The following is a 288,358-nucleotide window of genomic DNA, read 5'->3' on the forward strand; positions in this document are numbered from 1 at the left end:
TGATTTTTTTGGGGGGGGGAATTTGCAGAGAGGATTCAAGCTGAGGGGGGTGAAGAATAGGGGGGCAAAGATATGTGCTGGGAGGAGGGATGCCTAGGAGTTGTAATTTGGGGGGGGGGGCGGATTTGTGTTGGGAGGGGGATGGGGGGAGGATTTGTGCTAGAAAGGGGGATGTGGGGGAGGGGGGGTTGAGCTAAAAGATGTGATATAGTGGAGGGGATTTGTGCTATGGAGGGAAATGTTTTTTTTGGGGGGCGGGGGATTTGTACTAGTAGGAATGAATTGGATGTATTTGTGCTAGGAGGGTGTATGGGGGGAATTTGTGCTGGGGGGGGGGGGAGGTTTGGAGTAAGGGGGATGCATACTGGGAGGGGAGATTTGAGGGGTAGAGGATTTGTTCTAGGAGTGATTTTTTACGGGGGGGGGGGGGTCAATTTGTGCGGGGAGGGGGGTGGAGAATAGGTGGGAAAAGATTTGAGCTGGGAGGGGGGATTTGTCCAGGAGGGGGTATTTATGTGCTCAAGTTTTTGTGGGGGTTTTTTGCGGACACATAATGCCCATACATCGGAGGTGGGGGGGGGGGGTGGCATGTCCACCCCGGGCTCTAGATGATCTTGTCCCAGCACAGTTCTTGACTCTCAAATACTCCATTATACTAAAGAAAACCCTAGTTAGACTTACCGGTAACGGTATTTCTACGAGTCTTTCAGGACAGCACCTGGAGAGAGCGCAGCTCCACCCACTTTCCCAGGAAACACTGCAGTCAGTTTCTTTAAAGACCGGACACTTCCACCATGGCCTCAGTTGTTCATAGAGTACCTCCAGCCATGCTGAAATTAGATAAGCAGAACACAGCAATAACACATCTTACAACCTCAAAACTTAGGGCGGGTCATCGGCGCTGTCCTGAAAGACTCGTAGAAATACCGTTACCGGTAAGTCTAACTAGGGTTTTCTCCCTTCGTCTTTCAGGACAGCACCTGGAGATGATAAAAGAGTACTTACTCTAGGGTGGGACCACCGCCTGCAGGACCTTCCTGCCAAACGACTGTTCCGCTGCTGATAGCAAGTCCAACCTGTAGTGGCGGGTGAAGGTGGAGAAACTTGTCCACGTGGCCGCTTTACAGATCCGACCCGGGGAAGCCCCTGCCCTCTCTGCCCAGGACGTTGCTACTGCCCTTGTTGAATGGGCTACTACCCCCTTAGGGGGCTCTGCTCCTGAAGCTTTATAAGCTTCGCTGATGGCCATTCTGAGCCATCTACCTATGGTGCTTTTGGATGCTCTATACCCCTTCCGTGGACCAGAGAAGAGAACAAAGAGCGAATCTGATCTTCTAAAATCTTTCGTTATCTCTATATAATGTAATAAACACCTTCTCACGTCCAGGGAATGAAAAGACCTCTCCTTAGCACTGGACGGGTTAGGACAAAAGGTAGGGAGAATTATCTCTTGTTCCCTATGAAATGCTGATGCCACCTTTGGCAAGAAACCCGGGTCAGTTTTTAGCACTACCCGGTCTGGAAAAATATAACAAAAGGGTTCTCTTATGGAAAGAGCTTGTAACTCGCTTACTCTCCTAGCTGAAGTTACTGCTACTAACAGGACTATTTTTAACGACCATAGCCTGATTGACGCTTCCTCTGGAGGTTCAAAAGGCCCTTTGATTAGACCCCGCAGAACCACAGACAGGTCCCATCTAGGAAAAAACTTAAAAGGTATTGGCCTAGCTCTGGCCAATGCCTTGAAAAACCTAATAATAAGCGGCTCCCTTGATAATTGCCTCTCAAGAAAAACCGATAATGCAGCTACCTGCACTTTTAGGGTGCTAGCTGCCAACCCCATCTCCATTCCCTCATGGAGAAACTCTAGCACTGGAGCGATTTCCTGTGGCGAAAGTATCCTAATCGCACACCAGCTATTAAATCGCTTCCACGTTTTGAAGTAGATGGCCCTGGTAACCTCCTTACGACTGTTCAGCAGGGTAGAGACCAGTTTATTTGAAAGGCCCTTATTTTTTAACATCTGCTCCTCAGTAACCAACCTGTCAACCTGAGATGCTGGGTATTTGGGTGATGAAGGGGGCCCTGCGTTAGGAGGTCCTTCCGAAGCGGAAGCTCCCAATAAGGTTCCACCGCCATCCCCTTATTGTTGCGAACCAAGCCCGTTTGGGCCAGAAAGGAGCCACCAGAATCATAGTCGTGTTCTCTTTCTGTAGCTTTCTTAAGACCAATGGGATCATCTGAAAGGGGGGAAAGGCGTAGCACAACTGGAATTTCCATGGCTGCGCTAATGCATCCAATCCCTCTGCCTGATCCTGCCTGTTCAGTGAGAAGAAGGCCTCTACTTTTGCATTCTTTTGGGATGCGAAAAGATCTATTTGGGGCATTCCCCATCTTTCTGTTAGTTGTTGGAAAGTCTCTACATTCAGACTCCATTCTGCTTCTAGTACTCTTTCTCTGCTCAGAAAGTCTGCCATAAGGTTTAAATCTCCCTTCAGATGTATCGCTGTTATGGAGTTTAGCCTGTCTTCTGCCCAGGCTAGAATCTGGAGTGCCAAGGATAGCAGAGCCCTGCTCCTTGTTCCTCCCTGCCTTGATATATAGGCCACCGCTGTGGCATTGTCCGATAGGACCTGAACATGATGGCCCCGGACTGTTCTTTCGAAGGCCCATAGACCCAAGAGAATAGCCCTCAGCTCTCTCCAATTGGAGGACTTTCTGGCTTCCCAGCCTGTCCAACTCCCCTGAGCCATCTGCTCGTCGAGGTGGGCGCCCCAACCCCAGGAACTTGCGTCTGTTGTTAATCTTTTCTGCAAAGGAAAACTCCAGAGCAGACCCCTGTTCAGGTTTGAGTGATTTCTCCACCACCAAAGCTTCCTCTGAACCCGCGCAGGTATCCTTATTAATTTTTCTAGGGACTCTCCATAGGACCAACTCGTTAAAATTGTCTGCTGGAGCTCCCTTCCATGTAGACGTGCCCACTGCACCGCTGGAATAGTCGCAGTGAGTAGCCCTAAGACCGACATAGCTGCTCTTATGGAGATTGGCATATTTGTCTGCGTCTTCTTCACTGCCTCCTGAAGCTTCTCCCTCTTCCCTTCGGGGAGAAAAATTTTCTCCTGGATGGAATCTATCGTGTAACCCAAGAATAGTATGGTCTGAGATGGAATCAAGTTTGATTTCTCCTCGTTGATTATCCATCCTAGACCCACCAGGTGTCTCATTGTCTTTTCCAGATCTCTCACTAACAGGTCCCTTGTTTTGGCAAAAATTAGTAGATCGTCCAGATAGGGCAGGACTGATACCCCCTCTACTCTGAGTGGGGCCAAGGCCTCCGCCAGGATTTTTGTAAAAATCCTCGGAGAGGATGACAGCCCGAAAGGGAGAGCTCTGAACTGGAGATGAAGGGTAGATTCCCCCAGTTTTATCGCAAACCTTAGGTGTTTCTGAGATGTTGACGCTACTGGTACATGCAAGTATGCATCTCTCAGGTCTATGGAAGCCATAAAACATCCCGGGGTCAGGAGATTCTTCACTGAGAATATTGTGTCCATCCTGAACTTCTTGTACCTGATAGTCTTGTTTAGAATCTTCAGGTTCAGGATGAACCTGAATTTTCCCGACGGTTTCTTCACAAGAAATATGTGTGAATAGCACCCCTGTTCTAATTCCCCAGGGGGTACGTTCACTCACCTTTTGTAGCATCAAGTCCTTCAGGATAGCTGTCATTGCCAGTGACTTTTCTGAGTCTCGGGGAGCCTGGGTTATGTAAAAACGCACAGGAGGAGGTTGAGAAAATTCCAGCCTGTAACCCTCCAAGATGGTTTTGAGGATAAACTGGCTGCTTGTTATAGTCTTCCACTGTAAAAAGAAGGTCTGTAACCTTGCTCCCACAGTTGGGTGACCGTCACTGGGTTTTTGGGCTTGTGGTTGGGGGGCGAAAAAGTACTCCTGACTTACCCCTCCCTCTTTGAGACTTCCAAGGCCTTTTGTAGCCTGCCTCTTTGGTATCTGGGGTCTTTCGAAAAGCACGAAAATTTTTGTTGCCTTGCGGAAGTACCTTCTTCTTTATAGGGAAAGCCTTCTTTTTGTCAGCTGTTCTGTCAAGAATAGCTTCCAGCCCAGGGCCAAACACTAGATCACCTTCAAAGGGTAAACCGCATAATTTTGTCTTTGAAGCAGTATCCCCTGTCCATGTCTTGACCCATAACGCCCTGCGAGCTGAGTTTATCAGAGCTGTGGATCTGGCTGACATCCTGATTGACTCCGCTGAGGCATCTGCTATATACCCTACCGCCTTTGATAACACCGGTAGCGTATCTAGCAGATCCTTACGAGGCGTCCCTGCCTCAATGTGGATTTTCAGCTGCTCCAGCCAGTGTTCCAGATTTCTGGCTACCACAGTTGAGGCCATGGCAGGCTTCAAATTTGCTAAAGAAGAATCCCATGCCTTCCTTAATAGGGAGTCTGCCTTTTTGTCCATGGTATCTTTAAGGATACCCATGTCCTCAAAGGCCAGGTCAGTATTCCTAGATACCTGGGAAAAGGCTGCGTCTAGTCTTGGCTTTTTATTCCAAATATGTGAGCTATCCTCATCAAACGGAAACCTTCGCTTGAGGGATTTAGAAAAGAAGGGGGCTCTCTCTGGATCCTTCCACTCCCTCTTAATGGTCTCTGATAGGAATTTATGTACAGGAAAAACCCTGTGTTTTTCCTCCCCGAGGCCTTGGAACATCTTATCGTGTAGGGATAGCTGAGCTTTATCCTCTGTGATGTTAAGGGTAGTATGAATTGTTCTTAGTAGATCATCTACCTCCTCAAGGGATAACTTGTACCTAGAAGAAGGAGAAGAAGCTTCATTTACTTCTTCTGCTTCCTCCTCCGAATTTAGTAAAATGTTACTTTCCTCCTCCTCTGAGTCGCTGCCCCCTCTGGATGCTGAAACAGAGGATTGAGAATGTGGCACCACACTGCTATGCGCCGTTGGACGCCTATCTAGGTAGGACCTGAAGGACTCAAAGGTGTCTGCCAGTTCCTTCCTGAAAGAGCTTAGCAATTCGCTTTGTTGAGCTGCAGGACTAGCAGGAGTTGTCTCCTCCTTAACTATGTCCGTAATGCAAGATTTGCATAATACTTTGGGCCAGGAATCCCTCAGTAACCCCTTACAAGAGGGACACTTCCTTTTAACAATAGGGGAGATATGCTTGGTCTTTTCTTTAGCCTTCTGTAATATCCCAAGGGAAAAAAGACAATAGCTGAACCATATTTCACAAACAATAGCTTACATGCTGTATAAGGAACACAGAAAAAAACACCACCAAGGAAGTTAACCCTTTAACACCTATGATCTGTTCCACAGCCGGTGAATCACCCCACAGATCTACCTTAAAACATAATTAATCACTTATCCCTCCTTTAGTACTCAGGACCAAGTGATCTGCAGGCTCCCCACTTTTTTTTTTTTTTTTTTTTTTTTTTTTAGGGAAGGGATAATATATCAACATTATAAATGCCCATAGAGTAAAGACAGAGACCAGTATCCCTGCTTACCTGAGCCTGGCTGATTGTTGTGGCTCCTGCTCCTGCCACCGCCGTCTGATCGTCCTCCATTATTGACAGGACACACAGCGGCGTTTGTGCTCTTTTATTTGATTTTCCCGGGCCGCTCACCGCTGTGAGGGCCGGAAATGAAATCAGCCATGGAGACCGCCCCCCCCCTCCTGCGTTCCAGCGGCCGGAACCGGAAGCCGCGTCGCGCCGCTCGAGGCCCCGCCCCCGGTCGGAAATGACGCGCTTGCCATCCGAACCCGGAAGGCGTGCGGCCCGTGGAATAGACGCCGCTCTACTCCACAGCCCTGCCACCGGTTTGTAGGAGCGGGACCCTCGCAGCCTGGCTCTCGCCGAGCATGAAGAGGAGGAGGCACCGGAGAATCCCCCACACGTCAGGGAGGATGCTGGGCTGTCCTGAAAAGAAGAAAAACGATCCGGTATGCCCAAACTTTCACCACCTGGAGAAAGCGCAGCACACCCCTGGTTCCCTGCAGCGCTTCCACCATGGCGGAGGAAACACTACAACTGAGGCCATGGTGGAAGTGTCCGGTCTTTAAAGAAACTGACTGCAGTGTTTCCTGGGAAAGTGGGTGGAGCTGCGCTCTCTCCAGGTGCTGTCCTGAAAGACGAAGGGAGAAAATAAAAATCGGAAAGATGGACATAACATTTGGACATGTTCATTTATCCAATAAAGGATGTCCTTATTAAAGAACTCAAATCCCCCCCCCCATCCTCCCTTACAGCACAGTGGATCCCCCCCCCTTACCTTGTGCTGCTGCCAGGAAACACCCAGGAAACAGAGTGCAGGGTCTGGAGGAGGGCCGGATTCAGCTGAATGGGGAGATCAGAGGAGGCGGCGGCGATGGGGGGGGGGGGTGCTGCTTCTGCACAGAGAACAGCAGGATCTGTAGGAGAAGTTCTGTCCTCCTCTCTGCTGCTGGCTGCTGAGACAAGGTGGTGGTGGTGGTGGTGGTGGGGGGTGCCGCAGCTGCAGAAGAGGTGCAAGGGCCACATGAAATGGCCTGCAGGGCCAGTTTTGGCTTACCCAGGAGCCTCATGTTTTCACACATGTGCACTAGAATCTGGAAATAGTAGTAGACACCGCTACAACACCACTACTACACCGCTACTCCAGTGATCTCCACTTGCTGAGCGGCTTGCCTGCTGCATTGTGAACAAAGGAGGTCAGCCGCTCGGCACCATTGAGAGAATGATTTGTATTTTCTCATTCTCTAATGGGACGAGTCACCACCCCGCCGCCTCTCCACCGCATCCAATCACTGAATGCTTTGCCTCTATTGAGAAGATGCAAAACAATGTTGGAATGGCGCCTGTCCCCAACGGTCAGACTCACCCCCACAGCGGGGCAGGGGGTCGGTGCGGCGCGAGCAACAGGATGCCTACTACAGAGAGATCTCCAGCTTCTAGAGCAGGGGTGTCAAACTCCATTTCATCAGGGGGGCCACATCAGCATTAGGGTTCCCCTAGCATAAATCACCCCCCCCCCAACCACATCAACTCTTCTAGCAAAACCCCCCCAAATCCCTTCTCCTCATACAAATCCTCTTCTCCCAGCCCCCATCCCAACACAAATCCCCCTAAATCCCAGCTCCCAGCACTTCCTCCCAAATTTCCTTTCCAGGAACAATTCTTACCCCCCTGCTGCCCCCCAAAATTCCTCCTTCCAACACAAATCCCCTCCCCCCCCCCCATCCCCAAGATGTATGAGCATTATGTGTCAGCAAAAGCCCCCCCCCCAAAACAAATTGAACACAAATCTGCATGTTTACCCCCTAAGCATAAATTCCCCCTCAAATCGGCCCCCAGCTGAAATCCTCCTTCAAAAGCACAAATCTTTGCCCCCCCCCCAAAAAAAAAAAAAAATCACTTCTCCCAGCAAAAATCCTCTACCCACTCAAACCCCCCCCCCACCCAGCAAAAATGTACCCCTGTCCCCCCTCCTAGCCCAAAAGATTCCCCCCCCCCCAAAAAAAAACAACATCTCCCTTCCTAACACAAATACTCCTCAATCATCCTTACCAGCATAAATCACCCCCCCCCCCCGGCCACCATATTACCTCTTCTAGCAACCACCCAAATCCCTCCTCCTCGTACAAATCCTCTTCTCCCAGCCCCCACTTTTAACACAAATCCCCCTAAATCCCAGCTCCCAGCACTTCCTCCCAAATTTCCTTTCCAGGAACAATTCTTACCCCCTGCCGCCCCCCAAATTCCTCCTTCCAACACAAATTCCCCCCCCACCTCCATCCCCCCCCCCAATCTCCTCATAGCACCCCAAACCTCACATGATGCCACCACAGTGCCCAGGGCAGCCGCCCCCCCCTGCAGCTGGACCAAGCTGTAAAAATTGACCATACCTGGAATTCATTTTTAATAACCACTGGGGGTATTTTTTTTTTAATTTTAAAAAGAAAAAAAAAATGGAAACTTACTTTTTGGAAACTAGGCAGTCCAATGCGATTCCATTTTTTTTTCCTTTTTTTGCTGTAATATTTTGGAAATGACTTCTATATAAGAAGAAGAGTCTGCACACCAACTCCATTTTTTTAACACTTTATTCCTTCAGGTAAGAAACAGATAAAATAGAATATACAAAAAAAAAGATAACATCAGTTACTGCATAGAAATTTATATCAAAAACATCTGGTGGAGAATTTTTCCTCACTTATCAAAATAGCTGCCTTCACGCGGCCTTCATCAATATATATATATATTAGATTTATTTATAGAAAACCACTTTTTTTTGTACAGGTATAATAAATAATTTATTATTTCAGATTCCAACATCATCGGAGGTCTGCGTTATTTTTGGGTGCTCAAAAAAAAAAAAAAAAGGTTCAGAGAATATAGCGATGTGAATGGGCAGTGCCGTCCACCATAATCCTTCAGCTCTGGAGAACTGTGCGGCCCATGTAGATTGCGGTGCGTTGACGTGCGTGACGTTAAAGAAGGCCGGGCTACACTCTAATGAGCTTTTAAAAAATCACGTGATCTTCATTTTATAACACATGAGGCAATGCACAGCGGAGGTGTAAATGGGATCCTTAAAGGCCAAGTTCACCTTTTTTCAACTTTTTTTTTCTCTAAATTCCAACCCCCCCCCCCATGTACTTAGCAATAATGTCATTGTTTTGCAAAAAACCCCAACTTTCTATTTATCCTACACAGGATTACCTCACTCTCTTCATAGTTGTTTAAACACAATGCTCCATTACTTCTGCCTCACTTCCTGGGCAGACTGTAGGTCATGACACGGAAAGGAGTTGACCAACTGAGTTTGGATGATGCAGGGGGCGTGTGCTAATGAGGTCAGCTGGTCAACTCCTTCCTGTTTCATGACCTAAAGTCTGCCCAGGAAGTAAGGCAGAGGTAATCGAGCAGTTTAAGGAGGGCGGGAGAAAGGGAGGAGGGGGGGAGAGGGATAAGGGGTGGGGCAGGAAGGGGGAAGAAGTGAGAGGAAGAAAGAAGAAGGAAGGGGGAGGAAGAAAGAAGAAGGAAGCGAGAGGGAGGAAGAGGGAGAGGGGGGAAGTAAGATGAAGGGAGGGAAGAAGGATGAAGGGAGGGGGAAGTAGGATAAAGGGAGGGGGGAGGAGAAGGGGGAAAAGAGGATGAAGGGAGGGGGGAGGGGAAAAGAGGATGAAGGGAGGGGGGAGGGGAAAAGAGGATGAAGGGAGGGGGAGGGGGGAAGAAGGATGAAGGGAGGGGGAGGGGAAAGCAGGAAGAAGGATGAAGGGAGGGGGGAGAAGGATGAAGGGGGGGAGGGGGAAGGAGGATAGGAGGGGGAAGAGGAAGGGAGAAGGGGGCAAGAAAGGAGGAAGAGGAAGGGAGGGGGCAGGAAAGGAGGAAGGGGCAAGGAAGAGGGGCGAGGAAGGAGGAAGAGTGAGGGGGTGGGGAAGGAGGAGAGCAAGGGAGAGGGGGGAAGGAGGAGGAGAGGAAGGGGGGGGGAGAAGGATGAGAGGAAGGGGAAAGGAGGAGGAGGAGAGGAAGGGAGAGAGGAGAAAGGCCAAAGGGAGACGTTGGGAAGGGAAGTGACAGAGTTTGGGGGGGCAGAGAGAGATAGAGAGCCACTTTTATATCCAAAAAGGCAACTTTTGTCAAGTAAGGAGGTCAGGAAAATCGGGACACAGCAATATAAAAAAACCTGACAGAGGTTCTAACCTTTCACCCCATCCAAGTGGACAACAGAGGGGTTAAAGAAGAATAAAGAGTTCCCGATAATATCGGTTTCACAGCATATAATGAGATTCACAATATTCTGTTTCAGCATTAATATAACTTCTGTATTACACCCCATTGTTCCAGAACCCCTGGGGGTTGACTGGGGTTATATTAAGTACAAAGGGAAAAACAACAAAAAAGGCGCCTCTTAGTAAACTGTACATTTAATAGCGTATTGGTATTAAAAACACTCACATTTAAAACTTAGATAGTCCGGTATGGGGAACTCAGTATAGGCATACGAGATGGCGTCCTCCTCTGTCCCACAGTCTATTTCCTCTCTTTCTGACGGCTGTTCTATGTGGCATGAACTTCCGGGAACAGTGATTGTCCAGAACGAGTTCCCCATACCGGACTATCTAAGTTTTAAATGTGAGTGTTTTTAATACCAATACGCTATTAAATGTACAGTTTACTAAGAGGCGCCTTTTTTGTTGTTTTTCCCTTTGCATATTTGGAGCGGCTTCATCTCCCATCCAAAGGCTGCCCTGTTCATAGACTGTTTTCTTCTCACGGAGAGCGCATTGCTCTAAAGGACATACCTTCAGCAACATTTATTATACTGCAAACTGAGTAACTTGCGCTATTTTGCCTTTCATTGTGTGCATATTATATTAAGTACAGAAAGGTTAGACCCCCTGTTAGATCTTTTTTTTTTTTCTCCTGACTGTGTGCCATTGGGGAGATTTTTCTGCACTTCCTGTCCCAGAGACCTAACAGGAAACGGAAGGAAATCTCTCTGACAGCTGTCCACTGGAAGATTTCTTGTTCGGGTGACAATGGTGTCCATGACAAGTAGGGGGGGGGAACCACCCAGCGGGACAGAAGACCTCAATAAAAATAAAAACCTGACAGGGGAACAATCCCTCCCCCCCCACACTTTACCCCAAAGTAAAAAATAAAAGTTTTGGACTTTTATACTTTACATTTTTTTAGTCATATCACATTTTTGTACAGACAGAAGGTATGTCCAGTTCATGAAAAAAAATGTAAAAAAATATCCATAAAATACACTTTGTTCGCAAAAATACACTTTGGCTCTATAACAATGCGCGGCTCTGGCGAAGCGTTCTTTTCTTTCTGTAGGAATAATCCCCTTTGATTCAGTGCAAACATGTCAGAGAAGAGCTTTTGTCACAATGTAACCCGTACAGATAGAAAAAAAAAAAAAAAAAAAAAGTACTTGTGCAGTAAAAATAGCTCGGCACCTTGGGGGGGGGGGGGGGGGGAGGGATTCCCCGCGGAGTGGTCGTTGAAAGCGTTTTTCAGACTTCATCTTCCCCCGGACCGATTTACATGAAGGATGAACAGCGCTTCTAATGGATTAACAAATACAGCCCAAGGACAACTCAGATTGGAGGATTTTATCTCCCGCGACAGAAAGCGAGAGAGCGTGCGTCCGTGGAGACGAGTACACATAGGGGCGGAACCCTTCTCCGAAAATTCCATGGGAAGAGCGCTGGACCCAAAGTAAAAAAAGGGATAAGGCTTTTCTATTTTCATACATTTTTTACTTTTTTTTTAACCACTTGACCTTCAGAAGATTTACCCCCCCCCCCCCCTTCATGATCATTTTTTGCGATATGGCACTGCGTGCGTTACTTTAATTGCCGGGTCGTGCGACGCTGTATCCAAATGCTTAACCCAAATTCTTAATGGGAATTTAGCGGCACTTGGGTTGGTCTGCATTTGTCTCAAATATCTTTTGTACAGTTTGAAATAAAGGATTTGTAAACTTTTTAAAAAAAAAAACTCTTCAACTTTCTTCTACTTACCAACCCCGCGCCGCTAAAGTCCCATTAAGAGAGTATTTGATCACCTCTGCGGTTTTTATTTTTTGCGCTATAAACAAAAAAAGGCCGTCAATTTCGAAAAAAAAACTATTTTTTTTTTTATTTCTTTTAAAATTTATTTTGGATTTATTTTAAAACAAATCCAATAAAAAAATTTAAAAAATCTAAATTTCTTCATCAATTTAGGCCAATATGTATTCTACTACATATTTTTGGTAAAAAAAAAAAATCCGAATAAGCGTATATTGATTGATTTGCGCAAAAGTTATAGCGTCTACAAACTATGAGGTATTTTTATGGAATTTTTTTTTTTTTTTTTTTTTACTAGTAATGGCGGCGATCAGCGACTTATAGTGTCGGACAAAATCGGACACTGACACTTTCAAGATCAAATCAAATTTCTTCTTCAATTTAGGCTGATATGTATTCTGTTACATATTTTTGGTAATAAAAAAATAAATAAATAAATCGCATACAATCGTATATTGATTGGTTTGCGCAAAAGTTATTGCGCCTCCAAACTATGGGATATCTGTAATTTATTCATTTTTTTATTTTAATTTTTTAAACAGCAATGGCGGCGATCAGCGACTTATAGCGGGACTGCGTTTTTTGGCGGTGGACGAATCGGACACTTAACTGACACTTTTTTTTTTGGCAACCAGTGACACGAATACAGTGATCAGTGCTAAAAAAGAAAAAAAAAAAATAGGCACTGTCACTGTACTAATGACACTGGCTGGGAAGGGGTTAACATCAGGGGTGATGAAAGGGTTAGATGTGTGCCTAGCCGGTGTTTGTGTGCTGTGAGGAGGAGGTGCTTTTACTAGGGGAAGGCTCTGATCCATGTTCCTGGTTTGCAGGCACACAGGATCCATGTCTTCCCTCCTGTCAGGACGAAGATCTGTCTTGTTTACATAGACGGACCGAAGTTCAGGATCTCTGCCCAATGATCAGCGGGTGCCGGCGGACACCGTGTCCACGGTACAGCCAGATCCGCTCCCACTGTTTATAATCACAGCGGGTGCGGGTCGCGGCGCGGTGACGTGTGGCCACCTGGAGGCGCTCTGTACACAGATGGTATACAGAACGCCCCCCCAGAAATACAATATGGCCACCTGGAGGCGCTCTGTACACAGATGGTATACAGAACGCCCCCCCAGAAATACAATATGGCCACCTGGAGGCGCTCTGTAAACAGATGGTATACAGAACGCCCCCCCCCCCCCCCCAGAAATACAATCTGGCCTCCTGGAGGCGCTCTGTAAACAGATGGTATACAGAACGCTCCCCCCCAGAAATACAATATGGCCACCTGGAGGCACTCTGTACACAGATGGTATACAGAAAGCCCCCCAAAAACATAATTTCCTGCTTGTGTGATCGGCTCACTGATTTTCCCAGAAGATACAAATCAGATTTTGGGCATCCCCTGCAACAAAAATGTCATTTTTGGTGAGATATTCCCACAAAGGGAAATCCCGTCCAAAGGGATGCAGACTCTGCCACTTTCCTCATTAGAGCCCTGCAGGAGCAGCAGCTGATTGATAATTATAAAACCACTACAGATGCACGTGGACACAGAGGAACAAACAGCTACTTCTTCAGAATAGCAAAAGGTCGGAATCTGCAATAAAAGTTTGTTACAATCCCTGCAATGTACAGAGATCACCCAGGAGTGGGGGAGGGGAGTTTTCAGGCTGGATTCACATCGTCTAACGCTCCGATTATTTACCACATTAACAACCTATTGACGCCAGCCTATCACGTGTGTGCGGCGGACCGTAGCGCCGATACGCTGCTCATAGGCGTCACTTGATGTGAGCGAGTTCCTTGCTAAGAGACCAAACCTTCAAAGATCACTTTTGCACACCTCCCAACTTTTTGAGATGGGAATGAGGGACACCTATCAGCAAAAGTAGGCAGGGATAGAACACACCCTCTTGCCACGCCCCCTTAAAGGAGAATTGCGAAAAAAAAAAAACAGATTGGTTAAACCCACAAATGCTTTACCATTACTATTCCATTATACTGGCTTTTGGAATTTACAAATGCAGAAACCAGATTTAACACTGGGAAACACGTTTTGATAGATCAGGAGTGCATTTTATATACATCTATATAGATCAGACCAAAATGAGGGACAAATGAGGAGGAAAGAGGAAAAGGGGGACATTGCTCCAAATCCAGGACAGCCCCTCCAAATCCGGGACAGCCCCTCCAAATCCGGGACAGCCCCTCCAAATCCGGGACAGCCCCTCCAAATCCGGGACAGCCCCTCCAAATCCGGGACAGCCCCTCCAAATCCGGGACAGTCGGGGCGCTATGCTCATGGTCCCCACTAACATTAGGTAGACAAGTGGGACCGGCTCCTGATCATGTGACCTATGCAATCGCCAACCATGAGGGTGGCATGATCACCAATCCTTCCCGCCACACGTGTGTACAGACCCTATTTAAAGGGACGTGGGAGCTGGAAAAAAAAAATGGCACCCGATTCGCTCCCCTCAAAAAAGAAAAAAAATGATATCCAATATTTACATCGATTCATAAAAGTGGTTAAAGAAAGTCAGCAATGGCGGGACCATTCGAAAGATTTAATGTAAAGTAGGCCTGGTAGTTACTTTAAAAATGAACCCCGATGCAATCTGACAATACACCACTAGATGGCGCTGTGATAACGCAGACATTGAACTGCATTTGCTGCCAGCGTCACACGCAGATAATGGGGGGAGCGCGGCTGGCCTTGGTTCTACTTCAGCTACTCTGTATCTTCTTTATAAAAGATGCAGGAGGGGAAGAATAGTAGTGTTGCCCAAAGGCACGCAATCACGAGCATTCTTTTGTTAACCGCGCATTACAGAAAAAAAAATAAAAAAATAAAACCACAGCGGGGATTTGAGTGCTGCATGTAATTCATCGTCCTCCCTTCTATTACTAAAGGCCTTTGTAGAGCGATGTTCATGTCAGGCCTTTTCCACGTGCTGCAAATGCAAAATGCAGCGACTGACGAGGAGAGGCGGCTTTGAATGCAATCCAAACGCACCTCCATAGGAGCCGCTGCGTCCGAAGAAACGCAGAGCAGGTCGGTCACCTACACTACTCTATTGGGATCAACAGGGAAACGCTTATCTGTGCTGGACGTCGGCTTCAAACGCTTCTTAATGGCAGCGAAACACCCAAAACCCTAATGAAGGCCCAATTTATAAAAAAGAAGTATTAAAAGTTGTGCAATGTAAAATCTTTAACAGTAATAAAATCATTAAAAAAATATCCATCACACCTCTAAATAAATCTAAAACCTCTCCCCTTATTTCCAGGACCTTCTTCTGGGAGAGTTTTCACTTGTCACCATATCTAAACATGGCACTTATAGAACCGATCCATTGTATACAGCCTGCACTGAAACACTGTATACATCCTGCACCGACACATTGTATACAGCCTGCACCTGACACATTGTATACATCCTGCACTGAAACACTGTATACATCCTGCACCGACACATTGTATACAGCCTGCACTGAAACACTGTATACATCCTGCACCGACACATTGTATACAGCCTGCACTGAAACATTGTATACAGCCTGCACTGAAACATTGTATACAGCCTGCACTGAAACATTGTATACAGCCTGCACTGACACATTGTATACAGCCTGCACTGACACATTGTATACAGCCTGCACCTGACACATTGTATACAGCCTGCACCTGACACATTGTATACAGCCTGCACCTGACACATTGTATACAGCCTGCACCGGACACATTGTATACAGCCTGCACCGGACACATTGTATACAGCCTGCACCGGACACATTGTATACAGCCTGCACCGGACACATTGTATACAACCTGCACCGACACATTGTATACAGCCTGCACCTGACACATTGTATACAGCCTGCACTGATACATTGTATACAACCTGCACCGACACATTGTATACAGCCTGCACCGACACATTGTATACAACCTGCACCGACACATTGTATACAGCCTGCACCGACACATTGTATACAACCTGCACCGACACATTGTATACAGCCTGCACTGACACATTGTATACAACCTGCACTGACACATTGTATACAACCTGCACTGACACATTGTATACAGCCTGCACCTGACACATTGTATACAGCCTGCACTGACACATTGTATACAGCCTGCACTGACACATTGTATACAGCCTGCACTGATACATTGTATACAGCCTGCACCTGACACATTGTATACAGCCTGCACTGACACATTGTATACAGCCTGCACTGACACATTGTATACAGCCTGCACTGATACATTGTATACAGCCTGCACCTGACACATTGTATACAGCCTGCACTGACACATTGTATACAGCCTGCACTGATACATTGTATACAGCCTGCACTGACACATTGTATACAACCTGCACTGACACATTGTATACAGCCTGCACTGATACATTGTGTACAGCCTGCACTGAGTCTTCACTTGTCACCATATCTAAACATGGCACTTATAGAACCGATCCATTGTATACAGCCTGCACTGAAACAATGTATACAACCTGCACTGACACATTGTATACAGCCTGCATCAATACATTGTATACAGCCTGCACCTGACACATTGTATACAGCCTGCGCTGATACATTGTATACAGCCTGCATCAATACATTGTATACAGCCTGCACCGGTACATTGTATACAGCCTGCACTGATCCATTGCACACAGCCTACATCGATCCATTGTATACAGTCTGCACCGATACATTGTATACAGTCTGCACTGATACATTGTATACAGTCTGCACTGATACATTGTATATTAGCCTGTAATGGATACATTGTATACAACCTGCAAAGTCAAACAAACAGACTGTACACTCTGCCAGTGCAGCTGCTCCAGAGCTTAGTAAATGTGCTAAAGATTGACTTTATAAAGAATAATCACACGCAAGGAAAATAAAAATAACAAAAAACAACATTTTTGCTGGCACGTGATTGGATGATGGAAGTCAGAAGCATTCTCCGTCATTTACTAAGCTGTGGAGCAATGGCACTTGTAAAAGTACACAGTCTATTGGCCTTTAGTAAATCAGCCCCATTGTAGATAACCTGAACGGATAATTGTATACAACCTGAGCCCAGAAAAAAAAGGGGCCCACAAACAGGTCTTTGCTGCGGTCCCCACCCTGGAAAGGCCATCACAGGTCGAGCGTTTGGATGAATATAGCTGCTGGTGTCACAGGTCTGATCAAGTACCTTGTACTGTTTATTTCTTTGGAGAATTTACCAAAGGATGGTATGCCAGACCTCCCGTACTTTATACCATGTAGGAAGAGCTCACTCAGGCTGGTGACAACAGTAGCTCAGTTTCTGGCTGTCAGATGTAGGGATTTGTTGGGTGGGGTCCAGTACAGCGGTGGAGACATGGTGGGGAACAAACCTGCAATATTCTGTTCTTTAATACAATAAATATGAGATCCCAAATGCCCACTGAGGACCGCCAGCATAAGCAACAAAGTACGCCAGGTTCTCCTATTGTAGTCATTGTCATAAAGGTGGTAAAAGGGAGTTAAGAGCACTGTTAGAAGCTGGATTCAGGCACAGTTTTCTTTCTTCCTAGGGAGGAAGTTTGATATCTCATTCTCTGAAGTGTACCTGAGGACGATTTTTCTGCTGCTGCCGCTGCCTGCCTGGCAGCTTGGTGAGTCGCACTTCCGTTCTTGTACAGAGAGGCAGACCTCTTCATAGTCCACTCTACCTTATTCTGGACGTTGGTTGAGCTATGGGCTCTCCTGATGTCCATCTGAGCTTTGCTGGGGGCATGGTCCTCTTTCTGACGACGTGGCATGGGGCCACTAGTCCTCCCATCCAAAACCCCATTAGGTAGAGATGTCCTGGTTGTCCTGGCATGGAGGTCAGTTTTAATGTTGTCTGACGTGCTCGGCCTTCTGGATTCTTTCTTCGGTAAACCGGTAGACCTAGACTTTGCTGACTTCTCCTCCTGAGGTCCAGTTTCTGAGGTTCTTGGCCTGCTGCTGTCTTTAGTAAGGATTCTTTGGTTTCCATCTCCCTTTTTACCTAAATTTGCTTTGCCTTTTTCAACAGAGTCAAAAGGCGCTGGACCGTCCACACCCATAGTCCTGTGTTGGGATTGTGAAGGCCCATCTCCTTTCTCAGTCACAGCACTGCTATCTTGGCGGCTCACTTTATCTCTAAGCTTTCCATCCGAAGTATCTGTCTTTGCTGGTTTTGATTGACCACTGGCTGAGTTGATTTCATTGGCACCATGAGTATTCTTATGGTTTACCTGTGGCTGAGGTCCACTGGTTGGCTTGTCTGTGTTGGTCATCAATGGCACAATAGACTCATTCGTGTACTTTGGCCGACGGCCAGATTCTAAATATTCCACTAGCTCACCAGTCTTGGGCTTTGCCTTATCCTTTGCTCCGAATGACCACCGGAGTGGCATCGCCTTACTGAGGCTCAGCTTTATTTTGGAAGCAGATGACAGTTTCATGCTGGCACTACGACCCTTGACCCCACGGACAAAAGACTTTGTGCCACAACCTGCAAGAAAAAAATAAATAAAATAGTTGACCACCCTAAAATTTTCTATATGGCCAAATTTTTGTAGACATCTAACCAATACCATCACATCTATATGATCTTGTTGGACATTTCATTATAAAACTGTATGGAGTTGACTCTCCCCTCCACAAAATCATGATTTTGAAGTATGTGCGTGGATTTGTACCCAGGAAGCCACATATTTACCTTGGTCCAAGTCCTCCTCATCTAGGAAGACCACAGAGTCTGGACTTTGGGGAGGTGGTGAGCAGTTGGTAGTAACATGGGATGCCAAGCTCTCTCTCTTGCTTCCGTTTAGTCGAAGGACCCAGTGGTCCGACATGGAGGAACTTGTGGAACCTGTAATTACAGTGCAAGATCCTAAAAATTTGGTGAAATTAGAACCAAGAAAAATCTCCAACTCTCTAACATGGTAAGCCTCTGTTTTGATGGTACCTGTAAGCACACGATTCCACAGTAGAGTGGGAAAGGAAAGAAATGCTGACTGGTAGCCATAGACTAGGGGTCTCCAAACTTTCTAACCAAAAGGGCCAGTCAAGTTTTTCAGACTTTAGGGGTGCCAAACAGTGGCCAGTGGCAGTAGAAAATATCCTGGCATTATTGGACATAAACTATGCCTATCTTTGGTGTCAGTGGAAGGAATAGAGCCCCATCTTTGGTGTCAATGGGAGGCATAGTGCCCCTATGGTAGGTAGGAATTATACACCATTGTTGGAGTCAAAAGGAGGAATAGTGCTCCAAGGGTCAGGTAAAGGCAAGCAAAGGGCCACATTCAGTTTGGAGACCAGGTGGAGACTACTGCTATAGACAATACCAACAAGCAGCTTTGTATTAATAAAGTCCCCTCCACATGTTGACACCTTCCAGTAACACGCACCAAACCTCATATATGCATCTCCACCCACTCATTCCTAAGACTTTCTTCCCTGTTAAGGTTAGTTCCATTCAGGACAACAGTCACCCTAACTGCCATTATCCCAAGAATTATAGTACCTCTTACGGAGCTGCTGGCAGACCAGGCAGGGATGGCGTTCCTCTTTTGGTAAAACAGCAGATAAGCCCCCCGGGTGCAGACCTCATCCTCCTGGACCAATTCCACGTTACTGTCATCATAACTGTACCATCGAGCATCCATTGAGTTCCTGCAGTAGGCTGAGAGCACAAAAAAGGGACATGGGTGAATTAACTGGTGGAATTTAGGTTTTTTTTTTTTCTTCTTTTTTTTTTTTTACTAGTACTTTCTAACTGAAACAAAAAAAAACCCCAAAACTTTAGAGTAGTAGGTCATCGATAAAACTCCTGCCAGGTTGGGGAGATTTCCCTTTACTTACCTATCTAGAAGTGAAAGGAAAGTCCTTCAAAGTGAGGGGAAAGAACAGTTGTCCCTCACTAAATGTTCCAGAGACAGCTGTAAATTTTTGGGTTTCCCTTAACTTTCTGTCCTGGTGTTGTATCCGATATGCACAATAAGACTCGCTAGACCAGTGATCTGAGTAGGTGCCGAAAGGCAGATCAGATGCAGCCCTAAAAAGCCAAATCTCCATCCACATTTACCTAATAATGGATCTTCATAGCATGGCATTTTCTGAATCAGAACTGTGAGTCTTGACAAAACAAAGTCCCGTGGTCTTCCAAAGAACATGGTTGGTGGTTCTAGTCAGCATGTGAAGCATATAGAATTGACTTTATTGTAGTGTGAAGCAAGATGAGGTGGGATTCGTGGGTCAAGAAAGTCTTTTGAAAGCGAAAAAGAGAGATGGAGAAAGAGAAGTTCAAATTCCTTCCCCATTACGAAACCCATCGTCTATTGTTTATGGTACCTCCATCTTGGTGACTGCCATAGGTAATTAAATCCTGTGCTTGGTCATCTACCCAGCTCCATATAGTGTGGGCATCCCTTCCTCCATAGAATATCATTACCAAGTAACTCTTGGTAATCCTACTACCACAAAGGCTATGTAAGACTAATGAGGGGGCATCCTGTGCGCATGGTCATCTACTTCCTTCATAGGACGCCCCCCTTCTCCATAGCATATCATAACCAAGTAACTTTAAATATTTTATGGTTTCAGAAGCTCCCTATTATAAAGGCTATATAGGGCTTATGAGAGGACACTAACTGCCATAGGAAATCTAGCTTCTATGCATGGTCATCTACCCTCCTCCATACTATGGGAATCCTCATTCCTCTATATCCTGGTCACCCCACACCCCCCTACTCCATAGTATGGCCACCCCCTCCTCCACAGCATTCCATTACCAAGTAACTCTTGGTAACCCTATTTTAAAGGCCACATAAGACTAATTAGTTTTAACTGCCATTGGGAATATAGCTCCTGAGTGTGTGGTCATCTACTCTCCTTCAGAGCAGAGCCATCCCCCTCCTCCATATTATGGTCATCCTGCCTTTCACCATAGCATGGTCATCTCTCCTCCTACATATCCTAGTCATGGTAGGAAATGTATCTACTATGTGCAGGTGGTCATCCACTCTCCACCATAGTATGGGCATGCCCCCTTCCTCTATAGCATATTACCAAGTAACTCTTGGTTACCCTACTGTAAGGGCTATACAAGACTAATGAGGGCATAATAACTGCTGTAGGCATGGTGGCACTTGTGCCTCCCCTCCTTCGTTCCTCTATATTAGGGGTAGGTAACCTGGGGCCTGACAGCTGTTGCAGAACTACAAGTCCCATCATGCCTCTGGGAGTAATTGTAACTGTCAGCCTTGCAATGCCTCATGGGAAATGTAGTTCCACAACAGCTGGAGGGCCCCAGGTTGCCTACCCCTGCTCTATAATCATGGTCACTCCCTTCGAAAGCATATCATTACCAAGTAACTCTAAATATTTTATGGTTTCAGCAGCTCCCTATTATAAAGAATATATAGGGCTAATAGAAGGCACTAACTGCCATAGGAAATTTACAGTAGCTCCCGTACGTGGTCATCTACCCTCCCCCATAGTATGGCCACCCCCCCTCCTCCATAGCATATCATTACCAAGTAACTCTCGATAACCCTATTATAAAGTCTATATAAGACTAATGAGGGGGCATTAACTGCCATAGGGAATATAGCTCCTTCGTGCGTAGTCATCTACACTCCTTCATAGAAGAGCCACCCCCCTCGTCCATATTATGGCCATCCCACCTACCACCATAGCATGGTCATTGCTTCCCCCCCCATATCATGGTAGGAAATGTATCTCCTGTGCAAATGGTCATCGCTCCTCCTCCATAGAATGGTCATCACTCCACTATAGCATGGTCATCGCTCCACCACCATAGCATGGTCATGGTAGGAAATATACAGTATCTCCCAAAAGTAAGTACACCCCTTACATTTTTGTAAATATTTTATTCTATCTTTTCATGTGACAACACTGAAGAAATGACACTTTCCTACAATGTAGTGAGTGTACAGCTTGTATAACAGTGTAAATTTGCTGTCCCCTCTAAATAACTCAAGTACACCCCTAAGTGAAAATGTCCAAATTGGGCCCAAAGTGTCAATATTTTGTGTGGCCACCAATATTTTCCAGCACTGCCTTAACCCTCTTGGGCATGGAGGTCACCAGAGCTTCACAGGTTGCCACTGGAGTCCTCTTCCCCTCCTCCATGACGACATCACGGAGCTGGTGGATGTTAGAGACCTTGCACTCATCCACCCTCCATTTGAGGATGTCCCACAGATGCTCAATAGGGTTTAGGTCTGAAGAAATTCTTGGCCAGTCCATCACCTTTACCCTCAGCTTCTTTAGCAAGGTAGTGGTCGTCTTGGAGGTTACATAGTTACACAGTAGGTGAGGTTGAAAAAAAAGACACAAGTCCAACCTATTGACATGTGTTTGGGGTCGTTATGTTGGAATACTGCCCTGCGGCCCAGTCTCCGAAGGGAGGGGATCATGCTCCACAGACCATGACACTCCCACCACCATGCTTGACTGTAGACAAGACACACTTGTCTTTGTTCTCCTGTGTGCAAGTGATCATCTACCCTCCTCCATAGCATGGTAATACCCCCCTCTTTCGTATCATAGTCACCCCACTTCCATAATTTGGCCATCTCCCCTCCTACATTGCATATCACCAAGTAACTTAAAGACTATATAAGGCTACAGAGGGGGAATTTTTGGCACAAGAACAGGTCCAGAATAAACGATCAGATGTTCTGTAACCCTCAGGAGCCATTTAAAGCCCATTGCACCCTTAAAAACAACCATAACCCTTCCTCATTTACTCTAATGCATTCTACCAGAATGATAAAGTTTGGCGGAAATCTCTTAACTTTTGCCAAAATTTCCAGAACATGGAAGCTCTCATTTTCCTTTATCTGTAATGAAGGAAGTATTTATGTGGAAGGGGGAGGGATCCTGGAGGTATTTATATGATGCACAGAACATTTCCTCACCTGTGTAGTGTCCACCCTGTAGGCTCCCATGGTGATTACACACGGCGTACAGGTCATACAAGACGTCCGTCGGACCCCCGTCCATCTTCCACGAAGACCACTGTCCTGCGGGACCTTTGCATCCCTGGCCCCTCTTGACCACATGGGGCGCCATGTCCATCCCCAAGAGAGGGAACCTGACCAAAGTAGAAAGTTTATTCCTGCGTCCACCCACCTGCCGGAACCTCTTAAGGTGGATAATAAGGATGTCCGGGATGGTCCATAGGCTTAGCTTGACCGTTCCTTGCTGTAATACATTGCAGTGAGGGCACCTCCAGGCATCGTCAAGGGCCAACTACATCAGAAAGGAAAAATAAAAAAAGGAGTTGAAACCAATAAAAATGAGAGAAGACGGTAACTGGAAGGGATTCTTTCCTGTAAGAGCGGTGGAAAGATTAGGGTTTTACTGTCAAGTAGTTGTAGAACAGAAGGGGATCTTTATTGTACAAGTAGATAAGCCACACAATAACAGATAAAGCAGATAAAATCTGTAATACTGAAGGATTTTTTTACTGCAAGAGCAGGTAAAGAAAGAGCAACGAGATATCTTTCATTTCTAACAACATGGCGGCCGGCACTCACCTGCTCCTCTTTAGTATAGAGCTTAAAGCACTCATCCAACGTGCAGTTCTGCTGCTGGTGGTCCAACTGCTGTGTCCTCACCGACTCGTCATCCTTCACCACCTCCTCCTGGATGGTCCCAAAAAGTCTACAAGAAACATTTATGTTGAAGCACAACTCCCAAATGATGTCATACTTCCCAGGGGTCTATGGGCCTGTCCATGTTCCGTACTTCTTGTTCTGCCTGATACATGCCAATTGGACAGGAAGTGGGGGAGATTTGCTATTCACTTCTTGTTGTGCCCTGTACGTGCCAATTAGGGCATGGGGAGGTTTCCCCTCATTTCCTGTTCTGACTGATATATGCAAATAAGACAAGAAGTAGGGAGAATTCCTCTCATTTCCTGTTCTGATATGGGTCGATTAGAAAGGAAGTGGGGAGGTTTCCCCTCATTTCCTGTTCTGACTGATATATGCAAATTAGACAGGAAGTAGGGAGATTTCCCCTCATTTCCTGTTCTGACTGATATATGCAAATTAGACAGGAAGTAGGGAGATTTCCCCTCATTTCCTGTTCCATCTGATATTGGGCGATTAAACAGGAAGTGGGGAGATTTCCCCTCATGACCCGTTCCATCTATGTGCCAATTAGACTGGAAGTGGGAAGATTTACCCTCACTTTCTGTTTTACTTGATATTCACCAATTAGATAGTGGGGAGATCTCCACTCACTTCCTGTTCTGCCTGAGATACCCAAGATAGACAGGAAGTGGGGAGATTTCTCCTCACGTCCAGTTCTGTGTGATCCCATCCACATAGACAAGATGCAGAAAATTCCCATAAATTTCGGTTTTGTCAAACAGACAAAAATGGGGGGGGGGGGGAATGGTGGAATCTCCTAAACAGACCCATGGACAGCAATAAAAATTTGACAAAGCTCCCTACCCTTCCCTCAACATACCCACAACTGAAAAACTAAATGTTTTGGCTGAAGTTGTAGAAATGAAAAGTCGGACGTACCTCTCTTTGGTTTTGGAGTCCCATTCCACACCCAGCTTGACATGAGGTGGCCCCCCACTTCCACAGAGCTGCAGAGCCCTGCAAAGGAAGGCGACCATTGTTGAAAATTCCAATTACATAACTGCAGAAAAAAGGCGCGCTCCACCTAAAACCATCACTATAAATCTAGGTGGACATAAGTAGGCGGAGTCACCCATCTGCTTCTAGTCGTCTGTACACCCGCTGTGCCCATTATGAGGGGTTCCCACCATCTCTGTGCTGAGTTCCCGGGTCTGTACACCCGCTGTGCCCATTATGAGGGGTTCCCACCATCCCTGTGCTGAGTTCCCGGGTCTGTACACCCGCTGTGCCCATTATGAGGGGTTCTCACCATCCCTGTGCTGAGTTCCCGGGTCTGTACACCCGCTGTGCCCATTATGAGGGATTCCCACCATCCCTGTGCTGAGTTCCCGGGTCTGTACACCCGCTGTGCCCATTATGAGGGGTTCTCACCATCCCTGTGCTGAGTTCCCGGGTCTGTACACCCGCTGTGCCCATTATGAGGGATTCCCACCATCCCTGTGCTGAGTTCCCGGGTCTGTACACCCGCTGTGCCCATTATGAGGGGTTCTCACCATCCCTGTGCTGAGTTCCCGGGTCTGTACACCCGATGTGCCCATTATGAGGGGTTCCCACCATCCCTGTGCTGAGTTCCCAGGTCTGTACACCCGCTGTGCCCATTATGAGGGGTTCTCACCATCCCTGTGCTGAGTTCCCGGGTCTGTACACCCGCTGTGCCCATTATGAGGGATTCCCACCATCCCTGTGCTGAGTTCCCAGGTCTGTACACCCGCTGTGCCCATTATGAGGGGTTCTCACCATCCCTGTGCTGAGTTCCCGGGTCTGTACACCCGCTGTGCCCATTATGAGGGGTTCCCACCATCCCTGTGCTGAGTTCCCGGGTCTGTACACCCGATGTGCCCATTATGAGGGGTTCCCACCATCCCTGTGCTGAGTTCCTGGGTAGGCGCACCCGTTAAGGTATAGGAAAGGGTTAACGGCATCACATATACAGACCTGTCGATGGCGGCGTGCTGAAGCGGGCGAGCGTCCTTGGCAGATAAGTAGCAGTTGCTGTCCGGGGCCCCCACACGAATGTGAAAGAGGACGCCGCCACTCTGCGGAGAGAAAACGAAGAGTAAAAATAAAATTCCTGTGAAATGACACCAAATCAGCGATAAGACGATTTTCTTTTTTGTCCTTTTCATCGGCAGTGCCCCTCCACCGCCCCTCTTCCACCGCCGCCGCAGAGTCCTGTCCTCCAGCTGCGGCACTGTGATCCCCGCGGTGAAGCTGACCCCGGCTCTCCCGCCACATGGAACCTGCTCAGAATATAAAAAGGAGAGCGGCTCGGCCTTTCAAGTGCTCAACGCAGAAAAATGGATTCAAACGTCTATAGCGGCCGACGCAGGTGGTCACGGCGACCGGGAATTTTATTTTTGGACCAAGTTTTATACGCTGATCCGCAGACATTTTGTACACTTACAGTAGACGCAAACCACTAAAATCTCATAGAAGCTTTAACAAAACGTGATCTCAGAAATTCATTTTTAATGTTTTTTTTTTTTTATCTGAAATCTGAAGCTTCTATTAAAAATAATTCCTGGTGATCCTGCCATGGGAGGTCCTTGTTCAGGCACTTCCTGTAATAGGGTGACAACACTCCGTCCCCCCGTCTTCCCATTGCACTTCCATTGTCACACGGGCTTCAAATGGAGATTACAAGTGGCCGTTTCTGCACACATCACTGGGTCCGGGGCAGCTGCCCCTTTTGCCCCGGGGCAGCTGCCCCTTTAGCCCCATGTTAAAGATGGCACTGCATTAACCCGGCATGGTCCACTGTTGTCATCATCAGGACACCCACCCTGATGCCTTTTTATGGTTTAAAAAAAAAAAATGCAGCTCAGTGGGACGAGTCATGGCGCAGTGAGCGAATCACTAACAACATCTGGGAGCGGTCAAGAGGTGGGCCGCAAATCACCCACAGAGGATTACAATAAAAGGTCAGGTTATGGAAACCACAACGGACTTGTTTTTGAAGGTCCAACCTTGCTCTGAGGCCCCACTTACACCTTCGAATTTTGTAGCTTGAAGCTCAAAGCTCCAAAATGCTGAAGGAGGAAAAAATAAAATAAAAAAAAATCAATTATTCTCTATGGAGATGGTTCACATCTCCACTACAAGGTAAGCCAGAAGCCAAACACCTAAAGCTCCAAAAAGTTCTGGAGATTTTGTTTTTAGCTTAAATCGTAAAGACTGGTGCATTTTTGAAGCGTTTTTTTCCCCCAAAAGAAATGCATAGAAACGCTTGATTTGCATGTTTTAGCGCATGTTTTTCTGCTAAAATGCAAGAATTAAAAATAAATAATAAATAACAAATACATGAATCATCATCATCATAAATAAAATAAAAAATAAATATTAATAAAAATAAATAAAATAACCCTAACCCCTAACCCTAATATTAACCAAATAACCCAACAAAATAAAAATAAATAAATAAAATAAACCTCCAACCTTTAATTCCTAACCCTTAACCCCATACAAAAAAAAGTGCAAAAAGACTAAAAAATAAATACAAGTGGAAGAAATGGCTGAAAAACATAGCAACAAATGATGAAACAGATGATAATTTTCTTTATTGGCGAAATAAAAATGTCAACGCTCAAAAAACGCTGTACAAAAATGCTAAAAAATGCAACACTCAGGTGTTAATGCAGCCTTAGCAAGTCATGCAGAAGATCCAAAAGATGATGACCTCAAAACTTCCATGAACTTTTTGACATTGTATCTTCATGATGGTCAGCCTTGTCCTTTTCTTAGTAGTTCACTGATCTGGAGCAAACATTAAGATCCAAGGATTATGGCCTTCAAGCTTCCATTAACCATTTGACATTATACCTACAGGATGCTCATCCTTGTCCTTTCTTAGTGATTCATTGATCTAGGGCAAGCAAAAGGTCCAAGGATGATGGCCTTAAAACTTTCATTAACGATTCAACATTGTACATTTAAGATGGTAATCCTCCCTTGTCCTCTCTCAGTGAGTCACGGACTTGGGATGTGGAAGGTTCAAGAAGGATGACCTTAAAAATTCCATTAACCAATAGATACCTTCAGGACTGTACTCCTTGCCCTTTCCCAGTGAGTCACTAGTCTGAAGTAAGCATGCAAGAAGTTCAAGGAAGGTGGCCTTAAGGCTTCCACTAACCATTTGACATTGTACTTTGTGGATGGTCACCCTTGCTCCTGCTTTGTTAGTCACTGACTTGAAGTATGCAGAATGTTCAAGGAGGACGATCTTAAAGTTTTCATCAACCATTGGACATTTTACCTTCAGGACTGTCCTCCTTGTCCTTTCCTAGCGAGTCACTAATCTGAAGCAAGTGCAGAAGGTTCTTTGATGATGACCTTAAAGTCTCCATTAACCATTTCACATTGTGCCTTCAGGATGATCATCCTGGTCTTTCCTTAGCAAGTCACTGGACTTGGAGAATGTAGAATGTCCAAGGGTGATGGTTCTTCTGCACTAAGAATGACGGCCTTAAGGCTTCCATTAACCCTTTGACATTGTACCTTAAGGACGGTCATCCTTGTCCATTCTTAGTGAATCCCTGATCTAAATCGAGCAAAATGATTCTATGCAAAGTTACTCTATTAACCATTCGAAATTGTACTTACAGGCAAGTGGGCATCACTCCTCATCAAGTAATGGGTCTTCGCCAGGATGTTTTGCTGCAGCTGATCCCAACTTACTGTCCTGTCTTCCCTCAGGACCAGCGGAGGGCCAAACCTGTAAAAATTAAAGACATGCTCAGTGAAGAGTCCCAGTGTAAAGATCATGGAGGACAATGTTTAGTCTGAAGAAATGGTGCTTTTATTGAAGCCAGTTACCTAGGGGCCTGTTTACCCGTGCCATCCAGGTTGCACAGGAGAACGAGAAGCTTCGAGCTGGAGGCCAGGAACTCTGAGGAGACGGATCCTCCTCCGGGTAACCTCGTTGCATTTGTGTCAAAGTTGCGGGGAGAAGAGGGAAGGCTGTGGGGGTAGCCTGCAAATGGAAAGAAAAGCACAAATGAAAATGCATGTAAAAGGCAAAACTTTTTTTTTACTTTTGGACAGATGTGGGGAAGGGTAAGGCCCTCCATTAAGTTTTTATTGCCCTCTGTCTGCCAGTTGGGTAGATTCTCACCTTCTTTTTGTTTTGATGACCACTAACACCGACACAGAATGTGATGGGAAATCTATAAATTAACAGTTGCCACCAGAGCAAAAGTTGAGGGGTCATCTTCCAACCGGGTTAGATCCGTGGTCTCCAAACTGCGTCATGCAGGCCAAATGGGGCCCTTTGCTTCCCTTTATCTGGACCTTGGGAATCTATTCCTCCCACTTATACAAGGCAATGTTCTTACCACTGACAACAGCAGCGAGGCACCATTCTTTCCACTTACACCAATGATGAGGCATCATTCTTTCCATTGACACCAATGATGAGGCAGTATTCTTTCCACTTACACCAATGATGTGGCACTATTTCTCCCACTTACACCAGCAATGTGGCATCATATCCTCCAACTGATACCAAAGATGGGGCACTATTCCTCCCACTGCAATCAATGGGGCACTATTGCTTCAACTAACACCAATGATGAGGCACTATTCCTCCCAGCAACACCAATGATAGGGCAGTATATCCTCCAGCTGACACCAACGATTGGGCACTATTCCTCCAGCTGACACCAATGATTGGGCACTATTCCTCCATCTGACACCAATGATTGGGCACTATTCCTCCATCTGACACCAACGATGGGGCACAATTCCTCCATCTGACACCAACGATGGGGCACTATTCCTCCCACAGGCACCAACGATGGGGCACTATTCCTCCAGCTGACATCAACGATGGGGCACTATTCCTCCAGCTGACACCAACGATGGGGCACCATTCCTCCCACAGGCACCAACGATGGGGCACCATTCCTCCCACAGGCACCAACGATGGGGCACCATTCCTCCCACTGACACCAATGATGGGGCCCTATTCCTCCCAGTGGCACCAATAAAGGGGCACAATTCCTCCTCCTACTGATGTAAAGTTTTTTCCCACTGACCACCAAGCCCGACACATTTTCTATTACTACTAGTCACAGTCTGGCCCCCTTAAAATCCGAAGGTCAATAAACTGGCCCTTTGTTTTAAAGAGCTTGGTCTACCCCCTGGCCTAGACTATCTAAAGGCCACTGTCTAAAGATGAGGATTTCCTTCACCTTGGGGAGACCTCCTCTCATTTCCTCTTATGTCTCCGGACAGGAAATGAAAGATAGCATGGAAAGCACCAAACCACAAATGACCCCAAGTAAACTTTAATCATTGGTCAAATTGAAAATGCAGCCAACGCGTTTTCGGGATGGGGGGAGGGGTCATAACATTTTCCCTTCATCAGGGGATGTTGTACATATTCTTCAGGAACTCCAATAGCACAACTAACAAACTGAATGTATATAAAGACCGAGTTAGTAATACAGTATCTGAAATGGATCGGAGCGCAAAACCCTCCACGTTGAGTTCCACCATGACTAACTAAAAATACATTGAAGGTCCCAGTATGGAGAGTATGGGGCAGATCCAGAATTCACATTCACCTTCAGATCAAAGGCCACAATGCTCCTAACTGAACCATGCTCAGCAGCTTGAGGTTCCACAATCATTTTTAAAACCACAACTACTCTTTTCTGTCAGCTTCACAATCATACTTAAGAAAATTAGGAAAAAAGAGGGGGAAGGATAATCCACAGTTCCATTTCTATACCAAGGAGGATGTCTCTGGAAATGTCCGGGAAGATTTTTTTAGAGGACAGCAGGAGAAGGGAAAAATGTGAAGGGTTTTATTTGTAAACTTGCTTGACCTGTCTGGATATATGAAACGTGCTAAGAGGTGTTGCAACACCAGTCTTTAAAAGGAAACCAGTACTTGAGGCTACTGTTGCTGGGGTCTGGTGATGAAATGCTACCTTCCTGGCTGCCTCATTGAATCTGTGGTGTCAGTATTGAGTTACTGTATGTAGTCTAGTTCTTTAACTCAGGTAGTAAGGAATCCTTTGGATCAGTATGGCAGCCAGGCAACTAGTATTTGCAGGAAGTCATCAACTACATCTTTAGTATTTTTTTCATTACAGGTAACATGAAAAAGTGAATTTCCATGTTCATGAGCCTGGCCAAGCATTTTCAGAGGCTAGACATTTCTGCATTGGAAGCCCACCTGAGATCTTACAAGATCCTGGAGCCTAACAGAACAGGAACTGGTATTTTCAGGTGTTCATCAATGGCAGCCCTAATATCTTTCTCATTACAGTTTATCATAAATATCCATGTTCATGAGCCCAGCCCGGCCCGGCTGCCATCTTCAGAAGCTAGACATTTCAGAATTGGAAACCCACCTGAGGTCCTACAAAAACCAGGAGCCTTGGGTAACGGAAGGGGAACTAGTATTTTCAGGAGTTCATTAATGACAGCCCTAATATATTTCTCATTACAGGTAACATGAAAAACTCTTGAATCTCCATGCTCATGAGCCCAGCCAAGCTACCATGTTGATTCCATCTTCAGAGGCTAGACATTTCTGCATTGGAACCCCACCTGAGGTTCTGCAAGAACCAGGAGCCTTAGGTAACGGAAGGGGAACTTATTTTTAGAATTTCATCAATGGCATCCCTAGTATTTTGCTCATTACAGGTAACATGAAAAACCCTTGAATCTCCATGTTCATGAACCCGGCTAAGCTGCCATGTTGGTGCCATTTTCAGAAGTTAGACATTTCAGCATTGGAAAACCACCTGAGGTTCTACAAGAACCTGGAGCCTTGGGTAACAGAAGAGGAACTCATCAATGAGAGCCCCAATATTTTTTTCATTACAGGTACTATGAAAAAGTCTTTCATCTCCATGTTCATGAACCAGGCCAAGCTGCCATGTTGGTGCCATCTTCAGGAGCTAGACGTTTTGGCACTGGAAACCTACCTGAGGTCCTATAGGAGGGTAACTGAAGGTGAACTAGTATTTTCAGGAGTTCAACAATGACAGCCCTAGTATTCTTTTCCTTACAGGTTACCATGAAAAACTCTTGAATCTCCATGAGCCTGGCCAAGCTGCCATGTTGGTGCCATGTTCAAAAGCTAAGGATTTCTGCACTGGAAACCCACCCAAGGTCCTACAAGAACCTGGAGCCTTGGGTAATGGAAGGGGAACTAGTTTTTTATTTACCAGCTCATCAATGGCAGCCCTAGCATTTTTCTCATTATGGGTTTACCATGAAAAACTCCTAAATTCCCATGTTCATCAGCCCGACCAAGCGTTGGTGCCATCTTCAGAAGCTATACATTTCATCCTACAAGAACCTGGAGCCTTGGATAACAGGAGAGGGGCTGGTATTTTCTGGAGTTCATCAATGAGAGCTCCAATATTTTTTTTCATTACAGGTTACAATGAAAAAGTCTTAAATCTTCATGTTCATTAACCTGGCCAAGCTGTCATGTTGGTGCCATCTTCAGAAGCTAAAGATTTCTGCATTGGAAACCCACCTGAGGTTCTACAAGAATCGGGAGCCTTAGTTAAAGGAAGGGAATAAACATTTTCAGAAGTTCATCAATGAGAGCCCTAGAATTTTTCTCATTACAGGTTACAATGAAAAACTCTTAAATCTCCATGTTCATGAACCCAGTCAATCGGCCATGTCTTCAGAAGCTGGAGCTTTCTGCATTGAAAACCCACCTGAGGTCCTACAAGAACCAGGAGCCTTGGGGACCGCAAGGGGAACTTGGAAGGCGTAGACTGGGTCACCTTCTGCTATGCTGTTCATGTCTTCATCATCGGAGAAGGATCTTTGGAATCCGCTGGAGTACACCTCGGCCAGGATGACCTTAAAAGGACAAAAACAGCTGAATAAACCAACTAGAAATCAGGCTTTTAGTGGGAGTGGCTGCTTTGGTGGTAGGAGGGGAAGGTGCATAAGTGGGCTGGACCAATAGGATGATGGCACAATGGGGTTAGCATCCTTCTTATTCTGTGCAACAATATAGGGGGTAATGGGAGCCCATGAAAACGTTACATTTTTACAATAGAAACATAATCATTCTAGAGTTAAAAATCACACCCGATGTGGTTGTCCAAGGAGACGACTTACCTGGTCGGCGGGTATCTTGCCCTGATCGGCCACCATCTGCCGCAGTGCTGCCACAGTGCCAAATAACGGGACAGCCAAGCCAATGCGCAGGAAGCGCTGCTGCTGAGACTGGAATACTAAAGTGACGTTCAGGGCCCTGCGAACATAGTAAAGCATCACAGGAAATGTTAATCCGGGCTGATCAGAGCATGCTCACTAATGCGTCAGTGTAACCCTTCAAGGTATTTAGAGATCACCCTACTCCCCCTGACAATGCCCTCATCTGCATTTTTTTTTTTTTTTTTTCTTCAGAAGAACAGTGCCATGCTTGTTCAGGCATCATCCAGACTCGCCAACTGCTTCCTGGACTGAGATTTTGGCTCAGAGACGACAGTGTCATGTAAACCCTGCTGCCTGTACAGTCTGTGTTCACAAATGTCTGACACAGATCAGCCCGTGCTGCAGCCCATCGCCTTGCCATGTACCTTCAATTCTTCAATTTTCATTTAAACTAAAACATTTTGTGACGCCCGTCAATGTTGAGGAATTTTTCCGGTATAGGGTGACATCGCTCTGTCCCTCGCTTTTAATTGCGTTGTCACTCTGTCAACCGTGACGGCGAATACAAGCAGCTGCGCCGACACACATTGCTCATGAAAAGTCCACCATGGTCACCGTTCCACAGCAATGATGTGCAGCTGACACTGGAGGGAGTGCATGGAGACAGGAAGCGGCTGAAAGAGGCTGAGGGAAATCAGCAAATCCCAGATTGGAAAAAACGATGAAAGAAAAAAGGAGGGCAGTTGGCAATGCTTCCTGTGCGATTTCTCAATAGTGTTCACAAATAGACCACCCTAACCCTTACGAATTTCGACAAATCCGTTCATTCGGAAATATCCTAAAAATGGAAAAAACTGTAAAAGGAATATTCGTAAAATTTGAATATTTGGAAATTCAAATATTTGGATAGAAGAACGAAAATGCAAAAGAACGAAAATCCCAAAAAACTCTAAAATCTGAAATAACCAACTAAAAAAATCTTAACCATTACTAACTATTAAATTGTATTGGAGGTATTGGAATTTCCTTTCAAAGTTGGCTTTTAGTGAAAGTAACGAATACGAATTTATCCAAAGTTATGAATTATCCGAAATAACGAATGCCGCATCTAAATGAATGGAACATAATGAATAATGTTGTAAAGTGCTGCGTAAAACTGTTGGAGCTATATAAATCCTGAATAATAAAAATAATAATAATAAAAATAATAATAAAAAATAATAAAAACTTTATTATTATTAATTCATTCCGTTCCATTTGTTTAGATGCGACATTCATAACTTCGGATAAATTCGTATTTGTTACCTTGACCAACAGCCAAATTTGAAAGGAAATTCCAATCCCTATAATTTAATAGTTAGTGAGTTTTTTATAGTTAGTTGGTTAGTTAGTATTTCCAATTTTGGGATTTTCTCATTTTGGGATTTTAGAATTTCTGAATTTTCAAATTTACGAATTTCGATCATAACGAGTGACCCAAAAAACGAAAAAAAAAAAAACAAAAACAAAACTAATGAAACAAAACTAAATTTTTCGGCAGTGCACATGTCTATTCACAAATGTCTGACGCAGCCCCCGCTGCTGCCTCTCATCTTGTGATTTGCCAGAAAAGTTACAATGGTGTAGTCTGATCGCTAAGGGAGAAGAAATGCTTCCTCCTGTGTGCAGCAGAGCGACAACATCACCTCAGCCTACGCAAAAGTCACTGATGGGAGCTCAAGGATGGCCATTTAATATATATATTATTAAAAAAAAATAATAAAAAAATAAAAAAAAAAAAGCTCTTTTTTTTTTTTTTTTTTTTTTTAATATATTAAAAAGGAGCTTCTTTTTTTATATATTAAAAAGGAGCTTTTTTTTATAGATTAAAAAGGAGCTTTTTTTTATAGATTAAAAAGGAGCTTTTTTTTATAGATTAAAAAGGAGCTTTTTTTTATAGATTAAAAAGGAGCTTTTTTTGTTTTTGTTTTTAAATGTATCCTATTGTTGTATATTGTGACATGTGAGCAATTTATTACTGAGGGGTCCAAATTAATTGCACATGAATTCTCATAACAAGCCAAGTAACAAAGAAGTACCTGTGTGAGAACGCATCTTGGAGCGCGGTTTCTGTGAAGCGATGTGTAGTACACGCCGCATAATAAACAGTAATGCATATTTCATAAACAGTAATTACAGAGCCGTAATGACTGTGAGAAACATAACACCGAGGAGAAGCACATAGGCTTTTCCTATGCGGTCTCCAGGATTAACCCCTTCCCAGCTCCGTGCCGCTTGGCGGGACTGGCAGTGGGAGTCAGATAAACATTAAGGATATTATCAGCACTCACCAGCTATAATTATCAGATCTTTTCCTTCTCTCTCTCTCTCCCTCCCGTATAATTTTCTCTTCTCTTTTTCTGTTGTAATAATTAAGGCCGCCCACCCGCTCGATTCTGGGCACGCACGCTTGTCGGTGGAAGTTTCCAGCTCAGGGTTTACACTTCTGCCTAATGATGTGTGATTTGGACCATGCAATGTTTTTTCATGAAACTAATATTTGCTGTTTCTAGATATTAACCTTTGCAATTTCTCACTTAAAGGGTCCATTGTGTATCCTTTTGGAGCCAAATTGGGCCCTCAGTTTTAAGCTTTGCCACACATGCATGGTGCCATTGCCCTCAGCTCTAAATGACTAGCAGGCCCTTTTGACTTTGAATGAGCAGAACAACCCTAACACTAAAGGGGTGCTGCAATGGGGGGGGGGGGGGTGACAGCAATGCCTCTCCCTTGTCCTACCTTTACTAGATTTAAGCCTAAATAAACTTTCAGTTAAATAAGATAATTATCTAAGCTAAGGAACCAATGAAACTTTGCCGCAGGTGCATGCACACAGCGGCATTGCACTCAGCCCCAAATGACCAGCAGGCCCCTTAGCCTGTCCATTCTAGAGGATGGGCAGAACAACCCTAATAGAAAAAAGGTGCTACAATGGGGGGGGGGGGACAGCCATGCCTCTCCTTTATCATACCTTTACTAGAATAAAGCCTAAATTATTATACAGTATTTGTATATCAAATGAATTAACAGAGGAATCCATGCTGGGGTTCCTACACATAGTTTAACAGTTTTTGGTTAATTGCACTGATCATATGTTTATATATCTAATATATTGCAAGCGCTATTTGCACATAGGGTTTACCCTGTGAGCCTGTATTTGTATGATTTATATATCGCCAACAGTTTGTGCAGCGCTTTACAACATGAGGGCAGACAGTACAGTTACAATTCAATACAAGAGGAATCAGAGGGTCCTGCTCATTAGAGCTTGCAATCTAAGAGAATAAACTTTGCGGGATGAGTAAATGTTGTCTATGGGCCAGTTCACACCACATGCCGCCCAGTGCGTTTTTTTTTCTGCTTCAAAAATGCATGGATAGTCGGTTATATGGTTTCCGATGGCATATTCTAGTGGGTGTGCAGAACAACCCTAATAGCAAAAAAGGTGCTGCAATGGGGGCGACAGCCATGCCTCTCCTAGATTAAAACCTATTAAACTTTCAATGTAAATAATCTAATTATATTCCAGATGTATCAAAGCAAAATTGGGCAAAGTCTTATAGGTCATTTTCTTTAGAAAGATGCCCTTACCAGCAGTGCAAAAGCAGTGTGGGGGGGGTTTCTCAGACCTCTGCAGAGACACCCCACTGCTTCCACACTGCTGGCAGGGGTCAGGCTTTTCTATTAAGCTGTTGTTGCTTCCTAAAACAAAAAAGACCTCTAAAACCTTGTCCTTTTGCTTTGACGCAGCTGGAATTGAATTAACTTATTTGAATGGAAAGTTTAATTAGACTAGTAAAGATATGAAAGGAAGGAATGGCTGTCACCCCCATTGCAGCACCTTTTCACTATTAGGGTTGTTCTGCTTATCCACTAGAACGGGTGGGCAAAGGGGACCTGATGGTCATTTGGAGCGGAGTGTAATGTCACTCTGTGCGTGCATCTGCGGCAAAGCTTCGTTGGTTAACAGTTTCTTAGCAGCCCCTGGCAGTGGCCTTGTTTTTGGCTAGCTATGTTGTGCCATCCAGTATTTACGATGTGCAATAGATAAACCAACAGATTAGTCCCAGAAGATACAAGACATTAAATAATGACCGAGCTGCTGCAAAAAAGGGTTCTGTAGCTCCATAATGAGGATAAAAAAAATACATGTGATCAGCGAGTTCAATATTAAAAAAAGACACATTAATAATTACTTAGCAGCCTCAGAAACCTTAAACCCCCCAATGGATCCAGAGGAAGGCAAAAATAATTTTTCTAACCCTTGGTTAGCACATATGCATTTTTAGTGTGTTTTGCAGAAATGCACTAGAGGCCATTTAAAATGGATTTCCTATGGATCTAGTTCACATCTGTGCATTTTGAGCCAGTGCTCTTTTTGGAAAGGGCCTGGGACTTTTATCCCACAACAGATTTCATTTTGCGTGTAATAGATTTCAATGGACCCGCACCAGAAAACACAAGTGTTGCGTTTTTTATGCATTTTTTTTCATACGTTTTGTTTGGTTAATAGGAAAGTATGACGGTTCTGTTCATGGGAGTGCGACTTAACACTCTCTGGAACTCAAGTAGCATCAAAGTCGCACTCCATTAACTGAACGGTCATACTTTCCTAAAAAAAAAAAAAAAAAAAAGGAACGTAAAATCCATTAAAAACATGTCATAAGAACACGTGTTCCAAAACACATCAATCGCAACACGCATAGGTGTGAATCTCGCCTAAAGGAATCAGATGCTCCCTAGGCTGACATTTTACTGTTAAGATGTGCAACAGACCTGCTGCCCTATTGAAAAGTGACCTGTGGTAGATCACTTTTCAGAGGTGTTTAACAGGCGGTGAGGAGGAGAGGTGTTGCCTTTTCACCTCCTGTTTGAACCTTGTAAATGCCAACCCTCTGCATTACATATGGTAGTAATTGGGTTGCAGTATGGCCCCATTCACTTGAATGGGTCACGTTTTGCGGCAGTACTGTAAATGTTATGATCCTTAAAAGGAGTTCATCACCTGGTGGTGAGTAATAAAACTTTTCTGTTCAATGTCAGGAGAGCAAAGATAAAACGCCTCCATTTTTATGACTTCAGCTCTTCTTTATCTCTAGAATGCCTTTGAAGCTCCTTTCTGTTTTTACTCAACAAAAAATCCCCAGTCTGAGCGGAGGAGCCCTTTAATCTGAGCTGTATAGAACAGAAGAAGTAAAGGATTCTGGGCGGCAACCAAACACATCTGATTAAAAGCTGAACTGCGCACACAAAGCTTTCATTTTATTATATTCCTCAGTAGCCACAAACAATATAAATCCACCTTGTGTGCACCAAATGTCGTTGCAAACCCAGGTATTACCTTGTAAAAAGTAGCTGTGACATCATCACCGTGCTGTACATAGCCTGTTTAGATAGCAGAGGTGTGGGAGGGGCTTAGCAGGCTCCACCCACTTCAAAAACCTACAAAATGGGGGCGGAGACAAGACAGTCACCCTGTACATGGAGTAAGAGAAAGAGCAGGGCTGTGGGAGGGGCACAGCAGGCTCCTCCCACCACCGAAAACTACAGGAGGGGCAGAGACAAGAACAATCACCCTGCAGAAGGAGAGAGAGCAGAGCTGTGGGAGGGGCCCAGCAGGCTCCACCCAGAACAGAAAACTACTGGAGGGGGCGGAGACAAGACCAGTCACCTTGCACAAAAAGAGAGCAGAGCTGTGGGAGGGGCCCAGCAGGCTCCACCCAGAACAGAAAACTACTGGAGGGGGCGGAGACAAGACCAGTCACCCTGCACAAAAAGAGAGCAGAGCTGTGGGAGGGGCCCAGCAGGCTCCACCCACTACCTAAAACTACAGGAGGGGGCGGTAAAAAGACTAGTCCCCCTGCACAAGGAGAGAGAGCAGAGCTTTGGGAGGGGCCCAACAGACTCCACCTACCACAGGCTGCCTGCAGAAAACTACAGGAGGGGGCGGAGACAAGACCAGTCTTCCTGCACAAGGAGAGAGATCAGCAGTGGGCGGTCTTTATTACAGGAAGTCTCACACTGGATTTCTGCACAGATCTGGAAGAAACACACAAAGCACACCGAGATTCAGGCTGGGTTCACACTTATGCGATTGCAGACATTGCATGCGATTCGCACTGCATTGCTGTGCACATCGCATTAGATGTCTTTGCGATGCAAAGTCAGTGATACAGTTTGCATGGCAGAAATCGCATTCGCACCAAAATGGAGGACCCTTTTCGTCCGCACTGGAATTGGATCGGATGTTCAGACCGATGCGATCTAATTCTATCCGATTTGACAGTTCGCACTGAAATCTGATTTGGGGGTGTCATTAACTTTTCACCGACACCCGCAACGGTTGTCAGAGAGCAGTGTGAACTACCTGCGATTTAGATGCGATGCGGGGACCCCGCACAGGAATCGCTGTGGTTCCCGCATCGCATCAGTGTGAACCGTGAAGAAGAATACATGAATTCATGAAGAAGAATACAAATGATGAATAGATTTAGGGCAGGTTCACACCACAAAAGCGCACATAAGATCCGTTCCAGATGCGTTTCTGCATGTGCATTTTTAATGCGTTTTTGGCGCGTTCTAGCGTTTTATTGCATTTCCGGATGCTTTTTTCCACTGAACTGGGGTCCAGTGCATTTTTGTGTTTTACCGCGTTCCAATGAAGTGCAGTACAGGAAAAATGTATCATGTTCTACTTTCTTTTTGAATCTGTAATACTCTGACCCCTGGCAGCAGTGTGGAAGCAGTGAGGTCTCTCTGCAGAAGTCCGAACCCCCCCACCACCACTGCTTTTGCACTGCTGGCAGGGGCAGCTTTCTAAAGAAAATGTCCTATAAAAGACTTTGCTCACTTTTGCTTTGATACATCTGGACTATAATTAGATTATTTACACTGAAAGTTTAATTAGGTTTTAATCTAGTAAAGGTATGAGAAGAGAGGCGTGGCCGTCACCCCCATTGCAGCACCTATTTTGCCATTAGGGTTGTTCTGCTTATCCACTAGAACAGGGATATGCAATTAGCAGACCTCCAGCTGTTGCAAAACTACAAGTCCCATCATGCCTCTGCCTCTGGGTGTCATGCTTGTGGCTGTCAGAGTCTTGCTATGCCTCATGGGACCTGTAGATCTGCAACAGCTGGAGGTCCACTAATTGCATATCCCTGCACTAGAATATGCCATTGGAGACCACATAACCTACTATTCATGTGTTTTTGATGCAGAAAAAAAAACTACGCACTGACTGCATGTGGTGTGAACTGGCCCTTAGACAATATTTACTCATCCTGGAGTTCTGCTTTAAATTCTTCCTCTGGAATAGCGCACATCTTACCTGGTCTGTCGCAGGGGGATGGGCAGGGAGATGCAGAGGAAAGGGTCGAACGTGTCGCTCTGCTTGTGGCAGTGCGGACAGGTGAGCGATGATCTGCAATGAGACAATTTAAAAAGGAACGTGACACATTTCTACTTTTTCGACCTTGCATGAAGTCAGGACACAATACGGGGGGGGGGGGGGATACAGGAACCCGGGGAACCCTGTGCAGCAACACAAGACACTCTCTATCTCTGGCCCAATTTTTGGTTTTTAGTTTTGCATAGAGTTAGGGGACCGCTGGAATCCTTCCCAGGTTTTCTTTAGACTGTGTCTCCACTTGGGAAATTATTTTCCTCACTTCCTCTTCCATCAGAAGGTTGTCACCAAGACAGGAACCAAGGGGAAAAAATAAAATAAAATCGCTCCAAAAGGCACACATTGGCAATTAAAACACTTTCGAATGTAGGATGGGAAAGGCTACATTACTGTGAAGTTTAATCTGCTAATATTTTGACTTCCCTCTCCCTGTATCTGTCGGTGGGAGGAATAGTGTCCCATCATTGGTATCAGTGGGAGGAATAGTGTCCCATCATTGGTGTCAGTGGGAGGAATAGTGTCCCATCATTGCTGTCAGTGGGAGGAATAGTGTCCCATCATTGCTGTCAGTGGGAGGAATAGTGTCCCATCATTGCTGTCAGTGGGAGGAATAGTGTCCCATCATTGGTGTCAGTGGGAGGAATAGTGCCCCATCATTGGTGTCAGTGGGAGGAATAGTGTCCCATCATTGGTGTCAGTGGGAGGAATAGTGTCCCATCATTGCTGTCAGTGGGAGGAATAGTGTCCCATCATTGCTGTCAGTGGGAGGAATAGTGTCCCATCATTGCTGTCAGTGGGAGGAATAGTGTCCCATCATTGCTGTCAGTGGGAGGAATAGTGTCCCATCATTGGTGTCAGTGGGAGGAATAGTGCCCCATCATTGGTGTCAGTGGGAGGAATAGTGTCCCATCATTGGTGTCAGTGGGAGGAATAGTGTCCCATCATTGCTGTCAGTGGGAGGAATAGTGTCCCATCATTGCTGTCAGTGGGAGGAATAGTGTCCCATCATTGCTGTCAGTGGGAGGAATAGTGTCCCATCATTGCTGTCAGTGGGAGGAATAGTGTCCCATCATTGGTGTCAGTGGGAGGAATAGTGCCCCATCATTGGTGTCAGTGGGAGGAATAGTGTCCCATCATTGGTGTCAGTGGGAGGAATAGTGTCCCATCATTGCTGTCAGTGGGAGGAATAGTGTCCCATCATTGGTGTCAGTGGGAGGAATAGTGCCCCATCATTGGTGTCAGTGGGAGGAATAGTGTCCCATCATTGGTATCAGTGGGAGGAATAGTGCCCCATCATTGGTGTCAGTGGGAAGAAAAGTGTCCCATCATTGGTATCAGTGGGAAGAAAAGTGTCCCATCATTGGTATCAGTGGGAGGAATAGTGTCCCATCATTGGTATCAGTGGGAGGAATAGTGTCCCATCATTGGTATCAGTGGGAGGAATAGTGCCCCATCATTGGTATCAGTGGGAGGAATAGTGCCCCATCATTGGTATCAGTGGGAGGAATAGTGTCCCATCATTGGTGTCAGTGGGAGGAATAGTGTCCCATCATTGCTGTCAGTGGGAGGAATAGTGTCCCATCATTGCTGTCAGTGGGAGGAATAGTGTCCCATCATTGGTGTCAGTGGGAGGAATAGTGCCCCATCATTGGTATCAGTGGGAGGAATAGTGCCCCATCATTGGTGTCAGTGGGAAGAAAAGTGTCCCATCATTGGTATCAGTGGGAAGAAAAGTGTCCCATCATTGGTATCAGTGGGAGGAATAGTGTCCCATCATTGGTATCAGTGGGAGGAATAGTGTCCCATCATTGGTATCAGTGGGAGGAATAGTGCCCCATCATTGGTATCAGTGGGAGGAATAGTGCCCCATCATTGGTGTCAGTGGGAGGAATAGTGTCCCATCATTGGTGTCAGTGGGAGGAATAGTGCCCCATCATTGGTATCAGTGGGAGGAATAGTGCCCCATCATTGGTATCAAAGTGGGAGGAATAGTGCCCCATCATTGGTATCACAGTGGGAGGAATAGTGCCCCATCATTGGTATCACAGTGGGAGGAATAGTGCCCCATCATTGGTATCACAGTGGGAGGAATAGTGCCCCATCATTGGTATCACAGTGGGAGGAATAGTGCCCCATCATTGGTATCAGTGGGAGGAATAGTGCCCCATACTATTCCTTCCAACACCACCAATGATAGGGAACTATTCCTCCCACTGACACCAATGATGGGACGCTATTCCTCCCACTGACACCAATGATGGGGCACTATTCCTCCCACTGACACCAATGATGGGGCACTATTCCTCCCACTGACACCAATGATGGGGCACTATTCCTCCCACTGACACCAATGATGGGGCACTATTCCTCCCACTGATACCAATGATGGGACACTATTCCTCCCACTGACACCAATGATGGGGCACTATTCCTCCCACTGACACCAATGATGGGGCAATCTTCTCCACAGGAGCACAGACAGAAAACCAAAAAAGGTCTTTCATAGAGTACATTGCCTGCTGCAACCTCCCCCTTCCTCTCCTGGGATTGTGGGGACGATCGACGGCCAGGGTTTTCAAACGTTCCCTACACGATTGTTTTATTGCTGAACACAAGAATGGTAAAATATCAACAGAAGACAAAAACAGCCAGCTCTATACTTAGAGGAGGCAGACGAGGTGTCTGGTGGTAATTATAGCGGTGTGGTCCCCCCGCCAGGACCGGTGAAGATCTGAGTCATCGCTTTGTCCCGTCCCTAGACAGCCAGATCTGCCCCCGTCTGCAAACATCTTCCCTTCACAACCCCCCATCCAAGAACACATGATAAAAGGAAAGTTACATTGTTACCATCAATAAAAGAGATTTATAATAAGCCACACCCCCCTGACCTGTCCAGCTGCTGGCACTGTGGAGTAATTCATCCTCAAAAGATCCCTAAAGCCCAACTCAACTTTCAGTTCAAAAGCCGTATTAAACCCCAAACCCAAAAATGGAACAAATTTACCAATCAATAGATGTGGCGGCTGCATTCGTATTCTTTTTTTTTAGCCCCTCCGTTTTCACCTGGTGATCTGGTCAGTAACACACCTCCTGTTTTAGAGCACCCCCCCACTCTGGATAAAGGAGCACAGGGGGCACAGCAGATTTCTATACACTAACAAATTAAAGCTCAACTCCAGCTCACACTTTACAATCAGTTACAGCTTTTTTGGGATAAAGGATTTACATGAATAAATAAAAGTTGATCATTGTAAGCTCCCCTGTCAGTGGTAAATGGTTTGTCTTATCCCTGTAACTGCTACATCTGCAGGACAGCTTGTTCTGTTGAAAAACAACAGACTTATTGGCCGAATCAGCAAGTGAAAATAAATGAAAGAAACCTCAAAAGAAAACGAATGCAGCCGCCACATCTAGGAATAGGTGAGCTGCAATATAATAAAGGCTTGTTTTGGGGGTTTAATAAGAGATTACTTAAAAAAGCCCTATTAAAAGTAAGGAAGATTTGAATAGATCAGAGGTCAGGAGTATGTAATGTAGAGCGCAGAGGTCAGGAGTATGTAATGTAGAGCGCAGAGGTCAGGAGTATGTAACGTAGAGCACAGAGGTCAGGAGTATGTAATGTAGAGCGCAAAGGTCAGGAGTGTGTAATGTAGAGCGCAGAGGTCAGGAGTACGTAATGTAGAGCGCAGAGGTCAGGAGTATGTAACGTAGAGCACAGAGGTCAGGAGTATGTAATGTAGAGCGCAGAGGTCAGGAGTGTGTAATGTAGAGCGCAGAGGTCAGGAGTACGTAATGTAGAGCACAGAGGTCAGGAGTACGTAATGTAGAGCGCAGAGGTCAGGAGTACGTAATGTAGAGCGCAGAGGTCAGGAGTACGTAATGTAGAGCGCAGAGGTCAGGAGTACGTAATGTAGAGCGCAGAGGTCAGGAGTACGTAATGTAGAGCGCAGAGGTCAGGAGTACATAATGTAGAGCGCAGAGGTCAGGAGTACGTAATGTAGAGCACAGAGGTCAGGAGTACGTAATGTAGAGCACAGAGGTCAGGAGTACGTAATGTAGAGCACAGAGGTCAGGAGTATGTAATGTAGAGCACAGAGGTCAGGAGTACGTAATGTAGAGCACAGAGGTCAGGAGTACGTAATGTAGAGCACAGAGGTCAGGAGTACGTAATGTAGAGCGCAGAGGTCAGGAGTACGTAATGTAGAGCGCAGAGGTCAGGAGTACGTAAAGCAAAATTCAGAGGTTAGTAGTATGTAACACAGAATGCAATGGCCAGAAGTATGTAATGTACACTTGTAGGTGTCAGTAGTATGTTAAAACACAGAGTGCAGAGGTCAGGAGTAAGTAACACAGCGCAGGGGTCACTAGCAAGTAATGAGTCCAGAAGTATTTAACACCATGCTCAGGGGTAAGTAGTAGTTAAGTCAGCGTGCAGAGATCAGGAGTAAGCAATGCAGAGTGAAAGGAGTCAGTAGTAGGTAAAGCAGGGTTCAGATGTAAGTAGTATGTATGTAATTGAGTGCAGGGGTCAGTTGTATGTAGTGCTGAGTGCAGCGTCAGCAGTATGTAACACAGTACAAAGGTCAGTAGTAAGTGACACAGGGTTCAGAGGTCAGTAGTATGTAATGCAATGTGCAGAGGTCAGTAGTATGTAATACAATGTGCAGAGGTCAGTAGTATGTAATACAATGTGCAGAGGTCAGTAGTATGTAATACAATGTGCAGAGGTCAGTAGTAACTAACAACATGTAAAAGACGCATAGCAGTGTGCGGAGGGTTAAGTCGGAACCCCACAGACTGACATCGCACTCCTCCTGAGGGCCCTCTAATTACTCCTCACCTGTACTGAGCTTGGAAGTGTTCTTGTACAAAGCTGTGTCCTCCGTCTGTCTGCGGGGAGGAGGGAGAGGAACTGAGGCTGCTCTGCTCAGAGACTGAAGGCTGCAGGAGAAAAGAAAATTCATTAGTTAAAGAGAAAGACGTGAGAGCGACAAACAGCCCCAAATATCCAAACAAACCCCCCCAGAGCCACGTACACTGCTGTATATGGTGGATACTTCAAGAGCTTGCATTTGTTACTACTGGCCCCTGGACTGCCCATTACATACTACTGACCCCTGGATGGTCCATTACATACTACTGGCCCCTGGATGGTCCATTACATACTACTGACCCCTGGACTCAATTAAATACATACTACTTACATCTGAACCCCGCTTTACCTGCTACTGATGCTGGCACTCCGATTATTTACTGATGACCTCTGTACTCTGCCTTAACTACTACTTACCTCTGAGTATGTTACATATTTCTGGATTCTGCATTACTTACTCCTGATCTTTAACCTCTGCACCGTGCATTATATACTACTGACCTCTGCACTGGGGGAGGGGAGACTGAGGAAATGACTCCTCCTCCTTCTACAAAGTTACAATGTACAGTCTGATCACTGGGGGAGGGGAGGCTGAGGAAATGCCTCCTCCCCCTTCTACAAAGTTACAATGTACAGTCTGATCACTGGGGGAGGGGAGACTGTACATTGTATCTTTGTAGAAGGAGGAGGAGTCATTTATACAGTCTCCCCTCCCCCAGTGATCAGACTGTACATTGTAACTTTGTAGAAGGGGGAGGAGGCATTTCCTCAGTCTCCCCTCCCCCAGTGATCAGACTGTACATTGTAACTTTGTAGAAGGAGGAGGAGTCATTTCCTCAGTCTCCCCTCCCCCAGTGATCAGACTATACATTGTATCTTTGTAGAAGGAGGAGGAGTCATTTATACAATGTACAGTCTGATCACTGGGGGAGGGGAGACTGAGGAAATGGCGCCTCCTCCTACAAAGTTACAATGTACAGTCTGATCACTGGGGGAGGGGAGACTGAGGAAATGACCCCTCCTCCTACAAAGTTACAATGTACAGTCTGATCACTGGGGGAGGGGAGACTGAGGAAATGGCGCCTCCTCCTCCTTCTACAAAGTTACAATGTACAGTCTTATCACTGGGGGGGAGGAGACTGAGGAAATGACCCTTCCTCCTACAAAGTTACAATGTACAGTCTGATCACTGGGGGAGGGGAGACTGAGGAAATGCTTCCTCCTGCCTGCAGCAGACTGATGACATCTCAGCCTAGGTGAAGTCACTGGAGTGGAGTTCAGGGAAAGCTTTTAAATGATAAAAGGTGAAGAAAACGATCGCATTGCTGTATATTGCGTCCACTTTGACGTTTTCAGAAGAACGAATGACGGATTGATTTTTTGTTCCAAATTTTTTTTTTTTTTTTAAATAAAGATTTTGTGTAGCGAAGCGTGCGCTAAGAAGGGTAAGCGGCCTTCGAGGGATTAGACGTCCTTAAATCCGGCGAGCGTTCTCTATAATTGGGTGAATATGATAAGCAGAAGGATAAACACCCACACAGGATCATGCCAAGCTGCGGCGGTCCTCCCCCCCCCCCCCCCCCCCCAGGAATTCAACCTCCGATAACAGGAAGACGCCATGCCAAGTGATGCCCGGCCCTGCTGCCAGCTCTCCGGGGGTGAGGGGGGGGCGGGGCCTCATTGCCTTCTGCCAAGTCCTGACTCTTATACTGCAGCACAGCAGGGGTTAAAATCTCACCCCAGCTGGAGGGATACAGGAAGAAGAAGAAGAAGAAAAAAAAAAAAAAAGAAGAAGAAGATGATGATTTTCCGTAACAAGAAATTCTCATTCGTCTCATTTCAGATTTTAAAATATTAAAGCAGAACTCCAACCAAAAACGAGATCGAAATAAGAGGCCCATTAAATAGGATAAAAGAGGTTTAACCTTAAACTACGTAGAGGGTTCTTTACTGTAAGAGCGGCAAGGATGTGGAATTCCCTTCCACAGGCGGTGGTCTCAGCGGGGAGCATTGATAGCTTCAAGAAACTATTAGATAATCACCTGAATGACCGCAACATACAGGGATATGTAATGTAATACTGACACATAATCACACACATAGGTTGGACTTGATGGACTTGTGTCTTTTTTCAACCTCACCTACTATGTAACAGCATAAAATAACACTAGCTTTTGCTGCAATAGTCACCTTCAATCCAGAGATTCCCTCCCCACACACTTTTTTCTGCCACTAGGTGTCTCTGATAGACCGCATCATTCAATCCACTTCTTCTGAGCCCACTTCATCCCGGACCAGCCCCCAACCTGTGGTCGGACGTAAAAGGAGGCGCAGCACAGAGATGAGCCAATCGTCTCTGTCACTCTGCTATCTCCTCCTATCAGCGTGCTTCTTCAGCATATCAACGAAACGGCTCTTTACACTGCTTCTACTTCTCCCAGTCTGAGCTCTGCTGTACAGGAAGCCAACTGGTCATGTTCAGGTACTTCTGCTGCTTCTATTTAATAGAGTTAATGATGTAATAATTATTACAGAACTGCGTTATTTGTGTCTTTAAGGACCTCCTCTTCCACCCCAGAAACTCAACCTCCGATATCAGGAAGGCGCCATGCCAAGCGATGCCCGGTCCTGCTGCCAGCCTGTCGGGGGGGGGGGGGGGGGGGGACTGGCCATCATCGCCTTCTGGCAGCACGTACTGCGGCACGGCAATGGTTAAAATCTCACTCCATGCCAGAGAGATAAAGAAAGTGGAATCTTATTATCACATGAAGGAAAAGTGAAAGAAATTCTTATTGTTTCATATTTTGTATATTAAAAGCAGAACTCCAAGTGAAAGAAATAAAATTCCCATTAACCACTTAAGGACCAGCCTCGTTTTGGAATCTAGGTGTTTAAAACAGTTTTTTTTTGCTAGAAAATTACTTAGAACCCCCAAACATTATTTTTTTTTCTAACACCCTAGAGAATAAAATGGCGGTCATTGCAATACTTTTTTTTCACACCGTATTTGCGCAGCGGTCTTACAAGTGCACTTAAAAAGTGTGTTTTTTTTTTTTTTTTTTTTTTTTTTTTTATGAATAAAAAAAATAAGACAACAGTAAAGTTAGGCCAATTTTTTTTTTTTTATATTGTGAAATATAATGTTACGCCGAGTAAATTGATACCCAACATGTCACGCTTCAAAATTGCGCCCGCTCGTGGAATAGCGTCAAACTTTTACCCTCGAAAATCTCCATAGGCGACGTTTAAAAAAATTCTACAGGTTGCGTGTTTTGCGTTACAGAGGAGGTCTTAGGGCTGGAATTATTGCTCTCGCTCTAACGATCGCGGCGATACCTCACATGTGTTGTTTGACCACCGTTTTCATATTTGGACGCTACTCACGTATGCGTTCGCTTCTGCGCACGAGCTCGGCGGGACGGGGCGTCTAAATTTTTTTTTTTTTTTTAATTTAATTTAATTTATTTTTACACTGTTTTTTTTTTTTTTTTTTTTTTTTTTTTAAACTATTGGGGTCACTTTTATTCCTATTACATGGAATGTAAACATCCCTTGTAATAGAAAAAAAGCTTGACAGGGCCTCTTAAATATGAGATCTGGGGGGACAAAAAGACCTCACATCTCATATTTGGACTTCAATGCAATAATAAAAAATAAAAAAAAATGACATTGAAAAAAAATGTGGCTTTAAGAGGTATGGGCGGAAGTGACGTTTTGACGTCGCTTCCGCCCTACAGTGTCATGGAGACGGGTGGGCGCCATCTTCCCCTCACTCGTCTCCAGGCACAGCTAGGGAACGGACGTGATCGCCTCCGCCGCTGCCGACGGCTCCAGTAAGCGGCGGAGGGCACCGGATCGCGGCATGGGGGCCCCTCTCTCCCGCCACCAATAAAAGTGATCTCGCGGCGAATCCGCCACAGAGACCACTTTTATCTTGTAGCCGACCACCAGCCAAAAACGCGGATACCGGGGGTTATGGCAGCTAGCTGTTGCCATAACAACGATATCCGTCCTCAAAAAAGGGACGTACATCGGCGCGCGGCGGTTGGCAAGTGGTTAAAAGATAAAATAACAAAACTAGCTTTTGCTGCAATAATCACCATCAATCCAGAGATTCCCCCCCCCCCCATAGCACTTTTTTTCTGCCATTAGAGGTCTTATAGACCGCATCATTCAATCCACTTCCTCTGAGCCCACTTCATCCCGGACCAGCCCCCAACCTGTGACTGGACAGTAAAAGGAGAAGCAGCACAGTGATGAGCTCACCTTTCAGGTACGTTACGCTGCTTCTATTTAAGAGTTACTGATGTATTAAATTGTTACATTACTACATTAATTTTATCTCTTTAACCCCCATGATGCTGGCGCCCGCCGGACCTTTAAGGGGTTTCCGATGCCAGGAGGCGGGGTTTATGATCATGTGACTGCTGTGATTGGCTGTCACAGTGGTCACCTGATCGGAAAGCCGCCGATCGCAAGTAGCGCACGGGAGCTTTCCGTTAGCCGTCAGTTGGGTTTACATTCTGGTACACAAATGTGCAGCCGCTCGGCGTTAAGGAACACCTACCAAGAGGCCGCAGATTTACTGTCGGCGCCAAGAGATTAAAGGGCTCAAATAAGGGATGGGGGAGGGGTGGACAATAAAACGCCTCTGAAGAGCGATCCAAATGCAGATCGTTTTTCAGAGACCAAAGCAAGTGTGAAGGAGCCCTTACTGTATATCTGCATGGAGTTTGGCGTCAAAGCCCAAACTTTTTTGTTTAGACAGAGCAGGATAGAGCGGGAACCTCCAAGTCTTGCCTTGCAGCACCGAGGTCCTCCGTTCACATCCCAGCCAGGACACGATCCGCATGGAGTATGCACGTTCTCCCTGTACCCGGATGGGTTTCCACCGACATTACAAAGACATGCTGGTAGGTTCGTTGGGATAGAGACATTAGATTGTAAGCTCCTAGGTGCAGGGACTGTACAGCGCTGTGTAAACCGTTGGCGGTATATAGACGCCTGTAATAAATAAAGCTCTCCGATTCTGGCACGGCCACATTTTTTTTTTTTTCTAGAGAAAAATCTCAATTCTCTTATATTTCCTGTTGTCTGAAGTTTCGATCGTTACCCAAAGATCATAGAAAAAAGAAGAAGAGAAATCTTCGCCATTTACAAGCCGCACTACGAAACGCGCTGAGCCGATGGTCGAAGAAAGTATCATCATCGGAAGTGCGGCGCTCTCACCATGAGAGGCTTCAAGATTACATTAATTGCAATGAAGTGGCTCTACGGCAGGAGAGAACAGCGTCCGGACCCTCAGCCGTGCATTGTGGGTAATGCCGAATCTCTATTAGCTGTAATAGAGATACTAAAAATATACAAAAAGAAAAAAACAGCATCAGGAAAAGGAGATGGGTTGGAACTTAGGGGCAGAGATGTGTTTTTCTCAGCAGTGTCTGTACTGGAGGAAGAGAGGGGCATCTCGGCACCGGGGGGGAGGGGCAACTCGGCACCGGGGGGGGAAAAGAGGGGCAACTCGGCACCGGGGGGGGGAAAAGAGGGGCAACTCGGCACCGGGGGGGGGAAAAGAGGGGCAACTCGGCACCGGGGGGGGGGAAAGAGGGGCAACTCGGCACCGGGGGGGGGGAAAGAGGGGCAACTCGGCACCGGGGGGGGAAAAGAGGGGCAACTCGGCACCGGGGGGGGAAAAGAGGGGCAACTCGGCACCGGGGGGGAAAAGAGGGGCAACTCGGCACCGGGGGGGGGAAAAGAGGGGCAACTCGGCACCGGGGGGGGGAAAAGAGGGGCAACTCGGCACCGGGGGGGGAAAAGAGGGGCAACTCGGCACCGGGGGGAAAAGAGGGGCAACTCGGCACCGGGGGGGGGAAAAGAGGGGCAACTCGGCACCGGGGGGGGAAAGAGGGGCAACTCGGCACCGGGGGGGGAAAGAGGGGCAACTCGGCACCGGGGGGGGGAAAGAGGGGCAACTCGGCACCGGGGGGGGGAAAGAGGGGCAACTCGGCACCGGGGGGGGGGAAGAGGGGCAACTCGGCACCGGGGGGGAAAAGAGGGGCAACTCGGCACCGGGGGGGGAAAAAGAGGGGCAACTCGGCACCGGGGGGGAAAAGAGGGGCAACTCGGCACCGGGGGGGGGAAAAAGAGGGGCAACTCGGCACCGGGGGGGGAAAAGAGGGGCAACTCGGCACCGGGGGGGGGAAAAGAGGGGCAACTCGGCACCGGGGGGGGGAAAAGAGGGGCAACTCGGCACCGGGGGGGGGAGGGGAACTCGGCACCGGGGGGGGGGAAAAGAGGGGAAACTCGGCACCGGGGGGGGAAAAGAGGGGAAACTCGGCACCGGGGGGGGAAAAGAGGGGAAACTCGGCACTGGGGGGGGAAAAGAGGGGAAACTCGGCACCGGGGGGGGAAAAGAGGGGAAACTCGGCACCGGGGGGGGAAAAGAGGGGAAACTCGGCACCGGGGGGGGAAAAGAGGGGAAACTCGGCACCGGGGGGGGAAAAGAGGGGAAACTCGGCACCGGGGGGGGGGAAAGAGGGGAAACTCGGCACCGGGGGGGGAAAAGAGGGGAAACTCGGCACCGGGGGGGAAAAGAGGGGCAACTCGGCACCGGGGGGGGAAAAGAGGGGCAACTCGGCACCGGGGGGGGAAAAGAGGGGCAACTCGGCACCGGGGGGGAAAAGAGGGGCAACTCGGCACCGGGGGGGGGAAAAGAGGGGCAACTCGGCACCGGGGGGGGGAAAGAGGGGCAACTCGGCACCGGGGGGGGGAAAGAGGGGCAACTCGGCACCGGGGGGGGGAAAGAGGGGCAACTCGGCACCGGGGGGGGGAAAGAGGGGCAACTCGGCACCGGGGGGGAAAAGAGGGGCAACTCGGCACCGGGGGGGGAAAAAGAGGGGCAACTCGGCACCGGGGGGGGAAAAAGAGGGGCAACTCGGCACCGGGGGGGGGAAAAAGAGGGGCAACTCGGCACCCGGGGGGGAAAAAGAGGGGCAACTCGGCACCGGGGGGGGGAAAAGAGGGGAAACTCGGCACCGGGGGGGGGGGAAAGAGGGGAAACTCGGCACCGGGGGGGGGAAAGAGGGGAAAATCGGCACCGGGGGGGGGGGGGGAGAGGGGAAACTCGGCACCGGGGGGGGGGAAAGAGGGGAAACTCGGCACCGGGGGGGGGGAAAGAGGGGAAACTCGGCACCGGGGGGGAAAGAGGGGCAACTCGGCACCGGGGGGGGGAAAAGAGGGGCAACTCGGCACCGGGGGGGGGGAAAGAGGGGCAACTCGGCACCGGGGGGGGAAAAGAGGGGCAACTCGGCACCGGGGGGGAAAAAAGAGGGGAAACTCGGCACCGGGGGGGGGGGAAGAGGGGAAACTCGGCACCGGGGGGGGGAGGGGAACTCGGCACCGGGGGGGGGAGGGGAACTCGGCACCGGGGGGGGAGGGGAACTCGGCACCGGGGGGGGAGGGGAACTCGGCACCGGGGGGGGGGAAAAGAGGGGAAACTCGGCACCGGGGGGGGAAAAGAGGGGAAACTCGGCACCGGGGGGGGAAAAGAGGGGAAACTCGGCACCGGGGGGGGAAAAGAGGGGAAACTCGGCACCGGGGGGGGAAAAGAGGGGAAACTCGGCACCGGGGGGGGAAAAGAGGGGAAACTCGGCACCGGGGGGGGAAAAGAGGGGAAACTCGGCACCGGGGGGGGAAAAGAGGGGAAACTCGGCACCGGGGGGGGAAAAGAGGGGAAACTCGGCACCGGGGGGGGAAAAGAGGGGAAACTCGGCACCGGGGGGGGAAAAGAGGGGAAACTCGGCACCGGGGGGGGGGGGAGAGGGGAAACTCGGCACCGGGGGGGGGAAAGAGGGGAAACTCGGCACCGGGGGGGGGGAAAGAGGGGAAACTCGGCACCGGGGGGGAAAGAGGGGAAACTCGGCACCGGGGGGGGAAAAGAGGGGAAACTCGGCACCGGGGGGGGAAAAGAGGGGAAACTCGGCACCGGGGGGGGGAAAGAGGGGAAACTCGGCACCGGGGGGGGAAAAGAGGGGAAACTCGGCACCGGGGGGGGAAAAGAGGGGAAACTCGGCACCGGGGGGGGAAAAGAGGGGAAACTCGGCACCGGGGGGGGGGGGAGAGGGGAAACTCGGCACCGGGGGGGGGAAAGAGGGGAAACTCGGCACCGGGGGGGGGGAAAGAGGGGAAACTCGGCACCGGGGGGGAAAGAGGGGAAACTCGGCACCGGGGGGGAAAGAGGGGAAACTCGGCACCGGGGGGGGGGAAGAGGGGAAACTCGGCACCGGGGGGAAAAAGAGGGGAAACTCGGCACCGGGGGGGGGGGGAGAGGGGCAACTCGGCACCGGGGGGGGGGGGGAGAGGGGCAACTCGGCACTGGGGGGAAAAAGGAGGGGCAAATCGGCAACAGGGGAAAGGGAGAGCCCTGTACTGGGGGGGAGGAGGAGGTAATTGGGTCATGGGGGGTTTTACAATATAATTATTTGATACAATGGTTTTAAAGCAAGATTCAGATTTTCCCAGGAATTAATTGCAGTTACATTAGGATATTAATTATTTTTTTGCAAACAGAAATAGTTTGTCTTGGATGTAAATGAATGATTTTGCTGTATTGAATGATTGTTTTCAAGTGAAGGACCATTTGTAACATTCGATCTCTGATTGATACTTTGTTTATCCTTCTATATATGGCCAACATGAGGTTGCAGATGAACATCTGGTTTACAGCGGGTAACACCCAACAACTTCAATCAATGTTGGTGGATGATCAGACCATCCTGGAGTCCTTGGGAAAGAAAAGTGGGAGGAGCTCATTATCATACTGGTGATTTCCCAGCGCGCTGAACAGCTCTCAGCAAGATGGACCAATCATCTCCTCTGCTAAGAGAGGAGAGACCAAAAGTACTGTATGTATGCGGCTAACCGCACTGGGGCCAGGATTGTGGCTCCCAGTGCCTGAAACATGTGGCCGTGACCACACTGCTGCTCTTAGCACCTAAAACATGTAGCAGTGATTGCACTATGGCTCCCAGTGCCTGAAACATGTGGCAGTGACAGCATTGTGGCTTCCATTTCTCTGGCTGTCATTGTGATATAAGGGCTTAAGTATGCAAATTAGAATTTATGACTTCACTGATTGTATAAGTATTGGGTTCAGGAGGAAAGTCGGCAATGGCGGCCGCCATACTTTTCCCATAACAGGGTCACTTTAAGCCACAGCCTTTTATAGGTCTTGGCAGTGGGCGGCCCGCTGGACACACATACAGCTTTATTATGGGCAGCGGAAGGACCAGATGTCTGATCTCTGCCCACAGCAGTCTGGAGAATGAGAGATCTGCCGAGTAAATATAGGTGCAGCCAGGAGTCACCTGACCCCGCCAGACGGCCAACGATGACTTCACAGGACAAAGACAGCTCCGCCGCCAATTACTCCCCCCTCATAATGGGCACATCGGGTGTACAGACCTGAGAACTCAGCACAGGGATGGTGGGAACCCTTCATAATGGGCACAGCGGGTGTACAGACCCGGGAACTCAGCACAGGGATGGTGAGAACCCCTCATAATGGGCACAGCGGGTGTACAGACCCGAGAACTCAGCACAGGGATGGTGGGAACCCCTCATAATGGGCACAGCGGGTGTACAGACCCGGGAACTCAGCACAGGGATGGTGGGAACCCCTCATAATGGGCACAGCGGGTGTGTAGACCCGGGAACTCAGCACAGGGATGGTGAGAACCCCTCATAATGGGCACAGCGGGTGTACAGACCCGGGAACTCAGCACAGGGATGGTGAGAACCCCTCATAATGGGCACAGCAGGTGTACAGACCTGAGAACTCAGCACAGGGATGGTGAGAACCCCTCATAATGGGCACAGCGGGTGTACAGACCCGGGAACTCAGCACAGGGATGGTGGGAACCCCTCATAATGGGCACAGCGGGTGTACAGACCTGGGAACTCAGCACAGGGATGGTGGGAACCCCTCATAATGGGCACAGCGGGTGTACAGACCTGGGAACTCAGCACAGGGATGGTGAGAACCCCTCATAATGGGCACAGCGGGTGTACAGACCCGGGAACTCAGCACAGGGATGGTGCAAACCCCTCATAATGGGCACAGCGGGTGTACAGACCCGGGAACTCAGCACAGGGATGGTGGGAACCCCTCATAATGGGCACAGCGGGTGTACAGACCTGGGAACTCAGCACAGAGATGGTGGGAACCTCTCATAATGGGCACAGCGGGTGTACAGACCCGGGAACTCAGCACAGGGATGGTGAGAACCCCTCATAATGGGCACAGCGGGTGTACAGACCCGGGAACTCAGCACAGGGATGGTGGGAACCCCTCATAATGGGCACAGCGGGTGTACAGACCCGGGAACTCAGCACAGGGATGGTGGGAACCCCTCATAATGAACATCTGTTACATTGTACGCAATGAAATACATTTGTCTTTGATGAATATTTTTGCTGTGTCGATCCTTCGGGGGGCGCTGACGCACACTTTCATTTTCAGCCTTGGCGTTCCTCTGGCGGTGACCCCGTCGGACAGACTGTGTGACCTCGGGGCACTCCGGTGACACGGCTCAGCGCCAAAGATAGCCATCTATCCGGAGCTTAAAGGATTAGGAGGGGACTGAGATTTGGAGAGCGGAGAGCGGACAAGCGTCCGGCGCCCTCCATTCACGGCTCGCAGAATTGTGCTGCGTAGACACGGCCGGCCTCCTGCCATTGAATAGGAGGATTCCAGCTGGTGTCACACTAAGCCGGGGGGGGGCGCCCGGGACGCACACACAGGGATTATACGGGGGAATCGGATGGATATGAAATCAGCCATGCGTGTGACACGGAATCACACCTCCCTCCACCCCGGGGGAGCGCCCCCCTCAGTCTTCCACAGGTGTCCCGGCTCCTCTACTGGACTCAAATGACTTCCTCTGATTTCACCGCACACTGTGAGCTTTAGAAGCTGCAGCAAGTCCGATAGAGCCGCGTCTCATTTCCTGGCTGGAGGACGTCCGGCATCATTTAGCACTTTCCTCCTCAGCTTGACTGTCCTTCCTTTACCCCTTTCCTTCATTGGATTTCAGTTCTTCCAATCATGGAGGCTCAGCATCACATGTGGGCGTTACCTACCTGCAGCTTGCCTAGGAACGGCCATTCCTAAAGACTCCTCCTCCACCTATCAAGGCAGTTTGATAATTCCATAACTCCTCCCACTGCTTGCACTGAGGACTCCTGAGGCCGGGTGCTGGGATGTTTTCAGAAAGCCAAGTACAGCCCCCTGCCGGCCCCTCCCACCGGCCATGATCTTTCTGCATTGCATAGAGAAGCACAGAGACCCAGTAATGACATTCTCCAATAGGCACACTTGTTCTGGGGACAGCTAAGAAGGGGCTCAATTAACCAAAAAATCTCTCATGAGATAATTGAATCACATGACATCTTTTTCCCTCATTTTGGATAAATTTCCTTTAACTTTGTGGTGTGTCCCCAGGACAGGAAGTGAAGGTCAATCACACTAGCGGGGACACAGCGATACAACCCGGCACAGAGTAAAACCCTCCCCCACTCTATTAAAAAAAACAAAAAACAAAACAAAAAAAAAAACACACGTTCTTGGCTAGAGGTAAAAAAAAATTTAAAAAAATTTAAAAAATTTTAAAAGCTACACTTTAAAAATGTTATATATTCTTCATAAACCACCAAGGATATAAATCTGCTTTGTGAGCACCAAATGACTTTGCAAACCCAGATATTACCTTATAAAAGTAGATGTGACATCATCACTGTGCTGAACATAGCCTGTGCAGAGAGCAGAGGTGTAGGAGGGGAAACAGCTGGCTCCACCCACTACCGAAAACTACAGGAGGGGGCGGAGACAAGACCAGTCCCCCTGCACAAGGAGAGAGTGTAGAGCTGTGGGAGGGGCCCAGCAGGCTCCACCTACTACATGAGGGGGTGGAGACAAGACCAGTCCCCCTGCACAAGGAGAGAGTGTAGAGCTGTGGGAGGGGCCCAGAAGGCTCCACCTACTACATGAGGGGGTGGAGACAAGACCAGTCCCCCTGCACAAGGAGAGAGTGTAGAGCTGTGGGAGGGGCCCAGCAGGCTCCACCTACTACATGAGGGGGTAGAGACAAGACCAGTCCCCCTGCACAAGGAGAGAGTGTAGAGCTGTGGGAGGGGCCCAGCAGGCTCCACCTACTACATGAGGGGGTGGAGACAAGACCAGTCCCCCTGCACAAGGAGAGAGTGTAGAGCTGTGGGAGGGGCCCAGCAGGCTCCACCTACTACATGAGGGGGTGGAGACAAGACCAGTCCCCCTGCACAAGGAGAGTGAGCAAAGCTATGGGAGGAGGTTAAGAAAGCTCCACCCACTACACTCTGCATAAAACTACAGAAGGGAGTGGAGACAAGGCCAGTCCCCCTGTACAAGGAGAGAGTGTAGAGCTGTGGGAGGGGCCCAGCAGGCCCCACCCACTACAGAAGGGTGCGGAGACAAGACCAATCCCCCTGCACAAGGAGAGAGAGCAGAGCTGTGGGAGGGGCCCAGCTGGCTCCACCTACTACATGAGGGGGTGGAGACAAGACCAGTCACCCTGCACAAGGGAGAGTGAGCAAAGCTATGGGAGGGGCTCAGCGGGCTCCACCCACCACACTCTACATAAAACTACAAAAAGGGGCGGAGACAAGACCAGTCCCCCCGGCACAAAGAGATGGCAGCAGTGAGCGGTCTTTATTACAGGAAGTCTCACCTAGACAATATTTGCTCATGCCGGAGTTCAGTTCAGAACGATCGATTGATCCCAATTGGATGATCAATTTTTTTTTTTTTAAAGTCTTTTTAAAAATCTTCTCCCGGGTGTACTTTTGTTTCCCTGAGTCGTCCAGCGCGGCCCCTTCACTCGCTCTCTCTCGTCATCTCATGAATATTGCAGGCTGGCTGCGTCTAATGCGCTGGGATAAGAGGGCGCCCGGCAGGCGAGGCCTTCACACGAAACGCTTGGGACACGGGAGCCGCCAAGCGATGGATATTTAGAAGAATGGAAGACGTGTCAGATAGAATAACTTCCAAAGACACTGAGGCAGAAGAATCCTGCATGAGGCTCCCCGGCACGCTGCACAGGAGGGCTCTAAATTATTTAGACTGTCTCTTTAAGTGTTAACCCCTGAGCAGACAGGAGAGGCGGGATCAACGCCCCAGCAGTGCGGATCTGGAAGCCTCGCGGACCCCAACGGGCACTCCGGGACTCGGAACTCATGGTGGGCCCTCAATCTCTATACACGTGCCAGTTTTTAATTGCATTTACCTTTACCAGAAGTTCAACATTATCCATAAATGCTAAATTCAGCAGGCCTTTCACAGTGCTACACCTGTACAGAGGGCGGGGACCAGGGAACACAATGGTCTGCATTTTCACGGGTTCCACCAAAGGAAGCGGCAGGCACACCACAGATTTAAGACAAAATGACAACAAAAAAAGAATTGGAACTGCCATGGGTGCAGACAGGGCCCCTAATTAGAAGTAGCAGTGGCTGGACGTAAAGCCCCGTGGCTGAACCACGATTTTACCACCTCCCAGCTGCTACCACAAACAGCAGCACTGCCATCAACCTCCCAATAAACTAGAACACTTGTATAAAACAGGCGGAATGTATATAACATTCTGATAAAATGTATCTCATTATGTAGTAGGGTGTCCCCGCCATCACTGCGTCCAGGGAGGGGCTACAATCTACAAACCGCCAATGGTGTTGTATCCAGAAAGGATAAATGACTTCCTGTTTTGCGGTAGTTCCATCCTGTAAAGCATGGGGTGTTTAACCTTTGGCCCTCCAGCTGTTGTGGAACTACAAGTCCCAGCATGCTTGTAACTGCCAGCATTGCAATGGCTCATGGGATTTGTAGTTCGACAACAGCTGGAGGGCGGCAGATTGAGCGCCCCATGCTGTAAAGTAAAAGTGTCATCTTTTGTTAAATTGTCGCGATCGCAGCATGGATGGATGGATGGATGGAAGCATCCGGTAGGTAAAGCGTTAAAGAGTCTTTGCCTTTTATACTCTACAGTTCGGTGCATCTACGCCGCAGCCCAGGGGACGCCGGCTAACCTCACCGCGACCTGACGGGGAACGCAACTTTTATCCCACCTCAGCACATGAGAGACCGACGGCCGACCCAGACCTGAGACTCGTTAATGTGCTCAACAATCTGCCTGCTACTTAAAGCTGAACTACGCGGCATCTGAGCACAAACCCAAAACGCAATTTTATTAATTTTTAATTTTCCGCGCAAACTCCCCTATCCATCCATGTCTCCACCCATTTTTCAAATAAATAAATTATATATATAAATTTTAGTCATAAACAACTGCAATTAAAAAATAAAACATAAAACACAAAATAATATTTTCACCATTTTTCAAATAAATGTGTGTATATATATATATATATATTTAATTTTTTTTTACACACACATATTCATTTATTTGAAAAATGGTGAAAATGTGTGCTTTATTTTTTTTCTTTAAAGAAAAAAAAAATTAAACACACATTTTCACAATTTTTCAAAGAAGTGTGTGTGTGTGTATACACATAAAATTATACTTTTTACTTAAATTTTTTTAGTCATAAAAAATAAACACAGATTTTCACAATTTTTTCATATAAATAAATAAATATATATTATATATTATATAATATATATATATATATATATATATATATATATATATATATATATATATATATATATATATATATATATATATTTATTTTTTTTTATATATATATTATTTTGTGTTTTATTTTTTAATTGCAGTTGTTTATGACTAAAAAAAAATAAAGTATAATATATATATATAATTTATTTATTATTATATATTATTTATTACACGCAGTTATATATATTAAAAAATAAATAAAAACACATTTTCACCATTTTTCAAATAAATTTGAATGCTCTTTAAACTCTCGCTTTGTTGTACACACAAAGTCGGCTGCAACTCCCGGGAACCAATCAGCTGGCCTTGCGCCTTTATTGCACCAATAAGAACTTTGCACATCAGTAGAGCATTGCTGCTCTTGGCCCTCATTCATGAAAAGAACGGCAACCAAGCCAAACAAGCATGGCCACCCAGTCTATAGGAGGAGCCCATCCCCCACCCGGCTAATCAACAGATTTGTCTGGCTGGATTTTCGAGGAGCCAATTAAGTTGGATTCGGAGCATCGAGATTTATAATTAAGAGGGGATTAGGAAGTAGGGATTCCATATATTGCATTGGGTGGGAAGCAAAATGGCGGTTCAGGATTTGTAGGAAACAAATGGTGATGGGGGGGGGTTGGTTAACCCCTTACAGCTAAAGAGCACCTGTCACTATCCAAGTCTGAGAGGATTTGCTGACCGGAAACTTCTACCCAAAACCCCCTTCTGACGCACAGCCGCCGCTCGTTCTGTGGAGGTCGATCGGCGCCCAGGCCACGTCAGCAGTCCAATCATATATAGATACAACGACATCTATAAGGACTTTGTCATCAATTTTAATTTTAAGTGTACTCACTTTGAAATGGTAGAAAAAGGCCCCATTCACACCTGAGCGTTATGTGAACACGCCCCAAATGCAGCAAACAGACGCACATTTTTCTGTGCGGAAAAATGCACAACAAGAGGCGTCAAAGTGCACAATTCAGAAAAAAAAAACAAAAAAAACACAAAAAAAAAAAAACACAACAACAAAAGCTTAGCTCCACATGCCTTTACACATCACAGCGCCCCCATTACATTGCAGACATTTTCACATTATAGTGCCCCTTTACACATCACAGCGCCCCCATTACACTAGAGTCCCCTTCGTGTCATAGTGCCCCTTTACACATCACAGCGCCCCCATTACACTAGAGTCCCCTTCGTGTCATAGTGCCCCTTTACACATCACAGCGCCCCCATTACACTAGAGTCCCCTTCGTGTCATAGTGCCCCTTTACACATCACAGCACCCCCATTACATTGCAGCCATTGTCACATCACACATTCACATGTAGGTGTTTTGGCGGCCCACATTTGCGCAGGCACAGCAGACTATTCATTTGAATGGGCTGCCATGCCTGCGTTTCCTGCAGAAAAAAAAAAGGTGCATGCAGCATTTTAAAATTGCAGTGGCCTTGAAATCCATTCTGCTTTTGCACCATGCGACTTACCTGCAGTTCCTGCACACACAAACGCGCTGCGTTTTTAAAAGCGTGGCCTAAACATCTAAAAAAAGTTTGCCGGTGCAGGAACTGCAGGTAAGCAGAATGGTGCAAAAGCAAAATGGACAGACAGGGCTGTATTTCATTGATGGGCATAGGTGTGCGCCGCCTATTCCATGATGCATGCACATTTTTTTTTTTGCAGGAAACGCGGGTATGGCAGCCCATTCATTGCATAGGCTGCTGTGCCTGCGCAAATGTGGGCCGCCAAAACACATACATGTGAACCAGCAAGGCCCAAAATAAGCGAATCAAGCAGTTAAATACAGACAGTAATGCCGTGTGCTGCCTGTGTGTGCGGATTTTCAGCGCCGGTGTGCCGATTGGTGGGCTGCACACGGGCAGCTCTGCTTTGGGCCCCAAACAATGACAGGGGGCCCTGGGCAGCTGCCCCGTTTGCCCTGCGGTAAAGACGGCCCTGCGTAGAGGCACAGCGAATCTACCAAATGCTGCTCGGTGATTGGCTGTTATGGGTTTACACTCATCGTACTCTTATTACATCAGCATCGCCCGCAGTGCACCTACCTTGGCAGACTTGGCTTTCTGTCCCGAAGAGGCGTCCAGATCTTCGTTGACGTGGTCCAGCAGCCACAGTAGAAATTCTAAGGCATCATGTTGTGAGTTCCCCCGGAACTGGGAGCCGTATTTGGAGACAGCGTTCTGGAAAAGAGAAGGAGCGTGGTCAGTGAATTCCAAGAATTAGAACTTGCCAAACCGCCTTACGTGTGCGTCCATTTACAAAACTCAGTCTGAATGATACAATGTAGACTAATGAAGGAAAGATATACATTGTATCTTATTACTTCCTCTACTGTCAGACTACCATCACCCATAACATCATCCTCATACAGCCAACAAGATGGTGTAGGGATCTGCTGCCCTCTACTGTTAGCTGCCAATATAACAGTGTTATGTATAATTATGTATGCACTTCTGATCCCTGGATTGTTGGCTTTGAAACCCTGGAAGGAGAAAGAGAGACGGGAGAGAGAGACGAGGCATGCGAGATGAGAGAGACGCGAGAGACGAGAGAGAGACCCGAGAGGCGAGAGAGACCCGAGAGAGACGAGAGAGACGCGAGAGAGACGCGAGAGACGAGAAAGACCCGAGAGAGACGAGAAAGACCCGAGAGAGACGAGAAAGACCCGAGAGACGAGAAAGACCCGAGAGACACCCGAGAGACGAGAAAGACCTGAGAGACGAGAAAGACCCGAGAGACCCGAGAGACGAGAAAGACCCGAGAGACGAGAGAGAGACCCGAGAGACGAGAAAGACCCGAGAGACGAGAAAGACCCGAGAGACGAGAAAGACCTGAGAGACGAGAAAGACCCGAGAGACCCGAGAGACGAGAAAGACCCGAGAGACGAGAGAGAGACCCGAGAGACGAGAGAGAGACCCGAGAGACCCGAGAGAGAGACCCGAGAGACGAGAGAGAGACCCGAGAGACGAGAGAAACCTGGGCTACAGGAGCTGCTATATTTTCACCCAGACCAAAAGCAGAGACTATTAGGCATGTATTCCTATGTTCTAATAGTTTAGCTGAAGCTGCCCAAAGCTTCTTTAGTGTGCATTTGAATCCTTGTGACAGAGTATCTCTGTCCTATTGTTATTATCGCACATGCACAATGCCAGACAAAAAGGTATGTGTTACTGTAGGTGTGTAGTGGTCACCTTCCAGTATATATTAGTAAGTGAACCTGTTTATTATAGTAGAGTTTATATACAGCTCCTGTTATCTTAATTAACCCTGTCCATTCTTGTCTGGGCCTCTATATCTAGTTTTAGCTCAAGGCTCAGTAAAAGTATAAGCCAAGTTCGGCAACCAACGGCCACTTCTGGATCATTGCCTGAGAGGTCCTGTTGCTTGTCCAATTAGGAAGTAGCGGGGGATGGACCAAAACACCGAGTAGGATAGGCTGACTGAGTTTCGGTGCCACACCACAGTTCCTGCCAGTGAGTAGCTCCATTCCAGGCTGATTGGACACCAATTAGAGAATCTCCCCCCTGACTTCAGATTCAGGTCTCTGAAACAAAAGACAGGCACCGCTTCATTCTCAGGGGCCCCTGCTACTTAACTTTGCTGTAACTATCATCTGGAGATATCTCCTAATAAAGCAGAACTTCACCCTAAAATGGAAGTCGAGTTTTATGTCCTCCTACCACCCTCCTCTTTTTTCTTTTGGAATTGTATTTTTTTGGGGGTGGGAGGGGGTACCTAATTTTGTGAGGTAACCGCCCCCCACTTTCACTGGAATCACCTAGGCAATTCCACTGGAAAATCTCCACAGGAAGTAGGTGATCCTGAATGATGCCTAAACAGAGCTGGTGACTTCCTTCTGAAGAGGAAAGCAGATGAAGGCCTTGTCAGGGGGCGTCCTGTGATCTCTATGAGAGGTAATCAATACCTGGAGGGTGTCACACTAAAAATGACAAAAAACAGATCTGGTGGGAGACCCCCTTTAAGCACAGAAGTAAGCAGAGCAGGAAGACAGGACTGGCTGTGTTCGATGGCATCTGTGCTCCGTTTTCCGAATGGCACTGAGCTGGCCGATCGTCAAGCAAGACGTCACATTCGCTCGAAAAAACGCCATCTGTCCTATAGAAGGCTCCTGGCACATATTAACAGAAAAAAATGAAACTCGGATCCACTTATATTCCTTCCAAATTATTTTAATGTAGTTACAGTATCTTCCTTTTGTTACTACACACCAGCTGAAAGTAGAAATGAGGCTTGATGGGGGGGGGGTGCTCTGTAACCTGGCGGATGGGAGTGGGAGATACCTGGGCGGGCATATAAAAGCTAGGTGTGGCCAGCATACTGTTACTAACCATCCAATGAGTAGGCAGGGGGCGGGGCAGTGACACAGGGCATGAACATGTCAGCCCTCCGTATGGAAGGCGGTCCTATAGCCCCAGCTGATGTTGGTTGAATTGTCATTGGGTTTGCAAGCAAGCATGACTTCCCTGTCCAACGAGCAGGCAGGGGGGCGGGGCAGTGACACCTCACTGGGTTTGATAAGCAAACATGGCTTCCCAATCCAAAGAGTAGAAGAGGGCGGGGCAGTGACACACGTCATTTTGGGTTTGAACAGCAAACATGGCTTCCTGGTCCAAAGGGGGCGGGGCAGTGACACATCATCTGGGTTTAATAAGTAAGCATGGCTTCCCTGTCCAATTAGCAGGCAGGAGGGAGGGGCAGCGACACATGTCAATCTGGGTTTGACAAGAAAACATGGCTTCCTTGTCCAATGAACAGGCAGGGGGAGGGGCAGTGACACGTCAACCTTGGTTTGACAAGCACACATGGCTTCCCAGTTTAATGAGGAGAAGGGGGCGGGGAAGTGACACATGTCAGCCTGGGTTTGACAAACCAACAAGGCTTCCTTGTCCAATGAGCAGGCAGGGGCGGGGCAGTGACACGTCAGTCTGGGTTTAAAATGCAAAGATGGCCACCCTGTCCAATGAGCAGGCAGGGGGAGGGGCAGTGACACATATATCAATCTAGGTTTAACAAGCAGGCATGGCTTTCCTGTCCAATGAGCTGAAGGGGTCAGGTCAGCGACATGTCAATTTCTGTTTAAACAGCCAATATGGCTTCCCTGTCCAATGAGCAGAAAGGGGCGGGGCAGTGGCACATGTCAACCTGGGTTTGACAAGCAAGCATTGCTTTCCTGTCCAACAAGCAGATAGGGGGTGGGGCAGCGACAGGTCATCTGGGTCCGACCAGCAAACATGGTTTGCCTGTCCAATGAGCAGGCAGGGGGCGGGGCAGTGACACATGTCATCTGGGTTTGGCACGCAAACATGGTTTCCTTGTCCAATGAGCAGGCAGGGGGCGGGGCAGTGACACGTCATCTGGGTTTGACAAGCAAACATGGTTTCCTTGTCCAATGAGCAGGCAGGGGGCGGGGCAGTGACACATGGCCTGCAGATCTGGAGGATTTGAATGTGCAACCCCCTCCTGACAGCAGGAAAAACAATTCTGATAATTGAATCTCGGCCGCCCGTCATCACATGGCCTCTGACTTCCCGCCACTTCCTTGTTATTATTTTGTGTTTTTGACCCCGCCCTTTTTTAAAGTGAAACCCCCCCCCCCTCCCCCAGGCAGATTCCGAACCTCTGAGTATCGGTGGAATGGAATCCAGCCGGCGTGACGAAAATAATCGCACTGCCCAGTCCGGTTGCGGCACACAGAGCCATTGTGTGAGCTCAACAAACCGGTTTGATCAGCCGCCTCAGTCACTTCCAGCTCAGGAGGCAAAACAACAATGCCTTAACCCCCGAGACGTCAAAGCGCCAGACAGACACCATAATTGTTCCCCCCCCCTAAACTGCGTCGCTCCTCCTACTTAGAGGGGAAACGACATCAATAACAAGCCGGTTAAATTATTTTATTGACAGCCCCCTGCTGCAGCCTCATACCTTGTGACTGGTTACAAAGTTACAATGTACAGTCTGATCAATGGGGGAGGGGAGACTGAGGAAATGGTTCTTCTGCCTGCAGCAGACTGATGACATCATCTCAGCCTAGGCAATGTCACCGGTGTGGAGATTAGGGACGGCTTTTTAATGATAATAGGAGGAGCTTTTCTGACCAATGATATCATTGCTGTATATTGTGACAGGTCCACTTTAAGGGAACGCAGCGCTGCCCGTGCGGAATTTCTAAAAAAAAGGCGAAGTCGGTCGCAAAGTAAACCGAGCCGCATTTTTGTGACGCCTTTGACGCGGCGGGCGCCGGAGGGGACAGACGCTCCTCCAATGGTGACCTTCCCAGGAAGAGACGGGGATTTAACTCTTTCTGAAAAAAAAAAAAAAACAGATATAATAAAATGGCGCCTTCCCCCCCGCGGTGCGCTGTAGGTGGTCCTGGGAATAAACGCGGAGCCGCCGACCGTCCACCAATCAAAAAGCGTTTTGTCCTGCAGGAGGCTCATTGGCTCACATGGTGTGAAGGAGGAAATGGGAATGAGAATTGATACATTTGTTGTCACAATATTAGTTACTAAAAATAGAAGAAGATACAGAGAAGAAAAATACAAAAAGGAAACGTCAAAGGAGGGATCAGAATGTTCCCAGAGATCTGCGCTGAGCCGTCACCCTCCCCCCCCCGCCTCTATGGGGGTCCCCTGACTTCTCAGGATGGAGGCCACATCCCCCTTTACATCAGGGTCCCCAGCAGAACCCCCCTTTACATCAGGGTCCCCAGCAGAGTTCCTCCTTACTTAAGGATCCTCACTTACAATTGAGACCCTACCAGAGTGCCCCCTTATATCAGGGGCCCCACCATTATCAGCGTCCCCATCAGAGCCCCCCAGCCCTTACTTTAGGGTCCCCATTAGCATCCCCCCTTACATCTGGGTTCCCATCAGAGTCACCCCTATCAGAATCCCCACCATGGCTCCTCTAACATCAGGGTCCCCATCAGTTCCCCCCATTACATCAGGGCCACCACTAGAGCCCCATTTTACATCAAAGCCCCCCGTTACATCAGGGTCCCCACCTACACTAAAGTTACTTACCTTACATCAGGGTCCCCATCATAGGCTCCCCATTAGCATCTTCCTTACATTTCTAGAGTTACCCCTATCATCAGAGTCCCAACCATAGCTCCTCTAACATCAGGATCCCCCTTTACATCAGTGTTCCCATCAGAGTCCCCCCTTACTTCGGGGGCCCCATCAGAGTTCTTCCTCCTTCAGGGTCCCCACTTACACCAGGGTCCCCATCATAGGCTTCCCATTAGCATCCTCCTTACATCAGGGTCCCCACCCGAGTCTCCCCTTACATCGGGGTCCCCACCCGAGTCTCCCCTTACATCGGGGTCCCCACCCGAGTCTCCCCTTACATCGGGGTCCCCAACCGAGTCCCCCCTTACATCAGCCTTACATCAGGGTCCCCGACCGAGTCCCCCCTTACATCAGCCTTACATCAGGGTCCCCGACCGAGTCCCCCCTTACATCGGGGTCCCCACCCGAGTCTCCCCTTACATCGGGGTCCCCACCCGAGTCTCCCCTTACATCGGGGTCCCCACCCGAGTCTCCCCTTACATCGGGGTCCCCGAACGAGTCCCCCCTTACATCAGGGTCCCCACCCGAGTCTCCCCTTACATCGGGGTCCCCACCCGAGTCTCCCCTTACATCGGGGTTCCCACCCGAGTCCCCACCTTACATCAGGGTCCCCGCCTGAGTCCCACCTTACATCAGGGTCCCCGCCTGAGTCCCACCTTACATCAGGGTCCCCGCCTGAGTCCCACCTTACATCAGGGTCCCCGCCTGAGTCCCACCTTACATCAGGGTCCCCGCCTGAGTCCCACCTTACATCAGGGTCCCCGCCTGAGTCCCACCTTACATCAGGGTCCCCGCCTGAGTCCCCCCTTACATCAGGGTCCCCGCCTGAGTCCCCCCTTACATCAGGGTCCCCGCCTGAGTCCCCCCTTACATCAGGGTCCCCCCCTGAGTCCCCCCTTACATCAGGGTCCCCCCTGAGTCCCACCTTACATCAGGGTCCCCGCCTGAGTCCCCCCTTACATCAGGGTCCCCCCTGAGTCCCACCTTACATCAGGGTCCCCGCCTGAGTCCCCCCTTACATCAGGGTCCCCCCTGAGTCCCCCCTTACATCAGGGTCCCTCCTGAGTCCCCCCTTACATCAGGGTCCCCACCAGGATCCACTTCAGCATTTTCCCTAGATCTGGGTTCAAATCAGAGTCCCCTCCAGAGTTGCCCCTTACATCAGGATCCATATCAGAATTCTTCCTTACATCAGGGTTCAACACTTGCATGACTGTCCCTTATGAGAGCCCCCCCCCAATACATCAGAGTCCCCTCTTACTGCTGGGGGGGGGGGGGCTACATGTGACCCATGGGCCGTAGTTTGGAGGATTTAAATAACTGGGCATGCTGAATCTTGTAGTTCTGCGAGCCTGTGGCACCCTCATAAAAAATAAAAAAAAAGACCTGCCCCTTTAGAAGGCAATATATCTGAGGTTGCTGAGGGTGGTGGTGGTGGTGAGGGCGTTGGGGGCGTTGCGGGCGGTGAGGGCGGTGGGGGGTGAGGGCGGTGGTGAGGGTGGGGAGGGTGGTGGCAGTGGTGGGGGCGGTGAGGGGTGAGGGCGGTGGTGAGGGTGGGGAGGGTGGTGGCAGTGGTGGGGGCGGTGAGGGCGGGGAGGGCGGTGGGGGGTGAGGGGGTGGTGGGGGCGGTCGTTGGGTCGTACAAAATAGCTGCAGCACTCCGCTGTGCCCAGGGTGGCACAAGAAGTAATTGTCTCCATCAGTGTCCTGGGGGTGAGAAGGAGCTGGTACTACCCGTCCTCACCATCCGTGTCCCACACTGTAGTCAGTGTGTGGGGTGCCAGGCATGTACAAACCCCCACCCTCGGGCTTCGGGGTACAAGGGCCCCCCGGCGCAGCATGACAGCCGGGCAATGAAAACTGCACTGAAAACAGAGGTCAAGCGTCACAGCCAGAGACTCAAAATCGCACTGAAAACAGAGGCTCAGAATAACAGCCAGGCACTAACAATAGCACTGAAAACAGAGGCTGAGCATTACAGCCAGGCAATTAGCATTTTCAGGTGAAGTCTCAGTGCCTGATCTGCATACTGTTACCAGGTCAGTTACTCAGAAAAGCATTACAGCCATTTAATCAAGATAACAGCCAGGCAATGAGCATTTTCCAGGGGAGAGTTGATTAATGGAAGCCTATGTACTGACTGAGCAGCGGGTGGAGTGACCCTTTAAACAGAATCTTTGGGAAGGAATTTTCCCGGACGCAGGAAAACTCGGCGCGGCCTTTGCAGCCAGGATCTGGATCGCCCCGTAGCCTGGTAACCGAGTTCAAAGGTTTGTATTGGAGCGGCCAAGATATCAGGGAAGGGACCGGCGAGGAGCGCCGCCGCCGCACATCCTAAATACACAAAACACACAAGGCAGCCAAACCGGTCTGTGCGCCTGCAGCTCCAACTTCACAAATACAACCCGGAACTACAGGAAGAGCCTCATCTACCCCCCCGGGGAACCCCAAATACCCTCCAACTCCAGTCTGCTGCAGGCAGGAGGAAGCATTTCCTCAGTCTCCCCTCCCCCGGTGATCAGACTGTACATTGTAACTTTGTAGGAGGAGGAGGAGTCGTCATTTCCTCAGTCTCCCCCTCCCCCCCGGTGATCAGACTGTACATTGTAACTTTGTAGAAGGAGGAGGAGTTATTTCCTCAGTCTCCTCCCCCAGTGATCAGACTGTACATTGTAACTTTGTAGAAGGAGGAGGAGTCATTTCCTCAGTCTCCTCCCCCAGTGATCAGACTGTACATTGTAACTTTGTAGAAGGAGGAGGAGTCATTTCCTCAGTCTCCCCTCCCCCCCGGTCTGCTCTAAGACTCTTGGCCAATCGGGTCTCAGGACCCGCTTCCTGATTAGCCGGGAGAAGAATCTTTCTGGCGGGATCAACATGTATTTTTTGCTCCCAGGGTATATTTAAATTGGAACTAAACCCATCAATTTAACCAGCGGTTACATTTAAGGGACGCTTCCAATGATAAAACGGTCACAGTTGCTTGGGCTCCCCACCGAACTGTCAGGTCATCAAAACGGCAAGAGTCATAAACAGATCACATCAGAGAGAGGCCAGGAATTCAATTTTCAAAGAAACGTTCGTGTGAACATTCTCAGTACATTCCATGACAAACGTTGTTCGAAAGTACTTGGTAATTAAAATTGCATATGCCTGGAACATTCGATCGCTGACTTTTCCTAAAGAACATTCCCTGCTAGAAATTCGTTGTGAGAAATTTTCCACCCCGCCGCTTCAAAAAATCGTTTAATAAAAATTCTGTTCTGTGTGTCAGATTCTGATGGCGGCTTCCATGGCTGTAATGGAGAAGAGGGTTTAGTTCCACCTGAACAGACCATATAAGAGAAGAACATTGTTCGGGTTCAGATGACACCCGAGAGCCGAACGATATACAATCCGGATCGGAAGGTGCGACCCGTCACTCCACTCAATACCGGGAGGAGAGAGCATGACACCCAAACCAGGAATAACCGATCGCTCTCATCCCCCTGTGAATACCCCAACACCTCCGTCCTTGTAACCTCAAAGTAGCGTTATAATGGATGAAGTCCACATTTAAAGGAGAGTTCACTTTAAGACAAAGTCCGGGTATATTTTTTGCCCCCTTCTCCTGGCCAAACCCACCCCACTCCTTCTATATACTTATCTCAATGCTTGATAGTGATATGGATAGTTTATTGAATAGACTGTATCCGACAGGTTTCAGGGGAAGAGCCCCCTTCATCAGGGCTTAAAGAATAAGTGCAATGTTTATTGAATATAATATATATATACACACACACACACACACACACACATATATACACACGTTTCAGGGGACAAGCCCCTCTTCATCAGGGCTTAAAAAATAAATGCAGTTTATTGAATACAATATGTACACACACACGCACGTTTCAGGGGAAGAGCCCCCCTTCTATAGGGATTAAAGAATAAGTGCACTTTAAAGTGGAGTTCCACCCATTAAAATAATTTTACATAAATGTGCAGCAAATAACATTTGGAGAAATATTTTTTTACTTACCTTTTAATCCCTGTTGCTATGCGGTCCCTTCTAATCTTCCCCTTCCTCACCGCGGCCCCCGACGTCACTTCCCTCGGCTCCTCTGCTCCTGGGAGAAGTGTCATCATTTCCCAGGAGTCAGTGGGCAGCGCTGAGGGCTTCATTGCCATCACAACGGGGTGGGCACTTCCGACGCCGACGCCCCGTTGTGATGGCAACCTGTCTAGTTTACAGCGCCGCTACGCGATGTTACTGCGCATGCGCGAGAACGGGGCGGTGCATGCTGGGAATACAGCAGTGCCGTATCCCGGAAGAATATGTCTGTGGGCTTCACATGCCCACAAGCAATATTGGACTGCCAGGGACTGGCAGGACAGGATAATACAAGTTACTTTTTTTTATCTTAAAGCGGACATCAATCGGCCAAATTTTCAAAACACGTGAGTGGTATATGTCTGTTCTGATCCTAAGATATGTATAAAAAAAATTCTGTTGTTGGAACTCCGCTTTAAAGCCAAGTGCATTTACCCATTTTTGTCCCTAACTTAACCCACCCCTCCCCCTCCACAGATGCATACTTACCTCGATCAAACGCCTCTGGTGTTTGTTTCTGAAACACGAATATATTGTGTTCAATAAACATTGCACTTATTCTTCAAGCCCTGATGAAGGTGAGCCATTCCCAAGAAACTCGTTGGTCACATTGTATTCAATAAACATTGCACTTATTCTTCAAGCCCTGATGAAGGTGAGCCATTCCCAAGAAACTCGGTGGTCACATTGTATTTAATAAACATTCCACTTATTCTTTAAGTTCTGATGAAGGGGGGCCCTTCCCCTGAAATATGTTGATACATTGTATTTATAAAACATTGCTCTTATTCTTTAAAGGGGTTGTAAACCCTCATCTGCATCCTATGCATTAAGGTGAAAAAACATCTGGGAGTCACCGGCCCCCCATTTGATTTTAAAACGATCCTTTACAATCACTTTGAGCTCTGATGAAGGGGGCCCTTCCACTGAAATGTGTTGGTCACATTGTATTAAATAAACATTGGACTTATTCTTTATGTCCTAATGAAGGGAAGCCCTTCCCTTGGATATATTGTATTCAATAAACATTGCACTTATTCTTTTAAGCTCTGATGAAGTGGGCCCTTCCCCTGAACCATGTTGGATACATTTATAGGGGCTTAAAGAATAAGTGGAATGTTTATTGAATACAATGTATCAACGTGTTTCAGGGGAAGGGCCCCCTTCATCAGGACTTAAAGGAAAAGTGCATGGCTTATTGAATACAGTATATCCAACACAGTTCAGGGAAAGGACCTCCTTCATCAGGGCTTAAAGAATAAGTGGAATGTTTATTGAATACAATGTATCAACTGGTTTCAGGGAAGGGCCCCCTTCAATATGCATTGCACTTATTCTTTATAGTCCTGATGAAGGGGGGCCCTTCCCCTGAAACACGTTAATACATTGTATGCATTAACCATTCCACATGTTCTTTAAGCCCTGATGAAGGAGGTCCTTTCCCTGAACCACGCTGGATACATTCTACTCAATAACCATTCATTATTGAATACAATGTATCAACCTGTTTCAGGGGAAGGCCTCCCCTTCATCAGGACTTAAAGAAGAAGTGAAATGTTTCCCGTGAAATGTGTTGTTTTAATAAACATTGCATTTATTAAGTCCCTAATGAAGAGAAGCCCTTCCCTTGAAACGCATTGGATATGTTGTATTCAATAAACATTGTACCTATTCTTTAAGCTCTGATGAAGGGGGGCCCTTCCTCACTGGGGCTTAAAAGGAGAAGTGTAATGTTTATTGAACGTACTATATTCAGCATGGTTCAGGGAAAGGACCTCCTTCTTTAGGGCTTAAAGAATAAGTGGAATGTTCATTGAATACAATGCATCAACGTGTTTCAGGGAAGGGCCCCCTTCAATAAGCATTGCACTTATTCTTTAAGCCCTGATGAAGGGGGCGCCTTCCCCTGAAACACGTTAATACATTGTATTCAATAAACATTCCACATATTCTTTAAGCCCCGACGAAGGAGGTCCTTTCCCTGAACTGTGTTGAAAAATAGTACATTCAATAAACACTGCACTTCTCCTTTCAGCCCTGATGAAGGAGGCCCTTTCCCTGAAATACGTTGATAAATTGTATTCGATAAACATTGCACTTCTCTTTTCATAGGTTCGGTTCACACTGATGCCACATAGGAAGAAGGGGGGCCCTTCCCCCAAAACACGTTGGGATACATTGTATTCAATAAGCATTCTTTATCCACTTAAGGACCGCCCCACGTACATATACTGCAGCAGGGCGCCCCTTAAGTGCAAAAATCACGTACCTGTACGCGAATGCTGTTGTCGGCTCCACACGGCGCCAGACCCACACGTGTCAACTTACGGGGGGGGGGGGGGAGGCCAATCAGCAGGTCCGATGGCCGCCGGGACCAGCTGATCGTTTACTGGAGAGGCAGACCTCTCCCTTTCTCCAGTTAAACCATCCCCCGCACAGTTAGAAATCCCTCCCTAGGAGCGCACTTAACCCTTTGATCGCCTCCGATGTTAACCCCTTCCCTGCCAGTGCACTGATCGCTGTATAGGTGTCATTGGTCCCCAAAAAGTGTCACTTAGTGTCAAATTTGTCCACCGCAATGTCGCAATCCCGCTAAAAAAACACTGATCGCCGCCATTACCAGTAAAAACAAAAGTCCCTAAATCTGTCCCATAGTTTGTAGACGTGATAACTTTTGCGCAAACCAATCAATATGCGCTTATTGGGATTTTTTGACCAAAAATATGTAGCAGGATATATACTGGCCTAAAATTTATGAAGAAGTTTAATTTTTTTTACTTTTTTTTTTTTTGGATGTTTTAGAGCAGCAAGTAAAAAAATTTTTTTTTTTTTTTTTCACAATTGTCGGTCTTTTTTTTGTTTATAGCGCAAAAAATAAAAGCCGCAGAGGCGATCAAATACCACCAAAACAAAGCTCTATTTGTGGGGAAAAAAAGGACGTCAATTTTGTTTGGGTACAGCGCCGCACGACCGTGCAATTGTCACTTAAAGTAACGCAGTGCCGTATCGCAAAAAAATGGCCTGGTCATTAAAAGGTGGGTAAAACCTTCTGAAGTGGTCAAGCCCTGATGAAGGGGGCCCTTTCCCTGAAACAGGTCGATACATTGTATTTATTAAACCTTTCATATTATTATCAAGCTATTTGTACCGGGCATTCCTAGCCTTATATTTGGAAGGGAATGTGGAATTGGCACTCCTCTGGCATGAATGCTTCTTCACCCACCCCAGACGGGGAGCTGGAATCACATGACTCATTGAGGCCAGTGGAATGAAAGCTGGAAGCTGATTGGAAGGGAGTCTATAGAATGTGAAAACTTAATATAAATATTCTTATCAGTGTGCTCCAAATGTTTCTGTTCTATATATAGTATGTATAATTACAAACTATACACAGATATATATATTATAATATATGACATGGTGATCATTACATATGCAGGCTCTGCTTCCTACTGAGCGATTTTTCTTTTTTCAGCACGTCTGTCGCTCTGCACACAACCTCAGAATCCAACATAAATGTGATCAATGTCTTTATCTCAGCACTCATTTAGCAGAGGTGCTGACTGCGCTATCTAACAGCCGCAATAAGAACTTACACATGGAAAATAAATAAAATTTAAAAAAAAAAAAAAAAAAAAAAAAAAAAAAAAAAAAAAAAAAATCGCACTGACCGGCGGCTTTGAAAATCGCGTTGAAGAAGCGCAATTTCAAAGCCACATTCGGATGTAATCGGGGGCTTGGAAGTCTATGCGAGCCACAATGAAACTGGTGCAGGAGCCTTTTCCAGAGTCGCAGCCGTTCCATTGCTGACAATGTGGTTGGACTTGTCCTGGGATTTGGAACTTTCGATCAAATCCCACGACGAATCGCACCGGTGTGAACGGGGGGGGGGGGGGGGGTTGTATCACAATGTTTTTATCTACAAAATATCAAATATCACAAATCTTCTGAGGATGAGGTTTTCATTAATATTTGATATTTTGCAAATAAAAAACGTTTTGATACAATTTTAAGAGGACACAGAATGGTTGTTACATTGTATATATACTGAGTGTGCAGGGGGCTCCAAACTGCGGCCTTTGCTTGCCTTTATCTGAACCTTGGGGCACTAATACACCCACTGACACCAATGATGGGGCACTATTCCTCCCACTGACACCAATGATGGGGCACTATTCCTCCCACTGACACCAATGATGGGGCACTATTCCTCCCACTGACACCAATGATGGGGCACTATTCCTCCCACTGACACCAATGATGGGGCACTATTCCTCCCACTGACACCAATGATGGGGCACTATTCCTCCCACTGACACCAATGATGGGGCACTATTCCTACCAATGATGGGGCACTATTCCTCCCACTGACACCAATGATGGGGCACTATTCCTACCAATGATGGGGCACTATTCCTCCCACTGACACCAATGATGGGGCACTATTCCTACCAATGATGGGGCACTATTTCACCACCTAAGGGCCAGTTCATACCATAGAAACGCTGTCCGGATGCGTTCCAGGTGCTTTTTTTGCATGCGCGTTTTTTGATGCGATTTTAATGCGGTCCAGTGCGTCCCCCCCCCCCTTTTTTCTAAACCTTAAGGAGAATGTGTTCCGGTGCATTTTTGATGCGTTTTACAACGTTCCAGTACAGTCTAGTGCAGGAAAAATGCAGCATGTTCTACTTTTTTTCCTGGAACTGATCGCACTGCTGTGAACTATGCCATTGAAAACCATATCACCTACTTTCCATGCGTTTTTTTATGCAGAAAAAAAAAAAAAAAACGCACTGGACTGCATGTGGTGTGAACCGACCTTAATATTAAAGATGGGGCATCGTTTACCCCGCTGATGCCAGGACATTTTCTACTCCCACTGGCCAAAGACCGCCCCCCCACCCCTGAAGGACAGTAAACTGGCCCTTTGTGTAATGAATCCTTTCTGATCAGGAATATTATTCCCATACAATTCATTTTTTTAATATAAAACATTTGATATTTTTTATGATTTTTTCCTTCTTCTCTTTGTTTTAGTTGCAGACGTTACACATTTAGCAACGGTGGCGATTTTACGTGGTAGTGAAGCTTCTCCCCGAACACCGAGAACAGAAGAACCTGATTGGCTCTTTCTGGCGGAATAATTGTTGTACAGTTCGGGGTGGAGAAGATCCGCGTCTAATACAAACAAGAATCCGGATTGTGAAATCTATACGGTGACTTCATCACATTGTCACTCCAATGGTGTCACCGCTCTGTGTACACAGCCACATTCACACAGCCACATTCACACAGGTGGAGGCGTTCACCTACTTATCACATCTCACCACCAGGGAGAAGATATCACCACAAGTATTGGGACGCCTGCCTTTACATGAACTTTAATGACATCCCAGTCTTAGTCCGGAGGGTTCAATATTGAGTTGGCTCCGCCCTTTGCAGCTATAACAGCTTCAACTCTTCTGGGAAGGCCGTCCACAAGGTTTAGGAGAGTGTCTATGGGCATGTTTGACCATTCTTCCAGAAGAGCATTTGTGAGGTCAGGCACTGATGTTGGATGAGAAGGCCTGGATCGCAGTCTCCACTCTAATTCATCCCAAAGGTGTTGAGGTCAGGACTCTGTGCAGGCCAGTCAAGTTCCTCCACCCCAAACTCGCTCATCCATGTCTTTATGGACCTTGCTTTGTGCACTGGTCCAAATCATTTGGTGGAGGGGGGATTATGGCGGGGGGGGGGGGGGTTGTTTTCAGGGGGTTGGGCTTGGCCCCTTAGTTCCAGGGAAGGGAACTCTTAAGGTGTCAGCATACCAAGATATTTTGGACAATTTCATGTCCCCATCCCATTTGTGGGAGCACTTTGGGGACGGCCCCTTCCTGTTCCAACATGACTACCCACCAGTGCACAAAGCAAGGTCCATAAAGACATGGATGAGCGAGTTTGGGGTGGAGGAACTTGACTGTCCTGACCTCAACCCGATAGAACACCTTTGGGATGAATTAGAGCGGAGACTGCGAGTCTCCTGCTCTAGTCCTAGTCCTCCTGCTGCTGGTGGCCCCCAGTAATTTACCATCAGAGCATACTGGGTCAGTTAGTTCCACTACAGGTAGCAATGTCTTCTAACAACCAGACCTGATGAATCTTGTAGTTCTTCTGCTGCTGGTGGCCCCAAGTACTTCAAAAGCAACAACTGGGTCATTTAGTCCCACCATAGGGAATGATTCTTGCCATCAGGGCCTGCTGGTTCTTAAAGTCCCCCTGCTGCTGGTGGCTCCCAGTACTTTACCAGCAGAACACACTGGGTTGTTTAGTTCCATCACAGTACTTGTAACCACTGACAACAGAAGAACTGCAAGATCCAGCAGGCCCAGTTAGAAGACAATGCTACTAACTGACCAAGTATGCTCTGCTGGTAAAATACCAGGGACCAAAAGCAGCATGGGGACTATAAGACCCAGCAGTTCCTGTTGGCAGGTGGCATTACGTTTGGTGGAACTTGATGATCTAGTATTCCCAACTTGTAAAGTATATAGTCCCACCATCAGTAGAAGAACTACAAGACCCAGCAAGTCCTATTAGACAAAAATGTTACCTGTGATGGAACTAAACAACCCAGTGAATTCTGCTGGTAAAGCACTAGCAGCAGGGGGACTATAAGAACCAGCAGGCCCCGTTGGTGGAAACATTACCTATGGTGGAACTAATAGCACTAGTATTCCCTGCTTGTCAAGTACTTGGGGCCACCATATAGCAGAACAACTACAAGACCCAGCAAGTCCTATTAGACAATGGATAACAGAGTTACTTGTGATGGAACTAAACAACAGAGTATGTTCTGCTGGTAAAGTACTAGGTGCCACCAGCAGCAGGGGGACTATAAGAAGAAGCAGGCCCTGATGGCAAGAATCATTACCTATGGTGGGACTAAACGACCCAGTATTCCCTGCTTTTGAAGTACTTGGGGCCACCAGCAGCAGAAGAACTACAAGATCCATCAGGTCTGGTTGTTAGAAGACATTGCTACCTGTAGTGGAACTAAGTGACCCAGTATGCTCTGATGGTAAAGTACTGGGGGCCACCAGCAGCAGGAGGACTAGAAGACCCAACAGGCCCTGTTGGCAAAAGCCATTACCAGTGGTGGAACTTATGACAGGCAGCGTGCCATGGAACTACAAGCCTCAGCATTTCCAAAGCCTGTTGAGGTCTGTAGCTCATCTGCCTTGGAACCCAAGGGTTTTACATTGGTGAGGCACGGTGGCCTTTGGAGTTCCCTCCAACCTGGAGGAACACAGGTGGGGTGCAAGTCATGCATGCTGGCACTTGTAGTTCAACGCCAACTGAAGATTCAAAAGTTGACTGCTTGTACTGGCAGGGCATGCTGGCACGGCCGGATCTAGGGGTGTGCAGATTTAAATTTCACCCCTCCCCAAAAGCCAAAGGAGCTCTGCTGAATGCCCTGCCAGCATTGACCCGTGTCCTCTGACCTACCACAATGACCCCTGTCCTTCTCCCAGCAGACCCCTGTCTGTCCTCCACACCGAGGAGCCCTGTACACTGCCCTGTTGACCCCTGTGCTCCATTCTGCGGACCCCGTACATTGCATTTGTGACCCCTGTACACTGCCCTTCTGACCCCTGTCCTCTGCCCTACAAGCTGCTGATGCTTCCCTCAGCCCTGCTGACCCCATACACTGTCCTACAAACTGCTGATGGTACCCTCTGCCCTGCTGACCCCGTACACTGCCCTTCTGACCCCCTGTCCTGCTGATGCTCTACACTGCCCAACAAACTGCTGATGGTACCCTCTGCCCTGCTGACCCCTGTCCTGCTGATCCTATACACTTTCATACAAACTGCTGATGGTACCCTCTGGCCTACTGACCTCCCATCTTCTGTCCACTGACAATTTTTTTTCCTGCACCCCCACATCAGGCAGGTTAGATCCGGCCCTGTATGCTGGGTTTTGTAGTGCCCATGTTTTGCCTAAGGCTGGGCATACCAGCACTTCAAGCGTGCAACGAGTTACAATTAAAGAAGTCGCTCACCTTAAACTCCACTGATAGCTGAGGGGTGTACTCCAGGGTCCACAGAGCCCTGACCAGAGAGGCCAGCCTCTCGGTGACTTCCCCTCTGCCCCCGTTAGCTGGCGCTTCCACCGTCGAGTCCTTCTGCACCAACCCATTGACCTTCGCTCTGCCCAGCTCTGTCCGGTACTGCTCCATCCCCAGGTACTCCGCCAGGAGATCCGTATTGCTCAAGCACTGGACCACGGCGTTCATGAAGCAGGTGTTCCCGTGGTTCTTCAGCCCAAGCACCCCGGGCACCTTGTCCTCTGAGCTCCAGTTGGGCATCTCCTGGCCCCGGGGTGGCCCCTGACCCTTGCCCAGGTTATTGTTGCTGTCCCCTCCTTGCACCACCCTGGTTTCCTCTTGAGGGACCCCTCTGCCGAGTTCTCCGGTGTGGTCCTCCCGCCTGAAGCCCCCGTCATCGTCCCCCAGGTCCGGGGGGCCCCTCTCGCCATCTCCCAGGTGGGACAAACTGCTCAAAGTTCTCAGGATCCTTTGCATGAAATTCCCCACCGACTTCAAGGAGCGGCTCCGGAACAGTTTCTTGGACCCTTGGCTCTTGTCTTTGGTGGCTTTGGTCTCCTCCATGGCTTCCACCTGTCTCTGCTACCTGCTGCTCTTCTTCTATCCTTATCTTGCTTCAGACCAGGAAGGAAAGCAGGACTTGGCAACCGAGCTTCCTCCTTTAAAATTCCAGCCTCCCCATGGCAGCCAGGAGCCTTGGCTTTATCCCAAAGGTTGCGGGAAGAGCCCTACCTGGAAGGGGGAAGGTGAGCGAGCCATGGCCCCCTTTTTATGGGCTCAGCAGTGTCAGTTGTGCCGGCTGCTGGGGGAGAGTGAGATCCTCCTGTGCTCAGCTCCACCTCCTGTCTATGAATCTTATTAGCTTTACTTTCAAAGAAGACAAGGGGGAGAGACACAGACAGGTCTGTGCAGCTGGGTGGTGGTGGGGAAGGCGGAGAGGGTGGGAGGGGGTCCTCTGCTGGTGAGTGTTGGGTACTGCAGCTGACACATTCCTCATGCAATGTGTCACTCATAGGATCAGCTTACTAATCAGCCTGCCTGGGAAAGGGGAAGGGGGGGGGGGGGGGGCAGAGCTGGACAGACAGGCAGAGCAGATCCCTGAGTGACAGCGGCTTTTCCCAACCGCAGATTCTACACCAATGGAAGCAAATATTATAATAGAGGATTTCTAAGTGCCAACAGTTTGTGCAGCGCTTTACAATATAATTAGAGTGCTGGAGGCTGTATTAGGAACAGCTTAGGGCAATTACTGAACGGGCACACCGGCGCCCCCTGGGGGGCAGAGCAACAGGCACACCGGCGCCCCCTGGGGGGCAGAGCAACAGGCACACCGGCGCCCCCTGGGGGGCAGAGCAACAGGCACACCGGCGCCCCCTGGGGGGCAGAACAACAGACACACCGGTGCCCCCTGAGGGGCAGAGCAACAGGCACACCGGTGCCCCCTGGGGGGCAGAACAACAGGCACACCGGTGCCCCCTGAGGGGCAGAGCAACAGGCACACCGGCGCCCTCTGGAGGGCAGAACAACAGGCACACCGGCGCCCCCTGGGGGCAGAACAACAGGCACACCGGTGCCCCCTGAAGGGCAGAGCAACAGGCACACCGGCGCCCCCTGGAGGGCAGAGCAACAGGCACACCGGTGCCCCCTGGGGGGCAGAACAACAGGCACACCGGTGCCCCCTGAGGGGCAGAGCAACAGGCACACCGGTGCCCCCTGGGGGGCAGAACAACAGGCACACCGGCGCCCCCTGGGGGGCAGAACAACAGGCACACCGGTGCCCCCTGAGGGGCAGAGCAACAGGCACACCGGCGCCCCCTGGGGGGCAGAGCAACAGGCACACCGGCGCCCCCTGGGGGGCAGAACAACAGGCACACCGGTGCCCCCTGAGGGGCAGAGCAACAGGCACACCGGTGCCCCCTGAGGGGCAGAGCAACAGGCACACCGGGGCCCCCTGGGGGGCAGAGCAACAGGCACACCGGGGCCCCCTGGGGGGCAGAACAACAGGCACACCGGTGCCCCCTGAGGGGCAGAGCAACAGGCACACCGGTGCCCCCTGAGGGGCAGAGCAACAGGCACACCGGGGCCCCCTGGGGGGCAGAGCAACAGGCACACCGGCGCCCCCTGGAGGGCAGAGCAACAGGCACACCGGCGCCCTCTGGAGGGCAGAGCAACAGGCACACCGGTGCCCCCTGGGGGGCAGAACAACAGGCACACCGGTGCCCCCTGGGGGGCAGAACAACAGGCACACCGGTGCCCCCTGGGGGGCAGAACAACAGGCACACTGGGGCCCCCTGGGGGGCAGAGCAACAGGCACACCGGCGTCCCCTGGGGGGCAGAACAACAAGTACACCGGCGCCCTCTGGGAGGCAGAACAACAGGCACACCGGCTCCATTCACAACCTGATCGCTGGGGGTGAAGTCACCGCAATTCCGCCCCCCAGCGATTTTTGAATCGCTGCAAAACACAGGAACGCGTTTACGATGCCACTACTTCTAATGGTAACCCCAATCGCTAACTCGCGCTGCAATTGCGGCAAATCGCAGCCCATGACGCTGTCGCCCAAAATAAGCTCTGGTTTCTAATTTTGAGCGACGAGCATTGCGATGGCAGCGCGATTTACCGCGGGACGATCGCGGCGCGATTGGGGTGCCGTTAAGAAGTAATGGCATCGCAAACGCGTCTGGGTTTTGCAGCGATTTGAAATGGCGGGGATCCCCCCTGCGATCGGCTGTGAATGGAGCCTTAGGCCCCTTTCACACGGCTCTGTAGCAAAATCGCGGTAAGAACTCGATTTTGCTGCGTTTTTAGATCCGTTTCCAACGTGCGTTTTTGGGCCGCCAGCGCCTGTGAAAATGGACAAAAATGTAACAAAAACACAAAACGCAGGTAGAGTTTTTGCCGCGATTTACATTCATTTCAATGGGAAGCTGCGTTTTTTTGGTTTTCAAAACCGCACCAAAGTTGCAGCACGCAGGGCCTGTCAAAACGCACCGCACACTGTGAGCTTCTCACAATGTGCATTAGAAGCTGCAGCAAGTCAGATTAGAGCCCCGCCTCATTTCCTGGAGGACGTCCAGCATCATCTAGACCAGTGGTCTGCAAACTACGGCCCGGGAGCCAGATGCGTCCCTTTTGCTTTTATCCGACCTTGGGGTATTATTTCATTCACTGATACCAACAATGGGGCACGATTCCTCCCAATGACACCAAACGATGGGCCCCACGTACACCAATGATGGGGCAAAATTCCTAGCAATGATGGGGCACTATTGCTATCAATGAGGGGGCACTATTTATACCAATGACACTAACAATGGGGTCCAATGACACCAATGATGGGGCACAGTTCCTCCCAATGAAACCAATGATGGGGCACTATTCCTATCAATGATGGGGCACTATTCCTATCAACGATGGTGCATTATTTCTACAAATGATGGGGCACTATTCCTCCCAATGACACCAATGATGGGGCACTATTTCTACCAATGATGGGGCACTATTCCTCCCAATGACACCAATGATGGGGCACTATTTCTACCAATGTCAGCAACAATGGGGTCCAAAGACACCAGCGACATTTTCTACTCCCGATGGCCACGGTCCGGCCCCCCTAAAGTCTGAAGGACAGTAAACTGGCCCCTTGTTTGGAAAGTTTGGAGACCCCTGATCTAGACCTTTCCTCCCCATCCTGGCTGTCCCTGCCCCCCCCCCCCCCCTTTGGTCCATTGGATTTGTGGGCATTGTGTGCCCCCCCCCTCCCCCAATGTGCGCAGGGTCATTGGGAGGAATTGCGCCCCTTCGTTGGTGTCAGTGAATGAAGTAGTGTTCCAAGGGGCCAGGTTAAAAGCAAGCGAAGGGCCACATCCGGCCCCAGGGCCGCAGTTTGGACACCGTTGGTTGAGGATACGCCGTGGCGCTTAGTGTTTGGCCATAAACATGAACACCGGGCCAACCAGATAATTCATGTTGCTGGAGAAGCTGATGGACGGGGGGGGGGGGGGGGGGGTGAGATCAGGCTGAACCTGTCCAACCACCTTCCCTAATATACACCCAGCAGCCAATCCCCGGTCTCTATACATGATCGGATGAATCCCATTGGCTGGTCTGAACAAGGCTGGACCCTTTAATAACTCAGATCTATTACTCTTTGAATTGCCGGTTAAACCTCTTATCTCCGCAGCCACTAATCCCGTACAATGACCCATTGTTATCCAGATCCTGCAAAAACAATCGTTTCCCCCGATCCCGAGGTCAGCGAGTGACATCACCAGGAAATCTCCACCAATGGATAGGAAACCCTTACAGGAGAAGTTCCTGCCCCTCCCACCTGGGCTGCCAACGTCTCCTCTGCCCGATCTTCTCCCCTCAACAACAACCGATAAGTTTATTCCTCCTAAGAATCCTCCTCACATTTATTACATTATTTTCCCATCTCAATGCTGCTGATCTCCTGCAGCCTCTTTCAGCCACTTCCCGTCTACATGCACTTCAGCATCGGCTGCACATCATTGCTCTGGACTGGCTTCCTGATGTTGTGTGTGCCGAGTATATCAGGAGAGGAGAGTTATAGAGGAAGGAGCAGAGTCCTCCAGCGGTGCAGAGTATTTCAGGAGAGGAGAGTTATAGAGGAAGAAGCAGAGTCCTCCAGCAGTGCAGAGTATTTCAGGAGAGGAGAGTTATAGAGGAAGGAGCAGAGTCCTCCTGCAGAGCAGAGTATTTCAGGATAGGAGAGTTATAGAGGAAGGAGAAGAGTCCTCCAGCAGAGTATTTCAGGAGAGGAGAGTTATAGAGGAAGGAGCAGAGTCCTCCAGCAGTGCAGAGTATTTCAGGAGAGGAGAGTTATAGAGGAAGGAGCAGAGTCCTCCAGCAGAGTATTTCAGGAGAGGAGAGTTATAGAGGAAGGAGCAGAGTCCTCCAGCAGTGCAGAGTATTTCAGGAGAGGAGAGTTATAGAGGAAGGAGCAGAGTCCTCCAGCAGTGCAGAGTATTTCAGGAGAGGAGAGTTATAGAGGAAGGAGCAGAGTCCTCCAGCAGTGCAGAGTATTTCAGGAGAGGAGAGTTATAGAGGAAGGAGCAGAGTCCTCTAGCAGAGCAGAGTATTTCAGGAGAGGAGAGTTATAGAGGAAGGAGCAGAGTCCTCCAGCAGAGTATTTCAGGAGAGGAGAGTTATAGAGGAAGGAGCAGAGTCCTCCAGCAGAGCAGAGTATTTCAGGAGAGGAGAGTTATAGAGGAAGGAGCAGAGTCCTCCAGCAGTGCAGAGTATTTCAGGAGAGGAGAGTTATAGAGGAAGGAGCAGAGTCCTCTAGCAGAGCAGAGTATTTCAGGAGAGGAGAGTTATAGAGGAAGGAGCAGAGTCCTCCAGCAGAGTATTTCAGGAGAGGAGAGTTATAGAGGAAGGAGCAGAGTCCTCCAGCAGAGCAGAGTATTTCAGGAGAGGAGAGTTATAAAGGAAGGAGAGGAGTCCTCCAGCAGTGCAGAGTATTTCAGGAGAGGAGAGTTATAAAGGAAGGAGAGGAGTCCTCCAGCCGAGTATTTCAGGAGAGGAGAGTTATAGAGGAAGGAGCAGAGTCCTCCAGCAGTGCAGAGTATTTCAGGAGAGGAGAGTTATAAAGGAAGGAGAGGAGTCCTCCAGCAGTGCAGAGTATTTCAGGAGAGGAGAGTTGTAGAGGAAGGAGCAGAGTCCTCCAGCAGGGCAGAGTATTTCAGGAGAGGAGAGTTATAGAGGAAGGAGAGGAGTCCTCCAGCAGAGCAGAGTATTTCAGGAGAGGAGAGTAAACCTTCGCAGAAAACGATTGTTGATTCATTCTTGCTGTCTGTGTGTATGGTACAAAGCTCGCTGCACCTCACCCATATCAGATGTTTAATTAGGAAGTAATAAAAATATTTGTCATTATTAAATATGGTGATATGTTATGACATCATAGTGAATGTATACAGATTGACCTAACTAAAAGGCATTATACATCAAACATACAGTCAGCTCAGGGGTGTGGCAGAAACTATATAGAAGTTGTTTGATCGTCTAATCTCTTCATCAGTCATTAATCACCATTGTTTTCTTTAGTAATAGGTTCAGGTTGTTAATAATGCTAATGAATGTCAGGCGATGTAAAGCATGTAAAGGCTGATTGAATCAGATGCCATCTAGTGGTGAGATTCCATAATGCACTTCTGCTGTGAAATTCAAATTTTGCTGCAGTTTCTCTTTTTTTTGAAACTTTTTTTTTTATTCTTTCATCCCAGCTATTCATTATCTTCTGTATTTCATTATATATGTCATCCATGTACATTGCTGTTCTTGAGTTTAAAGCGTAAACCCCAACAATTAACTTCTCTTATGTATTTGCTCTCCGTTGCTCCGTTTAATATACCCTTGAAAGTGTTTGGTTATACCAGTGATCGCAAAACTGCAGCCCGGGGGCACTATTTCATCCACTGACACCAATGATGGGGCACTATTTCATCCACTGACACCAATGATGGGGCACTATTCCTCCCACTGACATCAATGATGGGGCACTATTCCTCCCACTGACACCAATGATGTGGCACTATTCCTCCCACTGATACCAATGATGGGGCACTATTCCTCCCACTGACACCAATGATGGGGCACCTCCCACTGACACCAATGATGGGGCACTATTTCTCCCACTGACACCAATGATGGGGCACTATTCCTCCCACTGATACCAATGATGGGGCACTATTCCTCCCACTGACACCAATGATGGGGCATTATTCCTCCCACTGATACCAATGATGGGGCACTATTCCTCCCACTGACACCAATGATGGGGCACTATTCCTCCCACTGATACCAATGATGGGACACTATTCCTCCCACTCACACCAATGATGGGGCACTATTCCTCCCACTGACACCAATGATGGGGCACTATTCCTCCCACTGACACCAATGATGGGGCATTATTCCTCCCACTGACACCAATGATGGGACACTATTCCTCCCACTGACACCAATGATGGGGCACTATTCCTCCCACTGACACCAATGATGGGGCACTATTCCTCCCACTGATACCAATGATGGGGCACTATTCCTCCCACTGATACCAATGATGGGGCACTATTCCTCCCACTGATACCAATGATGGGGCACTATTCCTCCCACTGATACCAATGATGGGACACTATTCCTCCCACTGATACCCATGATGGGGCACTATTCCTCCCACTGACACCAATGATGTGGCACTATTCCTCCCACTGATACCAATGATGGGGCACTATTCCTCCCACTGATACCAATGATGGGGCACTATTCCTCCCACTGACACCAATGATGGGGCATTATTCCTCCCACTGATACCAATGATGGGGCACTATTCCTCCCACTGACACCAATGATGGGGCACTATTCCTCCCACTGATACCAATGATGGGACACTATTCCTCCCACTCACACCAATGATGGGGCACTATTCCTCCCACTGACACCAATGATGGGGCACTATTCCTCCCACTGATACCAATGATGGGGCACTATTCCTCCCACTGACACCAATGATGGGGCATTATTCCTCCCACTGACACCAATGATGGGACACTATTCCTCCCACTGACACCAAAGATGGGGCACTATTCCTCCCACTGACACCAATGATGGGGCACTATTCCTCCCACTGATACCAATGATGGGACACTATTCCTCCCACTGATACCAATGATGGGGCACTATTCCTCCCACTGATACCAATGATGGGGCACTATTCCTCCCACTGACACCAATGATGGGGCACCTCCCACTGACACCAATGATGGGGCACTATTTCTCCCACTGACACCAATGATGGGGCACTATTCCTCCCACTGATACCAATGATGGGGCACTATTCCTCCCACTGACACCAATGATGGGGCATTATTCCTCCCACTGATACCAATGATGGGGCACTATTCCTCCCACTGATACCAATGATGGGACACTATTCCTCCCACTGACACCAATGATGGGGCACTATTCCTCCCACTGACACCAATGATGGGGCACTATTCCTCCCACTGACACCAATGATGGGGCAATGTTTTTTCCGACTGCCGCTGGAACCTTTTCTACTCCAAATGGCCACAGTGCTGGCCCTTTGTTTAGAAAAAGGGAGATGGGAGAGGTGGAGGAGACCGAGGAAGGAGAAAGGGAGAGGAGAGGGAGAGTGGCGAGGGAGAGGGGAGAGGAGAGAGGGGAGAGGGGGAGAGGAGAGGGGGGAGAGGGGGAGAGGAGAGAGAGGAGAGAGGGGGAGAGGAGAGAGGGGAGAGAGAGTGGGAGAGAGGAGAGTGGGAGAGGAGAGAAGGGGAGAGAGAGGAGAGAGTGGGAGAGGAGAGAAGGGGAGAGAGAGGAGAGAGGGGGAGAGGAGAGAGGGGCGAGAGGGCAGAGAGGGAAGGGGGGAGGGGAGAGGGGGAGAGGGGAGAGAGGGGGGAGAGAGGGGAGAGGAGAGAAGGGAGAGGGGGAGAGGAGAGAGGGGAGAGGGGGAGAGAGGAGAGAGAGTGGGAGAGAGGAGAGAGTGGAGAGGGGGAGGGAGGAGAGAAGGAGAGGAGAGAGGGGGAGAGGGGAGAGGAGGGGGGGGAGAGGAGAGAGGGGAGAGAGGGGAGAGGAGAGAGGGGGAGTGGAGAGGGGGAGAGGGGAGAGGGGAGAGGAGAGAGGGGAAATGGGGAGAGAGGGGGAGAGGAGGGGAGAGGAGAAAGGGGCGAGAGGGCAGAGAGGGAAAGGGGGAGGGGAGAGGGGGAGAGAGGAGAGGGGTAGAGGGGGAGAGGGGAGAGGGGAGAGGGGAGAGGAGAGAGGGGCGAGAGGGCAGAGAGGGAAAGGGGGAGGGGAGAGGAGGAGAGGGGTAGAGGGGGAGAGGGGAGAGAGAGGAGAGGAAAGGAAAAAGGAAAATGAGAGAGGGAGAGGAAAGAGGAAAAGGTGAGAGGGAGAGAAAAGAGGGAGAGGGGAGAGGAGAGGATCTTTAAATTGATTTTCTAAAGTGTGAAGTCAAGAGAAAACATCTAATCATGTGCAAGATAGTGAAAAAAAAAAAAAAGAAATTCTCTTGCCCTCATTGGGACACACTTGTCACCTCACTGCAGTTCACAGATTTTTGGGGAATCCGGTTACAAGAGAGAAAAAAGATATAAAAAGAGGGTCGGGTATGAGAGAAAAAAGAGGGGCAAAAAGGGAACGGAAAGAAGCAGAGCGACTGATTGGGTGAAGGGAAGAAGGGGGAGGAAGGACAGGAATCTTCTCACTATCTCCTGTATGGTGATATCGCCCTCTTGTGGCAGTCAAATGGAAGGCAATTTCACCCTCTTGTACTAGGAGAGCTTATTACAGCAGAAGCAAAAAATCATTTTGTAGTATTCCAGGAATAAAAGATCACCAAATATATAACAAAGGAGAAAATATTTATTTAACAGTAAAACAATCGGCAAATGGCTCAGGAAACAATAAACGATAATCTGCAGATGGTCACACTGGAGAACGTTCTGGTGACATGTTCCTAGCGGGGGGGGGGGGGGGGTGATGTAAAGATGTGCAGTTTGGGCCGACAGCAAAGCAAAGCATTGATAAAAAGTCCGGACACCCCGTGCGGTCAGAACGGCGCAGTGCGGTCATCTCTCAGAACGTTCGACTTGTATAGATTATATTTAGAGACAGACAGGATTTCAGAGTTTGGTGGACATTGCAGAAAATAATAAATAATTGCTTCTCGTGTTTTTTTTTCAGATTCTCCGGTAATAAAATCTCCGCATTATGAGGGGCTCCCACCATCCCTGTGCTGTGCTCATTATGAGGGGCCCCCACCATCCATGTGCTGTGCTCATTATGAGGGGCTCCCACCATCCCTGTGCTGTGCTCATTATGAGGGGCCCCCACCATCCCTGTGCTGTGCTCATTATGAGGGGCTCCCACCATCCCTGTGCTGTGTTCATTATGAGGGGCTCCCACCATCCCTGTGCTGTGCTTATTATGAGGGGCTCCCACCATCCCTGTGCTGTGCTTATTATGAGGGGCTCCCACCATCCCTGTGCTCATTATGAGGGGCTCCCACCATCCCTGTGCTGTGCTCATTATGAGGGGCTCCCCCCATCCCTGTGCTGTGCTCATTATGAGGGGCTCCCACCATCCCTGTGCTGTGCTCATTATGAGGGGCTCCCACCATCCCTGTGCTGTGCTCATTATGAGGGGCCCCCATCATCCCTGTGCTGTGCTCATTATGAGGGGCTCCCACCATCCCTGTGCTGTGCTCATTATGAGGGGCTCCCACCATCCCTGTGCTGTGCTCATTATGAGGGGCTCCCACCATCCCTGTGCTGTGCTTATTATGAGGGGCTCCCACCATCCCTGTGCTGTGCTCATTATGAGGGGCTCCCACCATCCCTGTGCTGTGCTCATTATGAGGGGCTCCCACCATCCCTGTGCTGTGCTCATTATGAGGGGCTCCCACCATCCCTGTGCTGTGCTCATTATGAGGGGCTCCCACCATCCCTGTGCTCATTATGAGGGGCTCCCACCATCCCTGTGCTGTGCTCATTATGAGGGGCTCCCACCATCCCTGTGCTGTGCTCATTATGAGGGGCTCCCACCATCCCTGTGCTGTGCTCATTATGAGGGGCTCCCACCATCCCTGTGCTGTGCTCATTATGAGGGGCTCCCACCATCCCTGTGCTCATTATGAGGGGCTCCCACCATCCTGTGCTGTGATGACTTCCTGGGTTTTTAGTTTCATCATAACGAATAATCGTAATTATCATGACAATAATAAAACGATATTAATGGACATTTCAAGTGAGAATCTCCAGCACTCAACATTTCCGGGGTGCGTCGGTTGCCTAAGTCTCCCCATTGGCTGTTGTGGTTCCCCTCCCCTAAGCTGTTACATCATAGTGTGACTATTGACCTGAGGGATGCACTAGGGATGTGAGAGCTGGAAGGAGGAGGAGCCACTAGGGGCAGCGATGAGACGCAGGGCATCCGACACACCCGGAAGCACTGGGTGCTGAGGAGTCTTCTTGAAATGCTGCATGGGATTGGACGCAACTGGAGGCACTAATGATAAGTAACGGAATTGTAATTTTTAAAGCTGCGTTTGTTTAAACTGGAACTGCTATAAGAGCAAACTCAATAATGACGCACAGGATGCCGTCTGTCATTCACAGTCTGTTTTTCCTTTTCTGAGTCCTCCTTATAACGTTGGTTTTATTACCCGTTGATCCTGCCAGTAGATCTGGTATTTGTTCACTTCCTGCAGCCGGGCCAAGCTGTCCAGCAAAGACGGCAGTTGCGGCGGTTGGGACAAACCATATAACACTGCAGGGGGTGCTTATAACAGTAAAACCGGCCATAGATGGATCGAATCTCACAGTTCAGCAGGCCGAGATTCGATCCATTTATGGTCAGGCTGGTTGTAGAGAAGTTGATCAATCGATTGACTTAAGTACAACCAGCCTGATGGATTTCCTTTGTGATTACTGCCGGCGGCCATAGCTGCCAGCAGTGATCATTGTGTTGTGCCGGTAGGGAAGACTCCCCCCCCCAAGTGTTGATTTCCCCATCAACCCTGACTGCAGGTTGCATGAAATAAAATTGCATCATCTATGGCTTGCTTTAGTTTTCCTCCCATAATCCATGCTGGGAGGTTAACTGTCTCCTGTCTAAATTGGCCCCAGTATATGTAAGCATGTGGGGGAGGGGCCTTAGATTGTAACCTCCTTGAAGACAAGGACTGTACAATATGTAAAACACGGCATAAATGGTTGGCGCTATATAAATACTTGTAATAGTAATAACGTCCATCTAGAACTGGCCTGTCTACAGGGTGACAACACTGCTGTGGTGTTAATGCAGAATGAATATTATAGAAAGTGGCTGGAAAAATAAGGACTAATGACCCTACTGGCAGGATCAGTGCCAGAACAAGATCATCCAGTGCCCAGGGCAAAGATGCCAAATTTTACCCCCCCCCCAATTCATTGTGTGTGAGTCTATGAGGAAGAGGGGGAGACAGAGCACAGCCTGCACCTCATCCCGGCTCTCTTCTCCTCTCCCAGTGCTGGGCTGACAGAAGTAGTGATGCCGTTGTTACTACTCCTGTCAGCCTTATAGTAGAAGGAACTTGCAGTGTCCCCATCCCTACAATATACGCTGTGCCCAGAGAAGCTGCCCATTCTGCCCACCCCTTATCCCGGCCCTGGGCAGGATCATTCCTTCTGCCCACCCCTTGTCCCGGCCCATGGCAGGATCGCCCCTTCTGCCCACCCCTTATTCTGGCCCTGGGGAGGATCGCTCCTTCTGCCCACCCCTTGTCCTGGCCCTGGGCAGGATTGTTCCTTCTGCTCACCCCTTGTCCCGGACCCGGGCAGGATTGTTCCTTCTGCCCACCCCTTATTCCAGCCCTGGGGAGGATCGCTCCTTCTGCCCATCCCTTGTCCCGGCCCAGGGCAGGATCGTTCATTCTGCTCACCCCTTGTCCTGGCCCTGGGCATGATTGTTGCTTCTGCTAACCTGTTGTCCCGGCCCAGGGCAGGATCGCCCCTTTTGCCCACCCCTTATTCTGGCCCTGGGCAGGATCGCTCCTTCTGCCCACCCCTTGTCCATGCCCTGGGCATAATTGTTGCTTCTGCTCACCCGTTGTCCTGGCCCTGGGCAAGATAACCCCTTCTGCCCACCCCCCCTCATTCCGGCCCTGTGGAGAAACGCTTCTTCTGCCCACCCCTTGTCCTGGCCCTGGGCAGGATTGTTCCTTCTGCTCACCCCTTGTCCCGGACCCGGGCAGGATTGTTCCTTCTGCCCACCCCTTATTCCAGCCCTGGGGAGGATCGCTCCTTCTGCCCATCCCTTGTCCCGGCCCAGGGCAGGATCGTTCATTCTGCTCACCCCTTGTCCTGGCCCTGGGCATGATTGTTGCTTCTGCTCACCTGTTGTCCCGGCCCAGGGCAGGATCGCCCCTTTTGCCCACCCCTTATTCTGGCCCTGGGCAGGATCGCTCCTTCTGCCCACCCCTTGTCCATGCCCTGGGCATAATTGTTGCTTCTGCTCACCCGTTGTCCTGGCCCTGGGCAGGATAACCCCTTCTGCCCACCCCTTATTCCAGCCCTGGGGAGGATCGCTCCTTCTGCCCACCCCTTGTCCCGGCCCAGGGCAGGATCGTTCATTCTGCTCACCCCTTGTCCCAGCCCAGGGCAGGATCGCCCCTTCTGCCCACCCCTTATTCTGGCCCTGGAGAGGATTGCTCCTTCTGCCCACCCCTTGTCCATGCCCTGGGCATGATTGTTGCTTCTGCTCACCCGTTGTCCTGGCCAGGATCGCCCCTTCTGCCCACCCCCCTCATTTCGGCCCTGTGGAGGACCGCTTCTTCTGCCCACCCCTTGTCCCAGCCCTGGGGAGAATCACTCATTCTGCCCACCCCTTGTCCCAGGCCCTGGGCAGGATTGTTCTTTTTGCCCCCCCCTTATCCCGGCCCTGGGCAAGATCTATCCTTCTGCTCATCCCATGTCCTGGTCAGGATCGCTCCTTTTTCTGCCAATCCCTTATTCCGGCCCTGGGCAGGATCAACAGATAATAAAACAATCTTACAGGGGGACTCGGGAAAACAAAATCCGCCGTGTTGATGCTACTGATAGAATCCATCATATACATCCTTTTTATTTTGCTCGGAGTTACACCTTAATCTTTGTAAAAATAATGACAACGTCTTTTTGAAGGTCCACCATGTTAAACAATGAGATATCGGCTGAGGGCCGTCTAGATGGGATAGGGGTATTTCCAGCGCAGAATTGCCCCGTCATTGCTGACGCTGATGATGTATTTGGAGAGGGGGCAGATCTTTATCCGGCTGATACTGCCGCTGTGTCCGATGCCCACTTGGGTCGCCTCGCCCTCGTTGTAATCCCAAACTTTCACCAGTTTGTCATCCCCACCTGGAAGAGAGAAAAGAAGAGAAGATAACGGGATTTTCTGCTCTGACTAGAAGCTGGCAGGGAATGCTGAGATCTGTAGTCCTTCAGCGGCTGAGGGGGGGGGGCAGCATTTTAACGCACATGGTCACTGGTCCTTGGATTTTTGGTTGATTTTTACTTAGGTATTATAATTGGGTTTTGGTTGGACCTAGGAGGGTTCCAATGACCAGATTTAACCGCAGACGTTTGTGCCTTCACCATAATGGTTGCCTCCCCTCCCCCTCCGAATATCACTTCATTCTATATGATGGGGAATCCATAGCGGTGGTGGGACGCCATCTTCTGACTTTGTATTGGCCACGGACAGAACTGGACATTCTGATGCCGAGGCCTTCAAGCAGAACTCAACCCATCGATTTGAACTTTTTCTCAAAGCTGTTACATTCAAGGCATGCCATGAATTATAACTGTCACAGTTGCTTGTGCTCGCAACCAAACTGTCAAGCCATAAAAGTGGCTGATGTCATAACGGATCACATGTGCAGCGCCATGGTAACTGCAGATCAAACTGAGGCTAAGATGGCAACTTCCTTGGCTGGAATGTAGAGGATCACTTTAAAGTGTGTGTGAAACCGAACAATGAACTTCACTTGATGGCTCTTTTGGTCTGTTATACCAAAACCTTTTTTTTTATCTGTTGTATCTAAAATCTGATAAGATGTAATACATTAGATATGACTAAGAGCCAATAAACACTGTTGCATTGTGTTGGTGGCAGCCCGTCCAATGTGGGCGACGGGCACCCCCCCCCCCTGACATCTCCGCCGCCCTCCCTATTCATGTGCCCGCCCCTTTCAGGACGCCGGACACATGAAATACTATGGCGGGGATAGGCGGGGGATGTGTATTTTGAAGCACATGATTGGAGCCAGAGGCTCTAATAGGCTTCAAAACAGGGTGAGTATAGAGCGTAGAGCACTGCGTCCCGATCCAACCCTGTTGTGTGACATTTTCACTATTTTCACACAAACGTTCCTCCCTGCCAGTCAGCAGGCAGGTCAGTGACACCCGGCTCCCGATTGGCAAAAGCATTAGGCGATCCTATTGGATGCCTAACGATTTGGTGAAAGAGGAGACGAGCGGACACAGGAGCCACGCTTCCCGCTGAGGAGGAGAGCCGCCGAGGAAGAGAGCTGCCGATGAAGAGAGTCGCCGAGGAAGAGACGAGAGCTGCCGAGGAAGAGACGAGAGTCGCCGAGGAAGAGAGCTGCCGAGGAGGAGAGCCGCCGAGGAAGAGACGAGAGCCGCCGAGGAAGAGAGCCGCCGAGGAAGAGAGCCGCTGAGGAAGAGAGCCACCAAGGAAGAGACGAGAGCCGCCGAGGAAGAGAGCTGCTGAGGAAGAGAGCCACCGAGGAAGAGACGAGAGCCGCCGAGGAAGAGAGCCGCTGAGGAAGAGACGAGAGCCGCCGAGGAAGAGACGAGAGCCACCGAGGAAAAGAGCCGCCGAGGAAGAGACGAGAGCCGCCGAGAAAAAGAGCAGCCAAGGAAGAGACGAGAGCCGCTGAGGAAGAGACGAGACCTGCCGAGGAAGGGACGAGAGCCGCCGAGGAAGGGACGAGAGCCGCCGAGGAAGAGACGAGAGCCGCCGAGGAAGAGACGAGAGCCACCGAGAAAAAGAGCCGCAGAGGAAGAGACGAGAGCCGCTGAGGAAGAGACGAGACCCGCCGAGGAAGGGACGAGAGCCGCTGAGGAAGGGACGAGAGCCGCCGAGGAAGGGACGAGAGCCGCTGAGGAAAAGAGCCGCCGAGGAAGAGACGAGAGCCACCGAGGAAGAGACGAGAGCCGCCGAGGAAGAGACGAGACCCGCCGAGGAAGGGACGAGAGCCGCCGAGGAAAAGAGTCGCCGAGGAAGAGACGAGAGCCACCGAGGAAGAGACGAGAGCCGCTGAGGAAGAGACGAGACCCGCCGAGGAAGGGACGAGAGCCGCCGAGGAAGAGACGAGAGCCGTTGAGGAAAAGAGCCGCCGAGGAAGAGACGAGAGCCACCGAGGAAGAGACGAGACCCGCCGAGGAAAAGAGCCACCAAAAAAGAAGAGCCGCCGAGGAGGAGAGCCGCCGAGGAAGAGATGAGAGCCACCAAGGAAGAGAGCCACTGAGGAGAAGAGCCACCAAAATGAAGAGCCGCTGAGGAGAGCCACTGAGGAAGAGACAAGAGCTGCCGAGGAAGAGATGAGAGCCGCCGAGGAAGAGAGCTGCCTAGGAGAAGAGCCACTAAGAAGAAGAGCCGCCGAGGAAGAGACGAGAGCCGCCGAGGAAGAGATGAGAGCCACCGAGGAAGAGAGCCGCCTAGGAGAAGAGCCACTAAGAAGAAGAGCCGCCAAGGAGGAGAGCCCCGTCACTCCAGGAGAGGAGCGGTAAGTGCTGCCGGACCAGGCACGTGCGGGGGGTTAGTGAAGTGACAGCCGAGCCTGGCTGCATTTGACTGGCACAAGTGGCTGCATATGATGGGCACAGTGAGGCTGCAGTTGATGGGGGGGGGGGGGTCAGTATTTTTCAGTTTGTTTGTGCCCCCCCAAAATTTTGAGCACCAGCCGCCACTGGCCGGTGGTCAGAAAGGGTCCTCCAATCAGCACACAGTATACTGCAATGGAAATGATGTTACCTGTCACAAAGTGACTTCCGCTGTCACTTATGTCCATTCCATTGATGGCACCAGACATGGATCCCTCCAGACCTCTTATTGGCGAGCCATCGAACACTTCCCAGTACCCGATCTGCAAAGAAAACATTCAATCAGACACTGTTTACTTTACTAGCAATGAAAAGTGAACAAATATGTAAAGACAAAACCTTTCTTTTTAAATTTGAATAGATTGTGGAAGGATTAGACCCCTGGCAGGTTTTTATTGCTGTCTGTCCCTAGTGGGGGGTAGGGAGGTGGGTTTGACCCTCTCTATTTGTACTGGTGACCAATGTCCTTGAGACAGACAATAAGGGAAAATCTTACAGCTGTGTTCTGGTGATGATCTAAGAAGTTATTTTCCCTCAGTTTGGGGAAATGTTCTTGCTGTGTCTCCAGGACATGGAATTGAGGGGAATCTCCCAGCGTGACACAGGCAGCTAAAAATAATCTAATTGTGTTTTTTCTTCTTTATTTTTTACAAACTAAAAAAAAAAAAAAATAGCTATCCATACACTTAAAAAAAATATCATTTTATGAATGTGATTAACCGTAGCACCATCTAGTGGCCATAATGTGGAATTTTCCTGGAAGAAGTGCCCTGGACTCCCTATACAGCAGGGGGGAGGCAACCTGGGACCATCCAGTTGTTGTGGCACTACATTTCCCATGAGGCATTGCAAGGCTGGCAGTTACAATTACTCCCAGAGGCATGATGGGACTTGTAGTTCTGAAACAGCTGGAGGGCCCCCAGGTTGCCTCCCCCTGCTGTACAGTACCAGGGGTCTCCAAACTTCCTAAACAAAGGGCCAGTTTATGCCTTTCAAACTTAAGGAGGGCCGGACTGTAGCCAGCGGGTGTAGAAAATGCCCCGGCATCAAAGGGCGTCAACAATGTCTAAGGTTTGGTGGTCAGTGGGATTTAAAAAATGTGTTCAGTAGGAGGAGGAATAGTGCCCCATCATTGGTATTAGTGGCAGGAATAGTGTCCCATCATTGGTGTCAGTGGGAGGAATAGTGCCCCATCATTGGTATTAGTGGCAGGAATAGTGCCCCATCATTGGTATCAATGGGAGGAATAGTGCCCCATCATTGGTATTAGTGGCAGGAATAGTGCCCCATCATTGATATTAGTGGCAGGAATAGTGCCCCATCATTGGTATCAGTGGGAGGAATAGTGTCCCATCATTGGTAATAGTGGGAGGAATAGTGTCCCATCATTGGTAATAGTGGGAGGAATAGTGTCCCATCATTGGTAATAGTGGGAGGAATAGTGTCCCATCATTGGTATCAGTGGGAGGAATAGTGTCCCATCATTGGTATCAGTGGGAGGAATAGTGTCCCATCATTGGTATCAGTGGGAGGAATAGTGCCCCATCATTGGTATCAGTGGGAGGAATAGTGTCCCATCATTGGTGTCAGTGGGAGGAATAGTGTCCCATCATTGGTATCAGTGGGAGGAATAGTGTCCCATCATTGGTATCAGTGGGAGGAATAGTGTCCCATTGTTGATGTCAGTGGGAGGAATAGTGCCCCATCATTGGTAATAGTGGGAGGAATGGTGTCCCATTGTTGATGTCAGTGAAAGGAATGGTGCCTCATTGTTAATGTCAGTAGAGGGAATAGTGCTTCAAGAGCCGGACAACAGCAAGCGAAGGGCCACAATTTGGTGACCACTGCCCTATATCCATCTTAAAGAGGAACTGCACTCTGCTCACATAATTTGTAATAAAAACATCTTTGCCGCTCTGAAGCTTCCCTCCAACCACTTTGCATATTATTTTATATATACTGTGATTCTGTACTTGCCAAATATGCTGCAGAAATCTCCCTCCACTGAGTCTGGCTGCAGCCATTTTAACTGTGGGCAGCTGAAGCTGCTGCCTGTTCACTTCCTGGATTTACACAAAGGCACACCTCCAGCTCTGCAGCTCTCATTGACCCTCTTATGATCCCCCCCTCCCTGCCTGGCAAACTTTCACGAGAGTAAGAGCTGTGCATGATGTCATAAGTCTAGGCCAATGACCAGACAAGAAACAGGAAGTGGGCTGTATTGTATAATTAACGAAAACTCGTTAAACATTATTTTTCCGAATATTAGTAAATTAGAAATGAGAAAATCTGAAATAAAAACAAATTATTAAATGATAGGTATTGGAATTTCCTTTCAAATTTGGCTGTTAGTGAACGTAACGAATACGAATTTCTCCAAAGTTACGAATTATCTGAAATAACGAATGCCGAACGTAACTAATTAATAATAACAATAATAATAATATTATTAATAATAAAAACTTTTTATATTTATAATTAATTTTTTTTCCGTTCCATTTGTTTAGATGCGGCATTCGATATTTCGGATCATTTGTAACTTCGGATAAATTTGTATTCGTTACGTTCACTAATTCCAATACCTATAATTTAATAGTTAGATTTTATTAGTTAGTTATTATTTAGAATTTTCATTCTTTTGAATTTTCGGATTTTCAAATTTACGAATTGCGATCATAACAAAAGACCCGAAAAAAGAAAGAAGAAAAAAAAGGAATGACACTAAAACGAACACATTTTTGCACACATCTATTTCTCAGTATTCATCTTTCTTCTCCCTTCTCCCTTGCACTGTAGATACAGATAAGTCTCATGGTTGTACCTTTCTGTCAGTGCCGCTGGTGATGATCTGGAACTCCTCGGGGTGGTAGCAGACGCAGCGGAACAATGTATTGGATAGGATCATCTGTTTCCGTATAAACCTCCTGCAAGGACAGAACAGAGAGGGGTGTCAGCTGTCCCATATTGTCAGAGAAGGGTACCTAGGCTCTCCTGTTTTGTAGCATCATAGCAGTATATCTGCAGTATGAGATCATCTAGGGCACTGCATCCTCTGACTGCTAGTCTCACCAGATCTGGAGTGAGAATTGCTGGTGACACAACTATGCTGTTCTCCTTGCTGGAGAGGAAGCTGTACCTGAGGACCCAAAAGTGCACGGACCTCCCTGCTTCTTCATCCATTCTGTAGATCTGTGCCTCCTCCACCCCCTCTGCTGCTTCTTCATCACCAGATCACCAGTCAGGGGGAGGGGGGGGCAGATCTGATATTAGGAAGCAAAGCCCTACCATGATGACCCCCCCCCTACACAGAGACAGTAGTGGAGAACAGACCAGCTGTAGGGAGATTAGAGGCTATACTAGTGACTTGTCCTCTGCTTGCCTTTTACTGAGCTCAGTCCCCACAGTTCAGGTCCCCTATAAAGCACGTCCCGGGATAAACACACAACTGATATTCATAAGTGCTTTAGCTGGCAAAATATTCTGTGTTCTGTTCAGCCAGTCATATAATTCCCACTACACTGACAAACCCCCCAAACATTGAATGACACCGCCACTGGTGGTTCAGGAGCTTCACATTCACATCAAGTAGCAGGACACGGTCCATTGGCACCAAAATCGAAGAGGCCAAAAGTATCCCCTCCACCACGGGCTGTGAACTTCACCTGCGTAAGTTGCAGGTCCTGCCATTCCCCCCCCCCCCCTTGCTGAAGCCCCCAAGATGACCGTTCCCTTTGCCTATCCTTTAGCCCAGCTTTCACATTGCAGAGCCCCTCACTGTCCTCTCCATTCATGTAAGCTAAACATTCTCCCCCTCCAACCCCCAGTGCTTGAAACATGTTGGTTAGTCAGAAGTTTGAAAATCTCTGTATGTATTCAGTACTTCTGATGTCAGAAGGACTTGTTAATGTCCTCCTAGGGAAGTCCTAAATGCAGTGCACAGAGAACAAATATCTTAGGCTGTTTGGAATCCTGGTTGGGATCTGCCCAGGGGTGGACTGACAACTCATGGGGCCCCTGGGCAATAGGAGATTATGGGGCCCCCGGGCAATAGGAGAAGATTATGGGGCCCCCCGGGCAATAGGAGATTATGGGGCCCCCGGGCAATAGGAGAAGATTATGGGGCCCCCGGGCAAAAGGAAATTATAGGGCCCCCAGGCAATAGATTATGGGGCCACACTGTATACACACACACACAATATACACACACAGAATACACACACAGACATACAGTATACACACACAGAATACACACACACTGAAAAGGTACTGGAGAGGCGGGGCAGCTATAATCTTTGGATTTTAGAAAAACACAGATTTTTACATACTGTCCCTGGTTTTATTGAGGCTGGCAACCCTGATGGGGCCCCTTAGTGGCATGGGGCCCTCGGGCAGTTCCCGAGTGCCTGAATGGTCAGTCCGCCCCTGGACCTGCCGGTGTTCTATTAGAAAGCCACTACCCATCAGAAAGTGCAACCGAAGTGACGTTCCATCGCGGCCATCTTGGTACACCCCACACTCGTCCGCAGTAAGTCTACCGTCTGAAGTTGCCAAGCGGACATCTTTTTACACCCACCAGAGTCTTGGATTTCACACTTATTTTTACCAATAAACAAATCTTATATAGTGAAATACAGAATTTAGAAATCCGTCAGACTGTTTTGATGTTGAATTTTAAAAGCAGCGGTGTTCTGTCAGATTAGCAAACCTGCAAAGCAGACTTGCTGATGCTTTTAAAATTCAACATCAGAACAGTCACACGGACTTTCAAATCCTGTATTTCACGATATAAGCTGAGTTTAGGTGTGAAATGCAAGACTCCGGTGGGTGTAAAAAGATGTCCACTTGCCGCCTTCTGACTGTAGGCTTACTGTGGCTGAGTGCGGGGTGTACCAAGATGGCCGCATCGGAACGTCACTTCCGTTAGATATTCTGATGGGTAGTGGCTTTTTGACAGGACACCGGCACTACCATAATGTTTGGCTCATGGACACACAAATAGGGTGGAAATATCGGTGAAGAACTGACACGAGGTCCCATATGATGCAGGCTCCGTCAGAGCTGGCGGTAACACACTCCCGGTTGTTGCCCTTCAGTTTGATGCAAGTTACCGCCGACTTGTGTTCTTTCATGGATTCTACGAGCCGCTGGCTTTCCCTGCCGATCTCCCACACTCTCACCTGCAGCACAAAATCGCAGCATAAAGTCATAGTTACCAAATGATGAAAATAAAGCTGAACCCTAGACTTACCTCGCTTCTCAATTCCCTGCAAATTGCATCTTCACAAAGAAAACATTTTGAACCTGCAGCAGCTTACTTGCTTTAATCTCCTGTCTGAATGACTTCAATTATCATCAATCCCTTCTCCTCTGACCTGTACTGTCATTGTCCACCTCTCACAGCTATTACCTTCCTTTGCCATCAATACAGTAATTTTGCTTCTGGGCATTATATGAAAGAACACATCTTAGCATCCCTTTAGATGTGCATGCTTCCTGGGTGGTGCATACTTTAACTGTGCAATCTACTGATCAGTTGCTTGATTACAAATCAAGCAACTTATCAACAGTTTGCACAGATAAAGCCTTCAGCACCCAGTGAGCAGCATGGATGCATGTCTAAAGAGATGTCAGGGATGTGTCCTCTCATATAACTTACTGTATAATGCTCAAGGCAAGGTGCCGTAATGTTTACAGAAGCCTGCAGACCACTCCCACCATACTCAATCTTAAGCCCGCCATAGACGCAGCGATTTTCTTTCCTGCAACCACGGGTCGCAGGAAAGAAAATAAACGGCTTGATTGCACCATCAACACAGTTAGTGTTGTTGGGGGAATCCCCCCCACGGAGCCATTGTGTTCTCCCAGTGCTAGCAATAATCGCATGTAAAATCTGACAGGCTGGTTGTACCCAAGTTGATCGATAAACTTGGGTACATTCAGTCTGCCTGCAGGAACTGGCCGAGTTTCAAACCGACTATGTCTGGCTTTACTATGAGCAAAGACCAGCAGACAGACCCGGTGATGACGTCACAGAGCTTCAAAATCGGTATCGGTAACAAAATGATCTGATTGAAAATGTTTTCATTGCATATCAATCGGGGGTCCTGGTATATACAGATACACCAGACTGTATGGCTAGCCTGATGACCTGACTTTTCTTTGCTGCAGTAAATCAACACAGCTGGGTCATCTCTCTGCCCTCAGCCTGTGATTGGAAAGTGAAGGAGCAGCGGAAGACTGATGAGGTCACTAATCAGCTCCAGGGGTGGCTGGTGCTGAAGATTTGGGGGAGGCGGCAAACAAGACACCCATCATCACCTCCCACGTTCGGTCCGTCTGTCGCTCGCTGGTCCATCCCCCCACCAGCCCTGCACTTACCCCATCTAGCAGCTTCAGCTCCTTCCCGCACCTCCTCTTCCTCGCCGGATTCACCCTGCGTCTCCAGCTTTCACGGCGACTTCATCCTCCGCAGCTTCTCTCCTCCTTCCATCGGTGGCCAATATGATCGATTCTCCTCTCGGCCAGGAGGAGAATCAGGAAGACAATAGTGAATATTCATTCACTTTTGTCACACAACTGGGTGGGCTCAGGGCACAGTGCTCTACGCCCTGAGCCCATCCTTTATTTAAGCCAATTAAATCCTCAGGCTCTAATCACATGCTTCGAAAAAAAAAACAACCCCATTGAAATCCATGCATCCAGTGCCCTGCATGTAGATTAGGGGCCAGACTCATGGATTAAGGCGCCCCGTATGGATGGGCTGCCACTGATGACCTCTTTCCTCCTGTAAGCATGCTCCATGTCTTTGCATTTCTGTCAAGTTTTTATATTTGTTTGTGACCCCGGTTAGGAAGATTTTCCCTTGCTTCCTGTCCCTGTGACACTTTTACAAACAATGGGCGGTGTGTCACTGGGACAGGAAGTAAATCAGCTATAAAAAACAATTTAACCCTTCTCAACTCTACTTAAAAATGTGCAGTAATACATCCATCTGACACTTTGTTCTCCTCTCCTATCAGCATACTCCTTGTACTGCAGCATAACCGATTGGCTCCTGGTGCTGCTACTTTCACTCGCTCTTTGAGCTCTGCTGTACTGGGTCTAACACCAGCTCACAATCATGTACTTATACTGCTTGTATTTAAAAAAAATGCATTTCATCATTTATTATTGGATATGCAGCTTTTTTTTGGGGGAGGGGTCTTTTATATCTGCCTGGAGTTCAGTGTTAAGTCCCCAGTGTCAGAGGTCACATACCTGTCCTTCCCCTCCTCCGCTCACAATCCTCTTGCAGTCGCTGGTCACTGCGATGGCGGTCACTCCCATGCTGTGGGCGTTTTCTATCTGGTACATGAGTCGTCCGCTTTCGGGTGTGAATGCTCGGATCTTTCCGTCATTCCAGGCTGTGGAAAAAACATTTTTTTATAATCTCTCCGTTTGATGCAATTAAAAAGGAGCATATATGTTATTTTATTTTACAGAGTCCATTCACATCAGTCCCTGCACCACAAGAGCTTACTATCTAATCCCTCTAACTCAGTCAAACAAGCACACACACTAATGTTGGGCTGGTTGGAACCTCCCAGAATGTGTGTGGGGTGCTGGAAAGAAAATAGTTTTACACTGAGGATGTTACCACTACAAGGTGGCAGTGATAAACACTGTGCTCCATGGATATTCCTTCAATCAGAGGGCAGATGGGACATCCCCTGCAGTGATAAACACTGTGCTCCATGGTTATTCCTCCAATCAGAGGGCAGATGGGACATCCCCTGCAGTGATAAACACTGTGCTCCATGGTTATTCCTCCAATCAGAGGAGAGATGGGACATCCCCTGCAGTGATAAACACTGTGCTCCATGGATATTCCTCCAATCAGAGGGCAGATGGGACATCCCCTGCAGTGATAAACACTGTGCTCCATGGTTATTCCTCCAATCAGAGGACAGATGGGACATCCCCTGCAGTGATAAACACTGTGCTCCATGGTTATTCCTCCAATCAGAGGAGAGATGGGACATCCCCTGCAGTGATAAACACTGTGCTCCATGGATATTCCTCCAATCAGAGGGCAGATGGGACATCCCCTGCAGTGATAAACACTGTGCTCCATGGTTATTCCTCCAATCAGAGGGCAGATGGGACATCCCCTGCAGTGATAAACACTGTGCTCCATGGTTATTCCTCCAATCAGAGGGCAGATGGGACATCCCCTGCAGTGATAAACACTGTGCTCCATGGTTATTCCTCCAATCAGAGGGCAGATGGGACATCCCCTGCAGTGATAAACACTGTGCTCCATGGTTATTCCTCCAATCAGAGGGCAGATGGGACATCCCCTGCAGTGATAAACACTGTGCTCCATGGTTATTCCTCCAATCAGAGGGCAGATGGGACATCCCCTGCAGTGCTAAACACTGTGCTCCATGGTTATTCCTCCAATCAGAGGAGAGATGGGACATCCCCTGCAGTGATAAACACTGTGCTCCATGGTTATTTCTCCAATCAGAGGAGAGATAAGACACCCCCTGCAGTGATAAACACTGTGCTCCATGGTTATTCCTCCAATCAGAGGAGAGATAAGACACCCCCTGCAGCGATAAACACTGTGCTCCATGGTTATTCCTCCAATCAGAGGAGAGATAAGACACCCCCTGCAGCGATAAACACTGTGCTCCATGGTTATTCCTCCAATCAGAGGACAGATGGGACATCCCCTGCAGTGATAAACACTGTGCTCCATGGTTATTCCTCCAATCAGAGGAGAGATGGGACATCCCCTGCAGTGATAAACACTGTGCTCCATGGGTATTCCTCCAATCAGAGGAGAGATGGGACATCCCCTGCAGTGATAAACACTGTGCTCCATGGTTATTCCTCCAATCAGAGGAGAGATGGGACATCCCCTGCAGTGATAAACACTGTGCTCCATGGTTATTCCTCCAATCAGAGGAGAGATGGGACATCCCCTGCAGTGATAAACACTGTGCTCCATGGTTATTCCTCCAATCAGAGGAGAGATGGGACATCCCCTGCAGTGATAAACACTGTGCTCCATGGTTATTCCTCCAATCAGAGGGCAGATGGGACATCCCCTGCAGTGATAAACACTGTGCTCCATGGTTATTCCTCCAATCAGAGGGCAGATGGGACATCCCCTGCAGTGCTAAACACTGTGCTCCATGGTTATTCCTCCAATCAGAGGAGAGATGGGACATCCCCTGCAGTGATAAACACTGTGCTCCATGGTTATTCCTCCAATCAGAGGAGAGATGGGACATCCCCTGCAGTGATAAACACTGTGCTCCATGGTTATTCCTCCAATCAGAGGAGAGATGGGACATCCCCTGCAGTGATAAACACTGTGCTCCATGGTTATTCCTCCAATCAGAGGAGAGATGGGACATCCCCTGCAGTGATAAACACTGTGCTCCATGGTTATTCCTCCAATCAGAGGAGAGATGGGACATCCCCTGCAGTGATAAACACTGTGCTCCATGGTTATTCCTCCAATCAGAGGAGAGATGGGACATCCCCTGCAGTGATAAACACTGTGCTCCATGGTTATTCCTCCAATCAGAGGGCAGATGGGACATCCCCCACATTACAGAACACTGTGTCCTACAATCATTCCTCCAATCAGAGAACATGAGGGACATCCCACTAACAGAACATTGGTCTCACCTGATAGGATGCTCTTGCCGTCTCTAGTAAATTCGATGGCGTTGCAGGTCATGTTGGGTATGGTGATCCGCAGCAGTTCCTTGTGGCTGGTTGTGTGCCAAACCCGGATGTCATTTTTGGCACACGTGGCAAAGAGCTCCGAAGTACCGCTGGAGAAAATAAAACCCGGGAAGGAAATATAAGTGCAAATTATGTTCTTGATAGAATCACATAATGGGACTAGAGCTCATTTAGATGTTAGGTTAGTGTTGGGGGGAGGGGCTTAGAGTGTAACTTTATGCAAAAAAAAAAAGGGACATATATGATGCAACCTGTCACAAAGCATTAAAACGGCCATTCCTGAATGCCCAGCTACACTCTACTGACATCACTCAATTCAAAAAAATATGTCCCACAATGCCAAAATCACAGTCCCTACTTGTGGACTAGCCGCTCTAACATCTTTGACCCAAAGTGGGCTACAAATAAGAATGCTTTGGGTGAAATGCGTCAGTATGGTCGGTGGGTTTTTACATTTTTCATTAAAATAATTCCTGGGGATCCTGCCATGAAAGGCCTTGTTCAGGCTCTTCCTGTTAAGAACACTTCGTCATTGTCTCCCAATCCTCACCCTGAACACTTCCTCCCAATGGAGACCACAAGTGGCTATTCCACCACACATTGCTGTACACAGGCATGGTCCACTGTTGTATAGGCGTGGCGACACAGGGTGTGTGAGATGTGCCTGGGCACACCCTAATCACCCCGTCTGGTGCAGATTCCCCCTGTTTGGACCCCTGATATTTTAGCAAAGCCCCCTAATGGGGCTCCAAAAAAAAAAAAATTGTGATAAAAAAATTAAAAAATTGTGATAAAAAAATAAAAAAAAGTGATAAAAAATAAAAAAAATGTGATAAAAAAATAAAAAAATTGTAAAAAATAATAAATACTAAAATAATAAAAATATAAACTACTGACACCATCAGTATATATATAAAAATAAAATTATATATATATATATACACATGCACACATATGTGTTTGAGCTTTGGGGGTGCACACCTATGCACTTTTATCACCATCAGGAAAGCCGCCTTGAGAAATGCCATGTAGTAGGCTGTGCCCAAAAGAGATTGGCAGTGCCCAGATGAAAGGATGAATAAATGGTAAATGTTGAGGATACACACAGATTTTTCAATCTAGAATATTATCATCTATGTCAGGATAATTACAGTATATATTTATATATTTAGAACACGCATACATACAAGGGGAAGACGATGTCATTGATGGCTTCGCTGTGACAAGTAGCTACGAGCTCCTCTTTAAATTCTGGATAGTTGAAGCGGTAGATCTGCGCCTGGGAGGTGCCCACAAAGAACTGGTGGCCCTGTCCTCGGAGGGTGATGGAGGTGATGGCCCCCTGCAGCTGGACCCTTCTAAGGGATGGAGAAGCACAGTCATACAACATTATTAGCTGTGTTATTTTTTATGAACTAGACAGTGCACAATTTTTTATGGGTTCAGCTTTAACCCTAGAGCAGCCCGGGTACCCCCCGAACCAACCCGGGTACCCCAGATCTCAGTGTGCTCTATTATTACTATATCAACTTCAGCTAAGCCTGTTAAAGGCAATAAACCTTACACTATATTGCCAAAAGTATTGGGACGCCTGCCTTTACACGCACATGAACTTTAATGGCATCCCAGTCTTCGTCCGTAGGGTTCAATATTGAGTTGGCTCCGCCCTTTGCAGCTATAACAGCTTCAACTCTTGTCTGTGTCTATGGGAAGGTTTGACCATTCCTCCAGTAGAGCATTTGTGAGGTCAGGCACTGATGTTGGACGAGAAGGCCTGGCTTGTAGTCTCCGCTCTAATCCATCCCAAAGGTGTTCTATCAGGTTGAGGTCAGGACTCTGTGCAGGCCAGTCAAGTTCCTCCACCCCAAACTCGCTCATCCATGTCTTTATGGACCTTGCTTTGTGCACTGGTCCAAATCATTTGGTGAAGGGGGGATTATGGTGTGGGGGTTGTTTTTCGGGGGTTGAGCTTGGCCCCTTTGTTCCAGTAATGGGAACTCCTAAGGCATCAGCATTCCAAGACATCCATGTCTTTATGGACCTTGCTTTGTGCACTGGTGTTGGAACAGGAAGGGGCCATCCCCAAACTGTTCCCACAAAGTTGGGAGCATGAAATTGTCCAAAATGTCTTGGTATGCTGACGCCTAGGGAGTTCCCTTCACTGGAACTAAGGGGCCAAGCCCAACTCCTGAAAAACAACCCCCACACCATAATCCCCCCTCCACCAAATGATTTGGACCAGTGCACAAAGCAAGATCCATAAACACATGGATGAGTAAGTTTGGGGTGGAGGAACATGACTGGCCTGCACAGAGTCCTGACCTCAACCCGATAGAACACCTTTGGGATGAATTAGAGCGGAGACTGCGAACCAGGGATGCCATTAAAGTTCATGTGTGTGTAAAGGCAGGTGTCCCAATACTTTTGGCAGTATAGTGTATTTGTGGATTATTAGCTACACAAGGCACCCAGCATTTGACACTCACTTAGCTGCCTTATAGTTTGGTTCTTTGCAGAGTGACAGTTTTCCATCTCCAGAGCCAATCAGAAGCTCTCCTGTTTTCAGCAAATTCAGAGACCTCACTCCCTAAAAGGAAATAAAATAATTAGTATGATTGTATATAATGAAGATGGGGAATACCTTAAAATGAACCTGAACTCAAAAACTGAAGATGCCCTCTCTTGTAGGGAACACCTAGAAATCGTAATTGTACCTAAGCAAAAAGGAACTGAAAAATGTGCACTTCCTGTGCCTATGCACTCCTGATCATTAGCCTTATAGCTGTATATCCTAGTGTGAGATCTAAGGCACCACTGCCTCGGGCTGCTAGTCTCACCAGATCCGGTGTGAGATTTGATAATGTTACTACTGAGCTGTTTTCCTTGTTGGAGAGGAAGCTGTAACTGAGGACCTGCAGTGCAAGGATCTCCCTGCTTCTGTTTCATCCATTCTGTAGATCTGTGCCTCCTCCACCTTTTCCACTGCTTCTTCATCACTACCCCACCCTGTCCTTAGATCAGCAGTCATCAAGGGGTAAGCTCCGACAGTAAGAAGCAAAGCCCTGCTCAGCGTAGCCAAGACAAGGTCATTTAACACGCATAAGGCAAAAGGGCCAAAGTGTGGCTCTTCTCCCCCTATGAACTCTGAACTACATCAGCAGCATAGGTTGCAGGTTCTACCCTAATTGCTCCCCTCACCTGCTGGAGCAACCAAGGGGGCCATCTCTTTTGGCCACCCCTCAACCTATCACTGCTGCTCACTGTTCTCCTTGCTGGAAAGGAAGCTGTACCTAGGAACCCGCAGTGCAAGGCTCTCCATGCTCCCGCTTCATCCACTCTGCAACACACAGGAATTGGCAAGGCATGGATTGGATGCTGTGGGTTTGATTTGCTAAATCTGGAGAGTGCAAACTCAGGAAGCTGATTGGTTTCTATGCAGAGCTGCACCAGATTTTGCACTCTCCGGTTTAAGTAAATCAACCTCTGTGTGACCCTGAACAGGACGTTGCCTCTCCCTTTGGTGAACAGGGACAAGCTAGGTGAATGAATACGTGAACCTGGTCCTGCTGCTCACTGTTCTCCTTGCTGGAAAGGAAGCTGTATCTAGAGACCTGCAGTGCAAGGATCTCCCTGCTTCTGCTTCATCCAATCTGTGCTTCCCACACATTTACTGCTCACTGTTCTCTTTGCTGGAGAGGATTCGCACTGCATGCATCTCCCTGATTCTGCTTTATCCATTCAGTGGATCTGTGATTAAAGAATCTCTTCTTCTGCTTCTTGAATATGCGCCCACCAGTCATCAGACCCTCCATGGTATTTCTGACCAGATCTCTTGCAACATGTCACATGATCCTGCTCTGGCCATGCCTTCCAGCATTCGGAACTGGGGACAGGGCAGCCGGCATTTTACAGGCCTAATCTCAGGAAATGAAGATACCGGCAGCATTAGGAATTTAGCAAGTGCATTGGCTTGACAAAAAATGCCAGGATGGACATTCACCACTTAAAGACCAGGCCTATTTTTTAAACTTGTTGCAAGTTTTGTTTTTTTTTTTGCTGGAAAACTACTTAGAACCCCCAAACAGTATATAATATTTTTTTCAGACACCCTAGAGAATAAAATGGCGGTCTTTGCAATATTTTGTCACACCGTATTTGTGCAGCGGTCATACAAACGCAATTTTTGGGGAAAAAATACACTTTTTTGAATTAAAAAATAAGAAAACAGTAAAGTTAGCCCATTTTTTTTATATTGTAAAAGATAACGTTACACCGAGTAAAATGATACCCAACATGTCACGCTTCAAAATTGCGCCCACTGGTGGAATGGCGACAAACTTTGACACTTGAAAATCTCCATACGTTTAAAAATTTCTACAGGTTAACAGTTTTGAGTTACAGGGGAGGACTTTTGCTAAAATTATTGCTCTGGCTCTAACGATTGTGGCGATACCTCACATGTGTGGTTTAAACACTGTTTACATATGCGGGCGCGACTTACGTATGTGTTTTCTTTCATAGCAGTAGGGGCGCTTTAAAAAAAAAAATTCTTCTTATTTTTTTTTTTACTTTTTTTTTTTTTTTTTTACACTGTCTCTTTAAAAAAAAAAATTGGATCACTTTTATTCCTATTACAAGGACATTCCTTGTAATGCCACGTACACACGACCAGTTTTGCGTCGGAATAAACTCTGAAGGTTTCTCTGACGGAACTCCGACGGAATTCCATTCAAGCGGTCTTGCCTACACACGGTCAACCCAAAGTCTGACCGTCCAGAACGCGGTGACGTACATCACGTACGACGGGACTAGAAAAATGAAGTTCAATAGCCAGTAGCCAATAGCTTCCGTCTCGTACTTGCTTCAGAGCGAGCGTTGTTTTTGGTCCGTGGGAACAGCATACAGACGATCGGTTTTCCCGATAGGAATTGGTACCGTCGGAAATATTTAGAACATGTTCCATTTCTAGGTCCGTCAGAATTTTCGAAAAACAAAGTCCAATGAGGCATACGCACGATCGGAATAGACGATGAAAAGCTTCCGCCGGACTTTTTCTGTCGGACATTCCGCTCGTGTGTACACGGCTTAATAGAAAAAAAGCATGACAGGACTTGTGAGATCTGGGGTCAAAAAGACCTTAGATCTCACATTTACACCTAAATGCAATAAAAAAATAAAATAAAAAAAAAAGTCTTTTTATTTTCCAATAAAAAAAAAAAATGTTAAGGTCGGAAGTGAGGTTTGACGTCGCTTCCGTCATCCAACGTCACTGAGTCGAGTGGGGGGCCAGGATCAGGTCGTCTCCGCCGCTACCGACGGCTCCGGAAAACGGCGGAGACGACCGAAACGTGGCGGAAGGGGGGTGGGCGCCTCTCTCGCCGCCGATTAAAGTGATCTTACGGCGAATCTGCCACAGAGACCACTTTTATCTTAAAGCGGACCGCCCGCTGTTTCAGAAAATACCGGGGTTATGGCAGCTGCTTCCACAACAACGGTATTCAACGTCAAAATACCGACGTAGAACGATGGCGGAGCGGTCTGGAAGTGATTGACGACATTTAGTAAGTAGGTTAAGCCCCTGATCCAATGTATTTGGAAAATGTTCAAAGAAATGATACATCTGTAGCAGACAAGCACTGTAAGCTTAGATGTTTGGTCTTATGTTGGTGTGTGAAGGTGACAGGTTCTCTTCAGGATGTTGTTCTGGGTTTATCTAAGTATTGCAGGGTACAAGTGACAGGTTCTCTTCAGGATGTTGTTCTGGGTTTATCTAAGTATTGCCGGGTACAAGTGACAGGTTCTCTTCAGGATGTTGTTCTGGGTTTATCTAAGTATTGCAGGGTACAAGTGACAGGTTCTCTTCAGGATGTTGTTCTGGGTTTATCTAAGTATTGCAGGGTACAAGTGACAGGTCCTCTTCAGGATGTTGTTCTGGGTTTATCTAAGTATTGCAGGGTACAAGTGACAGGTTCTCTTCAGGATGTTGTTCTGGGTTTATATAAGTATTGCAGGGTACAAGTGACAGGTTCTCTTCAGGATGTTGTTCTGGGTTTATATAAGTATTGCAGGGTACAAGTGACAGGTTCTCTTCAGGATGTTGTTCTGGGTTTATCTAAGTATTGCAGGGTACAAGTGACAGGTTCTCTTACCAGGCTGAATCTGCCTTTCTGGGGCCCACAGCTGTTCAGCAGTTTGGTCTTTGTGTTCATCTTCAGGATGTCTCCTGTGGAGGTGCCGCAGTAGAAGCAGCTGTCATTTTCTGCCACCTGAGAGGAGGACACTGGTCAGATAACGATGGAACAACAATCTACACCGGGTGACAACCGATAACCCACCTGGACCTAGAGAGATGCATACATGTCCTCTGCGGTACTTGTTAATAAAGTTCATTTGAAGTCATATAATAAGTAATGCATGCACATGGCCGCTTGTACTAACCAGCCCTATTTTCATAATGAGAGATTCAATGTAGAAGCGCTATAGAAATAAAAACAAATAAATAACACAAAAAAAAATATATAAACTCATCCAAACAGTGAATATAGGTGAACTACAACACACAGCAACATGTGTAAAAATATGTAAATTGATAAACAGTCCAAAAAAAAAAAAACACGTCTCAAATACGCCGCCAAGGGCCTCTATCCGGGGAGATGTTAAATGTCCACAGGAAGGGCAACAGGAACTAAGCAACAAATGACCGGGGAGACTCGAGCATCAAACCACCAGGGGGATGGGTGAGGCTTTACCCAGAAAAGCAAGAAGACTCTCCATAGTGTAAAACGTACCAAAGGTTTATTTAAAACTATTAAAATTGCACTTACAGAAGTGTAATTATAACGATCAAAAGAAACAGCCGGCCGGCTTGCGAACACCTGTCCACTGAATACAGCGTGATGACGTCATTATCATGACGTCTTCATATGGCGCACATTCTATGTGGTGGAGGTGCACTGTCTTTGACAGGTGTATATCACAAGAATCTACACTGATGTGTTTTTTATGGACTGTTTATCAATTTTCATATTTTTACACATGTTGCTGTGTGTTGTAGTTCACATATATTCACTGTTTGGATGAGTTTATATATTTTTTTGTGTTATTTATTTGTTTTTATTTCTATAGCGCTGCTACATTGAATTTCTTATCTGTACATGTGTGTATCTCACAGTTTTAGCAGCTGCTTTATTTTATCTTAGTTATTGTGTTTTTTTTTTGTTTTTTTTTTTCCAGACAATTCAGGCATTAGACAATGATGTGCTATAGTCCTGTAGCTGTTTGTTGCTTCTATATAAAGTGTGGAACCACAGATGTGATGCACGATCTGTACCGTGGACCCTATACAACAATAGCAGTGAGTTGTAAAGGGTCCACGGATAGGGTCCACGGATAGGGTCCACGGACAGGGTCCAGAAGTGACAGTGTGTAGTAGCTGAAAATTAATGCCAGGGAAGGGACACAATTTAAGTGTTGTCTCTAATAGCAGAAAGATTTGGAACGTCCTTCTTCTGCCTCCTGATATCAGTAAAAAGCTAAACGCAGTGAAAGGCTTCTCTAGGTGTCTCAGTGTACATAGAGGGCAAGAGGCGGGTAATGCACTGTTCATGCTGTTTTATCTGTGTCTGTATAAAGAAGGTGTTAAGACCTGCATCACCTGCTGGTGGCACTGTGATTCCCTGGGCGGAGGGCTGTAATTCCAGGGTCCACCAGTGGGTGTCTCCCAGCAGCCAGAAGATCCCAGTAATAAGTCTCCACCTGGTGTTGGCTGCTGGGAGGGTATTTAGTACCTCCTGTACTATAGTGCTTCTCACATCAATGTTTTGCTTTCCTTCCAGTGCCACTTATCCTGAGCCTAGATGCTGATCTTGCTCCTGTCCTGCATCCCATACCCTGCTGCCTCTTTCCTGCTCCCCTTGTACCTCATCCCAGTCCTGGTTCCCCCTTCCCATCTGTTCCCTGTATCTCCAGTTTTCCCTGTTTTTCCGTGTAAACTGCTGTTGGGATTCATTTACTAAAACTGGAGAGTGCAAAATCTGGTGCAGCTGTGCATAGCCGCCAATCAGCTTCTAACTTCAGCTTGTTCAATGAAAGTGATATTAAAGTTTTGTTTTGTTTTTTTGGTTAAAAATTAAAAATATATCAGGGATAAGCAATTAGCGGACCTCCAGCTGTTGCAAACTACAAGTCCCATCATGCCTCTGCCTCTGGGTGTCATGCTTGTGGCTGTCAGAGTCTTGCTATGTCTCATGGGACTTGTAGTTCTGCAACAGCAGGAGGTCCGCTAATTGCATATTCCTGAAATATATTATGCTTACCTGCTCTGTGGTTTTGTACAGAGCAGCCCAGATCCTCCTCTTCTCGGCTCCCTCGCCCGTGCTCCTGGCCCCTCCCTCCTGCCAAGTGCCCCCATAGCAAGCAGCAAGCTGAGCCGCCGTGACCATTCAGACATGGAGCTGCGGCTCGGCCTGCCCTCTCTTGACTCACTGACTTTGATTGATGGCAGCAGGAGCCAATGGCGCCCGCTGCTGTGTCTCTGCCAATTAGGAGGGACAGTCCTGGACAGCCGTGGCTCTTGTGCAACATCACTGGATCAAGATGGGGCTCAGGTAAGTATAAGTGGGGCCGGGCGGGGCTTCTGCACACAGAAGGTTTTTTCATCTTAAAGCATAGAATGCATCAAGATAAAAACCTTCTGCCTTTAGAACCACTTTAAGCTTTGACAACAACTCCCTGGAAGCTAATTGGTTCCTCAGCCTAGCACTGCTGCTCACTGTTCTCCTTGCTGAAAAGGAAGCTGTACCTAGGGACCCACAGTGCAAGGCTCTCCATGGTCCCGCTTCATCCACTCTGCAACACACAGGAATTGGCAAGGCATGGATTGGATGCTGTGGGTGTGATTTGCTAAAACTGGAGAGTGCAAACCCAGGAAGCTGATTGGTTCCTATGCAGAGCTGCACCAGATTTTGCACTCTCCAGTTTTAGTAAATCAACCCCTGTGTGACCCTGAACAGGACGTTGCCTTTCCCTTTGGTGAATGGGAACAAGCTAGCTGAATAAATACACAAACCTGGTCCTGCTGCTCACTGTTCTCCTTGCTGGAAAGGAAGCTGTATCTAGGGACCCACAGTGCAAGGATCTCCCTGCTTCTGCTTCATCTACTCTATAGATCAATTAAGTTTTGACCAAACAAGCCTGGAAGCTGATTGTCTCCCATTCACAGCTGCACGAGATTTTCTGCTCTTCAGTTTTAGTAAACTGACCCAACTGTACTTAGGTTGCTAGTTAGGCATTTTGGTTTTTGGGTTATGGTCCACTTATATCTTTTTGTTTGTTGTGTTTCCTGTGTGCTGGTGCTTGGATGTCTTTTATTTTATTATTAATCATTTTACTTTACTATATAATAGTCTGGTCTTCGTTTCCTAATGTAGCTACGCAGATTTGCTCATCCCTGCTGCTGATTCCTGACAGAAAGGCAGTTTGGGCTTCTTTTCTCGTATGGGGGGATGGGTTGAGGAAGCACCTTGATTGGGCAAGGCCGAGCGTATAACAAAGACAAAAAAGACAGAATTGACTATATGACTCACAGCCAGGCAGGTGACCACCCTCTTCAGCTGACCCATCTGACACTCAGTTGGACGCATCTTCCTGTTCAGCAGGTCCACCTCCCAGACACGCAGTGTGCCGCTGCGGGGAGAGTAAGATTGTTACAGACAACTTTACAAGCTTTTTCATTAACAGTAGTATGCCTTACTGTACAACATTATATTACCAAAAGTATTGGGACGCCTGCCTTTACACGCACCTGGACTTTAATGACATCCCAGTCTTAGTCCGTAGGGTTCAATATTGAGTTGGCCCACCCTTTGCAGCTATAACAGCTTCACCTCTTCTAGGAAGGCCGTCCACAAGGTTTAGGAGGGTGTCTATGGGAATGTTTGACCATTCTTCCAGAAACGCATTTGTGAAGTCAGGCACTGATGTTGGATGAGAAGGCCGGGCTCACAGTCTCCGCTCTAATTCATCCCAAAGGCGTTCTATCGGGTTAAGGTCAGGACTCTGTGCAGGCCAGTCAAGTTCCTCCACAACAAAATTGCTCATCTATGTCAGACCGGCTGCCATACACACGGGTCGAATGTCAGATAGTTCTTATTGAACTGACCGATGTCGCTCGGCATTCGGCCCGTGCAGTGCCGGGAAAAGGTTATCTAGCGCCTAGGGCGAAGATGCCAATTGGCGCCCCTGCCCCCCTTAAAATGTGCCAGATGAGCATGTCCCATTCAACTGAATGCAACCACGTGCAATGCGTATCCTATGAGCATTATGTGTCAGCAAAAATCCTCTCCCTCCCCACAAAAAAAAAATTAGAACACTAACCTTCCCACCTACCACTATGTATAAATTCCCTTTGCAAGCCCAAATACCCCCCCCCCCAAATAATTTGCCCGCTTCCAATACTAATCCCCCTTACCAGCTCAAATCCTCCTCCTCCCAACTCCCCCTCCTGGGGATTTGTCCCCATCCCCTCTCCTAGAACTTACCCCCCTCCCCTCCTAGCACAAATCCTTCCAATCATCCCTAGTAGTACAAATCCCCCCTCTAAATTACCCATTCTAACACAAAAAAAAGTATGTAAAAAAAAAAAACTTGCGCTTAATGTGTTCAATGTGATAATAAATAAATGAGTAAATAAATGAGGTCAACAGCAGCAATCTGTCAGGCAGAAGTGACTGCCTCACAGAAGACGTCCATTCAGACGAAACATACATCAGGCAAAGCAAGGAAGCAGTGGTGACGTCCTGGCAACCATGGAGGGTGGAGGACAGATGTTTGTTTCCTAATGCCTGTTGCAATTTTGCTGCTGTAAGTAGATTTCTATGAAACCTTTTTGCTTTTACTGGACGCTGCGCAATGAGTTTTTCTTTCTCTTCTCATTGACATACTGCATGGCCAGTCTGAGGACCTTTAAGGATTTATATGGTGACTTCCATCAGTGGTATCCACAAGGCAGTGGAAAAGCAGAGGTTGGCTTATACCTATAGTGAGGGGGTCAAGCTCACTGATGTGAGTATAGACCTTGATAGGTCTAAGGATCTGGTGAGGGGATATATTTGCTATGATTTCCTATGGGCAGCACTGGGTGTTGCACCTGTTAAGAACATTTGCACTTGGTTGTGTATCATTTTTATGGACTTTTCTCTGGACACCTAAATCATTTTTCTTTCATTTTGGACTTTAATCCATTTATTAATATTTCTTATCACGTCATTTATGGAGATTTATGCACCAACTATGTGACAGCTCAACACGTTTTTATTTCATTCTAACACAACCCCCCAAAATCCCCACCGTGCCCAGGACAGCCGCCCCTCCTGCCCACCCCTTGCCCCTCCTGCCCACCCCTTGCCCCTCCTGCCCACTCCTTGTCCCGGCCCTGGCCCGGTGTGTGGTCAATGTCAGGACAAAGCATCATCACGACAGTAGATTGTGATTGTAGTCAGCTTACTGTCCACTAGTTATGAAGACATCATCACTGTTGTTGAGGAAGGACACAGCCACGGCATGTCCGGCACTGAGCGATGACGCTGGGCTCCCGCAGATAGGTTCTTTGGTTAACACATTCCACAGGACGACGCTGAAAGAACAAATCTGACAACTGACATGGAGAAAACATGAAACCTGCTGCCCACAAATTAGATGTATTATTGGTAACATGCATATCCTCGAAGAAGGCTTCTCTATGATAATCGAAGAAGTGAAAACAGTAGATGAAACCATGGCAACCACGAAAACAAACAGCCTTGAACCTTTGCTATTAGCTGGTGCAGTGCACACCTGTCTCAATCAGGAAAGCTTTATTAGACTTCTGGACATTCAGTGTGTACCTGATTAACAGGTCTGTCAGTTCCTACTGTCGACTCAGCTCTGTGTGACTTTTTATTTGACTGTCCATACCTTGGATTATCCCTGCAAATTTTTTGGACCCCATTTTTCCAAGCTTGTTTGAGCTCCTTCTGATCATTGTCAGTCTGGGCCCCATCTGCCTTTCTGGAACCTGGATTCTGTTCTAAATACACTATATTACCAAAAGTATTGGGACGCCTGCCTTTACACACACATGAACTTTAATGGCACCCCAGTCTTAGTCCGTAGGGTTCAATATTGAGTTGGCTCCGCCCTTTGCAGCTATAACAACTTCAACTCTTCTGGGAAGGCCGTCCACAAGGTTTAGGAGGGTGTCTATGGGAATGTTTGACCATTCTTCCAGAAGAGCATTTGTGAGGTCAGGCACTGATGTTGGACAAGAAGGCCTGGCTCGCAATCTCCGCTCTAATTCATCCCTAACACGCAGTCGGATTTTCCAACGGGAAATGTTCGATGTAATCTTGTTGGCTGAAATTCCGACCGTGTCTAGGCTCCATCGAACATTTGCTGTCGGACTTTCAGCCAACAAATGTTGGCTAGCAGGTTTTCAAATTTTCCGCCAACAAAACTTTGTTGTCGGAAAGTCCAATCGTGTGTACACAAGTCCGTCACACAAAAGTTCACGCATGCTCGGAATCAAGCAGAAGGAGCCGCACTGGCTATTGAACTTCCTCTTTCTCGGCTCGTCGTACGTCTTGTACATCACCACGTTCCCACGTTCGTAATTGTTGGCCAACATTTGTGTGACCATGTGTGTGCAAGACAAGTTGGAGCCAACAACCTTCGAACAAAAATTGGAAAGTCCGATCGTGTGTACGGGGCATTAGATTTTCTATGGTGTTGAGGTCAGGACTCTGTGCAGGCCAGTCATGTTCCTCCACCCCAAACTTGCTCATCCATGTCTTCCTTGCTTTGTGCACTGGTCCCAATCATTTGGTGGAGGGGGGATTATGGTGTAAGGGGGGGGGGGGGTTTCAGGGGTTGGGTTTGGCCCCTTAGTTTCCGTGAAGGGAACTCTTAAGGCGTCAGCATACCAAGACATTTTGGACAATTTCATGCTCCCAACTTTGTGGGAACAGTTTGGGGACGGCCCCTTCCTGTTCCAACGTGACTGCCCACCAGTGCACAAAGCAAGGTCCATAAGGATATGGATGAGCGAGTTTGGGGTGGAGGAACTTGACTGGCCTTCGCAGAGTCCTGACCTCAACCCGATAGAACAGGGTCAACTTGGCAGTGCATCCTCTAGCTGATCCTATCTGGGCACTTTTTCAGCAAGGATTTCAATTGCACTATCTTACAGTGGGAGACGGGCACGTGCCTGGCGAAGGGGTCCTAGGTGACTCCGAAACGTTGCATCTTTCTTGTGTTGTGATCATGCAATAATACTACCCGTTTGGATGCCACTTTGTGCCGATCCTTGGTGTGCTGGCAAATATCTACGTTAAAAGAAGGAAGTGGGACATTATTTGCCAAAGAATGGCATCCGTAGGTGACGTCACTGATTCTAATGACATTGGCAGGTTATGCCGTACTCTATCTGTGCCACATGACTGCCCTGACGTACCTGCCGTCATCCTGCCCTCCCAGTGACACCAGGTATTGGTCATTTGGTGAGAATGCCAGGGCCTCCACTTTCACTTTGTGCAGGGTCAGTTTGCCGCAAGACTCTCTCTTAGCATAATCCCACAAGAAAATGTCCGCCTAGAGAGAGAAAAAAAATAATTATATACAGGAGAAGACTTTGACAGGCCGCTGGCAGCAGGACTGCTGATAAAGAGGTAGCACCAACCCTCTTGTATTGGGACCTGTGCCCCCCCTGTTGAATTGTTGGGGCCCGGGCCCCTGTACAAGAGGGTTGGTGTTACCCCTTTATCAGAGGCCCTACTGCTGGAGCCCTGTCAAAGTCAATGAGAAGCTGACAGCTGTTGCGGCCGCTGATAAGGGGGTAGCACAACCCTCTTGTATGAGGGCCTGGGCCTCCCCTGTTGAACTGTTGGGGCCCGGGCTCCCATACAAGAGGGTTGGTATTACTACTTTATCAGAGGCCCTACTGCTGGAGCCCTGTCAAAGTCAATGAGAAGCTGACAGCTGTTGCGGCCACTGATAAGGGGGTAGCACCAACTCTCTTGTATGGGGTCCCCATCAGTTCAATAGGGAGGCCCAGGGCTGCTTTATAATGCAGGTATTTCCCCCTCCCTGCAGCACAGCAAGTGTTTCCTCTTCTCTCTCCTGCTGACTGTCAGCTGCTGCAGGAGGAGCCACGGGGGGTCAGTTGGCCCCCATTCACCACTCCGATCACACCCTCCTCTGCCAATAATCTCCTTCATCTGATGCTTTGATCCCCCTGTGCCCCCCCCCCATGTTTACTATGCTTCAGTTTGTGAATGAGTGGGAAGCCTATGGATAGAGTGCTTCCTGTTCTTTCATTCTGTAGCAGGATTTGTCTCCTCAATCACATTCTCTGTCTCAAAAGTGAGACACCAGGGGTCTGTTTAGACCCCTTATATTTCACCAATTCCCATGCCTCCCCCTCCCCCTTAAAAAATGCAACAAATTAAAAAAAAAAATTAAAAAAATTAAAGAAAACATAATTATTGGCTCATTCACACGGGTACTCTGGCCACGTGAATAAGTGGTTGGTTCATGTAGCTGGAGCCGTGTTCGGGGGTCATATACCTGCACCCACCCAGGCTGGGGAGGGGGGCCCCATCAGGTAGGCTGTACAGGGCCCCATGATTTCTAGCAGCAACATTGGCTGGCAGTGTACCTTCCAGCTTCACCTAAACACCAGAGGCTCATACACTGGGGCTAGACGTTAGGTGTGATTGTACAGCATGGTAAATATGAGAGGGATTGATAGGGATTATGGGAAACTGACCTTGAATCCCATGTAGGTGACTTGCCCTGATGCCAGGTATCGTCCGTTTTTGGAGACAGCCACACAGGAGACATTGTTGGTGTGGCCATGAAGAAAGTACTGCTTGTGTTTGCTGAGATTCTCAATGACGACGGTGCATCCTAAGGGGTAGATGAGGTGCTCTCTGTCCGGGTGAGAGATCAGCCCAGAGGGCACGTGGCCTGGAATGGTAAGGTTGGTTACGTTTGCGAAGTGGAGGCAACCTTCCATCAACAGCTACAAAAGATTCAATAACCTGTAAACTGTCACAGACTGCTGGAGGTTTTACCAAGGCAGCCACTCTTAGATATCAGGTGACCTTGGACCTCAACACTTGTCAAGACAGAAGTATAGCAACTGCCACTGTGAAAGATCAAGGGTCAACTGAAGTCTAAAAACTGCACCTGCCCGAAATCCCGTATTCTGCCTCCCGGCTCCTTTTTAGGCATCACCTGAGGTCTGGGACTTGCCAAGGCAGCCACTTTCAGACACCAGGTGACTTCAAGCTTAAGGTTATAGAAACTTGTCAAGATAGACGTATGGAAACTGCCATTGTGGAAGGCCAAGGGGTCAACTGAAGTCTGAAAGCTGCTGATCTGACCTCCTGTATGCTGCAGAGTGTGAGATCCGGCAGTTGCCAATGTCAACCATAAGGTACCCAACAGTTCCCAAATGTCCTGTGTTTGGTCTTTGACAGGTCACTGGCCATGTCAACCACCGGACCTACCACATGTTATCTTCCAGCTTCTTGGTAGACAGAACATGAAGTTAAGGAAATCACTGTCAGACATCTGGTGACCTTGGGCTTCAAAGCTTGCCAAGATGGAAGTATGGGAACTACCACTGTGGAAGGCCAAGGGTCAACTGAAGTCTGATAGCTGCTGACCTGAACTCCTGTGTGCTGCAGAGTGTGAGATCCGGCAGTTGCCAATGTCAACCATAAGGTACCCAACAGTTCCCAAATGTCCTGTGTTTGGTCTTTGGCAGGTCACTGGCCATGTCAACCACCGGACCTACCACATGTTATCTTCCAGCTTCTTGGTAGACAGAACATGAAGTCAAGGAAATCACTGTCAGACATCTGGTAACCTTGGACTTCAATGCTTGTCAAGATGGAAGTATGGGAACTACCACTGTGGAAGGCCAAGGGTCAACTGAAGTCTGAAAGCTGCTGACCTGACCTCCTGTATGCTGCCTCCCAGCTCCTAAGTAGGCAGCGTGTGAGATTCGGCAATTGCCAATGTCAGACATAAGGCACCCAACAGCTCCCAAATGTCCTTTGTTTTGGAGGACTATCCCTCTTTTAGTACCAAATCCCACCAATCCTCATTCTACTCCCAATGTCCCTCTGGCATAAAGATCGGTCATAATATTAGTCGCACTTAATCTTTTATCCATCCTTCTGAGTATCGCATTGTCTATATACAGTATAACCCTAAGGCTGCGTTCACATACATGCTAGACATGTGCAATTCGTTTTGTTCCAAATTCGTTTTTTAACAAATTTTGACCAATTAGTTAATTTGGAAATATCTGAATTAACGAAAACCCGTTAAAATAAATTTTCAAAATATTCGAAAATTTGTAATCCGAAAATCCAAAAACCCAAAAATTCGAAAATCTGAAATAATAACGAACTTATAATAACTTAACCATTACTACCTATTAAATTATAGGTATTGGAATTTCTTTTCAAATTTGGCTGCTAATGAACGTAACAAATACAAATTTATCCGAAGTTGCAAATTATCCTAAAAATAACGAATGCCGCATCTAAACTAAGTGAATGTAACGAATTAATAATAATAAATGACAATAATAAAAATGTTTTATTATTATTACTATTATTATTATTTATTATTAATTTGTTCTGTTCCATTTGTTTCGATGCGGCATTCGTTTTTTTGGGATAATTCGTAACTTCGGATAAATCCGTATTCCTTAAGTTCACTAAAGCCCCGTACACACAATAGGATTTTTCGACAACAAAATCCATGTTTTTTTTTTTCCGACGGATGTTGGCTCAAACTTGTCTTGCATACACACGGTCACACAAATGTTGTCGGAATTTCCTATCGTCAAGAACGCAATGACGTACAAGACGTACGATGAGCCAAGAAAAATGAAGTTCAATAGCCATTGCGGCTCTTCTGCTTGATTCCGAGCGTGCGTGGAACTTTGTGCGTCGGAATTGTGTACATACGATCAGAATTTCCGACTTATTTTGTTGTCAGAAAATTTGAGATCCAGATCTCAAATTTTGTGTGTCGGAAATTCCGATGGAAAATGTCCGATGGAGCCTACACACGGTCGGAATTTCCGACAACAAGCTCACATCGAACATTTTCTGGCGGAAAATCCTATCGTGTGTATGCGGCATAACAGCCAAATTTGAAAGGAAATTCCAATACCTATAATTTAATAATAATAATAATAAAAAGTTTTTATTATTATTTATTATTATTATTATTTTATTATTATTATTTTATTATTAATAATAAATAATAATAGTAATAATAATAAAACGTTTTTTTATTATTGTTATTTATTATTATTAATTTGTTCCGTTCCATTTGTTTAGATGCGGCATTTGTTATTTTCGGATAATTCGTAACTTCGGATAAATTCGTATTCGTTACGTTCACTAATGGGGCGTACACACGGTCGGACTTTTCGGCTACAAAAGTCCGACAGCCCATGCGACAAACTTTCGACGGAGTTTTGGCGGAATTGCGGCGGACTGTCTAACGAACGGACCTGCCTACCTACGATCACACAAAAGTCCGACGGATTCGTACGTGATGACGTACGACCGGACTAAAATAAGGAAGTCGATAGCCAGTAGCCAATAGCTGCCCTAGCGTGGGTTTTTGTCCGTCGGACTAGCATACAGACGAGCGGATTTCTGGGTCCGGCGGAGTTACGACGTAAAGATCCGTCAGATTTGCGACTGGAAAAGTCCGCTGAAAGTCCGGGGAAGCCCGCACGCGATCGGATTGTCCGTCGGACTTTTGTAGCCGAAAAGTCCGACCGTGTGTACGCCCCATAACAGCCAAATTTGAAAGGAAAGTCCAATACCTATAATTTAATAAGTAGTTATTATTAGTTAGTTATTCTTTCTTCTTTTCAGGATTTTCTTTCTTATTTTTGGATATTCAAATTTTCGAATTTATGAACTGCAATCATAACGAATGACCCGAAAAAGGATAAAAAAACTTAACTTAACCATTACTAACTATGAAATTATAGGTATTGGAATTTTCTGCATCTAAACGAATGGAACGTAACAAATTAATAATAATAAATAACAATAATTATAATAAAAACTTTTTTATTACTATCATTATTATTATTATTAAATTATAAATTATAGGTATTGGAACTTTCTTTCTCATTTGACTGCTAGTGAATGTAATGAATATGAATTTATCCGAAGTTACAAATTATCCTAAAAATAACAAATGCCGCATCTAAACGAAGTGAATGTAACAAATTAATAATAATAAATAACAATAATAAAAAAACGTTTTATTATTATTACTATTATTATTTATTATTAATTTGTTCCGTTCCATTTTCGATGCGGCATTCGTTATTTCGGATAATTCGTAACTTTGGAAAAATTCGTATTCGTTACGTTCACTAACAGCCAAATTTGAAAGAAAGTTCCAATACCTATAAATAAATAATAATAATAATGATAGTAATAAAAAGTTTTTATTATAATTATTGTTATTTATTATTATTAATTTGTTACGTTCCATTCGTTTAGATGCAGAAAATTCCAATACCTATAATTTCATAGTTAGTTATTATTAGTTAGTTATTCTTTCTCCTTTTCGGATTTTCTTTCTCATTTTTGGATATTCAAATTTACACATTTTCGAATTTACGAATTGCAATCGCAACGAATGACCCGGAAAAAAAACAAAAAAACAAATGAAACGAAAACAAATAATTTTTTTTTTTTTTTTTGGCAGTGCACGTCTAAAACGCGCATTCTCCTGTGCAGACGCTGCATATTTCTGGTGCCCGGGATTGTCCTGGAGCTGCATACAGACCTCGGCGCACGCATTCGCCTCTGTATGTACGAGTGGGCAGATGGGGGACACTCTTACATTTTTTTTTTTTACATTATTTTTATTTAATTTATTAAAATTGATTTTTTTTGCGTTTTTTTTTTTTTTTTCATTTAACTTTATTACTATCACAAAGGGGTGAACAACCCCCCCCCCCCGTGATAGCTCTCAGCAGGTGACAGGTACTCTTCATGGAGACATCGGGGGTCTATCGGGACCTCCAATGTCTTCCCTGTCCTCCAAAAGTGGGCTAATCAAGTACAGATTGCGCTTAGTTAGCGGCTTTTCTGAACTGCCAGTCGTTTTATTTTTTTATTTATTTTTTTTTTAACAATTTTTAAAATAATTTTTTTACAATTTTTTAAATAATTTTCATTGAAATATCGGGGCTCTAAAAACACTTTTGAGACAGATAAAGGGATTGAGGACAGAGATTCCTCCGTCCCTTTTCTGTGCAGCCTCAGCTGCACTGCACAGGGAATGAATGGGGAGTGCTCTGTGCTGAGCGGCTTCCTGTTCATTCACAAACGGAAGCATAGTAAACAGTTTATTATGCTTCAGCTATGATTGAACACAGGGAGTGATTGGTATTAAATAAAAGAAGAGGAACAGGGATAGTAGGAGGGGCGACGGCATATACTGATACCGATCCCACTTTATTTTCCCCCCACCGGCCGCTGAATGGCGGCAAAAGGGAGAGAAGGAGAAGCAGGCTTTCATTGGCTGCAGGAGGAATATGCAGATCAGATACACAGTGGGCGTCGCCCTCCCTGTCCCGGTTTCGGGAGTCGGCATAGAAGGGTTATGGTCTACCCATCACCTGACGATCGGTACAAGACCTCTACCAGTCGCCAACCCCCCGGATTAGGGTGTGCCCAGGCACACCTGGCACACCCCTTTCGCAAGCCTATGATTTATTTGTTTATATATATATACTGTATAAATATACAATAATATGATGTATAAATATATATATTATGATATATAACATACAAAGTTACATAGATCAGAAGACAAGTGGAGTCACCCTAGTGGGGCCCCTGCTGGGTTCGGGCCCCTTCGCCCCCCCTCCTCCACCACTCTCCCCTCTCACCATTGAACCCGATGACTGAGTCCAGCTCCAGCTGCATGTCTCCCTCCGGCCCCTCGGTCGCCATGTCTTGTCTTGTCTTGTCTTGTCTTGTGTTGCTTCTGTGAGATGATTTCTGTCTGCAGCTTCCTCCCGTCTCCTAGTAACCGGCTCCTCCGTGTGTTTACCCGTTGCCGTGGGAACCGAGCTCTGCGCAGGCGCGTTAAACGCTCCAATGAGCAGAAGGAGTCCGCCTCCTTCCGAGTTTCCGCATGCGCAGTGGAGGCAGCCTCGGCGTTCTGCTTAGCGCGCATGCGTAATGAACGCCGGGGGTTTCTGAGCAGGGCTGCTGATTGGGGAGACAGGCTGTCCTCTCGTTAGGGAAAGAATGGGGGGGCGGGGTGCACAGTGAGGTGTAATGGGGGCGCACAGTGAGGTGTAATGGGGGCGCACAGTGAGGTGTAATGGGGACGCACAGTGAGGTGTAATGGGGGAGCACAGTGAGGTGTAATGGGGGCGCACAGTGAGGTGTAATGGGGGCGCACAGTGAGGTGTAATGGGGGTGCACAGTGAGGTGTAATGGGGGCGCACAGTGAGGTGTAATGGGGACGCACAGTGAGGTGTAATGGGGGCGCACAGTGAGGTGTAATGGGGGCGCACAGTGAGGTGTAATGGGGGCGCACAGTGAGGTGTAATGGGGGCGCACAGTGAGGTGTAATGAGGGCGCACAGTGAGGTGTAATGGGGGTGCACAGTGAGGTGTAATGGGGGCGCACAGTGAGGTGTAATAGGGGTGCACAGTTATGTATATTAGGGGTGCACAGTGAGGTATAATGGGGGGCACAGTAGGGTGTAATGGGGGTACAGCATGTGGGGGTGCATAGTGAGGTATAGGCGTGCATAGTAGGTGTAATGGGGGTACAGCATGTGGGGGTGCATAGTGAGGTATAGGCGTGCATAGTAGGTGTAATGGGGGTACAGAATGTGGGGGTGCACAGTGAGGTATAGGAGTGTATTGTAGGTGTAATGGGGGTGCACAGTGAGGTATAATGGGGGGCACAGTGAGGTATAGGAGTATATAGTAGGTGTAATGGGGGTACAGAATGTGGGGGTGCACAGTGAGGTATAGGAGTGTATAGTAGGTGTAATGGGGTACAGAATGTGGGGGTGCACAGTGAGGTATAGGAGTGTATTGTAGGTGTAATGGGGGTGCACAGTGAGGTATAATGGGGGGCACAGTGAGGTATAGGAGTATATAGTAGGTGTAATGGGGGTACAGAATGTGGGGGTGCACAGTGAGGTATAGGAGTGTATAGTAGGTGTAATGGGGTACAGAATGTGGGGGTGCACAGTGAGGTATAGGAGTGTATTGTAGGTGTAATGGGGGTGCACAGTGAGGTATAATGGGGGGCACAGTGAGGTATAGGAGTATATAGTAGGTGTAATGGGGTACAGAATGTGGGGGTGCACAGTGAGGTATAGGAGTGTATTGTAGGTGTAATGGGGGTGCACAGTGAGGTATAATGGGGGGCACAGTGAGGTATAGGAGTATATAGTAGGTGTAATGGGGTACAGAATGTGGGGGTGCACAGTGAGGTATAGGAGTGTATTGTAGGTGTAATGGGGGTGCACAGTGAGGTATAATGGGGGTGCACAGTGAGGTATAGGAGTGTATTGTAGGTGTAATGGGGGTGCACAGTGAGGTATAATGGGGGTGCACAGTGAGGTATAGGAGTGTATTGTAGGTGTAATGGGGGTGCACAGTGAGGTATAATGGGGTGCACAGTGAGGTATAGGAGTGTATAGTAGGTGTAATGGGGGTACAGGATGTGGGGGTGCACAGTGAGGTATAGGAGTGTATAGTAGGTGTAATGGGGGTGCACAGTGAGGTATAGGAGTGTATTGTAGGTGTAATGGGGGTGCACAGTGAGGTATAGGAGTGTATAGTAGGTGTAATGGGGGTACAGGATGTGGGGGTGCACAGTGAGGTATAGGAGTGTATAGTAGGTGTAATGGGGGGCACAGTGAGGTATAGGAGTGTATAGTAGGTGTAATGGGGGTACAGAATGTGGGGGTGCACAGTGAGGTATAGGAGTGTATTGTAGGTGTAATGGGGGGCACAGTGAGGTATAGGAGTGTATAGTAGGTGTAATGGGGGGCACAGTGAGGTATAGGAGTGTATAGTAGGTGTAATGGGGGGCACAGTGAGGTATAGGAGTGTATAGTAGGTGTAATGGGGGTACAGAATGTGGGGGTGCACAGTGAGGTATAGGAGTGTATTGTAGGTGTAATGGGGGTGCACAGTGAGGTATAGGAGTGTATTGTAGGTATAATGGGGGGCACAGTGAGGTATAGGAGTGTATAGTAGGTGTAATGGGGGTACAGAATGTGGGGGTGCACAGTGAGGTATAGGAGTGCATAGTAGGTGTAATGGGGTGCACAGTGAGGTATAGGAGTGCATAGTAGGTGTAATGGGGGTACAGAATGTGGGGGTGCACAGTGAGATATAGGAGTTTATAGTAGGTGTAATGGGGTCACAGAATGTGGGGGGTGTTTTTGCCTGAAGTTGCTTTGTAGATCCCCTAAGTTTAGTTTAATGTAACATAAGCCGGATTCGGGGTATCGGAGTCATTGGGGGGGCGGCTGCAGAAATGACAGAACCTCGGAAAGTGTCTGAGGATGTCAGAATGTTTATGAAAGTTCCAGGGTCAGTTCCTCAGATCCGGTTTCCTAAACTGTACCAATATTTCTGTACAATCGTGTGCTACAACCCTTTATAGTCCATCATTAAATAATCTTTTGAATGAGATCACACATGACATACTGAACCTTTGGTAAGTCCTTCCTATGAACATGTAATGCACCTCTTTAGGTTGCTGCACCACACAAGATCTACGCCTTTATTCTGTAGCATAGACGTGTTTTATAGTCAGAGTAATGAACATTGTATAACACGTAACTCAGTAATTCATAATTTAGATATGTATTGTGACGGGAGTCACTTTGGACGGGGGGCCCGTGGAATCCAGAATCCTTTGGAGAGGTTGGGAAACCCTGGTTTCAGCTCCTCATGCACCTCCTATGTCCTAAGTCATCGCGTGTCTATTAGGGGCACGGGGTGTCTGAGAAAATGATGGAAATTTGTAAGAGTTTTGTAGACTGTTGCCATGCCATCTGCAATCCCTGATTAATCAAAGCACTGGTTAGATATGGATTTCATGGTCTTCCATGTAAGAGCCGGTCCATCTGCTACTGGGGGCTTCTGCTATTGTGTGAAGGTGTTCTGTGTTTATAGTGTTTATACTTATGACAATGTGTATTGTGTCTTCTGAGCTAGAAGACGGCAAGTCTGGCCTGAACGGTCTGACCTCTCACGCAGGCTGGTTAAATGACTAGTTAATTAGCTCATGTTAAAGCGGAGTTCCGCTTCAAAAAAAAAAAAGTCAGCAGCTACAAATACTGCAGCTGCTGACGTTTAATAATCGGACACTTACCTGTCCCAGGGTCCAGCGATGCGGGGGAACGAAGCCCCGCTCGCCCCCCCCCCTCCTCTCTGCGGTGCCGGCATTGTCACTGTGGGCGCCCGGCTGTGACTTCACAGCTGGGCACGCACTGCGCGAGCCGCGCTACGCGCTGTGACTGGCCGGGCAATCATCTGGGACCTGTGACATGTCCCAGATCAGGGGTCTTCAAACTACGGCCCTCCAGGTGTTCAGGAACTACAATTCCCATCATCCCCAGTCATGTCTGTGAATGTCAGAGCTTTACAATGCCTCATGGGACGTGTGGTTCTGCACCAGCTGGAGGGCCATAGTTTAAGGATCCCTGTCCCAGATGATCGCCGAGAGGGTGGTAGAAGAGGAGATCTTCCTTCCGGCGCCACGGGTGCGCCAGGAGGAAGTGGGAGCAGGAACCCTTTAAAAAGAGGGTATCCGCTCCCCCCCAACAAAAAAAAAAAATGGGGGTCACCTTCTTTTAAAGCGAACGTTCCATTTTTGGGTAGAACTCCGCTTTAATTTATGTTTCTGGTTACAGTTTGTATTGTTAGGGTAAGATGATCAGGAGGGGGGATGTCCTTCTCACGTGTATAAAAGCCTGTATTCTTGTTCAAATAAAGAGTTCCAGCTTTGCAGCCAAACGAGTCCTGCCTAGTTCTTGGTTGTAATATGTGGCTATAATATCTAATCTCTATATTCAGACTGGAGGAAGTGGTATATGGCGAAAGCACTCAAGCGGAGTGTGGGACCTTCCATGACATGTATCACATACCAGACAAGGCAATTTGCAATCCACCATTAGCAGGCATGGATCGAGATGCATCATGATAAGTCCCTCAGTTATGGGGGAGGGGAGGAGGGTCGGCTAGACTACAAATACGTGTGATAGAACCATATTACTGCATTCAGTCCCCCCCCCCCCCTCCAGCCTAGACGTTCCGCTATAAGTCTTCCCCAGGAACGCACTCATATTGTATGAATTGCATTGCAAAGAAGCACAGAAACCCAGTGATGACATTATTATTGGGTCTAAAATAAGGTTTATAATGAACACAAAACAATTTTATTTAAAAATGTTGTTGGCCAGTTGATGGGGGGGGGGGGCAGGGAAAGCCAAATAAAAGCAGAATAAACTTAAACAGTTGTCACCAGGATAGGAATAGTCTTTCAATAAGGATATCTGCCCTACAACAGGGGCACAGCCTGCAATAAAAATCGACGCTTCCTCACTTTATCCAAAATAAATTTGTCCGGAGTTCCGACTTAATAGAAACAGTGCACACTGCACAACCCGTAGGCAATTATTTTACGTGTTGCAGTGCTCTGAACTTTTTCACAAAGTACTTTATTGCTTTATTTCACTCATGTCCCATTGGCAGAGCAGACCTTTGTCTAGGTGCTAGAGGCCATTCCGTGGTGCAATAACAGTACTCTCCCTATCCACCAAGAATGTCTTTAAAAACACATTTGAGATTCACGAATACAAAAAAAAATAAAACTAAAATGTGCACATAAAAACATTTTTCACATTCCGTAGATTTTTAAAGGAGCCCTTGCCGCTCGAACAGTCTGTATTGCAGAATGCGCGAGGCAAAGACTAGTTTCAATCCAGTTTTAATGTGAAGTCTTTCGTTGCTTGTTCTCATCTTCCAGTCTATTCTGTCTTCAAAGTGTGCTCCTAAGTCAAATCGTTGGATGGAGAGCGGAGACACGGGAACGCCGGGGGCCATTTGGTACGGATAAGAAGAGCGCGGTGCTGGCTCCAGCCACCCATCTGTGAATTTATACAATAGTCTTTTCCTGTGGCCTGTCCGGGCATTTAGGAATTTTGGTAGCCCCAGACCTCCAGGTGCTGGATGTGAAAGTTCTCCTCGCAAAGCGGCGGGTTGTCAAAGGTCTCGCAGTGCTCCGTCCGCCCAACGTTCAGATCTGCGTCAATGTTTAAGGCCTGACCTCCGCCACCACCTGGAATGGAGCAAAAAAAAAAAAGAGAAGGTTTGGTCAGATAAAAAAATCTGAAAGACAACTAAAGGGATGTGGGCACCTGACCATCACACCTACGCCTACATGGCCAATAGCAGGGGTCTCCAAACTTTCTAAACAAAGGGCCATTTTACTGTCCTTCAGACTTTAGGGGGCCGGACTGTGGCCATCGGGAGTACAAAATGTCCCAGCCTCAGTGGAAGTAAACAATCCACCATCATTGGTGTGACTGAGAGGAACTGAGCCCCATTATTAGTCATTGTCATTGGTCAGTGTCATTGGGAGGAATTGTACCCATCATTGGTGTAACTGGGAGGAATTGTGCCGGTCATTGGGAAGAATTGTGCCCATCATTGGTGTCATTGGGAGGAATTGTATCCATCATTGGTGTCATTGGGAGGAATTGTGCCCACCATTGGTGTGATTGTGCTTGTCATTGGGAGGAATTGTGCCCATCATTGGTGTCATTGGGAGGAATTGTGCCCATCATTGGTGTAATTGTGCTTGTCATTGGGAGGAATTGTGCCCATCATTGGTGTCATTGGGAGGAATTGTGCCCATCATTGGTGTAATTGTGCTTGTCATTGGGAGGAATTGTGCCCATCATTGGTGTAATTGGGAGGAATTGTGCCTATCATTGGTGTCATTGGGAGGAATTATGCCCATCATTGGGAGGAATTGTGCCCGTCATTGAGAGGAATTATGTCCTTCATTAGGAGGAATTGTGCCCATCATCGGTGTGATTGTGCCCGTCATTGGAAGGAATTGTGCCCATCATTGGTGTCATTGGGAGGAATTGTGCCCATCATTGGTGTGATTGTGCCCATCATTGGAAGGAATTGTGCCCATCATTGGTGTCTTTGGGAGGAACTGTGCTCAGTCAGTGGGAGGAATTGTGCCCTATTATTGATGTCCTTGGGAGGAACTGGGCACCGTCATTGGGAGGAATTGTGCCCCATTATTGGTGTCCTTGAGAGGAACTGTGCACTGTCATTGGAAGGAATTGTGCCCCATCATTGGTGTCATTGGGAGGAATTGTGCCCCATCATTGGTGTCATTGGGAGGAATTGTGCCCCATCATTGGTGTCATTGGGAGGAATTGTGCCCCATCATTGGTGTAATTGGGAGGAATTGTGCCCGTCATTGGGAGGAATTGTGCCCATCATTGGTGTCATTTGGGAGGGATTGTGCCCCACATTGGGAGGAATTGTGCCCATAATTGGTGTCATTGGGTGAAACTGTGCCCCATCATTGGTGTTATTAGGCCCCATTGTTTGTGTCATTGGGAGGAACTGTCCCCCATTGTTGGTGTCATTGAGAGGATATGTGCCCTTCGTTAGTGATAGTGCCCCAAGGCTCGGACAAAAGCAAGCAAAGGGCCGTATCTGGCCCCTGGGCTGCAGCTTGGAGACCGCTGGCCGATAGGATGTGAACACCCCTATGTATGACTGAGATCAGATGTTTTCAAAGAAGGGTTCCAGTAGTGCTACACCATACAAAGACATTTTAGAGCGGGGGGTCGGGGTCGATTGTGGGCAGGTGACGGGTAAATCTCGTCCTTGGTTGCCGACCACAGGACCTGAAGTGGAGGGGCGGGATTTAGTGGAACTTCCTCTGATGCCCTGCCTTCCTGTGTGCTCCCTCCCCCACACAGCGCTGCTGGTTTCCCCCTTCTCCTCTCCCGCTGGCTGCTATGGGGGATCAATTCAGGATATGTCTTTTACCGAATCCTTGGTTTTCTTACCCTACACATTCACACCTTTGCATGCTGGGTTGGTGATATCACAAGTCGGCGGGGCCACCAGGTCACCTCGCCTGGTGGGCCCACCCCTTACCTATTTAAGAACTGTCAGATGGAGGAAGGGGCAGTTGGCGGTTAGCCTTTGACGAGTGCGCAGAGCTTTTTTTTTTTTTTTCGGGTGCGGCGGGCGGCGTGATTGACGATGGATCTACATTGGGGGACATTTTTTTTTGATTTGACCTGCCTGGCTGCATGCTCGGATAAGGGTCTGGTGTGGATTTGGGGGGGGGGGGGCTTCACGCCATGTTTACTACGCTCCTGTTTGAGAATGACCACAAAGCTGCTCAGCGCAGAGCACTTCTCATTCATTCACCGTCCAGTTCAGCTGAGGCTGCAGAGAAAGGGTTGGGGGAATCTCTGTCCTCAGTCCCTTTATCTGTCTCAAATGTGAGAGATCAGGTGACTGTTTGGACCCCTGATATGTCACCAAAGGCCCCCCCCAACACGCCAGTTACATTTTTTTCTTTTTTTTTTACAAAATTAAGTACTCGTTCAAATTTGCTTTGCTCTCTAAAGAGCAGTCAGCATTTGGATCACTCTTCAGAAAACATTTGACAAGCAGTGAGGAGGGATATTGCCTCTTCACCGCCTGCTTTAACCCCGCACTATGCAACTGCTTTGCACGTGGGTTGGGCGGCACTTGCAGAGCAATGCTTTTCACCTGAATGGGTCTTGTTCGATCGATGAGGGTATAAATTTCTGCTATGGCTGCGAAGCATCACTTTGGGTCCATGGCATTTTGGTGAAAATATCATTTGAGGGGGGCCTGTGAGACAGGCTGTACGGGGCTCTGTGATTTCTAACAGCAGCCCTTGCATACAGTGTGTGACGCCATCACGCCACCCCCATCATGCTGTACCATCTGTTCCTGCTTAGGGCCCATGTCTACTTTTTTTGCATTCTCTGGATGTAGTCCAAAAGAGTGATGGAGTTGCTGCCTCAAATGTGAAGATCTAGAGGGGTGAAAGCAGAAATCTGACCACTTGGAATTCCCAAGAGAAATAAGAAGCCAATCAGGTGCCTTAACCCTCCCATCATCTGCCAAACACTAGAACACAGATTTTTGGAGGACCAACCCTTTACCACCGCTACAGAGCATACTGAAGGAAACACAGCTATACGAAATGGTTCTACTAGACCAGTGATGGTGAACATTGGCACCTCTAGATGTTTTGGAACTACATTTCCCATGATGCTCATGCACTCTGCAGTGTAGTGGAGCATCACGGGGAAGTGTAGTTCCAAAACATCTGGGGTGCCAATGTTCGCCATCACTGTCCTAGAATTCTGTTGGCTGGTATGGGTTTGTGCCCTCGGTAATGGTTTCCATCCACCTTACCTATGATAAAACCTTGGCTGTTGCCAGACATAAACATGGAGGCAGTTTTGGAAGGCAGCTGGAAGTGACGGACGGACAGGAACGGAGATAACCGGCTTGGGTTTCCTTCCATGGGGACGGTCAGAAAGTTGGAGGACTCCGAGGGGCTGCTGGGCGCAGAGCTCATACTCGATGAATGAGGACGCAGCGGGGGTAAAGCTATACGGGAACCGTGGGAGTAGGAGCGAGGTCTGGAGCGTGGGGAAGGCGGGGCTACCTTCACCATCTCCGGCTTCCTCACCACGACCCACTCGTACCTCTCCATCTCTGGCTGGACCTGGGGAGGGAAAACAAAAACTGTAAAAAAAATAATACTGCATTATGGGCACTAGATGGAGCTGACGATTATAGGAAATAATCATAGCATAAATAATATGGCAAACATTTGTGGTATCCAGGGCTTTTTTTTATTTTCAGGGAATAGGTGCAGGTACTCCTTCCTTCCATATCACCCCTTGTCTCCGCCCCCTACCCACCTCTGAGTACCGTACCTTGGTACCACCCCCTACCCACCTCTGAGCACCGACCTTGGTACCACCCTCTACCCACCTCCAAGCACTGTCCCTTGGTACCACCCCCTACCCACCTCTGAGCACCGTCCCTTGGTACCACCCCCTACCCACCTCTGTGCACCGTCCCTTGTTCCACCCCGTACCCACCTCTGAGCACCGTCTCTTGGTACCACCCCCTACCCACCTCTGAGCACCGACCTTGGTACCACCCCCTACCCACCTCCGAGCACCGTCCCTTGATCACACCCGCTACCCACCTCCGAAAACTGTCCCTTGGTACCACCCCCTACCCACCTCTGAGCACCGTCCCTTGGTACCACCCCCTACCCACCTCTGAGCACCAACCTTGGTACCACCCCCTACCCACCTCTGAGCACCAACCTTGGTACCACCCCCTACCTACCTCTGAGCACTGTCCCTTGGTTCCACCCCCTATCCACCTTATAGTACCAATCAACAAGAGATCCCCCTCAGCAACATTAAATCCACCACTAAAAATACCCCCAACCCCAGCAACAACAGACCCCCCATTAGCAACAATAGACCCCTCCCTCAACAGTAGATCCATCCCAGCAACAATAATCCCCACCCAGCAACAATAAACCTCCACAGCAACCATTGGACCCCCCCACAGCAATAGACCCCCCCCCCAGTGACCATCGATCCCGCAGCAGCCAGCATCAGTAGACCCTCCAGCACACTCTAGTACCCCTTGCCATTACATACACACAGGGAGGTGACAGAACCCCTGCGTTCCCGCTTAAAAGAAAAAAAAAAAAAAAAAAAAAGCCCCGGTGGTACCCATATTGTTAAGACATCTACATATATAGCTCCCTGTGCATACAATTGATAAAAATCTGCCACAGCTGAGCCTTTTAAGAGTTTGCTTATACCAACTGTAACGATCATAAATATATTGGCACGTTATAATTAATGTATGACATTAAAATTGTAAATGGAAACTGCTTCCCATCATGAATTGATGTATGTGGTAGGGTGTAATTATTGAATCGACCACAAGATGGCGATATAATTATGAATTGCGTTATTTCATATAAATTGATTTTTAATTGTATCATTTTAACATCTGTACCTTTTTATTAATTTTTTGACAATTAATTGAGATCATAATGAGTACAATTGTAAGGAAACAGGAATCTAATTCTGGATTGATGAGTTGGAAGCAGCTCCCATTGGTAGCGGTTCATATACAGGTGCATCTCAAAAAAATGTAAAATAACAAAAAAGTTCATTTATTTCAGTAATTTAATTTAAAAAGTGAAACTCGTATATTGTACATAGATGCGTTACACACAGAGTGATATATTTTAAGCATTTCTTTCTTTTAATTTTGATGATTATGGCTTACAGCACACCCCAAGTTTCAGTATCTCAGAAAGATTGAATATTACATAAGACCAATAAAAAAAAAGGATATTCAATAGAGAAATGTTGTCTTAGTGAGAAGTCTGTCCATGTACAGTATAGTATGCACTCAATACTTGGTTGAGGCTCCTTTTGCATGAATTACGGCATCAATGGGGCGTGGCATGGAGGGGATCAGCCTGCTGAGGTGTTATGGAAGCCCAGGTTGCTGGCCTTCATCTCCTCTGCATTGTTGGGTCTGGTGTCTCTCATCTTCCTCTTGACGATTCCCCACAGATTCTCTATGGGGTTCAGGTAGGAGAGTTTGCTGGACAATCAAGCGCAGTGATCCCATGATCATGTGACCAGGTATTGGTAGTTTTGGCAGTGTGGGAGGTGCCAAGTCCTGCTGGAAAATGAAATCAGCATCTCCATAAAGCTGGTCAGCAGAGGGAAGCATGAAGAGCACTTCACATTGGACCACATGCAACTTAGATTCTGTGCCTCTCCACTCCTCCTCCAGGCTCTGGGACCGCAATTTCCAAATGAAATGAAAAAATTTACTTTAATCCTTAGGCCAGGTAAGACGCTTCTGACATTGTCTCTGGTTCAGGAGTGGTTTGACAGCTTGACAATTGGACAGTTGTAGCCCATGTCCTGGATATGTCGGTGGCTCTTGAAGCACAGACACCAGCTGTAGTCCACTCCTTGTGAATCTCCCCTCAAATTCTTGATTGGTCTTTGCTTCACAATGCTCTCACGGTTGCGGTTATCCCTGTTGCTCTGCACCATTTTCTACCACACTTTTTCCTTCCACTCAACTTTCCATGGCTATGCTTGGATACAGCACTCTGTGAACAGCCAGGTCCTTTAGCAATGACCTTTTATGACTTACCCTCTTTGTGGAGGGTGTCAATGACTGTCTTCTGGATAACTGTCAAGTCAGCAGTCTTCCCCATGATTGTGTAACCTACTAAACCCGACTGAGAGACCATTTAAAGGCTCAGGAAACCTTTACAGGTGTTTTGATTTATATAGCAGATTAGAGTGTGAGCCCTCGAGTGTACAATATTCAACTTTCACAATATTCTAATTTTCTGAGATACTGAATTTTGGGGTGTCACTCGCTGTAAGCCACAATCATCAAAATTAAAAGAAAGAAATGCTTGAAATATATCACTCTGTGTGTAACGCATCTACAATTTATATACAGTATCTCACACAAGTAAGTACACCCCTCACATTTTTTAAAATCTTTTCTTCTCTCTTTTCATGTGACAACACTGAAGAAATGACACTTTGCTACAATGTAAAGTAGTGAGTGTACAGCTTGTATAACAGTGTAAATTTGCCGTCCCCTCAAAATAACTCAACACACAGCCATTAATGTCTAAACCGCTGGCAACAAAAGTCAGTACACCCCTAAATGAAAATGTCCAAATTAGCCATTTCCCCTCCCCGGTGTCATGTGACTCGTTAGTAATACAAGGTCTCAGGTGTGAATGGGGAGCAGGTGTGTTAAATTTGGTGTTATCGCTCTCACTCTCTCATACTGGTCACTGGATGTCAACATGGCACTTCATGGCAAAGAACTCTCTGAGGATCTGAAAAAAAAAATTGTTGCTCTACATAAAGATGGCCTAGGCTATAAGAAGATTGCCAAGACCATGAAACTGAGCTGCAGCACGGTGGCCAAGACCATACAGCGGTATAACAGGACAGGTTCCACTCAGAACAGGCCTCGCCATGGTCCACCAAAGAAGTTGAGGTCACGTGCTCAGCGTCATATCCAGAGGTTGTCTTTGGGAAATAGACATATGAGTGCTGCCAGCATTGCTGCAGAGGTTGTAGGGGTGGGGGGTCAGCCTGTCAGTGCTCAGACCATACGCCGCACACTGCATCAAATTGGTCTGCACGGCTGTCGTCCCAGAAGGAAGCCTCTTCTAAAGATGATGCACAAGAAAGCCTGCAAACAGTTTGCTGAAGACAAGCAGACTAAGGACATGGATTACTGGAACCATGTCCTGTGGTCTGATGAGACCAAGATAAACTTATTTGGTTCAGATGGTGACAAGCGTGTGTGGCGGCAACCAGGTGAGGAGGACAAAGACAAGTGTGTCTTGTCTACAGTCAAGCATGGTGGTGGGAGTGTCATGGTCTGGGGCTGCATGAGTGCTGCCGGCACTGGGGGGCTACAGATCATTGAGGGAACCATGAATGCCAACATGTACTGTGACATACTGAGGCAGAGCATGATCCCCTCCCTTCAGAGACTGGACCGCAGGGCAGTATTCCAACATGATAACCACCCCAAACACACCTCCAAGACCACCACTGCCTTGCTAAAGAAGCTGAGGGTAAAGATGATGGACTGACCAAGCATGTCTCCAGACCTAAACCCTATTGATCATCAGTGGGACATCCTCAAACGGAAGGTGGAGGAGCACAAGGTCTCTAACATCCACCAGCTCCGTGATGTCATCATGGGGGAGGGGAAGAGGACTCCAGTGACAACCTGTGAAGCTCTGGTGACCTCCATGCCCAAGAGGGTTAAGGCAGTGCTGGAAAATAATGATGGCCACACAAAATATTGACACTTTGGGCCCAATTTGGACATTTTCACTTAGGGGTGTACTGACTTTTGTTGCCAGTGGTTTAGACATTAATGGCTGTGTGTTGAGTTATTTTGAGGGGACAGCAAATTTACACTGTTATACAAGCTGTACACTCACTACTTTACATTGTAGACAAGTGTCATTTCTTCAGTGTTGTCACATGAAAAGATAGGAGAAAAGATTTACACAAATGTGAGTGAGGGGTGTACTTACTTTTGTGAGATACTGTATATGTAGATACAAAAAATATATTTACAGCCTCCTGTAACTACATCTGGGACAACTTACGGTGAACACAAAGCATTCTCCAGTGCCGAAAAAGGTGGCCACTTGTCCACAGCATTTCCTCCGTTCATTCCAGTCGGTGGAGAGGTAGGCTCCGAACACCTGCGAAACACAGAGATACCATCCTCAGATCTCTCCAAACAAAATGAATAACCATCAATACTATGGCCAATGTATCGTTTGCAGAGTTTGTTGGCACTAAAGAAAAAAAGGAAAAAGCAACAAATAAAAACTTCATAGCTTTTTTTATTGGCGCTGTTGATTACCTTGCTTGTAGTTGTTTTGATGAGCAAGACGGTAGGTTCAAACCCTTCACAGTGGGCATAAAATCTGCAATTAGATATACAATTATCACTGTTTGTGTTGAGGTTGGCTTGCAAGGCATCATGGAGGTGTCGAAGAGAAGCTTCCTTGATATAAACTATATTGTCAAAAGTATTGGGACGCCTGCCTTTACACGCACATGAACTTTAATGACATCCCAGTCTTAGTCCGTAGGGTTCAATATTGAGTTAGCTCCGCCCTTTGCAGCTTCAACTCTTCTGGGAAGGCCGTCCACAAGGTTTAGGAGGGTGTCTATGGGAATGTTTGACTATTCTTCCAGAAGCGCATTTGTGAGGTCAGGCACTGATGTTGGATGAGAAGGCCTGGCTCGCAGTCTCCCCTCTAATTCATCCGAAAGGTGTTCTATCGGGTTGAGGTCAGGACTCTGTGCAGGCCAGTCAAGTTCCTCCACCCCAAACTCGCTCATCCATGTCTTTATGGCCTTGCTTTGTCCACTGGTCCAATTCATTTGGTGGAGGGGGGATTATGGTGTGGGGGGAGGGGGGATTATGGTGTGGGGGGGAGGGGGGATTATGGTGTGGGGGTTGTTTTTCAGGGGTTGGGCTTGGCCCTTTAGTTCCAGTGAAGTGAACACTTAAGGTGTCAGCATACCAAGACAGTTTGGACAATTTCATGCTCCCAGCTTGTGGGAACAGTTTGGGGACGGCCCCTTCCTGTTCCAACATGACTGCCCACCAGTGCACAAAGCAAGGTCCATGACTGGCCTGACCTCAACCCGATAGAACACCTTTGGGATGAATTAGAGTGGAGACTGTGAGCCAGGCCTTCTCGTCCGACATCACTGCCTGACCTCACAAATGCTCTTCTGGAAGAATGGTCAAACATTCCCATAGACACCCTCCTAAACCTTGTGGACGGCCTTCCCAGAAGAGTTGAAGTTGTTATAGCTGCAAAGGGCGGAGCCAACTCAATATTGAACCCTCCGGACTAAGACTGGGATGCCATTAAAGTTTAAGTGCGTGTAAAGGCAGGTGTCCCAATACTTTTGACAATATCGTGTATCTCGCCATGTGAAGTGGAGCATGCTAAGTAATGTGTGTTACACATTACTAGGTATTTATCACACAGACATCACAGTACTTCCCCTGACAACGCCTTCATCTGCTTTTCAGATATGTGACTATTGATTACTGACCTCTGTAAGCTATAGCCGTGTTCCAGCGTAGAGAACAGCAGGACAGGGGGGTACAAGGAAAACCGTTCCGGTATCCAGGACCAAACCACCCTCATTTCCTGCGCCGTGACAATCTCAGAGCTGAAATTCAAAATGTCGACCGACATATGCCCAGACTGCCTGCCGAGAAATACAAACATTATTATTATTACAAAATGGAAGCGAGCGTTTGCATGATTGAGGCGGTTCAGTTATATCGATCTAGCACCAGATTTTTTTTTTAATTAATGTTATTATCATAAACAAATTAGTATCCCCAAAATGTAATGATTTAAATAATTGAAGTCACAGAAATAGATATTAAGTCAGATGCACATTGGGGGAGCACCTTCTTCCACATGTTTGCTGTGTCCTCCACACGGCTTCTCACAAACTACAAACAGGACTTCTTATGACTTTCTTTCTCCAATGTCTTTCTTCTTGTCACTCTTCATAAAGGGCAGATTTGTGGAGAACACGACTAATAGTTGTCCTGTGGACAGATTCTCCCACCTGAGCTGTGGATCTCTGCAGCTCCTCCAGAGTTACCATGGACCTCTTGGCTCTTCTCTGATGAATGTTCTCCTTGCCCGGTAGGCATGTGCAATTTGTTTCGTTCCTCAATTCGTTTTTCAACTAATTTCGACAAATTCGTTAATTAGGGAATATCCGAATTAACAAAAACCCGTTTAACAAATTTTTTCTGAATATTCGTAAACTCGATAAAATTGGACATTCTTAAATTCGTACATTAGTAAATTAGTGAATTCGTAAATTTGTAAATTCGAAAATTCAGAAATCTGAAATAATAGTTAACTAATAATAACTTAACTATTACTAGTAACTTTTAAATGATAGGTATTGTAATTTCCTTTCAGATTTGGCTGTTAGTGAACGTAACAAATACAAAATTTATCCGAAGTTATGAATGATCCGGAAAAACGAATGCCGTATCCAAACGAATGGAATGTAATGAATTAATAATAATAGATAACAATAATAATAATAACGTTTTATTATTATTATTATTTATTATTAATTTGTTACGTTCCATTCGTTTTGGATACGGCATTCGTTTTTTTCGGATAATTCATAACTTCGGATAAATTTTGTATGTGTTATGCCGCGTACACACGGTCGGACTTTCCGGCATACTTGGTCCGGCGGACCAGAGTGTGCCGGACAATCCGCCCGTGTGTGGGCGGCGGCGGACTTTTCCGGCGGACTTCTTCCCAAAAGCCCGCCGGACCTAGATTTTAAACATGTTTGAAATCTTTCCGTCGGACTCAGTTTCGGGCGGAAAGTCCGCTCGTGTGTGTGCTGGTCCGACGGAAAGCCCGCTCGTGTGTAGGCTGGTCCGACAGACCAAATACGACACGAGGGGATGGTATTGCATCTCGCGCTCGCTGCAATAGGAAAAACAAATCTTCCTATTGCGGCGAGCGCGGGGCATACCAGGCCCTTAGGTCTGGTATGGATTATAAAGGGGAACCCCGCTACGCCGAAAAAACGGCGTGGGGTCCCCCTAAAATCCATACCAGACCCCGATCCGAGCACGCAGCCTGGCCGGTCAGGAAAGGGGGTGGGGACGAGCGAGCGCCCCCCCCCTCCTGAACCGTACCAGGCCGCATGCCCTCAACATGGGGGGTGGGTGCTTTGGGGGAGGGGGGCGCCCTGCGCCCCCCCCCCCAAAGCACCTTGTCCCCATGTTGATGAGGACAAGGGCCTCTTCCCGACAACCCTGGCCGTTGGTTGTCGGGGTCTGCGGGCGGGGGCTTATCGGAATCTGGGAGCCCCCTTTAATAAGGGGGCCCCCAGATCCCGGCCCCCCACCCTATGTAAATGAGTATGGGGTACATGGTACCCCTACCCATTTACCTAGGAAAAAAGTGTAAGTAATAAAACACACTACACAGGTTTTTAAAATATTTTATTAAACAGCTCCGGGGGGGGGATCTTCCTCCGGCTTCGGGGGTCTTCTTCCGGCTTCGGGGGTCCCTCCGCTTCATCTTCTCCCGGCGTCCGGTTGGTTCTTCTCCGCTCTCCGGCCTCTTCTCCCGGTGTCGCAGGTCTTCGGCCGGCCCCTCCGCTCTCTTCATGTAGCTCTATTGCGAGCGGAGGTCCGGACTTCTGGGCTTCTTGGCTCTCTTGGCTTCTCTATTAAAGGGGGCTCCCAGATTCCGATAAGCCCCCGCCCGCAGACCCCGACAACCAACGGCCAGGGTTGTCGGGAAGAGGCCCTTGTCCTCATCAACATGGGGACAAGGTGCTTTGGGGGGGGGGGCGCAGGGCGCCCCCCTCCCCCAAAGCACCCACCCCCCATGTTGAGGGCATGCGGCCTGGTACGGTTCAGGAGGGGGGGGGGCGCTCGCTCGTCCCCACCCCCTTTCCTGACCGGCCAGGCTGCGTGCTCGGATCGGGGTCTGGTATGGATTTTAGGGGGACCCCATGCCGTTTTTTCGGCGTAGCGGGGTTCCCCTTTATAATCCATACCAGACCTAAGGGCCTGGTATGCCCCGCGACGGGGCTAGCAAGGTGTCAATCTCGCCGATAAAAGCGGCAAGATTGACATCCTTCTCTAGTCCCGTCGCACCTGAGTCACGTTCAAAATGAACGGACTTGTCCGTGTGTGGGCAAGTCCGTTCATTCTGAAAGTCCGCCGGAACTCCGGCGAAAGTCCGTCGGAAAGACGGGCGGACTTAGCCCGCCGGAAAGTCCCGGCGTGTGTGGGCAAGTCCGTCCGTTTTAAAGTCCGGCGCACCTGGCGGACAAAGTCCGTCGGAAAGTGTGCCGGACCAAGTAGGATAGAAAGTCCGCTCGTGTGTACGCGGCATTACGTTCACTGACAGCCAAATCTGAAAGGAAATTACAATACCTATCATTTAATAGTTAGTTACTATTTCAGATTTTTGAATTTTCGGGTTTTTGGATTTTCAAACTTTGAATTCACAAATTTCCGAATTTTCTAATTTACAAATGTACGATTTTACGAATTTACGAATGTACAAATGTAAAAATGTACAAATGAATGAATGTTCGAATTTACGAATCGCGATCATAATGAATGACCCGAAAAACAAAAAAAAAAATAATAAACTTATGAAACGAAAATGAACAAATTTTTTGGCTGTGCACATGTCTATTGCCCGGCTGGTCAGTTTAGGTGGATGGCCATGTCTTGGTAGGTTTGCGGTTGTGCCATACTCTTTCCATTTTCCGATGATGGATTGAACAGAGCTCCGTGAGATGTTGGGAGATTGTTTATAACCTAACCCTGCTTTATACTTCTCCACAACTTTATCCCTGACCTGTCTGGTGTGTTCCTTGGCCTTCATGATGCTGTTTGTTCACTAAGGTTCTCTAACAAACCTCTAAGGGCTTCACAGAACAGCTGTATTTATATTGAGATTAAATGACACACAGGTGGATTCTATTTACTAGTTGGGGGGGGTATCTGAGTAAAGGGGGATGAATACAAATGCCCCCCCCCCATACATTTCATATGTTTATTTGTATTGTTTATCATTTTCCTTCCCCTTCACAATTATGAGCCACTTTGTGTTGGTCTATCACATAAAATCCCAATAAAATACATTTACGTTTTTGGTTGTAGCATGACAAAATGTGGAAAATTTCAAGGGGTATGAATACTTTTTCAAGGCACTATAACTATATACTGTACTGTTAACGTCATTTCATCGATAGTGTTTGTGATAAATATTGTAGCATCAACATGAAATGTCTATAATTAGGTCACTACACATCACACATAATTACAGATGGTGTAATATTACTGTTTATAGAGACACAGTAACTTCACAAGGTATTCGTTTTGCAACTTTTAGAGATAGCTGCCGACCTATGAAATGTGAAATTTATCTATTTGCTGGTTTTTAATACCACCCCCCCTTTCTTTGTATAAAATAGAATTCAATAAAATAAATCTGGTAGAATGGATAAGCTGAAAGGGCTGGGTGTCTTGTCTCATATCTGTTCTCTGCAATTGCAGTGTCTCGGCCAGAAAAATCCATAACAGTTTTTGGCGAGCCAGCCAGGAGTGGACGGAGTCTCCTTATATGCCAGCTAGGTAAGGGGTCAGTGGTGGTTGTCACAGCTCTGCTCTTGTTCTGATACCTAAAATTACTCAACCACACTATTGCATCTCATAAAGTGAATCTTTTTTTTTTTTTGTCTTACAGCTGTTCCAAAACGTTTTTAATGCCACAAATATCACACATATATAATCGGCAAAAGATTTATTCAGTACTAATAAGTCTTTTGCATTAAATTTGCATTTCTTAGCCCTTTGTGTGTCTGGAGTACTCCTCCTGCGGCTAACCTTACTACAGCTCCCCCCTTGGACCATAGGGAGAGATCCTCCGTTCCCCTTTCACTCCTTCTGGTTGTTGAGTTTGGATTTGAACCCCTTGTTTGTACATAATCATTGTGGATCAGCGCTTACACAACCATTTGCTAACCCCGGTAAGACACCCTGCACCAACCCCTGTGTCTATTATGTTTTCAAATGTCATTTTTGCTTATTTGAGTATTTTCTGATGTGATGAATTAATTTGATATATATATATATTAATTTGATATATATATATATATATATATATAGTTACATAGTCATTGCTTAATTGATGTTGATTTTGATGTGCATTCATTTCATTGTAAAAAAGAAAAAACATTGTTTTGTATATATTTACTCTTGTATTCCATTAATGTTTTCAGGTGTGGTAGCACATATCCCCCGAGGAAGCCTACCAAAAATGGCGAAACTTGTCGGATTGCTACACCATACTGTATATATTTACTCTTGTATTCCATTCATGTGTTCAGGTGTGGTAGCACATATCCACTGAGGAAGCCTACCAAATGCCGAAACAGGTTGAATTGCTACATCATACTTTATATATTTACTTTTGTATTCCATTTATGTGTTCTGGTGTGGTAGTGTATATCCCCTGAGGAAGCCTACCAATTGGCGAAACATGTCGGATTGCTACAACATACAGTAACACACCACTGTAACCAATTTCACAATGTAGATATCTAACAGGAAATGTTTCCATGTTTTTAACAAATCCCTACTTTTCCTTTCTGTCTTTTTAAATTTGAAATATTTGGATATATTAATTGAATTGTAATGTATGTTTCTGACTACAGTTACTGGCACCTAAATAATCGCAGCTCTTTAAATAAGCATTTCTAGCGTCTTGATACTTAAAATATAGAAATACCAAAAGCCTTTGTGCGTTGTGTCAAAAATGTCAACACAGAAAACTATATTTGCTATATTTGATTCTTCCTGAAAATCTCTCCTAAAGATTAGATCTACTTCACAGAGCACGAGATTTTGCAGTCATCAAGTATCAATAGATCTGTAGAGTTTTACACAGCCAGGCTGGCTTTGATTGTTCATTTTATGTAAAAAGCCACGAAGGACAAAAGCAAAGATGATCTCTGCAGTTGCAATCAGTACTTACCTGAGAGAGAGAGGCAGCAATCCTCTCATCCTGCACTTCCAGCTCACACTGGTGACATCTGGTGATGGACCTTTAAAGTGGAAGTCCAGCCTATTCCTAACTAAGCTTAAATCTGCTCCAGCCCCCTTCTAAACACTATTCTATCTACCCCTAAAGGAAAGATGTGTGCACTTACCTATTCCGATAACAAGATCAGCTGTCAATGGCTGTTTCGGTGTAGAGGAGGGATAGTTGGCTACGGATGCCCCATAGTAAGCCTATGGATGAGGTCACCACCCAAGCTCTGCAGCGGTTGCCGAAAGTCTCTCCTCTTCACTAAAGCCGGCCGCTGGGGATATCATGTGACCAGACCAGAACGCTTTAAAAATAGATAAGTATACACGTCTTCCCTTCACAGGGTAGATAGATAGGCTTTAGAAGGGGGGAGGGGGAGCAGGTTGGGTTTCCACTTTAAGAATACCGTTGGGCAGATATCAATCACAGTGTAGTCTATGAGGGGACCGCCAATGCCACCAACGAGCACAGGGCGAATGTATATTCACTGCAGTGGCAGCCAGCAACAGAACCCATAGAGGCCTTATGCAAAACCAACCCCCGATTGAGAAACACAGATGTAGATGCTTTGCTATCGTTGCTTTATTGAATTTGGTGGAGACAAATGTGAAGGGAGTCACTTTGGACGGGGGACTTGTGGAACTACGGATGCCCCATAGTAAGCCTATGGGTGAGGTCACCACCCAAGCTCTGCAGCCGTTGCCGAAAGTCTCTCCTCTTCTCTAAAACAGGCTGCTGGGGATATCATGTGACCAGACCAGAACGCTTTAAGAATAGGTAAGTATACATGTCTTCCCTTCACAGGGTAGATAGATAGGCTTTAGAAGGGGGGTGGGGTGGGAGCAGGTTGGGCTAAAACTTTAAGATAATCGTTGGGCAGATATCAGTCACAGTGTAGTCTATGAGGGGACCGCCAATGCCACCATCGAGCATTGAGCGGATGCAAATTCACTGCAGTGGCAGCCAGCAACAGAACCCATAGAGGCCTCTTGCAAAACCAACCCCTGTTTGAGAAACATGGATGTAGATGCTTTTCTATCGTTGCTTTATTGAATTTTGTGGAAACACATGTGACGGGAGTCACTTTGGATGGGGGGCTTGTGGAACCCAGCTTACCTTAGGGGGGACACTGGAATCTCCTTGTCCAGCTCACCTGGTCCCCTCCTATCTATAAGTTACCATATTTCTATTAGGGGCACAGGGTGACCGAGAACCACAGTCTGATCTGTACTAATCAGACTCACTGTACAACCACAAAGGAATATTGTATATATATATATATATATATATATATATATATATATATATATATATATATATATACTGTCAGATACCATTGTAGACTCCCTACTAGATCGTTTGAGGTGTGGCTGTGTCCCATTGTTCTATTGTGTCTGCCTTTGGAGAAAAGTATTATGGGATGTATATTTGATGTGGATTAGCTGTGAGGAGGGAGGGGGGAATTCCTCCAACAGCTCTCCCTGCCGATTGGACAGTCTACCCCGCCCGGTGTCATTATGCAAAGGGGGATGGTCCTCTGAGTGTATCTCTCTGTACTGTGCATGTGTTTGAATAAACAGTTCTCTCCAAAAGCCCCTGCCCCAGCTAGGTCTGTCACAACACACACTGGGGGTCTTCAGCTGCCTTGAGCAATATAGGGCTTCTGGTGTGTTACTGTACCCTTAAGGAGGAGGGGGTGACTTAAAAGGCATACCTGCTCTCAATTTATTAAAATCTTTATCGGTGACTAGAGTGAGCCTTTAATGCAGGAACCCCCATCCATCTGACCATAGTCTAGTATTTCGCCATTATTAAACCTCTCCAGTATTGTATGCCCAGTTAAAGGGTGAAACGCACTAGCTACTTTTTTTGACCTTCTTTGATATTAATAAAGACAAGACCTGCTCAACTTACTTGGAACTTGTGTGGTGCGCTTACCCGTTCATTTCACTTACTTTTTTGTCACTCCCGACCCACCCCTAGCCTGATATTAAGGTTGAACAGGAGGTGACCTGTTCTGATGACCAGAGTCACTTATAAGGGGGTAGAACCGGCCCTCCTGTATGGGACCCCAGCAGTTCAACAGGGGGGGCAGCTTTATGGCACAGGCAGTTTCCCCCTCCCCGCATCACAGCTAGCTTTTCCTCCTCTCCCTCCTGCCGACTGTCAGCTACTGCAGGAGGAACTACAGGGGGATCGGTTTCAGGGATTCCCCCCCCCTTCGCCACTCCGATCACCCCCACTCCTGTCCAGGATCCCCTTCTTCTGCAGATCTGAACCACTTGTGTCTCACCCCCCCCCCCCCCCCCGTGTTTACTGTGCTTCAGTTTGTGAATGAACAAGGAGCCTCTGTATAGAGTGCTTACTGTTCGTTCATTCTGTAGCAGCTGAGGCTACAGAGAAAGGATTGGGGACTTGTGTCCTCAATCACTTTCTCTGCCTCAAAAGTGAGACATCAGGGGTCTGTTTAGATCCTTTTATATTTCACCAAAGTCCCAAGGGGCTCTTAAAAAATATCTAAATAAAAGAAAACATAATTAAGATCTTGTTCACGTGGGTACTCTAGCCACGTGAATGGGTGGTTTGTTCATGTGACTGGAGTCATGTTCGGGGTTATGCACCTGCACCCACACATCCACCCAGGCAGAGGGGAATGACCCCTGTCAGGTAGGCTGTACAGGGCCCCATGATTACTAACACTAATCTGCCCAATGGGACAGAAAAAAAACCCGGTTCCCAATTTGAAAAAAGTTTGGGCTTTAGATAAATATTAATTAAAACTATCAGGAAGATTCTTGTGTACACAAGTGTCTGAACTGAGACAAAAAGCATGGTGTTTTTTTTTTTTAGCAGAACTCAGATTGCTAATGGGATGAGTTTACCAACTAGAACTTTAAACAATGCTATTCAAAGCCTTTCGAAAATGGCTCACAAAGTTAGGAAAAATCCAAATGGGCATGTACCCAATCACTAAGTAGACAGAAGGAACCACAAGGAACAGAGAATTTGAAAAGCATACCATGATTTTGTCTGTCAATGGAATATTTGGTGAACAGCTAATAGACTACTTACCTTGGCTGCATTACAGTAATCCCACTTTGGGACAAGGCTTTTCTGTTGGCCATGTGCAACAGCCAGATCTCTTTGTGGGTGAAAAGTCGAATGCTGAAAGCTTTATCTAACAGCTTCTCTACACAGACATATTGGGAGATGTTCTTCACAAAATTCTGGATGTCCTCCCTGATGTCCTGTCCTACATATTCAGTTTGGAGTTTGTACTGTTTGAGTAGGGCTAGAGCCACTCGATACAAGACTTTGTTGCCCTCAAGAAGAAAAACGTCAAAGACCCTAATGGCATACTCAAAGGGTAAGTCACCAAAGACCCAAGTTTGCCAGTCAGAGAAGACCTCTGCTGAATTTTCACAGTGGGAGATGATTAACTTATGACCGGCTTGACAATACTTCTTGGCCAAGTCACCAAAGGCCATGCTTGAGGCTTCGTAGGACAAGAAGCTTTGTTCAATGTAAGACTTGTGCGGATCAGTGCAAGAGATAAGACGGCAAGTCTTCTCGAAACATTCTGCCTCGTCTTCACTGAAGTGCATCAAGAGCGCCACCACTGCCGGCAAGGCGGGGGAATAGGTAATGTCTGGATACTGGTTACTAATACAGATCAGTACTTTCTTCACAGCCTTCTCTCCTCTAGCAGTGAGGCAGTACATGGGCAGAAGACAACCCTCCACAAACTCTGGCAAAGGATGGTCGATAGTGTCATCATGACCGAAGAGCCTCTCAGCTACATCATGGTAAACCTTGGCATTGGGTGTGAATATCCGGCAGTTGATGTCTTTGATGATCTTGTTGTAGGCCTCTGCTCTCAAGGTTCGATGGCTAGCCCAAATACCTTCCCTGGCCATCCGCTTGAGTTCCTTGGCAGAGAAGGGGATTTCCAAATGTGAGGGACCCTTTTTCTGAGGCTTGGTGGGGAACTGATCCCAGTCCACAAAATGGCCACAGTTAGCATAGTGAGAAGTGTCAATATCCCAGGCATTGTCGTCTGGCGTAACAATGATTGGTGGGGGGCAAAAGTCACTCATACCTGTTCAATGAGATAAAAATAGAAAAATTATTTACATACATAGAAAAATACTGTGGGTTTGACTTCCACAAGTCACATCCGAAACATTTAGAAAATAAATGTTGACTAAATAGATCAAGCCAAACATAGCAAATAACCGGACTTTACTGGCTCAGCATGGGAGACAACAAATATTTATAAAATATAACCAACTTTATTGTACATGTTAAAAAAAAACATAGATAAAAAGGAATACCCTCAATGACCTAAAGACCTCGCAGGGTTAAGAGTACAGTACCCTGTTGTGGAACAACCGTAAAATCAAAATATATATCACAAATAAATAACATATCCATGGTCATAACAGTATATTGAATACAACTTTGTAGATCTCCAGTACGCAGGTCAACGCGTTTCACCAATTGTTGGCTTCTTCAGGACCCAATAGGAAGGGGTAGTATCAATGGATGTAACGGGTCAAGGGATAGCCAAAATTGGCCCGGGGGCGGATACAGGGGCATCAGAGCAACCAGACAGGATATGTGGAAGATGGCATAACAGTATAAAGAATTTGGATGGTAGAGCAGGTGAAAGGACTTGGAACACACTATATTATCACAAGTATTGGGACGCCTGCCTTTATACGCACATAAACTATAATGGCAGCCCATTCTTAGTCTGTAGGGTTCAATATTGAGTAGGCCCACCCTTTGCAGCTCTAAAAGCTTCAACTCTTCTGGGAAGGCCATCCACAAGGTTTGGAGTGTGTCTATGGGAATGTTTGACCATTCTTCCAGAAGCGCTTTTGTGAGGTCAGCTACTGATGTCGGACAAGAAGGCCTGGCTAGCAGTCTCCAGTCATCTCAAAGGTGTTCTATCGGGTTGAGGTCAGCACTCTGTGCAGGCCAGTCAAGTTCCTCCACCCCAAACGCGCTCATCCATATCTTTATGGACCTTGCTTTGTGCCGTGCACTGGTGTGCAGTCATGTTGGAACAGGAAGGGGCCATCCCCAAACTGTTCCCACAACAGTTGGGAGCATAAAATCGTCCAAAATGTCTTGGTATGCGCACGCCTTTAGTGTTCCCTTCACTGGAAGTGGCCAAGCCGAAACCCCTGAAAAAAAACCCCACACAATAATCCCCCCTCCACCAAATGATTTGGACCAGTGCACGAAGCAAGGTCCATAAAGACATGGATGAGCAAGCTTGGGGTGGAGGAACTTGACTGGCCTGCACCCAACCTGACCTGAACCCAAACCTGACCTGAACCCAATAGAACACCTTTGGGATGAATTAGAGCACAGACTGCGAGCCAGGCCTTCTTGTCCAACATAAGTGCCTGACCTCACAAATGCGCTTCTGGAAGAACTGTCAAACATTCCCATAGCTGCAAAGGGTGGGCCAACTCAATATTGAACCCTACGGACGAAGACTGGGATGCCATTATTAAGTTCATGTGCGTGTAAAGTCAGGCGTCCCAATACTTTTGGTAATATAGTGTTTATGGAGACCAAAAGAGTAGCCTAGAAAGCACCGATATTGCCAAATTCTAACAGTATATACAGTAGAAAACATATTTGTACCCAGCATCTGCCAATACAGCGGCTTCCAGCAGGAAAGAGGGAAGTATACAGATACCAAAAGTCGGAAGGCTGTTCTCACACTGAGTCAAGGAATTTTCAGTCCCGGAGCATCATCCTGCTAACATGCCATGCCGCCAAACCGATGCAGGTCATTCCTTTTTATCCTTTTACCTATGTGTTTTTTAAAATGTGAGACACACCATCTGTCATGACAAGGTCCGCTGATGGTGTGTCTCACGGACCCCCTGAACACAGTCGGAACAAACCACAGTGGATCTCTTATTGCAGCCATGCTACTAATAGAGGATTCTGACTTGAATCCTGAATCTATTGATTCTGTGAGATCCTTTTTTCATGACTGGAAGTCTGATCTCTATACTCACTTAAAATCACTATTCAGAGGGTTTAGGACTATATATCCTCCCCATGGGGTGGACCAATATTTGAACCATCCAGATTTAATCCAAACCTTTTTAGGGGCAATCCTCTGACAGCGCCATCGGTCACCCTTGCTGCAATATCACCATATGAATCCACTCACCCACTTTTGAATACAAATCCTCCTATATAATTACCCCTGATGAAAGGAATTTAAAACCTGAAACGCGTTGGGTACCGCTAGTACACCGGATGTCAGACACCGGAAAGTACTACCGGACAATGGAGTGATACTTACTCTATATACAGTATGTATGATACAGTTCATTCCAAGATAATATATATCTTTGTGTTTTCTGTTTTTTATTTTTATGGTAATCATGTCAATGTCTGTTCTCACAATCATCATACTTAGATGTTTTTTTTTATAGAATCTACATGTTATTTGTATAATAAATTCAGATCTTTTAATCAATTCTAGTGTCTTTTCTAATGCAAAGTCCCAATTTCTTCTGGGGGGGGGGGTACAAACTACCTTTCTAGATCACCAATGAGGAGCATTCTTCTCACTGATCACCAATGTAAGGAACATTCTTCCCACTGATCACCAATGTAAGGAACATTCTTCTCACTGATCACCAATGTAAGGAACATTCTTCTCACTGATCACCAATGTAAGGAACATTCTTCCCACTGATCACCAATGTAAGGAACATTCTTCTCACTGATCACCAATGTAAGGAACATTCTTCTCACTGATCACCAATGTAAGGAACATTCTTCTCACTGATCACCAATGTAAAGAACATTCTTCTCACTGATCACCAATGTAAGGAACATTCTTCTCACTGATCACCAATGTAAGGAACATTCTTCTCACTGATCACCAATGTAAGGAACATTCTTCTCACTGATCACCAATGTAAGGGACATTCTTCTCACTGATCATCAATGTAAGGGACATTCTTCTCACTGATCACCAATGTAAGGGACATTCTTCTCACTGATCACCAATGTAAGGAACATTCTTCTCACTGATCACCAATGTAAGGGACATTCTTCTCACTGATCACCAATGTAAGGAACATTCTTCTCACTGATCACCAATGTAAGGGACATTCTTCTCACTGATCATCAATGTAAGGGACATTCTTCCCACTGATCACCAATGTAAGGAACATTCTTCTCACTGATCACCAATGTAAGGAACATTCTTCTCACTGATCACCAATGTAAGGAACGTTCTTCCCACTGATCACCAATGTAAGGAACATTCTTCCCACTGACCCCTAATGTAAGGAACATTCTTCTCACTGATCACCAATGTAAGGAACATTCTTCTCACTGATCACCAATGTAAGGAACATTCTTCCCACTGATCACCAATGTAAGGAACATTCTTCTCACTGATCACCAATGTAAGGAACATTCTTCTCACTGATCACCAATGTAAGGAACATTCTTCTCACTGATCACCAATGTAAGGAACGTTCTTCCCACTGATCATCAATGTAAGGAGCGTTCTTCTCACTGATCACCAATGTAAGGGACGTTCTTCCCACTGATCATCAATGTAAGGAACATTCTTCCCACTGATCATAAATATAAGGAACATTCTTCTCACTGATCACCAATGTAAGGAACATTCTTCTCACTGATCATCAATGTAAGGAACATTCTTCCCACTGATCACCAATGTAAGGAACATTCTTCTCACTGATCACCAATGTAAGGAACATTCTTCTCACTGATCACCAATGTAAGGAACATTCTTCTCACTGATCACCAATGTAAGGGACATTCTTCTCACTGATCATCAATGTAAGGGACATTCTTCTCACTGATCACCAATGTAAGGAACATTCTTCTCACTGATCACCAATGTAAGGGACATTCTTCTCACTGATCATCAATGTAAGGGACATTCTTCCCACTGATCACCAATGTAAGGAACATTCTTCTCACTGATCCCCAATGTAAGGAACATTCTTCTCACTGATCACCAATGTAAGGAACATTCTTCTCACTGATCACCAATGTAAGGAACATTCTTCTCACTGATCACCAATGTAAGGAACGTTCTTCCCACTGATCATCAATGTAAGGAACATTCTTCCCACTGACCCCTAATGTAAGGAACATTCTTCTCACTGATCACCAATGTAAGGAACATTCTTCTCACTGATCACCAATGTAAGGAACATTCTTCTCACTGATCACCAATGTAAGGAACATTCTTCCCACTGATCACCAATGTAAGGAACATTCTTCTCACTGATCACCAATGTAAGGAACATTCTTCTCACTGATCACCAATGTAAGGAACGTTCTTCCCACTGATCATCAATGTAAGGAGCGTTCTTCTCACTGATCACCAATGTAAGGGACGTTCTTCCCACTGATCATCAGTGTAAGGAACATTCTTCCCACTGATCATAAATATAAGGAACATTCTTCTCACTGATCACCAATGTAAGGGACATTCTTCTCACTGATCACCAATGTAAGGAGCATTCTTCTCACTGATCACCAATGTAAGGAACATTCTTCCCACTGATCACCAGTGTAAGGAACATTCTTCTCACTGATCTCCAATGTAAGGAACATTCTTCTCACTGATCACCAATGTAAGGAACATTCTTCTCACTGATCACCAATGTAAGGAACATTCTTCTCACTGATCACCAATGTAAGGAACATTCTTCCCACTGATCACCAATGTAAGGAACATTCTTCTCACTGATCACCAATGTAAGGAACATTCTTCTCACTGATCACCAATGTAAGGGACATTCTTCTCACTGATCATCAATGTAAGGGACATTCTTCTCACTGATCACCAATGTAAGGAACATTCTTCTCACAGATCACCAATGTAAGGGACATTCTTCTCACTGATCATCAATGTAAGGGACATTCTTCCCACTGATCACCAATGTAAGGAACATTCTTCTCACTGATCCCCAATGTAAGGAACATTCTTCTCACTGATCACCAATGTAAGGAACGTTCTTCCCACTGATCATCAATGTAAGGAACATTCTTCCCACTGACCCCTAATGTAAGGAACATTCTTCTCACTGATCACCAATGTAAGGAACATTCTTCTCACTGATCACCAATGTAAGGAACATTCTTCTCACTGATCACCAATGTAAGGAACATTCTTCCCACTGATCACCAATGTAAGGAACATTCTTCTCACTGATCACCAATGTAAGGAACATTCTTCTCACTGATCACCAATGTAAGGAACATTCTTCTCACTGATCACCAATGTAAGGAACGTTCTTCCCACTGATCATCAATGTAAGGAGCGTTCTTCTCACTGATCACCAATGTAAGGGACGTTCTTCCCACTGATCATCAGTGTAAGGAACATTCTTCCCACTGATCACCAATGTAAGGAACATTCTTCTCACTGATCACCAATGTAAGGAACGTTCTTCCCACTGATGACCAATGTAAGGAGCATTCTTCCCAATTTTTCTTTATTAAAAGTCTTGCAATCAATAAGCATAAAATCACTATATATAATATACATAAATATATACATATTTACATAAATGAAAATAAATATAGCAAATCTGCTCTCAAACAAAAAATGACTTTACAGCAAAAACAAAACTCATCATGAACATGTCATTATTGGGGATAATCTCACTACAACTCACACCAATACACCAGACATCCAAACTGTGAGGTCAAGAAACAAACCCGCACCCATTATGCATGCAGCCCTTCTTCAAAAAGAAGATACTAACCAACAAAAGCTAAGGGTGTGAAAGAAACAGAAAAAGAAAAGGAGCACCTCACCCAGAGATGGGCAGTTCACCAAAGGCAGGTCTGATATTCCTCCACGCCTTTTTCCAGACCGCCCGAGGCTCCCTGCCCCTCTCAAGACCCCGAATTTTCCCAACCTCACCCAGAATATCGTGCACCACCACCTCAACAGAGAGGACTTTTTTCCGCAGGGTAATCTGGCACCGTGCATTCCATGTGAAGTAACGGACAACTATACTAACTAAAAACAGTGTATCCAAATCAAAATCCCAGCAAGTCGGGAATGCCCCGTACACCCACTCCGCATAACTCATGCGATAGAAAAAGGGGATGCCTAGAGCCCTCCCCACCCTTTTATACACCTCTATGTTAAAGGGACACTGCAGCAAAAAGTGGTCCATAGACTCCACTTTACCAACACACTCCGCTCTAGGACAATCCCGATCATCCACAGGGCGATGCTTCAAGTTCCCTCTGACATAGAGCCTTCCATGGAAAGCGAGCCAGGCTTGATCCCTAAATTTCAAGGGGATTCTTTCTAAATTGATTAAACGCAACCCCTCCCTCATTACAGAGCCTGGGCAATCCCTTAAGGCCAGTGACACACTGAAAGCAGAGCTCAAAATCCTCTTCTCCAGAAGCTTCCTGGGGAGGGACTTGATATCCTCCACTGTCACCTGCCACTGCCGAAGTATTTTCAGACACGGGGCAACATAAGCCGGGAGCTTGCCATGTCGGACTCTCAGACTTTTCACTGGCCCGCCATCTTCCCAGCATCGCAGAAAAGGCCTAAAACAAGACTGAAAAATGCCCCCCCATCCCGGCGGGTTTTCTGCTAGCATGTTACCAAGATTGTACTTTAAAAAGAGCAGAGAAAAGAAAACTATTGGGTTGACCATTCCTAGGCCACCCTCCCGCCTAGACAGGTAAGTTACATTGCGTTTGATCAGGTTCAGCCTACTTCCCCATAACAGTTGGAAAAAACAGCTGTACACCCTTGCATAGAGAGATGCTGGCAAGATACAGACGAAGCTGACATACAAAAAGATTGGGACCAGGTACGTTTTGATCAAGTCAACCCTCTCTCTCAAGGAAAGCTTCCATTTCTTCCAGCTTGCTACTTTGGCATTGGCACACACCAACCTGCTTTCCCAATTTCGATGACCATAGTCACCAGGACCAAATTTGATGCCCAACACTTTAATTTCCTGCTGGGGCTCTGGGAAGGCATCCGGAAGTTCGAAGCTTTCACCCTCCTCACCCATCCAGAAAACTTCACTCTTTTCATGGTTGACTTTAGAACCAGAAGCCTCCGTGTACTGCTCTATCATAGAGACCACCTCCTGCGCCTCCTCTGTCCCAGAGACAATAACAGACACATCATCGGCATAGGCCACGACCTTCAGAGGCGACACACCAGCAATGCCCAAAGGCACCCCGCACAAAGATCCACTCTCTAGCCTTCTTATGAAGGGGTCGATTGCGAATACATATAACAGGGGGCTCAGAGGACATCCCTGGCGCACACCAGAGCTAACCTCAAAAGGCCGTCCAACCCAACCATTAACCAGTGGGAAGCTCTCAGCCCCTCTATATAATGTCTTCAGCCAATCTATAAACCTCCCCTGCAGGCCGTATCTACCAAGTAGCAAATACAGGTACTCGTGATTGACTCTATCAAAAGCCTTCGCCTGATCCAATGCCAGCAAGTACTTTCTCCATCCAGCAGCCCTGCATCGTTCCAAAGCCTCCCGGACAGCTAAAACCGCTGAAAAGGTACTTCTACCTTGGACCGAGCAGTGCTGATGACTGGACAACAAATCGCCTGCTACTGACGACAAGCGCCAAAAAAGAATCTTCGCCAGGATCTTTCTATCAACATTAAGAAGACTGATGGGGCGCCAGTTCTCAATCATTGAGGGGTCTTTACCTTTTGACAGAAGAATCACAGCGGATTGCCTCATGGAGGGAGGGAGCGAACCCTCTTCTAGACAGCTGTTATAAACCTCTGCTAAAAAGGGAGCCAGAATGGACTTAAAACACTTGTAGAATTCAGCTGTCAACCCATCTGGCCCAGGCGATTTTTTGGTAGCCAGCTTCTCTATAGCATGAACTACCTCATCCACTGAAATTGGTTCTGTCAAATCCATCAAAGGCAATGTACCATTTCCCAATCCTGGAGTAGAATCCAGAAAGCTTTCCATCCTGTCCCGACAAAGGTCCTTTCTTCCCAGAAGGTCTGCATAATATGACCTGAAGATCTCCAGGATCCCTGATCTGGACTTCACCAGGGAACCCGTACTATCCCTCAGGCCTATGACCGTCTTAACTGCTATGCCTTGCTTACAGTTCTGGTAAGGATCAGGCGAGTGATATTTTCCATAATCCCTCTCCAGAACCAAGGAGGCATGCCGGTCGTATTGACACTTCCTAAGAAGAAACTTCACCTCAGAGATCTCCCCTGGATCTCCTCTATACGAGACAAGACGATCAAGCTTCCTCCGCAAATGCTGGTAGGCAATGTACATACCAAGCTGCTTCTTCTTACTTATGGCCTTGAAAAGTCCAATTGTCCTTTGTTTCACAAGCTCCCACCACTCTGACTTACTGCTGCAAAAGTCCAGAATAGAAACCTGTGCCTGAAAAAAATCCTCAAAGGATTGTCTTACCTCTACATCTTCCAGGAGAGCCGAATTCAGTTTCCAGGTACCCCTTCCCCTGGGTGGAGTGTCTGAGGCATTCAGAGTCACAGACAGCATACAGTGGTCAGAGAACTCCACCGCCCTCAACTCAGGAGCCGAGAAAGCAGAGTTCTCCTTTAAAAAAAACCTATCTATCCTACTCTGACTATTCCCTCTCTGAAATGTGAATCCCGTGCTGCCAGGGCAGTGCTTAATATGCACATCTACCAGGCCTGCCTGTCTTACCATATCTCTAAGAAAAACGCTATCGTAACCCAGCCTGTCTATGGAGCCTCTCCTGTCTTCAGGCCTAATTATGGTGTTAAAATCACCTCCAAAAACAACCTGCTGGGACGTAAAAAGGAAGGGCTTGATCTCTGTGAGGAGGCATTTCCTGCCCCATTTTGACTGCGGTCCATAGATATTGATCAGGCGCAGGTCCTGCCCCCTAACAGAGACGTCCAAGACCATGCATCTCCCCATTTCTACCTCAATTACCCGCCGGCATGTTACCATATCGGTTTTAAAAAGGACCGCAACTCCGCTGCAGGGCTCAGCCGCAAGAGACCAAAAGGAGGGACCGCATCTCCACTCCCTTTTTGCTAGATGGACATCGGCCAAAGTATTGAGCCAGGTCTCTTGCAAAAATAAAATCTCAGCATCAAACTCGCTGAGCAAAAATAAGGCAATATCACGAGCTCTTGCAGATTTAATGCTGGCGACATTAATGGTCGCCACCTTTATCGGAGTGGGAACTGCCATCAGGATGATTGGGGTAGTCGTTTCTTAACCTTTGCCACACTCTCATCACCAGAAACAGCTCTCTTCAGACTACGTGACTCCCCCTCATCCATGGATGATAAAGAGAAAGATATATCAGACATATCATCACCTGACAAAACTGAAAAGGTATTACCAAGAGAAACCCCTCCTGGGTCCGACCCTGAGGAAGAAATGACCACTTTACTTGTCTTCCTCTTCTTCTTCTTTTTCTTCCTCCTAAACTTCTCCCACCCCTCATCATCCGAATCCCCCTCAACAGAGGGTGAGACATGGGATATGGACACCCTTCTATCAGCCCCACCCCCATCCTGCACCCCCACATTCCCCTGACCACGTTTGTGCCGCTGAGGGACAGGGACTGGAGGCCGAGTGGGAAGATCCGCCAAACTTGCCCCCCCAGCAGCTTCTGCCAGTCTGGAGGATCTACGTACAGTAGGATTAGGGACCACCACATGGGGGACAGACTCAGGGACCACATTACTAGGTGAAACAGAATCCGAAACAACAGATGTAACAGACACAGGAGGGACAGACTCAGGGACCACATTACCAGGGGAAACAGAATCTGGAACAGATATAACAGAAACAGGAGGGGCAATAACAGTTTTAGCGGCCTCATCCTCCTTATCAAGTCTCTGCAACTCAGCCTCCAATCCTGGCAAGTTATGTAATGCCTCCGGGCACTGACTATAAGGATGACCCAGCTTTTGGCACAAATTGCACCGAATTTCAGTACAATCCTTAGCCAAATGGTCCAGATCCTGGCACAGTGAGCATTTCTTACGGGTACAGGTAGATGCAAAATGGCCTTTGTCTCCACATTTATTACAGACTTTAGGCTGACCCTGGTAAAAAATAGTCAGCCTATCTCTCCCCAGAAAAGCTGAACAGGGAAGGTGTTGAACTACATTTCCAAGCACCCCCAATTTTAGTGAGACTGTCCAGGCTCCTGTCCATATCACATGCTCATCAAGGACCTTCCGCAGTGGAGCGAGGACCTCACCATATCGGCGTAGCCATACTATCAAATCAGCCTCTGGTATGGATTCGTTACGCACCAGGATCGTCACCGACTTTATCAGAGGCTGCCTGGAAATCACCTTTGGCACCAAACCACTCCACTGCGGAAGGCCCTTGCACCTACTATACCTCTCCCAAAATAAATCCAGACCCTCAGGCTTTACAAAGGACAAATCAAATTCATAACTCCCCACTGGGCAAATCAAAGCAAATATATCTGATGCTTTAAACCCCATTTCCAGAACCAACTCAGCCACCCTCCCCCTTACTGGTGGGGTCCCCTCCCCCTCCCACTTCACTTGAACCACATTCCTCCTCCTGTACCCACCAACCATCCCACCACCAAGCCCCCCCAAATTGTGACCACTAAAATTCCCTCCACCCTCTTTGGTGCGACTCCCCAGAACGGACGCATAACTGCCCACATTTCTCCCAGCAGAAGAAGCATTTGTGTGCTTTGAACCGTCTGTCACATTTCTAGCAGATATCGATTGTACAGATTTGGTCTGCACAATCGCTGAGTCTTTCCTCTGCTGAGCAGGGAGAGCAATGTCATTTTTATTTTTCCCAGCAGTATTAACCCCTTCACCACCACCCACCACATTCATAGTTTTATCATTACTGTCATTCTTAATACTTGCTGGTATATTCATAGTTCCTGTAGTCTTCCCAACAGTGTCAGTTCCCACTGCTGTGCTGGTGGAATCTTCAGCTGGCCTGTTCTCCTCCATCAGGACAGGACTTTCAGCAGGCTGGTCTGACACCTCCATGGCTTCCACTACACATGGTGCAATGTGCTGATCCCCTCCCCCATCACCATCAATCAGCTCTGCTGGAACACAGAGAGGCTCAGGTGAGGCAATCTCTTTGCTGGTGTCAGCCTTACTGTGTGAAACACATGCAGCAAACTTGATAGAGGAACTACTGGTCTCAGCAAACGCAGGAGTAGAAACATCCATGTTCAGGGTGTTTGGTGCAGGTCCATCTTCATTCCCTGGTTTATCTTTCCTCTCATCCTCAGGGATTTCTGATGGATCACCAGAAATGGCAAACTTGTCTGCTCTCAGGGGTGACTCCATCCGCCGGATGAAGGTCAGGGTGCCATGCTCACTCTCAACCCCCTGGCTGGTTGCCGCTGGCGATTCCAAGGCCTTACATGGGGGGAGAGGTGCAGAGGCAGATGGACCCGGGTCATCCATAACCTGAGGCTGCTGATCCATGCGACTTACTGACGACTGGCTGGCAAATCTCTTCTCATTCTCAAATTTTTCTTTAAAAGCTCCACTTCTGGCTTTTAATTTTTCCAACAATAAAGTTTGCTGCTTTACTTTTTCCTCATATTCCTGTAACTCAGGCTTCATGGCTGTGCGATTTCTACTCCAGGCCTGGAAGTATTTGGCTTTGAAGTTCTTATGGTTAGTTTTCAAAACTTGAAGTTCCTCTTCAGCCCTTCCAATTTCCCTAAAGCGATCAACAATCTTCTGTCTGAAGATACTCGCATCCATACCAGGGCCTGGACCCACAGTCAGATCCTCCACCTCCTCCTCACTAGGCCCCATGTCATCAGGGGGATCCCTCCCTGGGCCTCCCCCAGGATCAGGCATTGTTCCTGGGCCAAGCTAACAGGCAAGGCCCAGGCTTGAAAAAAAGGCTGGTTCTCAGAGAGCTCCTTGGGTGTGTCCTCCTCCTCCTTCCCACTGACCACCAATGTAAGGGACATTCTTCCCACTGATCACCAATGTAAGGGACATTCTTCTCACTGATCATCAATGTAAGGAGCGTTCTTCTCACTGATCACCAATGTAAGGAACGTTCTTCCCACCGATCATCAATGTAAGGAGCATTCTTGTCACTGATCACCAATGTAAGGGACGTTCTTCTCACTGATCACCAATGTAAGGGACATTCCTCTCACTGATCACCAATGTAAGGAACATTCTTCTCACTGATCACCAATGTAAGGGACATTCTTCCCACTGATCACCAATGTAAGGGACGTTCTTCTCACTGATCACCAATGTAAGGGACGTTCTTCTCACTGATCACCAATGTAAGGGACATTCTTCTCACTGACCACCAAAGTAAGGAGCATTCTTCTCACTTATCACCAATGTAAGGGACGATCTCACTGATCACCAATGTAAGGGACGTTCTTCGCACTGATCACCAATGTAAGGAACATTCTTCCCACTGATGACCAATGTAGAGAACATTCTTCCCCCTGATGACCAATGTAGAGAACATTCTTCCCACTGATGACCAATGTAAGGAACATTCTTCCCACTGATGACCAATGTAAGGAAAATTCTTCTCACTGATCACCAATGTAAGGAACATTCTTCTCACTGATCACCAATGTAAGGGACATTCTTCTCACTGATCACCAATGTAAGGAACATTCTTCTCACTGATCACCAATGTAAGGAACATTCTTCTCACTGATCACCAATGTAAGGAGCATTCTTCTCACTGATCACCAATGTAAGGAACGTTCTTCCCACTGATCATCAATGTAAGGAGCGTTCTTCTCACTGATCACCAATGTAAGGGACATTCTTCCCACTGATGACCAATGTAGAAAACATTCTTCCCACTGATCACCAATGTAAGGAGCGTTCTTCTCACTGATCACCAATGTAAGGAGCATTCTTCCCACTGATCATCAATGTAAGGAGCGTTCTTCTCACTGATCACCAATGTAAGGAGCATTCTTCTCACTGATCACCAATGTAAGGAACATTCTTCTCACTGATCACCAATGTAAGGAACATTCTTCTCACCGATCACCAATGTAAGGAACATTCTTCTCACTGATCACCAATGTAAGGAACATTCTTCTCACTGATCACCAATGTAAGGGACATTCTTCCCACTGATCACCAATGTAAGGAACATTCTTCTCACTGATCACCAATGTAAGGAACATTCTTCTCACTGATCACCAATGTAAGGAACATTCTTCTCACTGATCACCAATGTAAGGGACATTCTTCCCACTGATCACCAATGTAAGGAACATTCTTCCCACTGATCACCAATGTAAGGGATGATCTTCTCACTGATCACCAATGTAAGGGACGTTCTTCTCACTGATCACCAATGTAAGGAACATTCTTCTCACTGATCACTAATGTAAGGAACATTCTTCCCACCGATCACCAATGTAAGGGACATTCTTTTCACTGATCACCAATGTAAGGAACATTCTTCCCACCGATCACCAATGTAAGGGACATTCTTTTCACTGATCACCAATGTAAGGAACATTCTTCTCACTGATCACCAATGTAAGGAAAATTCTTCTCACTGATCACCAATGTAAGGAACATTCTTCTCACTGATCACCAATGTAAGGAACATTCTTCCCACCTGTGTATTGTAAGCTGTAAATGTTTGTTAATAAAGTGCTACAATTTTAACATACATTTGTCTGGTTACCTTAAAAGTCTGTTGATTGTGTGTTTTTCCCGCTATATAATCTTCCAAGCGCTATTCTGTGTGTCACATAGTGCTAGCCCTGAGTGGCCTGCCCTAAGCTCCTGCTCCTCTCCCCCACATAAATGTGCGCTTTGCTGTGCGAACCCGTCGCACGACAGTTGCGGGACAATCGCGTCACATTTGGCGTGCCATTAAAGAATAGCATTGTGCAGCAATTGCCACGCAATTTTGGATTCCAAATCATGAAGGGTGAATGGAGCCTGAATGTTTGCACCTATTTGGACTACAATGGGTAACCTCCCATGGTCTGGGTGATCGGTTACTTTATTTATTTGTATATTGTGGGAATATTACAATGTATTCATTGATGTATGTTTATGTTGCAGATTGTCTCTAGATTGAGTGTATCATTTTTGAGTGTATCACATTTTTTGCAGTGATGTGACACTTTTGTACACAGGAGGAACATTGTATGCGTTGTGTTTATCCTGCTGTAGGGTGGAAGGTGTGACCTTAGGAAGGAACCCGATGGCCCGGAGGAGGAATAATCAGGGTAGGGAGGTAAACATGCTCTTGTATTCCTCACAACAAAGCACTTTGCTTCTGTTTACAGTAAATGAATGAGCTGACCTTGTTTTCCGCTCACAGTTTATAGAACGAACGAACGCTACCTGTTACATAGTGGGTGAGGTCGAAAATAGACACAAGTCCATCAAGTCCAACTTGTGATGGTTTTGTTATTGTAACATTCTGTATATGGGCTCTACACGGGCCCATTTATACTTCTGTTCTGGGGCCCCCAGAGATAGCGTGGGGGGGAATCAATAAGGCTTTAACCACCGGTCTACCGGGGGGGGGGCAATTTTTTTACTTTTTGCACAAATGTTAAAATGTATATTTTTTGCTATAAATTACTGTAAACCCCATAAAAGGTTTATATTTTCTGGGAGCAGAGATCCTGGGGAATAAAATGGTGGTGGTTGCAATTTTTTTTATGTCGCGAGATACACTATTTTTCTCAAAAGTATTGGGACACCTGCCTTTACACGCATATGAACTTTAATGGCGTCCCAGTCTTGGTCCGTAGGGTTCAATATTGAGTGCGCTGTGAACAAGGCTTGTGCCGAAATGTCTCTGTCTCTGTGCCGAAATGTCTCTGCGTGTTCTTTTTTACATGGTCATTTGAAAATAAAGTTACAAGACTGAACCTCCAGCAGAGCTGGCTCTTCTATTTTCATGTATGCTTCGTTTTCGGATGTGGGAGGGACATCCTGAGCCAGAGCACCTGGACCATTTGTGCCGGCATCTATCCCAGTATTCAGGTTTCCCTGTTCAGAGCAGTATATCTCTGTGTTGGATGTTCAATGTTGAGTTGGTCCACCCTTTGCAGCTATAACAGCTTCAACTCTTCTGGGAAGGCCGTCCACAAGGTTTAGGAGGGTGTCTATGGGAATGTTTGACCATTCTTCCAGAAGAGCATTTGTGAGGTCAGGCACTGATTTTGGATGAGAAGGCCTGGATCGCAGTCTACGCTCTAATTCATACCAAAGGTGTTCTATCGGGTTGGGGTCAGGACTCTGTGCAGGCCAGTCAAGTTCCTCCACCCCAAACTCGCTCATCCATGTCTTTATGGACCTTGCTTTTTGCACTGGTCCAAATCATTTGGTGGAGGGGGGATTATGGTGTGGGGGTTGTTTTTCAGGGGTTGGGCTTGGCCCCTTAGGTCCAGTGAAGGGAACTCTTAAGGCGTCAGCATACCAAGACATTTTGGACAATTTCATGCTCCCAACTTTGTGGGAACAGTTTGGGGATGGCCCCTTCCTGTTCCAACATGACTGCCCACCAGAGCACAAAGCAAGGTCCATAAAGACATGGATGAGCGAGTTTGGGGTGGAGGAACTTGACTGGCCCACACAGAGTCCTGACCTCAACCCGATAGAACACCTTTGGGATGAATTAGAGCGGAGACTGCGTTCCAGGCCTTCTCCTCCAACATCAGTGCCTGACCTCACAAATGCTCTTCTGGAAGAATGGTCAAACATTCCCATAGACACCCTCCTAAACCTTGTGGACGGCCTTCCCAGAAGAATTGAAGCTGTTACAGCTGCAAAGGGTGGGCCAACTCAATATTGAACCCTACGGACTAAGACTGGGATGCCATTAAAGTTCATGTATTATTGTGAAAATATAGAAGATGATGTTGCATCGAGTAAATAGATAACTAACAAGTCAAGCCATAAAATTGCACAGGCCCGTGAAATCACAAAACACGATGGTACCCAAAATTCTTTATAGGCAATGCCACTTGATGACCAGAGACACACACACACATACGTCGCCGGACTTCAAGTGGTTATACCGGGATAATGTCCACAGTCGCAGGTATCAATCCAGTATCGTTTTTTAGAGCTGCCAGTCGGCTTTTTGTAAAAGCTAATCAAGTGGCTAGTTAGACGCCAGATTGCTTTTACAAGCAGTGGGAAGGGAGATCCCGCCGCCTTCTGTGGCTTTCTCAGGCTTTCCTGTCCTACTGGTGGACCCGAGCGACCAGCCCACGCTTCAGATGGCTGATCATAGAGGCAATCAGAGACCGGAACGGCTCTGATCACCTCTATGGCATAGGAACCGGAAGTGATGAGCATTTATCACTTCGTTTCCCTGGATGTAAACCATTTTTCTTTCTAGGGTCTAACTGACAGATCTCTCAGTAAAGAGTACCTGTCGCTGCCTATTGCTATCACAGGGGATATTTATATGTGTGTGTGAGGGGGGATGGGGTGCTTTACAAATGTTTACATTTATTTATTTATGTATTTGTTACTTTATTGCTATCACAAGGGGGCTAACAAGATCCTTATGTGATAGCATGGGCAGGTGAAAAGTCCCCTTTATTGAGACATTGGGGATCATTGTTCTGGACCCCCAAGTGTCAGTGTGTCATTGTTCTGGACCCCCAAGTGTCAGGGTGTCATTGTTCTGGGACCCCCAAGTGTCAGTGTGTCATTGTTCTGGACCCCCAAGTGTCAGGGTGTCATTGTTCTGGACCCCCAAGTGTCAGGGTGTCATTGTTCTAGGACCCCCAAGTGTCAGTGTGTCATTGTTCTGGGACCCCCAAGTGTCAGGGTGTCATTGTTCTGGACCCCCAAGTGTCAGGGTGTCATTGTTCTGGACCCCCAAGTGTCAGGGTGTCATTGTTCTAGGACCCCCAAGTGTCAGTGTGTCATTGTTCTGGACCCCCAAGTGTCAGGGTGTCATTGTTCTGGGACCTCCAAGTGTCAGTGTGTCATTGTTCTGGACCCCCAAGTGTCAGGGTGTCATTGTTCTGGACCCCCAAGTGTCAGGGTGTCATTGTTCTGGGACCCCCAAGTGTCAGTGTGTCATTGTTCTGGACCCCCAAGTGTCAGGGTGTCATTGTTCTGGACCCCCAAGTGTCAGGGTGTCATTGTTCTAGGACCCCCAAGTGTCAGTGTGTCATTGTTCTGGGACCCCCAAGTGTCAGGGTGTCATTGTTCTGGACCCCCAAGTGTCAGGGTGTCATTGTTCTGGACCCCCAAGTGTCAGGGTGTCATTGTTCTAGGACCCCCAAGTGTCAGTGTGTCATTGTTATAGACCCCCAAGTGTCAGTGTGTCATTGTTGTGGACCCCCATGTGTCAGTGTGTCATTGTTCTGGGACCCCCAAGTGTCAGTGTGTCATTGTTCTGGGACCCCCAAGTGTCAGTGTGTCATTGTTATAGACCAATGACCCCAAGTGTCAGTGTGTCATTGTTCTGGGACCCCCAAGTGTCAGTGTGTCATTGTTCTGGGACCCCAAAGTGTCAGTGTGTCATTGTTATAGACCAATGACCCCAAGTGTCAGTGTGTCATTGTTCTGGGACCCACAAGTGTCAGTGTGTCATTGTTCTGGGACCCCCAAGTGTCAGTGTGTCATTGTTCTGGAACCCCCAAGTGTCAGGGTGTCATTGTTCTGGACCCCCAAGTGTCAGGGTGTCATTGTTCTGGGACCCCCAAGTGTCAGGGTGTCATTGTTCTGGACCCCCAAGTGTCAGTGTGTCATTGTTCTGGGACTCCCAAGTGTCAGTGTGTCATTGTTCTGGAACCCCAAGTGTCAGTGTGTCATTGTTCTGGAACCCCAAGTGTCAGTGTGTCATTGTTCTGGAACCCCAAGTGTCAGTGTGTCATTGTTCTGGAACCCCAAGTGTCAGTGTGTCATTGTTCTGGACCCCCGAGTGTCAGTGTGTCATTGTTCTGGACCTCCAAGTATCAGTGTGTCATTGTTCTGGACCCCCGAGTGTCAGTGTGTCATTGTTCTAGACCTCCAAGTATCAGGGTGTCATTGTTCTGGACCCCCAAGTGTCAGTGTGTCATTGTTCTAGACACACAAACTCCATGTGGACTGATTCTGGGAATGCACTGCTACAAGGTGACACTGCAATCAGAAGACACTGTAATGTCTCCGTTAAGTATATTAAAAATAATGTATAGTATATATTTATGTATGTTGGTCCTGCCAAAAATCTTGTGAGCTCTCTGCCTGTGCTGACTGTTATCAGTTACATTATTCTCAGCAGGGACAGCAGGTTGAATGAACGTCATTGATTCTACTGCTTTGTCCTAAAAGTGATATCAGTGGCAAGCATGACCTAACCCCTCCCCCCCTGCATTATGACATTTCAAGGGATTTCATCATAAAAAAGCATGAAATAAAACAAAAGATTCCTTACTTATGACAATGTTACCAGCGCTCTCTGCGATGCTCTCGGTCGCTCTCAGGTGAAATCTGTACCCTGGAGGAGCTCTCTGTGTCCCGCTCTCACCTGTCACTCATTCATTATGAAGGGCAGGTAGAGAAGCTCCGCCTCCAGGTGATGTCACACCTGCCCACGCCTTTCTGCCCTGGCCCAACCGGAAAAGCCGAGCCTTGTTTTCTGTTTTGGCTCAGATCTTCGGGCAGATAATGGGTTGGAGAACGTTTTTCTTCCACGCCAGGAGCACAACTGTCACTTTCTTCAAGGACAAAGCCTTGGAGAATGGAATGAGATTCATTGGTTTACGTCTTCACGATCGTCTGCGATGGGGAAAACATCGAAGAATGAGTCACGTCCTTCCATCTCTGAAATGGAATGTCCCCAAGTGTAAAAAATAAAGTATAAATGTGAATCGGAAAAGTACCGGCAATATTTATACCTTTTAAAAGTTATAGTGGTACCTAACTGTTAAAAAAAAAAAGTAGCATTAAAACCCAAAATGCAAACATTTATTTTCCCCTTCGCGCCGACCCTAAGCCAAATTTGCGTTCATGGCTTGAAGGGGTTATACCGGGATGACATGCAGCTGCCCCGGTACGTTTTTTTTTTTTAGAGCGGACGGCCAGCTCTTTAGTGATAACAACTAAAAGCCACTTGGCTGTTATTCCTAAAAGGAGGGCGAGGGGCCGTCGCCCCTCCCTCCCCCCCGCCACCTTCCGCCGCTCTTCCCGGGCCACCCGTCCCACCGCGAGACCCGAGACACCAGTCGCCGCGTCCACCACCCAGGCCGGATTCGGCTCTGATCGAGGTCTCTGATGTAAAAATCCCGAAAGTGACGTCACTTCAGGTTTACTCGGCTGTCAATGGCGCAGATTTTTAAAAAATGACAGTATTCCGCAACGCCAAGTTTGGTGATTTGAATACTTTCACTTCATTACCGGACACCTTCACCCCCTCCCTGCCCAGGCCAATTCTCAGCTTTCAGCGCTGTCACACTTTGAATGACAATTACACGGTCATACAACACTGTACACATAGGACATTTTTATCATTTTTTGGAGACACACAGAGCTTTCTTTTGGTGGTATTTAATCACCACTGGAGGTTTTTTTTGCTAAATAGACGAAAATAGTCCAAAAACTTTGAAAAAGAAAATGTTTTTCTTAGTTTCTGTTATAAAATTTTGTAAATAAGTAATTTTTCTCCTTCACTGATGGGCACTGTTGAGACGGCACTGATGAGGAGGCACTAATATGCAGCACTGATGGGCACTGATAGGCGGCACTGATCGCCACTGATAGGCGGCACTGATGGGCACTGATAGGCAGCACTGATGGGCACTGATAGGCAGCACTGATGGGCACTGAAAGGCGGCACTGATGGTCACTGATAGGCAGCACTGATGGGCACTGATAGGCGGCAATGATAGGCAGCACTGATAGGCAGCACTGATGGGCACTGATAGGCGGCACTGATGGGCACTGATAGGCAGCACTGATGGTCACTGATAGGCGGCACTGAGGCGGCACTGATGGGCATTGATAGGCAGCACTGATGGGCACTGATAGGCGGCACTGATAGGCAGCACTGATGGCCACTGATAGGCGGCACTGATGGGCACTGATAGGCAGCACTGATGGGCACTGATAGGCAGCACTTATGGCCACTGATAGGCAGCACTGATGGGCACTGAAAGGCAGCACTGATGGGCACTGATAGGCTGCACTGATGGGCACTGATAGGCGGCACTGACGGGCACTGATAGGCAGCACTGATAGCCACTGATAGGCAGCACTGATGACACTGATAGGTGGCATTTATGGGCACTGATAGGCAGCAGTACTTATGGGCATTGATGGGCAATGATAGGCACTGATGGGTGGCCCTAATAGACAGCACTGATGGGTACTGATTGGCATCACTGTTGGACATCACTGGTGGGCACTGACAGGCATGACTGATGGGGCTGCATTGATAATTATGGCACTGATATGCTGCACTGATGAGCGGCACTGCTAGGTGGTACTGATGGGCACTTACAGGGTTCAATGATGGACACTGAAAGGCAGCACTGATGGGCACTGATTCACATCACTGGTGGACATCACTGGTGGGCACTGACAGATATCACTGATGGGGCTGCACTGATAATCAGGTCACTAATGTGCAGCACTGATAGGCGGCACTGTTGGGCACTGTCAGGGGTTCACTGATGGGCACTGAAAGGCAGCACTGATGAGCACTGATTGGCATCACTGGTGCACATCACTGATGGGCACTGACATGCATCATTGATGGGGCTGCACTGATAATCAGGGCACTGATATACTGCACTGATGGGAGGCACTAATAGGTGGCACTGATGGGCACTGACAGGGTTCACTGATAGGCACTGAAAAGCAGCACTGATAGGTACTGATTGGCATCACTGGTGGGCAGTTTATGTCTTAGGCCCTTTACTGCGATGCGGTGTGTCCGTGCTGCACACCCCCCAGGGACACGCGATGAGCGGCCCGATCTGAAAGACGTGAAATGATGTCCAGTCAGAACGGTGAAGCCACCACCCGGCCATCAGTCTGCTATAGGCCGGGTGGGAAGGTGGTTTGAAGACACATCTAAACCCAGCATTACATAGCAATTCACCCAGTGAAAATGCATTCGATCTGTGTGAATGGGGCCAATGTATGTTATTAGAAGACTTTCTGATTCGAGGGGCCTTGCTGGAGCACGGAATAAGGTAAGCATTAGACAAACTAAGCATTTACCCCTGCAAGAGTATTTATCTATTTTCTGCACAGAGCTGGTCTTTATATGAGTGATCAGCCCATTATTCGGAAATACTTTCCCATATCAGAAAAACATTAAAGCAGCCCTACACTAGATTGTCAAAAGTATTGGGACACCTGCCTTTACACACACATGAACTTTAATGACACCCCAGTCTTCGTCCGTAGGGTTCAGTATTGAGTTGGCTCCGCCCTTTGCAGCTATAACAGCTTCAACTCTTCTGGGAAGGCCGTCCACAAGGTTTAGGAGGGTGTCTATGGGAATGTTTGACCGTTCTTCCAGAAGAGCATTTGTGAGGTCAGGCACTGATGTTGGACGAGAAGGCCTGGCTCGCAGTCTCCGCTCTATTTCATCCCAAAGGTGTTTTATGGGGTTGAGGTCAGGACTTTGTGCACCCCAAACTCGCTCATCCATGTCTTTATGGACCTTGCTTTGTGCACTGGTGGGCAGTCATGTTGGAACAGGAAGGGGCCGTCCCCAAACTGTTCCCACAAAGTTGGGAGCATGAAATTGTCCAAAATGTCTTGGTATGCTGACGCCTTAAGAGTTCCCTTCACTGGAACTAAGGGGCCAAGCCCAACCCCTGAAAAACAACCCCACACCATAATCCTCCCTCCACTAAATGATTTAGACCAGTGCACAAAGCAGGGAACTTAACTGGCCTGCACACAGTCCTGACCTCAACCCGATAGAACACCTTTTGGGATGAATTAGAGCGGAGACTCCGAGCCAGGCCTTTTCATCCAACATCAGTGCCTGACCTCACAAATGCTCTTCTGGAAGAATGGTGAAACATTCCCAAAGACACAATCCTAAACCTTGTGGACGGCCTTCCCAGAAGAGTTGAAGCTGTTATAGCTGTAAAGGGCGGGGCCAACTCAATATTGAACCCTACGGACTAAGTCTGGGATGTCATTAAAGTTCATGTAAAGGCAGGTGTCACAATACTTTTGACAATATAGTGTATAACATTTTTATTGTGTCCACCTTAAACACCGGCATCGTTATGTCATTTTTCATTTAGTCCACCTTAAATGGCGATATACTTTTGTTTTCTGTCTTCGTAACGTGTAACCACTTTGTTTCCTTTTAGCACTACAATAAGGAATCGATGACAGAGGAGCAATAAATGAGGAACAATGGGCACATTCTATTTAGCCATTACAAATCAATGTAACATCCAGGGCGAGCAGTCTGCCAGGCAGGAAGTTCAGGGACAATTAACAGCCGCTGAAATACAAACGTATCACAGTTCAGGATGAACGGCGCGATAAGCGACTCCAACCGCAAGCGGAGCTTCTTCTTGGCCGGCTCTTATGTTGTGGGGAAGCCAATTTCACCCTTCTGTGCTCTGGAATGACTCAATTGACCAGAGGAGCCCATGAGGTTTGGAGGCTTCCAAGGCAGGCAACTTATGAGAGACTTCCAGCCAAAAGTAACAAGATAAAATGAATAGCCCATTAAAAGATAAAATAACAAAGCCAGCTTTCGCTGCAATGTTCACCTGCAATCCAGAGATTTCCTGGCAGGTCCTTTTCCTCCTGCCACAAGATGTGCTCACTCTGATGGCCAGCAGCTGGGGAGAAGCTAAGTGTTTGGAAGGATCTGATCAGTGCTTCTTCCCTTGGGGGCTTCCTTACCTGGGAGCGGGCCTGCATGTTGCTATGCTTCAGTACAGCCTTTCTCGACCTTTTCTACATGGAGGAACCCTTGAAAGAATTTTTCCGGGCTCAGGAAACCCCTGCTAAAAATGACTATATCTTCAACTCATGATACATTAGTGTGATGGTCAGTGAGAAGAATGTTCCTTACACTTGTGGACATTGGGAAGAATGACCCCTTACAAATATCTAAAAAGATCAATGGTGTCAGTGGCAACTTATCTGAGAGGCAGAAATTGCTCATTGCTCAAGGAACCCCTAGCAACCTCTGGAGGAACCCTGGTTAAGAAACTCTGCCTTAAGACGAGATAGCAGCACCAGTAAGATAACTATAGCTACAACTCATGAAATATGAGTGTGATGGTCAGTTGGAAGAATTCCTCTTTTACAGATAGCTAAAAAGATCAGTGGTGTCAGTGGGAACTTATCTGAGAGGCAGAAATCGCTGACTGCTCAAGGAACCCCTAGAAACCCCTGGAGGAACCCTGGTTGAGAAGCTTGCTTCAGTAGGTGCCATGTGCTGAGGGCCTGAAGGCAACATGCTGCAGGAAGCTGAGCTGGAGAGGGAAACCTTCACTAAAAAGTGTTGCCGGGGAGCTGGTTGGTACCTGCCCCTGAGCATTGTGAGTGGGACCTTATGCCTATAGCATGGAAGTACATTTTTGAGGTTGAGACACCAGAAGTTACCACTCAAGGACGGTGAATACTCTTATAGGGTCTCAGATTTAATGGTTGTCCTCTCCTTACTCAGCGTTTATTTTGTGGCTGCTACTATAAGGCCTGATACTGCTGGGACAAAATTTTTCAGGAAGGTGTCCTCTAACATCTGTACTGTAAATGCCTTTTGGGTATCTGCACCCTCTACCCTCCTCCCTGCAATTTTCTCAAGATCTGCAATAAAAGGTAAAAGAACCCTACATTTGTATATATTTTTCATCTTTCCGATGTGTATTCAGTGATCATAGTACTGTGTGCTTTCTGGGACTGGTATGCTCGTTATATATATTCGTTATATATCATTATCAGCCAGCGCATGTATGACAGCAAGGGAGATCGCTGTTCGTTTTTACATGATGGAGTAGTCAGGTCGAGGAAAGCAGCAGACACTACAATGGTCAGGTCAGTCTAGGTTGGCAACAGGAAAGTGTTTAACAGAAGCCACTTCAAAGGCTGGTGCTTAATTACCATTCTGGAATGAGGACAAGCCCAGCGTCATTTCATGAAACTTAGGAAGGCACTGGAGGTCCTAGGAATGCTGGTAGAAGACTTGGCAGGCATCCTGTGTAAGTACTAGTGGTCCTAGGATTCCTGGAAGACCTGGCAAGGTTCCAGTAAGTATTGGAAGTCCTAGGAATCCTGGAAGACCCATCAGTAATCCTATTAATGCTGAAGGTCCTAGGAATCCTGGAAAACCCAATAAGGATTCTGTAAGTACTGAAGGTCCTAGAAATCTTGGAAGGCCCTGCAGAGATCCTGTGAGTACTGGAGGTCCTAGGAATCCTGGAGGACCCAACAAGGATAATGTGATTAATGAAGGTCCTAGGATTCCTGAAAATCCAGAAAAGACCTGGCAGGGATCTTGTGAGTACTGGAGGTCTTATTATTCCTGAAAATCCTGGAAGACCCAGCAGGGATCCTCTGAGTACTGAAGGTCCTAGGAATCCTGGAAAATCCTAGAAGACCCAACAGGGATCTTGTGAGTACTGAAGGTCCTATGAATCCTAAAAATCCTGGAAGACCTGACAAGGATCCTCTGATTACTGAGGTCCCTAGGAATCCTGAAAAACCCAGCAGAGATCCTCTGAATACCGGAAGACCTTTTGGGGACCTTTTTGTTGATTTTCCATCCTGCTAAATTTTGCAGTCACTATGGTTAAAAACTGGAAGACCTGTCAAGGGTCCTGTAAGTATTATAGGTCCAAGACCCAGCTGGAATCCAATGAATGCTGAAGGTCCTAGGAATCCTGGAAAACCCAACAAGAATACTGTGAGTACTGGTGGTCCTGGGAATCTTGAAAATCCTGGAAGACCTGGCAGGGATCATGTGAGTACTGGAGGTCCTAGGAATCCTGGAAAATCCAATTAGGATCCTGTGAGTACTGAAGGGCCTAGGAATTCCGGAAGACCCAACAAGGATCCTGTGATTACTGAAGGTCCAAGGAATCCTGGAAAATCCAATTAGGATCCTGTGAGTACTGAAGGGCCTAGGAATTCCGGAAGACCCAACAAGGATCCCGTGATTACTGAAGGTCTAAGGAATCCTGGAATACCCAACAAGGATCCTGTGATTAATGAAGGTCCTAGGAATCCTGAAAATCCTGGCAGGAATCCTGGAAGACCTGGCAGGGATTCTCTGACTACTGAAGGTCCTAGGAATCCTGAACATCCTGGAAGACCTGGCAGGGATCCTGTGAGTACTGGAGGTCCTAGGAATCCTGAAAAATCCAATAAGGGTCCTAGGAATTCTGGAAGACCCAACAAGGATCCCGTCATTACTGAAGGTCCTAGTAATCCTGAAAATCCTGGAGTATCTGGCAGGGATTCTCTGACTACTGAAGCTCCAAGAATCCTGAACATCCTGGAAGACCAGGCAGAGATTCTCTGACTACTGAAGGTGCTAGGAATCCTAGTAAATCCTAGATGACCCCAGCAGGTACCTTGTACTGGAGTACTGAAGGCCTAGAAGTCCTGAAAACCCTGGAAGACCTGTCAGAGTACTGGAGGCCCTAGAAATCCTAGAAGACCTTGCGAGGACCTTATATTGAACAATGTGTTGCAAAGTAAAGACCCGTTCACACGTGTGCACTAAATTGTACACCTATGCACAGGTGTTCCGTGCATCCTTGTGCAAACAACCCAATTCCTATTAATTGGGACGCAGCAGCTGCATGGACACTGCAATGTGACATCCATAAAGGTGCGGGTGCATGTCACACATGTCATCCCACATGGATGTCACATTGGGAGCAGCGGATGTATCCATCCACCACCTGCTGCCCTCCAATGGACATGACTGGGACTGCCTGTACAGGGATGCACAGAAACACCTGTCCTTCCTGTTCGGACAAATGCGGCGTCCCTTCGCACGAGTGTGCGCTTTAGTGCGTCCGCGTGATGCTTTTTATTTGTCATGGTACTAGACATGTGCGGGACGAAAAAAAAATTTTTTGTTTCCATTCACCATTTACATAAATTCGTTTAGTTAAATTAGCTTAATTCGTTTTTTTGGAATTTGTTTCGTTTATTCGAATCGATTCAAATTTTTCGAATTCCATCAATTTGCATTCAAATAGAAATTCATTCAAATTCAAATTTATTCTTTTTGAATTTTGGAAGATGACTTCATGCTTTCTACTCCATTCTATTCCAAGGTTTTTTCTATTCTATATTTTTTATTTTTTATTCTGTTTTTTTTTCTTTTCTATTCTATTCAAATTCAAATTTGAATTTATTCTATCTGAAACTCGAATTTTGGAAAAGGGTTATGTTATTATATTCTTTCTATTTTATTCTATTCTTTTCTATTGTTTATTCAATTTTTTTTCTATTCTATTCTTTTATTTTCTATTCTATTCATTTCTATTCTGCTCTATTCTTTTCTTTTCTATTCAAATTTATTGTATTTGAAATTCGATTTTCAGAGGATGGTTATGTTTTTTCTATTTTATTCTATTGTATTTTTTTATTCTATTCTATTCCTTTATTTTCTATTCTGTTGTATTTTATTTAGTTTTTTTTAAATTTTCTATTCTATCTTGCTCTGTTTAAGGGCCAGTTTACACCACATCCAGTCCAGTGCGTTTTTTTTTTTCTGCATCAAAAATGCATAGAAAGTAGATTATATGGTTTTTAATTGCATAGTTCACACCAGTGCTTGCAGTTCCAGTGTGTTTTTGATGCATTTTTACGACATTCCAGTACAGTCTAGTGCAGGAAAAATGCAGCATGTTCTAGTTTTGTTCTGGAACTGCAAGCACTGGCAATGCCGTTGAAACCATATAGTCTACTTTACATGCATTTTTAATGCAGAAAAAAAACGCACTGGACTGCATGTGGTGTGAACTGGCCCTTACTATTTTTTATTATATTCTATTATATTCTTTTCTATTCTATTCCCTATTCTATTTTATTCTCTTCAGAAAATTCAAATTTGATTTGAAAAGTATTTGAATTCGAATTTGTCCGAATTTTTATTCGTTATTTTGGATTTCCGTTTTACTCTATTATATTCTATTCTTTTATTTTCTATTCTTTTATATTCTTTTCTATTCTATTCAATTATTTTCTATTCTATTTATTTATTTATTTTATTATTATTTTCTATTCTGTTTTATTCTCTTCAGGAAATTAAAAGTTGATTTGAAAAGTATTTGAATTCGAATTTCGTCCAGAATTTTTATCTGTTATTTTGGATTTCCGTTTTACTCTATTATATTCTATTCTTTTATTTTCTATTATATTCTTTTCTATTCTATTCCATTATTTTCTATTCTTTTTTATTCTCTTCAGAAATTAAAATTTGATTTGAAAAGTATTTGAATTCGAATTTTGTCCGAAATTTTTATCCGTTATTTTGGATTTCTGTTTTACTCTATTATATTCTATTCTTTTATTTTCTATTCTATTCTATTCTTTTCTCTTCTATTCCGTTATTTTCTATTCTATTTTATTCTCTACAGGAAATTAAAATTTGCTTTAAAAAGTATTTGAATTTGAATTTTGTCCGAAATTTTTATCCATCATTTTGGATTTCCGTTTTACTCTATTATATTCTGTTCTTTTATTTTCTACTATATTCTTTTCTATTCTATTGCATTATTTTCTATTTTATTCTCTTCGGAAATTCAAATTTGATTTGAAAAGTTATTGAATTCGAATTTCCTCCGAAACTTTTATTCGTTATTTTGGATTTCCGTTTTATTCTATTATAATCTATTCTTTTATTTTCTATTCTAGTCTATTCTTTTCTATTCCATTATTTTCTATTCTATTTATTTTATTATTATTTTCTATTCTATTTTATCCTCTTCAGGAAATTAAAATTTGATTTGAAAAGTATTTGAATTCGAATTTCCCCTGAAATTTTTATCCGTCATTTTGGATTTCCGTTTTACTGTATTTTATTCTATTCTTTTATTTTCTATTATATTCTATTATATTCTTTTCTATTCTATTCCATTATTTTCTATTCTATTTATCTATTTATTTTATTATTATTTTCTATTCTCTTCAGGAAATTAAAATTTGATTTGATTTGAAAATATTTAAATTTGATTTCAAAAGTATTTGAATTTTGTCCGAAATTTGTATTAGTTATTTTGGATTTCCGTTTTACTCTATTATATCCTATTCTCTTATTTTCTATTATTATTATTATTATTATTTAAGGTACTTATATAGCGCCGTCAATTTATGCAGCGCTTTACATATACATTGTACATTCACATCAGTCCCTGCCCTCAAGGAGCTTACAATCTAAGGTCCCTAACTCACATTCATATACTGGGGCCAATTTAGGCAGAAGCCAATCAACCTATTATATTCTGTTATATTATTTTCTATTCTTTTCCGTTATTTTCTATCCTGTTTTATTGTCTTCAGGAAATTAAATATTGATTTGAAAAGTATTTGAATTCTAATTCCGTCCGAAATTTTTATCCGTCATTTTGGATTTCAGTTTTACTCTCTTATCTTCTATTCTTTTATTTTCTATTCTATTCTTTTCTATTCTATTCTGTTATTTACTATTCTATTTTATTCTCTTCAGGAAATGAAAATTTGATTTGAAAAGTATTTGAATTAGAATTTGGTCCGAAATTTGTATCTGTTTTTTTGGATTTCCGTTTTATATTATATTATATTCTTTTAATTTCTGTTATATTCTATTATATTTTTTTCTATTCTATTTCGTTATTTTCTTTTATTTTATATTATATTCTTTTCTATTCTATTCCGTTATTTTCTATTCTATTTTATTCTCTTCAGGAAATTCAAATTTTGATTTGAAAAGTATCTGAATTCGCATTTCGTCCGAAATTTTTATCCGTCATTTTGGATTTCCATTTTACTATATTCTATTCTATTCTTTTATTTTCTATTCTATTCTATCCTTTTCTATTCTAGTCCATTATTTTCTATTCTATTTATTTATTTATTTTATTATTATTTTCTATTCTATTTTATTCTCTTCAGGAAATTAAAATTTCATTTGAAAAGTATTTGAATTCGAATTCCGTCCGAAATTTTTGTCTGTTATTTTGGATTTCCGTTTTACTTTATTATATTCTATTCTTTTCTTTTCTATTCTATTCTATTCTTTTCTATTCTATTCCGTTATTTTCTATTCTATTTTATTCTCTTCAGGAAATTAATGTTTGATTTGAAAAGTATTTGAATTTGAATCTCCTCTGAAATTTGTATCCGTTATTTTGGATTTCCGTTTTACTCTGTTATATTCTATTCTTTTCTTGTCTATTCTATTCTTTGCTATTCTTTTATTTTCTATTCTATTTATTTATTTATTTTATTATTACATTCATATAATAGGGCCAATTTAGACAGAAGCCAATCAACCTATTATATTCTATTCTATTATTTTCTATTCTATTTTATTATCTTCAGGAGATTAAAATTTGATTTGAAAAGTATTTGAATTTGAATTTCGTCCAAAATTTTAATCCGTTATTTTCCGTTTGACTCTACTATATTCTATTCTTTTATTTTCTATTATTTTATATTCTATTCTTTTCTATTCTATGCCATTATTTTCTATTCTATTTTGTTATTTTCTATTCTATTTTATTCTCTTCATGAAATTAAATTTGATTTGAAAAGTATTTGAATTTGAATTTGGTCTGAAATTTGTATCCTTCATTTTGGATTTCCGTTTTACTCTATTATATTCTATTCTTTTATTTTCTATTATACTCTATTATATTCTTTTCTATTCTATTCCGTTATTTTCTATTCTATTTTTGTTCTCTTCAGGAAATTAAAATTTGATTTTATTTTCTATTCTATTATATTATATTTTCTATTATATTCTATTATATTATTTTCTATTCTATTTCGTTATTTTCTTTTACTTTCTATTCTATTCTTTTCTATTCTATTCCGTTATTTTATATGCTATTTTATTCTCTTCGGAAATTCGAATTTGATTTGAAAAGTATTTGAATTCGAATTTCCTTCCGAAATTTTTATTCGTTATTTTGTATTTGTTTCAATTCATTACTATTGTAATTCAGATACATCCAAATTGCCGATTAAAAAAAAAAAAAACTGTGCGGATTTCAGTTCGGGTCGAAACGAGCGGCACATGTCTGCATGGTCGGGATCGGCGGTCAGGCAGCAGCTTTGCAGTGTTTGAAGAGTTAATGTTCATTAGGGAGGAATTCATCCTTGTAAAAAAAAGCAGCAAGTCCCCCTTCTGGTGTTTGTTGTGTAAATCGCCCGCAGAGGCTGTAGCCTCACGTGATCCTCCGACCCCCATCCCCCGGTGACCTTCACTCCCCGTCACCGACGCCAAGTGGAAATTTGCTAAAAATAAGAGTCATGGGATGGAATCGGCTTAAGGTAACCGATGGCAATAACCGGACTTTACAGGAGCGGAATCCTGACCCCCCGTGTTGTGTATACTCCCCGGCTGTGTTGATATTTCCATGCAGTGTTGCAATATCACAGTCATTACAGCGCATTCAAACCGTGTCACAACAGCGGACACACCCGGAGCTCAAAATGGATCGATGTTCTGTAAACATAACCCACGTTAAATTAAATCTGAGGTTTATTATGCTTATGTTTTGCCTTCCCTGGTTCCTCCCTCTGCCCGCCATCGACACGCTAATGAAAATTTTAAATAAAACATTTTCTTTTCCATTACATACCTAATTTCTGCCTATTGAAATCATCACTGGGTCTCTGTGCGTCTCTATGCAATGCAGGCAGATCGTGGCTGGTGGGAGGGGCTGGCAGAGAGCTGGACGTAGCTTCCTGAAAACATCCCAGCACCCGCCCCTCAGTACTCCTCTCAAGGACCCTCAACCCTTGCTGTTATGCAAATGTCAAAATTCATTAGGGGGGGAGTGGGGCGTTCATAGGCAGGCTTCCTTTTGCATTTGAACCACCCGAGGTAACCCCACCTGTGATGCCGAGCCTGCACGATTGAACACTGAAATCCAGTGATTGGAAGGGGCGGGGCCAGGGACAGTCAGGCCGGGGAGGAAAGATGGGTTCTGTCTGACCTGCTACAGCTTCTAATGTACCGGTGACAGCAGTTTACCCCGACAGGAAATGAAGAGAAACAGCATCTTCTTGAGGCCGCTTAGCATCCTTCCATTGCTAGGATGCAGGCAGCTTTTCAGTGAAGAAGCTTAGTATCCTTCTGTTGCTAGGACACAGGCGGTTACTCATAGAAGTTGCAAGGTGACCTTCTGTTGCTAGGATGCAGGCGCTTCTTAAAGCTGCTTAGCATCCTTCCATTGCTAGGATGCAGGCAGCTTTTCAGTGAAGAAGCTTAGTATCCTTCTGTTGCTAGGACACAGGCGGTTACTCATAGAAGTTGCAAGGTGACCTTCTGTTGCTAGGATGCAGGCGCGTCTTAAAGCTGCTTAGCATCCTTCCATTGCTAGGATGCAGGCAGCTTTTCAGTGAAGAAGCTTAGTATCCTTCTGTTGCTAGGACGCAGGCGGTTACTCATAGAAGTTGCAAGGTGTCCTTCTGTTGCTAGGATGCAGGCGCTTCTGCATGTGGGTTCTTAGGGAAACTTCACATTGTCTTTCCGTTACCATGAGGTTGGTGGCTTCTCATGAAGCTGCTAAGCATCCTGCTGTTGCTAGGATGCAGGCAGATTCTCAAGGAAGCTGCATGTTGTCTTTCCATTGCTATGATGCAGGTGGATTCTAAAGGAAACCGTATAATGTACTTCCGTTGCTAGGACACAGGCGGATTTTCAATGACCCCACAAATTAGCTTTTCTGTCATGCAGATTCCCAGTGAAGCCACTCACTGTAATTCTATTGCCAGGGCACACTCAGATTCTCAAGGACGCTGCATATTGGTCTTCTGTTGCTAGGAAGCAGGCGGATTCTCAAGAAAGCCGCATGTTGCCCTTCTATTGCTATGATGCATGTGGACTCTCAGAGAAGCCACATATTGTCCTTCTGTTGTTACAAAGCAGGCAACTTTTCATTGAAACTACCTAACATTCTTCTGTTGCTAGGACGCAGGTGGATTCTCAGTGACGCCGACCAACATCCTTCCGTTGCTAGGACACAGGTGGAGTCCTAATGACCCCGCCTAACATTCTTCTGTTGCTCAGGCGCAGGTCAGTTCTCAATGATACCACCTAACATTATTCTGTTGCTAGGACGCAGGTGGGTTCTCAGTGATGCCTCCTAACATTCTTCCATTGCTAGAAAGTAGGTGAATTCTCAATGACACCACCTAACATTCTCTTGTTGCTAAGAAGCAGGTGGGTTCTCAATGACACCGACCAACATCCTTCCATTGCTAGGACACAGGTGGAGTCTTAATGACCCCGCCTAACATTCTTCTGTTGCTCAGGCGCAGGTCAGTTCTCAAAAATACCACCTTCTTCCGTTGCTAGGACGCAGGTGGATTCTCAATGACCCCACCTAACATTCTTCTGTTGCTAGGACGCAGGTAGGTTTTCAGTGATGCCTCCTAATATTCTTCCAATGCTAGGATGCAGGTGGATTCTCAATGATACCACCTAACATTCTTCCATTCCTAGGACGCAGGCGGATTCTCAATGATGCCGCCTAACATTGTTCAGTTGCTAGGATGCAGGTGAATTCTCAATGATGCCACCTTACATTCTCCTGTTGCTAGGATGCAGGTGGGTTCTCAGTGACGCCGCCTAACATTCTTCCACTGCTAGGACGCAGGTGGATTCTCAATGATGCCACCTAACCTTCTTCTGTTGCTAGGACGCAGGTGGGTTCTCAGTGATGCCTCCTAACATTCTTCCGTTGCTAGGATGCAGGCGGATTCTCAGTGATGCCGCCTAACATTCTTCAGTTGCTAGGATGCAGGTGAATTCTCAGTGATGCCACCTTACATTCTCCTGTTACTAGGACACAGGTGGGTTCTCAGTGACGCGTCTAACATTCTTCTGTTGCTAGGACGCAGGCGGATTCTCAATGATGCCACCTAACATTCTTCTGTTGCTAGGACGCAGGTGGATTCTCAATGATGCCACCTAACATTCTTCCATTGCTAGGACGCAGGTGGATTCTCAATGATGCCACCTAACATTCTTCCATTGCTAGGACGCAGGTGGATTCTCAATGATGCCTTCTAACATTCTTCTGTTGCTAGGACGCAGGTGGATTCTCAATGATGCCTTCTAACATTCTCCAGTTGCTCTGACGTGGGTCCTTGCAATAGAAGGTATTAACAGGAGTTTTAGCACCTCTTACATATTTACTCTGAGCAATAAAAACCTGGCTGGGGTTCTACCAATTCCCTACTCCATCCAACCATCCAAAACATTAAAAGAAAATTGTCTCCAGTTGCACTTGCAAGTAGTTCAGGGATCAGCATAACCCATATAATGACAATTCCTCCAGCGACCACTAGATGTCCTCCTTTCCTCTCTCGGCCCGCACTGAGCCTCATTCCAGCTTCGCGCTTCCTCTCCCGGGTAATTTTGTCCCTTCGGCCGCGCCGTCCGTCACGTGACACAAACAGGAAGTGTCGCCGGTGTGCAGCGGCTGGAGAGATGGCTCCGGATCCCTGGTGGGTAAATAGAAGGGTGAAGAGGGGGGTGGCTCAGAGAGGCCGTCCTGGCATGCTGGGAGTAGTTGTCCTTCTAGTTATCCAGCAGCTGGAGAGTCAGGAGAAGAAGCCTCCACCTCCAGTTTAATGGCTGCCCACCATCTAAAACCAGTTCACAGGGGGGTGTTACTGGTGGGAGGGCTCTTCGCTCTGCTTGTGGCGCGGATACGTTATCATGGCGGTCCTGAGCGTCCTCGCCTTCCTTTTCCTATTGGTCAAAGCGAAAGATCGCCAGCCGCAGGTGTGTTGGAGCAGCGGGGGTCTCATCCCTGTGTAAGCTCTGTGTCCGACCCGCGGGGTCCTCATCCCTGTGTAAGCTCTGTGTCGGAGCCGCGGGGTCCTCATCCCTGTGTAAGCTCTGTGTCGGAGCCGCGGGGGTCCCTCATCCCTGTGTAAGCTCTGTGTCGGAGCCGCGGGGGTCCCTCATCCCTGTGTAAGCTCTGTGTCGGAGCCGCGGGGGTCCCTCATCCCTGTGTAAGCTCTGTGTCGGAGCCGCGGGGGTCCCTCATCCCTGTGTAAGCTCTGTGTCGGAGCCGCGGGGTCCTCATCCCTGTGTAAGCTCTGTGTCGGAGCCGCGGGGTCCTCATCCCTGTGTAAGCTCTGTGTCGGAGCCGCGGGTTCCTCATCCCTGTGTAAGCTCTGTGTCGGAGCCGCGGGTTCCTCATCCCTGTGTAAGCTCTGTGTCCGACCCGCGGGGGTCCTCATCCCTGTGTAAGCTCTGTGTCGGAGCCGCGGGGTCCTCATCCCTGTGTAAGCTCTGTGTCGGAGCCGCGGGGTCCTCATCCCTGTGTAAGCTCTGTGTCGGAGCCGCGGGGTCCTCATCCCTGTGTAAGCTCTGTGTCGGAGCCGCGGGTTCCTCATCCCTGTGTAAGCTCTGTGTCTGACCCGCGGGGTCCTCATCCCTGTGTAAGCTCTGTGTCGGAGCCGCGGGGGTCCCTCATCCCTGTGTAAGCTCTGTGTCGGAGCCGCGGGGGTCCCTCATCCCTGTGTAAGCTCTGTGTCGGAGCCGCGGGGTCCTCATCCCTGTGTAAGCTCTGTGTCGGAGCCGCGGGGTCCTCATCCCTGTGTAAGCTCTGTGTCGGAGCCGCGGGTTCCTCATCCCTGTGTAAGCTCTGTGTCCGACCCGCGGGGGTCCTCATCCCTGTGTAAGCTCTGTGTCGGAGCCGCGGGGTCCTCATCCCTGTGTAAGCTCTGTGTCGGAGCCGCGGGGTCCTCATCCCTGTGTAAGCTCTGTGTCGGAGCCGCGGGGTCCTCATCCCTGTGTAAGCTCTGTGTCGGAGCCGCGGGGTCCTCATCCCTGTGTAAGCTCTGTGTCGGAGCCGCGGGTTCCTCATCCCTGTGTAAGCTCTGTGTCTGACCCGCGGGGTCCTCATCCCTGTGTAAGCTCTGTGTCTGACCCGCGGGGTCCTCATCCCTGTGTAAGCTCTGTGTCTGACCCGCGGGGTCCTCATCCCTGTGTAAGCTCTGTGTCCGACCCGCGGGGGCCTCATCCCTGTGTAAGCTTCGTGTCGGAGCCGCGGGGTCCTCATCCCTGTGTAAGCTCTGTGTCCGACCCGCGGGGCCCTCATCCCTGTGTAAGCTTCGTGTCGGAGCCGCGGGGTCCTCATCCCTGTGTAAGCTCTGTGTCTGACCCGTGGGGGCCTCATCCCTGTGTAAGCTCTGTGTCTGACCCGCGGGGGCCTCATCCCTGTGTAAGCTCTGTGTCGGAGCCCCGCGGTCCTCATCCCTGTGTAAGCTCTGTGTCGGAGCCGCGGGGTCCTCATCCCTGTGTAAGCTCTGTGTCGGAGCCGCGGGGGCCTCATCCCTGTGTAAGCTCTGTGTCGGAGCTGCGGGGCCCTCATCCCTGTGTAAGCTCTGTGTCGGAGCTGCGGGGTCCTCATCCCTGTGTAAGCTCTGTGTCGGAGCTGCGGGGTCCTCATCCCTGTGTAAGCTCTGTGTCCGACCCGCGGGTCCCTCATCCCTGTGTAAGCTCTGTGTCCGACCCGGGGGGCCCTCATCCCTGTGTAAGCTCTGTGTCGGAGCCGCGGGGTCCTCATCCCTGTGTAAGCTCTGTGTCGGAGCCGTGGGGCCCTCATCCCTGTGTAAGCTCTCTGTCCAACCCGCGGGGCCCTCATACCTTTGTAAGCTCTGTGTCGGAGCCGCGGGGGTCACTCATCCCTGTGTAAGCTCTCTGTCCGACCCGCGGGGGTCCCTCATCCCTGTGTAAGCTCTGTGTCGGAGCCCTGGGGCCCTCATCCCTGTGTAAGCTCTGTGTCGGAGCCGCGGGGCCCTCAACCCTGTGTAAGCTCTGTGTCTGACCCGCGGGGGCCTCATATCTGTGTGAGCTCTGTGTCGGATCCCCGGGTTCGTCATCCCTGTGTAAGCTCTGTGTCGGAGCCCCGGGGTCCTCATCCCTGTGTAAGCTCTGTGTCGGAGCCGCGGGGTCCTCATCCCTGTGTAAGCTCTGTGTCGGAGCCCCGCGGTCCTCATCCCTGTGTAAGCTCTGTGTCGTAGCCGCGGGGTCCTCATCCCTGTGTAAGCTCTGTGTCGGAGCCGCGGGGCCCTCATCCCTGTGTAAGCTCTGTGTCGGAGCCGCGGGGTCCTCATCCCTGTGTAAGCTCTGTGTCGGAGCCGCGGGGCCCTCATCCCTGTGTAAGCTCTGTGTCGGAGCCGCGGGGTCCTCATCCCTGTGTAAGCTCTGTGTCGGAGCCGCGGGGGCCTCATCCCTGTGTAAGCTCTGTGTCGGAGCTGCGGGGCCCTCATCCCTGTGTAAGCTCTGTGTCGGAGCTGCGGGGTCCTCATCCCTGTGTAAGCTCTGTGTCGGAGCTGCGGGGTCCTCATCCCTGTGTAAGCTCTGTGTCCGACCCGCGGGTCCCTCATCCCTGTGTAAGCTCTGTGTCCGACCCGGGGGGCCCTCATCCCTGTGTAAGCTCTGTGTCGGAGCCGCGGGGTCCTCATCCCTGTGTAAGCTCTGTGTCGGAGCCGTGGGGCCCTCATCCCTGTGTAAGCTCTCTGTCCAACCCGCGGGGCCCTCATACCTTTGTAAGCTCTGTGTCGGAGCCGCGGGGGTCACTCATCCCTGTGTAAGCTCTCTGTCCGACCCGCGGGGGTCCCTCATCCCTGTGTAAGCTCTGTGTCGGAGCCCTGGGGCCCTCATCCCTGTGTAAGCTCTGTGTCGGAGCCGCGGGGCCCTCAACCCTGTGTAAGCTCTGTGTCTGACCCGCGGGGGCCTCATATCTGTGTGAGCTCTGTGTCGGATCCCCGGGTTCGTCATCCCTGTGTAAGCTCTGTGTCGGAGCCCCGGGGTCCTCATCCCTGTGTAAGCTCTGTGTCGGAGCCGCGGGGTCCTCATCCCTGTGTAAGCTCTGTGTCGGAGCCCCGCGGTCCTCATCCCTGTGTAAGCTCTGTGTCGTAGCCGCGGGGTCCTCATCCCTGTGTAAGCTCTGTGTCGGAGCCACGGGGCCCTCATCCCTGTGTAAGCTCTGTGTCGGAGCCGCGGGGTCCTCATCCCTGTGTAAGCTCTGTGTCGGAGCCGCGGGGCCCTCATCCCTGTGTAAGCTCTGTGTCGGAGCCGCGGGGCCCTCATCCCTGTGTAAGCTCTGTGTCGGAGCCGCGGGGTCCTCATCCCTGTCTAAGCTCTGTGTCGGAGCCGCGGGGCCCTCATCCCTGTGTAAGCTCTGTGTCGGAGCCGCGGGGCCCTCATCCCTGTGTAAGCTCTGTGTCGGAGCCATGGCAGTCCTCTTCCCCATTTAAGCTCCGTGTCGGAGCTGCGGGGACCTCATCTTGGAGACGCCCCCCCCCCCCCCCTTCATGACAAGGCCTTTTTTTTTTTTTTTTTTTTGTGATACGGCACTGCTCTATTTTAACTGACAATTGCGCGGTCGTGGGACGCTGTACACAAACAAAATTTATGTCCTTTTTTCCCGCAAATAGAGCTTTCTTTTTTTGGTATTTGATCACCTCTGCATTTTTTAAATTTTTTGCGCTATAAACAAAAAAGAAAGTCAATTAAAAAAAAAAACTATATTTTTTCTTTTTTTTTTTTTGCTATAAAAGCCTATAATAAAAAAAAATTCAAAAATCTAATTTCTTTATCAATTTCGGTCACTATTTATTCTGCTACATATTTTTCATTAAAAAAAAGATCCCAATAAGCGTATATGGATTTGTTTGCTCAAAAGTTATCGGGTCTACAAACTATGGGATATATTTATGGAATTACTTTATTTTTTAAAACATTTTTTATTACTAGTAATGGCGGCGATCAGTGACTTTTATAGCGGGACTGCGATATTGCAGCGGACAAAGTAGACGCTAACTGACACTGTTTTTGGGCGCCAGTGACACGAATGCAGCGATCAGTGCTAAAAATATGCACTGTCACTGTACTAATGACACTGGCAGGAAAGGGGGTTATCTAAGGGTTAAATGTGTTCCTAGGGAGCGCTGGCTAACTGCGGGGGAGGTGCTTGTACTATGGGAAGGCAAAGATCCGTGTTCCTGCTTAGCAGAAACACAGGATCAGTACCTCCCCCCCCCCCCCCCCCACTCGCAGAACAGCGATCTGCCTTGTTTACTGTCTCTCAGGAATGATCTGTGGGTCTGGCGGACGCAAAGTCCCGGTGACTGGCTCTCTCTGTGTCCAATTACAGCGAGAGGGGGCCACTGGCGGCGCGCGTGCGCACCCCAGACCTGCATACATACAGTATACGGTCGGCAAGTGGTTAAAGGAGGTTTTCTTTTTTTTTGTAAACACAATGTTTTGATTGAAGGGTATTGCATGGTTGTGTGTGGTTGTGGGGGAGGGGCGGGGGTACAAGGGTAGTTTATTATAGTTTATTATACTCTATGTCTAGATCACACTTCAGCTTTATACCGTGTATTTTTAGGTTTCAGTAGAGAAGGGATCAGTGTATGACGGGAGTTTTATTTGTATTCCGGATGCAGGTTATCGATCTACGATGACACGTACCACCTCGCCCAGGAGATCGCCGAGAAAATCCATGAGAGGGAGCGATACTTGCGGAATGGAGAGAACCCGGCCAGGGTAAGGTCTTGGGGGAGCGGGGGGAGGGGTAAAGGGATGAATTGTGCTTCATTTTGAACCCATTTCTTATAGCAGAAGTGCCAAACTCTATTTTATCCTGGGCTACATTAGCGTTTCGGTTCGAGAAGGGCTGACCGCACTCCCAGGTATGAAGCCGTGATGATTACTTTATTGAAGATAATTCATCGAGATACATCGTGATGAGACCTCTATGCAGGCATGGCAAGATTAACGCGTTTCACGAATCAAGGTTCGCTTAGTCATATGACTAAAGCCTCGTCACACACGATCGGATTTTCCGCAGACAAAGCCTCGGACTTTTGTCCGAAGGGCGTGTGCCTGTATTTTGTCTTGCATACCAAACGGAGAGGAATTGTCGGCCAACAAACACGAACGAAGTGACATACTACGTGGTTTTTCCAGCTCTTTAGCGCCACCCTTTGGGCTCCTTCTGCTAATTTCGTGTTATGCCCTGTACACACGACCGGTTTTCAGCTTCAGAAGTTTATTCCGACAGGAATTCCGCTCAAGCGGTCTTGCCTACACACGGTCACACCAAATTCCGACCATCCAGAACGCGGTGACGTACAACACGTACGACGGGACTAGAAAAAGGAAGTTCAATAGCCAGTAGCCAATAGCTTCCGTTTCAGTTTTTCAGGTGGCCCTGTTCGGACCTTGCACACTCCCCTATGGAGCGGGCGGATGACACGTGTCCGCTGACATCCGCTGCTATCCGATCCTGCATGCAAAATCCAGCGAATGGTGGTTTTAATCCCATCCGTCTGGCGGATCGGACTGGATAGGTTCGGATGAAAACGACGGCTATGGAATCTTCCCACTGCGCTGTCATTCACAAGCAAAGTGGACCTGGTGGGTAACTAGACTCTGAGTCCCCCCCCCCCCCCCACAGGCTCTGCCCACCGTCAGCTCAGTGTGATTCTTTGGTTGCTAGGGTGCAGGCGACCTCCGTCCTAGCAACCAATGGAAATAATGTAAAGCACAAACTTATCTCCAGACTGACAGTAATTCTTTTACAATCTTATCATAGTATTATTGCTACTGTACTTGTACTCCTCCTGTTTTGCATTGTAATAGTAACTTATTATGTTGAGTCCTGTAAACAATGTGAACCTGTAAACAAAGAATTGCAAAAAAAAACAAAAACCATGTCACGGGGGAGATGTTGGCTTTTTAACTTTTACTTCTCTTTTTTTACATCCTTTTTTGTTTCCCCCAACTCAGTGCTGCTGATTTCTTTCAGCTACTTCCTGTCTACATGCTCCTCGTCCAGTGTCGGGGGCACACCATTGCTCTAGACCGGTTTCCTGATAGACGATGGTGGACCGTGACTGTGCAATGTATGTTGGTGCGGCTGCTTGTAGTCTTCACCGTGGGAGCATGTGACGGTGGGGACGCAGGAGTGCGATTGGTAGACAGGGACATAGTGTTGTCACCCTGTAACAGGAAGTGCCTGAGAAAAGCATTGATTTGGGGGTACTAATGAGCTGGGGATCTGCTGAGTGGGGGTGCTACTGGGCCCCTTTAAAACAAATAGAAAATCTACGCACACAGGGCATTTTCCAAGCTTCAATAAAGCTTTAAAAACTGTTCATGGCAGGATCCCCAGGGATTATGTTAAAATGGTTGCAAACCCTTACATACACCCAGTGATGTGACTGTCCTCAGGTGATACATAAAGATTAAACAAATCCTCCTACATAATATGACTCGCTTGGTGGCCACTACAAATCTCAGAAAGAAGAGATTTCACTGTGATTGAGAAAACCCCAATCAGGTGACAGTTTGTGGAATTACTGTTGAGCTTCTGGGAACTTTGTTGAAATTATTCCTGAACCTTTGTGTCCCTTACTACTGAACCCCGACACTCTGTGTCCCTTACTACTGAACCCCGACACTCTGTGTCCCTTACTACTGAACCCCGACACTCTGTGTCCCTTACTACTGAACCCCGACACTCTGTGTCCCTTACTACTGAACCCCGACACTCTGTGTCCCTTACTACTGAACCCCGGCACTCTGTGTCCCTTACTACTGAACCCCGGCACTCTGTGTCCCTTACTACTGAACCCCGACACTCTGTGTCCCTTACTACTGAACCCCGGCACTCTGTGTCCCTTACTACTGAACCCCGACACTCTGTGTCCCTTACTACTGAACCCGGACACTCTGTGTCCCTTACTACTGAACCCCGACACTGTGTCCTTTACTACTGAACCCCGACACTGTGTCCCTTACTACTGAACCCCGGCACTCTGTGTCCCTTACTACTGAACCCCGGCACTCTGTGTCCCTTACTACTGAACCCCGACACTCTGTGTCCCTTACTACTGAACCCCGGCACTCTGTGTCCCTTACTACTGAACCCCGACACTCTGTGTCCCTTACTACTGAACCCCGACACTGTGTCCCTCACTACTGAACCCCGACACTCTGTGTCCCTCACTACTGAACCCCGACACTCTGTGTCCCTCACTACTGAACCCCGACACTCTGTGTCCCTACCTACTGAACCCCGACACTATGTGTCCCTCACTACTGAACCCCGGAACTCTGTGTCCCTCACTACTGAACCCCGACACTCTGTGTCCCTCACTACTGAACCCCGACACTCTGTGTCCCTCACTACTGAACCCCGACACTCTGTGTCCCTCACTACTGAACCCCGACACTCTGTGTCCCTCACTACTGAACCCCGACACTCTGTGTCCCTACCTACTGAACCCCGACACTCTGTGTCCCTTACTACTGAACCCCGACACTGTGTCCCTCACTACTGAACCCCGACACTCTGTGTCCCTCACTACTGAACCCCGACACTCTGTGTCCCTCACTACTGAACCCCGACACTCTGTGTCCCTTACTACTGAACCCCGACACTGTGTCCCTCACTACTGAACCCCGACACTCTGTGTCCCTCACTACTGAACCCCGACACTCTGTGTCCCTTACTACTGAACCCCGACACTCTGTGTCCCTACCTACTGAACCCCGACACTATGTGTCCCTCACTACTGAACCCCGGAACTCTGTGTCCCTCACTACTGAACCCCGACACTCTGTGTCCCTCACTACTGAACCCCGACACTCTGTGTCCCTCACTACTGAACCCCGACACTCTGTGTCCCTCACTACTGAACCCCGACACTCTGTGTCCTTTTAGGCCACAGCCAGTATTCAGCGCAATGAAAATCACACCCAACCACTTTTTCTCAGCTGCGGGGGGCCCAACTTATGATCCTACACACAGGCCCACTGCTTTCAGAAAATGCCCTGAGCTGAGCTCATCATTGCGCATCCATTCCAGATGTTTGTATGTGACATCCCATACATCATATACATCCCATACATCGCATACATCCCATACATCCCATACATCATATACATCCCATACATCATATACATCCCATACATCCCATACATCATATACATCCCATACATCGCATACATCCCATACATCCCATACATCATATACATCCCATACATCCCATACATCCCATACATCCCATACATCCCATACATCGCATACATCCCATACATCCCATACATCATATACATCATATACATCCCATACATTACATACATCCCATATATCCCATACATCTCATATACATCCCATACATCTCATATACATCCCATACATCTCATATACATCCCATACAAGCACGTGGGCTGGATGTGAGAGGTGGATCAGCAGGATGAGTGTGCCAGGACAGGTACAGGACAGGACACTCCGCGTATCGCGTATATCATAGATGAGAAGAGGGTACAGCAGTGGGGAAAATGAGCAGGAGGGGTTCAGAGGTGGGACAGATGAGCAGGAGGGTACAGCAGTGGGGCAGATTTGCAGGAGGTACAGTGGTGGAAGAGATGAAAAGGGGGTTCAGCAGTGGGACAAAAGAGCAGGAGGGTGCAGTGATGGGGCAGAAAAGCAGGGGGATAAAGCAGTGGGGAAGATGTGAAAGGAGGTGTATTGGTGGGGCAGATGAGCAGGGGGTTACAGCGGTGGGGCAGATGAGCAGATGGGTTCAGTGTTAGGACAGATGAGAAGGTGTTTCAGTAGTCTTGTTGATTGTAAGCTTTAGCGAGCAGGGCCCTCTGATTCCTCTTGTACCAAATTGTAATGTAATGGTTATGTGTGCCTTTGTTCTGTTAAGCGCTGTGCAAACTGTTGGCGCTATATAAAACCTGTATAATAATAAAAAAAAGTATTGTGACAGAAGAGCAGGGGGATACGGCAGTGGGGCGGATGAGCAGGGAGGTACAGTGGTGGGGCGGATGAGCAGGTTCAGTGTTGGGGCCGAGGAGAAAGGAGGTGCATTAGTAGGACAGAGGATCAGGGGTTACAGTGGTGGGGCAGATGTGCAGAGGGGTGCAGAGGAGAAAAAAGGGACATCGGTAGAACATATGAGCAGGGGGTTACAGAGGTGGGGCAGATGAGCAGATAAGTTCAGTGTTAGGACAGATGAGAAGATGCTTCAGTGGTGGAGGAGATGTGCATGGGGGTACAGTGGTGGGGCAGATGAGAAAGGGGGAACATTGGTGGGGCAGATGAACAGGGGGGTACAGAGGTGGGGCAGATGAGAAAGGGGGAACATTGGTGGGGCAGATGAACAGGGGGGTACAGAGGTGGGGCAGATGTGCATGGAGGTACAGCGGTGGGTCACATGAGAAAGGGGGCAAATTGGTGAGGCAGATGTATAGGGGGTTACAGTGGTGGGGCAAATGGGCAGGGGGTTCAGTGTTGGGGCAGGTGAGCAGGGGGGTAGAGCAGTGGGGCAGATGTGAAAGGAGGTGTATTGGTGGGGCAGATGTACAGGGGGGGGACAGTGATCTGAGGTGTGGAGTTGCAGGATGTTAATTTCTCAAACTACTTTAAAAAAAATCCTTTTCATTAATGAGGGTGTAAAGTTGACATTTTTTTGTTATAACATCGGAACGCTCAATTTCTCTGAAAACATTTTTTCGGCAAACTGTGCTCTGAAGGTTTCCTCCCCCTGGTGTACGCTTTCTGTATTGTTCTTTCTTTGTATCCTCTGAGGACGATCGGTGTTCTTCCCTCACATGATCTGCGGATGGATCTCCCTCCTCTATAATTACAGGATCAGTCTGTGTATAGACAACACTCATCAATCTTTGCTCTCCAATTTTCTTTTTTTGGGTTCTGTTTTCTTTCCATGATAACATTCACAAAACGTAAACATGATTAGCAATTCATCAGCCGTAGCTCACGTACCTTCCTCCCCCCCCCCCCCTCACGTACCTTCCCCCCCCCCTCACGTACCTTCCCCCCCCCTCACGTACCTTCCCCCTTCCTCACGTACCTTCCCCCTCCCTCACGTACTTCCCCCCCCTCACATACCTTCCCCCTTCCTCACGTACCTTCCCCCTTCCTCACGTACCTTCCCCCTTCCTCACGTACCTTCCCCCTCCTCGCGTACCTCTTCCCCCTCCTCGCGTACCTCTTCCCCCTCCTCGCGTACCTCTTCCCCCTCCTCGCGTACCTCTTCCCCCTCCTCGCGTACCTCTTCCCCCTCCTCGCGTACCTCTTCCCCCTCCTCGCGTACCTCTTCCCCCTCCTCGCGTACCTCTTCCCCCTCCTCGCGTACCTCTTCCCCCTCCTCGCGTACCTCTTCCCCCTCCTCGCGTACCTCTTCCCCCTCCTCGCGTACCCCTTCCCTCCTCACGTGCCCTTCCCCCCCTCACGTGCCCTTCCCCCCCTCACGTGCCCTTCCCCCCCTCACGTGCCCTTCCCCCCCTCACGTGCCCTCCCCCCCCCTCACGTGCCCTCCCCCCCCCTCACGTGCCCTCCCCCCCCTCACGTACCTTCCCCTCCTCACGTACCTTCCCCTCCTCACGTACCTTCCCCTCCTCACGTACCTTCCCCCCCTCACGTGCCCTCCCCCCCCTCACGTGCCCTCCCCCCCCTCACGTGCCCTCCCCCTCCTCACGTACCTTCCCCCCCTCACGTGCCCTCCCCCCCCTCACGTGCCCTCGCCCCCCTCACGTACCTTCCCCTCCTCATGTACCCCCCCCCCCCACGTACCCGTTTTTTAAAATTTAATTAATAAACATGTCATACTTGCCTCCTCTGTGTATGGGTTTTGCGGCCCTGATCCTCCTCTTCTGGGGTCCCCCAGCGGCGCTCCTTCCCATTGAGTGCTCCCAAGGAGAAGCGCTTTCCATGGGGGCACCCGTGCGATCGCGCTCCCGAGTCCTGCTGCTGTGTCCACTGATACAGACGGCAGGACTCGGCCCCGCCCCCCCGACTGCCGTCTCACTGGATTTGATTGACCGCAGCGGGAGCCAATGGCTGCACTGCTATCAATCTATCCAATGAGGACCCGAGACCGCGGCTGGAACTGCTGGGCATGGCTTGCTCGTCACTGGAACAATTGGGTTCAGTTAAGTGAAACGGGGGGGGGGGGGGGGGACTCTGGGGGGTTCTACACCACTAAAGGTTTTTCACCGTAATGCATAGAATGCAAACCATGAGACTTTACTTATGACTCCTTTAAAGCCTCATCTACACCTCAGCATTGTGAAGCTCGAAGCTCCAATACGCTGGAGGAGGAAGTAGAAAATCTATTCTGTATGGAGACGGTTCCCATCTCCACATCGCCAAATACCTGAAGCTCAAGAAAGTTCTGGAGCTTTTTTGTAGCTAAAATTGGGCAGATTTGAGCGTTTTGTGGCGCATTTTTATTCCCATAGAAATGAATGGAAACGCGCCACATGGTTTTTGTGCATTTTTTTAACACGATTTTCTGCTCAAATGAGAAAATTTAAAACCACAAATAGTAATAATATATGAAGAAATAAATGTAAAATACACAAATAACTAAAAATCATAAATGTAATAATACATACATAAATAATAATAAACCCCTAAACTTAAAAAAAAATAATACATTTATTATAAATGATAACCACCCAAACCTGAAAACAATAATAAATAATAATTTTGTTAATAATAATGTAAAACCTAAAACCTAAAAAACAATCCACCTAGATAAATTTGTGCCTATGTGTGTCTCATGTTGCTGCTGTTCATAACACAATCAAAATAAACCACAAAACACAACGCAAACAGTACCAGAATAAAGTGCAAATATTGTGCATCTAATTATATCATTTTTGTTTGTATATATGCTTTTGAGTTATAGTAGATGCACAATATTTGCACTTTAGGAATTTGCACTTTATTCTGGTACTGTTTGCACTGTCTTTTGTGGTTTAATAATAATGTATTTATTTATTTTGTGTTAGAGTTTTTAGTTATTTATTATTTTATTTTCCAGATTTAGGGGTTAGGGGGTTAATTATTTGTTTATTATTGCCTAGTATTTATTGAATTTATGATTATTTTCATATATTTGTGTATTTATTCATGTAGTGGTAGTAATAACACCCTAACATAAAATAAAAACCCCACCTCCTAATCCTAACCCCCACCTCCTAATCCTAACCTCCACCTCCTAATCCTAACCCCCACCTCCTAATCCTAACAACCCCTAATCCCAACCCCAACTCCTAATCCTAACACCTAAACCCCAACTCCTAATCCCCAACCCCCTAATCCTAACCCCACCTCCTAAACCTAACCCCCAATCCTAATCCCCAACTCCTAATCCTAATCCCCAACTCCTAATCCTAATCCCCCAACTCCTAATCCTAATCCCCCAACTCCTAATCCTAACCCCCGAACCCCTAATCCTAACCCCCGAACCCCTAATCCTAACACCTAACCCCCACCTCCTAATCCTAACCCCCACCTCCTAATCCTAACCCCAACCCCTAATCCCGTCTCCTAATCCTAACCCCGTCTCCTAATCCTAACCCCGTCTCCTAATCCTAACCCCGTCTCCTAATCCTAACCCCGTCTCCTAATCCTAACCCCGTCTCCTAATCCTAACCCCGTCTCCTAATCCTAACCCCGTCTCCTAATCCTAACCCCGTCTCCTAATCCTAACCCCGTCTCCTAATCCTAACCCCGTCTCCTAATCCTAACCCCGTCTCCTAATCCTAACCCCGTCTCCTAATCCTAACCCCGTCTCCTAATCCTAACCCCGTCTCCTAATCCTAACCCCGTCTCCTAATCCTAACCCCGTCTCCTAATCCTAACCCCGTCTCCTAATCCTAACCCCGTCTCCTAATCCTAACCCCGTCTCCTAATCCTAACCCCGTCTCCTAATCCTAACCCCGTCTCCTAATCCTAACCCCGTCTCCTAATCCTAACCCCGTCTCCTAATCCTAACCCCGTCCCCTAATCCCCAACCCCCTAATCCTAAACCTAACCCCCAATCCTAATCCCCCAACTCCTAATCCTAATCCCCCAACTCCTAATCCTAATCCCCCAACTCCTAATCCCCAACTCCTAATACCAATTTCTAATCCTTACCCCAACTCCTAATCCTAAACCTAACCTCAACTCTGACCCCTTACCGTGACGAAAAAAATAAAATAAAAATAAATGAATAATAAATAAATAAAAGCTTATAGAAAAGCTAAAAAAGCTGAAAGACCTTCTCTATTGGGTAATAAAACAATGCCATCATTCAAAAATTGCGCATATAAAAACGCACATGTACAAAAATGCACCAAAAAACACACCAGAAAATTGCTCAAAGCTGCTACGCTCAGGTGTGACTGCAGACTAAAGCCTGACTCCAGGCTCAGCCCCCCTCCATCTCCCCTCCCCCCCTCCATCTCCCCCCCCCCCTCCATCTCCCCTTCCCCCGCTCTCTCTCTCTCTCTCTCTCTCGCTCTGTTTTTTTATTCTTAAGGCTCACACTGCGGCGCTGTGCGATATCGCATGTCATGTCTGTGCGATGCAGATTCAGCCGTACAGATAGTATAACTGAATTTGCATCACATTCGGACCAAAGTCGTGCAGGAGCCTTTATTTTGTCCGCATCAGAATCGGATGGTGTCGGTGTTCACACCCATGTGATCCCATTCCTGTCCGAATTGACAGTTCGCACTGCAGTGTGATTTCACTGCACACTGTGAGCTTCTCACCATGTGCATTAGAAGGTGCAAGTCAGCTAGAGCCCCACCCTCATTTCCTGGCTACAGCATCATCTAGCCCTTTTCTCCCCAGCCTGACTGGCCCAGCCCCTTTCATTCATTGGATTTCAGTTCTGTCATTTAATGGAGGCTCAGCACCACATTACCATCACCTTGGGTGGTCTGTATACAAATACAACCTGCCTAGGAACGCCGACTCCTCCAGACTGACACCCACCTATCAGGGCAATTTTGATATTGGCATAACTCCTCCCAAGAGCCCGCCCACTGCTTACATCAGGGGTCTCTGTTCAGACATCATTCAGGGGTCACCATCTATATTCTGAACTGAGATGCCGGACTCAGAGATGACACAATCATGTTCACAAATGTCTGACGCAGATCAGCCCCCTGCTGCAGTCTCTCACTTTGTGACTTGTTACAAGGTTGCCGTCTGATCAGTGGGGGAAGAGGGGACTAAGGAAATGCCTCCTCTTGCCTGCAGCAGACTGATGACGACATCTCAGCCTAGACAAGGTCACAGGGCCGGAGCTCAAAGATGAGTTTTTTTTTAATGATACAAGTTGTGAGTTTCTCTTCGAATGATAGAGCTGAATGCGGTGTGTTGTCAGGTCCTCTTCATAGGGATCATATGAGGTGAGCTCAGCGCTCATTTTTAGCGATTTCAATGGACTCTTCAGGTTTTATATGTCGTTTTTTTTCAGCAGTGGGAATGAACGGGTGAAAAGCCAGGGGAAAGTCACCGGCTCCATGTCTTGCTTCTACTGTAAACAACCGTCTGACGTGTTTGTGGTGATAACAATGGCTGCCCGGCCAACCGTCACAAGAGAATTCTCTGCGCAAATTCAGGAGAAAATGACGAAAGATGATTATTATTCCTTCTGTATCCGGAGTTCTGTGTTATTACATGACATGGGAAGTGGCTGATGTCATTAACAGCTGTGAGGGCAGCCATGTTTTAGGTTGGTTGTCTTGTTTTAGGTCGGTTGCCTTGTTTTAGGTTGGTTGCCATGTTTTAGGTTGGTTGCCATGTTTTAGGTTGGTTGCCATGTTTTAGGTTGGTTGTCTTGTTTTAGGTTGGTTGTCTTGTTTTAGGTTGGTTGCCATGTTTTAGGTTGGTTGCCATGTTTTAGGTTGGTTGCCATGTTTTAGGTTGGTTGCCATGTTTTAGGTTGGTTGCCATGTTTTAGGTTGGTTGCCATGTTTTAGGTTGGTTGCCATGTTTTAGGTTGGTTGCCTTGTTTTAGGTTGCCTTGTTTTAGGTTGGTTGCCTTGTTTTAGGTTGGTTGCCTTGTTTTAGGTTAGTTGCCATGTTTTAGGTTGCCTTGTTTTAGGTTGGTTGCCTTGTTTTAGGTTAGTTGCCATGTTTTAGGTTGCCTTGTTTTAGGTTGGTTGCCTTGTTTTAGGTTGGTTGCCATGTTTTAGGTTGGTTGCCATGTTTTAGGTCGGTTGCCTTGTTTTAGGTCGGTTGCCTTGTTTTAGGTCGGTTGCCTTGTTTTAGGTTAGTTGCCATGTTTTAGGTTGCCATGTTTTAGGTTGGTTGCCTTGTTTTAGGTCGGTTGCCTTGTTTTAGGTCGGTTGCCTTGTTTTAGGTCGGTTGCCTTGTTTTAGGTCGGTTGCCTTGTTTTAGGTCGGTTGCCTTGTTTTAGGTTGCCTGCCTTGTTTTAGGTCGGTTGCCTTGTTTTAGGTCGGTTGCCTTGTTTTAGGTTGGTTGCCTTGTTTTAGGTTGCCTTGTTTTAGGTTGGTTGCCTTGTTTTAGGTTGGTTGCCTTGTTTTAGGTTGGTTGCCTTGTTTTAGGTTGGTTGCCTTGTTTTAGGTTGGTTGCCTTGTTTTAGGTTGGTTGCCTTGTTTTAGGTCGGTTGCCTTGTTTTAGGTCGGTTGCCTTGTTTTAGGTCGGTTGCCTTGTTTTAGGTCGGTTGCCTTGTTTTAGGTTGCCTTGTTTTAGGTTGGTTGCCATGTTTTAGGTTACCTTGTTTTAGGTCGGTTGCCTTGTTTTAGGTCGGTTGCCTTGTTTTAGGTCGGTTGCCTTGTTTTAGGTTGCCTTGTTTTAGGTTGGTTGCCTTGTTTTAGGTTGGTTGCCTTGTTTTAGGTTGGTTGCCTTGTTTTAGGTTGGTTGCCTTGTTTTAGGTTGGTTGCCTTGTTTTAGGTTGGTTGCCTTGTTTTAGGTTGGTTGCCATGTTTTAGGTTGGTTGCCTTGTTTTAGGTTGGTTGCCTTGTTTTAGGTTGGTTGCCTTGTTTTAGGTCGGTTGCCTTGTTTTAGGTCAGTTGCCTTGTTTTAGGTTGCCTTGTTTTAGGTAGGTTGCCTTGTTTTAGGTAGGTTGCCTTGTTTTAGGTTGCCTTGTTTTAGGTTGGTTGCCATGTTTTAGGTTGGTTGCCATGTTTTAGGTTACCTTGTTTTAGGTCGGTTACCTTGTTTTAGGTCGGTTGCCTTGTTTTAGGTCGGTTGCCTTGTTTTAGGTTGCCTTGTTTTAGGTTGGTTGCCTTGTTTTAGGTTGGTTGCCTTGTTTTAGGTTGGTTGCCTTGTTTTAGTTTGGTTGCCTTGTTTTAGTTTGGTTGCCTTGTTTTAGTTTGGTTGCCATGTTTTAGGTTGGTTGCCATGTTTTAGGTCGGTTGCCATGTTTTAGGTCGGTTGCCATGTTTTAGGTCGGTTGCCTTGTTTTAGGTCGGTTGCCTTGTTTTAGGTCGGTTGCCTTGTTTTAGGTCGGTTGCCTTGTTTTAGGTCGGTTGCCTTGTTTTAGGTCGGTTGCCTTGTTTTAGGTTGGTTGCCATGTTTTAGGTTGGTTGCCACGTTTTAGGTTGGTTGCCATGTTTTAGGTTGGTTGCCATGTTTTAGGTTGGTTGCCACGTTTTAGGTTGGTTGCCACGTTTTAGGTTGGTTGCCACGTTTTAGGTTGGTTGCCACGTTTTAGGTTGGTTTCCACGTTTTAGGTTGGTTTCCACGTTTTTGGTTGGTTGCCACGTTTTAGGTTGGTTAGGAGCACCTCGTATAAAAACGTTGTCTTTCTTTGGATGTTTGCTTAAAAAAGTTTTTCCAACAAGAGCGTCCAATGCAGCCAACGAATTATCTAAGAAGAACCATTATGGAGGAAAGACTCCATTTATTGTTGCCACCATCCCAAATATGTTCTATATAAACAATAAGTACCCCCCCCCTCCCCCCCCCCCCCCCCCCCCCCGGTACAAAGGGATTTTAAGGGCAAACTTTTTGAAGACACAATATTTTCAAAAAAATAGAAAAATTTATTATTTCATAAAAATAGTGTAACGGTCAGAGATAACAACAACCATACACAAAGTGATACATAATATCCATTTATAGTATATAAGAAAGGACCAGAAAAAAACAAAGCAAACACGGTGTCAAACGTGGAAACATCATGGCCTCATGACAGAACCAACGCGTTTCGGGGGATAGGGCCCCCCTCCTCCTTCATCAGGGCTTAAAGCGGAGTTCCGCCCATTTAAAAGTCAGCAGTTACAAAAAGTTTAGCTGCTGACTTTTTAAATAAACAGACACTCGCCTGTCCCGCGGTCCAGCGATGCGGCCGCAGGGAGCCCCGCTCCTCTTCGCAGAGCCCCCCCCCATTGAAACTGTGGGCAACTGGCCGTGACAGCTTGTGGCTTCACGGCCGGGCACGCACTGCGCATGCACAGGTTTGCGCCACACCCTCCGAGTGGACAGGCAGTCTTCTGGGGACCTGTGACGTGTCCCAGAAGATTGCCGAGAGGGAGGGGCCACCTAGGGAGGAGAGGAGGAGGCGCGGCCCGTTTTTCGGAAGCAGGAAGTGGGACAGGAAGTCGCACTCAAAACGAAGCTGAATCCAACACAGTTTTACTTCATATAATTGCACTGCATGGGATCCCCCCCCAGCCTGCTCTCCTCCAATGATCAGACTTGTCCTGACACGCCCCACCTGCACAGCCATTTAGTGGGAAGCTCAGTGCACTGCTGCTTCTCCTCCCCCCAGCTCTTATGTAGTCTTTAGTAGTGTAAGACGACAAGTACATTTCTAGGCCCTTCCCTGTAAAGTAATAACACAGACTGAGGGGACCTAAAAGAGAACCAAGGTGGGTCCAACTAGGACTAAACAGGAGGGGGGGACCAAATTCACATAGTAACCAAGTTGTAGTGACCCAAAACCTTCACTAGATGTCAGCATATTAATGAGCAATAATATCCCTGATGCAGTTTAACAGAATGCATAACAAATACTTGTAAGGGGGACAGAAAAAGGGTAAATAAACCCCCCCCCCCCCGAGTGAGATGACCATTCCCAACCATTTAAAGTGTAAGTTCACCTTTAACAGAACAATCTGTAAGGTGAACATACACAGGACCCCCCCCCACATATATATATATATATATATATATATATATATATATATATATATATATATATATATATATATATATATATATATATATGTACTGTATTCTATAAATGGGATTTGGCTTTAATCGTGCGATTCTCTTCCCCCCCGCAGGTCACGGTGACGATTCGCACTCTGATGAAGAAACTGAACGAGCGGATCGAACAGCTAAGGGCTTCCCTCCTGAGATCGGTGTCCACACGTCAGATGTATCCTTCCCATACAGCTTCCCCTGACCCCCCCCCCGGAGTTCCACCCTGTACAGGCTCTGATTTCACCGCACACTGCGAGCTTCCCTCACCTCGAATGGCGGCGGCACCCGAGAGCCAAATCGGAAAATCAACTGGGGTGCCGACATCGCGGGACTCCCCGGACAGGTAAGTGTCCTAATATTAAAAGTCAGCAGCTACAGTGTGTGTGTCTGTGTGTGTGTGTAGCTGCTGACTTTTTTAATTCTTGGAGGGGGTGGGGAGGAAGGCTGGAGCTCCCCTTTAAGGGAAATTTATGCTTTCCTAATAAAAACTGACCACACTAAGCAAGAGAGCACACTGTGGTCAGTTCTCTAGCTATGCTGGGAACTCGGCCTGCTCTCCTCCAATGATCAGACTTGTCCTGACACGCCTCCCCCTTGCACAGCCATTTAGTGGGAAGCTCAGTGCACTGCTGCTTCTCCTCCCCCCAGCTCTTATGTAGCTGAGAACAGAGGGAGTGGGATCCAAAAAGGGGGGGAAAAAAGGTTTTTATAATCCTTTTTTTTTTTTTTTTTTTTTTTTTTATAATATATATCTATACACAAATTTTTTGCCTTTCATTTCTGTTTGAAACTGAATGGGTTGTTTTACAAGGGGATCGTTTACAATCACTTTTTAACCCCCTTCATGACCAGGCCATTTTTTGCTATTCAGCCCTGCGCTACTTTAATTGGTAACTGGGCGGTCATGCAACGCTGTACCCAAATAAAATTTATATATAACTTTTTTCACACAAACAGAGCTTTCTTTTGGTGGTATCTAAAGCAGTAGTAAACTGCTAGGACCCCCCCCCCCCCCAAAAAAAAAACAAAAACCCTGCAAGACAATCGCATAATGTGCTAGTATTCATGGCATACTAGCACATTACGAAATCCTTACCTTCAAAACGAAGCCCTTCCAGTGGCGCACCGCTGAGAGAGGGCTGACCTCTTCTCCCGTCCTTTTCTTCCGGGATCGTGGGCTCCGGCGCTGTGAGTGGCCGGAGCAGCGGTGGCGTCACTCGCCTGCGCACGCGCGCAGGAGACCCCGGTTCCGGCACGAACTGACGTCACTGGCTTTAGGAGATTTTTTGGTAAAAAAATTTTTAGGAAAATAAAGTAAATAAAATTTAGTTTTTCTTCACAATTTTTATATATATAGTCACCAGTGCAGTACAGCCTCATCATATAACTGGTGTGGCGGTGATTAGGGATACTGACTGGGGTGACGGTATGTAAAAAAAAAAAAAAAAAAAAAAAAAAATTTTAATTTTTTTTCTTTCTTTTAATATTCAATTATTTTAAAATATACTGTATTTATTATAAAATAATTTATTTATTTTTTGCCTTTTTTGGAGATTGATGAGAGTATGGTAAAGAAAAATAATAAATGTAATTATTTAAATATATATTGTATTATAAAATAAAAAAAAAATTACTACTTGTTATTCATTCCCCAATTTTTGTTATTATCAGTTCTATGCAATATGATAAGCAATACCAATTAATTGTATTCATTTTATATTGGAATGTATTTTGTCAAAAATAATACAAATTTAAAAAGTTAAAAAATAAAATATTTTTTTTTTTTGCCCTTTTTGAAGATTTTTTTTTTCATACTCTTATCAGAGTAGTACTGACACTGTAAAAAAAAACAAAAAAAAAAACAAAAAAAAAAACTCTGGGGTGATGTTCAGGGATTTTTTTTTTTTTTTTTAACACTATCATTGCTTATAATATTGATCATCACTGTTCTAAGCAATAGTTTTAGCTGCCATGAATAGTGTGCTTGCTATAGTGATCTTTAATTGGTTACAACTAATCACATGGTACGGGGTGCTGGGATTGGCCCAGGTACCATGTGATCGCTGTGGGCCAATCGCAGCATTTTTTATTCAACTATTCTAAATATATACTGTGTTTTTTATTATAATTTTTTTTTTTTTTTGCCTTTTTTGGAGATTGATGAGAGTATGGGGAAGAAATTTTTTTTAATATATACTGTATTTATTATAAAATTTATTTTGTGCCTTTTTGGGAGATTGATGAGAGTATATGGAAGAAAAAAAATAATAATAATTATTTAAAGATATACTGTATTTATTATAAAATAATTTCTTTTTTTTCCTCTTTTTGAAGATTGTTTTTTCATACTCTTATCAGAGTAGTACAGTGTCCCTCCCCATAGTGACACTGTAAAAAAAAAAAAAAAAAAAAAACTGGGGTGTTTTTCAGGGATTTTTTTTTTTTCTTGCGCTATCATTGCTTATAATATTGATCATCACTGTTCTAAGCAATAATTTTAGCTGCCATGAATAGTGTGCTTGCTATAGTGATCTTTAATTGGCTACAACTAATCACATGGTACGGGGTGCTGGGTTTGGCCCAGGTACCATGTGATCGCTGTGTGCCAATCGCAGCATCATAATAGTAAGCAAAGCGGTCACAAATAGAAGACATTTATTACATTGTAATCCTGTTTCCGCTATGACCGGCCATATCGATCACATGATAACCGCGGCCGCTCACATCGATCACATCGCATTGCTTTGAGCGGCTGCGGATATCACGTGATCGCTATGTTTGTGTCATGATCGCATGATTACAGTTGCACCGAATTGCGCTGCTGCACGCCCTGGGGGGGGGGGGGGGGGGGGCGCCAGTGCGCAGTAGACGTACCGCTGTGGGAGAGAGGGGGGTGGTTAAATTCCGCAGTGAGGAAGGTATTTACTCTGCAACAAATCCATATAGAAAACCTTAACTTGCGTGGTTCATAGCACCCAGCTGGAAGGCGATCGAAGGCAGAACCTTGTGGATGAGCTGCTCACCAAAGAACGTCATCTTCAGATGTCCCTTTCTAATGAAGGCGCGGCGCCCGACGTGGTCAGGTGAGGAGCTTCTCGCTGTGGAAGATTTGTTTTTACGTTCGATATAAAGCTGCATTTGTAAAGCCGGGCCTATACGAGGATCGAAATGAAGCCGGGTTCAGCAGGGACCGGCCCAATTCTGATCCATGTATGGCCAATGCGGATTTCAAAATTAACCAGCTATTTGGGGGGGGGGGGGGGGGGGGCAGACTGAGGCCCACAGCAGCCAATCGTTTTCTTCCTTCCTGTACTTTCCGAACCTTCCATGAAACTCAAAGGGAGGGATCCTGATTGGTTGCTTTGGGTGACAAAGGCTGTTGATTTTTGAGAAGTCCCGAGACTCTCGGTGACTCCTCCTTCTTCTCACACGGCAGCTCCAGGCTGTGATTGTGGGAGCATCCGCTTCATTTTTACAGTTTTGTGGGGTGTAAAATATATATATATATAATTTATTTGTTTTTGGTGCTCATGACTCGGTGTTCCTGCTGTAATATCTGTGGATCTGTGGACACCGGAACAAGAGTGATGCAATGGCGGCTTAGTGTGTAAACAGAATATCGGATGTGTGCCGTGACTGAGACAAGTGCCGGGAGGGTGACAACATGGCTTATCGCCAGTGTAATTAAAGCTGAACCCCACGATAGATCAAAATTGACCGAATCCATTCATCATGTGACTTCTTCTCTGAATCTCGCTGATCTTTGTGTATTTCTCCCAGATCTGTGCAGTAATTCGGTGTGAGACTTCCTGTAATAAAGACCGCCCACTTCTGATCTCTCTGGTCTTGTCTCCGCCCCTCCTGTGGTTCCCTGCAGACAGCCTGTAGTGGGTGGGGTCTGCTGCCCCCCCCCCCCCCCCCCCCCCCCCCCCCCCCAGCTGTGCTCTCTCTTCTTGTGCAGGGTGACTGGTCTTCTCTCTGCCCCCCTTTTGTAGTTTTCTGCAGGCAGCCTGTAGTGGGTGGAGCTTTTGGGCCCCTCCCACAGCTCTGCTCTCTCTCCTTGTGCAGAGTGACTGGTCTTGTCTCCGCCCCCTCCTGTGGTTCTCTGAAGACAGCCTGTAATGGGTGGGGTCTGCTGGGCCCCTCCCACAGCCTTGCTCGCTCTTCTTGTCCAGGGTGACTAATCTTGTCTCCACCCCCCTCCTGTGGTTTTCTGCAGGCAGCCTGTAGTGGGTGGAGCTTTTGGGCCCTCCCACCGCTCTGCTCTCTTAATAGACCCCCCATGTCTCCCGAAAGCAGTGGTTCTCAATCTGGGGGTCGAATGACGATTTGACTGGGGTCACCGAATCTTGGGCTGTTCCTGAAGCCTGCACTGCTCTCCCAGCCTTTTCGAGGCTACCCAGAAGGGCTGTTCCTGGAGCCCGCAGCCGCCCACTCAGCCTCTTCACAGCCACTGTTCTCAGTTCAGCAGATGACTTTGATCAAGAGCACCTAAGTTGGCTGATCGGAACTCCCACCAGCACTGCCACTGATCCCATAATCCACCAGCACTGCCACTCATCCCATCCCCCACCAGCACTGCCACTCATCCCACCCCCCCCCCCCCCACCAAGGAGTAAGAGAAGGAAATAAAAATAGAGAATACATGGAAGGGAGAGGAAAAGAGGGGGAGGAACAAAGAGAAAGAGAGAATAAGAGAGAGAACCAAAAAGATGACGGGGAAAAAAACAAGAAATTAGGATAGAGAGAGATGAAAGAAAGGAGAACAAAAAGAGTGGTACATCCTAAGCGGAAGGGACTCGGAGCGCTAAATATCCGTGGGTTAGGGGCGCAAATTACTTGTCTTGCCTTGGGTGCTAAGAACCCACACCACGAAAATAATTTTACCGTTGGGGGGTCCCCACAACTTGAGAAATGTTATCAAGGGGTCATGGCACTAGTACGGTTGAGAACCACTGCCCTAAAGACTACCTATTACCTACCTGACTACGTATCACCTGGGATTCGAACCGGTCATCGGTTCGAATCCCAACCACAGCACTACCTGCCTGCAGTTTGCATGTTCTCCCGGTGCCTGTGTGGGTTTCCTCCGGGTACTCCGGTTTTTTCCCACACTACAAAGACATGCTGGTAGGTTAATTGGATCCTGTCTAAATTGGCCCCCAGTATGTGTATGTATGAATGTGAGTTAGGGACCTTAGACTGTAAGCTCCTTGAGGGTAGGGACTGATGTGAATGTACAATGTATATGTAAAGTGCTCGGGCCATATCTCAGTATTAAAGGAGAAGTATGGGGAAAGCTCGTTTGGCTGTACTTCTCTTGTGGATCACAGGGGTGAAGTTCGTTCTGCACTCCTGTGACCCGTTTTCAGCTGACAGCTGGCTGAAGCCCGCTGTCGGCTGGCGTCACCGAGCTGGGTAAGATCACGACAATGGAAGTCTCGGGATCCGCCTACATGCCTGGACCGGCACTTGACTCGGCCTTTCAGCGAGCCGCTGAGAGCCTGAGTCGGAAGCTCACGCCCCCTCCACAGCTCAAGTGAGCAAGGGGGAGGGGGCAGAGCAGAGAGCTGTGAGAACTGAGCGATCGGCAGTGTTTGATCGCTCAGCTCTCAATGTAAGAGGCTTCGGGGGACAGATGCAGTACCCACCTAGGTAAGTATGATTCTTTAAAAAAAAAAAAAAAAAGCCTTTTAGCTGTAAAGACTTTCAAAAGCATCACCATTGGATAATTTTAGGTACTGTAGTTTGTTGCTATTTTTATGTAATTTTAAATCTTGACATGTTTGGTATCTATTTACTTGACGCAATATTGTCTTTTATATTTTGGCAAAAAAAACGGGTGTCTTAGTGTGTTATTTTTTTCCCCAAAAATTTTGGTTTTAATAAAAGGCTGCGCATATATCGTGGAACATAAAAAAATAAATAAAGTTGCAACAGCCACCGTTTTATTCTCCAGGGCCTCTGCTTTCAGAGAATATATAATGGTTTTTTTTTTTGGGGGGGGGGGGGGTAGTTTTCTAAGAAACAATGCTGATTTGTGTAAGAAAAACGAATTTCTTCGGACAGCAAGTGGTTCAGAATGTTTGTGTGCCGAGAGTTCAGCGTTGGGTGACGCCTCGCCTGCTTTCCAGTTATAAAGTAACTTGTATCGGATCGCTAAACACTTCAGAAAGGATCTGTTGTCATTGACAATATTACACATAGTTGGGTGCCCAGAACTGGAAACATCCCTCGGGGGGGGGGGGGAGATATTCCCACGCACAGTCCAATTCCTGCCAGTATATCCGCATTTCCCAGATGAAGCAACTCTGCTTGTCCCATAACACATTTGAATGTACTTCTAGAACCTTCTGTTGCAATTGGTTTTGGGAGGGGGGCGGAGCGCAGTATGACCCAGGCCAGGGCCATCTTTAAGGCAGGGCAAAAGGGGCAGCTGCCCTGGGCCCTGTCATTGTTGTGGGGCCCAAAGCAGCTGCCTCATACTTGCCAACCATCCCAGTTTAAATTCCCTCGTTCCTTGAAGTTTTAGTCCTGTGCTGTGTCCCGATATCTCAGTGTGAAGTGCTGCTATTAATGCTGCCCAGCTCTGCCCTATCAGTGAGCAGTATTACTGTACAGTAATCTCTAGCAACCAATCAACAAGCAGAAATCATGTGCTGTAACCTCTAGCAACCAGTCAGTAAGCGGTAATGATATGCTGTAACCTCTGGCTCGCAATCGCTGCCTGATCTGATACAGTAAACTGATTTTAAGTCTATCTGCAATTTTTGTTATGTCTCAGAGCAGTTGGAGAGCAAAATTGCATGGGGGGGGGGGGCCTAGAAAATGTTTGCCCAGGGTCCAATCAATATTGAAGACGGCCATGACCCAGGCGCTTTCTAATCTGAAGACTGGACGCTGCCACCAGAGCCCACTGCCCGGCTAAGCCTGCCGGAGCCCGCAACCCGCCCATCGGGGCCTGCTTGGTTAAGTGCGGGGGGGGGGGGGGGGGTGGCTGCTGATTGAGATGCCACTGACCAACGGTCATCACTGCTTAAAGGGCTGGGAGGCGGTCGGCGTGGAAGGGTTAAGACGCGACTTTTGAGAATTTACATTGCAGTCTCTGGCGCTCAAGTCACATCAAAGTAGAGCAGGAGCCTTTTCAAAGTCGCATAGATTTGAACAGCGTGCATTGCAATACATGGGTTCAGAGTTGTCATGCGACTTTATGGGAGAGATTTAAGGCTCGGTGCGCACCGGGGTGACCTGTCAGGCGACTCAGCCGTCTGACAAGTCGCGCTCCATTCAGTGCAATGAAACCATTCTAATCGGAGCAGCTCAAGATGCTTCGACTTAGAAAAAGGTCCCTGTACTACTTGGGGGTGGGGGGCGGCTTCAGAGCGGCTTGCATTGACTTCTATTACAGAAATCGTTTGCAAGCCAAGATGAAGTCGCGCTGTGCGGGGCGTCTTCAGAGTCGGACGACTTAGAAGCCGCCCCATTGTGAACCGAGACGTACTGGAGCACACAGAAAATTAAGAAATTAATCGGCTTCCAGATTTTATTGTCAAAGCTTCATTGAACAAGCTGAAGTTAGAAGCTGATTACTAAGCAGAGCTGCACCAGATTCTGAGTGCTTCGGTTTTGGTAAATCTCCTCCTACGTGTGTAAAGTTGCATGACAAGTCGCACAATTGTGAATTCAGCCTAAATGGTTGATGTTTAGTTTGGCAAATGCCATTTTTTTATTAACATTTTTTTTTTTTCTCCTTGATCTCCTGCAACCTCTTTGCAGAAACTTGCTCTCTACATGCGCTCCATCGATTGCAGCGCGGCGTTCATCAGAGAAGAATTCTCGATGGTGATGACAGTGGACCTTGCTCATGCGATATGCATCAAAACAACCCTCTTGTAGCCTCCTTTGTGAGCGCGTGTGACAAGGTGACAACCCCCGGAGCACAGTTGGGAGACAGGAACAGAGTGTTGTCACCCTATAATAAGAAGTGCCTATTAAGGCTGAACGCCGAAGAATTGATGGTTTTGAACCATGGTGTTGGAGAAGAGTCTTGAAAGTCCCGTGGATGGCAAGAAGATTAACCACTTAAGGACCGGAAAGGATTTGGCCCCTTAAAGAGGAGGGCCACTAAAAAAAAAAAAAAAATTTAAGTCAGCAGCTACAAATACTGCAGCTGCTGACTTTTAATTGGACACTTGCCTGTCCCAGGGTCCAGCGATGCGGGGGATCGAAGCCCCGCTTGTCTCCCCCTCCGTTCAGCGGCGCCGGCATTGCAACTGTGGGCGCCGGGCTGTGGCTTCACAGTCTGGCACCCACTGCGCATGCGCGAGCGGCGCCGAGCGCCGTGATTGGCCGCTTAGTCACCTGGGACCTGTAATGGGTCCCAGATAATTGACAGGAGGGAGGGAGCAGAGCCGAGCCCTTCCTGTGCCGAGGGGGAAGTGATGTCACCAGCCCAGGCACTGGAAGAGGCAGACTACGAGGGACCCCCTAGCAACAGGCATTTAGAGGTGAGTGAAAAAAAAAAATATCCAAATGTTGTTTTTTTGTTTTTTGTTTTTTTTTAGGATTTTTCATGTAGTTTTTTTTTTTTTTTTGGGTGGAACTCCACTTTAATGACCAGGCCATTTTTTGCGATTCGGCACTGCGTTGCTTTAACTGACAATTGTGCAGTCGTGCTACGTTGTACCCAAACAAAATTGATGTCCTTTTTTCCCCCACAAATAGAGCTTTCTTTTGGTGGTATTTGATCACCTCCTGCGGTTTTTATTTTTTGCGCTATAGACAAACAGAGCGTCAATTTAAAAAAAAAAAAAATTTTTTTGCTATAATACATATCTAAAAGAGAAATATTAAAAAAACAAATGTATTCATCAGTTTAGGCCGATAAACATTGTACATATTTTTGGTAAAAATAAATTGCAATAGGCGTATATTGATTAGTTCTATTGATTGGTTCGCGCAAAAGTTATTGTGCCTACAAACTATGGGTTAGATTTGGGGACTTTTTTTTTTTTTTTTGTTGTCTACTGGTTATGATGGTGATCTGTGATTTTTAGCGGGACTGCAACATTGTGGCGGACAATTTTGACCCCAAATGACCCTTTTCGGGGACTAGTGACTTTATTACATTGATCAGTGCATTTTTATAGCACTGATCAATGTAAAAATGACACTGGCAGGGAAGGGGTTAACACTAGGGGGCGATCAAGGGGTTAACTGTGTTCCCTCAGCGTGTTCTAACTGTAGGGGGGATGGGCTACCTGGGACATGACCGAGATTGCTGTTCTCAATCACTGGGAACTGTAGATCTCTGACATGTCTCCTGTCAGAACGGGGATCCGCCTTGTTTACAAAGGCAGATCCCCATTCTGCCCCTGTACTTGGTGATCGCGGGTCGCCAGTGGACATCGAGTCTGCCCGTCACGCGGGCGCGCTCCCGCAGCTTGCAGTGGGCGTGAGAGCGCGCCCGCCCACAACTGCGCCTGCGCAAGCCTACGTACAGTGAAGGCGATTCGCGCAAGGGAAGTTCAATTGCGTGGGCGGTCGTTAAATGGTTAAACCAGTGAATCCTGAAGAGAATTTGGAAAGGACAAAAATAGTCAACTGAAAGCACCACATCCCATAATTAACTATAAAGTAAAAAATATGAAAAGGACAGGAGGGGAAAAAAGAGGTATCTCTCAAGTGAATCCTGAAGAAAAACAACCCTGGATATTTACTGGAAGGACAAATCCTGAAGGTGAAACTCAAATACTTTGGCCACCTAATGTGAAGAGAGGATTCAGAGGAATAATACCTGCAGCCAATCAGAAGTAGCCGCCGTTTTGATATTCTGACAGCTGCTGGCATTGGCTGGTAAAGTAGAATAGCCATAGCAAGGGATCAGCTCTGTATAATGTAGATGGAGGAATTTGTTCTATGTATTTTATTTATTTTTCAGTCCCTCTTAAGGAGGTCATACTGTAAAGTCTTCACACATGCCGTAGATCAGTCACTGCCCCTGTGAGGAGCTTATACTCCAAGTTCCTCACCATTAGTCCATATTGTAGAACCGTACCTGTCCCCTGGAGAAGCTCACACTTTAAGGTCTTCATCGTTTGTGCAAGCTGTCGACCAATCCCTGTCACTGGGAAGAACATTCTTCCGACCATTAGTACATACCATAGGCCAATTCCTGTACCCAAGAGGAGGTCACACACTCCTGAGGTCCTCACCATAAGTACATGTTATGGATTGGTCTCTGTTCCCTGGAGAAGCTCACACTCAAAGGTCCTCTCAGTTTGTACATGCTGTAGATCAATCTTTGTCACTGGGAAGAACACACATTCTACAGTCCTCACCATTAGTACATACCATAGACCAATCCCTGTACCCTGGAGAAGCTCACATTTTAAGGTCCTCACGATTAGCACATACCATAGATTTGTCTCCGTCCCTGGAAGGAGGATACGTTTTAAGGTCCTTACCAAAAGTACATAGACTAATCCCTGTACCTGGGAGGAGGATACGCAAAGGTCCTCCAACAATAGTACATGCCGTAGGCCTGCCTTTCCCAACCTTTTAAACCCAGAGGAACCCCTAAAATATATTTCAGGTCTCAAGGAACCCTTATTAAATCCAACTCATTTGGAGTCCATAGGAAATATGCGCCTTATTTTGGTGGAAGAATGTTCCCCTTACAGTGATGCTCAGAATGCCATATTAAAAGGCAGATAAAAAGATGGTGTCATGCTGACAGCTCTGCCAAGTGGTGTTGGCCCTGGAACTATTAAGGCATCATCAAATAAGTGGTGTATGAGCCACAGCTTAAGGAACCTCTTGCAACCTCTGGAGGAACTCTGGCTGAAAATAGCTTCCGTAAACTATTCTCTGGCCCTCGGAGGAGCTCACACTTTAAGGCCCTCACCATTAGTGCATACTGTAGATTTGTCTGTGTTCCCAGTACAAAGATACTTTAAGGTCCTCACCAGTAATACATATCCTAGATCAGTGCCTATAACTGGGAGAAGGAAATGCTAAGGTCCTCACCATTAGTGAATACTGTAGATGAGGGGTAGGCAACCTCGGCCCTCCAGCTGTGGTGAAACTACAAATCCCATCATGCCTCTGCCTCTGGGAGTAATGCCTGTGATTGTCGGGGTCTTGCAATGTCTCATGGAACTTGTAGTTTCAAAATGGCTGGAGGGCTGAGGTTCCCCACCCCTGCAGATCAATCCCTGTCCACAAGAGGAGCTTACAATTGGAGATCCTTACCATTAATACCTACCATAGATTGGTCCCTGTTCTTCGGAGAAGCTCACACTCCTGAGGTCCTCACCATTCGTACAAACCAGAGATCAATCCCTGTCCCCAGGAGGAGCTTATATTCCAAATCCTTACCATTAATATATACTGTAGCTTGGTCCCTGTTTTCTGGAGGAGCTCACACTCTTAAGGTTCTCACCATTAGTACATACTGCAGATTTGTTCCCTGGAGGAAGAAACGCTGAAGTCCTCACCATTAGTACATACCATAGACCAGTCCTTGTCCCCAAGAGGAGCTCACATTCTGAGGCCCTTCACCGTTTGTACACGCAATAGATCAGTCTCTGTCCCCAGTAGGAGAACAAACCAAGGTCCTCCTCATTAGCACATATCGTAGATAGGTCGCTGTCCCCAGAAGGAGGGTACTCTATGGTCCTCACAACTAGTACTTACTGTAGATTACTTCCTGTCTTGGGGAGGAGCTCACACAGTAAGGTCCTTACCATTCGTACATACCATAGATCAGTCCTGGTCTCTGAGAGGAGCTCATGCTCTAAGGTCCTCATCATTAATACATACTGTAGATCGATCCCTGTCCCCAGTGAGAGGACACGCTAAAGTACTCACAACTCTCGTACACATACTGTATGTCCTCACTTTACATTAGTACACACTAAAGATCAGTCTCTGTCCCCAGTAGAACAAACCAAGGTCCTCCTCTTTAGCACCTATCGTAGATAGATCCCTGTCCCCAGGAGGAGGATACTCTAAGGTCCTCACAACTAGTACTTACTGTAGATTACTTCCTGTCTTGGGGAGGAGCTCACACGCTAAGGTCCTTACCATTCGTACATACCAAAGATCAGTCCTGGTCTCTGCGGGGAGCTTATGCTCTAAAGTCCTCATCATTCATCATTAATACATACTGTAGATCGGTCCCTGTCCCCAGTGAGGGGACACGCTAAGGTACTCACAACTCTCATACACATACTGTATGTCCTCACTTTACATTAGTACACACAATAGATCAGTCTCTGTTCCCAGTAGGAGGACAAACTAAGGCCCTCCACATTAGCACATTCTAAGGTCCTCACAACTAGTACATACTGTAGATTCGTCCCCGTCTTGGGGAAGAGCTCACACTCAAAGGTCCTCACCATTAGTACATACCATAGACCAGTCTGTCCCTCACCATTGGTACATGCCATAGATCAGTCCTGGTCTCTGCAAGGGGCTCACCACTATCCCACACATACTATATGTCCTCATTTTTACAGCATACTGTCAACCTTTACTTAATGTAAAAAAAAAAAAAATCTGTATCCTTCCCTCTTTAATTTTTGCGTCCTAATTCTGTCCATCTCTCGGGAGGCACAGCATGGAAGGGCCACTAGAAGGTCTAATTTAAACCATTAGTCTTGCAGTTTGAATAGGGCACAGGGGCAGGGGTACCGGAGCGATGAATTCGGCTTTTTCTCTTTACTCAAGAGCTGGAAAGTTTTGACTCCTGTTCTGGACCTCTTCACTCTGTGTCAGTCATTCCTTCTACCCCCCACCCCGAAACTGACAGCTTCCGTCTTCTGTCCCCCCACGTCACATGTTTCCGCTTCCCGCTCTGCTGATCACATGAGACTGGACCCAATTCCCGCATCTCCTCTTCACAAGGAATTAAGGAAATTAGTCAGAGTTTACTTTCGGTCACCATTCAGTGAGTCTCAGTCGGTGAGTGTCGGCCAGAGTAGTCAAAATATCAGTGGGGAGAGGAAAGTGTCACCATCAACAAAGGAAGGAGCACACTAGAGCTTTAATCCCCCCCCCCCCCCCCCACCACCACCACCGCCATGACCACGGAAGCCATTTTCTGGTTTAACATATTGTATTCTAGTAACTGTATGGAGTTAACACCTGCAATGACACTATTCAATATATCTTTTTTTTGTTTTGTTTTTTGTTACATGGCTTGATTTCTATTTTTTTCCATATTTACATGCAGGCCAACCTGTCCAACAAAAGTGACAGTTACAGGGCTTGGGACAAACCATATAACACTGATGGGGGGGGGGGGGGGGGCTTGCATTCATATGGCTTAAAGTGATTCTAAAGGTAATAATTAACCACTTGCCTACCGGGCACTTTCACCCCCTTCCTGCCCAGGCCAATTTTCAGCTGACAGCTCTGTCGCACTTTGAATAACAATTACATGGTCACACAACACTACCCAAATTATATTTTTATAATTTCATTTCATGCAAATAGAGCTTTCTTTTGGTAGTATTTAATTGCTGCTGGGTTTTTTTTTTTTTTTTGCCTGGTGGTGGGAGTGTCATGGTCTGGGGCTGCATGAGTGCTGCCGGCACTGGGGAGCTACTGGAACCATGTCCTGTGGTCTGATGAGACCAAGATAAACATATTTGGTTCAGATGGTGACAAGCGTGTGTGGGGGCAACCAGGTGAGGAGGACAAAGACAAGTGTGTCTTGTCTACAGTCAAGCATGGTGGTGGGAGTGTCATGGTCTGGGGCTGCATGAGTGCTGCCGGCACTGGGGAGATACAGATCATTGAGGGGACCATGAATGCCAACATGTACTGTGACATACTGAAGCAGAGCATGATCTCCTCCCTTCAGAGACTGGGCCGCAGGGCAGTATTGCAACATGATAACCACCCCAAACACACCTCCAAACCACCATTGTCTTACTAAAGAATCTGAGGGTAAAGGTGATGGACTGGCCAAGCATGTCTCCAGACCTAAACCCTATTGATCATCTGTGGGACATCCTCAAACAGAAGGTGGAGGAGCGCAAGGTCTCTAACATCCACCAGCTCTGTGATGTCATCATGGAGGAGGGGAAGAGGACTCCAGTGACAACCTGTGAAGCTCTGGTGACCTCCATGCCCAAGAGGGTTAAGGCAGTGCTGGAAAATAATGGTGGCCACACAAAATATTGACACTTTGGGCCCAATTTGGAGATTTTCACTTAGGGGTGTACTGACTTTTGTTGCCAGCGGTTTAGACATTAATGGCTGTGTGTTGAGTTATTTTGAGGGGACAGCAAATTTACACTGTTATACAAGCTGTACACTCACTACTTTACATTGTAGACAAGTGTCATTTCTTCAGTGTTGTCCCATGAAAAGATAGAAGAAAAGATTTACAAAAATGTGACTGATGGGGTGTACTTACTTTTGTGAGATACTGTGTGTGTGTGTGTGTGTGTATGTATGTGTGTGTGTATATATAGATATAGATAGAGATATATATATATATATAGATATATCTATATATATAGATATATATATATATAGATAGAGAGAGAGATATATAGATCTATATTACTTTCTCGCTATAAAAATGCCCTGTACATACATACATTTATTTTTGGTACATGAAGTTTTCAATGTGGTGTTACCATTTGTTTGCTGACTGGCCTCGGTTTTTCCAAGGCTTTGTCAGGGGGCACCTAAGAAATCGGGTAAAACAAATGCCCCTTCTACAGATGGGCCCCATGGTAAACCACCGGCACAGCCATCGCGGCTTCTCTTCTTCGCCGCTGTCCGATAATTAGTTAAATCTGCAGCTGTAATGAAAAGCGATCTGCACACTCGGGCGCACAGCGATGATTTGAGGGGTTTAAGCGATTAGGAAGACGGAGACGGTGGGTGGCTAATTGGATAATCTTTAATCTTCACACCAGTGAAAAGCCGAGCCGGGCCCCGGATCAGACGGTGGAGGAAGTTTATGGCCGCGGCCTGCGGGGGGGGGGGGGGGGGGGAAATCTCTCGCTGAGCTCGTCGGGGAGATTACACTTTCCAGCCGGGATAATCCCAAAATATCTCCGTATCATGTCAGGGGCCCAGAAGAAAATATTTCCACTTTTTATTTTATTTATTTATTTTTTTCTTTTAATGAGTGAAACGGATCAATAGACCAACTCTGGCTACTGTTCCAAGTTAACGATACGGAAGAGGAATACGGGAAAATATTCTCTGCATGGGCTAAAATAGGTTTACAGCAGGAATACGAGATTTGTTCCGGATCATTTTTATAGGTGGATGTTACCCTTAAATTAATGACATTAGGTCATTTACTAAAACTGGAGGGTGCAAAATCTGGTGACAGCGGGAGGAATAGTGCCCCATCATTGGTGTCAGTGGGAGGAATAGTGCCCCATCATTGGTATCAGTGGGAGGAATAGTGCCCCATCATTGGTGTCAGTGGGAGGAATAGTGTCCCATCATTGGTATCAGTGGGAGGAATAGTGTCCCATCATTGGTGTCAGTGGGAGGAATAGTGCCCCATCATTGGTGTCAGTGGGAGGAATAGTGTCCCATCATTGGTGTCAGTGGGAGGAATAGTGCCCCATCATTGGTGTCAGTGGGAGGAATAGTGTCCCATCATTGGTATCAGTGGGAGGAATAGTGCCCCATCATTGGTATCAGTGGGAGGAATAGTGTCCCATCATTGGTATCAGTGGGAGGAATAGTGTCCCATCATTGGTATCAGTGGGAGGAATAGTGCCCCATCATTGGTATCAGTGGGAGGAACAGTGTCCCATCATTGGTATCAGTGGGAGGAATAGTGTCCCATCATTGGTGTCAGTGAGAGGAATAGTGCCCCATCGTTGGTATCAGTGGGAGGAATAGTGCCCCATCGTTGGTGTCAGTGAGAGGAATAGTGCCCCATCGTTGGTATCAGTGGGAGGAATAGTGCCCCATCATTGGTGTCAGTGGGAGGAATAGTGTCCCATCATTGGTGTCAATGGGAGGAATAGTGTCCCATCATTGGTGTCAATAGGAGGAATAGCGTCCCATCATTGGTGTCAATGGGAGGAATAGTGTCCCATCATTGGTGTCAGTGAGAGGAATAGTGCCCCATCATTGGTGTCAGTGGGAGGAATAGTGTCCCATCATTGGTGTCAGTGGGAGAAATAGTGTCCCATCATTGGTGTCAATGGGAGGAATAGTGTCCCATCATTGGTGTCAATGGGAGGAATAGTGCCCCATTGTTGGTGTCAGTGGAAGAAATAGTGTCTTGCATCAATGGAAGAAAAAGTGCCGCAAGGGCCAGATAAAGACAAGCAAAGGGCCCCGGGACAAAGTTTGGAGATCGGTGCACTAGACGAACATTTTTTTTGAAAATCTCTCATTTGGACAGTTGATTCATTTTTTTTTTTCTAGTCAATAATCGGAAATCGGTTTTGATGTTTTTGAGCCAAAAAAAAAAACCTAAAGAACAGGTTGGAAAACTTTTGTCAAACGGACAATAAATTTAAAGGTTAATATATTTCTCGCCCATTTTTAAAAATGGAACTGTCTGTACTGCGCATCTGTGACCAATTAGGGGGGCGATTTGCTAAAACTGAAGAGTGCAAAATCCTGGCGCAGCTCTGCATAGGAACCGATCGGCTTCCAGGATTTATTGTCAAAACTTAGTGGAAGAAGCTGAAGTGAGAAGCTGATTGGCCGCCATGCAGAGCTGCGCCAGATTTTCCACTCTCCAGTTTTAGTAAATCTCCCCCTTTGGGCCTCTTTCACACGAACGATCCGTTCAGGTTGGCCTGTCAGTTTTTTTAGGCGGACCTGAACGGACCCTCCATGGACCTCTATGGAGCGTCGGATGTCAGCGGTGACGTGTCCGCTGACATCCGAGCCGCTCCGATCCGAAAAAGTGTAACGGAGGAAAAAACCTACTTTTCCATCCGTTATCGGATCGGGTGACGACGGACTCTACGGTCCGTCATCACCCGATCCCCCCATAGGGGAGAGCGGCACTCTGACAGGTTGTGCAGCGACGGACCGTCATCTGCCTGCTCAGCGGGGATCCACGGAGCGATCTCCCGCTGAGCGGGGCGGATCATCACGGATCCGTCCCGTGTGAAAGGACCCTTATGGTTTGTGCACTTCCATTGCATTTTTTTCTTTCTTATCCATTGAAGGACACAGTGTTTCAAAGACTGTCGGGTTATATGGCCACCCGCAGGGCCATTAGACACAGGCAAACAATAAAATTGTGGGACGGCCCAATATAACCCCTCCTTCTCCCAGCATGCCTTGATTTTTTTTTTGTCTAGTGTCCAAGTTGGATGGGCGTCTTTCCTCTGCTGGGAGAAGTCTAACTTTTTTTTTTCCTAGCTTCTAATTTTATTTTTTTCATGCAAGATTCTTGCTACATTTTTGCTACGTTGATCTCTATACAGTGGAACTTTGGTTAACGAGCATTTTGAAAGACGAGCAACTTTTAAAACATTTTTTTTTTTTTTAACCACTTCAATACCGGGGGGCACTTATACACCTTACTGCCCAGACCAATTTTCTGCTTTCAGCGCTGTCGCAGTTTGAATGACAATTACGCGGTCATACATCACTGTACCCAAACTACATTTTTATCATTTTGTTCCCACAAATGGAGCTTTCTTTTAGTGGTATTTGATCACCTCTGCGGTTTTTATTTTTTGCACTACAAATAAAAAAAGAATGAAAATTTTGAAAAAAATAAGTTTTGCTTTTGTTTCTGTTAAAAAAAATTTTGCAAATAAGTAAGTTCTCTCTTTCACTGATGGGCACTGATAAGGCGGCACCGATGAGGTAGCACTGACGATGGGCACTGATATGCGGCACTGATGGGCACTGGTAGGCAGCACTGATGGGTGGCACTGATGGGCATTGATAGGCAGCACTGATGAGCACTACTGGGTGGCACTGATGGGCACTGATAGGCGTCACTGATGGGCACTGAAAGGCGGCACTGCTGGGCATTGATAGGGTGGCACTGATAGGCAGCACTAATAGGCGGCACTGCTGGGCACTGATACGTGGCACTGATATGCGGCACTGATCGGCATCCCTGGCGGAACTGGCAGTGGTAGGCATAGGAGTGGGCACTGATTGGCAGCTGCCTGGGCACATATTGGTATTTTCCTGGGCGTCTAGGGGGCATACCTGGTGGTCCAGTGTGGATGGCCATCCTGGTGGAACTGGGCGGCTTCCCTGGTGGTCCTGGGCGGGATCCGAGGGGGGGCTGTGCTGATAAACAATCAGCACAGACCCCCCCCCCTCCTCCCTGTCAGGAGAGCAGCCGATCGGCTCTCCTCTACTCGTGTCTGTCAGACGCGAGTGAGGAAAAGCCGATCACCAGCTCTCCCTATTTACATCATGATCAGCCGTGATTGGACACGGCTGATCACGTGGTAAAGAGTCTCCGTCAGAGACTCTTTACCTAGATCGGTGTTGCGGGGTGTCAGACCGACACCCCGCAACAACGATCGCCGCGATACGCGCCCCCGGGGGCGCGCGGCGGCTCATTATGCTGATCGCGTCATATGACGTCCGGTCAGGATAATGAAACCACTTTGCTACGGTCATTTTGCTATATGGCGGGGGGCAAGTGGTTAAATTCTGACTCGGTTTGCGAGTGTTGTCTCGCAAAACCAGCAGAATTCAAGCTAATGGGGTGTGCAGTCTGTGGCCAGAGGTGCGGGGGCGCCGGTGACACTCTGAACATTTCGGAGCCATTTGGAATCACTCGGAAATTCTCAGAAATACTCGGAAATACTCCATTCCGATTGTTTCCGAGGCTTTCCGAGTTCAGCCGAGCTGTCCCCGAGTATTTCTGAGGCTCTCCGGCGCCCCCCCCCCCCCCCACTTCTGGCCATATGCGGTATTGCATGCAATAGAAGTCAGTGAGGAACTAATTATCTTGGTTTCCATTGACTTCTATGGGGAAACTCGCTTTGATATGCGAGTGCTTTGGATTACAAGCATTCTCCTGGAACTGATTATGCTCGTAATCCAAGGTTCCACCGTATTCTGCTATCCGGATCGGCCCTGAATCCTGCTGGACTAGTTGTTGTGGGGCTTGCCTGGATGTGACCTCACACCGCACACTGGGCTTTACATTGTAGTGCATCTAAACCGGAGTGTACTGGTTAAAGCTGAACTAGCTTCGCAACACACTTAAAGTGGCTGTAAACCTCAGACATGAAATATGAACAAAGCATATATACTGTGTGCTTGTGGCAGTCCAGAGCACTGAGCGTCATTTCTGTCTGCCGCCTCCTTCCTCTGCTATCTGCATAAGTCACTTCTGAGAAGTTTTCCTGACACCAAGAGAAAAGAGGTGACAGAGGAGAGAGCTGCAGCACACAGCCTGTGTTAGCCTGCCTCAGTAATGTTGCTGTGTGAAGGGGGGGGGGGGTGTCTCTTCCCTCCAATCAGCTCAGAGTTCTCTTCACTGGGCTCCAGCTCACAGGATATCACTGCAGTAATATAGAAGACCACACCCAAGCTGGACTGCTGTATTCAAATTCAGAAGCTGGAGACCAGTGCTCTGACTAGATTGTTCAACTCCCAAGACATGAAATCCATAACATATGTACAGTATCTCACAAAAGTAAGTACACCCCTCACATTTGTGTAAATCTTTTCTTCTCTCTTTTCATGTGACAACACTGAAGAAATGACACTTTGCTACAATGTAAAGTAGTGAGTGTACAGCTTGTATAACAGTGTAAATTTGCTGTCCCCTCAAAATAACTCAACACACAGCCATTAATGTCTAAACCGCTGGCAACAAAAGTCAGTACACCCCTAAGTGAAAATGTCCACATTGGGCCCAATTAGCCATTTTCTCTCCCCGGTGTCATGTGACTCGTTCGTGTTACAAGGTCTCAGGTGTGAATGGGGAGCAGGTGTGTTAAATTTGGTGTTATCGCTCTCACTCTCTCATACTGGTCACTGGAAGTTCAACATGGCACCTCATGGCAAAGAACTCTCTGAGGATCTGAAAAAAAGAATTGTTGCTCTACATAAAGATGGCCTAGGCTATAAGAAGATTGCCAAGACCCTGAAACTGAGCTGCAGCACGGTGGCCAAGACCATACAGCGGTATAACAGGACAGGTTCCACTCAGATCAGGCCTCACCATGGTCCACCAAAGAAGTTGAGGTCACGTGCTCAGCGTCATATCCAGAGGTTGTCTTTGGGAAATAGACATATGAGTGCTGCCAGCATTGCTGCAGAGGTTGAAGGGGTGGGGGGGTCAGCCTGTCAGTGCTCAGACCATACACCGCACACTGCATCAAATTGGCCTGCATGGCTGTCGTCCCAGAAGGAAGCCTCTTCTAAAGATGATGCACAAGAAAGTCCACAAACCGTTTGCTGAAGACAAGCAGACTAAGGACATGGATTACTGGAACCATGTCCTGTGGTCTGATGAGACCAAGATAAACGTATTTGGTTCAGATGGTGACAAGCGTGTGTGGGGGCAACCAGGTGAGGAGGACAAAGACAAGTGTGTCTTGTCTACAGTCAAGCATGGTGGTGGGAGTGTCATGGTCTGGGGCTGCATGAGTGCTGCCGGCACTGGGGGCTACAGATCATTGAGGGAACCATGAATGCCAACATGTACTGTGACATACTGAAGCAGAGCGTGATCCCCTCCCTTCAGAGACTGGGCCGCAGGGCAGTATTCCAACATGATAACCACCCCAAACACACCTCCAAGACCACCACTGCCTTGCTAAAAAAGCTAAACCCCCACTACTTTACCTTGTAGCAAAGTGTCATATCTTCAGTGTTGTCACATGAAAAGGTATAATGAAATATTTACAAAAATGGGAGGGATGTACTTACTTTTGTGAGATACTGTAGCTGGTCACTCAATGTACTCTTGACAATATTCCTTTATTGGTTACACATAAAAGGACACAGTATCCAAAATGCAACGCGTTTCGGCTCACAAAGCCTTCTGAGAAAGGCTTTGTGAGCCGAAACATGTTGCATGTTGGATACTGTGTCCTTTTATGTGTAGCCAATAAAGGAATTTTGTCAAGAGTACATTGAGTGACCAGCTACATTGTCAAAATTACATTGAGTGGCCTGCTTTATACACAATGAATCTGCAGTAATGCAGAATTTTTGGACGAAATAGCACATTTAACTGCTGAATCTGAGCTCAGAAGCCATAAGCGTGCTTCTACTTGCTCCTCTGTAGAATTTCTTTTTGATGTGCTTGTGGCCTCTGCTTCCTCTTGGCACTCAGTTTTTTTGGGCTGCAGAACCTGCGCGCTCTTTCAGGGACAATGTCTCTAAAGATCTGCCCTGGACACCTTCATCTAGGATGTCACCAATGGTAAGAGTACCCATCTTCCCCAGCAGAAAAGGCCTAGGGATCTGTCTGGGAAGCCTACGGGTTAGGGGGTGCAAATTACTTGCCTTGCCCCGTGTGCTGACAACCCATGCTACGCCACTGCCTGGACTTCCAGTCCCCCAAACTCTTTAAATAAATCTTCAGGATGAGGATGTGACTCAATTTTTCCAAAGTTGGGGAACATCTGTTAGCCTTTGCTGGAAAACCAGCTTCTCCGATGTGTGGGTGCGGGAAGGGTTTTCAAGGGCTGCAAGCTAGAATTTTGCTTCCAGTCCCTCCCCAAGTTGGTTATTTCCAACATGCCTGTAATACTGCACAGATTTGAAGATCTCCATTCTACTTTAGCTGGTCTTCTGGAGCAGGGTGTCATTGTCCTTGTTTCTGTAGCATATTAGTTCTAGGGGGTTCTACTCCCTAGTTCTCAAAAGGGTCATCCGCCCCTTCTTGGACCTTCAGGCCCCAAATGTCGTCTTAAGGCTCAGAAATTTAACATAGAATCCACCAGGTCTGTCATAGCCTCCATCAATAGAGGAGGCTTTCTTGCATCTGTGGACACCAAGGACACGTTGCATACAATGGAAATAAAAAGTCTACACACCCCTGCTAAAATGTCAGGTTTATGTGTGAAAACAAACTGAAATCTTTTTTGGGGGGGAGTAAAAATAAAAAACTAAAATAATGTGGTTGCATAAATGTGCACACCCTCTTATAACTGGTGATGTAGCTGTGTTCAGAATTAAACAATCACATTCAAACTGATGGTAAATAGGAGTCAGTACACACCTGCCATCATTTAAAGTGCCTCTGATTAACCCCAGATAAAATTCAGCTGTTCTAGTAGGTCTTTCCTGACATTTTCTTAGTTGCAACCTACAGCAAAAGCCATGGTCCTCAGAGAGCTTCCAAATAATCAGAGGGATCTCATTGTTAAAAGGCATCAGTCAGGAGAAGTGTACTTAAGAATTTCTAAGGCATTAGATATACCATGGAACATAGTGAAGACCGTCCTCATCAAGTGGAGAAAATATGGCACCACAGTGCCATTACCAAGAACGGGACGTCCAAAATTGATGAAAAGACGAGAAGAAAACTGGTCAGGGAGGCGGCCAAGAGGGCTACAGCAACATTAAAGGAGCTGCAGGATTATCTGGCAAGTACTGGCTGTGTGGTGACAACGATCTCCCGTATTCTTCATGGGCTATGGGGTAGAGTGGCAAGGCCTTTTCTTTCTAGGAAAAACATCCAAGCCCGGCTAAATTTTGCAGTAACACATCTCAAATCTCCCAAAATCATGTGGGGAAAATGTGTTGTGCTCTGATAAAACCCAGGTTGAACTTTTTGGCCATAATTCCAAAAGATATGTTTGGTGCAAAAACGACACCGCACATCGCCAAAAGAACACCATACCCACCGTAAAGCATGGTGGTGGCAGCATCATGCTTTGGGGCTGTTTTTCTTCAGCTGGAACAGGGGCCTTAGTCAAGGTAGAGGGAATTATGAACAGTTCCAAATACCAGTCAATGTTGGCACAAAACCTTCAGGGTTCTGCTAGAAAGCTGAACATGAAGTGGAGCTTCATCTTTCAGCATGACAACCACCCAAAGCATCCATCCAAATCAACAAAGGAATGGCTTCACCAGAAGAAGATTCACGTTTTGGAATGGTCCAGCCAGAGCCCAGACCTGAATCCCATTGAAAATCTGTGGGGTGATGTGAAGAGGGCTGTGCAGACCCCTGCATTAGCCTTGTTGCACTCCCAGAGCATCGCCATTGTTGGATATCTAAACGACCTCCTGCTGAGGGTCACTTCCAAATAGGTTCAGGTGGACGTGGCCCGGACTGTGCAGACCTTGCAGAACTTTGGCTGGACCCTGATCCTTTAGAAGTCCTTGTTGGAACTGATTTCTGGGTCCAATCCTAGACGCAGAGTTTTTTCCCAAAGAAGAACTTCAAACTCTCATCTCCCAGACCTGTACTCTTTTTGGTCCAAAGTTGGCCAACTTTTAGCTTTTGAATGGGCGTTCTGGGGCTGATGGTAGCCTTTTTGAGGCAGTCCCATTCACTAATTTCTGACTCAAAGAAGTCTTTCCTTCCGATCTCTTGGAGCATCCTTTGTGATGGAGGCCAGACGGTTTAGGTTGGGGAGCAGTCTTGGGCACCTTTTCAGTGAAGGGGACTTGGATGTCAGGGGAATATCATCTCAGTCATCATTCCTTAACTTTTGGAGATTCTGTTGTCTCCTTATTGCTTTACATCCCGACTGCAGGGTCATCCTATCAGGATTCAGTTGGACCACACCAGAGTAGTGGTATACATCAACAATCAAAAGTCTCATGTGCAAAAAAAGGTAGACAGGATCCTGTTTCAGGCAGGACTTCATGTTCCAGCCGTGTTCGCCATCTGCATCTCAGGCCTTGACAGTTGGCAGACAGACTTCCTCAGATGGCAGCACCTTGGCCTAAGGAAATGGTACCTACATCTATTGGTGTTGAGGGTTCTGTGTCACAGGTGAGGGATGATGGATTTCAACCTCATGGCCTCCAGGTTCAACCACAACCTGGACAGGTTTGCCTTCAGATACAGTGACCCTCTAGTGATGGAAACCTCAGAGGGCGTCAGCTAAGCACAGTAAATAGGATAACGACTTTATTAAAAATCCCAAGTGGCAACTCAGAAGAAGCATAAGGATAAGAGCATGTAATCCACCCAGTGTGGTTTGCAGTTGAGCCTCCTTGAGTTGGTGGATTGTGGTTTTTAAAGTGGAGTTCCACCCAAAAGTGGAACTCCTGCTTATTCACCCCCCCCCCCCCCAATCCGGTGCCACATTTGACACTTTTCAGGGGGGAGGAGGAACGGGGACCTGTTTTTTGACCTGTAGATGGCGCAGCGGCGAAGCTCAACCACCCTCCTCCTTCCTTCCTCCTCTGCTAGGCCAATTGGAAAGCGCAGTGCACTTCGCGCATGCGCAGTAGGGAACAGGCTGTGAAGATGAAAGGCTTCACTGCCGGGTTGCCTTACCGGCAATGGCGGCGGCTGCACCTGACAGCTGAACGGAAGATCGGCTGGGGTGCCAAAATCGCGGGCTCCCTGGACAGGTAAGTGTCCATATATTACAAGTCAGCAGCTGCAGTATTTGTAGCTGCTGATCTTTTTAATTTTTCGCGGGGTGCACTTAGTTGGCGCCCTCTGCTGTTTTCCTTTTTATATATTGCAGAGATTTTCTTCAGTCTCATTGAGCAGCTAACTTGGACCTGTGGACTTTAATGCAATCCTACACCCCCCACAGCACATTTACGTGTGTGATTATGTTGTAGCTTCGCTTTATCCCTACCTGCGCCATTCTAGTAGATGCGCTGGATGCTCTTATGGCTTAGTGGGTTACGTACCGTCTGACCCACGCCTTTCCTCCTATGAAACTCCAGCCTTGTTTTCTCCACAAGGATCAAGACTGAGGGTGCTTCAGTGATCCTTATAGCTCTGAATCGACCCAGGCAGATTTGCTCTTAAGATCTGGCAGGCACTATTTATTAAAATTAGTCACGCAAACAAACATGAATCATAGCCAAGCCACTGAAATGATACATACAGTAGAAAATGTCATTACACGTATCATGATATAAAATGTAAATTGCAGAGTACACAGGCATAAAAAGTATCCCAACGCGTTTCGGAAGACCATGCTCGCTTCATCAGGGGTAGATGCATGTGTAGTATATCAAAGGCTGGATCAGACTACCAATTGCTTGATATCCTTTTTTTTTTTGTCACTTGCTGTTTCCTGTTTCAGTCACATGCAGCAGTTTGCTTCATTCAAGTTGACATTATTAATGGATACTGGGAGATCTTTGGTGACACATTCCCCCCATCCCGGCCATGCCCCCCCACCCCCCCCCGTTTGTGCTCTGTTGGGTTGGTTTTTCCTCTGCCTCCTCAGCTCCCGAGCCGGACACTCATTACTGCCGTCTCTGGGTATCAAGCAATTGGTAGTCTGATCCAGCCTTTGATGTACTACACATGCATCTACCCCTGATGAAGCGAGCATGGTCTTGCGAAAAGCGTTGGCATACTTTTTATGCCTGTGTACTCTGCAATTTACAATTTTTATATTGTGATACGTGTAATGACATTTTCTACTGTATGTATCATTTCAGTGGCTTGGCTATGATTCATGTTTATTTGCATGACTGTTTTAATTACATTTTGAGACTGCATTTACTCTGTCAATTGTTGGCTAACCGCATTCACCTCATTTAAAGTCCCGGGGCGATTTCCTGTTTTTTTTTTTTTTTTGTGAGATATGCCATGCAGCCATCGCTGGATAGGAAAATGGCTGAACAGATGCTGCAGGAGATCAGTAGCGCTAAAATGTAACAAATTAAGGGGGGGGAGAGATTAGAAAAATTATTTTTATTTCAGCATTTGTTTTATAAACTGTACTAAATGTAATTTAGCTCCGGTTTACATCTTAAGCCTATAGAACAGCAGAGCAGGGACGGTGCAAGTCGCTACGCCTGGGAAATGCAGCTTCACATCTGGCTGAATCCTCAGTGTAACAAAGCAGCTGTTTAACTGCTATGGGCAAAACTGGCACCAGCACTGCCCATATTTGGCCACTAGATGGCTCTCTACTCCACTTTATGTGGCACACAGTCCTTACTAATGAACACTTTTTGCTGCTAACATTGCTGGCCTCCGCCCCAATCGCATCCGATTCTCAGCAAAGACGTCCAAACTGTATTATTCAATAAGTGATTTTTCAGGATTGACTGTTTTATCTCCCAACCATTCCGCTTCATTAAACTTTTACACTGACCCTTTTTTTTTTTTTATTGGGTGTCGTGTACACATTTCTTTAAATAAATGCTTGGTCTGGGACATTTAACCACCTGACCTCTGGAAGGTTTTACGCTCTTTATGGCCAGGGCATTTTTTGCTATTCAGCACTGCGCTACTTTACCTGGAAATTGCACGGTCTTGCAACACTGTACCCAAATTACATTTGTATCATTTTCCACACACAAACAGAGCTTTCTTTTGGTGGTATGTAATCCCCACTGGGTTTTTTTTATTTTTTGATTTATATATTATATGTGTGTGTATATATGTATGTGTGTGTGTGTGTGTGTGTGTGTGTGTGTGTGTGTGTGTGTGTGTGTGTGTGTGTGTATATATATATATATATATATATATATATATATATATATATATATATATATATATATATAAAATGTGTATATAATATGTGTGTATACGATATATGTATATAATTTGAAAATTGATCTGCTGACAGACATCACACTTCGTGAGGCCCTAAAATGCCAGGACAGTACAAATACACCCCCCCCCCCCCCCCCCCAAGGCATGGTGAGTTTTTTTTTTTTTTTTTTTTTTAAGTTGTAATTTTATTCCACAATTTTTTGGAAAATGAAGAAATTAAATAAATACAATTTTTATTTATTTTTTTATTTTTACCCTCAGAGGTGTAGCACATCATCTTCATATGACTGGTGTGGTGATGATCAGGGATACCGACTGGTGACATTTATGTGATAATAAAAAAGAAAAATCTTTTTTTTTTTTCCTTCAATTTTAACTTTTTTTTTTTTTTTTTTAAGGTTTTTTTATACCCTGTCTACAAAGTAGTTCAGTGCCTCCATAGTGACACTATACTACTTGGGGGGGGCTTTTTTTTTTACACTATTATTGCTTATAACTGTGATGATCACTATTCTAAGCAATAGTTTTAGTTGTCATGAATGGCTTTCATTTATGACAGCTTGTGATCTGCGATTGGCTACAGCTTAAAGGGTGCTGTGATCGGCCCATGTACCATGTGATAGCTGTGGGCCAATCGCAGCATAACAATAGTAAGCGAAACAATCATAAATGGAAGCCATTCATGACTGTTTTGTCAATGTTGTAATCACGTGATCGCTATGACCAATCACGGTGATCACATGATACCACGTCCTGATACTGAGCGTTGTGAACGTGCCCCCCGTGTGCTCAGTAATGTACCAGTACATTTCTAAGCCTGCAGCTGCCGCTCTGCTACAGTAAATGTACTATGTCAGGGTGGCAAGTGATTTTAAAGAGAATCTTTTTTTAGTATTTTTAAAAGCGTTTTTATGTGAACTTGTATATAACCTTTTCACTATCTGTAAATGGCTTTATAAATGTGTTACTACATGTAGTTTGTGGTCATTTATGTACAGTAAGACAGCTGTATTTACTCGGTCTTTGGCTCCTGTTTCCTGTAGCTGTAATCCATTGTGCTGTACTGTTCCCGGAAGTTTACCGATGTTCAGAAATGTCCTTTCTGATGTACAATGCTCCGTGTGCCACTTTTTTGTCTGTATTCTAATCACAAACTGCTAATTAACTCATTCGAAGCCCTTTTATATTTTTCGGCTCATACCCATGTCGGCGTTCACCTTCCTCTGTTACCAGATCGAGCCTGATGAGCGGCGGTGCCTCGGGTAGCTCCAGGTACAACCCGTGGGTGATGGAGGAGCCGGAAGAGACAAGAAATCTGTCAAGTAGGGAGCTGAAGCAGCAGCAGCAGCGGATGATAGCAGGTAACATCGCTTTGCTAGGAACCAGTGACATCATCAAAATGCTTTATATTAATGGGAAAACGCAGCCTAGTCATTTAGATGTGACAAATTGCATCACCAAAACACTCACGAGACCCTTCATATTCATGAGAACACAGCCTATCCAATCACTAGAGACCAGTGACATCACAGAGACCCTTCATATTCATGAGAACACAGCCTATCCAATCACTAGAGACCAGTGACATCACGAGACCCTTCATATTCATGAGAACACAGCCTATCCATCACTAGAGACCAGTGACATCATCGAGACCCTTCATATTCATGAGAACACAGCCTATCCAATCACTAGAGACCAGTGACATCACCGAGACCCTTCATATTCATGAGAACACAGCCTATCCATCACTAGAGACCAGTGACATCATCGAGACCCTTCATATTCATGAGAACACAGCCTATCCATCACTAGAGACCAGTGACATCACCGAGACCCTTCATATTCATGAGAACACAGCCTATCCAATCACTAGAGACCAGTGACATCACCGAGACCCTTCATATTCATGAGAACACAGCCTATCCAATCACTAGAGACCAGTGACATCACCGAGACCCTTCATACTCATGAGAACACAGCCTATCCAATCACTAGAGACCAGTGACATCACTGAGACCCTTCATATTCATGAGAACACAGCCTATCCAATCACTAGAGACCAGTGACATCACCGAGACCCTTCATATTCATGAGAACACAGCCTATCCATCACTAGAGACCAGTGACATCACCGAGACCCTTCATATTCATGAGAACACAGCCTATCCATCACTAGAGACCAGTGACATCACCGAGACCCTTCATATTCATGAGAGAACATTCTGTATATCTCTATACGATATAACTGAAGATGCCTCCAGGTGAGGAGGGTCGGGCCGACCTTTAGATAGTACGAACTCCCCGGGCATTGTGAGACACCAGTGCCTGTCCATTATGCCAGAACGTTTTCGCTGTGAACAAAAGTTCACACTATTAAAGTTAATTATGCCCAATTTATTTCAAAACATTTTCTGAGAAAGTTTTCAAAGCCGAAAAAAAAAAAGTTGGCGTCTCTACAAGATTCCGTGTTATTGCTATATTAAAATATTTGGGTATGTTCATCCTTCAAATCCCAGAGTTTCAGTCCAATTACCCCACCAAGTAATGTTTTATGCTCTGGACGTCTGTCCTGCCTATTCATTTTCATTTTTTTTTTCTAATCCTTTAAACTTTCTTCAACCCTTGTAGCCGGCACATCCCCGGCCTCTCCTACAGCCTCATCGCAGCTCTGCTTTCATGTAACTCACCAGTTGAGCAAAATATCATTGAAAGCAAAGGTGGGGGTGGGGGGGCCCTAATATAAAGACTCCATGTAATTAGGGCACATCTGGCCCTTTGCGCACAGACTTGGCCCAGGCTTTTTTCGCGGTGTCTGGAGTCCAGGAACACGACCAAAACAAGAAGACACAAGTGATGACCTACTTAATTCCTCAGCTTTGACTTATAACCGCGTTCTAGCAGGGAAAGACTTGAACCTTGGAAAGACCTTCTATACGTTATTTGTATGAATTAGCACTTGGCTTCTTAAACTGGGAATCTCCCGTTTTTTTTGGAAAGTCTTTAAAGTGAATTTGTCACCAAATTTGGACAGTTCAAAGTGAGCATGTTATTGAGAAAAGTTCATGAGTAGAGATGTAATTTTAGTGAAAACCTAGATATCAGGATAGCCAGAGATAAAGGCAGCTGAAAGTTTGTATGCAAGTCTTGACTTTTCTGTAAAAGTCACACTTGGTCCCGCCTCCCTGCCGGCCAGTGAGGTCATGGATCACAATGAAAACAAATAGAAAGGGAAAGTTCCAAGCACAGTCTGCAGCACCGGGATCCCCCCGCTGCTCAGCAATTATTGGTTGCTAGGTCCCCTGGCACCCTAGCAACCGATGTCATGTGTGTTCCCCACCTCCTGCAGCAATCTTCTCCTGCCCCAGCTCGTGCCCCCTGCAGCTCGCTTCTTCTCCAGCTCCCGCACCCGGCCTGTCTGAATACAGGGAAATATTAATCAGGTACACTGTTCATTTGATGGCCTCTACCAGTCTACTCATGGACCACAACTGACCCATAGGCTTTGTAGAACGGTGTTGTCTTCCTGCGTTAGACATGTGCAAAAATCAAAATTCTGACAAATTTTTGTTTATTCGGTTGTATCCAAATTTCCGAATTACCATAGTAATGGATTTATTTAAAATTAGTCTTGTTTTGTTTATTCATTTTCTAACAAATTCCGAAATTTCAGAACGACTCAAATTCAATTTGGACGAAACTTTATTGACTAATCTGAATTCTGTGTGAAGAAGAGCTGGTTAAGGATTGGACCAGGAAGCCTGGCGCCGCCTCCTTAACAACTGATGACTCAGATGGCAGCTAAATGTAAACAAAATAATGCCGGTCTGGTATAGATTTTAAGGGGAGCCCCAAATCCACACCAGACCCTTATCCAAGCACGCAGCCTGGCAGGTTAGGAAAGGGTGGGTGAGCCACCCCCCCTCTTGAACCATACAAGGCCACATGCCCTCAACATGGGGGAGGGGGAATGCTCTGTCCCTCCAAAGCATTTTGTCCCCATTTTGATTAGAACAAGGGCCTCTTCCCAACAACCCTGGCTGGTGGTGGTGGGGGTCTGTGGGCAGGGGCCTTATCGAAAACGGGAAGCCCCCTTTAACAAGCCCCCCATGTGAAGGAGTATGAGGTACATTGTACCCCTAATCATTCACCAAAAAAAAGTGTCAAAAATAAAAACAGTTTTTGACAATTCCTTTTTAAAAAATAAAACAATGTCCCCTGAAGTAAAGCCTGGTATGGATTAGGAGGGGGGGACCCCACGCTGTTTTTTTTTCCTTTTTTTTTTTCATTGTCGGCATTCTTCTTTTTTTTTTTTTCTTTTTTTTTTTTTTTTTTTTTTTTTTTACATCTAGCTGTCAGTGGTGAAGCCCGCTGACAGCTGATGAGCCATCGAATGTTAAGGACACTGCAGGCCGGCTTCCTGGCCCGCTTCTTAACAGCCAGCTATGCTTCGCACAGAATTCGGAAACAGTCAATAAATATTCGACCGATTTTGAATTCGAATCGTTCTGAAAATGTGGATTTCGTCATGACAATGAATAAACAAAATGAAACTAAACCGATTCCGAAACGAATCTGTGAAACTAAATTAATAACATAACAAATTTATCCAAATATGCCTCAATGGTGCAGTGTAGATGGCAGCTGCATTCGATGTTCTTTGCCTTTGGATTAAACCATAGAAAAAGAAATCCCCCTATATTTGGGACTTTAGCAGGCCACCACCTCTTAAGATAAAAAATAACAAATTTTATTGATGTATTTAAAAAGGAAGACGTAACGGCGTCTAAAACATACAAGATAAAAAATCATTCCACAGTAGATGCACAATCAAAACGACTAATGATATGTATATGGTAACAAAAACTGGATGTATTCTCACAGGGGTAATGTACCCCAATACCCGACGCGTTTCTGGTATTCTGGTACCTTCATCAGGGATTTGAGAGTTGTGGATATTTTGTGCATATATGAATTCAAAAAGAATGACTCTGTGTTCAAAAAAGCAAAAAAGAGGTGGTGGCCTGTTAAAGTCCCAAATATAGGGGGATTTCTTTTTCTATGGTTCATTCTGATAGGGATGAGACCACCACACTCTATATTTGCTATGATGGAAGCCCCTCGTTTTGTCTATTTGCCTTTGGATTGTGCATATTTGTCCTATTGACGTGCATTTGGGTTGAAAGCAAAGCAGGCCAAATGCAGCCAATGCTGTGTCTCCACCATCAGCGTTTGCACAAGCCCTTAAAGTGTATTTCCACCAAGCCAGAGTGTGATAACACATGCCCTTATTCACATAGCATAACTGAAAAATCTGTAGCTCAAGCTGCAATTTACCGAACGCTTTGTAGCTTAAAGGGGTTGTAAAGGTTTGAATAAAAATAACAAACAGGTTATACTTACCTGCTCTGTGCAAGGGTTTTGCCCAGAGCAGCCCCGATCCGCCTCTTCTGGGGTTCCCTGCCGACACTCCTGACTCCTCCCCTTTATCGAGTGCCCCCGCGAAGAGCCACTTTCCATGTGGGCACCCATGTGGGCGTGCTCCAGAGTCCCACTGCTGCGGCCATTGACACAGACAGCGGGACTCCGCCCCCCCCACTCCTGCATCACTGGATTTGATTGACAGCAACGGCTCCTGCTGCTATCAATCTATCCAATGAGGACCCGAGACAGCGACCGGAGCCACCGGGCTTGTGCTCAATGCTGGAACGGGTGGGCTCAGGTAAGAAAAAGGGGGTGGCGGGCCTCAGGGGGGCAGCTACAGCAAAGGTTTTTCACCTTAATGCATAGAATGCATTAAGGTATAAAGCCATGAGACTTTACAATCCCTTTTTAAGCTGCAATTTATAGAGAGAGCTCCATAACTCCCGCTGAAATTTATAGACAGAGCTCTGTAGCTCAAGATAAAATTTATAGAAGGAGATCTGTAGCTCAAGCTGAAATTTTATAGACAACGCTCAGTAACTCAAGCTGAAATTTATAGACAGAGCTCTGTGGCTCAAGCTGAAATTTATAGACTGGGATCTGTGGCTCAAGCTGAAATTTATAGATGGAGATCTGTAGCTTAAGCTGAAATTCTATCAACAGAGCTCCTGTAACTCAAGCTAAACTTTATAGACAGAGCTCTGTAGCTCAGGCTGAAATTTTGTAGACAGAGATCTGTAGCTCAAGCTGAAATTTATAGGTAGAATTTCAGCTTAAGCTACAGATTTCCGCCTACAAATTTCAGCTTGAGGTACAGATCTTTGTCTTTAAGATTTCAGATTAAGCAGAGCTCCATCTATAAATTTCATCTTGGGCTACAGAGCTTAGTCTACAAAATTTCAGCTTAAGCTACAGATTTCCATTGACAGCGCTCCTGTAACTCAAGCTAAACTTTATAGACAGAGCTCTGTAGCCCAAGTTGAAATTTTGGAGACAGAGCTCTGTAGCCCAATATGAAATTTTATAGATGGAGATATGTAGCTCAAGCTGAAATTTTATAGACAGCGCTCCGTAACGCAAGCTGAAATTTGTAGACAGAGCTTTATAGCTCAAGATGAAATTTGTAGACAGCTCTGTAGCTCAAGCTGAAGTTATAGACAGAGCTCTGTAGCTCAAGAGGAAATTTGTAGACAGAGCTCTGTAGCTCAAGATGAAATTTTGTAGACAGAGCTCTGTAGTCCAAACTGCAATTTACAAACACCTGTGAATGGGTCAGGCCACTGATCAAACAGAAATATGTTGCTGAAACATAATTATTCTGTGATCATGCGCTCTTAGGTTATATTTAGTGTATCTCCTTTGATCCAACTTTCAAGTATGCAAGCAGTGATGCACTGATGCGTTTTATTTACATTGAACAGCTTGTAACCACCAAAAAAAAAAAAAGAAACATTTTTTTCAGCTTGTGTCTACAACCATCGTCTTTATCCCGTCCCTTCCTCACAATTTCATGTCTCTTCTGCATTTGTTAAATAATTACCCCTGCATCCCTCCTCTAAATTATCTCTCCCATAAGTTTGATGTATACAAAGAGCTAAAATAAAAAAGTGGATAAAAAAAAAATCAAAAAATCTTTGTGTTCAGAACAAGATGCTGGTTTGGATGCTCTCAGCAACATCCTGGGCCGACAGAAGCAGATGGGCTACGACATCGGGAATGAGCTGGACGACCAGAACGGTGAGCAGTTATTATCACACTTATTGCTCTGTGTGCTGTGATGGGTTCAGGGCCAGCTTGGGTTCTTCCTAACTGTGAACCTCCTGATACTGGTGTAGGCTGTATTCCGTGTTTTCAGTTTGTCACATGTCAAAAAAATTTTTGTACAAGCAATTTAATCTATTGTTTTGCTGTTTGTAGAGCAATTTAGGTAAGTAAATATTTGTAAAAATGTTTGACAGGCTGCTAACATGCAGGAAACTTTTTACTTGTGCTAAAGTCAGGAGCTCATATTATTTGAAGTTGAACTTCAGAGAAAGCTTTTTGAAGTTTTGGCTAGAGTGAGAAAGTTCTGTTTGGTCTTAATTGCTTTTAAATTGTAGCAAGAAATACAGGCAAATTAACAGTGTCAACATACAGTGTATAACATTTTTTGTTTTGTGAGTCAGCATGTTTCGGGCACCTTCATCAGTGGCTACGGAGATTTCTGGACTAGTATTCTGGGATTCAGAGTATGTAAAGAATCTAAATCTACTATGTATCTCTAAACTAGCGATTGAAGCAGACGTTAGAGCCCTTGCAAAATATTTTCATACCTGAGAAATAACAAAGTGGGAGGAAATGCTCCTCAAAGTGATGTAAATCACTCTTAGACAGTTGGCACCAACGTTTCCTCGTTGGAAGATTCCCCCAAAACTGGTTTCTGTGTTGGAATATTCCCCAAAACATGGTTTCCTCATTGGAAAGTTTCCCCAAAACTTGTTTCCTTGTTGGAAGATTTCCCCCAAAATTGGTTTCCTTGTTGGAAGATTCCCCCAAAACTGGTTTCCTCATTGAAAGATTTCCCCCAAAACTGGTTTCCTTGTTGGAATATTCCCCAAAAACTGGTTTCCTCTGAAGATTCCATAAAACTGGTTTCCTTGTTGGAATAGTCCCCCAAAAATGGTTTCCTCGTTGGAAGATTCCCCCCAAAACTGGTTTCCTTGTTGGAAGATTCTCCCAAAACTGGTTTCCTTGTTGGAAGATTCTCCCAAAACTGGTTTCCTTGTTGGAAGATTCCCCCAAAACTGGTTTCTTTGTTGGAAGATTCCCCCAAAACTGGTTTCTTTGTTGGAATATTCCCCCAAAACTGGTTTCCTTGTTGGAAGATTCCCCCAAAACTGGTTTCCTTGTTGGAAGATTCCCCCAAAACTGGTTTCTTTGTTGGAAGATTCCCCCAAAACTGGTTTCCTTGTTGGAAGATTCCCCCAAAACTGGTTTCCTTGTTGGAAGATTCCCCCAAAACTGGTTTCCTCGTTGAAAGATCCCCCCAAAACTTGTTTCCTCATTGAAAGATTACCCCCAAAACTGGTTTCCTTGTTGGAATATTCCCCCAAAACTGGTTTCCTCGGAAGATTCCACAAAACTGCTTTCCTCATTGGGAGACTTCCCCCAAAACTGCTTTCCTCGTTGGAAGACTTCACCCAACACTGCTTTCCTCGTTGGAAGACTTCCCCCAACACTGATTTCCTCATTTGAATATTTCCCCTCTAAAGACAACTCTAAAATTTTGGATCTCCCATCAGTTTCTGTCCCGGGGGACAAAATAGTCCCCAAGGCAAATAAAGGGCAAATCTCCCAGAGAGATCCTAACCCTTCCCGTACTAACAAAAGGATCATATCCTCCTCCTAATGTGCAGCACTCTTTCTGCATACAGCTCCCCGATTTTAAAAGTACACATCTTTTCTACTTTGTAGAGCTTGTTCACACTTGATGCACCCTGAACACATGAGCAGGAAATCCGTTTCAAATGGGGGGGGGGGGGGGGACCTAAGTACACAACAAAAATTTAGTTTATTCAGCATGAAATGGAGCTTAGTCATGTAGCATGCATTTACATTTTTGGTAAACTCATTCAATGAATCCAAGCTCTGCAAGCTGAGATAACATACACTGCATTGATGCATTCACACAATGTCACAGTAACCATGAGAACAAACAAGGTTCAGGAATATTCCTTTATCACATTGTTTTGCAAATCTATGTACACTACAAACTGTAAGATTGTTTGAAGAGAAATGCATCTGAACCAGGCTCTAAGTGTGAGGAGGAAGGGCAAGCAGTAAAAATGAAAGTGAAACCTTCTAAGCAGCTTATAAACCTTGTGATCTTTCTGCACGTGGCTTGAAGTGCTTTATTCCTCCCTTGAGGAGCAAAATGGCAGCAGGGCTGTAAAAGAGACCCAGTTTGGGAATATTTACTAACCTGACAGCTTATTATTCTAAACAGGAAGCCTTAATTTTGTCTGCAAATAATAAAGATTCTAACTACCAGCAAGAATAAGTCCTTACATTTAAAGAGCACCTGTCATTTCAGATCCATCATGGCAGCGCCTGTTAGTGGGCGTCCAATCAGCCGTCCCTTTAAAGTGAATGGGACTGTCGGTGAGCCAACAGGGGGTCAGAGGAGGAGCCAACAGGGGGGTCAGAGGAGGAGCCAACAGGGGGGTCAGAGGAGGAGCCAACTGGGGGGTCAGAGGAGGAGCCAACAGGGGGGTCAGAGGAGGAGCCAACAGGGGGGTCAGAGGAGGAGCCAACAGGGGGGTCAGAGGAGGAGCCAACAGGGGGGTCAGAGGAGGAGCCAACAGGGGGGTCAGAGGAGGAGCCAACAGGAGAGTCAGAGGAGGAGCCAACAGGGGGGTCAGAGGAGGAGCCAACAGGGGGGTCAGAGGAGGAGCCAACAGGGGGGTCAGAGGAGGAGCCAACAGGGGGTCAGGGTAGGAGCCAACAGGGGGTCAGGGTAGGAGCCAACAGGGGGTCAGGGTAGGAGCCAACAGGGGGTCAGAGGAGGAGCCATCAGGGGGTCAGAGGAGGAGCCATCAGGGGGTCAGAGGAGGAGCCGTCAGGGTAGGAGCCAACAGGGGGTCAGGGTAGGAGCCAACAGGGGGTCAGGGTAGGAGCCAACAGGGGGTCAGGGTAGGAGCCAACAGGGGGTCAGGGGAGGAGCCAACAGGGGGTCAGGGGAGGAGCCAACAGGGGGTCAGGGGAGGAGCCAACAGGGGGTCAGGGGAGGAGCCAACAGGGGGTCAGAGGAGGAGCCAACAGGGGGTCAGAGGAGGAGCTGCCGCTGTGGGATAGAGATGAGTGTTGCTCTTTAAAAATTATAATTTAAATCGAGTTGATTTAAATCAAATCCACCGTAGTGCAGACCACCCCAGGGGGCCACCAAAGGGGGGGGCCCGAACAGCAGTGGGATCGGTGCGGCAATAAAGGAGGAAGATTACAGAAAGATGCACTGTGTCTGTGTCTCTCACTCCAGCAGCTGAAAGCCGCTTTCTCCCCCTCTCCTTCCTGCCTGCTTTCAGCTGCTGGAGGGAGAGACATAGGGGATGATTTACTAAACACAAATCCTTTATTACTACAAGTACACTTGGAAGTGCAGTCGCTGTAGATCTGAGGGGAAGATCTGAAATAAGGGGAAGCTCTGCTGATTTCTATCATCCAATCATATGCAAGCAAAAATGCTGTTTTTTTAATTTTCTTTGCATGTCCCCCTCAGATCTACAGCGACTCACTTCCAAGTTTACTTGTAGTGCACAGCGAATTTGCCTTTAGTAAATAAACCCCATAGACACACAGTGCTTCGTTCTGTAATCTTCCCCTAATCCTGATGCACCGTTTTTTTTTCTCTTTCTGTGCTGCTCACATCTGATTCCCCCCTGTGTGCCTGGGCACCCCCTCATCCCCCCCACCCCCACCCCCGCAGCGCCGCCAGCTTCCCTCTCCCGCCAGCTGCTGCGGGCACACAGACAGATAGAGAGTGGGGGAAAGGGGGGCTGGTAAATATCGGCCCCTTCTTTTTTCTGAATTAGACACAGTGAGTGATCTGTACGGATCGGTCTTGTGTCCATTCATAACTGAGCATAGTAAACTGTGTTTACTATGCTTCAGTTTATGAACGAACAGGAACCTCTTGTGTGCTGTACATCTTCAATGCAAAAAGTGATCCGTAGAAGGACTTCTGCGCTACTATATCAAAACTAGGAAATTAATAACCCGTGTAACAGTATTGCTGCGAAATCAAAAAGTGAACCGAGGCTACAGAGAAAGGAATCGGATATTCCTCAATTCGTCCTTCTATTCTTTCTATCAAAGGTGAGATGTTAGGGGTCTGTTCAGGCTTCTGATATTTCATCCACCCCCCCACCCCCCCTTCCTTTTTCAACAGCATTGTTGTACAAAACAATGTAAAAAAAAAATGTATATCAAAAGAAATACAGTATCTGACAAAAGTAAGTACACCCCTCAGTCACATGTGTGTAAATCTTTTCTTCTATCTTTCCATGTGACAACACTGAAGAAATGACACTTGTCTACAATGTAAAGTAGTGAGTGTACAGCTTGTATAACAGTGTAAATTTGCTGTCCCCTCAAAATAACTCAGCACACAGCCATTAATGTCTAAACCGCTGGCAACAAAAGTCAGTACACTTTTTTTTATATATAAAGCTCGGAGTTCTCCTTTAGCAGTGAAGTATGATGTCGTTACTATGATGTCACTGTTTACAAAAGTAAAACTCTCCCCGGCTGAATATCTTTCTCTCCCGCCGATTGCCCCCCCCCCCCTCCCCCGGGGGACCGACCTCGTCTTGTCAAGTGGCTGACATTTGCAAGGTGTTCTTGTCCTGCGCCGGGTCAAACAGACAAGAAAACAAATCATTTCCTCGCCGCGGTAATAATATTTGTCTCTTGTGAAAACCTCGCGCTGACAAAACAAACAGAGAGAACGCACAATCGACCGTCTCGGGGGGGGTAGCCGCCAGCTACTCCAGATGATGGATACCGCGGAGCCCCGGTGCCCAGCCTGCGGCCCGAGGGCCGGACGCGGCCCTTTTGGTGTTCACTGTGCAGCCCGTAGTCAGCGTTGTCCTTGCCTCGGTTCCTCTATTCGGGAACTCTGAAGGAAAATATTAAATGAACCGGTTTCTACTAATAAAGCGTCTTGTACTTTTGGTGGGGAGACGTCCCAATGAAATGTAGAGTGCATTCGTCTTAATGTGATTGTAAACGATCACCTTGTAAAACGACCCATTCAGTTTAAAATAGAAATAAAAGGCAAAACATTTGTGTGTAGATATAAAAAAAACATTATAAATACCCCCCCCCCACTTTTTTTTTTTTTTTTTTTAATAAATGATCACATTCCCTCTGTTCTCAGGTGCATAAGAGCTGGGGGGAGGAGAAGCAGCAGTACACTGAGCTTCCCAGTGAGTAGCTGTGCAGCGGGGGGGGTGGGGTGTCAGCAGGACAAGTCTGATCATTGGAGGAGAGCAGGCTGTTTTCTTAGCACAGCTAGAGAACTGACCACGCTGTGCTCTCCTGCTTAGCGTGGTCAGTTTTGTAATAGGAAAGCAGATGGTCTGGCAGGAACACCCCAGGGACTTCACATAAAGGAAGCAATACAAAGAGAACAGGAGACGTTCTCATACAAGTACATGGTACAGCAGCCACATATCAGCAATATGAAGTGTTGGGGGTAGCAAACGCTTTAAGGCGAAAAACTCCAGACTGTAATGAAGGATACAGAATAACGCTGCTCTGTATTCATAACTTCATCAGTAAATGTCATTATTTAAAGCAAACAGTCTAAGTACCTGTATTTGACTATTTGCCAAAGAACATCCCAAAATAAATTCTCCTGCTCCTGACGATTACAGCGATACCACATACAGGTTAGGGACCGCCTGTTTGTTCTTAAGTCGGATTTGTTCGTAAGTCGGAAGCGCATGCGCAGAGCGGCAGAGGCGTCGTTTTCCCCTGCTTTCCGATGTGCCCGCCGCCTCCTTTTCGTAAGTAGGAGTCTTTCGCAAGTCGGAGGTTCGTAACCCCGGGACCTCCTGTATGTGTATGTTAGTTGATGCTTGTACTAGGGGTCGATCGATTATCGGGGGCTGATATTTATAGTTTTAAAAGTAGTGTATCGGCCAGAAACGTACCAATATTGCTTCAAGTTTTTGTGAATACTTTCAAGTGCAGAGGAGGGGTTTTGGGTCTTATAGACCCTCCAGATACCTCCATAAAGAGGACCTGTCACTGCCTATTTCTGTCACAAAAATGTTACTTTCCTTGAGACAGCAATAAAAGTGATTAAAAAAAATAAGTAGAGAAACAAAAGGGGGGGGTTTTCCGGCGCTCCGCAACATGTGATGTCTAAGGTAAATAGTACAATGGTAGCTATAATAGCACATTAAAATAAGGCAGGTAAATTCTAGAATGAGGAGGCAGCCATCCTCAGAGGGTGTCCATTACCTCTGTTGATAATCAATGTTGAAAAAAGGAGGGGTGTGGAGGCGCCAACTGTGGTAGCTTGTTTATGCAAAAATAAAAGTTAGTGTAACAATTACACTTACTGGTTCGCAGGGTGGAGGTGTTTCTTTGAGATGGAAAAGTGTCCTGGGATGTGCTGTTATCTTGTTTCCGGCTCAGATTTCATTCCTTCAGGCGTCTGGGTGTGGAGTCTGTACACAGGCTGAACTGCTGCATCCAGTGCATGGAAAGCTCCACGCTGACCACTCTGGAGTGCAGAAGAGGAAATGACGTCACTGATGCACGGCAAACGTCCAGGCTGGTGTTGGGGATAATGCAGGGATAGTACAGGCTACGCGCTCGGGGCTCACAGCTCCTTCTACTGGCCTTTTACAGGCCAGTAGAAGGAGCTGTGAGCCCCGAGCGCGTAGCCTGTACTATCCCTGCATTATCCCCAACACCAGCCTGGACGTTTGCCGTGCATCAGTGACGTCATTTCCTCTTCTGCACTCCAGAGTGGTCAGCGTGGAGCTTTCCATGCACTGGATGCAGCAGTTCAGCCTGTGTACAGACTCCACACCCAGACGCCTGAAGGAATGAAATCTGAGCCGGAAACAAGATAACAGCACATCCCAGGACACTTTTCCATCTCAAAGAAACACCTCCACCCTGCGAACCAGTAAGTGTAATTGTTACACTAACTTTTATTTTTGCATAAACAAGCTACCACAGTTGGCGCCTCCACACCCCTCCTTTTTTCAACATAAAAAAAATAAGTAAAAGGACCGTGTAAAAATAAAATTTTAAATGTACAAAATATCGGCACCTGATATCGGCCTGAAAAGTGGCCGAAAAATCAGTATCGTGTTGGCCCCGGAAAAAAAACGATATCAGTCAATCCCTAGTTTGTACCCGTAGTACGGCCCACAAACAATAGTGTGCATTTTGCTTGTTTTTTTTTTTTTTATCCTACCTAAAACACACTGATAGCTATGACTAAGCACCAATACATGGTGTGAAACGCGTCAGGGATTTATCCCCTGCCTTTGCTCATATGAACTTGACTGTATTGTATTTTTATCTTCAATAAAGGTGTCTTATGGGTGTGTGGCCGTCCAGGACTTGTTTTTTGCTCTCTAAAACACACTGATACTAATAATAAAAAATAAGTAAATCCATCCCAAAAAAAATACTGAGCCTGATCTTTGACCTTGATCCAAACACTAATCCTGGCACTGACCTAGATAAAACCTTGATCTGGGTATTTATTTATTTTTTTATTGTTATTTTATTTAATTTTTTTTTTTTTTTTTTACAATCCCGGTATCCGTGCTGGGATTGTGCCGTGCGTCCCGGTATCCGTGCTGAGAGCGCGCCGTGCTCCCCGGTCTCTGCTCTGGGAGCGCGCCGTGCTCCCCGGTCTCTGCGGTGGAAGTGCGCCGTGCTCCCCGGTCTCTGCGGTGGAAGTGCGCCGTGCTCCCCGGTCTCTGCGCTGGGAGCGCGCCGTGCTCCCCCGTCTCTGCGCTGGGATCGCACCGTGCTCCCCCGTCTCTCCGCTGGGATCGCGCCGTGCTCCCCCGTCTCTGCGCTGTGATCGCACCGTGCTCCCCCGTCTCTCCGCTGGGATCGCACCGTGCTCCCCCGTCTCTCCGCTGGGATCGCGCCGTGCTCCCCGGTCTCTGCGCTGGGAGCGCGCCGTGCTCCCCGGTCTCTGCGCTGGGAGCGCGCCGTGCTCCCCGGTCTCTGCGCTGGGAGCGCGCCGTGCTCCCCGGTCTCTGCGCTGGGAGCGCGCCGTGCTCCCCGGTCTCTGCGCTGGGAGCGCGCCGTGCTCCCCGGTCTCTGCGCTGGGAGCGCGCCGTGCTCCCCGGTCTCTGCGCTGGGAGCGCGCCGTGCTCCCCGGTCTCTGCGCTGGGAGCGCGCCGTGCTCCCCCGTCTCTGCGCTGGGAGCGCGCCGTGCTCCCCCGTCTCTGCGCTGGGAGCGCGCCGTGCTCCCCCGTCTCTGCGCTGGGAGCGCGCCGTGCTCCCCCGTCTCTGCGCTGGGAGCGCGCCGTGCGCCCCGGTCTCTGTGCTGGGAGCGCGCCGTGCGTCCCAAGGAATAAATAAGCCTAGTCCAGTGAGGCTGCATGTTTGTGTTTTTACGTCGGCGTCAAGGGCGGTTAAAGAGAAAGTCTGGCGTAGCTCTACGTCTTGTTGTCGGTTACAATGCTGTACTCTGCAAAAATCGTCCACCAGCTTAGCTCACCTGCGATTGGCCGCCCCTCCTGACTTTTTCACCAGTTCAGCAAAAGCAGCGGCGGAACGGATGTGTGTGTCGCGGTGAGTCAGCTGACCCCTCCGTCTTGTCCTCAGCCGTCCTCTGTGAGTCAGCTGCCCGCTTTATCGGAAGCAGCCCTTTGTGACTAAGAAATCCCTTTTTAAGTCCGACCTTTTTCCTTTTTAATGGCCAGGATTGCCGGCCCCTTCATTACCTGGATAAAATTAAAATCCCCCCCCTCCGTAATTGCAAACAGGCTTTCTCCGCCTTGTGTCCTGCCGCTCGTTATTGACGTCCTGTGATTTTACAACCGCTAGTAAATGTTTATACCATGGCTGGGCTTCCAAGTGCCGTGCAGCTAAGTCACAGCGTGCCAGGGCTGGCTTTGCTTCCAAATACACTGAGCATGGGAACGATTATATGGCATCTGAGAACGTCCATACACCACGCAATATTTGCACGCGATTTGCTGCAGTGGGGTGGCTATTGGGCCATGCGGGTGATTGGTGCTGGTGTTCGATATTGTACAATTAATGCTATGGGATGAGGCTTCTCCTCTTTCATGTGGAGAAAACAAAGGCTGAGGTTTGGTCATTTAGGGGATTGTGGGTGATTTTGAATGCCCCGGTGTTGTGACAGAAGACAGACAGATATGTCATCACCTGTCATGGTAACACCTCCGGGCAATTGAAGCGGGCTCATTCCAGACACAGAATCTTAGCACCAACTGGTCTTCACCAGAGCTTCTGATAGTGGAGATGGGCTGGGAACCCTAGTGGCCCCTGGAGCTCTTTGCTGTGGGCTGGTACCAGGTCACAGCCCTCAGGATCGCTCCACCAACGAGTTAGTGAGGGATAGGAAGGCTACAACGCGAAGACTGTACACAAGAGGACCAGCAAGAGAATAGTCGGGATCCAGGTGAAGGTCGAGGCAGGTGGCAAACAAGAAAATAAGCCAATTGTTGAATACAGGTTAGATGAAGGGATCATCTGAAGGCATCCGCAAAAGACTTTGTTTTCTGGTCTGGAGACCTGAGCTAGGGTTATGCAAAGGACTATGCACTTTTAGCAGTTTGAGGTCTCCAGTGATTACACAGGTGCAGTGCAGCATATCCATTGTCATTCATGGTTTCTGGCAATGATGACATTGATTCAAACAAGTAAAACTTGTATGGTATGGGATGATGCTCCTCCTTTTTCATGTTGGAAAAGGCGCTGAAGTAAAACTTGTGTTTTTTTAATTGTATGGAATGATGGGTCTCCTCTTTCATGTTGGGGGGGGGGGTATGGGGGGGGGGGGGGGCTGAAGTTTGGTCAGGTAAAGGATTGTGGGTGATTCTGATGCTCCGGTATTGTGACAGAAGACGGCCAGATGTGTCATCACCTGTCATAGTAAAACTTTTAAGCATGCTTACTCGAGACATAGAATCTAAGCATCAACTGGTCTTCCCCAGAGCTCTTGATAGTGGAGATGGGCCAGGAACCCTTATGGCCCCTGGAGCTCTTTGCTCTGGGTTGGTACCTGGTCCCGGCAATCAGGATCACTCCACCAAAGGATTAGTGAAGATGGAAAGGTTACGAAGATTGTACACAAGGGGATCAGCAAGAGAATAGTTTGGGTCCAGGTGAAGGTCGAGGCAGGTGGCAAACACGGGATTAGTCAGGCCCACCTGGGTTAGCAATGGTCAGGCAATCATCTGGGTAAGTATTATAGCTCTGTGTGGCAAGGTGTGACTGGTGGGAAGACACAAATCCAGCCAGGGATGATGCTTTCAAAATCCCTTTTTTCAGGGAGTCCTGGAAAATCCTAGCAGAGATCCTGCAAGCACCATTGGAAGTCTTAGCAGAGATCCTGCAAGCACCATTGGAAGTCTTAGCAGAGATCCTGCAAGCACCATTGGAAGTCCTAGCAGAGATGCTGCAAGCACCATTGGAAGTCCTAGCAGAGATGCTGCAAGCACCATTGGAATTCCTAGCAGAGATGCTGCAAGCACCATTGGAAGTCCTAGCAGAGATGCTGCAAGCACCATTGGAAGTCCTAGCAGAGATGCTGCAAGCACCATTGGAAGTCCTAGCAGAGATGCCGCAAGCACCATTGGAAGTCCTAGCAGAGATGCCGCAAGCACCATTGGAAGTCCTAGCAGAGATGCCGCAAGCACCATTGGAAGTCCTAGCAGAGATGCCGCAAGCACCATTGGAAGTCCTAGCAGAGATGCCGCAAGCACCATTGGAAGTCCTAGCAGAGATCCCGCAAGCACCATTGGAAGTCCTAGCAGAGATCCCGCAAGCACCATTGGAAGTCCTAGCAGAGATCCCGCAAGCACCATTGGAAGTCCTAGCAGAGATCCCGCAAGCACCATTGGAAGTCCTAGCAGAGATCCCGCAAGCACCATTGGAAGTCCTAGCAGAGATCCCGCAAGCACCATTGGAAGTCCTAGCAGAGATCCCGCAAGCACCATTGGAAGTCCTAGCAGAGATCCCGCAAGCACCATTGGAAGTCCTAGCAGAGATCCCGCAAGCACCATTGGAAGTACTGGCAAAGATTCTGCTAGTAACATCAAAAGTACTGACAGGTATTCTGGAAGTCCCAGCAGAGATTTTATGAATACCGTTGGAAGTGCTGGCAGGATTCTGTGAACACCTTGGGGAGTACTGACAGGGGTTCTACAAGTACCATTAAATGTACTCGCAGACATTCTAGACGTCCTGGTGGTCCTGGAGGTACTGTAACAACACCCCTAACTGTTGGTACAAGCTTTGTCCAAGGCTTAAAATATATCTAAAGCCAAGACTTTTTTGTAGGGTTAAAGCCTCTCCCTGGCTGGGGAGAGTCATCCTCTATTTGTCCTGGATGTCTCTTGGGAGAGGAAGTGATGAGAAATCCAGTCTTTTACAGCCTCCAGAACTGGAAGTACAGGGAAATATTCCAATGGGAACACCTGTTCTGGTGACAGTTGTCTAGAAGCAGATTTATTTCTTGCATTGGGGACATTTTTTCGCACTTCTGTTAAGGGAAATCTTCCCAATGGGACAGAAACAGCTAAATACCTGATATGAGTTAAAACTATACTTTTTGGCTTTTTTCTTTAAAAAAAAAAACATTCTGCCTGGCAATGGGATCCATTTATAACTGTAACTGTAACTGAAAATAGTGAAGCACCGATGAATATGACTCTTCTAAATCATGCACCTTTTAAAATGGACCTGAACTAAAAAAAGATATAGGGCCACATCTAGAATTGTTAATTGTGCCTAAACAGTGCCCGGGAATATTTACCTTTTAGTCGGGAATTCTTTGTAAAACATAACCCTTCTCATGCCTAGGCTCTTCTGTTCTGTAGTCCTTTAGCTGTGTATTTGCAGTCTGTGACCAGGGCCAGAATGCGGCCCTTTGCGTGCCTTTTCTGACCCTTGGGGCATTATTTCTTCCACCGACACCAAAGCTGGGACACTATTCTTCCTATTGACATCAACAACGGGGAACTATTCCTCCCAATGGCTCCAATGACGAGGCACTATTCCTCCCACTGACACCAAAGACGAGGCACGATTCCTCCTACTGTCATTAACGATGGGTCACTATTCCTCCCACTGATACCAACAATGGGGTACTATTCCTCCCACTGATACCAACAGTGGGGTACTATTCCTCCAACTGACACTGGAGACTGAGAACTAATTCTTCCATTTACACCAATGATGGGACACTATACCTCCAACTGACACCAATTATGGGACACTATTCCTCCCGCTGACACCAATAATGTATTTTTTTTGCTCCCACTGACCACCAAGCCTATTTTATTGTTTACTCCCACCGATGCCAGGGCATTTTCTACTCCCACTGGCCGCAGTCTGGCCCTCCTAATATTTGAAGGGCAGTAAATTGGCCCTTTGTTTTGAAAGTCTGGAAACCTCTGAATTAAGGAATCCTTTCTCAGCCGGGGTTCCTTCAGAGGTTGCTAGGGGGTTCCCTAAACAATGAGCAATTTCTACCACTCAGATAAGTAACCACTGACTGCAATGACCTTCTTAGCTTTCTGTATGTGGTGCATTCTTCCCACTGATCACAAATGTAAGGAGCATTTTTCTCCCACTGACCATCATGCTAATGTACCGTAGCTAAAGTAATTATTAGCAGGGATTCCCTAAAACTGGAAAGTTATTTTAGGGGTTGCTCCATGATAAAAAAAAAAGGTTGAGAGAGGCTGATCTAAGACGTTGCGGCCTCTGACATCTAGTGTCATGAAATTTTGAAGTGAGATTTGGTGATGTCACTACTGTGCTCCTCACGGTTCTCCTTGCTGGAGAGGAAGCGGTGCTTGAGGATCTGTAGTGCAAGGATCTCCTTGCTTCTGCCCTATCCATTCTGTGTCTCTTTGCTTCCTCCACCTCTCTTGCCTCTTTCTATAACCCACCAGTCATCACATCAACCAGTCATCAGGCGGCAGCTCTCCTATGAGGAAGCAAAGCCCTGCTTCTCTACCAAGATGATCACCTCTACGGAGATTCAATGTCGAATAAGACCTAGTAAGTCAGTAATGGAGAAAAGATCATCTGCAGGGAGACCACAGGCCATACCATTGACTAATCATTTTGTCATCTGCTTGCCTCTTTTTTTAACATAGTTTCCATAGTACTTTACAGTTCTGCATAAAATAAGTAAAAAAAAAGAGAACAAGCCAGCAATTACATCTCAAGTGTTTCTTTATTTTATAGTCTGTTGTCTGCCTAACTTTTGTTTCTTGGCCCTTTCTCAATTACTGTAAATTGAAGCCCCAGCCCTTGAATTCCGAATCGTCTGCTAGCTCCTAGACCAGCCATTCTCAACCTGGGTTCCATGGAACCCTAGGGTTCCTCCAGAGGTTGCTAGGGGTTCCTTGAGCTGTGGCTGATGAACCACCGTTTTGATGGCACCTACAGAGTTTGAGGTTCAGCATCACTTAGCAAAGCCAGCAGCATGATACCAAATATCTTTTTAGCTGTCTTTAAAGGTGGCATTCTGAGCACCACTTTAAGGGGGACATTCTTCCTATTGGCCACCAGTATAAGGGGCATTGTTCCTATTGACCCCTGATAAATTGGTTTTAGTAAGGGTTCCTCGAGACCTGAAAAATATTTTTGGGGTTTCTCCATGGTTAAAAGGTTGAGAAAGGCTGTCCTAGAACTGTTTTCACTCTATAGAATGCCCGTCTTCAGATGTTTATACATTTTTTTTAAATTGGATAGGCAATACGTTTTAGATGTTGTCTTTCATGTCTTACCCAGTGGGCTTGTGTCCATGGGAGAAAATTTTACACGCTTAGGCCGTTCCTTGTCACGTGTCGCTGGGACTAAAAAAAAAACCAAGTCAATAACTGGTTTTGCGATTTTGGAACGCCTGCCCAAGGCGTGCGGGAATCGGCTCATTGGAGATAGGGGCGGCGGAGTTCAGGCCGCGGAGAAAATGGCATTGTCATTGAGTAATGCTTGGCACGGGCTTTCCGATGATCTCCAGCCACGCAAGGGAAGAGGGCGATTATTAGCAGATCGGGATGTGGTTTATAGGGCCCTGAGATGAGAAACGTTACACGTAGACGCCTCAGCGGCTCGTCATGCCACGGTCACCGTGACACTCCTTAAAATTCCTCCGTCTTCCAACAAACCCCCCAAAAAATTGTTTTGGGCGGAACGGTAGATTGGGACACGCGTACTCCACATTCCCTTCTCACAGCCTTTGCATGCTCGCAGCACTAATAAGGTTGCCACTTGGCCCGGCATGAGAGGGATCCACTCGAGCCAGCTACACTTGCCACCTGGCTCGCCGTCTCCGGACCAGATCCAGCCCATCAAGTCTTCACATCTGGATGACGGGAATGCTTTTAAAAAAAAAAGGCTTCTATCACACAGGGCCTGGTCCTGCTCCTCTCTTTATTTGCTACAGCTCCCTGGGGAAAGTCTGGTTGTCGTTGAGACAGAGAGAAAAAAAAAAAAAAAAAGTGACCCAAGTTTGCTTCCGGAGAGCGAACAAGATTCAGTAAGAAGCAGTCGTGTCCTCACTGAAGCGCAGTGAATCGATGGGCTGTAAAGAATTGGTCTACATCTGTGAGGGACATATGGCATCATTTAACATAGAATCTAAATTAAGTCCCGCTCTTGTTATCCATTGCAATCAATTAGGTTTTACCATACTGAAAATATAAAAATTAGCCTCTCAACCTTTTTTCAATTGTGGCACCCTTTAAAATTTGCAAAATCCTAAAGCACCCAAGTTAAAAACTGAAAAAAATTAAGTGTTCCTTATCAATGGGAAACATGAGTCTGGGATGATGCACTCAAATGGCCTTGATGAAATTAACTTTATATCTTTTTTTTTTTTTTTTTTTTTTTTTTTTTAATGTCCAAGGGACTGAATTTGGGTCCAAATCTACTTGTCCTGCTAAAAAAAAAAAAAATGTTTTCTTTTCCCAGGATGGAAAATATATATATAAATATAATAATAGTAATACAAAATAATTAGAAATAAAATATATAATAGTAGTAATAAAAAAAAATCTCTCTCTGCAAAAAAAAAAAAAAACAATACATAACCCCATTTTTTGGTAAAATATAAAACATAATGTTACGCCAAGTAAATGGATACTAAACATGTCACCCTTTCAAAATTGCACAGCATACAGCATACATTTTACTTTAAAAGCCTTTACAGGTTACCACTTTAGATTTACACAGGAGGTCTGGTGCTAGAATTACTGCCCATGATCTGATCATGTTCGAGGCAATACTTCACATGTGGGGGGCAATCGCTGTTTGCATGTGATACTGACGCGTGCATTCGCCCTTTTGCATGAGTACAGAGGTGTTTTAAAAAATTTTTTTTACATTTTTTATTGTTACACTGTCACTTTCATTTTTTTTCTTTTTTTTTAATCACTTTTATTGCTGTCACAAGGGATGTTTACATTCCTTGTGACAGCAATAAGTAGTGACAGGTCCTCTTTATGGAAAGATCTGGGGTCCATAAGACCCCCAGATCCCCCCTCTGCCTTTTAAAATTTGATCATACCAAGATCGGTGTGATCAAATGCTTTCCATTTTTAAACATGGCCCCTGGGAAACTGGAAGTGATGTATGCTCATTGCTTCCTGTTTCCTATATATCGTTGAGGCTGACAGAGCATTTCTGGTCTTTGTCCGCCTCTACGATCAGCAGGCGGAAGCATCGGATGGTTGATTGGGTGGGACGGGACAGCCCGCGTAAGGTGGGGGGGAGGGGGGGGGCTGTCCCCTCCCGCTGTTTGTAAAAGCAAACCAGCGGCTAGTTAGCTGCTCTGATTGCTTTTACAAGAGAGACAACCGTCGGCTCTAAACCCTGCTGGTTGCCCGCAGCAGGGCTAAATGTAAAAAAAAAAAAAGACGTCATGCCTGGCGCTCCGAACTGCATATCCTAGGCGTTGGGCGATTAGGGATTGAACATCACTGTACTCTCAAAGGTACACAAAGTTCACGTATTAATTCCCATCAGACCACTGGAAACTTGTCCATCCCCCAAGGGCGCGTTTCAAGGGCAATACCCTCTTCCTCAGCTCTGAGGGAGAGGCCATTGCCCTTGAAATCCATTAGCTGCGCCCTTGTGGATGGACATGTTTCCATTGGCTTGATGGAAATTGATGCGTGAACTTTGTGTACCTTTTGTAAGTATATTGGTATTCGTTTTTATCTAATAAAGAGCTCTATGGTAATGCACCAGGCCGGTGCACCGCCTTCCTATGCTTGTTTTTTTAGTACTGGTTCCCCCAATCATAATGTTCACCCAATCACAGAGTTCACCCCATCACGAAGCCCCCTAACTACACAATCCCCTGCTGATACAGCGCAAACAAGGTCCCATGTTGGTGGCACCCAAATGGTACCCAGGGGTGCCGCCACACCCCAGCTGAAACACACTGTTTAAGGCAACAAGAACTAGGATTCTAATGAACTCTCTGTATACCCCCTTAGGTGGAAGACATATACCTATTTAGCTTTACTTGCGTTGACTGAGGAGGACGAGTCAGAGCTGAGGATCTCCCTGAAGTATGACCGTTCCTGATTCCCTGCTTGACTTCATGCACCCAGGGGTGCTACGACACCCCAGTTGAGACACTGTTTTAGGCAACAAGAACAAGGATTCTACTGAACTCTCTGTATACCCCCTTAGCTGGAAGCCATATACCTATTTAGCCTTGCTTGCTTTGATTGAGGAGGACTTTGATCCTTGAGAGTCAGAGCTGAGGATCTCCCTGAAGTATGACCGTTTCTGATTCCCTGCTTGACTTCATGCACCCAGGGGTGCCACGACACCCCAGTTGAGACACTGTTTTAGGCAACAAGAACAAGGATTCTAATGAACTCTCTGTATACCCCCTTAGGTGGAAGACATATTCCTATTTAGCTTTACTTGCGTTGACTGAGGAGGACTTTGATCCTTGAGAGTCAGCGCTAAGGATCTCCCTGAAGTATGACCGTTCCTGATTCCCTGCTTGACCTCATGCACCCAGGGGTGCCGTGACACCTCGGTTGAGACACTGTTTGTTTTAGGCAACAAGAACAAGGATTCTAATGAACTCTCTGTATAACCCCTTAGGTGGAAGACATATACCTATTTAGCCTTGTTTGCTTTGATTGAGGAGGACTTTGATCCTTGAGAGTCAGATCAGAGGATCTCCCTGAAGTATGACCGTTCCTGATTCCCTGCTTGACCTCATGCTGATCACGCATGCCCTCTCCCAGCTCCGGAGTGTCCTTTAAAGCAGATCTAGCATCTGGTATATTTTTATTAATCAGTGCAGCATGCTAAAAAACATGTGAGGTATTTATTCCCTCTTCTAGATATCTAGGTACAGTGGAACCTTGGATTGCGAGCATAATCCGTTCCGGGAGAATGCTTGTAATCCAAAGCACTTGCATATCAAAGTGAGTTTCCCCATAGAAGTCATTGGAAATGAAGATAGTTTGTTCCACATTGACTTCTATTACATGCAATACCGCATGTGGTCAGAGTTGGGGGGGGGGGGGCGGCGCCGGAGAGCCTCAGAAATACTCGGGGACAGCTCGGCTGAACTCGTAAACACTCGGGAGCAGAGTATTTCCAAGTGGTTCCGAACCATTCCGAGTGTCACAGGCGCCCCCCCGCACCTCTGGCCAAATGCGGTACTGCATGCCCCATTGGCTTGAATTCTGCTCGTTTTGCAAGACAACACTAGCAAACCGAGTCAGAATTTTTTTTTAAAAAGTTGCTCGTCCTTCAAAACACTCGTTAACCACGTTACTCGTAAACCAAGGTTCCACTGTATATCCTTTTCCCTGCTGATGACACCCCCCTCCCCTCCTGTCCCCAGAGCAATCAGCTTCCTATGGGGGCACCCACCCAAGCAGGCTCACTCCCGAGCCGCTGCCTTGCGTGTCCATTCAGAGACACAGCTGTGGCTCGTCCCCGCCCCACCCCTTTATTTTCTCATTGGCTCGTTAGATTGACAGCAGTGGGAACCAATGGCTGTCTCAGCCAATGAGGAGGGAGAGTCCCTGGAGAGCCGAGGCTCTTGTGCATATCGCTGGATCGCGATGGGTCTCAGGTAAGTATAAGGGGGGCTGAGGGGCTGCTGCACACAGGTTTTTTTTTTTTGCCTTCTTGCATAAAGGTAAAAAAAACCTTGAGCCCTTAAATCGTTAAACCTTCTGGAGTAACAGCTGACCAGATTGGCTCTGTGAAGCGTTGTAGGTGGTATATGTCCCTCAGGTACCATATCTGTTAATGTGTGTGTGTGAGTTGGCACCCCAGCTTCACCAGTAAAGCTGATGCCCCCCCCCCCCCCTCTTTTCACGCTCCGTGCAGCCCCCTTTCGAGTTTACATTCTAAACACATGACCACATGGCCGTCTCCGACACGTGCAAATGCTTTTCTAATCACTCTCCAATGAACCAGAAAAGTGGAAGGTATGGAACGAAACGCTTTGGAAAACTCGTGCAGCAAATTGCTGGGAAACTGCCTTCACATGAGCACGATGCACCTCCGTACCCAGAGTTCATTGCCAGCCATGTGCGGGAAAAAGAGAGTTCTTTGGCAACTTTCAGGAAATTGGTTAATGAGCATATTTATCTGCATTGTGTGCAGGGCTGGCATGGTCTCTATACGATAAACCAGAAAGTTTCAAAGGTAAAAATAAATCTTGTCTTTTTTTATGGTTTGAACCTTTGTGGAAGTATCAATTACCTGGGCTTGTGAGATGGAGATATCACTTCAATCAGTATTTTATCAGTTGAGGCCGTTTTGTGTGGCAAAAGTGAGTTTCTCACCTGAAAAATTAAATTTTCTCACCTGAAAGTAAAAAGAACAATACATTATAGTGGACCTCTCAGTACCTTTTATAAGTCTCCATGAATACATCCTTCACACTTCACAATATAAAGCAACCGTATAATTTTTTGTCCTGGAGCTTCAGTGACTTTGCTTAAGCTGAGATGATGTCATCAGTCTGCTGCAGGCAAGAGGAAGCATTTCCTCCGTCCCCCCTCCCAGTGATCAAATTGCAACGTTGTAACTTTGCAGCACGTCACAAGGTGGGAGGCTGCGGCAAAGGCCTGGAACAGCACCTGACCTGGGAGGAACTGATCACCTTATGTACAGAAGCTTATTCCAGGTTATATCGTGGACAGGGGTCCGTATCCACTCAGAGAGAGTTCACGAAATACAGGTGTATACCCGAAGCTGGGTGAGGGTACAGGTGTTACAGAGGCTCTTGGGGCACACTGAAGTCATAGAATGGCACAGGATGCTCCAGGGGTCACTGCATGAGACAGGATGCTCTGGGGTCAAGGGGTGACACAGGACACTGTGACATCACAGCATGCTGTTGGATTGCTAAGGTAGGCCAAAGACCATGCACATTTCTTGCAGGAAAGAAATTCACACAATTCCACAATGAACATCGAGAGTCCTGAGAGGGGAATCCCTCCTGCCTAAACATTGCCCAGACAGTGATTATTGCTAGCGGCTATAGCAGCCATTAACGATAATCGCAGGTTGTACCCAAGTTGATCAATCAAACAGCTTAGTACATTCAGCCTGCTCATACATGGTTTGAACCTCAGCCGGTTCCTGCAGAACTCTCTGAGATTTCGAACAGTCTATGACCGGCTGTCAGAAACCATGAAACCAGACCGAGACAGAAGTACAGTTAAATCACACTTGTTTAATAATAAAAGTAAAAAAGAACAAACGTAGTCAAAACCAAAGCCAAAGTTCAGTAACCCAAACGTAGAGTCAGCCAAGCCAGATGTCAGGGATCAACGTAGTGGAACAGCAAGCAGGATCTGGAGCCAGAAGGGATGTCAGCAAAGCCAGTCTTTAAACAGGTACACAGGAAATGTTTCTTGTGATGTTGAAGGTGAAGGCAGAGAGCCTCTGGACTGGATGGATTAAGTAGGCAGGACTGACGAGCAGGATATCATCAACAGCTGAGTGACTGTGGAGAGAGATAGGAGCTGACAATTAGCCGACAGCTGAACGGCCAGCTCAAAGAAGGAAGGGCTGAGACCAGCCCTGACACCGGCCTAAGTGATGCAGGATGCTGGAGGGTCACTGGATGCAGCAGGAAGCTCATGGTGCAATGGGTGACGCAGAAATTCGAGTAACTAGGAGATGTTGGGGGTCATTGGAATTACAGGGGGGTCACTGGAGACCTAGAAAGTGCAGTATGACTGGGGAGGCTATGGTTTAATGGAGACACAGGTGTCTACAAGAGAATTGCAAGTGCAGGGGTCACTAGAGATACCAGTGTGGAGATCTCTGTGGATTGGAGTGCACAAGGGTCACAGAGTCACTGAAGGCACAGGAACACCAGAGTCACTGGAGACATTGGGCATGGCATTCCCATGCTGGGCCATAATAAGGGTTTCTGAATGATACTCTGATTTTAAACCAAGGTGGCTAATTTTCATGTTGCGCACCTCTGGATTCAGGTGCTGTTGAAGTTCTCAAGAGCAACCTCAAGGACAAAAATAGTGCCCATTAGGGCTTGTACAGACCTAACACCATCTTTACTCATTGGTGGTCAAAGAACCATGCCATGCAAGGAAGGAATGGAGGTGAGCAGGAAGATCTTTTCAAGTGAGCTTCTAGACCAGGGTTTCTCAACCTTTTTTTTCAGTTGAGACACCCTTTAAAATTATGGGCAGTCTCAAGGCACCCCATTCTAAAATGTGAAAAACTAATCTAATGGCTTTATTATAATGCAGCAACATCCACATTAGAGGTGATGTATTCTTCCAAGGCAAATACACTTTTGCACACTGGTACTTGAAGGGGTTTTAAGGTACTTCAGGTACGTGACAGACCACCCAAGGGTTAATATTGCAGACCACCGAAGACCCCCGGTACCGTGAGACACTTCAAATGAACACGAGATACAAAGAGTATGTTCAAAGAAAATGCCTACTTTATTGGGCGTGTATACAGCTTATATTTGGTTCAGCTTACCAATCACAATAGGGGGGAGTGGTTAGTAAAGGAATATATTGATATCATATATATAATTAAACAAGTCAGCAATATATGGTTATATAGGTCTATAACCCCTAAAAACATAGTCAACATAAGGTTACAAAAGTGAATAGGCCATCTGGCCATGAGTCATAAGTCATGCATCCTGTCCCACGGCTCAAAGAACAAGGAACAGGAAAGCCAGACTAGACCACAGTTATATATAGAGTATGAATGCTCTAGTGCGACTAGTATTCCAATGTTTCTCTTCTCCCTCCAATTTCTCTCCATCAGCCAGCTAATGTCATCCCAGTGCTGAGGGAGAGCGGCACACAAGGGTCAAACAAGAATGCTGTGGAGTCAACAGACATCCTCCTTAACTGATGACGTCATTGGTTGTTAGGATGCCAGTGTCTTAATGGTGCATAATGAAAATCGGTGATCAATTTCTAGGCATTTTGCCAAGGCACCCTTGAAGAAGGTACCCCAGGGTGTCTGGGCACCCTGGTTGAAAAAGGCTGCTCTAGAGGTTGTTAGAGGTTTCTAGAACAATAAGCAATTTTTGCCCCTAGATAAGTCCCCACTGACACCATTGATCTTTATAGCTATCCGTAACAGGGAAATTCTTCCCAATGACCGCAAGTGTGAGGAGCATTCTTCCCACTGACCATCACACTAATGCACAGATGTCAAACCTGCACTAATGTGTCATGGGTTGTAGATATAGTAACTTTTAGCGGGGGTTCCCTGAGACCAGAAAGCTTTTTCAAGGGTTCCTCTGTGTTGAAAAGGTTGTGAAAGGCTGTTTTAGACATTAGATAAAAGTCAATCAGATGAAGGATGAAGAAGGGCTCTTCTGTCAAACCCAATTCTTTGGTCCTATTTCTAATTGTGAGCACATTGTCTGGTTTATCACAGTGTCTGCCTCCTTTACCAGTCTTCACCGGTGGTTTCCTCCGCAAGGTACGCTTACTGACAGCATTTTGTACATGCGGCTGGAAGGATGAGCTCATTGGATAAAGGAATTTCCAGACATCCATCTCCGATTCTCTGTTTATAAATTCTGTCTGTGCAGATACACCGGACAACTACGCTGTGGGAGAATCGGGAGAGAAGTGAAGGTTGTATGAAGTACCGAGGCTTTACTTTCCATTTTTGACTGGCTAGAAGGTTGCTCTGTGCATGTCATCTTTAGTTACCTGAATCTTATTTTAATTTTCTAACTGGCACTAAAAAATATAGTATGGTAAGGTATACAGAACATAATCCCCCCCCCCCCCCCCCCAACTCTTCCACATGTGTAGCCTACCAGATTCCAGTTGTCACTTTTCTAGTCATTGCAAATTGCTACCTGCTTACGTTCAGCAGATACCAGGAGAGGCCGGTGCTATAACAATGTGCTAAGTGGGAAGTTCTGTCGGCCATATTCAAAAGAGCATCCCTGATGATGTAAACAAGCAGCTGCTCTTGGAAATGTTAAAGTGGAACTAAAGTTATCTCATTCCTTGACTGGCCAATCATAAAAACGGAAGACCTGAAATCCAGAAGAAGCCTTGTTGGCACTGGCAAAGGGACCTCTTGTATGTCACATGGTTGGAGTGAAGTGAAGTATTTGTGGAGTTTAGTTCTGCTTTAAAGTGGGTTGTAAACCTCAGACATGAAATATGAACAAACCATATCCTTCTATAGTCTGTACTTGTCTCTCCAAATACGGAAAGGTTTCTTCACAGTAAGAGCTGTGAAAATGTGGAATAGACTCCCTCCAGAGGTGGTTCTGGCCAGCTCAGTAGATTGCTTTAAGCAAAGGCCTGGATTCTTTCCTAAATGTACATAATATAACTGGGTACTGACATTTTATAGGTAAAGTTGATCCAGGGAAAATCTGATTGCCTCTCTGGGATCAGGAAGGAATTATTTCCCCCGCTGGAGCAAATTGGATCCTGCTTTTCTGGGGGGGGGGGGGGGTATAGGATTGGGTATATGGGATTGTATGATATTTTTTATTTTATTTTCTATTTATTTTTATGGTGGAACTAGATGGACTTGTCTTTTTTCAACCTGACTAACTACCGTATTTATCGGCGTATAACACGCACCCCAATTTAAGAGGGAAGTTTCAGGAAAAAAAAACTTTTTTGTGTGCCCATCTGCAGCCTGTTCTGTGCAAATCTGCAGCCTGTTCTGCCCCCTTAATGCAGCTCACCATCTCTCGTAGGACATCACCGAGCCGTCATCGGTTTCCTCGGCTCTCAGTCGGCAGTCACATACACAGTTCCGCCTCCGCCATCGACATTGGACCAGCCCCTGTGATAGACAGAACCCTGGTCCAATGCCGGTGGCGGAGGCGGGACTGTGTGTGTGACGTGTGAGCCGAGAAGAGACGATGGCTCGGTGATTTCCAGCGGCACTCGTCCCCCTCCTTCCCCTCTGATGTACGCTGTCGGCATATAATGCACACCCGCGATTTCCCCATTTTCAGGGGAAAAAAGTGCGTGTTATACGCCGATAAATACGGCATGTAACTATGTTGTCTCAATTAAGAGCACTAAGTGTAATTTCTGTCTGCTGCCTCTTTCCTCTGCTATCAGCATAAATCACTTCTGACAAGTTTTCCTGACACCAAGAGATAAAAGGTGACATGGGAGGGACCTCCAGCACATGGCCTGTGATTGACAGCCTCAGCTATGTTCCTGTGGGGAAAGAAGGGGGGGGTCTCTTCCCTCCAATCAGCTCTCAGAGCTCCCCACGGGGTAACTTTAGCTTCCCACCCCCTGCTTTCCGAAAACTAGGACAAGTTGGATATATTCTGCACTTTTAAGCTGGATACACGCTACACAATTTTCTGTAGATTTTTTTTTCCTTCATATTTACCAAAACCATATAATCTGAGGTCAAACCTTAAGAGTTTCAATTTGTATGCAATCAGGCAGACCCTTGCACTACATGGTTTTGGTAAATCTTAAGGTAATCTGACAACAAATGTTGTATAGTGTGTATGGGGTCTTAATAGCTGTAGAGAAAAGGGGATACAGATAAACGGGTACAACTTATGCAGGAGGATTTGATTTATCGCTATGCAGGGCCGCCTTTAATATTGACTGGACCCTGGGCAAACATTTTCTTGGGCCCACTCTTCCACGCAATTTCGCTCTCCACATTCTTTGAGACATACAATAAATAACAGCTAGTCTCATAATCCGTTTACTGATTCAGATCAGGCAGTGATTGCGATTGGTTGCCAGAGGTTACAATGTTTCATTGCCGCTTACTGACTGGCTGCTAGAGGTTACAGCACACATTATGGCTCACTGTTATTTTCTAGAGGTTACAGCACATGACTTGTTTGTTGGTTGCTAGAGATTACTGTACATCAATACTGCTCACTGATTGATCTCTAGTGGTTACTGAACATCTATACCACTCACTAATTGGTTGTTAGAGGTTGCTGCACATTATTACTGCTCACTGATTGGTCGCAAGAGGTCAGTGCACAGCATTACTGCTCACTGATTCGTTGCTAAAGGTTACAGCACATCACCTCCTCGCTGCCTGCCTGCGTATTCACATGCACCAAAATTCAGGGTGCTGTGGCACCATGTTATTTTGAAGAAGGGTTCCACCTCCAATTTGCTTCCTCAGGGGGACAAGATATACATATGAATGCAGCATCTATTTACATATTAATGCCGCCACTATTTACATTTCAATGCAGGTTATTTACATGTAAACACAGGGTCTGCAGGTGAGCCATCTGTACCTGGCAATAGGGCAGAGCTGGGCAGCAGCAGCAGAAGTTTACACTGAGATATCGGGACACAGCACGGGACTAAAACTTCAAGGGATAAGGGAATTTAAACTGGGATAGTTGGCAAGTATGAGGCAGCTGCTGTGGGCCCCACTACAATGATGGAGCCCAGGGCAGCTGCCCCTTTTGCCCTGCCTTAAAAATATCACCTGAGGCCAGTCACTTCACTGGCTATGTGTAAGGGTTTACAACCCCTTTTAATCTGAGCTTTCTAGTAAGAAAACACTGCCTGCATGCTTGTTGGCAGCCTTTGTATAGCTGACTAATCCGGATGGGTCCTGCTTTTGCTAGTGGGTAAGGGAGGGGAGTGTGGCCTTCCTCTGAGTCATCCAGCAGTTTGAGCAATTTGATCTCTCTTTCTGTTATTGTAGAAAGTTTAATGTTAATGTAGAATTAGCTCAATTCCTGCTGGCTGCAAATGGAAAATATTATTTTCAGTATTTATTATCACTCTTATGAAAAACCGTTTATTTTACTTTTTTTTTTTTTAGTACTGAACAATGAAAGCGTATTGGAAAAAACGTATAAGGAAACTAGATTTCCTTGAAGCAAGAGATACTTTCTTCTTCATTAATTTTGCAGACATTGTGTTGCAGAGTGTTGGCAGATCGGCCATTGTGCCCCCGAACGGTTAAGTCATCTCGGGCCGTGGCTTGGCGCTCACCTGCTGAATATTTTTTTTTTTAATTTTTTTTTTTTTTCCTTTTTCCTCCATCGTTAGCACTTGCCAGTTAAGTGCCCTCTCTCTGAGAACACTCGGCGCACAATACAAAGACTCAGTGATACGATCCGTTCCTTGGCACCGGCCTGGTACGGCTCCTTATTACCTGGCACGCCGGAGCCCCAGGGGACGGGGCCCGCGGCACAGAGCTCGGATAAGCAGCCGACAAAGGGCCTGACCTTTTTAATTTCATAATACAACATACAAACCTCCGAGCGGCGGGCACAATAGGCGGCTCAGTTTAATTCGGCTGAAAATAGCAGATTTTGTTCCGTTGACAGCTTCGCATTGAGGATTAGCCTCCAGCTGATGCATTTTTAATAGGCCGGCGGGTCGCCTTTCTGAACTTAGCGGAGTCCTTCCGGGCGTCTTATTTTTCCGTCGCTGTGTGGTTTTGAAGGCAATTGGATTATAGATGTCCAGGTTCCAAAAGCCTGCCAATAAAAATTAGCAGCGCTAATTGAACAGCGGATTGAGGTGGAGAAAAAAGGAAATCCAGAGCATAGTAGCTCATTGAGGGGTAACTATAAACCAACCAAATTTCTCATTTTTACCAGTACCTTTCCCTAGAACCCGTGCTACAAAAAAAAACCAGGACCGTATAGTGGACCCCTCTGTCTTCTAAAGCAGGGGTCTCCAAACTTTTTAAACATAGGGCCAGTTTACTGTCCCTTAGACCAGTGGTTATCAACTCCTGTCCTCGGGGCCCACTAACAGGCCAGGTTTGCAAGATAACTGAAATACTTCACAGGTGATGTAATTTGCTGCTCAGTGATTGCCGTATTCTAGTCTTCATCTCCCCCCAAGGTAATACATAAAACCTGGCCTGATAGTGGGCCCTGAGGACAGGGCTGATGACCACTGCTTTAGACTTTAGGGGGGCCGGACTGTACCCGGTGGGAGTAAACAATGCCCCATCTTTGGTATTAGGGGGAGAAATAGTTTTTTATGTCGTTGGGAGGAAGAATACCCCATTATTGGTATCAGTGGAAGGAACAGTGCCCCGTCACTGGTGTCAGTGGAAGGACTTCTGCCCCATTGTTGGTTTCAGTGGAAGGAATTATGCCCCATTTTTGGTTACAGTGGCAGGAATTATGCCCCGTTGGGTACAGTGAAAAGAATTATGCCCCTCGGTTACAGAGGAAGGAATTATGCCCCATTGTTGGGTACAGTGAAAAGAATTATGCCCCTCGGTACAGAGGAAGGGATTATGCGCCCATTGTTGGGTACAGTGAAAAGAATTATGCCCTTCGGTACAGAGGAAGGGATTATGCCCCATTGTCGGGTACAGTGAAAGGAATTATGCCCCATTGGCTTCAGTGGCAGGAATTATGCCCCATTGTTGGTTTCAATGGCAGGAATTATGCCCCTTTGTTGGTTTCAATGGCAGGAATTATGCCCCATTGTTGGTTTCAATGGCAGGAATTATGCCCCATTGTTGGTTTCAATGGCAGGAATTATGCCCCATTGTTGGTTTCAATGGCAGGAATTATGCCCCATTGTTGGTTTCAATGGCAGGAATTATGCCCCATTGTTGGTTTCAGTGAAAAGAAATTATGCCCCACTGTTAGTTACAGTGGAAGGAATTATGCCCCAATGTTGGTTACAGTGAAAGGAATTATGCCCCATTGTTGGTTACAGTGGCAGGAATTATGCCCATTGTTTGTTTCAGTGGAAGGAATTATGCCCCATTGTTGGGTACAGTGAAAGGAAGTATGCCCCATTCTTGGTTACAGTGGAAGGAATTATGCCCCATTGTTGCTGTCCGTGGCAAGAATAATGTCTCAAGGGTCGGATAAAGGCGAACAAAGGGCCGCAGTTTGGACACCACTGTTTTCGAGAGACCCACAACACGTTACCCTCGGCAACTCAGATACTAACTTCATTTTCAGAAGTGGACCTCAGAGCTGCCCCCTCCCTCCTCCTGGCCCTCACTACCGGTCATTAAAGTGTATCTGAAGGCAAAACTTTTTCCTTCATCCATTGTTATGTTTCGATACTCCTGATTTCTGGAAGCCTTTTTGAAGCCACTTTATCTCTCCATGCTCTCCAACGATGATTACATGGCATTTCTTAGAGTGGGTTTCCGGACTGTGACGACTGTGTAATGTGTGTTGAGCCACCTGTAGTCTTTATTGGAAACCTGTGTAACAAATGCAGGGGCACAATTTTTTGAGACAGGAACAGCGCGTTGTCACCCTATGACAGAAAATGGGGACCTTCATGGCAGGATCACCAGGGAATATTTTAATAAGCAGATTTAAAATTTTTGAAAATTTATTTTTTAAATTACATTTTTAGATTTCAGTGATTGGGCTTCCACTTTAGGCAAGAATAGATTTTTTTTTTTTTTTAGCTTGCAAGCCACTTGCATTTTTGATCACCTATGTAAGCTACCCATTAATCTTTTTGTCATTTTATATTTCTTCTCCAAAAATTCCGACAAGTATCCACGTCTTGTTAACCTACGCATCTCGTTAAAATGCCTCCCTGTGGAAACTGGGAGCTACGTAGGTGGGATGCTGCAGACAGCACTCAATGTACTTCTGCCCCCACTCGTTCCGCCGGGTCTCCCTTTTTAGCACGTCAGACAGTCATACATCAAACGTTGCCCGAGCGCTCTCCCATCTGGTCCAAGTTTAGTTCTTGATAAATGCGAAGGTCAGATGGGACACCAAGACTCCGAGACTGCCCGAATTCCGAGTTGTCCCAGGATAATACAGGTCAGCCATGATGATAATGGTTTGGTTGAGTTTCAGAAGAAGCCTAAGTTGTGGTGGTAGAAAAAAGGCATTCATCAATTTGTGAGGTTTGCAGTTTAAGAAATTAACAGGTTTTGGCTAGAAAGGTCCAAAAAGCAGTGGTGAGGATGTATGTGGACGCATAAAAAAACATTGCGTCACTAAAGATCTGAAGAAGCAACTGTCAGGTTATTTTGGTGTCCAATAAAACATTCTTGTGCTAAAAAGGACCTACTTTCCCAACTTTTCTTGTGACAGCCCATTAGTACAAACCTTACGCATTGACCGGTGCCTCTGCTAACACCACAACCTAGGGTTTTAATAGACATCAAAATATTCTGGGCAGTCGCTTCTTCAGATCTCCGATGACACTCATCCTCACCGCTACTTTCTGGACCTTTCTTGTAACAAGCCATTGGAACCTCATGCATCAACAGGAGCCTATGCACTTCAACCTAGGAGAGCCTTTCTCAACACAGAGGAACCCTTGAAATGACTTTCCGATCTCAGGGAACACCTGCTAAAAATTACTATATTTACAACTTGTGAATATAATTCTTTAAGTATGTAAACAGTAAAAAAGGGAGGACAGACCATATTGGTCCCATAAAGAATAAGGAAGGACATCTGGTTACAAAGGATGGGGAGATGGCAAAGGTATTGAATTTATTCTTCTCCTCAGTCTTCATGAGTGAATCAGGGGGCTTCAGTAACCAAAACTGCAGTGTTTATCCTCATGACACAACACAGGAAGCACCTCCATGGTTAACAGAGGACGGAATTAAAATTAGACTTGAGAAACTTAACATTAATAAATCACCGGGACCAGATGGCTTGCATCCGAGGGTACTTAGGGAACTCAGTCAAGTGATTGCCAGACCGTTGTTCCTAATTTTTACAGATAGTCTACTGACTGGAATGGTACCAGCTGATTGGAGAAAAGCCAATGTAGCACCAATATTTAAAAAGGGCCCAAAATACATCTCTGGGAATTACAGACCAGTTAGCCTAACATCAATAGTATGTAAACTCTTGGAGGGGATGATAAGGGACTATATACAAGATTTTAGTAATAAGAATGATATCATTAGCAGTAATCAGCATGGATTCATGAAGAATCGTTCTTGCCAAACCAATCTATTAACCTTCTATGAGGAGGTGAGTTGCCATCTAGATAAAGGAAGGCCCGTAGACGTGGTGTGTCTGGATTTTGCAAAAGCATTTGACACAGTTCCCCATAAACGTTTACTGTACAAGATAAGGTCCATTGGCATGGACCATAGGGTGAGTACATGGATTGAAAACTGGCTACAAGGGCGAGTTCAGAGGGTGGTGATAAATGGGGAGTACTCGGAATGGTCAGGGGTGGGTAGTGGGGTTCCCCAGGGTTCTGTGCTGGGACCAATCCTATTTAATTTGTTCATAAACGATCTAGAGGATGGGATAAACAGTTCAATCTCTGTATTTGCAGACGATACTAAACTAAGCAGGGCAATAACTTCTCCGCAGGACGTGGGAACCTTGCAAAAAGACCTGAACAAATTAATGGGGTGGGCGACTACATGGCAAATGAGGTTCAATGTAGAAAAATGTAAAATAATGCATTTGGGTGGCAAAAATATGAATGCAATCTATAGACTGGGGGGAGAACCTCTGGGGGGATCTAGGATGGAAAAGGACCTGGGGGTCCTAGTAGATGATCGGCTCAGCAGTGGCATGCAATGCCAAGCTGCTGCTAACAAAGCAAACAGAATATTGGCATGCATTAAAAGGGGGATCAACTCCAGAGATAAAACGATAATTCTCCCGCTCTACAAGACTCTGGTCCGGCCGCACCTAGAGTATGCGGTCCAGTTCTGGGCACCAGTCCTCAGGAAGGATGTACTGGAAATGGAGCGAGTACAAAGAAGGGCAACAAAGCTAATAAAGGGTCTGGAGGATCTTGGTTATGAGGAAAGGTTGCAAGCACTGAACTTATTCTCTCTGGAGAAGAGACGCTTGAGAGGGGATATGATTTCAATTTACAAATACCGGACTGGTGACCCCACAATAGGGTTAAAACTTTTTCGCAGAAGAGAGTTTAACAAGACTCGTGGACACTCATTAAAATTAGAAGAAAAGAGGTTTAACCTTAAACTACGTAGAGGGTTCTTTACTGTAAGAGCGGCAAGGATGTGGAATTCCCTTCCACAGGCGGTGGTCTCAGCGGGGAGCATTGATAGCTTCAAGAAACTATTAGATAAGCACCTGAATGACCGCAACATACAGGGATATGTAATGTAATACTGACACATAATCACACACATAGGTTGGACTTGATGGACTTGTGTCTTTTTTCAACCTCACCTACTATGTAACTATGTAACTATGATATATTTAGTGTGATGGTGGGATTAATGCTCCTTACACTTGTGATCGGTGAAAGGAGTTACTCCCTTACAGAAATTGCCTAATTGCGCAAAGACCCCCTAGTAGCCTCTGGAGGAACCCTGGTTGAAAAACCCTGATGTAGGGTTTTTCTGAAACTCAACAAAGCCTCTTTGACAATTCGCACATTCCCTAAGTGGACAGAGGATTGGACACCCCTAAACATCGAAAGAGACAACCTTAGAATCTACATGGTGGCAGCCATATTCTCTACAAGCTTTGTGCTAAGGTTGCGGTTACCACTCCTTGATGGCAGTCCACAACCTCAACAGATGTAAGCTACAGAGCCAACCACTTACTTTAGTTTATGTATGTTCATGTTTAAAGCTCTACTATACAATATGGTCTCTCCCATCATTCTCCCTCCTCTCCTCCCCCCCTCCCCCCCAATAATAATTTTTATTGAACATTTTCAATTACAATTTTTAATTACAATTTTATAATGGCATTACCAGTACAGAAGTAGAACATGGGGTCAACATGAGATATATGTCTGATATATGCAAAATATACTGGAGTTGGACATTAAATACGGAAACACTACCTGATTTGCAGGTGTGAAATTGATGACATATTTTGCGTTGAAAGTGGAAATTATGTGACATTCTTTTACTTCCGCTGTATGAGGAGACGCCTAGATGCCTCGCTTTCGTCATTCCCTGCGTGCCCTGCTAGTAATACGGAGTCATGTCAGAGCTTTCTAAACTTTAAAGAGGGCAAATTGTTGGTACCCACTTACCTGGTGCCTCTGTGAATAAAGTTGCCAATCTATTTGGGGTGTTATGAGGTTCAGTATCAAAGGTTATGGCGGCATATCGTTTCCGGGAAAATGTCTGATAAGCAGAAGTGCGGACGACATGGTCAACTGACCGAAAAAAGAAACAAAAAGACATTGCGCAGGATTGTGACCCTGATTTTTGCCTGAAGAGAGGTATCCGATTCCGTTGTCCACCATCCAAGACTTATATTTCCCATGAGAATTCGGGCCATCTTGGATGCCAAAGGTGGTCCAACACTATATTGGGTAATGATTTTGTTTACCATACTTGTTTCCATAATTTTGTCCAACCCCTGTGTATTATTAAAAAATAAATAACAAAGAAGAAGAAGAAGTAGGGGAAAGGTAGTTGATGGTGGAGGAACATTTTTTCTTATAGTTCCCGTATTCTGTAAACGGTCCCATTATGGGGGGAAGGGTGGGTGTGAAATCGGCCCTAGTTGTGTTAGCATGTGGCCCTTTCCTTCTTTCCACCTGTATCTCTTGCAGCCGCTAGCTGTAGGGGCACTCGTGCTGGCTCAATCCCAAGCTGGGCTGTGTTCATCCAGTCCTTCAGTGGGGAGAGAGAGAGCCGATGTTCTTGGTGTCAGGGCTGGGCTCAGCCCTTCCTCCTCTGGGCTGGCCGCTCAGCTGTCGGCTAATTGCCAGCTCCTATCTCTCCACAGGTACTCAGCTGTTGATGATATCCTGCTCGTCAGTCCTGCCTACTTAAGCCATCCAGCCAAGAGGTATCTCTGCCTTCGCCTTAGTCAACATCACAGAGACGCTCTCCTGCTTTCCTGTTAAAAGACTTGCTTGGCCGACATCCCTTCTGGCTCCAGATCCTGCTTGCTGTTTTACTACGCTCATCTCCGGCTCTTTGACGTTTGGCTTGTCTGACTATCCATTCCGGTTCCTGAACTCTGCCTATGTTTTTCTATTTATTTTTATTATTAAACAAGTGTGTTTTAACTGTACTTCTGTCTCAGTCTGATTTCATGGTTTCTGACACTTGGGCACATTGCTGAATCAAGATCGGGCTCAGTTAAGTATTTAGTGGGTTGAAGATTTTTTTCTGAATGCGTAAAAAAACCTTTTGCCCTTAGAATCACTTTCATGATAAAACTAGCCAAAGTGTATACCATGTAAAATCCTGTTGTTCTGGATACAACACCACTTTACTTGTAGAGCAAGTATCTTATAAAAGGCCTCAGGGGCACAAAATGGTTGCCGTTATGTCTTCCCTGGTCTCTGGGTTCCAGCAGCTTCCCTTCCCAAGCCTTTTTTTTCTTCCCACAGACTCGCCTCACATTGAATTATATCCCTCGTATTTCGCAGAGGACCCGCCCGAACGTTAATCTATGCTAGCGAGCCCTGCGCGTCACCAACTTTTTTTGGCCAACTCCGTGTGACCCATATACAAGCCATTAAATGGGATTTTAATTAAAACGTTTTTTATTGGGCCCAGGAAGAGCAAATAAATCAAGTCCTCGCCGTAAATCCCGCTTGCAGAAAACGGGGTTAATCCTCCACCGACCAGAAGAAAAACCGTCTTCCCGAGGCCCGAAGAACACCCCTGGAAATGACTCGGTTTTTATTGGACACTTAGTGGTTTAATATCCCTGACATTGGGACAAAAGTTCATGGTCAAGCTGCAGTAAATCCCCAGCATCCTCCACTGCAAGCACCTTGCCTCTTTCTCTTAGATTGTGGATTTGCAGAAGTTTTTTTTTTTTTTTTTTTTTTTCTCTTTTCACCACCAGTGGCTCATAAACATCACCTGACAGCCCAGAGCTCATAACGTTATTGGCCCTGAGGCGGAGGGCCCGAGGTGTGTGGGACATTCTGTGGGAAAGAGTCCGGGACGGGGGAAGAGAAAAGAACAAATTGGAGCCGTGAAATCATTTGATGGCTAAAGCAGACCTGGACTGTGTCATTGCCCGAGCACGAAGCGCTCCGGTAATTTTCGGGAATCCAACCAGGACAGTGACGTTTTAATGGCTCGGGCGAGAATATTGGGGGGTGGGGGGGGTAACAACCGGTAATGGGATTAGATCTTACACTTCTGCTGAGTTTTGCAGTAAAAGCCCGTTATATTTCTTAAAGTGGATAACTTGGTAACTTTATAGGAATAAATTCTCGGTGTTCAGCAACAGAATTGGTTTCCAGAAATGCTCTTTTATCTTTAAAAAGCCACCCTTGAGCTCCATTCAAGTGACTTTGCCTAGGCTGAGATGATGTCACCAGTCTGCTGCAGGCAGGAGGAAGCGTTTCCCGAGTCTCCCTTCTCCCGGTGTTTTAGGTGAAAGGCTGCAGCAGGGTGCTGATCAGTGTCAGATATTTTTAGAAACAGCCCAAAACTGTGCAGGTACTATGGCACTGGGTACTAGACATGAGGGGTCTCCAAATTTCCTAAACAAATGGCTAGTTTACTGTCCTTCAGATTTTTTAGAGGGGTCGGACTGCTGCTAGTGAGGGTAAGAAATGCCCCATCGTTGGTATCATAAGGAAGAATGGAGCTCCGTCGTTGGTATTATTGGGAGGAATGGTGCTCCATTGTTGGTGTGATTGGGAGGAATGGTGCTCATTGTTGGTGTCATTGGTAGGAATGGTTCCCCATCATTGGTGTCAGTAGGAAGAATGGTGCCCCATCAGTGGCGTCAGTAGGAGGAATGGTGCCCCATCAGTGGTGTCATGGGGAGTAGTGGTGCCCCATCAGTGGTGTAATTGGGAGGAATGTTGCCCCATCATTGATGTCATTGGGAGCAATTGTGCTCCATCATTTGTGTCATTGGGAGGAATGGTGCCCCATCATTGGTGTCAGTAGGAATAATAGTCCCCCAAGGGTCAGATAAAAGCAAGGAAAGGGGCGGCCCTTTGCTTGCTTTTTATCTGACCCTTGGGGCACTATTATTCCTACTGACATCAATGATGGGGAACCATTCCTCCCAATGACACATCTGGGCCACAATTTGGAGACCACTGATTTACATGATTGTGTCCTCGCTGAGCCGGTGTCTCAATCCTGGAATTTAGTGAGAGTAACTAATGCCCCATCCTTGGTGTCATTGGGAGGAATGTTGCCCCATTGTTGGTGTCTTTGGAAAGAATGGTGCTCCATCGTTGGTGTCATTGGAAGGAATTTTGCTCCATCGTTGGTGTCTTTGGGAGGAATGGTGCCCCATTGTTGGTGTCTTTGGAAAGAATGGTGCTCCATCGTTGGTGTCACTAGGAGAAATTTTTCTCCATCGTTGGTGTCATTGGGAGCAATTTAGCTCCATTGTTGATGTCATTGGGAGGAATGGTGCTCCGTCGTTGGTGTCATTGGGAGCAATTTAGCTCCATCGTTGGTGTCATTGGGAGGAATGGTGCCCCATTGTTGTCTTTGGAAAGAATGGTGCTCCATTGTTGGTGTCATTGGGAGGAATAGTGCTTCATTGTTGGTGTCATTGGGAGGAATGGTGCCCCATCGTTGGTGTCAGTAGGAACAATAGTGTCCCAAGGGCCAAATAAAAGCAAGCAAAGGGCCACATCTGGCCCCTGGGCCACAGTTTTGAGACCACTGATTTACATTATTGTGTCATCACTGAGCCGCCATCTCGGCCCTGGAAGTAGTTGGTGACTCTGGATGAGGGCTGAACAAAGATGCACGTTCACACAACATATAAAAAAAACACGTGTATTTGTGAACAAAGTCTAAGTCTCTTCGGTATTAAAATGCATCGACCGAACTTGTATATTAATTTTTAATCATAACCTTGTACAGTTCGGGGCACAGGCATAGTATTCATAGACCCTGGGTTATAGATTGGTACCTTCAGGTGATTGGACACTGGCAAACCATTCAAGGTCACACCCCCTGGCCACCACCCCTATATCCCTTCCCCAATCTGTCCCTAGGTGATGGACCTCTTCTTCCTTAGCTTATAGTGGTAAACCCTTACATAGACCCAGTAAAGTGACTGTCTTCAGATGATACTTAGCAGAGACATGGTTGGGTTCCTGCACCTACTCTCTAAAGGAAAAAAAAAGCCCTGGATACTTTTATATAGTCTTACAGATGCAACCGGCCCTTTGAGGGCAACCATAAAGCTGATGCAGCCCGTAATGAAGTTTGGTTAGACGCCCCTGCTGTGAAGGGTCGACGGGAGCTAAAAATGTATGTAACCCAACAAATTAACTTTTCCGACTTTGCCCCCTTTTGGGTCTGTTAAATTTTATTTAACCTCTTGCCGCATGTGAGACAGATATACGTGACGGCAAAGAGGGGTGGGTCTTGGTGCCTACACGGTGAGTATGTGCATCCATGGCGTTGATCCTTCCAGAAATCTTGTGAGCTGATAAGGTCCTGTTCACCTCTTCTGCTGACTGTTATCACCTAGCATTGTTCACAGCTATCTCTGATGACTATGGAACACCTCCCCGCTCTTATGGGGAGGGGGGGGAGGTGTTTTTCAAGTCCTAACTCGCTTCCTGTCCTAGGGTGACAACTCTTCTCCATAGAATAGAGTACAGTGAAGCGAGTGTTGTCTCCCTAGAACAGGAAGTGTATTCCTGGCAGGATCAACAGGTAAAAATATAAAGAAAAAACGACCAGCAAGCCGCTATCTATTACATCATCGGCTCTCTAGGCTTCCTACTAAAAGGTGCGTCGCATGTATGTGTCCCGATCGCCGTGCTTCCCAGTGGAAGAGCGAGGCGCACGTTTAATAATTACTCATCGCCCCCCCCCCCCAACACCAGGGCTGTTTAAATCAAAGGCCGTCACACATTCCTTTGGTTATGAAAACAAGAGCGGCTGCCATTCGCTGCAAATAAAAAGTCATAATTTCTCAGGCGAAGACCCTCCTGTATTCAGCAGGTCAGGCCGTGTAGGACGAGGGGTGAGAACTAAGTATCCACAGATGTTTGGGAAATGCAGCTAAATTATGCATTTTTTATAGGATTCACTGTAGAAACCCTTTTTTAAAAAAAAAAAAAAAAAACAAGTTCAATACCAAATCCACTTGGAATGCATCATATTGTCCCCTTGAAGCTTTCAATTAAAGGGAACCGGTCATATATTTTAATATTACTGCGCAGGATTACTCCGGAGGAATGATTTGGCGCTTTAGCTTAGAGGGTCAGAGGTCACCTGGAGTCTGACAGTTGCTTTCCTGTCAACTGCCTTCAGGCCTCATTCACATGAGCACCGAGGCCTGTGCACCACGAATAATCAAGTCTATAGGACGCTGCGGCTGCACGGACACAGAAGCTCGTCCTAATTGTCTGGGTTCGGGGCCACGCACCCGCACGCTTGTCAAGTTTGGAGCAGCTGTGTCTGTACAGACATAAAAGAGAAGTGTGGGGTTTTTGCTTTTTTTTATATTTTTTCCTGAACTTTACTTACATAGGTGGATGCTGCATCAGTCTCCCGCCGGTTTTAACACTGAGAATCGAGCCATTAAACACCGCCAATCGCTTGGTTCTCAGAGCTCCGTGAGCAGAGAGCTGGGGACTGTCAGTCTCCAGATTTCTGCTCTCTCCCTCCTCCTCCCCCCCGCTCACTGGAGCGCTGGGCTTTGGAGGGGGCAGGAGCGGCCGCCTCAGGCTCTCAGTGGCATGTGGACAGATCCTGACCATATGGTCACGACCTTTCCCGAGCCTGAACCAGCTGTGTAGGGGGCGGGAGCGGCCGCCTCAGGCTCTCGGCGGCTTGCTGAGAGCCTGGTGCCGGTTCAGGCATGTGGACAGATCCCGACCATATGGTCGCGATCTTTCCTGTGCCTGGACCAGCTCTGTGACGTCAGCCGGCAGTGGCCGTGTGTTTTGGGTCATTTTCATGCTGGAATACCCATCCAGGACCCATTTTCAATGCCCAGGCTGAGGAAAGGAGATTCTCACCCAAGATTTGACCGTACATGGCCCCATCCACCGTCCCTTTGATGCAGTGAAGTTGTCCTGTTCTCTTAGCAGAGAAACACCCTCAAAGCATAATGTTTCCACCTCCATGTTCAATGGAGATCAGTGGCGGCCCATCCATAGAGGGTGCACAGGCGCTGCCTCCTCTATCCATGCGTCCGGCCCCCGGATCTTCATATCAGTGGCGCCGGACCATGGATTCCAATTGGGAGGTGTTTTTTTGGAACACCTGATTAGAGACGGAGGCTCTAATAGGCTTCAAAAAAGGGTGAGCTAGAAGTGCAGAGCATTGCGCGCCGAGCCCATCCGAGGATTGTATGATATTGAAGATATGGACAGCAGCAGGAGCGAAAGGAACAAGATATTGGCTGGAGAAGAGCACAACAATCTGGCATACACAGTGCATAGACATGGCTTAATTTAGGAAGTTCATGGGAGGAGCAAAGAATTCAAGGTTCACCAGAAACAAGAAAGAAAGTCCAAACGATCAATCGATTACATTTCTCGCACAATTCTCCCATCATTGATTTAGAGAATCGTTCGTTTTTTCAAAAAATTTCCTACATGTCCGATTACTCAAATTTATTTGATTGCCTCACAAAAATCGTCTGTTGCTGCAGCCCCACTAATGGTGCGAAATACGAACGAAAATTCTTAGATAAGATTTTCGAAAGAAACTTCTTTTGAAATTCGACCCGTGTATGGCGTGCCAAAGTCTTTGGCTGTGGCTGGACAGGGCTGAACGCTCTACTGACTGTTACCAGTGTTTAAGGCCCTGTCCATTCAGGAACAAGGACCTGGAATTCAGGTCTTAATAACAGTCTGCCTGGAGCGGGGCTGAGCGCTGCACCTGTCCCCCCTGGGTGCTCTGCAAATATAACCCCCACCCCCCAAGTGTGCAAGAAGGGGCCTTAGTGATAATATCAGGTCGTACCCCAAGAATGCTCCACACGCTCATGAGATGAATGTGTGTGTGGACCTCCTCCAGCATGACGGCACAATAAGGCCCCCCACTCTCTGCCTCATCTCGACATATAACACGATTCCTTCATCCATCTTGTTCTGCACATGCTGGCTTGAAGCGTTCCACACCTCGCAACGTATGATCTCATTCCATTTGTATTCATTAACTCCATTTCAAGAGTATTGACCGTATGAGGAGCCGAGGGAGATCTCACCTACTGTCAAGTCCTCGGTCTCAGCGTTTCACTCATCCACAGGTCACACACGTTAACACTTCCCTCGCCCTCCCCTCCCCCCCCCCCCTCCTGCGGGATCCACCACGCTGAAAAACAATATCTTCTTGCCGCATTTTAGTCCGGAGGACAGTAATAGACAATTAGTTGGGGCAGAATGGGAAACATCTACCTAGAGCCGCTGAGAATACAAACAAAGCGGTCTTATTTCCACACATCTCAGAAATAAGATCGAAACAATTAGGAGTGTTCTGAGAAAAGGGTAGGGTGGGAGGGGGGGGGGGGCAATGAGATTTTGCCTAAATCCTTCTCTTTCGGAGAATCCCTCGAGGTTCCTGACGTGTTGTTCTTGGCTGAGATTCCAGCACTGAGTCATCGCGGTGGTAACGTTGGAGGATAAGGCTGTCGATTATTAACCCCGGGGTGCTTGTCAGCGTGCAAACTTTGCTTGTTCCCCTCTGGGGGGGGGGGTTTCAAGAAAATTAAGACAGGTGAGCCGGTGAGACGGAGCAGGGCAATCAAAAAAGCAGCCAGACAACGATGACAGTCCTGTCTCTGCTGTACGGCGGTTCTGAGCGAGTCGCTGTCTTTTGTAGAACCAAATAATTGGAAACTGGTGCTGATTCTGCATTTTTGATTTAGCTATGTCATCAGCTTAAAGTAAATGTAAATCCAATCACTAAAATCTCATATACTGTGAGCTTTAACATGTTAATGCCCTTATCAGAAGTAATTTTCAGTATATTTTAAAGCTTCTATTAAAAAAAAAAGAAATCCTGGTGATCTTGCCATGTAGGTCCTTGGTCAGGCACGTCCTGTCATAGGGTGACCATACTTGGGTTTCCAATGGGGACTACAAGTGACTGTTTCAACACACAGATATGGTCTACTGTTGTCATTAACAGAAAAGCCGCCCTGAGAAATGTCGCTAGACTGCGTGTAGACAGGAAGAGTTCCAGCACTGAAATGGAACAATCAATGTGCCAGGACTGGGATCTGAACCCACAACCTCTGCTGTGTCCAGCAGTGGCTCTTCTTGCTGAGCCCAGTCTGATCGTTTGGACTTACTTTCTTGTTTCTGGTGAACCTTGAATTGTTTTCTCCTGCCATGAACTTCCTAAATTAAGCCATGTCTATGCACTTTGCATGCCAGATTGTTGTGCTCTTCTCCAGCCAATATCTTGTTCCTTTGGCTCCTGCTGCTGTCCAAATCTACAATATCATACAATCCTGACCTTTGGCTTGTTTGTTTACTAGGCTTTCAATTGATCTCAACTTGCAACCATTCATTATCGCCCCTCGGCTTGCGTCTTGAATACACCTCCGCTTGATCTCCACCTGCAACCACTTGTTTTCGACCCTTGGCTTGTTCCACTACTAGGCTTATAGCATACCTGCTGCTGTCCCTATCTCAACTACCACTCATTACCAACCTTTGGCTTGTACCTCAACTGCGCATCAGCTTGATCCGAACCTGCAGCCATTCATTATCGACCCTCGGCTTGCTTATGAATACTCTTCCGCTTGAGCTCAACCTGCAACCACTTGTTTTTGACCCTTTGCTTGTTCCACCACTAGGCTTTTGCGTACCTGCTGCTGTCCTTATCTCAACCACCACACGTTACCGGCCTTTGGCTTGTTCCTCAACTGCGCTTCCGCTTGATCCCAACCTGCAACCACTTCTTAACAACCTTTTGGCTTGTTTACTGACTGCGCTTCTGCTTGATCCCAACCTGCTATATCAGCTGCTGGACCTCGGCTTGCTCCCCTCCTGGTGGGGCAACCCTGAGGACCACAACCCAGTACTAACACACAGCAAAACCCATCTCCACCATCAGGAGCTCTGGTGAATACCGGTTAGTGCTTAGACCTCGCACCTCGGGTGAGCCAACGTCATCTGCCAGGGTGACCTGCTTGTTTACCTATCCTTCTAATTGATGGAAGCCTCTCTACTACTATAGCTACTGGTCTCAAAGCCTAATCCCTGACCATGACAGAAGGTTTGATATACAGCGCACAGAGCAAACTAAATGTCACCCAATTTAAGCTTGCGTCTAAGGTTTCTAGGTGTTTTACTACTTCTTTCTCTGAGTGCAAGTCTTTCAGGCTTCAACTTCTTTCATCTCAGAGGTCTTTTACTGACTGCACTCCTTGGCTACCTCTTGAGGGCAAACCAGTTGTATGTGAAATGCAATCGTGAAAATACATGCCAAGCTTGTAAAAATGGAAAAGTCACAAAAATGTTTTGGAGTAAATTTTTCAATATTGTACAAGTGTCATGTCTGATACAGTGGAGTTACCATTTGATGGCCAGTTCAGAAACTAGCTGGAGAATAAGTTATTATTATTCATTATTCAGGATTTATATAGTGCCAACAGTTTGCACAGCACTTTACAATATAAGAGGAGACAATACAGCAACAATAAAATTAAACACAAGAGGGTTAGGAGGACCCTGCTCCTGGGAGCTTACAATCTAATAGGGGATGGTGGACAAAAGGTCATTACTGTGAGGGATGAACTGATGGGAGAAATAGAATATTCGGTTATTAGGCAGTAGCTTCCCTGAAGAGATGAGTTTTCAAGGATCGCCTAAAACTTGACAGAGTAGGAGATAGCTGGACAGATTGGGGTAGGGAGTTCCAGAGAATGGAAGAGGCTCTGGGGTAGTCCTGGAGACGAGAATGGAGGAGGAGACAAGGGAGCTAGAGAGCAGGATGTCTTGGGAGGAGCAAAGAGGATGGTTTGGGTGCTATTTGGAGACAAGATTGGTAATGTAGCTCAAGGCAGAGTTGGAAATGGCTTTGTAAGTAATTAATGTTTTGAATCTTACCCATTGGGCAATGGGAAGCCAGTGGACTGATTCTCAGAGAGGAGTGGCAGACACTGAATGGTTGGTAAGGTGGATGAGTCTGGCAGTAGCATTAATGCCAGACTGAAGAGGGGATAGCCTGCGAAGAGGTAGGCCCATGAGGATGGAGTTGGTGGGGGGTGTATGGTTTAAATCATATCCATCACTAATCTACATTTTAGAAACTATTTAGAACCAAAACTACTTTGTCTCCACACTTCTTGTCCAGGCGTTGGGCTTGATAGAACAACAAGCGAGCCGAGCTTCAAGTAGTATATTCTGGTGTTCCTGAAAATATAAGAAAGCTCAACTGGAGTATTTCTGCCCAGCTATGGAACTCTCTCTTATTTTTTTTCCATAACTAGCGCAACTAACAGTTTCTGGACGTTACTGTTCAAATCCTCTTTTTTGATTGACAATGGCTGTGTGGTAAACGATGGCTGCCAATTGCAAAGCACCAAGGTGAGTTCTGTCATTTCCACCATGGAGCTCTCTATCAAGGGTTGACTTGATTCAGTTTGTTATTACTTTTATTTTTATATAGGATTTATATAGGGCCAGCAATTCGCCAACGGTGCTTTACCATGTAAAGGGAGACAGTAAAGTTACAATTCAAAACGAGAGGCTTAGGAGGGACCTGCACATGAGCGCATACATCCTAAAAGGGAAGGGCAAATGATGCAAAAAGTAATGACTGTGTAAGGGATTGGTTGATGGAGAAAGTGAAAGTTGATTTGTTGGGTTAAGGTGGGTTAGGCTTCCCTAAAGACATGCATTTTCAGGGATCACTTAAAGACAGAGTAAGACGTGGCTGGACAGATTGGGGTAGGGAGTTCTAGAAGATGGAAGAGCCACTTGAGAAGTCCTGGAGGTGGACATGGGAGGTAGTGATGAGGGAGTGAGAGAGTATGAGGTATTGAGAGCAGTGAAGAGGAGGAAAAGTTCTTCCCTGAAAAAAAAAAAAAGTTTTAAGGGATTGCCTAAATGCGAACAGATCTGGTGATGCCCATACAGATTGTGGCAGACTGTTCCAGAGGATGGGGGAGGCTCTAGGAAAAGTCCTGAGGGTGAACGTCGGAAGAGAGGTGACAACAGAGCTAGAGGGTTCAGTCAAGGTGGGTGGGGTAGGTTTTCCTAAAAAATTGTTTTTGGTTACCATCCTGAAGACGTTTGAGGGAATTTGATGATGGGAGAGGCTCTGGAGGTGTCAAGGAAGCTGGAAAGCAGGAGATCTTGGGAGGCACGAAAAGGATGGTTGATGGAGAATGTGAAAGTCCAGTTGTTAGGTTGAGGTGGGATAAGCTTTCCTAAAGAAATTAGCTTTTGGGGATTGCCTAAAGCCAGACAAAGCTATAGCTAGCCAGACAGATTGGTGTAGGGCTTTCCAGAGGAAGGGAGAGGATAGGCTCTGGAGAAATCCTGGAGGTGAACATGAAAGGAGGTGACTAAGAAGATAGAGAGCAGGAGGTCCTTGGAAGAGAAGAGTAGATGGTTTGAGTGTTATTTTGAGACAAGTTTGGTAGTATATAAAGACTGGTGAACCAAAAGAGAACTTTGATATGAGATGTTGAAATCCTTAAACAAGTCGGTTTAGGAAAATGTGCTTTAAACTTCCTGCATGCAGCCTTGGGGGTTGTTACCCTAAAAAGATCTCCAACCAAATAAAAATGGCAGACTGTTCTCTTCACCAAGTTAGCTGTCTCCAAGATTCTGTCCTAAATCTCCCAGCTAAAAGAGATATTAAAAAGGAGGACCAGTTCCTTAATTTTCCGGCGAGACTGCACTGCTAGTTTTAAAGCTTCTGACCCGACCCCCGCCATAAATATCTTTCCTCCACGTTGGAAAGTGGAGATGGGTGGGAGGGTTTAGCAAGAGCGCAGTCTGTTGTTAATGGCACCTGCACCGCTCCAAGTGTCTTTATGAGTTTTAATAGCCCGTTAATCATGATTTTTGTCAAATTTTTCACATGTACTCAGCTCTTGGCTTGTCCACGCAGCCTATTAAAGCATAAATCCCCGCATTCCCACCATGCTTATGTAGGAAAGCAACCCAGCAATTGTTGTCCAGATGTCATCCTGTAGGGTCCCAGGTGCCCAAACGTTCCGTGGAAGCATCCGAGGTCATTGAGTTGAATTCTTACTCCTTGCCGTCACAAGGGGACCATCTTTATTGTGTTGTCACAGACAATGCTCTCTGGTTTCCGATCTGGATCATTCTTATTGCGCAAAAAGAGTGGCAATGAACCGGTCCACTTTGTAAATTCCTCCAAGGAAGCCCATATGTTTTGTTTGGTGTATACCTTTTTTTTTTTTTATAGTTCCTTTTTATTCCAGTAATTCCTTGAATCTATCATTTACTTGAGTTTTAATGTTTGACGAGGCTTAGACCTCTTTCACACTGAGGCGCTTTTCAGGCGCTTTCACGCTAAAAAAAAGCGCTTGAAAAGTTCACGAAAAACTATTTCAATTAAAATCAATGAATGCTTTCACACTGGGGCAGTGCGCTGGCAGGGCGGTGAAAAAACGCCCCTCTCCATTGAAATGAATGGAAAGCTTTTCCAAAGCGCCTGAAAGCTCCTCTGGCAGTTTAGTAGCACCTCAGTGTGAAAGGGGCCTTAAAGAAGATCGTAACCCAATCATTATTATTTCTTAAAAACTATAAACATGTCATACCTAATTGCTCTGTGCAATAGTTTTGCACAGAGCAGCCCCGATTCTCCTCTTTTGGGGTCCCCCGCCGGCGATCTTGGTGCCTCACCTCCTCCGAGTACCCCCCATAGAAGGCCGCTTTCTATGGGGGCACGCACGTGGGCTCGCTCCCAAGCCAAACCATGTGAGAGCCAGAGGAGGAGCTTTTGCCCCAGCCTGGAGCGGCTCTGTGACCTCAGCCAACAGCGGGCTTCACCCCGCTGTCTGCTGAAAATGGGCCACAAGAGTGCAGAACGAACTGCACTCCTGTGATCCCCAGGAGAAGTACAGCCAAATGAGCTTTCCCTGTACGTCTCCTTTAAAGTGTTAGGCCCCTTTCACACGGTAGGCCCGCTCGGATTCGCCTGTCCGTTTTTCAGGTGGATCCGAGCAGGCCACCCATTGACTTGTATGGGCAGGCGGATGTGAGCGGAGATGTGTTCGCTATCACCTGCCTGTCATCCAATCAGAAAAGATCCACTCAGAACAGACTGATGGCGATACGTTTGCCATCCATCCAGTAGATTGGATCGGATGAAAACGGACAGGTGGATCCGTTTTCAATCGATCTCTCATAGGAGACAGCGGGGCTCTGACAGATCCATCCCTGCACAGTGGACCTGTCATCTGCCGCCTCAGCCGGGGATCAACGGAGCGATCTCCTGCTGAGCTAGCGGAGTCCACCGAGCCGATCCGCCCCGTGTGAAAGGGGCCTTACTAAACCCAGGAACCTGCCGTCACTATATCTGGTCTCCCACCTTACACAGAACATGGAAATGCAATAATTTTAGTAAATATAAACTGCTGACTTCTATCAGTTCCTAGTAAATGTTGTAGGAGGAGTTTTCATTCTCCCCTGACCCTCTGTCTGGACAGTGCTGATTGGCCCTCTGTTGATCACATGCACTCTAGCAATACACACCAAATTGAGCATGTGCAGTTCGTCCCCAGGCTCTGTAACTATCAGGTTATTTTTTTGGAGGCAGTGAAAGAAGAAGAGGATCAGAGGGACGATCTGCCTGGATCAAACGGCCTTTATACACAATGCAAAGAATTCACTGCTTATACGGACTGATTTTACTATTGTGGTTTTAGTAACAATGCAGAGAACCTGTTTTTCAAAAGTTATTTTTCAATCTTCGTAATGCTGCAGCTTTTTTTGTAAAAGTTTGTCTCACAGGAAGTGACAAGAATACTTAATTTTGTGCAGAATCCATGGGTACTTGCTGAAATTGTTTTTAGCTTGAATAAAGAAAACAAATGCAGTTTACTACCACAAGGACTGGTAAGATGCAATATATGACAGAAATGTCGTATATTGCAGTTTTCCAGTCCTTAGATTGGGTGGTTGCATAATTTTAAGTTTTCTTTCCTTTTATTTTGACCTGGGAATCCTGAAAAAATAACGCCCTTCCTGTCCTGCTCAAGCACTCAACTGTGTCTATGGAGGCAGCCATGGTTGCCAGGATGGATGATGAATAAGGGAAAAAGAATGCAGCTACCACATCTAAGGACTGGTGAGCTGCAATAAATGACATTTGTGTCCTTTTTGGTTGAGACATCCTTTAAAGCAGAACTAAAGTCCACCTCTCCTTCAATGGTCTCAGGTCCCTTGCCGGTGTCTTGCCGAATAAGTTCCCTCGGCGGATAAGTTCCCCCCTGTACTGCGCAGGCGCAGCGCCTGCGCAGTACGAACTACTAACAGCCGCCGGAGATAGCCGAAGCTCAAAATCCACGATCAGCTGTACACGGCGCCTGCGCTCTGGGTCCAGGTTCCTTCCCTACCATCCAAGTGGACCTAGAGGGGGAATCTAAAAGACCCGAGCGCAGCGAGGCCGTGCCCGAAGCGCGGCGAGCGAAGCGAGCCCGCGAGGGGCCCTCTTACAGGCGCCGTGTACAGCTGATTTGGACCTATTCCCCTTCGGCTATTTCCGACGGATCCTACTGCGCAGGCGCAGCGCCTGCGCAGTAGAGGGGGGTCCTTATCCGCCGAGTGGAACTTTCTCGGCAGAACACCGGCACCAGCTTCTACCAAGTGTCGGCAGTTGCCATGGTTGTCAAAAGTTTGTAGAATTCACCTCTGTAACATCTCTAAAATTCGCCCTTTTTTAACAAAGGAAACCACCAAGCTCCTCATTCACTCCCTTTTTATCTCTCTCCTTGACTTTTGCAACTCCCTTCTCATTGGCCTACCTCTCCATAGGCTCCTCCCCTCTTCAGTCTATTATGAATGCTGCTGCCAGACTTATCCACCTTACCAACCGCTCAGTGTCTGCCAACCCTCTCCTCCAATCCCTACACTGGCTCCCAATCAGTGTCCACCAACCCTCTCCTCTAATCCCTACACTGGCTCCCAATCAGTGTCCACCAACCCTCTCCTCCAATCCCTACACTGGCTCCCAATCAGTGTCCACCAACCCTTTCCTCCAATCCCTACACTGGTCTCCATTCAGTGTCCACCAAGCCTCTCCTCCAATCCCTAGACTGGCTCCGAATCAGTGTCCACAAACCCTCTCCTCCAATCCCTACACTGGCTCTGAATCAGTGTCCACCAACCCTCTCCTCCAATCCCTACACTGACTCCCAATCAGTGTCCACCAACCCTCTCCTCCAATCCCTACACTGGCTCCCAATCAGTGTCCACCAACCCTCTCCTCCAATCCCTACACTGGCTCCCAATCAGTGTCCACCAACCCTCTCCTCCAATCCCTACACTGGCTCCCAATCAGTGTCCACCAACCCTCTCCTCTAATCCCTACACTGGCTCCCAATCAGTGTCCACCAACCCTCTCCTCCAATCCCTACACTGGCTCCCAATCAGTGTCCACCAACCCTCTCCTCCAATCCCTACACTGGCTCCCAATCAGTGTCCACCAACCCTCTCCTCCAATCCCTACACTGGTCTCCATTCAGTGTCTGCCAACCCTCTCCTCCAATCCCTACACTGGCTCCCAATCACCCAGCGAATTAAATTCAAAATACTAACCACAACATACAAAGCCATTCACAACTCTGCCCCAAGCTACATCACTAATCTTGTCTCCAAATATCACCCAAATCGTCCTCTCTGCTCTTCTGAAGACCTCCTTCTCTCAAGCTCTCTCGGCTCATCTCCAGGATTTCTCCAGAGCCTCTCCCATCCTCTGAAACTCGCTACCTCCACCGGTCCGGCTATCCCCTACTATTGCTACCTTCAGGCGATCCCTGAAAACTCATCTCTTCAGGAAAGTCTATCACATCTCTAACTAATCTTCTACCACTTCCATCAGCTCATTCCCCACAGTTACAACCTTTTGTACCACCTGCCCCACCCTATTAGATTGTAAGCTCTTCTGAGCAGGGCCCTCTTAATCCTCTTGTATTTTATTGTATTATAACTGTATTGTCTCCCTTCTATATTGTAAAGGGCTGCGCTAACTATTGGCGCTTTATAAATCCTGTATAAAAATAATTGGCTGATGCCAGATGATGTCACTCATGTTCATGCATAGGAGTTCAGTTTTCCTAGCACACAGTATCTGTGCCGGAAGGTAAACCAAGCCGTGCATGCGTAGCTCAGTGTACAAGCTAAAGAAGACTCCAAGCAGGTACATAGGTTTACTTCATGCAACGTCTTTTCTGGAATTAAATCGCATGCCTATTTGCATGTTTTATTTTTGTTTTACTTGTTCACATTTTAAAATGCCCAGAGGGCAGGACCTTGCTTTTAGCATGGCATAGAGATTTGTCAAAATTTCCAGAACGCTGCTTTGGTGTATAACAAGGTTACGAGCTAGTGAATGCGTACTATGGACGGGGGCCGATGGAAAATAGTCCGGTGCCGTAAGAGGGCGATTGTAAGCCGAACGCGGGCAGTTTTTATAGAATCTCTACCGTGACGGCGTGCAAGCGTTAGTCATGCAAAGAAAGGTGACCTAGGTAGGAACGGCATCGAATTTTCCTTCGCACCGAGGCATTTTGTTGCCCTACCGCAGATTATTGCTGTTAGCAGGGGCGCTCATGAGTGACATCTGTGTTTATAAAAGCAGCCACCATCTTGAGCTCCCCACCTGGGATCCTGGCACCGGCCCGCCAGCCAGCTCCTGTCGATTAATGATCCCGCCTGTGAAAGAAAAACCTGGCTGCTAAAATAAGCGTGGCCGCAATTCCCAGAGCAGCGCCTTGCAGGGCGGCCCGTAGATCACCGCCTCGTGGAGCAAGAAAATGTCTGCTAGGCCGCGACCTGTGCATTCATTCCAGTCAATTTGTCAGAGGGCCCCGGCAAGGAATAATTCAACCTGCTTGTAGCCGAGCGAGTTTTTCTCCCACAAAAAAGGACATTTAATCTGGCGGATCGCTGTTTCCCCTGATGTATGTCTGTGAATTGCCTGCTAACCAGCTGTGGACCCTGATCGTCATTTGGGCCCTCTGCAGCCTAAGGCCAGGAATACTGTTTATCAAGAAATGCGATATCTGGGACAAAAAAAAAAAAAAAAAGAAGAAGAATCCTACAAATCTAAGGCTTATGTTCATTAGCTTGCAGAATGAATATTCAGATTCTTACATAAGCCTGATCATGACCAGTTCTCAGAAAGTGACAGTCCCTAGATATAGTCCACAACCTCCACCAGGGGTGGACCAGGGGTCTTGAATTGAAATTTACGGGGCTCCAGTCAGTAAAATTTTCTTTCGTAAGTAGTCCGAATCCTATGTTTTCACTCTAATGCCTCGTACACGCGGTCGGATTTTCAGATGAAAAATGTTCGATGGGAGCTTGTTGACGGAAATTCCAACCGTGTGTAGGCTCCATCCGACATTTTCCATTGGAATTTCCGTCACACAAAATTTGAGATCCGCATGTCAAATTTTCCAACAACGAAATCCGTTGTTGTAAATTCCGATCGTGTGTACACAATTCCGACGCACAAAGTCCCATGCATGCTTGGAATCAAGCAGAAGCATTTTTCTCTGCTCGTCGTACGTGTTGTACGTCACCGCGTTCTTGACGTTCGAAATTTCCGACAAGATTTGTGTGACCATGTGTATGCAAGACAAGTTTGAGTCAACATCCAACGGCCCACACCCGGGAATGCACGCTATCACACATACAGCCCAAGATAACATCGGCCACTGCCTTGTTCAGCAGCCAACCAAGTTGTTACCACCATACCCTCCCCACTCTGCCTGGGTTTGATTAACATCAACCCTAAAAGTATTACAATGTGCTGTCATTCCCGGGTGCAGAGCCAACCAAGGATGCTCCAAGGATACTCCAGGCTGGTTCCATGGCCATTGCCTCCCGTGTCCCGCCCTGGGTGTCTCAATAGCCGTCCTGCGCCCTCATCGGGTCCTCAGCGATGCTCTGGATAAATACCTCCTGAAGAAGCGACAATTGTCGCGAAACATGTTAAGGAACCATCTCTACCCGCATCACTTTGTTTCTACCCACTATTTGAGTTTTAGAGCACATATTTATTAACTTGTTTTCTCTTACAACAATCTTGCTATATGTTTTGTTGTGATTTTATATTTTTTATCTATTTTTTTCTAATAAATGTTAATTTTTTTAATATAACCTCATGCATTTGCAATGACTGGGTACCGAGATAGTCCTCCCATCATTTTTGGCGTTACTGGGCAATAATAATTTGGAGTAGCTCTAGTTAACCCGTCCCTTTTCTCATCCGTCGGAAAAAATCCATGGATTTTGTTGTCGGAATGTCCGATTGTGTTTACGGGGCATAACTGTCTGGATGTCACATCAATTCCTCCAACTCAACTTGTCCAAAACCAAGCTCATAATATTTTCCTCCCCCCACGTGGCTCTTCCCCTGACTTCTCTGTCAAGCGCAATGGCCCAACCGGATCTCAAATTTTGTGTGACGGAAAACCCCCGCATGCCAGGGTGCTAGGTGTTCTCCTGGACTCTGAACTCTCCTTTTGGCCTCACATCCAATCGTTTTCCAAACAGCTTGCCACCTCAACCTCCGCAACATCTCCAAACTACGTTCCTTCCTAACCGATGAAACCACAAAGCTCCTGATTCACTTCCTGGTTATCTCTCACCTCGACTACTGCAACTCCCTCCTCATTAATGTGTCGTGTATATAAACCGCGCTGTGTATATAAACCGCACTGTGTAATGTGAAAAAGATTAAGCAGCCGGCATAGCCGAAGACAAACAGCACTAAACCAAAAGAAATAAATATGCAGCGCTTATAGTGATATAAATGAATTTGTGTTACCAAATCTAAACAATATTGTGATCTTGATGTTCACCATGTGAAAAAATGACAAGAATATGGTAAAAACCAAAAAAGTCTAGTGTCGATGGACAATGTCTGTGGGTTATTATTTCGGAAACATCAGTAGGACAGTAGACATCAATGAATGTCAACAGGTAAAGAAATCTTGTGAGGAGACACCACTTGTATGAAGGCTTACCAGAAAGGTTGGACTTGAAGGGGTATATACCTCTCAAGTCAAACAGGCTTATGGTGACAAACACCATTGGTGGTGTGGAACCAGCGACAATCCGGATAGCCTCGGTCACACTAGAACTTTGTACGGTATAGGTCACCAGTATGTTTTCAAACAGACATCAAAATATGGTGCAGCCGATGAGGAGGACGCCCAAGGAGGTTAAAATCAGCTCAAACGGTAATACCAAAATGAGAAAGAAGGTTCCACATAGTGTGATAACGTTTCAAATCATTTAATTTAAAAAAATGTAAAAAAGTTGGACACTCACATGTCGATTAACAGTTAAGAGCAAAAGATGGCACAATGGTGATAGCAGCACTTCACCCGATGCGTTTTGTCTAATTAGATTCCCTCCTCATTGGCTTACCTTTAAATAGGCTATCCCCTCTTCAGTCCATTATGAATGTTGCTGCCAGACTTATCCACCTTAAAAACCACTACTCCTCTCTGCCAATCGCCCTATTGGCTGCTACTTGCCCAACAAAATAAATTCAAAATACTAACAATTAGTTACAAAGCCATCTACAACTCTGCCCCCAGCTACATCACTAACCTAGTCTCACAATACCAACCTAATCGTCCTCTTCATTCCTCCCAAAACCACCTGGTCTCTAGTTCCCTCATCACCTTCCCTCCAGGACTTCTCCCGAGCCTCTCCCATCCTTTGGAATTCCCTACCTCAGTCTGTCAGACTCCAAATCTATCCACTTTTAGGCGATCCCTAAAAACTTTTCTCTTTGGAGAAGCCTACCCTACCCACACCTAACAACTGTACTTTAATTTTCTTCATCAGCTCACCCCCCACAGTTATTACCTTTTGTATCACTTGACCCTCCCTCCTAGATTGTTGGCTCTAACGAACAGGGCCCTCTGATTCCTCCCGTATTGATTTGTATTGTAACTGTACTGTCTGCCCTAACATTGTAAAGTGCTGCGCAAACTGTTGGCGCTATATAAACCTTGTATAATAATAATAACACATCACAGTCCCCCCTTTACATCACAGGCCCCCGTACAGCAGTGTCTTTAGCCTATCCTTCACATCATGGCCCCCTTTACATCAGAGCCCCCTCTTTACATCCGTGTCCTCTGCCCCTTCACATCATAACCCCCTTTAACATCACAGTGTCCCCCTTTTAAAGCAGTCCCTCAGTTTCCCTTCACTTCACATGCCCCCTTTACACTGTAGTGCCCCTTTACATCATGGTGTCCCTTTGTAACACAGTGCCCCTTACATCACATTGCCTCTCCACATAAGAATGCCCCTTTCAATGTAAGCCTCCCCTGCTCTGTCCTTTCTTCATCAGGGTACTTATCAGGGCACTTATCAGCTGTATGAGCTCTCCCGAGTCTCCCGCCCAGGCCGCCGCTGTCATCCTCACAGCAGGTGGGGGCGCGAGGAGCTGCAGGTCTGGACAGAGGGCAGGAGCTGCCCAACTTACTATGTTAACAAGCAGGTTATTACCCACTTGTTAATTTGAAAAGACTCATGCTCTTTGTCCCGATCTGCAGCACTTCCCACCCCTGCCTGCTGGGAAGATGACAGCAGCGGCCAGGGAGGAAACTTTGGAGAGCTCACACAGCTGATAAGTGGCGGCCGCGAACCAGACAGGACTGGCATTTAGTCCGGGTCCAGACCGTGGTCCGCCATTTAGTGGTCCCTGATCTATACTAACCTTGCTGCAACCTCGCACTTCTAGAGTCTTCGCTAACAGAGAGCAGCTTTTTTTAATGAGGGGGACATTTGATCTCCTCTTTGTTAAGCTAGCCATTCCGACATAGATTTTCCTTGTTGAGTCTACGGGCTGAACAAGCAAAACATATTTGTTTCCTCCATCCACACTAAACAGCATGGAAGGAAGAATATCCCCTGCTGTCTACTGTATTCAGACAGTTGCAGCACCCAAGGTTGTCTAAATACCCCTTTTGAAAGGAGCCAGGTGAAAAATTGTCGGACGAAAAGTGGCTACGTCCTATGCTATGGCGCACAATTTTCTGCCTGGCTGTGTCGATTTCTCTTTCGAAGTTTGTTGAGCCTTGTGGTGCCGATAGGGCCACCTGCAGCTTGAATGTTAGCTGATTCAGCAGGAATTGGCCAAAGTGCAAACTCTGCTGGTCAGCTTGACAGTGCGGCAGGCCAGAGACATTGAAAACGTTCTGGTGACCGCACACCATGCCAGCCTGTATGCCAAAGAGATGGTAGCAGCCTCAGCTCACTCCATCTAGGCTAAGCCCCCAGCATGCTTCACCCTGCCTTGGAGTTTAGTCATAACTAAGCTTCAGGGGCAGGGCGAAACGTGTCAGTGGTGTGGCCTAGACAGAGTGAGCTGAGAATGCCACCATTTCTCTGACATATGGCTTGGTGTGTGGTGTGCCATCACCAGAGCACTCTACGCCTCTATAGTATGATATGAGTCGGGACAAACTCGGT

General features: G+C 46.7%; 4 protein-coding genes across 5 annotated transcripts in view; 1 reads left to right on the top strand and 3 right to left on the bottom strand.

The window, feature by feature from the left end:
- Positions 1 to 12,811: 12,811 nt before the first annotated feature.
- Positions 12,812 to 79,639, bottom strand: USP43 (ubiquitin specific peptidase 43). The gene is made up of 15 exons (XM_073606986.1): positions 78,738 to 79,639; positions 61,561 to 61,695; positions 44,751 to 44,851; positions 39,833 to 39,925; positions 32,425 to 32,560; positions 32,013 to 32,160; positions 28,138 to 28,294; positions 27,925 to 28,036; positions 25,261 to 25,361; positions 24,205 to 24,282; positions 23,206 to 23,332; positions 22,585 to 22,918; positions 19,164 to 19,322; positions 18,357 to 18,509; positions 12,812 to 18,149 (listed from the first exon to the last, which is right to left on the bottom strand). Exons 1-15 carry the CDS (start codon positions 79,344 to 79,346, stop codon positions 17,164 to 17,166), a joined length of 3,429 nt encoding a protein of 1,142 aa, XP_073463087.1. The 5' UTR covers positions 79,347 to 79,639; the 3' UTR covers positions 12,812 to 17,163.
- An 8,526-nt stretch (positions 79,640 to 88,165) lies between these two features.
- On the bottom strand, positions 88,166 to 125,140 carry CFAP52 (cilia and flagella associated protein 52). 2 transcript variants are annotated; one of them, XM_073606988.1, is made up of 14 exons: positions 124,924 to 125,140; positions 119,734 to 119,933; positions 118,420 to 118,556; positions 116,437 to 116,565; positions 114,518 to 114,617; positions 111,083 to 111,199; positions 107,420 to 107,520; positions 106,121 to 106,288; positions 104,874 to 105,022; positions 102,447 to 102,592; positions 100,215 to 100,366; positions 98,011 to 98,113; positions 95,341 to 95,452; positions 88,166 to 92,699 (listed from the first exon to the last, which is right to left on the bottom strand). In XM_073606988.1, the coding sequence occupies exons 1-14, from the start codon at positions 124,985 to 124,987 to the stop codon at positions 92,524 to 92,526; spliced, it is 1,854 nt and encodes a 617-aa protein (XP_073463089.1). In that variant the 5' UTR covers positions 124,988 to 125,140; the 3' UTR covers positions 88,166 to 92,523. The 2 variants fall into 2 exon arrangements, with proteins under 2 accessions (XP_073463089.1, XP_073463088.1); XM_073606987.1 differs by having other exon boundaries at positions 106,121 to 106,291; positions 124,924 to 125,138.
- Positions 125,141 to 129,435: 4,295 nt separating this feature from the next.
- Positions 129,436 to 168,086, bottom strand: LOC141113714 (TBC1 domain family member 24-like). Its single transcript, XM_073606989.1, has 7 exons — positions 167,842 to 168,086; positions 148,448 to 149,474; positions 139,815 to 139,973; positions 138,601 to 138,664; positions 138,338 to 138,436; positions 133,519 to 133,834; positions 129,436 to 130,360 (listed from the first exon to the last, which is right to left on the bottom strand). Exons 2-7 carry the CDS (start codon positions 149,470 to 149,472, stop codon positions 130,215 to 130,217), a joined length of 1,809 nt encoding a protein of 602 aa, XP_073463090.1. The 5' UTR covers positions 149,473 to 149,474; positions 167,842 to 168,086; the 3' UTR covers positions 129,436 to 130,214.
- Positions 168,087 to 182,982: 14,896 nt separating this feature from the next.
- Positions 182,983 to 288,358, top strand: part of STX8 (syntaxin 8) — a 255,829-nt gene continuing 150,453 nt past the window's right edge. The window contains exons 1-6 of the mRNA XM_073606990.1: positions 182,983 to 183,074; positions 188,040 to 188,139; positions 201,676 to 201,770; positions 204,568 to 204,678; positions 229,437 to 229,564; positions 235,272 to 235,364. Of these exons, the coding sequence (XP_073463091.1) occupies positions 183,058 to 183,074; positions 188,040 to 188,139; positions 201,676 to 201,770; positions 204,568 to 204,678; positions 229,437 to 229,564; positions 235,272 to 235,364 (544 nt within the window). The 5' untranslated portion in view covers positions 182,983 to 183,057. The remainder of the gene's footprint in view (positions 183,075 to 188,039; positions 188,140 to 201,675; positions 201,771 to 204,567; positions 204,679 to 229,436; positions 229,565 to 235,271; positions 235,365 to 288,358) is intronic.

This window comes from Aquarana catesbeiana, linkage group LG12, assembly GCF_042186555.1.
Source record: "Aquarana catesbeiana isolate 2022-GZ linkage group LG12, ASM4218655v1, whole genome shotgun sequence".
NCBI classification, from domain to species: Eukaryota; Metazoa; Chordata; class Amphibia; order Anura; family Ranidae; genus Aquarana; species Aquarana catesbeiana.

What these genes read in the sequence shown, in the direction of transcription:
- LOC141113714 (XM_073606989.1), bottom strand. Translation starts at nt 149,472, where the DNA reads ATGAGTGACTTTTGCCCCCCACCAATCATTGTTACGCCAGACGACAAT. An exon ending in TCAAAACAACTACAAGCAAG is followed by an intron (nt 138,437 to 138,600) that starts GTAATCAACAGC and finishes TGTGTTTCGCAG; the next exon opens with GTGTTCGGAGCCTACCTCTC. An exon ending in GAGAATGCTTTGTGTTCACC is followed by an intron (nt 133,835 to 138,337) that starts GTAAGTTGTCCC and finishes TTCCCTCCCCAG; the next exon opens with GTCCAGCCAGAGATGGAGAG.
- USP43 (XM_073606986.1), bottom strand. Translation starts at nt 79,346, where the DNA reads ATGGAGGAGACCAAAGCCACCAAAGACAAGAGCCAAGGGTCCAAGAAA. An exon ending in GGAGTGATGCCCACTTGCCT is followed by an intron (nt 25,362 to 27,924) that starts GTAAGTACAATT and finishes TTCTCTCCGCAG; the next exon opens with AGTGGCGGCGTCCTCTTTCA. An exon ending in GACTCCAAAACCAAAGAGAG is followed by an intron (nt 23,333 to 24,204) that starts GTACGTCCGACT and finishes TGTTTCTTGTAG; the next exon opens with ACTTTTTGGGACCATCCAGG.
- CFAP52 (XM_073606987.1), bottom strand. Translation starts at nt 124,987, where the DNA reads ATGGCGACCGAGGGGCCGGAGGGAGACATGCAGCTGGAGCTGGACTCA. An exon ending in AGAAAGGCAGATTCAGCCTG is followed by an intron (nt 107,521 to 111,082) that starts GTAAGAGAACCT and finishes ATTTCCTTTTAG; the next exon opens with GGAGTGAGGTCTCTGAATTT. An exon ending in GCGGAGGAGGGGAAGGACAG is followed by an intron (nt 100,367 to 102,446) that starts GTATGTGACCTC and finishes TTTGTGCTGCAG; the next exon opens with GTGAGAGTGTGGGAGATCGG.